Raw genomic sequence first — 288,358 nt, 5'->3', positions numbered from 1 at the left:
TGATATTTGCTGAATACATGAACGAATGAGGGGACTAAAGTATGCTTGACTATATGAATCATTAGAAAGTGTTTGTTTAATAGTAAAGACATTCACTGTACTTACGAACAGCATTTCCCAACATGGGAATAAAACTTTCCAATGGAGGGAAAACTTTCCAATGGAGGGGAGGGGGAGATGGCAGAGGGAATAAGGATAGAGGATGGAGAAATCACAGGAATTGAGGATTCAAGTTCTAATAACAGAAAAGGAAAATTAAGAGGTAATATCAGAGACTCATGTACAGTGACATTTTTAACAGTTTAAACACTTTCATATATGGACAAAAGTATTTGTATACTGTTTATTATTGCAACCAATCAAGATTAATGATATGTATACCTTCAATAAACAAGGTTATCTATCCTTTTATTAAAATTAGAGTTAATGTAATTTATCTAAATATTAACACAACATTGATTATTTAAAATGTGCTGTCTCAGTCTTTCTCGCTCTTTATTTCAGATTCTGTGTAAAACAAATGCATTTTATGATATTAGTTGATGGTAGGTGAAGAATTATAAAACAAGAGGTGCTTTAAACTGCCAAACTAAAACAAAATGGACACAGTTTTGAAGTTTAAAATAGTTCTTAAAATTTTCATGCCTTTTTTAAGTATATTGTTTCAATCAATATCAGCCAGGAAGGCATTGAATTACTACCAAAAGCAGTTCTTGAAATTCTTCCAAGTTTTGTAGGAAAAAAAACACCCAAAACCGAAAGGGCTGGAAGTCTCATGGGACACTGATGGGAAGAGAGAGTTCAAAAGCTATCAGGAATCAGAGAATCTGAGAACCGGAACTTCTTTAAAAATTATCGACACTTAACTTTTGATAATACCACATTTTCCCAAAAAGGTTAACTAAAAGTGTAATGAGATTTTTCCATTTCTGCTCATAGTCAATTAAGAATGTTTATTTAGTAGCGTATTTCCTTGACTTCTCGTTCCAGAATTGAAGATTTCCCTCCTCCCTGCCTTTTCAGGTTCTTATACTTTTCTCTTCCACATTCTCTTTTAAACCTGTTTTTTAACCTCAAAAGATTTTGTGAAGTTTTTACATATGAATAGTCTCCACATAGATCTACTTTTTTTTATTATTAGTTTCATGTGTACAAAACACTGTACTAGTTAGACATTTATCATTTATACACCTCACAAAGTGATAACCCTCCTCCCCCATCTTACTACCCCTCTGACATCGCACACAGCCGTTACATTTCCACTGTCTCTATTCCTTCTGCTGTATTTCACTTCTTGTGACTTTATATATATAGCTTCAGCTTCAGGTGTACAAAGCAGTGATCAGGCATCTACACCATCCCTGAAGTGGTCTCCCTACTAAGACACGTGTCCATCAGATACCCTACAAAATCTTTACAACATTATCGATTATATTCCCCACATAGATCCACTTTTAATGTTCTTCCTTTAAAAGCACTTTAACTAAAACTTCCCATCAATAAATTGCTCTCCACAAAGGATACCTGTAGTCATTTTACTTTTTAAACAATTTTATTCTATTTTGTTACCATTTTCATCAGCACTAAAATTTTATTAAAGCAAAATATTTTCTAAAACTTTTTCTTTTTTGGTACAAAAGAACTTGAGAGACTCTGACTCTTAGTACCACCTTTTGGTTATCACTTAATTGTTGCTACATACATTTCTGACCTCACATTTGTACGTAGCTGGAGGAACAGTTAAGGCATAATGGCTTACAATAATCTGTATGACTGTAGAAGGCTGATTAATGGCCAGCCAAAGATAGAAAATTCTAATCCCCAGAACCTATAAATCTTACTTTCTAGAGAAAAAGGGTCCTCTCAGACATGAATAAACTGAAGATCTCGAGATAAGGAGTGAGCCCTAAATGCAATCGCAAGTATTCTTATGAGAGACAGACGGGAAGATTTGCTATAGACAGATGAGGAAAAGGCACGTGCAGAGGAGAAGGCAATGTGACCACAGAGGCAGTGACTATAAGTGACAGAATACTGGCTGCCACCAAAATCTGGTGAAGAAGAGACTCTCCCCTGGAGCCTGTGAAGGGAGTGAGGCCCTACTGACAACTTGATCCCAGTGATACTGATTTCAGACTTCTGGCTTCCAGAAATGTGAGAGAATACATTTCTGTTGTTTTAAACCCTTAAATTTGTGGCAGTTTTTGACAGCAGCCACAGGAAACAAGTACATGACATGTGTCATCAAAACGTATCTTAAGAAATAGAAGGAAAAAGAGATAAAAAATGAATACTGCATTCATTGGCCCATGTCTGAATGTTAGTGAGGTCAATTCTTCCAGTTTATATGAAATGAAAGAATCAAATGTGGCGGTGAGTTAAGAAATCATTTGGTCCACACAAATTCCCAACAGAGGAACTCTGTAATAACCCGTGTGTTGCTTCATCATCAAGCATGTACACAAGTCCTTTTGGACAGCAAGCTCACCATTTTTAAGGCAGTATATTCAGTGTTTGACCAGTCATAATTCCTTGAAAAAAAATGCACATATCACAATAAAAATGGGGACAAGACCTATTTATTCGTTTGGCAGATATTGAGCATCTGCAATGAGTCAGGCAAGTCTTCAAGACACTGACATACAGCACAAATAAGGAAGAAGAAAGAGAGAGTTTATAATTTGTTATAGCAGCCATAGGAAACTGATACATGACTGATATAAATTAAGTAGAAATAAAGAAATGGTGGCCAAAGTGAGAAATCAGTAATGAGAATAAAGGAATACTAAAAAAGAAAAGAAACAAGATTGCTGACAATAAAATGAACTTCATACATATAATAAGATGTCGAGGGAGGATAAGTTTTTAAAAAATGAAAAATCAAGACGAGTGTTAAAGCAATTGCTTTATCATTCATGTTGAAAAGTCATTAATAACCTCTGGGCAATGGAAAGTAAATGGATTTTCACACAAGTATAGTTGTTTTAAAAGGGAATATAAATAACTTACCGTATTTTGCCAAGTATAATGTGCTCCCATGTATAATGTGCACCCACGTTTTTGGTCCAAACCTTCAGGGAAAAAAAATCTTTCATTTTAATTCAAATTTTTATTTGTTTACATTTAGGTACTTGTTCTTTGTATTATAAAGGAATTTTCGCATTTATTTTTTAACATATTATGGTACAAGAAATTTTATGTAACAAATAATTACAAAACACAAGAACAGATACAAGGTACAAGACATTTTATGTACGCGTAACAAATTTATGATGTTTACACATCAGAAAAGGCCAAGAACTCTTTGTCGTTGCAAGTTTGTAGTAAGTTCAACAAAACCAATAATCATATTCCAAGGTATTATTTTGCATACAGAAATCGTTATTGATTTCTGGAGTTACACTTTTAACTCATAAGCATAAATAAAAGCATTAAAAACATTTTTGTAGATACGATATTAGTACTACCCATGTATAGTCTGCATTCTTATTTTTCCACAAAAGAGCATGCATTATATACACCATGATATGGTATGTTAGTTAATTATGTCATCTGGTTCTTCTAAGAAAGGGAAAAAAATCCTGAATTTGGGATTTTAATATTTTAATAAATATTAATATAGCTCACACATCTGTGTAATTTCCACATACTGATTATCTTCTTAGTTCAGCACAGTGTTGAGTAGAGCTGCTTAGAATATCATATCGTGGCCTCTCCTTAATACAGTAGGATAATATAAAGGGATAGAGTGCATAGTGTATAGTGTGGGGAGAGGCATGACCAGCAGAGGTAGGAATTAGAATGTGCCTCCTTCAAAACTAGATGAGCCAGATTGTGGAGAGCTTAATTGCCAGGATGAGATTTTGTAATTGGGAAACAGGAAGGTACTTACTTTAGAAGTTAAGCCAGTAGAAGGACATGCCACAGGGACCTTAACTGAAATAGCTTAAGGCAGCCTAGAAGGAGGGGCCTGGAAGGTGAGAGGTTAATAGAGGAGGTAGTGAGCGCTTGGAATGTTTTGTTTGATGAGAAACATAGGAAGCGAGAGAGGCGGGACAAAGCAAATGAAGACTCCACAGAACTTACTGACTTTTTGAATAAAGGAGAATGTAAAAAGACATTCCAGGATTTTCATAGTATATGATTGGGGAAAATATGAAGAAAAATTATGAATGCAAGGTGTCTAGAATAAAAAAATAACAAATGTGAACTTCCAAATAGAAATATTCAGGGGGTAATTAGTCATCCAGAAATGGAAGAAAATAAGAAGCCCAGAATTCTGATTTTCCCCATAGAAGCACACCCAGGGGCATCAATCAATTTTATATTCTGACTTGCTTCAGCTGATGGTTTTAAATGCCTCTCTGGCTCACTTTCTCTGACACTGACTAATAGTGCAGAAGATGGACGTAGGAGGCTGAGCACAAAAAAGATGGTGTGGCTTTGGTGAAGTGTTCTTTTGGCCTATAGATGAGAAGAATTGTAAAAGCTGAACCTGAGAAACAATGTTTAAAAATGTCCATGATTGATGTGAGGAATAAGGTTTGTAATGGTGAAACTCACTAGCAATAATCTCTGGAAAGGAACTATTGGTATTGGATTATTTGATCATGGACATATAATTTCAATGTCACTGGGATGGTAGAGAGACCATAGGGTTGCATTGGAATTGGAATTCCCGTGTTCTATTTACAAGATATGGCTATTGGACAAGATACTCAACCCTCTGTATCTCAGCTTCCTTATCTGTAAAAATAAATATATTATTCATAGAGATGCTGTAAGAAATAAATATATTATTCATAGAGATACAGTAGAGTAACAATGTGACAATGTCTACCACATTTGCTCTTTGCTGATACAATTCAATGAAAGTTAATTTTGTTCTTTATACCCTATTCACCTCCCACACACAGAGAAAAATTTTTTTATAAAGGTAATGCCTAGTTAAGAAAAATGATCATATTTACATTGCTTTGTGAACAAAGGCTCAGATCAATAGATAGGTAATAAAACTCTACCCTCAAGCATAGTTTGTTGTACCTTTGAATCGTACAGTTTTGAGTGAACATTTCTCAGGTTTTAGATTCCATGGAGATAAAAAGGAATGAGAAAATCTGTAACATGAAACAGAAGACTTTTATTTGGGAATGCTGAGCTTTGGTGTCCAAATTTTAGCCTTTGAGACTTTATTGGATTGTCAACTAATTACATGAGCATTTTTCTGCATGTAGAGTAGATATAGTTTCAATGAAAGTTTTAAAATTTTAGGCTTTCTTAATTTAAAAATTCAGCAATCGCAATGACAGCTGCCATGTCTTAAATATTTAACATGTGTCAAGGATTTTGAATACAATATTGCACTTAATCCTACGAAAACAAACATTTCGCCTTCTAGTTGATGAAATAATCTAGTGTTGAAGCACAGTGGCAACATCTATGTTTTAACACTTTGGTAAAATAGCTTCCCTGTGCATAGATGTATTGAAAATTGCTGTGTTATATAATAAACACTCAAGAGGGAAGGCATATTAACCCATTCAGGACCTAAAAGAGAAATGGGGAACAACATATTGCAGGATGAGTAAGAATTGCTTAAAATGGAATTTGAATGGATAGTTGGGTTGGTCAATCCAAGTTGTCGTTATAATTTATTTAATCCAGAGTATCATCCAGCATTTTATTCCAGGTAGATTTTAGGGGTTTAACTTCAAAGGCATGCTGGATTAGAATTCTTTACAAGGGTAGAGGCATAACTAACACTGAGCAGAGCGATTAAAGCTTTTCAAAGAGTGCTGAGTGCTGGATCCAGTCAGAGTTGATCTCTGAAAAACATTCTGATCATTGAGAAACTAAGGCAAAGTTTGAATTTAGAGTACAGCTTTAACAAATACAAACACATTTTTAATTCCTAGTTGGAAATGATCATTACATCTGACATTTTTGTGAAACAAATTCTATGATTTTGTTTTTGACCAGAGGAAGAGTAAAGCATTATCTCACCTTTTGAGGCTGCCTCTGTTTGTTATTTAAACATAATGAAGTAAAAATGTTTAGAACAGCTTAAACAGGCCTTGGGATTTTGCTCTAGGAGATGGCAATCAATAGGGATTCAAATTACTCTGTGACTTTAATGTTTGAAAGATTTAAAGGAGAAAACAATGTGAAATTAGGTAAACTAGCAACATTCTTAACAGGGTAGTTACACAGTTCATTAAGAAAGACCATTGTTGATAATGCAATGGCTCTGAGCATTTGTTTGGGCTTCGCTCTAGCTTTTCATAAGCCCATCTCCGCTTTGCAATAATTTAACTTTTTTTTTCTTCTATAAACCAATACAGTAAATCAGCAAATGTACAGATAATGAAAAATCAATGCAGTCTGTCAAATACTCCCAACTCTCTTCAGATTATTCTCACTTTGGAAAGAAACTAAAGCACTAGCATATTAAATTCTTGAATCAATAAAAAGACAAATCTAAGCAAAAAATCACATAGGATTTGAGGTCAATTCAGGAAGTGTATTTGTCTCATAGCACCAGTAATGTCTCCTCTCATATTGAAGTCATTTTTTAAATCATTCTGATTTGCATTTCTCTGTATAATCTATTTTTTCACTTAGATTTATTCATTGCATTTATAAATGATGTGACTTAAAACTCAAAGAAACTTACTCTTTAAACTGTCTTCCAGTTGTAAATACTGGCAAGTATGTACTTGTCTTTCTAACCATTCTTTTTATTAGTTTGCATGATGTGGTGAGTTATTTTAGAAATGATAAGTGTTTAAGAACACAATAGTTCACTTTGTGGATACTCTTATCTGTGTTACAACTTTGCATTTAAATCTGATAGTTTAATTGAAAAAGGACCTATTTAGAACAGGAAATTGACCACGAACATGTGGAAAATATTTCATTGGCAATAATAACACATAGACATAAAATTTATTTCAATAATATGTAGTGTTTATTTAAAACTTATGTATACGCTCAGAGTTGATACATACCTGGGATACCAAAGAAATGTATACACATGACTTGTATTCATCTTTTGTTACCAGTATATTTTATTACAATTTTAAAACAGTTTTTTTCCTTTCGTAAAATGTGTATATATATTTTTTGGCACCCTCTGTATAGTACAGAAAAATATCCCATGCTCTTTTCTCATCTGTTTCTTCTTTTGTTTTCTAAACAAAAGCATAGTGGTACGTTTCAGAGAAGAAACATTTGTTTTTCACAAAGCCAGAGAATGCATCTCTCCTAAAGTCCAGCTCCTGCCCACTATGCTTGTGACACACAGAATTCTAGGTTCTATTTGCCAAAATGGAAAAGTTCTGAACTCACTTGAATGAAAGGATGAAAGAAGCATGAAATCACTGTAAAAAGGTTTTAAAAATTCCATCCCATCCATAATTTCTAGAAGCCATTGACTCCCGATTTGAAGATTCTTTACAAACTTTAGTGTCTATTTTAGCATGAGGGCTTGTAAGAGGTCATCAGCCAAACTTTTCAGAAAAGAAAGTGGACACCCAATTACACAGCTTTCCTTCTATATGCTGATTTTTGAAACATATATCTCGTGATTGTTGGTTAATATAAATAATCTTATGTGTCTGTGCTGCAGACTTGGAAAAGAAGATTAGTTTCTAATCATATCTGTTTATACTGTTGCTAGTACCAATGACTTTATTGTTTGGCTAGGCTAAGTATCTTAATTTACATATCTTTATTTCACCTAACAGACCCGCTGTTATATAAAACTCTGCTTGCTTTGCTGAATTCATAACTGTGAGGAGCAACATATTTATGATTAATGATGGAAAATATGCTCTCAAGATGTTTTTATTTGCATTTATAGATATAATTTGCTAAAGGATTTATGTGAGCACTGCTCATAAATGTTCTGATCAGATGTTTGACTATAAAACATTTCTAAATGCCACACTCCACAGGCTAATGATCTATTCATCTGAAATAGTATTCTGAATCCCATGATATGTATTTTGGACTTTTAAGAGATATCCTTTATATCCTCTTGTTTTAGCACATACTTAGAACAAGAATAAATTCCCTGGACAGGGTAATTCAGAAAATAAGCTGAGGATGGACCCTGACTTGCGAATCAGGCCTTAATGAGAGGCCCAGGGTAACTAGAGATTAACCTTTAAAGTCCAGGCCGGAGTTCACAAATAGCCAGAAAAGCCAAGAGCACACAGAACATTTGGGGTAAAAAGGGACATAATGAGGAAGTCACTTACAAGATGACAGAATATTGTATATGATTAGGGATGTGGGAAATTGAGAGAGATCCTATCTAGACAGATAAAAACTGAGTGATATGCCTGGACCATCTCAATTTATAGATAGGGTTATACACTCCAAGGGAATATTTGTAAATCCATTTTCCCCCACATAAGTACTGTTGCTCCAGGTTACCTCATAAAACTCTTACCTCATCTTTTTCCAATCAATACCTGATTTTTTTTTTTTCCCTTGGCCCTTTCTAAGGCAGTTTGGCTGGCTCCATTATAAGTTCCTATCTTTGTTTTTCTCTTTTTCGTTTTTTATACAACGGCTCATGTTCGTTATTTAGCTTTACTTTATTTCCTACATTAGTTTTGGAACTAGGAAAATTATACATTAACAAATTGTGTCAAAGCAAAAATTGAACAGGACAAAGTTAAACAGGGAAGGAAAACTTTATTTAGGTAATTGCAATAGAGGAGAGAGACTGAACTTACCTCCTCTGAAACAAAGGCGGTAAGGGATTTTAAGCACTGGGGCGAGCTAGTGGAAACTATTGGACGATATTAAGGGGAGATTGATGAATGGGATGTGTTGAACGCAGCAAATTCGTCCTGAGTCTGCAAATGTTTTTCTCTGTGATTAGGCCATTGTGTTTGCTAATTGGTGCCCACCAAAGTTAGACTCTTGTTTCCCACAGAGACTGGGAAATAGGGGTTCTTCCTCCTTAGATGTTTACTTTCAACAAGATGGTTTCCAGATCCTTGAGAAAACATTTCCTGTGTTATAAAATAAGCAAGAGCTTGGGAGAACATATACACACGTTTCAAAGGGACACAGAAAGAATTTACAATTGCAAGTTTTCTAAAGTAAACCCTGTAAGAATAAGAAAATCAGGGACTGTAGTCATGAAGAAACCTGTCTAAAGTTTAATGAAACTGAAGGGAGCATTAAAGCTGTCTTGATTGAATGTTTATTTATTGTCAAATATTAACATTTATATTCATACTGTATCAGTTGCATATTTCATATTTGGATATAAATTCTGTAACATACAAATGTATGAGTGTAAATATTTCACACTAGTCTTTCATCTTGTCTGTGTTCTGAATGCCGTTTACTATCTGTAGACCTCCATCATCATTTATTGAGCCAAAATTCACTAGAGTGCCCCTTGTGCCAAACACTGAAAGAGCTAAGACACAGTCCCTCCTTCCCAGGGACTCTCTCCACTGGACAAGAATGCTCAGGCCTTTTTTGCCTAAAGGTAACTGCAATCACAAAAGAGAGAGTGGTACAGTGTATTATCCAGCAACCTTATTGCAAGCTGAACCAGTGTACGCATAGTCCAGAAGCACATATTAATACAAAGCAGTCATGCATCCCTTTGTCCATTTTTGTACATTCCAGTGCAGAAAGAGGCCACCATGGAGAAATGCATGTCACTCCTCTACATAGCTCAGCTTACTCTTGGCTCCTCAGATTTGAGGAATCTTTGTTCAGAGCCCTAGAGCTGCACTGTCCAATATGGTAGCTACTGCACACATGTGACTGTTGAGCACTTGAAATGTGACCAGTCCAAATTGAGAAGTGCTGTAATTATAAACTATACATTGAACTTGGGAAGGTTGCTATGGTAAACTTGTTTTACATTATTTCTTATAATATGGCTACTAGGAAATTTAAAGTTACACATATAGTATGCACTATGTTTCTACTGGTCAGTGAGACTCTAGAGAGTCAGACTTTCCCCTTTTCCCAATACCTGGACTATTTCTCTCCTTCATTTTGGTCCTTATTAAAAGGAATGCTACCCTCTTCCATTTCTGCCGGCATCTGGTGTTCACATACCAGCTGAAATGACACCTCCTCCCTCTAGCACTGGGTTACTTAACACTAATATATCATTTATAATAGTTATGTATGGATCATTGTATTCCTCACGCTAAAACATGTTCCTTTTTGTATCTACGCCCCACACCCATGGAGTTTATAATTAAACACAGAGTAAAGCTCAATAAATCTCCATTTTATATCCTATATTCTGATCCAACAACTAGCTGAAAACCCACTGTCTTCAATGTACTATCACGTTCCTATCATTTCACTTGAAGGAGGAGGAAGATGTAAATAAGACCTTTTTTTTTTTTTTTTTTTTTTTTTTTTTTCTTAAAAAGGTAAACTGCTGTTCTGAGTTCAGAGAGTCTCAGAAAACTCAAACTTCCCTTCCTCCCTGCCCCAACCCTGATCATTAGCCCTCAGTCAAGGGGCTGGAGCGAGTTACCGGAAAGAGTCTGAATTCTTGTTTCTCTAAAGATGCTTGTGTGAACTCAAGGATATGTTAAGAAGAACATTTTCTACCGAGTAAAAGCAAGGAAATGATGATGAGAAATATAGTTTTTATTGATGTACAAGTTTTTTTTTGCTTCACGGTGACTCTTATTCAATGCTGTGATTGTTCCTCTTTTGTAAAAATGATGTCCAAAGGCAGAATTCTATTCATACAAACTTGTCAATGAGCACCCTTGATAAACGAGTGGAAGAAATCAGAGTATTCATGGGAAAGAATTTCAACCCCATGCTGACTTTTAGCAAGTACAATTTAATGGAAACATCAATGACAGAATATTTCTATGGTCAATGTGCAGACCTATACATTATTAAATTCTCCAAGGCTGTGAATGAATGGTAAAACGCGGTTTTCCAAGTGTTTTGGGTAAATGTGTTTTAAAAGGGTTGCCGCTTGAGGCACTCGTAGAGCAGCTTACTTTGTTCCCTTGTAAAAGGCTAATTGAGAAGCTGAGAGTGTCATAAGGATGGCCATCTCCCACGGGCAGTGGCAAACACAACTGTGTCTTTCACATTGTCCATTCTGGGCACTCAAGGGAATTATACGTGCTGCTAATGTACAAGATGAGTAAGCCCTGACATAAACACACTAAGAACAAAGATTTACAGAGGCTGAGTTTCTGGTGGACTTGAGGATTAGGCATTCGTTCACATACACTGCCTTCCCATCGCTGCCCCTGAGGCTCTGGGCCTGGGGTTCCCCATAAGCTGCACATCAGGTAGCCTTCCTTGGGTCTATCGGATGCCAATGTGAGATGCCCAGCCCAGAGAAAGATAAACTTACTGGAAGCAATTTATTCACTGTAAATATAAGCTTCTCTTTCCTCCAATTTCAAGGATGACAGAGACTGTAAGGATTCCAACAGTTTGATGAAGCTAAACATTTCAGTTCCAACAAAAGGAACCAACATATTACTTGCTCTGAGTAATGACATATATCACATATGGTAACTCAGAAAAAAAAAAATGCATTCCACTATTTCTGTATTTAAAATTTTAAGGTCATGGTTTAAGTCAAAATTTCTCAGTCTTGGAACTACTAACATTTTGAGCTGAATAATCCCCCCCTTTTTTGGGGGGTGCTTCCTGTGCATTATGTTTAGCAGCATCCCTGGCCTCTACCCACTAGAAGCCAGTAGCCTCTGTCTCTGGGGCCTGACAACTAAAAATGTCTCCACACGTTGCTCATGTCCCATGGGGAGGAGGGCAGAATTGCCCCAGGAGAACCATTGATTTAAATTAATATTTTACAGGGATCACTTACATATGTAGACAAACACACACACACATATTGGATCTTTATCAGGGTGTACAGGTGCATATGATCATGTAAAAATCATATCTAAATACTTTACAAAATATGTAAAATAAAACTTCAGTGCAATCAGTATCAAGGAAGATCAAGGACAATAATGATCTCGATTATAATTTATGCTCCAAGTTTTTTTTTAAAATAAATTTGCTTCAAAATTGTTATGTTAGTTATAAAAGCACCCATCATCATAATTAAACAAAATGCAATATTCAGAAAATGTTTATTGAGCAGATTGAATGAGCCAGATGCTGTTCCAAGGGTTTGGGCTGAAGTAGAGAAATGAAACAAATGGTTCCCTGCCCTCATGAAGCTTAGAGTATAGGAGGGTCATATAATAATCAAATAATCATGCAAGCCAATATGAAATTAGCAATTGTGGCGTGAGCTCTGAAGACAGATTTCATGGTAGGGACACTTCTCCAAGGAAACAAGTTACAATAATATTCTAGGTATTATCATTACTTATGTGGTGAAAATGAAGCAAAAATGCTTGCAGCAAAGATGCTTACAGCAGAAATACTGGGCACATTATAATACATAAGTTGTGCATAACCATACACATGTCAGCAATGTTCATATTGTCACTTAAATCAATGGTGGTGCTCATGGAATTTCAATGGAGTATTGGAATAGGTAGTTGACATTAAGGTACAGGATATATATATATATATATATATATATATATATGTATATATATATGATTTTAAATGGCAGTTTTATTTGGTAAAAATCTTATAAAGAAAAGGTCTTGGTATTTTTAATTTCAGAACATAAATTGTCCTCATCAGCAAGATGCATGGAGATAATTTATCTGATGGCTCATAAACATGAACTATAGGGGTGCAATTATATTTGCAGGCTGTCTACTAAGTAAGTACCCAAGTCCCATGGAACGAATGTTATGACACAGATGAAAACTTGATTGCTAGTAAGTTATTTCTCTCTCCTGTGGGAAGTTTGATGCAGGTGAGGATTGGGTGGTTGAGGAAGATTCTAGTTCACATAACCAGTCAGATGGAAATGCCACTACCTTGTAGCTGACACTTCTGGAACACAGACTCCCTGGTCGCCATAGCAGGGCAGGAAAATCAAGGAGGATCGAATTGTGGCTCTTCACTGGCCGTTTCATTGGACCCAGAGTCACATGGTGTTGCCTAACTAATCATGGAAGGGAGAAAATGAAATATTTGGAGAATGTTAGTAGGTCTGCTGTATACATCAAGTTACATATTCACAGATGTGCTTGTATGCTTTACAACAGTCTTTGTATCCAGTTCTGCGGTGTCTGTGATGGAAACAAAAGACAGGGACCTAAATTGTCGTCAATCTAGACGTGGTTAAATATGGTTAAATGCAACTACAGGGTGGAATGTTATGGCATAGTCCTGTGTTTCTGTGGAAAGAGCTGCCAAATGGATTGTTAAGGACAAAACAATCAACAACAGAGAAACTTTTACTGTGTGAACGCTCTGCTGTTGAGATTGGGGATGGGGGGAGGGGTCAAAAGAGAAACTTTAATTTTTTACTTGATAGCCAACTGTACTATTTGGACTACTTTTTGAATTTTTCATTTTTACTTATGTATTCAATCAAGGATTACTGAATTAATAGGTTAAGAAAATATCATGGTTGCATTTTGAGTATTCAGATGAGAGACATATTATGAATGTAACAATATCATTACAGCCCATTCAGAAATCATAGTGCATAAAAAAGAAAGAATCTTTAGAAGCAAGGCAAGCTCAGAACAATTTTAACTTGTTCTCTTTTTATGAGGCTAAAATTGTTCAATGAGCTCAAACTCTGACTGGCATTTTGACCATCAATTATCAGTATATATTTATAGATACGCTCTTTCTCAGCAATTTCAGAACGTTAAAGCAAATGTATATAATCAGTGTATTGTTTGCCAGAAGATAAAATGCCATTGAGGTTTCTGTAATCAAAGGAAAATGGTTCCAAAGATAACTTTAGCACTGACTGGTGTTAAAATGTTGAAAGGAAGAGCTTCAAATATAAGATAAATGTATATATTTAGCTTCAAATCTAGTCAGATTGGGGCTTTAAAAATACAGTCATCCATGTATGAATATGATTTTATTGATGCACCATCACAAGAGTATATTATAGGAATTATATGTGGTAGGAATGACGAATTTGTCTTGAGTCAGTCTTATGCAGTCTGGCGTACTTCAGAGTAATTCTAAGCCTTAAGAGATGCTTCCTCTGGTCATAAGTTTGTCTTTCACCTAATCAATAATTACGGTTTAGATAGAAATTCAGAGTCACTTCCTCAGGGACACCTTCTCTGACCCCAAGACTAGGCCAGGTCCCCAAAGTGGACAATGCAAAGCTTTCTTTACAATTTTCCTTTGCTTATTACACCATCTAATTAAAGATTTGTGTTTGGCATGACTTGTCTGCCTCATGTGTAACTGTAAGCTCTGAATCTGCATCATTCACCATTGTAAACACATTTCGGATCACAGTGGTTTCAAAAGATATCTATTAAATGAATGCATAAGAAATACTCGTTTGTATTCCTGTTTTTGTGGTGTGTGTGTGTGTGTGTGTGTGTGTGTGTGTCCTGTCCAGAGTAACCTACAAGAAAAGGCTGGGGGTACTGCAGGAAGAATAGAGTCATGTCTTCCCCTGTCATGTGCACAGAACTCAAAGAGAATGACACAGTGTGTTGGAGGTCTCTCTGAACCATCCTGTAGGCCTTGGCGAACCCTGCATTGTCCTGCCCCAGTTCAAATGTGGTGTGATTTTTGAAGTCATAGCTCAGACTTTGGAAAACATCCTGCTGCTACTGGACCGTTGTGTCCATCAGGCTTTCCTGGCTGGGGGTGGGGATGGAGATGGGTACTGGGATTACATTTACCCCGTCAGGAGGAGGTGATTTTTTGTAAAGCAGAATGAAGATGTAGACTGTGAGGCTTTGAAAACATGGTTTAAATCTGAGGGGTAGCAGAGCATTAAATAACATGGAGGTAGATGATTAGCATTAGCAGTGGGGTCATTGGGAAGGGCTTGGTCTTTTTTCCTCTGGAAAAACATCATATTTCATTTGCTATGTTGTGATTTCTTCCGCAATTCCCTGAACTGTCAGTAAAGTCAGTTCCTCCTACTCAGCCTTTCTCCTAGTAGCAGACTGAGGAATTAAGGGCAAGGTTGTACAGTGATGGCGCTGTGCTCATCACGGAAGGTCTGTGATCCTGGAGCTCCAGGCTGGCGTGTGTCAGTGTCAGCAGAGAAGATAGGCAGCGTTGTGAACAGATGGTCTCAGGGCTGATGATGATGGAGGGTGGTCCCTGGGGAGGGCAAAGGAAGTGTTGACGATGGATAGCATAGGAATTGCAGGGATGTTGAGGAATGAGAAAAGGCTACTGGAGTTATATAAGGAGAGTAGTAGAGCCTGCACCAAAAAGTTACATCAGGTTGTAAGGAGTTGGAATATCATTCTGCAACCAAAGAGGGATCAGTTTCCGAGCTGCTGAAGTTTCTCATCTCTCTAGGTTTCACAGAAAGATAACTTAAGAGTCATTGCGGAGGGGGGCAAGGCCAGTGCTGAAGTCATTAAAATGTAAGAGCAAGAAAGAGTCATTTCTAAAATAGATTTTGATTTCTTATATTCTGTTTTTGTATTATAATTTTATTTTTACTATAGAAATAAAAATATTTTTATTAAAATTATGGGAAAATTGACAACTTAGAAGACATTTCAGGGTTGGGGATGCGTATCTCACAGGTACAAGATTTTACAAAAGGATACCTGTTTTGTGATGTTGGAAAACAGAAAAGTAGAAAAACAATCTGCACAAGCTAGGACGAATGAAAAAGAAATAGCCATGTATTTCATCCATTGGTTGACACTCAACTGCATAGTTCAGTCAAATGGAATTCTAAAAAGAGATATATTTGTATGGCTAAAGAATGAGGCATTATTATGTCACTGGAGGATATGTGTAGTGTTGTGTATGCATACAACACACACGTGGATACACACAACACACAGGTATCCACACACAATGCATTCACAGATTTCATCCGTTATCTCCACCACATCATCTTCTCACCAGAGAATTTTTTAAATCTACATGCTGTAGCTAGCAATGTTAATTTTATTGTCTGGTGGAAATTCTTTTCCCGATAATTGCTGTGCAAGAATTAAATGCTAAATCAGCGAACTTTTAGAATATTCAGTTGATCTGCTATTATGCAAGATTATGCAATTTCTGTTAAGTTGTTCCCAGAGGCTTACAAAACAGGTTAACTTTGTCCTAAATGTGGATTAATTTCTTCACTATTTCCCAGCTTCATTTAACCTCTTTAGTGTGAAGCACGATTAGTTTACCCAATATTTTTATTTGATTTAAAAAGCAAGGAAATGAATTCTCAGGAAATGCTAATTCCTTTGATATATTTTAGCAAGTATAACAATGGAGGTTTTGATAGTAATTTTTGTCAGTTTTTTTTTTTTTTTTGGTTCTTGTATTTCCAAATACATTTTGATGCATATATGCGTATTTGTATAATCTCTGATGACATTTAGGAAGGATTATTGCATGTTGCTATGGAACAGTTTCTCCTGTGAATAAAGCATATGTGTTCAAGGAAATAAAGGGAATGACTGAAAATCTGGCAGGGACTTTTTTTCAGTCTATCCTGTTAAGTAACATGTGTACTTTATTTGGCCTGTGTTTCCTTGGTATATAATTCCTTAAAAATATGAGAATGTAGCAACATCAGCTAACCCAGAAGCAATGCTATATCACCCTGTATGGGGGGCATGTGGGAGCAGTTGATCAGCTAATAGATATTTCTAGAAGGAGAAGGTGGCTAGGGGTGACACAGCACCAGTGGACAGCAGCATGATTCCTCCGCTCCAGAATTAAAATCCCTTTCTCTGGGTGGTTCTGCTGTCTATGTGGACCTTTTCTTCTCCGGTGCCACTCTACCAGTGCCCACCATTAATTTATTAAATACGCTGTTTGCAAAGTTACCGAATTTAAATTCTAGGGTAAAGGATGTTTTGAATTCACAAAAGCAACAAGTTTAATTTTGAATCTCTGTTGCTTATATCCATAACTTGTAAGTCTAGGTTTTAAAACATTACAATGTATTTTTCACTGCTTATATACCATTACTAGTTTTATTATTATATAAGAAATTGTAATAAGCTATATGATAAGTAATGGCTCCAAATCTCGCTACCCAGATATATCCTGGAATCACCCTTCCTTAAGTGGCCTCAGTTTGAACTTCCATCAATAGGGTAGAGGATATTACAAAGCATTTTAGTTTTTGCTCTTCTGAAACGGGGAAAAATGGTGTTTCATCATTATGTAATTTGTATCGATGTGTGATAGTCTCTAGTCTTACTTATTGGCCAGAGCCAAAAATACTTATTGTGTCTAGTTTATGTTTAAATGTTTTTAAATACGCATATTAGATAGAGCTGTATATTACATGGAAGTCTTAGGATATGGGATAATTTAAGTCTTGTAAATATATGTAATAAACTTTAATAGCTTACCCTTCATAATAATTGCTAAAATCTGAGAAAACATGACTAGTATCAATTGTGTATATTATTCATGAAAACCTGTTCTAAATTTCGTATCAAGCAGGAGAATAAAGCTATCTAGGCTGTCAGTCTGTTATAAACTAGACAGTGGTTCTCAAAGTGAGGACCTCAGACCATCAACATCTGGGAACTTGTTAGAAATGGAAAATTTGAGGCCCCACTAAAACCTACCAATCAGAATCTTGGGGTGGGGCCCCAGCATCTGTGTTTTAACAAGCCTCCCAGGTGACTATGATGAGCCACGTTGCAGTTGGAGAAAACTGGACTGTATCAACAATGAGGAACCTCCGATGAGATGCTGTTTGAGTACTTTTTCTCAGCCCCTGCAGCACGTCACTGTGCACATTTTCTGATAAGAACTCTCGCCAGCCCCCCCCCCCGCCAAGTTCCATTTATTTGTCTTTATTCTTTAACCTTTCCCAGAGAATAGCTTCACTAATGTATTGCTACATGTGGAGAATCTATTAACTTTTAAGATAAAAAGTTCATTTGCTAAATTTTTCCCATATGTTCAAACTCATAAAGTGCTTGCTCTGATTGCTATGTATAAACAAGAAGCATATCACTCAATTTGGCATAGCTTTAACAGTACCTTTGTGGTCTTGCAGTACCACAGAGTTTTGAACACGCTCTATTAAAATCTAAAATCCTCCATCCTAGAGGTCATTATAGAAGCCACAGTGTGTGTCAGACTTTTAGATGAAAAATCTCAGAGTAGAGCATGTTTATTCCTAAAGGTAGTCAGTAGGACCTGAGTATTATTACTACCACTATCATTATTATTATTAAAACTGTGTATGTCAATATCGTTACATGCATTTTCTTCAGTCCTTATAAGAGCTCTATTACTTTCGTTCTATGTATAAGTCTTATGACATATACACATAAAAATGAATTTGTGTAGATGCTTGAAATTTAAAAGTCATATAATTGAAACTACTTAATTGAATTCTACTCATCAGAACAAATTCCAGATAGAGTTCAGATTAATCTAAGGGCCTTCATTGAAATGAAATTTTATTAAAAATTTTTCCTGTTTATTAAAATTCTCATATAATCTAATATTGTACCACTTAAAGTGGAGTGTCTTGAACAGGATTTTTAATTTTTAAAAAGTTTTAACATCATGATTTTTTTCTATTTAAATAATTCTTTGGAAATATTATTTGTGTCCTAAGGAACTATAACAAGGTATTGTGAATTTGGGCATCTTCTAGGCTGGGACGTTTCTAAGGAATTCATCAAAGTTTTTTTTCATATTGCAGTCCAGTCCAACGCCTCATTTTCTAAACATTGAGGGTGTATAAATTCATGGCTTCAAAGAATGGTATTGTATTGAAAGTGCAATAAAGAATAAGAAAACGGAGCCCATCCTTCCATAAATAAATTTTCTCTGGTGCCATTAAACCTAATCAAAATGTAAGAATAATGCAAGAGCATAGCACCTGTTTATTAAATGCTAGCTTATGAGGTAAACTTTTGGAACTGAACTTATAAAGAACTATGTTTACTTCTGTTGAGGAGTCTATTCCAAAGACAATGCAAAGAAAACTGGAGGCATTCATTTTCCCATTTACAAAAAAGTAACAAAATGGGATTTTTTACTAGAAGGCATATTTAGCAAAAAACAGTTTACTAGAAGATGGTACCTACATCAAATACTGGATTTTTTGTAATTAAAAAATCTGTATTTTAAATACAGATAAACTAAGAAATCTAGGTTTTTGCAAACAGTTATTGAACAGAGAGGAAACCTAAGCTATGTGAATCATCCTTCATGGAAAATTTAATTAACTTGTACACTTTAGTGTCATTCTAATGACAGAAAAATGGAGATTGGACATAATGATTTTACAGGTGAAATGGACATGATCCAGTGATCCTGGCTTGATGAGACCTTTCTTTCCTTGGAGGACAGATATGCACAATTTTGTTTAAAAAAATTACATTTTATTACATTCAGGGAACCATTCTTGATTGGAAATGTAATGTGGGATAAGTTATGTGTGAGGTTATTGGCAGTCAAGTTTGTAGTTTTCTGCCTTTCCATCTTGATTTGGGTGCATTCCCCCATTGACTGGTGAGAAGCAGAAGGCTTCCTGCCAATAAGGAAGCCAGAGGGGCCACACCCTGGCAACCAGAGTGTTGCCATGAATCTGAGATTTGGCTGGTTATTTGCTCCCCACTCAGGCCAGGTGCTGGTGAGTCAAAGATGGGGGACAGCTGGATCCTAGCATTTGGTTCCTCAGGGATGCTTTGGCATCTGTACAAATTCTAATCCAAGTCCTTGAGAATCCCACGAATCGGCCTTTCCTTTCCACTATATTTTTTCTTGCTTATGGTGACCAGAATCAGAATCAGTTTCTTTTGCTTGCAACCAAGATATCGTATTTTGAAAAATATTTTTGCATATATTTCTTAAGAGTTTATTGCAATTTTAGTAATGTGCAGATGTTTCAGTTTTATTTACTAAGGAAAATCATGGTGTATGCCTCCAAAAATTTACAACCTCAAGCAGGAGGTGAATCAGTATTGAAAATGCTAATATGCATATGAAGAAACAACATTACACAGATTTTGAGGCAACTTAGTAAAGTATCAAGGACTTTAAGGACTTTTTCACACATGGCAGCCTGACTTTCATTGGGAAAATTTGCAAAACAACTCTGTGTGTGTGTGTGTGTGTGTGTGTGTGTGTGTGTGTGTGTGTGAATGTTTTGGGTTTAAAAACCTATGTATGACTTTCTAAAAAGCTATCCAATCCAAAACTTATTTTTAAATATGAACTGCTATCTCCAGAGAACAAATATAATTTGAAATGAAGCTTTAAGATTAAGATCAAATGACTGACTTCTCCCATAAAAATAAAATCCATCCATCTTTTCTCCTGCCTTCTCATATCCAAAAACAACTTCTAATTTTAAATACTAACAATTCAAGTCTTTTGAAAGCTGCTAAAATACTGAAAAGTGCATTTTCCAAGTGTGCTGATAACCAATTGCATAACCTACTTGCTAGCATAACCTCTTATTGGATATAAAGGAACACATATTTAAGGCATTTTCTTCCTGTATAAACTCTGAACTCAACACAGTTCCTGTATCAAGATAAAAGGAAAATAGCTCTTTATTTCTGTACACTTTCATCTAAAATAGATAAAGTGGTAACTACCAACTTTGATTCCAGGCTCAATCATGAGACCTGGTTATATGTTTACAAATGTGAAGATTCCTGGCATCAAAGCTTTCAAAGAAACAACTATTTCATAGCCTTTCAAGGAATTGAGTAGAGAGAATGATGAAGTTTTTGCATCTGATAACATGTAATCTATAACTAAATTTGGGTATATATCCTTTTCTTCCCTAACATAACATATCTTCTTCCTTAGTAGTTATAAGAAAATACTTTTGTCTTCAAAAATGTCCAGGAATAGACAATAGAACACAAAAGTATAAAGATATATTTTTAAAGACTTTTTTCTATAATGCAAAAAGTTTGCTGAATTGGAGGTTGGTAAAACCCAATTCAGATCTACTGACCAATGTCAATTACCTGGATTTAATACCTGGTGTAAAACTTATTTTCATTCTATACCCATGTAGAGACTAAGTCACTATGAAAAGACAAATGGGTATTTGGAATAGGAGGTGGCTTATTTCAGGTGGATATTCCTGCATTGATTAGGGCAGCGTTGGTGTGGTGATCAGTTGAACATTAGAAGATCTTGCAATGTTGGGTTTTGTGGTGTCCAAAATACACATTCTCTCCGTCTTTGCTATAGATGATGGGTGACTGTGTATTATCTACTAACAGCACATTTTTCATATGGGGTAACATCTGGAGTTCTCTGCCTTTGTCGCTCATCTTGGCAAGGTTGAGTCATTTTCAGTATTCACCCTGGACTCCCGGTTGAAATTGTTTCATTGACTCCCTGTTGTTTTCCTTTCTCAAACTTCACTGCAGAGATAGGAATATACTTTTAAAAATAATCAGCACATCTGGAAAACAAACGTTCTGAGAGTCCACCATTGATTAAAGGTATCAATAGCTGTATTGGGAATCAGAAGGCAACTGAGGAATTGTAACTAATTTAGAAAGCAGAGGAATTGTGAATGCTGAACCTTATGTGGATGAACAGTCCAGCCCCAGAGTAACTCTGGGCTCAGTGCTCAGGGGATTCCAGTACCCTGGAGGTGGGCATAAGCACTGAACTAAAAAGAGGGGGGAAAAAAAGGCTGAAATTCTGTTAACAGAGCACTTGTACCAAAAGAAATCTTCCTCCACTCTGTACATACAGGTGATCACCCCCTCTTCCAGGTGACAGGAGTTTAGTTTCTGCAGCTAGCTAACGCAGGTCCTGGTTTCACCTTTCATTCTGACTACTTTCCCTTCCAGGATGTCATATCTTTGTGAAGTAGGATTTTTCAGTGGTTTCTGTGATACACAGAAAGTACTGCATGGAAATCAGTGTGGAATAGGAAATGAGGGAGCTGTTGTATAATCTGATTTAAAAATTTGAGAAATTGTTCAGTGCCCAACAGGCACACACTTTTTATTACAGATTACTATTAGTAGCAATTGATGTATAGTGTTTACTCAAATGGCTACTAAGTTGTTTGAGATGTAAATACATAGTATGTTTGGTCCCAAATACTTAAAAGAAAAGGGGTGGTGGTGTTATTTAGTATTTCTTTTGCCTAGGTGCACTGTAAAAATAATGACAGAAACACCAATGGAGTTGTGAACCGAGTAAGTTCAGAACCCTTTTGTCTAAACCAGTTAAAGCAATGCCATTCTTTTGTGTAAGATCCTACTTGCCCAGCCGGTCTTGGAGTTAGGAGTTGCCATAGGATTCAGTGTTAGTCAGTGAGATGCAGGAGAAATTGTACTGGGTAACTTCTTTGAAAGTTATTTCTCTTCCTAATAAGAGCAGTCCACAAGAGATGAAAGGATTTTGCCATCTTGGCCAGCTCCTGCTTCCTGCTTTTGAAGGTGGTCCTGTAGCCTGGAGCTGAAGTCAGTCATCACGCAATGGGATTTGACAAGTGTAAAAGTACAAAGCACAATATTGAGGACAGCAGGGAAGAGCAACCATCATCTAGCGCCAACATTTTTGTCAGAGAAAAATAGAACCTCTCCTTGTTTAAATCACTGTTGTTGGCTTCACTCGGACTGGGGTTTGAAGCTTCTAACTGATGTAAAGAAAATGGACACAGGGATGAGTCTTGATTTAACCAGAACTATGAAATAACAACTTTCTATAGGTAATTCGAGAAGCATTGGAAGATGGTGAGGAGGCACAAAGTCATTATCTATCAGGGTCAAAAGCAAATAAATAATGTACACCAGGATGTCACTTTTTAAAATATGGAGCTAAATACCAGGGGAGAGATCAAGGGTGGTTGCCATGTGAATTAGGAAAGGGAAGGTGAGGACAGTAACACTGACTAACATTTATTTTACACTCACCTTGTTCCAGGCATTGTGTGCATTGTTTTATACAGAGCTGTTGACGACAACTCGGTGAGTTAGGGACTTTCTAATTTCTCCATGGTACAGATGAAGGAAGGGGAGCAGAAATGTATCAGATGACTTGACCTAGGTCACACACTTTGCAAATAGAGGAGATGCCTGAAGTAGGAGACGGCTGTTGTTCATTATAAACTTTGTAGAGAAATTTCATTTTTTCACTAAGTACCTTTATTAATGTAACATATACAAAAATCATTTACAAGCTTACAACTTATCAAGAGTTCTTCAATTCTATTTGTTTTTTGGAAGAAATGAAATATCCCTGAATGAATATCCCTGGGTTGTTAGGTTACAATATCATGTTCTTAAAATTTAACAGTGAGAACGCTGGGTGTGAAGAGACTCCATAATGCTTTAAATTGATGTTTGTGATGCCAGGCAATACTTGTGGAGGTGGACTTTGTGTCTGACAGGGTTTCTCCTGGTGAACACTATTCAGAAATGTAGAAATGTCAGGCATCTTGAAAGAAAATCATGGGATGGGGTTTGGCAAATCTTGCATTTACACATGGTTTAGGTAATTGTTTCTGTTTCACTGAGCACCACGTGTCCAAATACATTAAGTTAATTTTAAATTAAAGTAAGATCAGATAAAACTAGGAATAATGTAAAATAAATTAACTTCATTTTAACTTTTACCCCAGAGAAACCAATGTGATTTCCCTTAAGATGATTTCCCATCATTTTCTTTAAAAGTAATCAAGAACATATATATTTATAAAGATAAACTTTTATTCATATCATGAGTCTAGAAACTTGGATCTGAGTGAGGCTTTAAGGATGGTTTAGTCTAACGTAGATCAGGCCTACAAACATCTCTATAAACTCCCAGAAAATGAATAACCAATACCTGTTAAATCTATCCCATGACAAGGAAATCAAACGTCTTGAGGTCATCTACAGGCAATCTAATTATTTATTAGAGATTCTAACTTATATTGGAATTACCTTTAAGACTTAATAATCTTGATTAATGAAGTTTGAAATAACACATTTATTGAACTAATATATAAAGATAATTATATGAAAGACAATATGGGCTTTTCTCAGGCTCTTTCCTTTCCCATTAAAGTTTATCCAAATTAAACTGATTAATGGTTACAGTTAGTCACAAAATATTTCTCTCTTGGGGAGATGGGAAAGGGGTGACAAACACTCTATTTTTGTTGTTGCTGTTCATGTGGGGAATAAAGTAAATAATTTAATTCTGCCTTTATGAAGAATTTAAATCTTGATAATTTATTTTATCTATGGCAACAAACTTTGTTTTCATCCATCTGAAAATTATGATCATTAGGTCATCTTCTATATACAATGGTATCTTTTTTTTTTAATAAAAGAAATGCATATTAACATGGTAAAATCTTGTTCCTGGTATTTTCCATTCTTTTTTTAAGTTATGTTTATTGGGGTGATGGTGGTTAGTAAAATTACATAGGTTTCAAGTGTACATTTCTATAATACATCATCTATATATTGCATTGTGTGCTCACCACCCAGAGTCTCTTCTCCTTCCATCACCATATATTTGATTCCCTTTTCCCCTCTTTTATCATCTCCCCTTCTCCCTTACCATCTGGTAACCACTAAATTATTGTCTGTGTCTATGAGTTTTTGTTTCTTTGTTTGTTTGTCTTGTTCCTTTGTTGCTTTTAGTTTTATATCCCATATGTGAGTGAAGTCATAAGGTTCTTGACTTTTTCTGAGTTATTTCGCTTAGCATAATAATCTCAAGATCCATCCACATTGTTGCAAATGGCAGTATTTCATCTTTTCACATGGTTGAGTAGTATTCCATTGTGTATATGTACCATATATTAATCCAGTCATCTATCGAAAGACACTTTGCTTGTTTCCATGTCTTGGCCGCTGTAAATAATGCTGCAATGAACATTGGGGTACATATATCTTTACAGATGTGTTTTCAGATTTTTTGGGGAGCTACCCAGAAGAGAAATCACTGGGTCATATGGTAATTCTATTCTTAATTTTTTGAGGAACTTCCATACTGTTATCCATAGCGGCTGTACCAATTTACATTCCCACCAATAGTGCATGAAGATTCCTTTTTTTCCACAGCCTCTCCAACACTTGTTATTATTTGTCTTGTTGATAATAGCCATTCTGACTGGGGTGAGGTGATGTCTCATTGTGGTTTTGATTTGCATTTCCCTAACAGCTAGTGAAGTTGAGCATTTTTTTCATGTATCTGTCGGCCATTTGTATGGCTCCTTGGGAGAAGTGTCTGTTCAGGTCCTGTGTCCATTTTTTAATTGGATTGTTGTGTTTTTTTTTGTGGAATTATAGGAGTTCTTTATATATTTTGTATCTTTTAAATGAGCAACACTTTTTACTTATACTTCCTGTGTAGAGTACTGCATGACTCATGGTATTTTTAAAAAAATATAAAATATCTTTTAAAATGATAAAGCCATGATGTCATGACTTTCATTCTTCAATATGTTCTTTGATTTCACCGACTATAACCAATATGATTATTTACATTTTAGTAATCCAAAGGAAGGCCAAGAAGGGGAGAAAAGATGAATTTTAAAAGTTGTATATGATACAAAACCATGTTAGACTTTTTAAAAATATACGTTTATACATAGGAAAGAGTTGTCCTTAATTGATTTTGCATGGACATGATTTTAAAAAATAATTAACTCTGATAGTTGGAATGAAAATTTAGGAGTAGAAAGAAAGACAATATTTAGCTATAAATGTAGTTTTCTATTTTCACATTTTTTTTCCAACAGTAGAATTATTCTTGTTAAATGTAACGTGATAGCGTTTCACTACTGTGAACAATATATTTTTATTTTTTTCTGTGTTGGATTTTATTTACTAAGAATTGTTATTATTTGCCTCCAAGAAATAGTTCTTATTTGAAGACAGGGACTGAAAATGGATGATGATAGGGCTGGGTGAGTAAGGTGAAGGGATTAAGAAGTATAGAATAGTAGTTACAAAATAGTCACGGGGATATAAAGTATAGCATAGAGAATATAGTTAATAATATTATTATAACTATGTACTAGTTATAATGGTGGGTGGGTACTAGACTTATGGGGGGAATCATTTCATAAATTATATAAATGTCTAACCACTATGCTGTACACCTGAAAACAATGTAATATAATATTGAAGGCCAGCTATAGAAAAAAATAGTCATGGGGATATAAAGTACAGCATAGGAATATAGTCAATAATATGGTAATAAGTATGTATGCTGTCAGATGGGTAATAGACTTACTGGGGTTATCGTTTTGTGAGGTATATAAATGTCTAATCACCATGTTGTTTTGTACACCTGAAACTAATTTTAAAAAAAAGAAAATGGATCATGATAGAAGAAAGTCAATTTGTGAGAAATGAATTTATTGAGTTGAATCTTCACTGGTTTACCTTTAAGTTACTTCATTTGACTATTTATAATCTATACAAGATGAAGAAAGCTCATTCAATGTGAAGATTTACCTTTCATGCATACGTAGGAACAATTTCAAATGTAGGAGTCATTCTAAGCCTATGGAAGCAAAGCTATTCTAATGAGAGGACCTTTATGTACTTTATTGAAGCTGTTCTTCCACAGCTTAACGTGTAGTAAGCATGGTCTTCATGCCTCTATGTTGACAAAGCTTCCAAAATGTGTGACTTACAAACACAGGCGTCATAAGCAGTATTTTAGGACATTGGATTTGAATAACAAACAACATTTAAAATCTCAAAATTTCTTTCTTTACTATTGGGGTATGAAATAGTTTTATCGTAAACTGATAATACAGGTTTGAATATATAACACTTCTACATATGAGATAGTGAAAGGTGGACACACTCATCCAAAGTGACATCCCCATAAATTACTATTTTAACACCCGCAGTTAAGGTGAATAACTAGTTAATGCTCCAAGTCAATGTTGAAAGCCATCTACACATTATTCCTCAAGTTTAGTTCTGATTCAGAGTCTTAAATTCATCATGAAGAAGAGGATGAGAAGAAGGGAGGAAGAAGAGGGACAAGAAAGGAACATAAAGAAGGAAAAATTATAGGAAGGAAGGGAGGAAATCTTATCGGCCTAAGATGTGTCAAGAAATTTAGCTTTCACTATATATAATAGAGGTGTAGTCAAAAGTATAAAATAACACATGATTTTTTTCCCTGTAAAAAGAAATAAACTGAAACTATCTCATTATGTGTTGTTTCTGTATATAACAGATTTAACAATGATGAAGCCATTATATTGTGACCGTAGTTCTTAAGTAAGTCCTTTGTTTTCTCTGGCTTTAAAATAAATGTTATACAGTTATTTACTTTGCATTTCGCTAATCCAATAGAGCACAATCATTATGCAATTAAATATGCAAAAATATAAAAAAAATAAAAGCACTGGTAAACTAATATAACATTAGAGTTGATGCTCTATCATCTTCTTTCTCTCTTTGTCCCTTTCTTTTATTTACTGTCTTCCTAACAAAAGAAGGGATGAGAAGTAATATTTAGAAATGCTTGTTAAAATGTTGTCAGTAGTTTTTCCTCATTTCATCTCCATAACAACCATGTGCCTGGGTATTTTATAGATGGAGGAATAATAGTTCATATAAGATGTTTAGCAATGAGGTTGGTTATAGGATCAATACAAAAAAGTGAATAGTTTTTTTTTTAATGCACCACCAACAAACAATTAGAACACACACACGTATGTGTATATGTATGTTTAAAATATGTAATTTACAACTAAAATTATAATGGATCTAGAAATAAATCTAATAAAAGTTTTGCAAGCCCTGTGCTTGGATGTTTCTAAAATTTTGCTGAAATACATTAACTAGAACTTTAATAAATGGATATATATCCCATGCTCATGATGGAAACACTTATTTTTCTGAGGATGTCTGTTCTCTCTAAATTGATTTATATACTTGAGACTTCAATAAAAATCTACAAGAGTTTTCCATGAAACTTGACAAACTGATTCTAAAGTGTATATGAAAGTTCAGTGGTCCTAAAAGACAAAGCATGTCTGAACAAGAAGATGGGTAATGAAGGAAAAATTTCCTACTTAAAGATCAAGGTTTAAAAAAACCATGGTAACTGATAAAGTGTGTCACTGGTGCAAAGGTATATAAATTGACCAGCACAATAAGTCTGTAGATGGTGCCAATAAAATTATGGATAAAAACATGAACTTGCATTTCCTTTAAAAGGAAGCATGTATGTTCAAAACGTACAGATTAAAAGAAAAATTTGTTTACTATAATCAGAAACATGTAGAATGACCTACTATGTTGTGTTCATTCACCTGGAAGAAAATATTAAGAGGGAAAATACTCAGTGTTTGAGAGGATGTAGATCAATGGAATTTATTATTCATTACTAACAGCAATTTAAATTGGCACTACCATATTAAAAATTAGTTTCCCATTAGCTTATGAATTTGAACATTTATTCACCCAGAAATTCCATCCCCAGTTATATATTTAGTTGAAATTTTACACCTGGCACCAGGAGACATAAAGAAGATAATTCATACTAGCAATGTTCATAATTTGAAAAATCCAGTGATGACCTAATTAGTTGTTAACAAATTGTACTATAGTCACACGATAAGTAGCAATGGTAGTGAATGAACTACACTGTCTGGACAATTTGTTAACAGGACAATCTAGGTTATTCTTAATAACATCCTGTTGAATGAAAAATGAAAAGCCGGATGAGATGCAATATGACTCATTTTGTATCTTCAAAAACAAGTGAAACTAGGGCTAGTTCATGGGTATTCCTTGTATTAATTATCTTACATTCATTATTTTTTTCAAAGTTAAGAAATAGACTAAAAATAAAAATGAAATTAAAGTGAGTCATGTGTGAACTTGTGATGTTAGGGAGTTAAGAACCAAGGATTATGATTAATCCCATTTTATGTCTCTGATAAAAAAAGAAATTAGAGAACAGAGAAGTTAATTTATTAATGTAAAAAACATTATAAATGGAGCCACTGTAAAATGGAGTCAGAGCTGCCATCCCAGAGGAACTGCCTTGCATGCCTTACTCCTCAAGCCTTTGGAAAGTTAAAACTGGGCAAAACAGCCTTTGGACTGCGCCTAAAACAGCATTGTATTCCAAACAACTGTTTACAAAGATAACAAGAAAGCAGATACTGTGTTTCCCTGAAAACAAGACCTAGCCAGATAATCAGCTCTAATGCGTCTTTTGGAGCAAAAATTAATATAAGACCCGGTCTTATGTTAATTTTTGCTCCAAAAGACGCATTAGAGCTGACTGTCCGGCTTGTTCTTATTTTTGGAGAAACACGGTATTATTACTACCAGACTAAAAATTAAAGATATGCTTTAGAATTAGCATCACTATTTTAGCTTATTGGCACCTATTGAAATGCCTTCCTTCTATTTATGTAGTTGTTCCCCTTCTCTTTCTCATAAATACCCCTTGCCTTCCCTTCATAATTGGCACACTGTTGGAGGTTCTGCCTCAGTCAATGCTTTCGAATAGCTGTTCTTTTGAATCTCAAAGAAATCCGTGTTGCCTCTCACTTTGGCCAACTTTTATGTTTAGGTTAACACACGTCTAATGGTTAGGTTAACACTTTTCTAATACAAATATAATGGTACAGAGACTGAATTCAGTCCGTGGGATTTAAATCCAATACCTATCCACCCTCTTGCCACAAACAACAGGGGAATAGAAAAGAATAATTCTTTAAGATAGCTCTGCACAAAAGTTCTAGAATTATAGAAGGTGTACATTTCTGGCAATTATTTAGCAATACAGTTCTCTAAGACCCACAATAATAATTTATACAGTCTGTCTCCCCTAATATTTTTCTAGCCTCATTTGAAAATAATGAAATAAGAAAATAGATATATAAAAATGCAGAGAACAGGACTGACATTTTCAATATTTCCAATAAACTGAAAGCAAATTTTGTAATGCCTTCTTCCGTGCACTTTGACTCAAACACCTTTTAAAGCATTTTCATAACTTTTTACCTTATCACAGCCGAAAGGAGCATTTGAAATCATCTGTTCAGATCTTCTCATTTTACAGATAAAGTTTCCAAGGTTACTGTCTTCATGGCCAATATTGGACTCAAGGTTACGATTCCTGGTGTCTAAATCCCATGGTGGTTTCTAGCCCTGATCCAGTGACCTGAGGGATTTTTGTCATGCTGGACAAAATAACGCTTTTAGAAGCAATTTGAGAAAGAGAAAGTGAATGCCAAATGTTCTATTGTATTCCTCACATGGGAGGTAGCTCTGCCATGAATTTATTATGCTTCTACAAAGTGCTATCTCAGTGGAATTGAGCAGCTGCTCGTTCTAAGCCAGTCCCTCTGTTGCTTCAGGTAAACTTTCTTAAAAATTCAGTGAGGACAGAGAAGTAAATCAGTGATCTCTTAGAGTATAAAGGAATAACATTGGCATGACAACATGGGAAATGTCCTTAGTTTTTCCTGGAAATGTTTTAAAATGCTTTATTGATGTATTTGAAAAGAGATACCACGGTTGAGGAAACTCAAATCTAAACTTCAACCTCTTGTCAAAATATTTCTTATTTCTATTAATGAAAAGTACTTTGAATGCTATCCAACGCAAGAAACAACTGTCTTTAAAATTTAAATTTTAGGCTCACCTAAAAAGGAAACAAATAAACAAGCAAAACATGTCATTTTCTCTACCTGGAGACCCTCCTACCCAGATGGGGAGTGACTTAGACTCCTGTCTGTCATTTACATTCCAGTTTATAGTTTGCCTCTTCTGATTATTGCCTCCTCATATATTATGCTTCTTTCTTAGAATCAGTCTAGGTCCACCTCATTTTCATCTTATCATAGTGCTCATCACAACAGAACTTGCTTTAGAGTTACTTACGTACACATCTACCACTGCACTGTGATTTCCTGGAGGTAGCAACTACTGTGTCTTTCTGTCCTGGATCATTTGCCATTTTGGTCTGAACCCCAATTCTTGTCTCTTCGTGTTTTCCCTGGTGTTGTAGGAGGCTGGGAACCTGCAGGCTACATTCCTCAGGCTCCTGTTGTGACTGAGCAAGAGCTCATGGCTGGATGTGCACAGAAGTCAATACTATGGCATCAGCTTTTGAGGAAAGAAATAAGCTTTTATTGTGAGGTCTCCTGGCAAGGAGACTGGAGGCAAGGCTCCAATCTGTCTCCCTGATCCAGGATTCAGGGCGGGGTTTTAAGGGATAGCAGTTAAGGGTTCAGGTTCATATGTGTTACTCGTGGGTGGTTTTTCACAAGTGTCACTCACTTGTGAACTTGGTTCTAGGTCTTGTTACATACAAGATAGGACCAGTTTATGTTGGTTCTGAGGTTATGCTACAATCTCTAGCTCCTGTTAGTTTCAGCTAATGAGAAAGAAGGAAGAAGCTCGCTACTCCTTTCTTGGATTTTCCAGTAAGAACAGCAAGGGTGGTGCCACAAGGGGCGGAGGCTGCAGCACCAGTGGAAATGCCTGGGAGGGCAGGCAGGTTCTGGACGTGTGCTCAGGCAACTCAGCTCCCTTGTGGATCCCAGGGGCACGGTGCTTAAGGAAAGATCACTGACTCCTTTGCTTCTCCAGCCCAGGAGTGGTAGTGTTTTCTTGTCGTTATCGTTGAATAATCTTTCCTCATCTTCCCACAGTCCTTTCAATACCAATGTATTAAACAACCTGTGTTTGAATTTCAGAGACTGGTTCTGTTTATTCCTATCTGGAGCTAGTGCAATGTTTAATACAAAATCAGGAGTGAAAAAAATAATTTGAACGAGAGAGGGTCCAAACTAACTAAATAGGATTCCAGGTCTGCAGTTAGAAGACTTTGTAGGGACATAAAACTCTTAACAGCAAAGCAGTCATTTATAAATTATTTATTAAATCAGGCAACTCTCAACCATCATTTCTGCTTGACACTAAACATAGACTCTCCCCATCCCTCCCCACTCACTGTGTTAGGTCATTTGTAGCTTAGTTCATTGTTAAGTATAAGATGTTGTCAGCATTATCTATACCTAGCAAGTTAAATGCAAATTTATTTCAAACTTCAAAAGATAATGATTTGAGTATCAATCAAAAGATTAAGAAAGCCCTTGGAAAAATTGATGAAGACCACACATATTTTTGCAAAATTTTCCTTTTGGGTTTATGTTGTTAAAGTCAGACAGATGCAAAATATGCCTTATCATGCTGCCACACAGTTTCGTCAGAAAAATAATGCAAAGATAAAGAAGACTCAGCATGAGTTAGATTATTTAATGGCTACAAATTCTTCCCATCCTAGTGTGTATCTCTCTTTGCAATGTGACATTGCCACTCCCCCCAGTAATGAAGTGGAATCTCTTTCTCTACCTCCTTAAATCTGAGCTAACCTTGTGACTTGCTTTGATGAATAGAATGTGTTGGAAGTGACATAGTGTGACCTTCAGAGATTAGGCTTCAAAGAGACCTTGCAGTTTATATCCTCATCCTCTTTGATCACTGCCCTGACCCCCATGTAAGGAAGTCAATGTGGAGGAGAAAGGAAACACTGCATCTGACACCCAAGCATCAAATATGTGAGAGGTCATCTTATATTTTTCTAGAAATTATGAGAAATTTGAGAGCTAATAAGTCATTATTATCTTTAGCCACCACATTTTAGGAGAAAGACACCGTAACACAACACTTGCTTCAGTTTTAGATTAATTTAATAGCTAACAAAGAGTTGTAATGTTTTCATAATTACCTCCCCCCCCCTTTTTTTAAGATAATGCCCTTTCCCATATAAAACAATAAACAACTGGTTATTTGACCAATCCAAAATATTTTTACAACCAATTTTAAATTTCCTTTGGACAATATTCCATGGGTGAATAAATCTTTGTTATTGACATAAACCCCAATTTCTGACAGAAAGTGAATAGGCAGGTTTTTATAAGCGATCAAGATAGTCATCCTAATAGAGGCTCATATCTTCAAGGAAAAAAATGACTTAATTATCAGGCCAGTGGTTTTGATGATATATAATGCAATGAGATAATTTCAAGAGATTCCATGAATTTCTTAAAATTTCCCTTTGTGTTTAACAAAATTTGCAGGATCATTGATTAAAGGTATGCTTTTTTTTTCAAGAATGTGCAGCTTCATAATTCATATTATAAATCTACCTCCTTTAGAGAGAGATCCTGAGACATTGAAATTTTCTTGAAAACAAGTCAAATGATAATATACCTATAAAACTACACGCCCAAAATCTGATGTCATTGAAATATTGTTAGATATATAACTATACATATAAATATACAATATCTATATAAATATGTTACATATAGAAGACATATAACACATGTGCTGTATATAACACTTATATTATAAACTGTGTTTTACAACTTGTAAGGAACAGGATGTTCAGAAAAAGCACAGACACATACAAAAATTAATAATCCTAACCTGACAATGGATTTGTATTCAGTGGTGTATAAATGGATGTCCGATGCAAGAAAAACTTGACTTTCTTAATTCAACCAGGGCATTCGATGAAGTAGAAGAATTTCACAAGGACTTTGTAACTTAAAAAAGGCTCACATCATTTTGTGGATATTTTTTGCAGTAAAGAAAACATGAATATAATGGACTTCAATAATATAATTTTTTTAGTGCAAAATTAGATCTGGGGTAACATCATCTGAATATACAACAGATAACTACAGGTCAAAACTAACATTCTACCACACTGCTCTCTGCAAAATTTCTTTTCTATGATAAATGTTTTAAAATCTAAGAGTGAGTATATTAAACTTTTGGTTTGGGCTAACCAGTAACATCAAATACATTTATAATTATTAGGTTTTGGGGGAAAAATTTTTAAAAACAGTTTCCTGGGTTTATTTTTTTAAACCACTTTATTGAGGTATAATTGATATACATAAAGCTGTATATATTTAATATATACAACTTGATTAGTTTTCTAGGATTTATTTTTATATTAATAATGAGGGGACCCATTTATTAAACTCTCATTGTATTACAGGAACTGGAAACTTTGCATTAATTATTCTCATATAATATTCACAAGGTGTAAATATCAAAGGTTAGAGAAATTTGGTGACTTGCTTAAGTCGATGAAAGTAGTGGAAATCAAAACTCTTGTTATTGGTCTCATTCCCTTCACCATTTCATTCAACTGGGCCATAGCACTCTCTAAATTTTAACTAGTCAATTTTGTTCTATTTTTTCAGGTCATTTTTTTTTTTTCAGTGTTTTTTTTTTTTTTTTTTCTTTTCTCAGATCCATGCTGCTTTATTTTAAAATGTGAACCAGAGTATGCGCACTAATTTGTGTTAGAGGACTACTTACTGTATACTTTAGTTGTGTTGTACATCATTGTTCACTTGTATTTATCACCTTGGTGGGAATAGTCCACCTACATCGCCAAAATATTGTCTATGAGCAGTCTACATGGTTATTTCAGGCAGGTGACTTCACTTTTTATCCATCAATGGCATAGAAACTTCTTCTCTTGAGACTACTATCTGAAAATTTAATGCACATAATTTCCCTAAGCTTGGAAGAAAAATTGTTTTTAAGAAATTTTTAATGGAAAAATTAGGTACTGAATTATTGGCATATTATAAACACTTTACCCAGCCTTTGCAAACATCTAGGGCAGCACTGTCCAGTATAACTCTCTGCTTTGATGGAAATGTTCTATGTCTGGATAGTCCAACATGGCAGCCACTCGCCACATGTGCCACGGAGCGCTTGACACGTGGCTAGTGGGACTGAGTGTCAGACTCTAATGTTAATATGGTGGGTGGTGACCATAGCAGGTCAAAATGAAATGACTTCATATGTCCACCCACCACCTAAGGCCGACCTCCGACTGCTGTCCATACAGTACACAGGAAGTGAGCTAGTCTCTTTAAGAAAGCCAGTGAACCCTGTAACTGCACTCGTTCTTTTTCCGGCTACTGTAAAGATGGCACCATTACCGTGTTTATAAAAGTCTAACAACCGGTTTTACTTGTAGAAGATTAACCCCAGCTCTCCTCATTCTTCTAGAACAGTAGTTTTCTACCTGAGAGTTGGAGAATTGCTCCCTTAAGGCACTTTCAGGAACATCAGCTGCCAGGCATGAAACTTGCTGTGTGCTGTAGATCTGAAGATATGGGTGGTGGGTGGATTTGATTTTCCTGGACCTGCCCGAGGCCAAAATTGTTTCTGCTTCATTATTCTGAGAAATGGAAACTTTCCATGAGGCCGTCTAGCATTCTAAAACACAAATGCTGGTAGATGTAAAAAATTTCAAAGTCCTTATCCACAGAATTCTTTGTTTTTTACAGTAACTGTGTTCCCTTGTGCTTAAATCAGTTCACTATAAAGATACCACAAATCTAAGCAGGACATTTCCTAATGCTATGCATTCCTACTGGGATAAGCTTTTTCTATTAGAGAAGTAAAACTTTGAATGCTGTAGTCATCAAGACAAAACTGTACAGGAGGCAAATCCATCTTTGATGCCTAATTATCCCTTTCTTTCTTCTCCTGCTTCCCCCACCCCACTCTACCCTTCACTCTGTTTTTTTCTTTTATTTTCTGTCCAGCCCTCTTGAATCTGGTAATCTTTGCCCTCTCCTAAATCCTGGTCTATTCCTAGGAAAAGGGCAGAAATTCAGATGAGGATGATCAAAGAAATTTCATCTTTTTAGTGTACTTGAATTTTAAGCGTAGTTTTCTATCTGTTTAAGGAATTAAATGTTTTGTCTTACGCTAAACATATTTAAAACAATTTGATGGAATCAAGGATTTACTTTCCATCTCCTGAAATCTTACCTTAATTTTGGGTACCTATTGTTCTTATGTGTAAAGTTAACCCCAACTTAGGTTCAGCCTAATCTTTCTATATCTAAGAAGGCATCTAAATCAAGAACGATCATATCAGGAAACCTATATATCAGTGAATATTATTGTTATGACACCTTGTGATATTAAATTATACACGAGAGCATCAACACAGTACTCACCTTAAATAAAAATTCAAAAAATTGTTTAGAAAAGAACTTTTATTACAAATTAAATTTGTTGGGGTGACAATGGTTAGTAAAATTATGTAAGTTTCAAGTGTACAATTCTATAACACATCATCTGTTTTCCTCTCCTCTAACCTCTCAATACCTTATGGATAGTTCACTGACTTTTGGTTTGGCACATAATTTAGAAAGAGTATTCTTCATAAAATAGCTTGATTATATTATGTATAACGAAAGTATGTTACCCCATTTTTTATACTTCTACCCAATGTGGAAGAACAGGGATCAGATTTATCCTCTTAATTGAAACAACCAAAAGAAACAGATAAAATAATTGGCTTTAAGATACTAGATACTGGGTAAAAAAGGATAATAATCTCTGAAAGTTAAAAAACAAACATGGTGAGCTCCAAGACTGCCTCAGGTTATTGCTATAGAATGTTTCCAGGCCATGGTGCAGGGAGAAAAGACACATACAGAGTCTGGTGGATTTCCTGAGTTGAGGAGATGGAGCTGTGAGTTTGGGAAGATCAAAGCAGTTAGAATTCACAGGGGAGATTATCATAGAAGAAAGAGTTGCACAGAGAGAGAACCTTGAACATCTTTGGAGATTCCTCTTGAGTATTCAACAGAATACTAATCAGCATATGTGTGTGAAGAAATTATCTAAGGCCAGAAAAAACACATTCAAATATATTAGAGGGAGGAGGTTTTGGCACTCTTACAGGGTGTGGAATAGTGCTTATGCCTACCAGCCAAGTCAAGGAAAATTCATAATTCACAGGGCATTGTATAGAATACTCAGGAAAATCTTGCTTCAGGAATGTGGCATAATTAGACTTAGGCTAAGGATTTCTTCAGCCCCACCTAAGACTTATAAAAGTAAGACCTGAATGGATCCAATTATTTCTAAGTAACCTAACTGCATTCCAGAATAAAGCTAAGGAGATTTATAGGAATACAAAAATATCCAGTAACCAACAAACTAAAATGCACACAATTGTCTGACATGCAATCAAAAATTACTAGGTATGCAAAGAAGCAAGGAACACAACCCCTAATGAGGAAAATAATAATTAATATTACTATTATACTCTAACTGATGGTAGAATGATAAGGACATTAAAACAATGTAATTGTATTCCAACTCAAAAGATTAAATAATGCCAGGGAAGAAATAAAATGGATACAAATTGCAGTTCTTGAGCTAAAAGTTACAGTGCCTGAGATGAAAAATACTCTGGATGTAACAGCATATTAAATATGGCAGAACAAAAGATCAGTGAACTTGAAGACATAGAAATATAAGCTATTCAAAGTAAAATACATAGACAAAAATTGTAAAAGAGCATGCCTGAGTTGCAGGACACTTGTAGTGGCCTAATATACATGTAAGTGGAGTCCCTGAAGAAGATGGGGGGGGGGGAGGAGCTTTTTGAAGAAATAATGGCCAATGTTCTCAAAATTTGATGAAAACTATAAAATATAGATCCAGTGTGCTCATATTAAAGGATTAGAAGACAAAATAGAGTTAAGATGCAGTTTCTTTCCATGTTAATCTATAGATGCAACACAATCCCAAATAAGTTCCAGACATTCTCTTTTGTAGATATCAGCAAACTGAATCTAAAGTTTATGCAGAAAGGCAAAAGACCTAGATTAGCCAACACAATACTAAATAAGCACAAAGTAAAAAAATAACACTATCCAACTTCACAACTTACTGTAAAGCTACAGAAAACCAAGGCAGGCATGCTATTGGTAGAAGAATAGCTACGTAGATTAATGGACCAGAAGAGAGCACCCAGGAATAGGCCCACACAAATATAGTCAACTAATCTTTGAAAAGGAATAAAGGTAATTTAATGGGAAGAGGACAGTCTTCTCAGACACTCCAACTTTCACACAAAAATGGACTCAATATGGATCATAAACTTATATGTAAGATGCAAAAATATAAAACCAGAAGAAAACTTTGGAGAAAATCTATAAGATCTTGAGTTTGGTGATAAGTTTATAGATACAACATCAAAAATAAGATCCATAAAAGATAAAAGTGAAAATACATATTTTATTAAAATTTTAAAAAATCTGCCCTGTGGAAGACATTTAAAACAATGAATAGATAAGCCACAGACGGTGAGAAAATATGTACAAAGCATACATCTCATTAATGAATTGTATCCAAAATGTACAACTCTTAAACGTAACACTAAGAAAATAAAATACCTAATTAAAAAATGGGCAAAAGATCTGAAAAGGCATCTCACCAAAGAAAATATACAGATGGCAAATAAGCATATAAAAAGATGTTCAAGATTATTTGTTATAAGAGAATTACAAATTAGAACAATAATGAAATACAACCACATACTTATTAGAAAGTCTAAAATGAAGAAGACTGACAATAAAATTGCTGCAAGAATGCAGAGCAACAAGAACTCTCATTCATTGTTGATGGGAATGCAAAGTGATAGAGTCACTTTGGAAGACAATTTTGTAATTTCTTAACAAAGTTAAACATAATCTTACCATATGATACAGCAATAACACTCCTAGATATTTACCCAAATGAGTTGAAAACTTGTATCCATACAACATATTGCTTATGAATGTTTGTAGTAGCTTTATTAATGGTTGCCCCAAACTGGAAGCGACCAAGAATTTTTTCAATGGTGAATGGATAAACAAAAAATGGCATACTCGTATAATGGAGTATTATTTAGCAATAAAAAGAAAGGAGCTATTAAGTCATGAAAACCATAGGGTGAATCATAAATACATATTGCTAAATGAAAAAAGCTAGGCTATAAAGGCTTTATAATGTATGATTCCAATTATATGACATTCTTGAAAAGGCAAAAACAAAAAACTAGAGGGACAGTAAAAAGATCAGTGATTAACAGGGCTGGAGGAAGAATAGGACAGAATTAAATAGGTGAAACACAGAAGACTTTTAAGGACAAGAAACTATTTTGTATTATACTGTAATTGTGGATACATGACTCTATGCGTTTGTCAGAAGGCACAGAACCCATAGAACCTTACAGCACAAAGAGTTAACCTTAATGTGTTCAAATTAAAAAGAAAAGTGGGTGGGGGCAGGATTCCTGGGATGGAATACAGAATGTGACAAAGTAATTACCTGTATTAGAAATGTATGGAACAGCTTCATTTTAAGGGGATGGGTGAAAAAGTTTCTGAACTAATTAACTTTGGAAATGTGTGGTCTGTAAGTCTAAAGAAATAGTACCTAAGCACTGTACTTTAGTTGATAAAGTTGTTTCCCATGGGATTACAGGTTAAAAATTGTGATATCACTCTAAAGCCATATTGAAATTGAACAATTAAGTAAATTATGGTGGATCATGAGAGTCTAATTTCTCACTGTTGGAATGGCAGTTTACAGATAAAAAAGAGAAGGAAGCTGGAATAATCCATGTGGTAACAGGTTAGAGTTGGAGATCTCAGTGTGAAGTCATACTTAGCTTAATATAGATACAAATGGATACACATAGACATATTTATAGATATCTGGATATACGCAGGTTTGTATTTCCTTGCTCTTTCAGCTGACAGGGCCTAGAAGTAAGGATATCCAGTAGCAACAAGTACACTTAGCACCTATGCATAGATTTTGGTGTCTTTATACCCTTCTCCAGTAAACGGAACCAGGGATCCTTAAAGAAATAGCTGATTCTAGGACTGGGGCAGGATATACAACAGATGAACTTAGAGAATCTTGTGGTGCTAGAAAGGAAGAAAGGGTTAAATGTGCATGCGCACGCACACACACACACACACACACGTACACTAATGGCAGTATATATCAAAGGACACAAATCCAACTGGAAAGGGATGGGAACTACCGTGTTTCCCTGAAAATAAGACTGGGTCTTATATTAATTTTTGCTCCAAAAGACGCATTAGGGCTTCAGGAGATGTCATCATGAAAAGTCATGCTAGGCTAATTGTTTTCTGGTTAGGTTTTATTTTCGGGGAAACACGATATTTCACCTAAAGATGAAACAATTTGAGGACCAAAATAGAGTAGTATTGTTAACATATAGCATAAATATCCATGAATTCGTATGATTGATTAAATAAATAAATAGATTGAGAAAATAGACGGATCTATCATGGAGAATAATTCCAAGTGATTTGTGTAGATACTCTGGTAGAGCATAATTTCCCACTCCTTACGTGTGTGCTGTGCATAGTGACTTCCTTCCAAAGAGTGGGAAAGAGAGGCCAAAAAACAACAACAACAACAACAACAAAAACAGAGAGTAATGTTACAGTGGGGAAACCTGACAAACACTTTCTCCTCCAAAGTGATCATAGCAGTATCATCATTGATAAGTCATGTTGAAGGTATGTGCTCTTGATATGCTGTGATGGAAATGGCACTTTACCTCTGTAAGTCTTCATCTCAAAAACTTAATCACGAGAAAAACAATAGGCAAATTCCAACAGGGGGACATTGTACAAATCAGCTGACCTGCATGCCTCAAAACTGTTAAAATTATCAAAAGTAAGGAAACTGAGAAACTGTCACAGCCAAAGGATCCTAAGGAGGCATGAACAGTAAATGTAATGTGGTGTCCTGGATGGGATCCTGGAACACATAGAAAAGTACATCCAGTAAAAACAAAGGATCTGAATATAGTGTGGACTTTATGTAATGATAATATATATACCAATATTGGCTCATTAATTATAACAAATGTATCAAACTAATGGGTTAATGATATGGGAAACTGGATGTGGAAGCTAAATGGGAACTTTCTGTACTATCTTTGTATTTTTCTATAAATCTAAAAATATTTTAAAATTGAAACTTATTTATTTAAAGTATTTAAAAATGAAAAAATATTTAAAAAAATGGAAAATTTCAAGTCATCAGATACCACACTCACTTTTTATTATATATTTTAGTCAGAATTATATCTAAAATCCTAAACACTTTCTAGTAAAAACTAAATTGCATTTCATTTTAAATCTCGTTGAATTATACAAACTATGTATACATATGCATATTATAGAGGCATATGTAAATATATGTATACATATTATATACACATTTATACACATAAATGTATAATTTGTTTAGGTAGGCAGGAATCCTGAAGTTTCTTTAACACTATTAAGGAAAAAAAAATAAAGTAAAGTGAAATGCCACCTAAGAAACATGCTTATTTATTTATTTTTTTTATTGGGGAAGGGGAACAGGACTTTATTGGGGAACAGTGTGTACTTCCAGGCCTTTTTCCAAGTCAAGTTGTTGTCCTTTCAATCTTAGTTGTGGAGGGTGCTGTTCAGCTTCAAGTTGTTGTCCTTTCAGTCTTAGTTGTGGAGGGTGCAGCTCAGCTCCAGGTCCAGTTTTCGTTTCTAGTTGCAGGGGGCACAGCCCACCATCCCTTGCAGGACTTGAGGAATCGAACTGGCAACCTTATGGTTGAGAGACCATTGGCTCATGTGGGAATCGTACCAGCAGCCTTTGGAGTTAGGAGCATGGAGCTCTAACTGCCTGAGCCACCGGGCGGGCCCGAAACATGCTTAGTTTTTACTATTATTATTTTTCTGAAGAAAGCATCCAGTGTTGTCCATAATTTTTAATCTTTATTTGCCAATTAAATTTTTATTATGGAAGGGTTGTGTCAGGTGAGATGTTAATAGAAAAGTGCATTGCTAGAGCTTTGGATATTTGCAAAGTTGCAAAATTCAGTGTGTTGTGTTATCAAAGTCATCACGCTGTTTGCAACATACTGATTAAAAGAGAAAACAAAATAGTATCACTTAGGGCAATAAAAAAGTCACTTATGAAAGTGAATTTATGTTACAGAATGTCAAGTCCCTTAACTGAAAATGTATTACAAAATAAAAGTAAATACCATTAATAAAATATTAACTTCATAAAGGTTCAATCCCTACAATGACAACAATGCAAATTTTTGTAGGTTTACTGGTTATAGCATAGAAAACATTGTTTATATTCAATATAAATATACTTGCGAAGGGGCTTTTGGTAAAAATATTATTGCTTCATAAATAGGTGTTCTGAGACCAACTTCAAGTGTGTGGGGGGTGTTCCCTACATTGACCAGCAGTTCTCAGACACCAGCAAGTTTGTCGAGAATTCAACTCAGTTCTAATGCTATATATGGGGAGTATCAGTTTGCATAGATTAGGGGCTCAGTGCTACAAGACTGCCTACCCCCTCCACCTTCCTTCCCCCCCACCCCCACCCCCACCCCCACTTCAGATGCCAGTGGCAAGACCAGGTTGTTAGTGCTTCTGTCTGACTGGTTATAAATCAGAGGTTTCCATGACCCCTCCTTGGGTTCAATTAATTTGCTAGAGCTGCTCACAGAACTCAGAGAAACATTTTTGTTACTAGATCACAGATTTATTGTAAAAAGATATAACTCAGGAACAACCAGATGGAAGAGATGCATAGGGCAAGGTGTGGGGAAGGGTGCAAAGCTTCTATGCCCTCTCCAGGGGCACCACTCTCCCAGATTGTCAAAGGGTCACCATGCTGGAAGCTCTCCCAACCCTGTCCTTTCAGGTCTTTATGGAGACTTCATTACATAGTCATGATTGATTACATCATTGGACATTGGCAACCGAATTCAATCTCCAGCCCCTCATCCTCCTGGGGGTGGTGGTGAAAGTTGGGGTGGAGGAGAAGGGGAGTAAAGGGGTGGGAAGGACTGAAAATTACAACACTAATCAGTGGTTGGTTCTCCAGACAAGACCCCATCCTTAGGTTACCTAAGGGCTTTCCAAAAATCACCTCCTTAACATAACAGAAGATGCATCGATCTCTCTTATCTAGGAATTTCCAAGGGTTTTTGTGAGCCAGAAACTATGGAGGAAGACCAAATATACCTGAGAAATATATTTTGATTACCTAAGTGCCCAAATATATATTTCTTATGAATCACAATATCACACCTCAAATATAATTTAGTTTTAAAATCAATCAATTTTGAGTAGTGACCATCAGCCAAAGGGAAGAATACGAAGCCCTGACCCTCCTTCCCCCAAAGAGGCTTAACAAAATTACACAGACCAATTAATTACCTTTGTAAGAAATCCAGAAACCAGATCAGAGGTTCAGGCACCAGATAAAACAATTGTTACCTGAGTAAAGGAAACAAAGGAGTTGCATTTTAATCTCCTTCTAGTCTTTTGCTGTGACTTGGTCCCATTATGGCCTTTTTCAATCTAAAGTATAGTCCAGGAGCCTCCACGTACCACTGTGGGGGGTGGGGAGGAGACACACAGTTCTCTGGCAGCTTATACCAAGAGAAAATTCTCTGGCAAGTTGTGCCAAGAGGAAATTGAAAGGCTTATTTTACAAATTTTAACATTTTGATTTGATTTATAATGCTTTCCCATACACGGACTGACCCATAATATGCATATGCTGAGCCCTAGGCACCAGCAGTTGTTTTTATCTTAATCGGTGGAAAATATAACCACAAATGCATACACAGAGAGAAGTGATTCATGGTGTCTGAATCAGCAGTATAGTAATGTGCAAAATTAGGTCTCTACACTTTTCTGATTTTTTTCCAATCAGACTCGTTTTTTTCTGACATTAAGCACCACTCTGGTGGGGTTGGAGGAAAGAAGCACAAGTCAGCAGGTCTTAATGACCAGCCCTTTTCTGCCACTAATAGGTTGTGTCCCTCTGGCAACTTGTAATTCCTCTGCTCATCAGATTTCTCATCTGTGCAAAGTGAGCTAGAGTAATACAGTGATTACAATAACAACATTGATTGGGTAACTCTAGGGGCTTTCATTTAACAGGCATTGTCTCAGCCATGCCGTTGATACTATACTTATCCTTGGTGCACAGATGAGGAAACTCAGAATCAGGGATAGCAAGGAGCAGGCCGTAGAGCATGCAGCTGGTTGTGGAACTGGAGCAGAAGTTGAACCTGGGCTGCCAGATTCCAAAGTTGCCTGCTCAGACCACTGCTCTGTACGGTCAGAATGCGGAGATCAAAGGCTAGTAAGTAATTGAGGACCCACTAAGTGCTAAGCCCTCTTTCTGAGGGTGTCACACATATCACAGTGACTTTTTAGTCATTTTTCTGTTATTTTTTAACAAAAGGAAATCAAAGACCAGAGTAATGGAGTCACTTAATCAGAACCACAGTGAAAGCTGAATTTATAGCTCGGCTTCACAGTTTACAATGTCCAAGCTCTTTCCACTGCTTCACTGTCTATGCAGCTCTCTCCCCTCTGTGGTCATCAGGCAGGGACAGGTGTTGCAGTGGCCTGAAATGTTCAGGTCTTCTTTTCAGTGCCAGACTCCAATTCATTCTATTACCATAGCCCACCGATAGGGAAAAATCCACTATCAATGGCTGCTGTGATCATTTATACTGTGTCCTAAAGAAGTTATTATTGGCATGAAAGGTTCAGTTATTTTTCATTTTTGATACGTATACTGATCCTTAAAATTTTTTCCCCTCTAATTTGTTTTATGGGAACAATGAAGTATAGCATTTTAATATGAGGACAGCTTTTCTCTTCCGGAGAGCCTGAGACCCTATTCCCCAGCATGGAGTCAATAAAAGTGATGATTTTAGAGCTCTGCAGACCAGAATGCGAAGGCCAGCTCTCTCTCCTACCCTGCTCAACTTCACTGAGGTTCAGTCCCTTTGGTAAATAGGCACAGTGACATTTTCCTCAAGGGGCTCCCGTAATAATTTAATTAGATCACAAATGGCATATAGTAAATGGCATATAGTATGTGTTCAATAAAATGCAATCCCATTCAATAATTACTTAACAGAAACTATCAGTTTATAGCTACTTTTGCTTAACATATTATGTTTGAAAATAGCAAAATCAGGGACGTAGGCCTAGGGATACAGAGTAAACACTCAAACAAAGACCCGTCTTTTCCACTGCTGTTTCGTTCTAGAGTCTCAGCTTCTTGCTCCCCTGACAGGGTTCAGGGAGGGAGTGTCCTGTGATCTGAGGGGCATCAGAGCAGTAAAACTGGAGTCAGAAAAATGAAGTCCAATCCTCAGCACTTTACTTACTAATTCTATGACCTTTTCAAACCATTTAAATTCTCTGTTCTTGTTTCTTCATCTGTAAAATCAGAAAAGCAAAAATACCTCTTTTGCTTTGTCAGGAAGAGCGAAACAAAACTGGGTTATACAGGAGGATGCTTTTGTCATTTTCTTCCTTATTTCATTCATTTCACAGCAAGACTGCTGCTGCTAAAGGTTTACGTTTCTTCTCATTTGTAATCCCCAAGAGGTGCTTGAGAACTCTAGTAAATTTCTACTGTTATAAAATCTAGCACATTTTCTAGTTGATATCTTGACATTTATTTTAAAAGATTATTTATCCCATATGACACCATGTGACACACTTATCATTGTGTGATACTAACTCTGTTATTTAAATATTTTAATATTCTGTTCAAGAAATAACAGTATCCATCGATCAGCCATTAGAAAGGTAATTTTTCTGTGGTTGTTGATCTTCTGAATTCAACTTTTCTCCTTTGTCCATTTGAATTACGACTGTATATTGTTTAGGTTTGGGGTGTGTGTGTGTGCATGTGTATGTGTTAGGGTTCCCTTCAGTATCTCATCATTTTTCATTTTGGGCCTTTTGGGAATTGTTATTCAAGAATTTGAGTGTAGAATGCAACTGTATGTTCACAGCATGATGCATTCATCAAAATAAATCTATCCACAACATTTATTCTGTGGATTTGTATTGCACTGAAATTTGCATTGCACTGATGCACTAAAATGAGAAATGTTAATTTCTTGCAGACTATCACTAGATGATTTAAAATAACTGCCAAACAGGAATGTCTGTTTCCATGTGAGGAATTTTCATAATAAAATCCTGGCACCATAGCTAAAGAGGATAGTTTTATACAAACAGAGAGAAACAACAGCAAGTATTTTCCCTGAGGACCGTTTTAGCTACAATGTACCGATGCTGCTCAGTTATTTCTGTCTTATTTTATGCTTTTGTTTTGAAACATAAAGCAATTTTACCTGGATGCAATCTTGGATACTCAGGAATTAGCTCAGTAAGTTGACTGGCTCTGCCCATGGCAAGACCGCCAGAAAATCGGGATGCTCTTCTGGCTCTCCCCTCCCCCTACCCACATGTCCAGAGGGGAGAAAAGGGTTAAGGATTATTGAAGAATAGAGGAGAGGGGAGGGAGCCCCGAAGAGGCCCAGGAGCAGCAGGCCGCACCTCAGCAGCAGGACCAGCTTTCCTCAGCCGCGCAGCGCGGTGGAGCTCTGAGCGCTGCTGTGAATTTGGAGGAGGGATGCTGCTGTCAATTTCTAGGACCGCTGCTGCGAGGAGTGGGCGTGGCCTCGGCCGTGTGGATGCTTGTTAGGAAAGATGCTAGTTGCTTTTTAGTGAGGAGTGAGGGCTGTGGTGTGCGTGTGTGCAAAGGACAGAGAGAGAGAGAACGAGAAAGAGAGAGAGAGAGAGAGAGAGAGAGAGAGAGAGAGAGAGAGAGAGAAGAGAGGAGAGAGGAGAGAGGAGAGAGGAGAGAGGAGAGAAGGATAGGAGAAGCGAGGGAAGGAGGGAGAGAGACAGAGACCTAGAGGTGCTGAAGACAGAGCCGAGAGAGGGACTGAGAACAGGACTAGAGCTCTTGGACAGCCTCTCAAGATCTTTTAGGGGAGCCTAATAAATGTGAACATGGGGTCTGTCACTGGAGCTGTCCTCAAGATGCTACTTCTGTTATCTATTCAAAACTGGAACAGGGTCATAGCTGGGAATTCCTGTAAGTATACAGCAAATGAATTAAACTTGCTGGGGGGTTCTCTGAAAAACTTTAATTCTGTTGTTTTTATGATTATTATTTGTAACTGAAATTGCTGCAAAGCTTATTGCTATAAATGAAGCATCACTTAAAAATTTTGCAAATATGATTGGGTTTATACCTGTCTTTCCTTTTGGTCTGGTCACAATATGTAAAATGTCATTTCTTTTCTTTTCTTTTCTTTTTTTTTTGTGTGTGTGTGTCTATGAGCAGAATCTTATCTTTTCATCTTTGAATATTCATTGAGAAAGCTCAAGTTCTAGTGAAAACATTAAATTAGCATTTTAACCAGGGAATAGCCTGTGAATGTCTTCATTTCTTCCTTTTTTAGGATTACTGAATTTTATTGGAATTATGTCTAACAAGAAAACAACTGGCAGACTTTATATTATGCTGCATTAGCTTAGATTTCTGAAGTTTGCAATTTGGCAGACTGGTAGCTGGCTGCATCTTTAAAATGATGCCAGGCTCATAACTGAAATGTACTGCAGAATTCAGGAGCAGAATTGGTGGAGGTGAACCTCAATATTAAGAATTGTGCCCTCAGAACTGCTAAAAGAATGAGACTTGGGCCCTCCTGAAAGAGGGGGGTTTGATTCCTACATTTTGCTTAAAGGAAAAATATCCAGGTGATTTTTCAAAAGTGTTATTCTTTAGTGGTTGGATTTTTAACTTTATAAATTTGTGATTCAATATTCTGATTCTGAGTTAATTGATTCAGGGAAGATTTATAAAGGTCTTAGTTGTAATTTAAGTATCATCTAAAATAATTTGGCAGAACTCCCTTTATCTACTTTTTATTAGAGATAGAAAGTTTTAAAAGTTATATTTGGCTTACAATATCTAATGGGAGAATTTTTCCCTCTTTGATCAATGATAAACAAGCTCTGCAAATACAACTTTTTATATCTCTTTTACAGATTGTAAAGGAAAAGCTCATTTGCTTTTCAAGAAAGGGCTATGAGGCCTGTTCAGTGCTGTTGTGTAGCCAGGTTTAGGTTGGAGGGTACAGATAAGCCACTAATAAGGTGTTTGCTACGGCACATCCCTTGAGCACAGTAAAGTGCCCTGATGTGGGAAGAACATTGTTAATGACCTTGCTGTCCAAGTCAGATGTCCATTTACACTGCAAGGCTACTGGGATTATGTGTTTCCATTCAGTACTAGCTCATTTAATGGCATGGTGTATCCATCATTCTTAAAGAAGAGAACCCTGTTAGGATGCTGCCCTATGTTTCAGATTCAGTTTTGGGTGTGTAAGAATCCTATGAGTCAATAAAATATGCATATTTTCACCTAGTTAAAATCTTGGAATGCTGTCATGGTAGCATAGGACAAACATGGCAACAAACAAATAAACAATAACACCGACACACACACACACAAAGTTTTGTAGAAAAGGTGTACATAATTCATCCTCCAACTACTGAAATTCAACCAAAAAGGAAAGCACTAGAGGTCACTCTTACAATGTAAAGCACATCCCTTGAAGCATCCTTCCCTGAAGGAAAGCAGAGCCTAAGTCTGGCCTAGGTGTAGTCCTGTCTTTCCAATACACTGTTTGGTTTATAGCATATTGATGTGGTTGATTGGGCTACGAGTTGTTTATATTTGCTTGTTTTCTTGAAGTCTAATAAAAGGCAGAACAACTTTAAATAGCTTTCTTTTGAAATATATCTTCTTAGTAAAGGAAAGATGTGTTGCTGAAAAGATCTGAGGAGAACAAATACTCATGGGTGCTTAGCTCTGGCTAAGTCTCTCTCTGATACTTAAAATTTCAGCCCTGGGTCTGAATTCTTTCAGCTGTGGTTTGTTCAGGAAGCAATTTAATGCTTTTCTAACCATTTGATAAAACTTATAAAATTTTAAATTATTAGGAATATTTAAATATTGAAGTTGGAGTTGTTGGTTACCATATGTAAGAGTTGACTGTTCTTAAAGTGTCAAATATGCAATTAAATGACTTCAGATAATTAAAGTTCATTTAGTAATTTCTTGTTAAAATCACTTGGACAGTATGATTTGCAGCAGTATATATAAAAGAAAAAAATATTTCCCAAGTTTTTGTTTTTTAATATTTAGTAAGTATTTTTTGTTGTTGTTTTGGAAGGAAGCAAAGTCTTCTTATTGCTATTACCAAGGTACTTCATATGTTTTATCCTTTTTGAAAGAGCAAGTATATATATTTATCAGCAAGATTGGGATTCAGTGTATGGACAAGTGACCATCAACCAGCATAAGCATAATTAAAAGTGTTACACAGTAACGCCAATAATTGTTTTGGGTGAGACTTTATATTAAAACATGAATCAATCTTGAATATCAATATTAAAGTCAAGGAGAACTGAATACAGAAAAAGAAAATTAAAGGTCAGTCTCTTAGGTGAATAACAAAGATCTTCTTACTTTATTTACAGCTGATTCACCAGGAGCAAATTTGTTATCCATTGAGTGGGCCTAAGGCTGCCAGCATGAAAACTTTCATGGGACAGGACTCTGTAAAGCAGGGACAGCTCAGGGATTAGGTGCCCTTAAATTTGAATGTTAGTTGATCTAATTGATCAATAGGGAAACTTCACATAAGGAGGATTCTGTGCAGACACACACACATGCACACACACGCATGTTCATTTTTATGTGTATATTCATGTGTATATATGTATATATGTATATGAATATGTATAAACCATCAGATCCACATGCTCACACATTTTTGGTGTCTGCTTACTGCTCATTTATCCGAAGTTAAAATATATTGAATGGGCTACATTCTTTGCCTAGTAGCACCCTACCTGACATTTCAAAAGCAGTGAACCATCCCCAGGCCTTTTCTCTTTGTTCTGGTTGAGTTTTTTATTATATTGAGGGGTCACTTTCATGAAAGTTTAGAGACAGATTCCTGTGGAAGGGCTTGATCTTTGAAAAGTTGCACAGACTGTTTTTGGTGTCTTCACTTCCTACTAAGAGACATGCGTGGAAAAGGGAATCATCTCTTAATTTTATAATCGCTTATAACCTACGGCTTCTTTCTGACTGTGAAGACATTGTTGGGGGCAGGGCTGAATCACCACAAAAGAAGGAACAGGTGTAAGTAGTAAGGCAAGTGAGTTCTGCTTTCATGTTCACTCTCGCAGATCATGTGGCAGAGGCCCCCTGGCTGCCTCAGGTATGCTGAGCCTTTACTCTGAGAATGGTTCATGTTCGCCAAGTACCTTATGAATGGCTTAACTAGAAGTTAGCTTCTCCTTGTATTCTTTCTTTTCTCTAATGGAAATAAAGGCTATATCTGATATCTGAAAGAAGCACTAAAGAATATGTTAAAATCAGCAACAGATGAAGACGGTTGCTTGAGTTGTGAACTCTGGAATGCACCCTGAAAGCAACTGGACAGATTCTCAAATTATTAAAACTCAGCCTTGTAATTCTTTCTACAAGCTTCTTTTCTTCCTTCTCCCCCAAATTTCTTTCTATAGCAATAAATAACTAGAATACAACAGTAAAGTCCTGGTAAACTATAATTATGTGATGCAATAGATAAATAGCTGGTCTTTAGACATAAAGGTGGGCACACATGTTGACTCACTTTTCTAACAGCAATGCTGATTTTCATCAATTTAGTGTATTCTTGCCACTTCTGATTGCATGTATCCCAAATCATTTTGATAGGAGTAGCCTCCAGCTCCAAGATAACATAACTCATAACTAACATGGGGATAAAACATGATTTTCACATGATATCTAGTGATTACTCTAATAAATCTTTTAATGTCTTCTACAAGTAATTATGGAATTTGTATTATATATAAACAATTCCTTTATGGGAGCCGATCTCGATATCAAATTTGAATTAATTTAATCTCTTCAGTGAAAACAAATTAATAGAATTGTATAATATCAGTTATAAGATATTGTAATATTTAGCTCAGAGATTGGTAAAATATGGCCTATGGGCCAAATCTGGCCCCCTGCCTGTTCTGTATAGCCTATGGGCAAAGAGTGGTTTTTACATTTTCAAATGTTTGAAAAAAATTAAAAGAAGAATTCTTTGTGGCACAAAAGAATTATATGAAATTCAGATTTCAGTCATCCATTTTTTTCATTAGTAGACCTGTATAGCAAAAATTCATACTGAATTATTATATTTTAAATGTTATCAATAAAATTTTCTTTAAATGGATTTCTCTCTTGTTATATAAGGACCTACATAATATTCTTTACTATCTGGCCCTGTGTAGAAAAAGTTTGTCAACCCTTGATTTAAATAATATACAATATAATATAATGATGAGACATGGATAGTATATAAATTATTCTGCTCTGATAAAATTTAGTCTTAACTATTTAGTGCACAAATACATACTTGAGAGTTGTGGTACTGAAGGTAACCACTCCTGTTGCCAGGAAATAAAGCAGAAGAAACCTTCAAGTTCGTATCTTCTTCCTACGTTTCCTCTTGAAGACTTTAGTGTTCAGAAATTATATTTCAGTGAGTATGAATTATTTATAACTATTTGTAAAGTTTCAGCAGTTTTGGTTGCTAAAGGGGCACTTTTAATCTCAAGCATTCCCATTAGTATAAGAAGTTCGGTAAAGTGTATAAGTAATTGCATCGTAGATGTTTTTGACTAAGAATTCTGTTGTTATTTTATACTTTCATGAGTGTAAAATATTCTACTCCATACTAATCAGAAACTTGCATTTGGAATCATTGATTGTGTGAAGGAAATGATCTTATTGGAAGAGTGTACTTGTCTCTATGACTTTAACAGTAGTAGCTTCCTAAAAATTCTGCAATTAGCAAACTTTCTAGAATAAATTGAAAACTAGATTTTCATTTAAGCATTGCCCACTGAGAATTCATAATAATTAAGCAGGTGACTTTCACCTACTCATGCCAAGATAATTAATTTTTATGTAAATGTCTATTTGGAATTGTATTTACTTTTCTCATCTCTAAGAACTGATGACTGTCTTCATTTCATTTACATTACACTATTTACTACAGTGTTTTAAAAAGTTTAAGCTAAAAATATAATGGGATATAATATTTACACTTGATCTTAGCCAAAAGGCTGAGAAGCGATTGATGGGATATAATATTTAAAACATTCTTTTCATTGAAATTCCATTGTAACATTTTAATCCAAAATGAACGGCCATATGTTAAAATAATTTATTTTTCATAATACTGTTTATAATGGTTCATCTCTAATGAAGAGTTCTGACTTAAAAAAAGACCAATTTCCAAACCAAAGACACAGTCAGGCACAGTCTCAGAGAGTTTACTGAAATGTGACTTACTCTGGGTTTCAGCAAGAATTTGTGATGGCGTTTGTGACTATTCACTGTGAATGGATGATAAGAGATAGTGACTCATTACATGACTCTGAGTATTTTTTAATAATAGACCATCAGTCTTGCTTTCCAAATGCTTATTTTTAAAAATTTGATACTATATTTAGAATTTGAATCCCTTTCATCTCGGATAAATCAATATTGGGGCTTTAATATTGTCAACTAATGCATCGTATGACCTTTAGGTTGCCAATTAGTCGGGTTATCTAAGAAGTCCTTCAGTATCCTTTCAAAAAATCTTTTTCTTTCCTCCTTCGTGATTAAACGTTAACAGAATGGGCCGGCCCCTGAAAACAGTAGGAAGAATAATAAGGATTTATCCAACTTGTTAAACAAATCCCAGATATGCATGTTCAAATTGGCAGGTAAATATTTCTGGTGAAATCTTAAATAATGAAGATTTCGATCTGAGTATTTTTTTAGTGGCCTGATGTTTCAATTCTAGCTTAGCTTATATTTTGTTTTTATTTTTATTGATTCAAAAGTTTTGGCCTCAATAATTTGTTTAGTATTTATCTAGAATCATTGCTGTTTTTCAAGTTTACTAGTATTGATAGGGAAGGGTGGATCCATCACAGAATATGTGCTGAAAATAGGAGATGTTTCATGAATTAACCACATTCATGAGGTGAAATGAGCTGTGTTGTTGATGGTAGTAGAAGGATGAATTCTCAGAATATATGGATAGTTGATTTAATGGGTATTTCAGTTAGAAATTTTTAGAAATAATCTTTAACAAACACATCTTTAAAAACAGATCTTGAATTATAGCATCAAATACTAAGGTCAGTTTGGTTTTGGTCACTTTTAAAAGAAAGATCTCAGAAAGAAAGAAATGCCCCAAACTAAATGCAGACAAAAAATGTTTAGGAGCGCCTTCCACTATCACTGAATCTCCTTTTTGAAGAATGAACTCATCAAAAAGCCTCAATTAACTGAGTATACTTATATGAAATAATTTATCCTAAAGATTAATATTGTAATTTGAAGGCTTTAAGGTTTTAGAAAAAAGGTTTAAATTTTTTGAGAAATAATAGTTTATTCATAACTCTAAGTTATAATAAATTGCATTTCCAAATAACAAAGATGTCTTCGACCATTGGATTATCTTCTTAGTTATTTTTTTGGCAAACTTTGTTGTCTGAGATAGCAATACTGAAATTTATTCAATGAGTTCTAAGGATGTAATTGTCTGGCTATGTGCTTCAATTAGGTACCTATATATTTGACTTCCAGGATTATCATTCCTTTTTTAATAATCTAGGAATTTAGATGCTCCACAGTGCTGATTGCTCCAGAATCCTGGTGACTGACTCCATGTTGGTAAATACCAAATCTAATATGCTACTATCCAAGTAAAGATATTTCTGTTTCCCAGTTGACTTTTGGAGGATAAAGTAGTTTTCCAAAATGTCTTTTGCCAAGGTATTCACATTCATGGTACTTGAAACTACAGTAATATGAATATGTAATGGAAAAGAATATACATGCAAAATCTATTACCAATTAGCATTATTACCTCAGTTCTCTTGAGGAAAATTGGCATTTGGAAGAGGAAGAATATGTTATTATTATTTTTTTTCCCAATGAATTTTCATCATGGTTCATGGAAAAGTGGTACTCTGGTAATAAAACTGGAGAAATAGCATAACAGGAGGTAAAAATGAGCCTGTTTATGTTACAGTTAATGAGTCATTCCAATGTAATAATTGGAAAAGTGAGTGAAGCCTGAAAACATTTGACATTTTAAGTAGTTTAAAATTAGTAACTATAAAAATTTTTAATACCATAAGTATTTAATAGAGCAGTGATGAAATTTACCTCTAAGGTTTTTAAATCACAAAGGAAAAAAAAAAAGGTATGATATGTATCAGTTGGCCTAAAGCTCTAATTACTTTTTTTTTATTAAGTACCTCTCATTACTTAGCAGTACTCTAAAATAAGATATTATGTGCTTCTAAACTGTAAAAGACATATTTGTTTCTGTAACCATTTTTTTCCCCACTGGCAATTATGGTACTTACAAGTGAGGTCATAGGTTGACATTAGTTTAGAAACAGCTTGTAAATATATAAATTCACCTGCCTCGCTAAATTACATTTATGATATAGTTTTTACACAAACTACAATCTGTAATTTTATTACATGACTTACTCTGAAGTTATAACCTATAGAGAGATGTTTCTAAATGTCCTTTGAATAAGGGGACTGATAGACTCTCTTAGGAATTGGTCCCAAGCCTGGAGTTGGCAGACACCTGGATGACATTGAACAGGCATTTGAACCTTGTAGCCCACAACTGAGAGCCCCACATTATCCTGTCAATATAAAGCCATTGCCTTTGCTATACCAGACCCAAATGGAGCGATTTCTTGGAAAATATGAGGAACTTAAAATTCTCTCTGGGCTAATAGCTTTGCTCTAAAAGATCGGATATATATTTAGATCTTCAAGACTTGTTTTTCATTTTCAAAGTTATTAGTATGTGTTTATTTTTAAAAATATGATGATCAGGAGATAACCAAGCAGAAGGAAGGGACTAAACTGAAAATCGTCTGTAAGGGAAATGAGTTGTTGAGATGAAATTGTCATAGTGTGTGTGTGTGTGTGTGTGTGTGTGTGAGAGAGAGAGAGAGAGAGAGAGAGAGAGAGAGAGAGAGAGAGAGAGCATATGTTGAAGGATGTTGTAGATGGGAATTGGAGAACAGCCCATACTGGTAGAGAAATGGAAAACATTGCCCCTAGGTGGCACATTTTGAATTAAGTAGTGTTGGAATCTAAAATAACATTGTTTCTTATTTGCTACCATACCAGAATCGTCCGCAGTATGGTTTTAAAACAGTATATGGGATTAAAAAAAAATAGCAAGAGGCCTTTTGGGATCCAGTTTAAACTCATTCCCAACAGAGGGATGGTGTTGCCCGTTTTGATCCCAAAGTGCTTTATTTTCTAGGGTATAACATAAAGACCTCAGGGTCCCCAACATTCAATTTCTGGTCAGTCCCAGGGTGTTAGTTTTTACGAACATGGCAATGAAAGCAGAAAACAGCAGAAGAGATTTTGGCTTAAAAGTCACTAGATAAATTGAAGCATAACGTAACTCTCGAAGACAATGCAGTAAAGTGATACTGGTACCAGGAGAAGGGCATTATAAACAAAGTTTAACATTTTTCACATCATTCACTTTTATCTCTCAGTTTTGGCTGACTTTAAACAAAAAGAATCTATCTCCAAGGCAGAAAGCTGCATGGATGCTTAGTGATCCTCATAATTAAGGATTTATAATACATATTTACATTTGCCATGTTTTAGATGTTCAGGACTTAATTAAAAGAACATTGCTAAAATAAAAGCAATTCTATCTAAAGTGGTGGTGAGGGAATTCTGTGCAAGGTTGTAAAGCTGCTCAATTAGGCTCTTTTGTTCCATCGTGTGTATGATTTCTGTGCTTATTTGAACTGCTGTACTTTACCATAAAGCCTGTATTATAATCCTGTGAAGAAAACTTCGTGCACCTGTCAAATGTCATAACGCAACCTCAAGTATCCTAACCTGTGTAACTTTCTCTAAAACCATCAAAAGAGAGAGAGAATTTGGGGAAAGAACTAGGATACATTATTTAAGAAAGCAAAGAGCAACCACTGAAGATAACAGTTTAGAGTTCTATGAACTCATAGCATCCTATAGGACTGAATCTCGAAATGGGACATGATAAAATATTTCATAGGCAAATGCCTACTAGAGAAATGAAAAAAAGTAGGCTAATAAAAATAGGGTGTAGAATTTTAGGTACTAAGAATAAAATTATGATCACAATAGTTTTCTATGCTTGATATGTAAACCTGAGCCATTTATGGGTATGGCCTTGTAAATGACCACATTTATTCCTTGAAAGCCTTGCTGTGTGCTTGCCTATGGAATGATTTCTTTCTAATCTGTCTCTGCATAATTGCAACATGAAATAGATTAGCATGAAAAGAATGTATGTAGTATCATTAATCACTGAACCATTCTCTAGAGAGGATGCCGGCAGTTCTCTGTTTTTATGAGTTAGCAAAATTGAGCCTTCCGTGATCATTTTCCTCTTTCATTTTCCTGGATGTGAGGATGATCTGGCCGTGGCATCTGTCATCTTAGTGATTGCCAGGGTTGATTTGGCTGATAACAACTGGCGAGGCAGCTGTCCCCTTCCTCCCTCACTATTTCCTGGGTCTCCTATTCCTTCCATTCCACAGCATACCACATTTTGAAATGCTACACATATTATTGCATTTTTTAGGTAAGTTTTCCATTGGTGCATTTAATCAATTTGAAGGTTTTTATCAAAAAAGAAAGTAGGTTTTGCCTTGCAGATATTTCACTGTGAGGTGTTTTCAAAATTAAGGTCAGTCTTAATTAGCACAGCAAACAAAATACTTTCCTACCCTGTATTTGCTGATCTTTCCATGTGTGTCTGTCTGAACTGTTTTGTCTCCCTTACAATCCTGCCCCCACCCCCACCCCCTGCTGTGTCCTCTAGTCTCTGTCACCTGGCTTTTACATCTGCTGTTTCCTTTGCCTGAATTGCCCTCAATCACTTATTTCTAAATCCTCCTGGACAACTTACACACTAAGCAAGCCTCACCTCCTTTCTCTATAGAGTCTTACTTGATCAAACCACCTCAACTCTCACCATCCTCTTAGCAGAAATTCCATAGCACTTGGAGTATTTGCTTATTCCTGCCCTTATCAGAGAATGAAAAACTGATTTAGAAAATATGTCTCGTTTACAAAACTGAAATCTTTGAAAAGCAAAAGTATTATTTTAACCATTTCTATATCTGCAACACCTAGCACAGTACCTGGAGTAAAGAGGATATTTAGTAAATGTGGAAAGAATACACAGCTAGTTGGCTTTTTCTCCCAGTTGTAATAATAATAATAAAAAAGAGATGAAAAGAATCAGGTTAGATAAATTGGAGTAGTGTGTGTTCTTTTAATGATGAACAAATCATTTTTATTTAGAAGTCTTTATTTTTGCTGTTTTATTTTTAAACTTTATTTGGCTTTGCATTTGTTTTACTACATTTCATTTAGTTATGTTGAGTACTCCCTTCCGGTCTGTCATAATTCATTAAGATGTGTGTTATGATAGCCAAGCTACTCTTATGTTTCTGGCTAGCTCTCACTTCCCTTCCCCACACCCTTTTTTATTTATAGATCATGTAATCTGATAGGCCACTGTATCAGGCCTTTTTGGATAGAGGATTCTCAACGGCCAAAAACACATCAAGAATGTGAAGGTGGAAAAGCATCTTCCCCCTTCCAAACCATCCTTGTGCCTCTGTGTCTCGGTAGAACCTTCCAGATCATCTCCCTTCGGTTTGGAAAGTTGTATTGCAAAGTTCTCTCCACATTTAGGGAAGAAATTTTCAACTCCTTTATCTATCTTGAACTTCAGTTCCTTTATGTTGGCCTTTATTTTACATTTTCCCTTTTGAAGACCTTTGTCCTTTACTGAGGGTAGAAGAAAAATAAAAATAAAATTAGTTTTCCATTTTTTCTCTTCATTATTCACCCTTTAAGGAGAAAGGTCTTCAAAAGGGAAAATGTAAAATAAAGGCCAACATATACAAAACTTTTTTCCTTGCCTTTAGCAAGTTTTACAAGCACTAATGAGTTCTAAAATTTTATTTTCCTCTTTTAATTGCACACATGTCCTTTTTATTATTTTCCTGTAAAACTTCATCACTTATTTTAGATTTCCTCCCATGTTTTTTCCTCCTCATTGTATGCATTCGTAATTGTATAGTTCATAGCTTTCCACAAATGTTGACATACATTATCATTAACAATGGCAAGTGTTCCTTTTGCACTGGGCTCTATGGCGTCTAAGGTGGTGAAGTACATCTCACAGGCCTGTGAGGCAGGCCTTGTTATTACTATTTTACAAACGAGGAAATGGAAAATTAGGAGGTACTCCCAAAGCCACTGAGTAAGGCAGAATAGAGTGAGACTTGGACCAAGCTTCATTGAGGCTAAATCCATTGCTCTTTGAAATGCAAGACTTACCTTCTCCATAAGCCTTTGAAATCAGAGTATTAGAAGCCACACATGCTCATTCTCAGGGTTCTCTCTCCTGTATGACAAATTCTAAGGCAGTATGTTTGCTTTCTTCTAAGGATTCTGTCACCTGCCTGTTATCAACAAGCTCTTCCTGACTAGTCAGAGTGAAATGTCTAGCATCTCTCTGTGTGTAACTGTAAATAATATAGTCCCCTCTGACCGCCAATTTCCCTGGTTCCTTGGTACCAAAACACCTAGCCACTCAGCCTAAATTCCTTCCTGGAGTCAACAATTCCAAGAACAGTTTCTAAGGGTCTGAAACTGTTCAAATCAGAAAGAAAAACCAGCTCTTTTTCTGCAAGATTGCAATACCGCCTGACCGAGGCCCTCAGCCAGTTTTGTTTCGTCCCTCCGTAAAACCCCTCTTCTTTTCCATGTTCAGGGCTGCCCTCCCTTTGGGTACTGTATTAGTCTGCTAGGGTTGCCTAACAAAATACCACAGGCTGTGTGGCTTAAACAGCAGATATGCATTTTCTCAAAGTTCTGGAGACTAGAAGTTCAAGTTCAAGGTGCCCTCAGGGTTGGTTCCTGGTGAGGCCTCTCTCCCTAGCTTGCAGATGGCCACCTTCTTGCTGTATCCTCACATGACCTTTCTTCTGTGTGTGATCAGTCAGAGAGAGATCTGTGGTGTCTCCTCCTCTCTTATGAGGACACAAGTCCAATCCCAATTACAGCCCCATCCTTATGATATTGAACCTTAATTATCTCCTTAAAGTCCCTACCTCCAGATATAGTCACATTGGGGGTTAAGGATTCAATATGTGAATTTTGGGTGGGGGGAGAAAATTCAGTCTATAACAAGGGCTCTCCCTGTTGCCTTTGCCTGAATAAAGTGACTTTTCTCTTGGTGTTTGGCGAACTTTTGAAAGATCAACAGCATATCTGTTGCTTCTATTGGTTGAAACGTACCAAGAGAGTGAAGTTGTCTTGCAATTGAGTCCCTCTTCAATGGTGTTCCTGGGATCCCATGCGGTGTTCTCATTCATTAGTTCCTACTGCCTGGTTACCATGGGGTGTGACCACTGCCCTGTCCCTTCTCTTTATTTCCTTTCATCTGTACCTACTGCTTTCTAGCTGCCTCTACCTGAGAGTTTCTGATATTCCTTCAAGGTGTGCATCTTAATGATGATAAAAAAAAAAAAATGCTTCCCATGATTTCTCAACAGTTTTATACCATTGAAGCAAGTCATTTACTTTGAATGCATTATTCTGTTCTAAATTCACCTTCCAACAAGTCTTAGAGATACACAGGATGATAATTTACTGCCCTTTATTAAAATCACCTCTTTATTTATCACCTACACTCCCACAGCTGTTATCACAAATATTATTTTATCCCCTTCCAAATTACTTTCTCCTTTATGTTACCGAGCTCCGATTGTGTTGTGATTTGCTCTGTGGTTTCTCGTGTCCCCTTCCCCAAAGTTGATTTTGCAGTTTGTTTTCTCTGGCACTTTTCCACTTCTAATCTGTAAATCTCAGAGCACACAGATTCTCCCTGTTCTTCCTGTAATACCTTCTATGTCTAGCCCCAAACAAACAAAATATAAATAAAACAAGCAATCATCATTCTAATGACATCTTTAAATTCAATTTAAAATTTGTCTAATTTTGAATTTGTAGGATGCCCTCCTCATATCGGGAATTGGGACAGATGTTTGCCATACATTATTTCACTCAATCTTAACGCAGCATCTGTTCACATCCAGTCATTTCTTTATGCACATTTTCCCGTCCTCTCCACTGCATTTCTCTTGTGGCTCAACAGTCATTGTATTTATCTTTTCTAATGGTTCATAGTAACCTATTAAGTGGCTGTGCTCTTATTTAAACATTTCTGTATTTTGAACCAATTGGTTGTTTATTGACTTATTTTTAAATTCTCTTCGTCTACTAATATCTGTTTCTAATTGTATGTGACTACCTTAAGATTCTTTAATTCTCTAAGATCAGAGTGTTTTAAACCATTTACAAATGTTTACGGTGTCACGAAAGTGTTCAATGTCTTTGTCTCACTTTGGCAAAGATACACATTTCTGTTGGAAGGACATATTTAAAGCCATAGCTGTCTTACACCCTTCCCTTTCCTGCTCAAGAATTTATAACACTTAAAGATGGTTCTATGTCTCTTCTAGCAGTATCATTTGTTCAAACATGAATCAGAGGTGGTGGGTAGAGATTGCCACATTTGACAGATCTCAGAAGTGCATCTGTCACCCTCCAGGAAACCTGCTCACTCATCAATTGGTCTTGTCAGTTATACACACAGCCGTCTCGTCTCTGCAGCCCTTAGCAGAAGCATCAATCATCCCCACATGTGTCTCTCTCAAGAGCTTGATTCCTGTGGCTTCTGATGGGCAAATGCAGGTTTTGGTTGTAAAGGGAGCCTTGAGTCTTCTCCAGAAGGTGAGAGTCACTATTTATGGGAAGAGCCTCTTAACTGTTATATCATTCCTCCCTTAGGTTTTGATTTCCTTCTGGTGCCTTAGAGTTTTGTCTCCCTTTTTAAAAACTTTATAATTTCTTCCATAGTTTTGAGAAAAATTCCAACATCTCAAGGAAACAGACTAGTATTCCTCAATACTTTTATTCCCTCTGGAGTCGAGGAAAGCAACCTATATTTTATGAAGATCACAATGAAAAAGAGAACACTTCAGATTTATAATTTTGAATGAGAAGGCTGTTTTATTGCTGACTCAGTACCAATACTACTTGAGCCAATCTCCCAGAGAGTGGATATGATTCTGTGAAATATCTGCTATGCCTTTGAATGGTCTTCCTCATTAAATCCAACCCCTTATTAAAAAAAAGAAAAATATCAGAGACATTCAGGGCACTTTGTGCCTCATTCTTTCTTTGACTGTTGACCCCTATTTATCTAGCCCAGCTCTCTTTATAGTTATGCCTGGAATTCTTAATATTTTCTCTTTTTTATGCACAAACAATGCACCATACCTTTAAATATCTATCTGCTCTATCAAACAAAGCAATGAGATTATCATTTTAATACTTTCTTTGATATAATAATATGGATGAGCTGCTTTCTAGTCACCTTCCTAGCTTCCTGATGTCATAAGTAAAAAATATTATGGGAAAGTGATGTTGTAGGGTGTTAATAACTTGGTTCTAACATGAATTTCTTCTTCATTTGTGTAATACATTTTTTAGGTGGACTTCTGTGACTCTGCACTTAAGGCAATCATTCACAAAGTATTCCTTCACAGTTTTATAGCTATTTTCTTGGAACTAATTGGATATTGTTGAAAATAAATGTATTGAAGCACACTTTTCATATGCTAGGCAAAGTACCAGGTGAAATACTACAAACAAATGGCTAATCCTAGAATGGAAATTTATTGCAACTTTTAGAATGAAACTTTTTTTTTAAATTAAAGGGTACAATTGATGCCCCCAACAGAATGCAACATTTTTAACAGAATGGTGTGAACTGGGAGTTGTGATCAACTGTTGTTCTTTATGTTTAACTGACATTTCTTAAGCCATACTTTATTCTAGAAGCAAGAGATGCAGAGTAGGTCCCTGTCTGTCTACTCAGTTAACATTTCAGGATTCTGCTTATTTTCTAAGTGAGCTTCTGGTGTGACGTACAGAAAAACAAATATCAGAGTTTATCCTAGAGTTTCCGGGTTTTAGAAGGTGAGGGAGGGTAGGACCCACTCAATTCTAAAACAGCTACATGTGGGTTTCTTGTTCTAGTCAGAATAGTGGGGTAAAATCGTAACTCTCTGCCATTCAGGGACCCAAAACCAAATGGGGAGGACAGAAAGACATGCCTTATAGTTTAACTCTAATAAAAAGCAGACTGTGATATGCATTCCAGTTCAGTCTAGATTTCTGATGTCATACCATTTTGATTTGTTTGATAACCTATGTGTTTCCTCTCATTTCCCTTAAAAATCAATAAGTGACTGGAAGTAGTACTAGAGTTGATATAAAATGAGTCTATATTTTTCACTGACTGTGAGTTGATAGTTTGGACATTTATCCCCATGAATTCTGGTAGGTGAATATGTACTATATTAAATGAACCTTGTAATTGCACACTTTGGGACCCTGCCTATTTTTCAGTTGGCACTGATAATTCAGAGAATCATACCTAAGAAAGAAATGCTAGCTAAGAATATTATAAACTTGTTAAATGAAATAATGTTTACATTCCCTGGCTAGGCTTGGTTTCATACAGTAACTCTTCATTGAGTTGGGTGACTGTTCACTGTCTATTAAAGTATTCCTTACATACCCTTGTAATTTCTGAGGCTTCTTAGGGTTTCACCTTACTCTTCTTGTTTTATTTATTTATTCACTCAACAAATATTTAGTAGGCCTCTACAGTGTGCTGCTATCATTACCCATGTCTTCAGCATCGGTGGTTTTGAAATGTGATAATGGTCGTAACTTCTTGCTAACAATTGAGAATGCAGGTTTTGACTCTCAAATACATAATGCTTTTGTGATCGTATTTTATGCCTAAGATTTTGCTTTCCTTTAAAACAAAATGTATAGTACTATTCCAGGGTGCTTTCCAGGTCTCCACTGTTGGTACAGGCAACATATTCAGTTACTTGATTAACTCTTAACCAGCCCACCCTGTGTGGGCTAAAAGCTCAGCTTGGCCACTTTCTAGTTCTATAGAAAAGCACAGCAAGGTGCGACAGGAGTGATGAGAGAGAGGAATACAAGGCATTTGGTAGTTATAGGCAGAGCATTAAAGAAAGCTATTTCTTGAAGGACAAATAGGAAAGCCAGGAAGGGAGAAAAAGGGGGAGGCACATTCTAGTTAGAATGAGCCCTACCAAAGCATGGAGTTTTTGCATATACCACACATAGTCCAGAAGGGCTGGCTGAAGGTGTGGAATGGCAGCAGGTAAAGCTAAAGAAATAGTAATGAAGCGGCCAGGTCATGGGGGGTTCTGTATATAAGGCTAAGAACTAAATATTTTGTCCTTAAGATCCTCGAAAGGGTCATCTTAACCTTGTTAAGTGTTGTGGGTATACATGTGCGTGATGTGGATTAGATTTGCATTTTGTAAAGGTAAAACTCATGGCAATATGCAGGGCGGGAATGACCGGGAAATGGAGTCTAACCTGGGAACATAGAAATCAAATATTTAACTGGTGAATTAATTCATGTAAGAAGTAGTAAGAGCTACAGATTAGCCAACAGCGTGACAATGGTGATAAAGAGCAGACACTAGACTTCTTCCGTGTGACCATGTCAGACTGACAGAATGTCCTGACTGATTGAAAGCAGAGATACCTGAGAGCAAGCAAGCGAGATCCATTCCAGTGGGTGGCCTTTACTTTTGTTTCCGTTCTTTTTTTTCTCCTACTTTTACTGTTCTTTTTCCCCGCTGTGTTTGTTTGAATCCCTTCTTTACATTAAATTTATTGGGGTGACATTTGTTAATAAAATTGTCTAGGTTTCAAGTGTGCAATTCTATAATACATCATCCATATATCACATTGTATGTTCACCACCCAAAGTCAAATCTTCTGTTATAATATAGTTGACTCCCTTACTCTTTTCTACGTCCCTCCTCCCCTTTTCCCGCTGGAAACCACTAAACTCTTATCTGTGTCTGTGAATTTTTGTTTATTTGTGTCTTGTTTGTTGTTTTCAGTGTTATATCCCACACACGAGTGAAGTCATATTGTTCTTGACTTTTTCCGTCTGACTTATTTTCATGATAATGGTGATAATGATAATCACCATTACCGTGACATTCTCAAGATCCATCCATGTTGTTGCAAATGGCAGTATTTCCTCTTTTCTTATGGCCAAGTTATATTCCTTTGTATATATTAGCCACATCTTCTTTATCCAATCATCTGTGGAAGGACATTTCGTTTTTTTCCATGTTTTGGCCACCGTGAATAATGCTGCAATGAACATAGGGATACATATATCTTTATGGAGAAATGTACATAAAGATGTATGGACTCTGTTCTCAAAATGGGAGAGAAAGAGAGAGAGAGAGAGAGAGAGAAATGATACAGTTCATTATGATGGTACTAAATGTACCATTTTTGGAAATGTCACATCATTTTGACTCCTTTTCTTTTGCTATATCTTGGGATTCAGAAGCCATAGGTGAAGACTAGTAAATTACTGACCATATTCAATATCCCCAAGCATTGAGAAGAGCAGAGGTAATTGCCCCTCCAGAGAGCTTTAATTCTCCAGTGTGTTCTGTAATGTTACACAATCTCATGAGATTTAAAAATCTGTGGCAGAAAACATTTGAGGCTTTCAGTTGCTCTCCGATGGCAACTGTTAAAATTTTAAAATACGCCCCTGGACATATCTAGCTATGAAGAAAAACCCAGAAGGTTTTTATTCCAAATTGTTAAGAAATAACCTTAACTAATTTATAAGTGAACTCAGAGGGTTTATGAAAATTAAGAAGGAAAGCTTTTTTTTTAAAAAAAGTGTTTTAGTGTTTTGAACATCAGAATTTCAAGTACAACAAAACCAGTAAGTGGTCTTTAAAAGCTATTTTAATTGACATTTTTTAGCTAACTCATCTTGGTCATTTAGATTTCAGAATTTGCAATACAGAATTAAAAACCAGCAAATGTATATTCAAAATTCTATTAGGTAGGAATGTGCCCTACCAATATAAATTCTCTATATTGCAAAGAACTTGAGGTATTGAATGAACTATAGTAAAAGATGATTAATTATATTTATTTTTATTCAACCACAATAATATATTTAATTTATTATGCTGCACCTCTAAAAAATAAAAAAAGGACCTGTTCTTCCAGATGTGCATTTTATGAGTCCATTTACAATGGAAATTAAACCCTTAGTACTGAGCAATGAGAGTAATTTTACAAGAAAATCTTGACTCCAATCTAGCACTAAAAATTTTCCCAAGTTAATTGAAATATACAGTCATCTCCCAGTATCCATGAGGGATAGGTTCCAGGACCCCCAAGGATACAAAAATCTGAGAATGCTCAAGTCCCTTATATAAAATGGTATAGTATTTGCATGTAACCTATATTTGCATATAGGCTAAGTGATGCCTATACATCACTTCATCCCAAGGATTCAGCAGAATGTATGGGCATGTGACAAATTCAAGTTTTGCTTTTTGGAACTTTCTGGGATTAAAAAAATTTTATGATCACTGTTGGTTGCCTCTGTGAAAATATTTGGGTAGTAGATTTTTAATGCCAGCAGTAGATTGGGAAAGGGTAAGAAGGGCAGAAATGATGTTCAAATGGAATTTGTACTATATTGATTCTTCTTTCCTGATTGTGACTCAATGTTTTCTAGAACTGGGAGAGGTTTTTACTGTCATTTATCACAATGTCTTATCTTTAAAAAATTAAATAAGCCAACATTTTTGCAGGTGATGACTGGGTTATCACTGACGCACATTTAAAGAAATCTCACTACAGAGAATATGTGCCACTGTTGTCCATTATATAGAGAACCTTGCCTATCCCACATTATGTCCACTTAGGGCAATGTACTCAATCTAGTTTCTCAAATAACTCTTTAAACGTTTAGGCAATGAAGTGGGAGAGTGGTGATGATAGCAGAACACAATCATTAAAAGTAAAGATGTTGAATGGAGGAAAAAAAAAGACCAAAGCCTTCAGCAAGAAATTTAAATTCTTTGACCTTCAGTTCCATATCTGGAAAATGGAGACAACATCTTCCTTACAGGGTTGTTGTAAGGATTTAACGTAGCTGGGGCAATGACATGCAATATATGTAACTTTTATTGTTATTAGCAGTTTTCTCTAGAGGGCTCTGGTTAGGATATCATTGGTACATTGGTATGGATCAGGTCACCCTATTAATGCCTTAGCTGATAAATGTGAAGTCAACTTGTAGTAAATTAGATGCTGTGACATATGTCAGGGAAGTATCTGAGTGATGGCTCAAGGAGGGTGTCTTTTACATTGAAACTGCTGAGGGTGTATTTGTTTATAAGTATTTGTTTAAATACTTGGTCAACTTCACAGAATTTTGTAGAAACTAACATGAAAATGATAACATAGCCAACAAAACAAAGTAAAAACTATACAACATTTTTTTTTTTTAAATATCAGGAAAGTGTCAATAGAATTATACAGAACATTAGCAAAAAAGCAAACATTTTGGATGAGACTGTTGAGTTTTGTCTTTTATTATGGAAATTATCAATTTTTTAAAAAAGATTTAATAAAAATATAACTAACATACAATATTATATTAGTTTCAGGGGTACACCATAGTTATTCAACATTTAAATACCTAAAGCAGTAGTCACCATGGTAAGTCCAGCAACCATCTGATATTTATGTGCTATCACAATATTACTGACTATATTCCCTGTGCTGTATATTACATCCCCATGACTTATTTGTTTTATAGCTGGAAATTTGGACTTCTTATTTCCCCTTCACCTTTTCCCCCTTTTTTAAATGTTTCAATTATAGTTGACATTGAATGTTATTTTATATGAATTTCAGGTGTATAGCACAGTGGTTAGACATTTATATAATTTAAGAAGTGATCCCTCGGACTAGTCTAGTACCCACCTGGCACTGTACATAGTTGTTACCATATCATTGATTATATTCCCTATGCATTACTTTACATCCCCATGACTATTCTGTAACTAACAATTTGTACTTCTTAATCCCTTCACCTTTTTCACCCTGCCCCCCCAAACCCCATCTATCACCCCAAGCAATCTAGTACCCATCTAGTACCATATATAATTATTACAATATTATTGATTATATTCCTTATGCTATACCATACATTCCCATAACTACTTTGTAACAACCCATTTGTACTTCTTAATCCCTTTCCCTTTTTTCATCCACACCCCAACCCCCCTCCCATATGGCAACCATCACAATGTTTTCTGTATCTATGAGTGTGTTTCTGGGTTTTTTGTTTGTTTGTTTGTTTATTTGTTTATTTTGTTCTTTGGATTCCACATATAAGAGAAATCACATTGCATCTGTCTTTCTCTGTCTGACATTCCACTCGGCACAATACCCTCGAGGTCCATACATGCTACCACCTATAAATGGCAAGGACCCATTGCCTTCCATTGCTGAGCAATATTCTATTGTATATATATATACCACCTACTCTTTATCCATTCTTCCATTGACAGAGACCAGGCTGCTTCCACATCTTGGCCATTGTAAACAATGCTGCAATGAACATATAGATGCACACGTACCCTCAAATTAGCATTTTGGGTTCCTTCGGATAAATACCCTGAAGTGGGATTACTGGGTCCTTCATCATCTCTTCTTATAGCCTTTGTTTTAAATTCTATTTTGGCTTGTATAAGTATTGCTACCCCATGTTTTTTTTGTTTGATTTTTTGTTTCCATTTTCATGAAATATCCTTTTCCATCCCTTTTCTTTCTTTCTGTGTGTCTTTCAATATGAAGTGAGTCTCTTATAGGCAGCATATGTAAGAGTTTGTTTTCTTATCTATTCAGCCCTTATATGTCTTTTGGTTGGAGCATTTCATCCATTTATGTTGAAAATAATTGTTGATAAAAATGCAATTATTGCTATTTTGTTAATCATAATATTGATTTTTTTTTTCCCATCTTAAAGAAGATCCTCTAACATTCCTTATAATAATGGTTTGGTGGTGATGAACTCCTTTAGTTTTTTGTTGTCTGGTAAGCACTTTATCTGTCCTTCATTTTTAAATGAGAGCTTTGCTGGGTAGAGTAATCTTGGTTGTAGGTCTTTGCTTTTCATCACTCTGAATATTGTCTGCCAAGCCCTTCTGGCCTGCAAAGTTTCAAATGAGAAATCAGCTGACAGTTTTATGGAGCTCCCTTATAAGTTACTAATTGCCTTTCTTTTGCTGCTTTTAGGATTCTCTCTGTGTCTTTAACCTTTGCCATTTTAATTATAATGTCTTGGTGTGGGCCTGTTTGGGTTCATTCTTTTTGGGACTCTCTGTGCTTCCTGGGCTTGTATGTCTATTTCTTTCTGGGTTAGGAAAGTTTTCAGTCATTATTTCTTCAAATAGGTTCTCAATTTCTTGCTTTCTCTCTTCTCCTTCTGGTACCCCTATGTTGCAAATGTTACGCTTGATGTTGTCCCAGAGGTTTCTTAAACTATCGTCACTTTTAAAAATTCTTTCTTCTGTTCTGATTGGGTGTTTTCTGCAGCCTTGTCTTCCAAATCACTTTTATTCGATCCTTTGCTTCATGTAGTCTGCTGGTGACTCCGTCTAGTGCATTCTTCATTTCAGTTATTAAATTCTTCAGTTCTGATTGGTTCTCTTTTATGGTTTCTATGTTCCTTTTTATGCTTGCTATCTCTTTGTTGAAGTTCTCACTAAGATCCTTGAGTATCCTTATAACCATTGTTTTGAACTCTGTCTCTGGTAGGTTGCTGGCCTCCATTTTATTTGTTTTTCTGGATTTTTCTCCTGTTTTGTTTGGGATGCATTTCTTTGTTTCCTCACTTTGGCTGCCCCTCTGTGTTTGTTTCCATGTATTAGGTAGATCTGCTATGTCTCTCAGTCCTGCCCGGATGGCCTTATGTAGTAGGTGCCCTGGTCACCTGCTCCAGGTGCTCTAGGAGTGTCCCTTGTGTTGATTTTGTGTACCCTCCTGTTATAGTTGAGCCTTGATTGCTATTGGTATGTCCGTGGGTGGGACTGACCCTTAAGCTGATTAACTGTGAGATTTGGCCACATCCATAGATTATGGGCTACTGTGAGTGTGTGTGAGTTGGGGGGGTTCACTCCGCTGAGTGGGATTTGTCCCAGTGGGCTCTGGTGCCTATTGAGACCACTCTTTGGGTATGTCGCTTGTGATGCTAATTGGGTGGTGCTTTGCTGTGGTCTGAAGCCAACCTCCAAGTATGTTGTTTCTGGGGCCTCTTGGTAGGTGCTCTGGTGCAGGCCCAGGTCACCCACTACTGTGACAAGCTGGGGGCTACCTTGGAGGAGCTACAAAATGATCCACAGTTGTTTACTGCCGGTGCTAAACCTGGAAGCACATGGGGGAGGCCACGCTGCCAACCGAGGACTTTTGCCACTAGTGCTGGGCCTGGGGTAGCTCCGCAAAAAGCTGGGACACCCCAGGGCTTGCTGCCTCCTGTCAACTCCCTTAAGGTTCAGCAGCTGATAGAGCCTCATGTGGTACACAAGTTGGGTTAGGCAGCGTCTCAGGGAGTCACTAGAGTAGGAAGAGTTGTGGTCACAGGTTAATGTAAATTCTAGTTTGGTGGTGCCAGTGCACCAAAAGTCTCGGAACACCAAGGCCAATTGCTGCCTGTCTGGGGTCTGTTGGACTCTGACAGTTTGATAGTTTTCCAAGAAAAAGTGCGATGTAGGCAGGGCTGGCTGCTTGTAAGAAAGTGCCTTTGGCATTGGGGGAGTTGGGTGGGACAGGGTCCCAGCAGAGCTCACCAGACCAATCAGATTCAGATTTGGCCTGTGGGGGAGGGCTCAACGCAGGAAAGATGGCACTCACCTGCCAGCTGCATTCCCTATGGAGAAGGATCACTCACAGGGAAAATGGAGACTATTCTCCAGCCCTTGCTGCAAATCCACACCCCTCAGCCTGTCTCCTGTATGCCTCTGACACCCACTGAGTCACCGTTCCTCCACTGGAGCCCAGGGTGAGTGCCTGTGAGTGAGTGAGTCTGTTTAATATGATGTTAAGATGAATGAGGCCGTTTAAGATGACGTCTGGGTTTCCCGCAGCCTTTTATCCCACCCAGATGGTCGGAGTCTCTACTGCTTTTTACAGCCAAATGTTGTGGGGGCTCCTCTTCCCAGCACCAGTACTCCAGGCTGGGGAGCCTGGGGTGGGGCTGGGGTTCTTCATTCCTCTGGAAGGAACCTTCACAGCTGAGATATTTCTCGTAATTCTCCACTGCCATATGGAGGTTTGGGACCCGTTCCTTGTTTCCATCCCTCCTACCAGTCTTGACGTGGCTTTTTCTTTATATTTTTAGTTATAGGACTTCTGTTTAGCTAGATTTTAAGTGGTTTCCAGGTTGATTGTTCTGTAATTTTGTTGTAATTTTAATGTGTTCATGGAAGGACACAGGCACCATGTTTATCTACTTCACCATCTTCCTCTGACTCAGAAATTACCGTTTTTTAACCGTGGCATTCTTGGAAAGCAAAATGACACGTGCACTTGTAATATCATCATCATATTAAAAACTGTAAGAATTATTTTAAGTTAATTATTTTACGTTCTAAAGTCAAATGACATATATTGAAACATTTTTTAAAAACTGTTTTGAGGCCAAAAGTTGATCATGGTGGGATATGCAAAGGAACTAAAACATGTCTTCTATTTTTAAATAATTTATGATCTAATTCAAGACATAGTACATACATCTTAGATAACAGCTAATATAATGGTATTTACAAATGATGTATGAACTCATATACAATGAAAGACCCACAAGTAAATGAGTTACCAGTATTTGGTTTAGTTACAAAAGAATGCTATTAGGATGTTGGGAGTGTTAACAATAGTTTTAAAAAGAGATGAAGGACCTAGAAACATTAAGGGTTCATTTTATGGCCTCATCTAAGGCTTGGAGTCCTCTTCAAGCTCACATGTTTTTAGCAGAATTTAGTTCCTTGCAGCTGAGGCCCTTGATTTCTTGCTTGCTCTAAATGTGGGGCTGTTCTCAGCTCCTAGAGGCCACCCACCATTTCTTGCCATATGGCCCTTTCCACAATGTGGCAGCTTGCTCCTTCAAGGCCAGTGGGAGCAATTTCACTCATGCTTCACGTCTTCTCTGACTTCTTTGTGTCTTTGACCTTTAAGACTTTTTGAAGGCCTCCCCTGATTAGATCATGCCCACACAGGATAATCTCCCCTTTGAGTGAATAAAAGTCACCTAAATCAGGGATCTTAATTAATTAACTACATCTGCAAAATCCCATTTGCCATAATGTAACATAACAACAGAAGAGACATTCCATCATATTCACGGGTTTTGCCTGTACTCAAGGGGAAGGACTTCTACAAAGTGTCTGCAAAAGGGGATAGATTCTTGGGATCATCTTAGAACTCTGCCCACTGAGGGACTTATACACTTGTCCATGGGGCCCGAACCACTATGCTATCTATATTTAAAGAGATGAGGGGCTGGAAACCTCCAAGTGTCCTTGAAACAGTGGTGGTTCTCTGGAGGGAGTATGGCCTTGTTGGAAAGAGGGAGGTTCCAAAGGTCAGAACAGTCATCAGCCTGTTCTCCCCTTGAGTTAAATCATACCTGCTCAGCTAGCTTTTTAACTAAATTGCCAAAAACAGTGAAAATACCCCCCCATGCCAGCCCAGCTTGTCGCTTGCTTGATTATGAAATCAAACACAATAATTTTAGCCAATGAAATGGAAATATTCTCCATCTAATTTCATGTTATTACCCAGAAAAGCTCATTATTTCTAGTCGGCTTGGTTCCCTACCCCCTCTCCACCCTTAGTTAGAAATAGCTGTTCATTAAAATAGCTTTACAGACTCATCTACTAAAATGCATTTATCTGCAGAAAAATTCTTTATTACTATAAAACATTTCAGCCTTCATCTTTAGGTGTGATATTTTGAGATACAAATAACAACTCTCAAAATAATTTAGAAGTGAAATGGAGTATTTGTTCACAAATGTTGAAATATCATCTAATATGACTAGAAAAGGAATTGAATTGAGGCTTACCCAATTTTCCCTCCAGGAATCAAAGTCTAAAACATGGCAATTTCAGGTGGAAAATATCGGTTAATAGAAATAACACACACTTAGAAGGTCACTGTTGCTGTGACTTCATGAATGCATGATTTAGCCAACCAGCGCATGCTCTAACTATTAATACATCATCAAAGGTGCCCAAATGAAGAGATGCCCCGTGTTCTCTGAATTCCTTTCCACTTCCCTTATGAATTGTGGCCATTCAATTTCTGCATCATATGTGGTATTAAGTTCTATTCTTCTGGAATAAATAAAATAACTCTGAAGTTCAAGAGATATAGAGAAAATATGGCCTGTTGGAATGTTAAAAATTATTCCTTAATAGGAAAAGAATGTATCACAAGAACATTTTACTTCTTTTTTGGTTAATGATTTTGTGCTATTTTTTTTTTTTTTAAAGAGATGGATAACAATGTGGTTAGGCATGTTAAATGTTGCCTCTGTATATTTCTACTTTTTAAGGGATATTTCTTATAATAAGATTTTGTAAGAGATACCCAGCTAAATTTTAGTCAGTTCCAACTCTTGATTTTTTGAATTTATAATTATAAACACTTGAGGTAGCAATCCAGAAACTTACATAGTACTTACTATATACCAGGTACCAGTACTCTTTAATGCTGACTCACTTAGTTCTCAGAAAGTCTAGTTTACCTTAGTACTGTCATCATCCCCATTTAGAGATGAGGGAAGGGAGTTTAAAGAGAGTAATGAGCCCAGGAGGATGGCTCCAAAGCTACAGTTGTAATCACTATGCTACACTATGTTCTGTCTTCTGTGAGAGGTGACAGGTAACACATGATGCTGACTTTCCAGACACTTTCATGTCAGCAAGTAGAGATCCAGACCACCTGGGAGGTGCTAGACTAGATGCCTGTTCAGGTTAAGGGGGCACCTCCCGGAAGGATGGAAGGGGTGAGGTGGTGGCTCCTTGGAGGTGTATCATAGCAAACGGGGAATTGTGACCGAGACTTGGAGAAGACGTAGGTGGTCAAAAGAGAGAGAAACATGTCTCAGCTTTGTGCATTGAGGAGAAGATTGGGGTAATCTTCCGGTGAGGTCTTGTCCATCTCAAATTATAATCCCACATGTGGATTCCATTTTTAACTCTACTGGCTTACTCAACACAGAAGTTCTCATCATGAAAGCAAAATATGCGCGTCACTGCATCAGACTCAAAACTGTTTTTTAACAATCAGTGGGCAATATTTTGAGCCATACAACCTTCATTTCTTGATTCTACACCTACAGTTTGTAACTGTGGTAGGCAGAGTAACGGCCTCCCATGGATGTCCACATCCTAATCCCTGCAATTTTGAATGTGTAACCTTACACTGCGAAAGGGACTCTGCAGATGTGATTAGATAAATGACCTTGAGATGGGGTGATGATCCCGGATGTAATTACAAGAATCCTTATAAGGAAAAGAGGGTGGCAGGAGATATGATCATGGAAACAGAGATTAGAGGGCCCTCTAATATAGTCAGCCTCTAGAAGCTGAAAAAAGAAGGAAACAGTCTCCTCTAGAGCCTCCAGGGGAAACGTCGCCCTGCTGACACCTTGATTTTAGCCCGGTGAAACTAATTTTGGACTTCTGACAGCCAGACTGTAAGATAATAAATTTGTGTTGCTGTAAGACACTAAGTTTGTGGTAATTTGTTGCAGCAGCGATAACAAACTAATACAGCATCCATTTACCTCCTCTGCCTCTAGCCCTGGGCTGTGAAAAACAAGTAGTTATCTGCAGTAAGTCACTCAGAGTTTTTACATGACCCTATTAAAAAAGAAGAAAAAAGAGAAAAAAAATTCTTTATACTATACATTTAAACCGATTTTCTTTTATAGACATGTCTTCATTACCATTTGACTTTAGCTGTTCTAGCATAGACTTAGAGTCAGTTTAATCTATGGTGTTTGCAGTAAATGGAGGAGGAATCCCATAAATGCCTATGAGTTCAAACTGTAGACATTCCAGAATCCGTGCATGAGCGAATGTAGACAACTGCATTGGATTCATTTGTACGTAATATTTTCTATGTCTTCCATCCTCTTTCTTGCTTAACTGTGTGTTTAGATTGTCAACGGCACTGATCCCATGTTTGGTGGACATCATTTTAATTTGCATTTATTATCATTTTTTGGTAACTATTAGTTTTTAACCTTACACAAGAGTTTCTTTAGACTGGACTTCAACTTTTTAAATTTGAAGCATACTTTATCTTATCCAAGTTACACACCTGTTACTATTCTAAACCTCTCTCCATTCCCATTCCACAAAAATCCTAATTTTGTGAGAGGATACTTTATATCACTGTCTTAAACATCTTATGTCCTATAATCTATGATTTGAATTACTTTGAGTTTTATGATTATTTAACGTTGCTTCAAGTCCTTTTTAATCAAAAGTCAGTTCTGAAATTTAGATTTGGTTATAAAAGGAATTGATTCAAGATATGTGTACAAGTCTTAAATCTAGTCATCACAGTGTCGCATGCTGCCATTTTAGCTGTCAATAAATGTCTGTGATGAGTAGATTCCTAGAGCACTGATACTCTCTTTACTTTTTAATTATTTCTTCTACTCCTTCACCTTTGGTTAATTTTGTTTGGTGAATTTGTAGGTCTTCTTCTAATATCTGGACTTTAAATAGTTGCTATTAAACCTCTAAAATCAATCAGCCTCTGGCTGTGCTGTCATTAAAAGTTAACTGCCTTCCCATTAATCCATTAATTGTGAAGATTAATTGGGAAAGCTATTCAAACCAAGGCTCTAACTTGGGGCACATAAGCCAGTGTTTGCCTCCAAGTGAAAGCTTATCCCATTAACACCACAGAGTATTAACAATTCTGTATAGAATTCACTCATGTCTTACAGAAGAAGAAAGGAATAGAAACTTATAGCCTGTTGCCAAAATGAATTACTTGAAAATCATCCCTGACTTTAGATCAGCTCTAGAAAAACATATTGACAAATATTTTTAAGTTGTAGCAGTATGTTAGTTTTTAGTTTTAAGCCACTGATTGGCAAAGTTAGAAGCTCATCTCTATCTTACTTAGCATATCTAAAGCTAGTATACTCAAGTGAATGTTAATTTTCATGTCAAACTCAAATGAATACTCAAAGAAGGTGAGGAATTTAGCAGTAGTCTATACTCAGTGGTATTTCATTGAGTTGAAATGCTATTTTATATAATGATGAGAGATAAAAATCAGGAAATGCCCATATTTTGTCACCTGCTTTTATGAAAAATTATGAAAATTGTATTGTCACTAGTCCTTAAAATTTATTTTTTCTTTTTCTCACCAGAATATCACTTGTGCAGCAGTTGCCTCCACACACTGTCAGTTGACATGGCTACATAGGGAAAAAAGGGTGAGGTGGGACACCGTAACCATTTCTTTAATCTTTAAAAAGCCTCATGAAACAGTATGAAAGGCATAGACATTTGTGAAAGGAGCAGAACTCTTCATGGGATAGAAATTAACTTGCATGTCTATTTTAGTGATTTCCAAACTAGCATAGTCCTGGCTAAACTATACCCCAGACAGCATAAGTCAGAGTGACCCAGAATGGGGCACAGTCATGGGCAAGTTTTGCATCTCCCCGTGTGATTCTACTGTGTAGCTAGGATGAATTACCGAAGGTGCACATTCCACAGAGGTGGTAACCTGGAGTTGATCCATATATTTTTGCATCAGGAGGATGATGCTACTTTTCAAATATACGTGGGTCTTCCATAGTTACTTAGGGTGGACTTCTGTGGCTTTTCTTTGATACGCTGAGTGAATTCCTGGAGTGGCCACAATAGTGAGGATGAGCCTACAGACTTGAGAAGAGCTTATGAGCATATAAATAAATGAAGACCACCCAAATGAGACCAAGCAAAAGCTATTTATTCAGAGTTCACTATAGCAAGGGAGTCAGCCACCATCAATTGTGTTTGACAGAGATGCAAAGGCAAGCAGGGGCAAGGGAAAACTTGATAGTGGAAAAAAAGGGAAGGCTTTGGGTGTATTCTGATTGGAGGTTGACGACAGAAGGAAGCTGTAGGCAGGCTAACTAGACATAGGGCACCCTATGTGATTGGTTAGGTGTGCAAATTTGGCGTCTTCTGACTTTTAAATCACTACTAAATACATAGTTGAAAGCAGGGGAGCAAATTAGTGAAGCTCTACGTTTTTAACCAAGTCCTGGCTGTTTTGAGCCAATTGCTACAGGGGTGATTGTCTGGCTTCCGGGGCTGGCTACTAAACAGTAGGTTGTCTTCTTGGGCTGGTTCCTGCAGGTTGTGGACTGGAGCTATATTTTTTGTATGCAGTCTGCCATTGCCCATTTGTATACTCAATCTCTCATTGGGCAGCAGTCAGAGGTGCATCAGAGACTGGATCTATGTCATGCCAGGGCAGAGAGATGGGACTCCTGGAGTCCTGAAACTACACCTGAATAATCTGTAGAAATACCTCAGACTGGGTTTATGGTTAGAGAACAATATTGTTACTTAACTTTTGGATGAAACCTGGCCTTGTACACAACATTTTTCATATTTGTTAGCATAATTCCATACTTTCCTAAATTAGTTGATGATTTCCAATTTCAATAATATAGATTGGAATAAAACATTTTGTTTAAGGAATTAGATTTCGTGAAGGGAAGAGCATTCCTTAGTCTTGAATCTGTCAATGGAATATTTGGACTAGGTCTAAATAAACTTTATTTGTTTTCTGAATAGACTGAGATTCTAACATTTCCAACACTCTCTGTCAGTGGTCCCATCCCTACCTCTAATGTATGGACTTTTAAAGATTTTAAGCATGTTTGCTATCCTATCCCATCCCATCCCATCCCATCCCGTCCCATCTCATCCCATCCCATCCCAACCCATCCCTTCCCATCCCATCCCATCCCATCCCATCCCGTCCCATCTCATCCCATCCCATCCCAACCCATCCCATCCCATCCCATCCCATCCCATCCCATCCCATCCCAACCCATCCCATCCCATCCCATCCCATCCCATCCCATCCCATCCCATCCATCCCATCCTATCCTATTCTGTTTTTATCCAGTGAATATTCCTGTGGGAAACATGATTCATTAGCCCACATGCAGCTGACTTTGGCAGGTCTTCCAAATAACAGAGAAGGTTGTTTTTACTCATTGACAATTAAGCTGAATACTACTGAAAATCAGCCCTGTGTTTTTTTTTTTGTCAAGTGTATTTTAAATGACCAATATTTGTTTCAACAGTGTACTGGCTCAGAATTGGAGCTCTGTGGCCTTGGGTAAATTATTTAACCTTTGTGTCCCTTTCTCTTCGATTGTCCAATGGAGTTAATAGTATCAAGTAGTATAGAGTATTTGTCTGGATCAAATGCATTAATACATGTAAGGCACTGAGAACATAAGCAGCCAATAATATATACCTATTATCTCAGTGCAGGTAGTATTACACAGAGATTAAGAAAATTGAATTACTTTTATTAAAAACTGAACAGCTTTTACTTACTTGAGAATTCTGCATTAAAGCCGTTTGTAAAATAAAATTAAATTACTTTTGATCGAGCTATATTAAAATACTTTCATTATAGCTTGCATCTTTATTTGTAAAAGGCTATTGAAATTTTTCACATACACAATTTGCTGGAGATCTAATTTATCATTGTCTTCTTAATGACAGTGGTTTTTCTCTTATGTGAAGAGTAAATGTTGAGTTTTCTGAGATAGTTACCTGCAAGCTATAGATTATTGTGTCTTTGTGTGTGTGTGTGTGTGTGAAAATGTCTCAGCAGAAATTAGGTAATATTTTCTCTAATAATATGAATATTATAAGAGAATTCATTGAAACTCTCCACATATAATCAGTGTATAGAGTTGTGTTTTTTTTTTAAACAAAAAAGACTAGAAACTATAGTTTCACATTTCCATCTGTATATCAAGGTTAAGTGGAAATTCTAATATCACTATGAAAAACGTTGAATAAATCAGACAAGCTTGGAATAGAATCAAAATGGCAGTGTGAGGTGAGCCTCTGTAAAGGTCCCCTGGAATTTACAACTAATGGAACAACAATAACTCCATAAAGGACTCCCTGCACAGCAGACAGTCAAGACAAAGAGGCCCACTACTGAATTCACCTAAAGGTGGGCGAATTGTGCTAGCAGAGGAGGAGGGAAGGGAGAAGTATGGAGACAGAGCCGTGTTGGCACAGGACGCAGACCTAGCTCAGTGCTTGGAGCTTGCTGCATCCCGGAACTACCGCAGCTGTGGGAGAGGGAAGAACTTGGACTTCTAGGGCTCTGCTTATGGCCCACAGGGCTGAGGGGGCAGCATATAACACGACTGAACCCAATGCTCACGGCAGAGACCTCAGAGAAAAAACTGAAGGAAGAAGGCTGAAAACGGTGGTTTAAGCCCTCACTGCCTAACCAGCTTAGGTAGTAGAGTTGACCAAATGGAGGAAAGAATCAGTGACATCGAAGATAGAAACCTGGAAATTACACAGAAAACGGAAGCCTTAGGCACTGAGACTAGCTGCCCCCTCCCCACGCTCCCAGAGCTCGCCCTGCCCCGACCTGCCCAGTGCTAGAAGCGGAACAGTATCAGTATCAGATCAAAAGAACAGAATATTTGCTGTTCTGAGAACTGTGGACGGCAGACACAGATTCGCAGCTCAACTAGTTCCGGCAAAGAGGAGGGAGCTGTGGAAGCAGGACCAGCTATGGTGGTGGTAGCCGCCATTGCTCTGGGCCACCTCTCACAACTCACCCTGCCCCTGGACCCACCTATCTGGGTGGATCCCTACAGGAGTAAACAGAAGTGCTGAAACATATGGGCTCTGAATCTGGTGCAGGAAGAGTTTTGGAACTTCAAAAGCTCTCTGCATACCCACACGGACACTGCGCCCTGTGACCCAGGCAAACTATTAACAGAGGAGAAGTCCGTCTCCCAGGGAATCCCCCCATTGTGTGAGAAGCTGGAATAGTGCAAAGAAAACATAGCACTACCGTGTGAGAGAGAAAAAAAGGGTGCAGTTGGAGAGAAAATAAAACATTCTACCAACAAGTACTGGAAAACAAAAGAAAGACCTCTTCCTATCAACCTGTTGCAGAAGCCACTCCTGTAGATGTCTAGGAAGAGAAATAATAAATCAGTAATTGCCATGAATAACCAAGGCAACAAGACAGCTCAGAAAGAAAGTGAAAAGTCTCCAGAAAAGAAACTTAAAGATATGGAAATATGTGACTTAAATGACAGAGAATTCAAGATTGCAGTTCTGAAAAAACTCAAGGAGATGCAAGAAAACACAGAAAGGCAGTTTAATGAACTCAGAAACACAATCAAAGAACAACATGAGCATTTTACGAAAGAGATTGAAATCTTAAAAAAGAACCAAATAGAATTTCTGGAGATTAAGAACTCAATAGAAGAAATTAAGAATGAAATAGCCAGCTTAGGTAGTAGAGTTGACCAGATGGAGGAAAGAATCAGTGACATCAAAGATAGAAACCTGGAAATTACACAGATGGAAGAAGAAAGAGACTTGAGACTTAAAAGAAATGAAAGAACTCTACAAGAACTTTCTGACTCCTTCAGAAAGAGCAATATAAGAATAATGGGCATACCAGAAGGAGAAGAAAGAGAGAAGGGAACAGAGAATATATTCAAACAAATCGTCGATGAGAACTTCCCAAACTTGTGGACAGAACTGGATCCTCGAATCCAAGAAGCAAATAGAACACCTAATTACCTCAATCCCAACAGGCCTTCTCCAAGGCACATTGTATTGAAGCTGTCTAAAATCAACGACAAAGAAAGAATCCTCAAGGCAGCCAGGGAAAAGAAGACGGTAACCTACAAAGGAAAGCCCATTAGATTATCATCAGATTTTTCAGCAGAAACTCTACAAGCCAGGAGGGAGTGGAACCAAGTATTCAAACTATTGAAAGAGATAAATTATGAGCCAAGAATAATATATCCAGCAAAGATATCCTTTAGATATGAAGGCGGAATAAAGACCTTTCCAGACATACAGAAGCTGAAGGAATTTTCTAATACACAACCTGCACTACAAGAAATACTAAAGGAGGCTATTCGACCACCATCAACAGGGACAGTTTGTGGCAACCAAAGAAATTGAAGAAGACACAAAGAAATGGAAAGACATTCTGTGTTCATGGATTGGAAGAATCAACATAGTTAAAATGACCATATTACCCAAAGCAATATACAGATTTAATGCAATCCCCATCAAAATCCCAATGGCATTTTTTAAAGAAATAGAACAAAAAATCATCAGATTTGTTTGGAACCACAAAAGACCCCGAATAGCCAAAGCAATCTTAAGAAAAAAGAACAATACTGGAGGTATCACACTCCCTGACTTATCTTGTACTACAGGGCTACAATAATCAAAACAGCATGGTATTGGCAGAAAAACAGGCAGATAGACCAATGGAATAGAATTGAGAACTCAGAAATAAAAACACATATACATGGACAGATAATTTTTGACAAAGAAGCCAAAAACATACAATGGAGGAAAGAGCCTCTTCAATAAATGGTGCTGGGAGAATTGGATAGCCACATGCAAAAGAATGAAACTGGACTGCTATCTGTCACCATGTACCAAAATTAATTAAAAATGGAGCAAAGACTTAAGCATAAGACTTGACACAATAAACTGCATAGAAGAAAACATAGGTACTAAACTTATGGACCTTGGATTCAAAGAGCATTTTATGAATTTGACTCCAAAGGCAATGGAAGTAAAAGCTAAAATAAACGAATGGGACTATATGAAACTTAAAAGCTTCTGCACAGCAAAAGAAACCATCGACAAAATAAAGAGGCAACCAACTGAATGGGAGAAGATTTTTGCAAACAGTGCCTCCGATAAGGGGCTAATATCCAGAATATACAAGGAACTCATGAAACTCAACAACAAAAAAACAAACAACCCAATTGAAAAATGGGCAGAGGACCTGAAGAGACATTTCTCCAAAGAGGACATACAAATGGCAAATAGACATATGAAAAAATGCTCAACATCACTAATCATCAGAGAAATGCAAATCAAAACCACAATGAGATATCACCTCACCCCAGTCAGAATGGCTATCATCAACAAGACAAATAGTAACAAGTGTTGGAGCGGCTGTGGAGAAAAAGGAACCCTCATACACTGTTGGTGGGAATGCAGACTGGTGCAGCCGTTATGGAAGGCAGTGTGGAGGTTCCTCAAAAAATTACGAATAGAATTACCATATGACCCAGCAATCCCTCTCCTGAGTATCTACCCAAAAAACCTGAAAACATTTATACATAAAGACATGTGTGCTCCAATGTTAATTGCAGCTTTGTTTACGGTGGCCAAGACATGAAAACAACCAAAATGTCCTTCGATAGATGAATGGATAAAGAAGTTGTGGTATATATGCACAATGAAATACTATTCGGCGGTAAGAAAAGATGAAATAGGAACATTTGTGACAACATGGATGGATCTTGAAAGTATGATGCTAAGCGAAATAAGTGAGACAGAAGAAGCAGAGAACCATATGATTTCACTGATATGTGGTATATAAACCAAAAACAACAAAAGAACAAGACAAACAAGTGAGAAACAAAAACTCATAGACACAGACAATAGTTTAGTGGTAATCAGAGGGTAAGGGGGGTGGGGGTGGGAGATGAGGGTAAGGGGGATCAAATATATGGTGATGGAAGGAGAACTGACTCTGGGTGGTGAACACACAATGGGATTTATAGATGATGTAATATAGAATTGTACACCTGAAATCTATGTAATTTTACTAACAATTGTCACCCAAATAAATTAAAAAAAAAAGAAAAAAAAAGAAAAGGTTGAATAAAAAAGTAATATAATTTTGTAAAAGCACAGAGTAGTAGAGTGATGTTCATTTCTTCCTCTAAATAGAAAAAAAAACAAAACAAAACACCAATTAATCAAACATGCCCTGCTACTATATTTGAATTATACAAGCCTCCCCCCTTGATGACTGTATTTTTAAATTTTACTATTGACTGGAGTCTTCATGCTCTCCTGTGCTCCTTTTACATAGAGTTGCCTTTTCCCCCCTTGGTCAAAGTCCCTTCTTTATTAAGGGTTATCAAGCTGTACTTGGTCCCCACCTGGTTCTGCAGTGAGTTGAGGCAGTGCAGCTCACTACTCATTCACAGGGATGGGAGCTGGGTGAGGGCTGGGGCTGAGAGTGGGAGCTGAGTCCGAGCATGCAATGCAGGAGCCCACTGTCTGGAGAGAAGCCATCCTAGTGCCCCTCTATTCCTCTCTAGGAGAAGTGCGATGTAGGCCAGAGCTCTCTTGCTGGGAGGTATACAGCCCTGTCCTTCTCATGGGCAGATGGTGGGGGTACAATAAGCAATATAATAATATTATGTAACAATTACAGTATATAAAATAAAATATAGTAATTACTATATTATATACATATACTATATAGTATATTTACACATGTAAATGCATGTGTATTAATGTATATTTAACATATAAATATAAAAATACCGGGGTACCAAAAAAATGTATACAAGTAGACACTTTGGTCAATGTTGCTCAAGCAGTAGTTCGTTGTAATCAGTAGTGTCTGGATGCTGATGGTAACCACTTGGAGCACCTCTTGTAATTGCAGAAGTCAAACGTGACTTGTATTCATCTTTTGTTATTGGTATGTATTGAGTATTACAATTTTAACCATTTTTTTCCTTCCTTAAAATACGCATACATCTTTTGGAACCGCTGTAGTTACATATGTAGACACATACAATTATATTATGTATACAATTATATAATGTATAATATACACAATTATATAATGTATATAGTGTATACAATTATATAATATGTATGTGAAGTACATTCATATATGTATACATATAGTCATATGTATTATTAGAAGTAATGAATTTATATGTATATATGTATGCATATATAAATATGTTCAGACATATTTATGCAAGGATACCATACAATAAGTGTATGCCATCACACTTAGGATTTGATGACCAAGTTAGCATTTGTACAGTGCCAGCTTATGTACATATTCCATATGTATATGTATACATTATAACATACACATACATATGTATATATACATGGTACATATGTGTATAATACATATACAAATATTGTACATATACACATATAATATGCATAAATATAACACACATGTACTATTGTATGTGTAATATAAGTACATAGATTGTAGTTCCTCTGGTGAAGGACCAGGATTGTATGACGATCTGATACATTACTTAATTAAAAAAACAATGCAATTGTTTTGAACTGAAATATCATGTAATTTCAGATTTGAAGGCTCCTTACTTAAATGCCTATATATTTATGCACTCTGAATGATGATTATTGCACTCTGAAATCTGTAAATTAGAGCTAATAATCATTGAAATTTGAGAGGAAGCTGAGAGTGCAAGCTGGGAGATTAGTTCAGAACACTGGTTCACTGGGTTGTTTTCATCAGAGTCTAGAATAGGACTTGTCAGCTGTGGCACTATTGACATTTGGGGCTGGATGATTCTTTGTCATGGAGGGCTGCCCTGTGCATGGTGGGATGTTTGACAGCATCTCTGGCGTACTCTCACTAGATTTTAGTAGTATCCTCAAGTTGTGATGACCAAAGTGTCTCCAAATATTGCTTAATGTCCCCGGGTGAGGGGCAAAACCAGTTGTGGTTCTCAGCTTTGCAAGAGCAGAATCTGCATTTTATTGCATTTACTGGTGCAGCCAGAGAAAACTGGTTTTCTGGAATTCAATTCACCGGGCGACTGATACTTAGCTCAGAATTTCATTTCATTGATGTCTGGAGGGAAATACTCCTTTTACTCACGCCAGACGCATTATTGCTGTCTGAGACCTCCCTCCCTGATGTCAAGACTACTGATGATGAAATTGGTAATAAGCAAATAGCTTGGCAGACCTGGAATTGGCGTATAGAACTTCTTGAGAGGCCTTTTATTCATGTCATTATGGTGTCTGATGAAATTCCTACATTCCAAACCTAAAGAAATAATCATTGTGGTCATGGTATTCCTACTGGATTCTACACCCCAGCACACTGTGTAAATATTATGCTCCCACCGCAGTGAGATGAGCAGTTTAACAAAACTCTGTATCTCAATGACCTCACCTATAAAATAAAAAATAACATTAGTATCTCAAAGAGAAGTGATAAAGATACCATGTGTGAAATAGTTGTAGTACAGAGCATGCACTGAACATGTGTTAGTTATTCAGTTTATATAAGAATAATTTTAGAATATTTTATTGCTAAAGAAGCATGCAACAGATTGTGGGGAAGTGTGTAACACCACTCAGGTCAACAACTAGAACTTTACCAAACACCAGGAGCCCCTACCTGCACCCCCATCCATTTCCCATATCACATGCCCCTCTCCCCAGGAATGGAATAAGCATTCCTTCTCTTATTTTAACCCTATTCTTTTTAAGCTAAAGACAGAGCAGTATTGATTCTCAGTTTATACTAGCAAAAACAAATAAACAATAAATACATTCCCTCTGAGCGACTGCACTAGAGGCATTTTACATCCCAAACATTGATTTGTATCTGCATAAATTGATTGTGAATTTCAGTTACTCTTTTTTGTCACACCTGAATACTGATAATGATTCAAAAATGACTGTACTTCTGGTAAACACAACACACACACACACACACACACACACACACACACACCCCATATAGATAATACACTCATTTGTACATGCAAACACACACACATTGTAGATTCCACAGTGTACTACAGCATTTTGGTTGTTGCTTGTCATTGGGCATAGTCAGAATTTTCTTTACTACTCAATGACTGCATGTCTTTTAATGTCTACACTCCTTAATACTTGAATTACAACTAGATTGACAGTTTCAGTTCTTAAACCAATCAAGAGACATGCAGGAACGGTGGGCAGGTTATCAAGTCTGCCTTCAGAGTTAGCTGAAGAATTTAAGGTGTGAAAGAAGAAAAAGTGGACTTTAAATGAAAATGAGACAATCTTAAAAAACAAAATGCTATGTTGGGCAAAAGCTAATGAAAGGCATTCAGATGTTAAGTGGGTAAATATTTACTTATCACTTATACTTTACTTACTTATCACTTATACTTTTTTCTTAGCTTTGAAGAAAAACATTTCAAATAGCAGGACTGCAGAAAAATATTGTAGTTTGTATATTTAAGCAGTAAAACGGCTAGTAACTGTTAAAAAAAAACACTATGTTCAAGCAGAATAAGTGTCAAAAAATTTCAGAATGATTTAGATAATTCTTAGATTAATTTAATTTAAATTAAATTGCTTATTGTTAATTTAAAAATTGGGAAAATAACCCTGCATGATTTTTAATGACCAGTATGTGTTAAATCTTAAGTATGAGAGAAATATTTTTCTGTTTAGAGCAAAATGCCAACAACTTAATAATTGTACAAAATAAAAGACATACTTTAAAGATTGCAAAGAATGAAGAATTAGCTGAATAAAATAAGCGTGCATGGATATCATAATCAACATGAGACTCATGCTTTCCCTTTCTCTTTGTGCCTTATTTTTTAATTTATATGTGATACACATAAAAGGATAGATGATAGATGGTATATACTTTCATATATATTCTTGTATACATATTGACATGCACATATATGCGTGCCATATATACACATACGCACATATTGCATTCCTCCAGAAGTAACCACTATTCGGATTTTATGCCTTTCATTTGTTTTTTTAATAGCTTCTTAAAATTACGTGTCCCCAAAGAACATACTACTTAGCTTTGCTTGTTTTTAAGATTCTCAAAACTATGAAACAAATATTATTATATGTCTTCTTTAACTTGATTTTTTTCAGTACAAATTTTCTTTCTAAGATCCAACCTTCTTTTTTTTTTTTTTTTGTTGTGTGTTGTAGTTCCATTTTGCTGTTGTATGTTATTCCACTGTGAAAAGTACTATGATTTATTGCTCTGTTCTTTGGTCTTTGGATGTTTGGATTGTTAATGTTTTTTTTTTTGCTATTGTGAGCAATGTTGGTAGAAATTGCACATCTCCTGGTATACAAATGCAAGAGTTTGTCTAGGTCAGTGCTTCCCAACTATTTTCTTTTCATGGAACACAGAAAATATTAATATTTGTATCACATCCTTGGGTAAGAAGTCAGAGTCCCTTGAGACCAGTGGTTTCATCATAGCGATACTCTTTCCAGGAGGACATATCAATTTGATGGAACTGATGGAACGTAGGGTATGGAAAGTTCAAATATACAATTTCTTAAAAAAAGTAGTTGTTTCAAATTTGCACTCCCACTAGTAGTGGGTTGGAGCTTCTCTTGACCTAAATTCTCTGGATGATTGGGTATTGTTAGAGTTCTGAAATCTTGCTAATCTATCTGTCGATTTATACTTCTTTAACCGGATGCGTTTGACCATCAATTTATATTGGTTCTGTTCTGTGAACTCTCTGGTCTTGGCTTGTGCCATTTTTTCTCTGATGTGTTTTCTAACTGATTTAAAGGTAGTTTTTGTTTTTCTTTATTTTGTTTTCCTTAATTTGGAATACAAATTTTATACTGTTTATGCAAGTATTTTCTACATGTTGATATGTCTCTTTTCACTTCACGAAACTTTTGGCCACCATAGTTCTTTATTTAAATATAGTTAAATTTATAAATCTTTCCTTATATAGGTTTATTTATAAATTAGGTATACTGTTTAGGTATTTTTGGTTCTTATTTAAGTAAAACTTTTCTGCCTCAAGATATTATATCATTTTATCATTTCTATGAAGTTTGCCTTCTCCATTTTCATATTCTCTTGTCTTTAAGTTTTCTTTTCTTGTTGAACTTAATAGACCCACAGAAGAATACTGCATACAAGCAGGGGGCATATTGTCAGAGATCCTTGTTTTTCTTATTTTGTTGTTTATCTTTTATCTGTTGAAGCCAAGAAAGCTGTCAGCACTGTTGTAATCTGACTGGACTTTTTTCCTCTTGGCAGATGATTGTGATGAGCCTCTGGTGTCTGCCCTGTCTCAAGCATCATTCAGCAGTTCATCTGAGCTCTCTAGCAGCCATGGTCCTGGATTCGCAAAGCTAAATCGAAGAGATGGTAAGTCTTCTTTTTCTCCTTGGGTCATGACGAATCTCATTAATTTTCCATTCTCTTTTAATAAAAGCATTATAAGGGATAGATTGTAAAAGGAAGTAAATGTCTAAATAAGCAAATGGTGGAAACTCATGGGATGTCCATGACATGTAAGACTGCTTCTGGAATGGCAGAGGGATGCATCCTATTTTAAAGTCCTGTATCATTATTTCAACCCCTAAAGAACTGAATTTCTTCAATCTGGTGAGCTTTTTTATGTATCCTAGAAAATAAACTTTTCTACAAAAATGAAGATGGTCCCTAACTTACAGTGGTTCGATTTATGAGTTTTCGGCCTCGTGATGATGCGAAAGCAATATGCATTGATCTTTTCCCTGGATAGTGATAGTACCAGGTACAATGCTCCCTTGTGATGCTGGGCAGAGGCAGTGAACCGCAGCTCCCAGCCAGGCCACGATTACAAGGTTAGATAACCCATGCTCTACTGTGTTGTCAGCATTTTCTGGAATTGTGTTCTGAGCTTGTTTGAGGTAGGCTAGGTGACGCTATGATGTTCAGTAGGTTAGGTGTCTTAAATGTTTTTTGACTTAACGATATTTTCAACGTACGGTGGGTTTATCAGGAGGTAATCCCATTGTAAGTCAAGGAGCATCTGTACACAATCACTGTGTATACAGAAGCCATGAAAATTTAATTGGCTCTCTGTTTCAAGATAAGCAAGGACGTTTGCAAGAAGAAGTAATTTTTAAAGTTGCTAGTTATTTAAAAATAATAAGCTCTCAGTGTGTATAATTTGCAATGTGGATGACATGATTTACTCTCCTGTTGGGGAATGGGAACTTAATCAGCATTCACGCTCCTTTAGGAATACGCAGTTCATACGGTCGACTCTTAGGTTGTGTTTGATTGCTTGAATATATTTAAAGGGAAGTGCAGATAATTAAATGGCAACTTGCTGTAGAAATAAGAGAGAATTTCAAAACTCTGTGCACTTAGGGACAGAACATCATTGTCCCTTTTCATAATATGCTAAGGCAAAAACCATCTGTGCATATACTCTGTAGAAAGCCTTGGCAATACGAACACAAACAACACTTTTATCAACCATAAAACAATAGACACCGACATCATATATTATGAAAACTATGATTACCTCATTATTTTATCCCCTTCTTGTATGCCCGTATGTCAGCCACTTCTAATTTTATTCCTTGATGTTATCCTTGGTGCTGGTTTTTACTATTTGAGTACATTGAACCTTGGACATAACAAATAGATCACATGCGCCTGTATGTGTGTGTCTGCGTTCTGCCATCTGGTGCACAGTATAAATATCTAACACGTTAGCATGATTTAATAGTTTACTTTAAAATTTTATCTCATGTTATTTGAGACAATTACTTAATGTGTGTTTCTTTTTTTTTCATTGTATATAATTGACATAACTTATGTGTGTTTCTGAGTATGAGAGTATGAGTGGAGAGTAATCACGGAGATCCTTGTATCAAATGGGGAGTCTGGAGGGCCCTGAATATATTTGTGTTGATAATGCTTGTCTGTTACTTTTATTTGCCTTGTAGTGAGAATTATTGGTCACACTGGACTTTCTCTCCCTATTTTCAATTCTGAATGCCTTACTGACCGCAGGTTAGTGGGCTCTCCTAACCCCTCTGAGGGCCAGTCCAGATCCGCACCCATGGTCCTCCCAGTATGATGGAACGCTGCCATCTTAACACTGATACTAGAATGATCCAGCTTGGACTCCTTTTTAAAGTAAAGCAGAGTTTAACATTTGAGTAATAAAAGCTTTCATAGGATTTGGCCTTTGGAAAGAGATAGAAAATTTAATTTAACTATTTATCTTTATTTCATTTGTTGAGGTTCAATAAATCACTATATATATGTTATTAATTGGATCAAATATTATTTTTCATTAATTTATATACTCATCAGAAACCTCTATCAGTGGGACTCATTTTCATTCTTAATTCATTTCTATGGCTCTTGGTGAAATACAAAATCAAACTTCATGAATCTCATTTGCATGTTAATGAAACAGGGAAACAAAACAGGATCATTTTAATTATCTTTTGCTCGTTGTCAACCTACTTGATTACATTTTTCTTTCTTATTTAGTTTTTCTTTTTTCCCTATTAATTACATGAAATGCTCACAAAGGAATGTCAGATTTGAGTGATTTATTAAAGGCTATATGTTATTTCTAGTATTGCAACATTCTTTGTAGTATTTAGGTCAGGCTGTGAAAGCATGTTCGGCCAAGTCAGCAGGTCATGTATAAATAACAGAAATCAGCAAATAAAGGTCCCAGGATACATTCAATTCCTAACCCTGATGCCTATGAATGAGACTATTTTGACATAGGGTCTGGGCAGATGTGATTAAGTTAAGATAAGGTCATACCGGATTAAAGTGGGCTCCAAATAAGGCCTTATCAGGAGAATGAGATATGGAGACACATGGAGACAGAAGACAGAATAAAGCCCCGTGAAGACAAAAGAAGAAATTGGAATGATGTAGCTACAAATCAGGAAAAGTTATGTATTGCCAGAGACTACCAGAAGCTAGGAAGAGGCAAGGAAGGATTCTTCTCTAAAGCCTACAGGGAGATCACAAACCTGCTGACACCTTGATTTTGGACTTCTAGCCTTCAAAACTATAAGAGCAAAAATTCTGTTCTTTTAAGCTGCCCAGTTAGTGATAGTTTGTTACAGCAGCCCTGGGAAACTAGTACAAATGCCATTGAGTGAATGACTTCTTTTTCATACTTTCTTTGCATTGGGAAGATGCATCTCATTTTGAATCTGACAGATTTCACACATACTGATTTTCCCTGAAAATAAGACCTAGACGGACAATCAGCTCTAATGTGTCTTTTGGAGCAAAAATTACTGTAAGACCGGGTCTTATATTATATTATGTTAGATAAGACCCGGTCTTATATTATAGTAAAATAAGACCGGGTCTTATATTAATTTTTGCTCCAAAAGACGCATTAGAGCTGATTGGCTAGGTCTTATTTTCAGGGAAACACTGTAGCTCAGAGAAGTATAATCCATACTTAACTGTGAACAACACAAACAAAAACCAATCACTGCTATTACTGACTACATAATGGAATTAAATCTCTCTCTGCCTTTATGTAATATTTCCATTGTTGCAGTTTAAATATAGTTTGAATTATAATGGGCAACTTAGATTTTTACTATTGTCGATGTAGAGTTCTAACAGGTTCATGTGTACCATTTGATAGTCCAAGTGTATTCTTACGACAGAATTTAAAGAGGCCGTATATGCAGAACTGTTCCTGAGCTTGCAATGTAATCCCAGTGAGTTTTTATTTTCATGTACTTGTGAAACCTCGGAAATGGTTTATTGCAAACTGATATACTTATGTCTACAGGTAAAATAATGAAGCAGCAAATAAAATTATTGTACACAGCAAAAATAAAATGTTTATATTTGTGAGTATAATCATATATATGCACATGTGTTTCATTATGTAGCAGAGGGCTTCAATAATTGACAAATACAGACATACCTCGTTTTATTGTGCTTCACAGATGTTGTTTTTTTTGCACACTGAAGGCAAGACACGCCACAAGCAAAAAGATTTATTGCTTTATTGTGATAGTCTAGAACCAAACCCGCAATATCTCTGAGGTATACCTGTTTTCTCCCATCTATTCTATAAGATCAAAATATTTCCTATGTTGCTAAAAGGTGAATTTTCCCTTTATCTATTTTTTTTAACCACTGCTAAGCCCTTCTACTCTAAATGCTTATAAAGCAATGCTTTCCCCAGGCCTATAGGCTCTGCTGTTGAAATCAAGCATCTATCTGTAGAGAAATTAGCATATTTGGTTAATTGACAGAGAGAACTCTCCTTCTTGGATGTACTTCTAATGAGAATAATTATAATATTCTATGCAGAATTATTTGGCAATTCTTACTGCCCTAACTCATTGTACCTGTTGTGTGCTTCGCATACAACTATCAGGCTTAAATGAAAATCCCAAAGATAAATTCCCAAGGTATGCATGATATGTGTCAGTGCTTAAGAAGACAGATGAGGTGAGTGTTTCCTGCTGTTAAACATATTGCACGAAATCTTTATAATTATGACATTTAAAAAATAATAACATTGACTTCCGGAAAGATGGCGGCGTGAGGTGAGCCTCTGTAAAGCTCCCCTGGAATTTACAATGAATCGAACAACAAAAACTCCACAAAGGACTCCCTGCACAGCACACAGGCAACACGAAGAGGCCCACTACCGACTGAAATCACCTACAGGTGGGAGATTCGCGCGAGTGGAGGGAGGAGGAAAGGGAGAAGTGCGCGGAGACGGAGCCGCGCGGGCGGAGGACGCAGACCTAGCTCAGTGCGCCGAGCTCGCTGCTTCCCGGAACTACCGCAGCTGCGGGAGAGGGAAGAACTCGGACTGCTAGGGCTCCGCCAGGGCTCCACAGGGCTGAGGGGACAGCATATAACACGGCTGAACCCAACGCTCACGGCAGAGACCTCGGAGAAAAGACTGAGGGAAAAAGGCTGAAAACGGTGGTTTAAGCCCGCACTGCCGAGCAGAGAATGGAGCCTTAGGCACTGAGACTGGCCGCCCCCTCCCTCCCCTCCCAGAGCTCGCCCCGCCCCCACCTGCCCGGTGCTAAAAGCGAAACAGTAGCAGTGTCAGATCAAAACAACAGAAAATTTGCTGTTTTGAGAACTGTGGACCGCAAACACAATTTCACAGCCCAACTAGTTCCAGCAAAGGGGAGAGAGCTGTGGAAGCAGGACCGGCTGTGGTGGTGGTCGCCGCCATTGCTCTGGGCCACCTCTCACAACTCACCCCGCCTCTGACCCCACCTATCTGGGCGGATCCCTGCAGGAGTAAACAGAACTGCTGAAACCTACGGGCTCTGAATCAGGAGCTGGAAGAGCTTTGGAACATCAAAAGCTCTCCGCATACCCACCGGGACACTGCGCCCTGTGACTTAGATGAACTATTAACAGAGGAGAAGCCCGTCTCCCAGGGAATCCCCCCATTGTGTGAGAAGTTGGAATAGTGCAGAGAAAACATAGCACTACTGTGTGGGAGAAGGAAAATAAGTTGCAGTTGGAGAAATAATAAAACATTCTACCAACAAGTACTGGCAAACAAAAGAAAGACCGCTTTCTATCAACCTGTTGCAGAAGTCACTCCTGTAGATGTCTAGGAAGAGAAATAGTAAACCAGTAATCGCCATGAATAACCAAGGCAACAAGATAGCTCAGAAAGAAAGTGAAAAATCTCCAGAGAAGGCACTTAAAGATACAGAAATATGTGACTTAAATGACAGAGAATTCAAGATTGCAGTTCTGAAAAAACTCAACGAGATACAAGAAAACACAGATAGGCAGTTAAAGGAACTCAGAAACTCAATCAAAGAACAGCATGAGCATTTTACGAAAGAGATTGAAATCTTAAAAAAGAACCAAATAGAATTTCTGGAGATTAAGAACTCAATAGAAGAAATTAAGAATGAAATAACCAGCTTAGGTAGTAGAGTTGACCAGATGGAGGAAAGAATCAGTGACATCGAAGATAGAAACCTGGAAATGACACAGAGAGAAGAAGAAAGAGACTTGAGACTTAAAAGAAATGAAAGAACTCTACAAGAACTTTCTGACTCCATCAGAAAGAGCAATATAAGAATAATGGGCATACCAGAAGGAGAAGAAAGAGAAGGGAACAGAGAATATATTCAAACAAATTGTCGATGAGAACTTCCCAAATTTGTGGACAGAACTGGACCCTCGAATCCAAGAAGCAAATAGAACACCTAGTTACCTCAATCCCAACAGGCCTTCTCCAAGGCACATTGTATTGAAGCTGTCTAAAATCAACGACAAAGAAAGAATCCTCAAGGCAGCCAGGGAAAAGAAGACGGTAACTTACAAAGGAAAGCCCATTAGATTATCATCAGATTTTTCAGCAGAAACTCTACAAGCCAGGAGGAGTGGAACCAAATATTCAAACTATTGAAAGAGAGAAATCATGAGCCAAGAATAATATATCCAGCAAAGATATCCTTTAGATATGAAGGAGGAATAAAGACCTTTCCAGACATACAGAAGCTGAGGGAATTTTCTAATACACGACCTGCACTACAAGAAATACTAAAGGAGGCTATTCGACCACCATCAACAGGGACAATTTGTGGCAACCAAAACTCAAAAAGGGGGAGAGTAAAGGCCTGAACCGGAATATGGGAATGGAGAAAGTAAGCGTGCTGAAGATAATGGAATACTCTAAATATCAAACTTTCTTTTACATAAACTTAAGGGTAACCACTCAAAATAAATCCAGAATTGAAATATATACTGAAATAAAAGAAGAAACAGAGGGAAACATCATAGAATACCACCACACAGAAATAATAGCCAACAACAAAAAGGCAAAGAAACAATGGAGACACAGCCTTACCAGAAAACTAAAGATAGAATGACAGGAAATCCTCACATATCAATAATCTCCCTAAATGTAAATGGACTGAACTCGCCAATAAAAAGGCACAGAGTAGCAGATTGGATCAAAAAACTAAACCCAACCATATGCTGTCTCCAAGAGACACATCTCAGCTACAAGGACAAGCATAGACTCAAAGTGAAAGGGTGGAAATTGACACTCCAAGCAAATGGTACCCAGAGAAAATCAGGTGTAGCCATAATGATATCAGATGAAACAGACTTCAGGGTGAAAAAGATAACAAGAGATAAAGATGGACATTTCATAATAGTGAAGGAGACTGTACAACAATAAGACATAACAGTCATCAATATTTATGCCCCCAATCAGGGAGCACCGAAATACACCAAGCAACTACTAACAGAACTAAAGGGAGAAATTGACCAAAACACAATTATACTAGGGGACTTAAATACATCATTGACAGCTATGGATAGATCATCCAAACAGAAAATAAATAACGAAATAGTAGCCCTAAATGACACATTAGATGAAATGGACATAATTGACATTTATAGAGCACTTCATCCTAAAACATCAGACTATACATTCTTTTCTAGTGTACACGGAACATTCTCAAGGATAGACCATATATTGGGACATAAAATCAGTCTCAACAAATTTAAGAAGATTGAAATCATACCATGCATATTCTCTGATCACAAGGCTTTGAAATTGGATATCAACTGTAAAAAGAAAGCGGCAAAAAACACAAATACATGGAGATTAAACAACATACTTTTAAAGAAGGACTGGGTCAAAGAAGAAATTAGAGGAGAGATCAAAAGATACATAGAAACAAATGACAATGAAAATACATCCTACCAAAATTTCTGGGATGCAGCGAAAGCAGTTTTAAGAGGGAAATTTATCTCATTACAGGCCTATCTCAAGAAACAAGAAAACTCCCAAATAAATAACCTCATGTTACACCTTAAAGAACTAGAAAAAGAAGAACAAGTAAAACCCAAGGTCAGCAGAAGAAAGGAAATAATAAAAATTAAAGCAGAAATAAATGAAATAGAGAACAAAAAGACAATAGAAAAAATTAATGTGACAAAGAGCTGGTTCTTTGAAAAGATTAACAAAATTGACAAACCCTTGGCTAGACTTACTAAGATAAAAAGAGAGAAGACACTGATTAACAAAATCAGAAACGTAAAAGGGGAAGTTATCACGGACACCACAGAAATACAAAGGATCATCCAAGAATACTATGAAGGACTATATGCCACCAAATTCAACAACCTAGAAGAAATGGACAAGTTCTTAGAAACATATAGCCTTCCAAGGCTGAACCATGAAGAACTGGAAAATCTAAACAGACCGATCACCAGTAACTAAATTGAATCAGTCATCCAAAACCTTCCCAAAAGCAAAAGTCCGGGACCAGATGGCTTCACTAGTGAATTCTACCAAACCTTCAAAGAGGATCTAATACCAATTCTGCACAAACTCTTCCAAAAAATTGAAGAAGAGACAGTACTCCCTAACTCATTTTATGAGGCCAACATTACCCTGATACCAAAACCTGGTAAGGACAGCACAAAAAAGAAAACTACAGACCAGTATCTCTAATGAATACCGATGCAAAACTCCTAAATAAAATTCTAGCAAATCGAATACAACAATGCATTAAAAGATTATTCATCACGACCAAGTGGGGTTCATCCCCGGGGCACAAGGATGGTTCAACATCCACAAATCCATCAATGTGATACATCACATAAACAAAATAAAGGACAAAAATCATATGATTATATCAATTGATGCAGAAAAAGCATTTGACAAGATACAACATCCATTTATGATTAAAACACTTAATAAAATGGGTATAGAAGGAAAATACCTTAACATAATAAAGGCCATATATGACAAGCCCTCTGCTAATCTCATAATTAATGGAGAAAAGCTGAAGCCCTTTGCTCTACGTTCAGGAACACGACAGGGATGTCCCCTATCACCTCTGCTTTTCAACATAGTGTTGGAAGTCCTTGCCAGAGCAATCAGGCAAGAGAAAGAAATAAAAGGCATCCAAATTGGGAATGAAGAAGTTAAATTATCACTCTTTGCAGATGACATGATGCTATATATAGAAAACCCTAAAGACTCCACCAAAAAGCTATTAGAAACAATCAACGAATACAGTAAAGTTGCTGGCTACAAAATCAACGCACAAAAGTCCATTGCCTTCCTATATACTAACAATGAAATCTCAGAAAAAGAAATACAAAAAACAATTCCTTTTGCAATTGCAGCAAAAAGAATAAAATACCTAGGAATAAACTTAACCAAGGATGTGAAAGACCTATATGCTGAAAACTATAAGACATTTTTGAAAGAAATTGAAGAAGACACAAAGAAATGGAAAGACATTCCGTGCTCATGGATTGGAAGAATCAACATAGTTAAAATGGCCATATTACCCAAAGCAATATACAGATTCAATGCAATCCCCATCAAAATCCCAATGGCATATTTTAAAGAAATAGAACACAAAATCATCAGATTTGTTTGGAACCACAAAAGACCCCGAATAGCCAAAGCAATCTTAAGAAAAGAGAACTATAATGGAGGTATCACACTTCCTGACTTTGGCTTGTACTACAGGGCTACAATAATCAAAACAGCATGGTATTGGCAGAAAAACAGACACATAGACCAATGGAATAGAATTGAGAACCCAGAAATAAAACCACATAAATATGGACAGATAATTTTTGACAAAGAAGCTAAAAACATACAATGGAGCAAAGACAGCCTCTTCAATAAATGGTGCTGGGAGAATTGGATAGCCACGTGCAAAAGAATGAAACTGGACTGCTATTTGTCACCATGTACCAAAGTTAATTCAAAATGGATCAAAGACTTAAGCATAAGACCTGACACAATAAACTGCATAGAAGAAAACATAGGTACTAAACTTATGGACCTTGGGTTCAAAGAGCATTTTATGAACTTGACTCCAAAGGCAATGGAAGTAAAAGCTAAAATAAACGAATGGGACTATATGAAACTTAAAAGCTTCTGCACAGCAAAAGAAACCATTGACAAAATAAAGAGGCCACCAACTGAATGGGAGAAGATTTTTGCAAACAGTGCCTCCGATAAGGGGCTAGTATCCAGAATATACAAGGAACTCATGCAACTCAACAACAAAAAAACAAACAACCCAATTGAAAAATGGGCAGAGGACTTGAAGAGACATTTCTCCAAAGAGGACATACAAATGGCAAATAGACATATGAAAAAATGCTCAACATCACTAATCATCAGAGAAATGCAAATCAAAACCACAATGAGATATCACCTCACCCCAGTCAGAATGGCTATCATCAACAAGACAAATAGTAACAAATGTTGGAGAGGTTGTGGAGAAAAAGGAACCCTCATACACTGTTGGTGGGAATGCAGACTGGTGCAGCCGTTATGGAAGGCAGTGTGGAGGTTCCTCAAAGAATTACGAATAGAATTGCCGTATGACCCAGCAATCCCTCTCCTGGGTATCTACCCAAAAAATCTGAAAACATTTAGAGATAAAGACACGTGTGCTCCAATGTTCATTGCAGCTTTGTTTACGGTGGCCAAGACATGGAAACAACCAAAATGTCCTTCGATAGATGAATGGATAAAGAAGTTGTGGTACATATACACAATGGAATACTATTCGCAGTGAGAAAAGATGATATAGGAACATTTGTGACAACATGGATGGATCTTGAGAGAGTAATGCTGAGCGAAACAAGTCAGACAGAAAAAGCAGAGAACCATGTGATTTCACTGATATGTGGTATATAAACCAAAAACAACAAAAGAACAAGACAAACAAATGAGAAACAGAAACTCATAGACACGGACAATAGTTTAGTGGTTGCCAGAGGGTAAGGGGGGTGGGGGGGGAGGTGAGGGTAAGGGGGATCAAATATATGGTGATGGAAGAACTGACTCTGGGTGATGAACACACAATGGGATTTATAGATGATGTAATACAGAATTGTACACCTGAAATCTATGTAATTTTACTAACAATTGTCACCCCAATAAATTTAATTTAAAAAAAAAATAAATAATAACATTAATATACTTAATAACCAGTACTTTCTTTATGATGAAAAGAGGTGAATTTTATATAGGACTGAAAAAACTCAAGCCTGAAGAAAGGGTGTCTTGTTGTCATATGAGTGTGGGTCTGAAAGTTCCCCAGAACCAGAGGAAAGGCAGGCAGGCTTCACTGCCTGAGGAGTTTAAACTATTTACTGCATTGGGGCTGGCCTGTTCTTGTTGAGTTTGTTAGAGAACAAAATATGCCAGCAACTTCTTTGCTTCTATTTGGACTGTCTCCCCATCACACCCAGGATCTGATGTGCTAAATAAGCCATTGGCACCTCAATAATTACTGAATTGCAAGGGTCCTGCACCCCCATGCCGATTCAGGCTGCGACACTGGACTTCTTATTAGCTCTGCCAGATTTTTCTGTCTCGTGGCCTAATTTATCTCTGGGATTAGGAGATACACAGTTTTAAAAATTGTGATGAGAGCTCTTAAACCCGACTAAATCCCTGAATAATCAGATTCCCTGGGAGTCTCCCCTATGGTCATACTCTTTCCCAGCACCCTTGAACCTCAGCTAACCTGCCCCGCTTCTCTCTTTTGTACTCTCTCCAGTGCATCATAAAATTTTAGGTGAAGAGCAAACACTTCAGTGCTAGACATATCTGGGATCAATTCCCCATTCCTGGGTTTACATCACTGCTACCTCTTACTTATTTAAGGACAGGAAAAATATTTAACCTCTATGCTTTAGTTTCCTAATTTTCTATTGGAAGAATAAAGATAGTTCTGATATGGTATTAAAAATGATCACAGCGTGCTGGTGTGGTCACAAGAATTATAAAAGCCCAGTCCCAAGAAAATGTTAAACAGTTTCAAAGTGTGTCCTGCCAATTAACCCCATTTTAGCAAACCTCAGGACCAAATAGATACATTAATTTATGCAGTGGTAATCTCAGGGAATTCAGGCTTCCACATAACTCAGGTTGGAAAGTTGATTTATTCCTGACTAATTAAAAGCAAAATAGAGTCAAAGTTTAATAGTTTTATTTTATATGTTCATTGTTAGCTAGACATAATGATGAAATGTTCTCTTATATCCTTAGTCAAAGTCTGTGACCTGGGGTGATCTGATTGTTTTATTTAAAATACTTTTACATTTTTAGTATTTGTAAATTGGTTTGTGAAGTTAAAACAAAACAAAACAAAACAAAACAAAAAACCTTCCCAGTGTTTTGATAAAGGTGTGGAAAATGAAGTTGTAGATCAATTTTATGGTCAGTGGTGTGTCACTTGTGCTTATAGGTTATATTTTGTGTACTGGCCTTGAGAAGGTGAAATAAAAACGAGTGAAGATTTACAACTTATTTCTCTATATGTTTATATCCTCTATTCATTAAAGGGGAAAGTTTGCTGTCACTTCTGGGATTAATATAGAACCACTTCTATTCTATCAATTCATTTGATTTAACACCAGGGATGAGCGTCCACCTGACTGTTTTGTGCTCTCTTTATTTGGATGTTGCTCTCCCTTCTGGGTCTCCTTCCTTAGGAGATGTCCCACCCTCTTCTAATGTTTCTCTCCAGGGTCTTGGTGCCCCCTCTGTCTCAACCTCCATCGTCCTGTTTGCCCTGTAGCACACTTTCTTTAGCTCTGAATCAATCTGATAATATGAGTCAATGTGCCAAGTAGCCAAGCGTAATTTATAATGATAAAAATGCTAGTTTTGGAAGCATGAAAATTGGATTATAATACTGAATTGTGGGTGTCCTTGGGGGAATGACATTTCCTCTCTTTTTTCCCTTTCCTATAAAAGTATGGGGTTGAGTTTGAGGATTTCTATATTCTGGGACAATGCATTCTTTTTCTTTGTAATATTCTATAGGCAGTGTCTTTTCTTTTTAACTCGCTCTAATAGAGGAAAATTTCAAAGCATGTGAGTGAATGAAATTGATTCAATAAGAAAGTAAGGGGAGTAACTTGAGGCAGATTGTCCTTCTAAGTCCCCCCAAACTAGAAGACACAGAATGCTCCTGGCTTAGGAAATGTCTTCAACTGTTATAAAATCTTGGAATTAAAATTATAAATGTGATCCTACTGAAATTAATATAATGACTCAAATTTGATCAATTAAGATATATGCATAACATTAAAAATCATCAATAATACATAATTTACATTTCTTTGTATAGATCTAATATTTTTCACAGTGCTGAGTAGGAAAATTTCACATGTAGGTCCAGTGAATATACACGTGAGTTAAGTCATCAGGTTTTGTCATAGGTTGGGTTCTCCCAGTAGCAGACCCTAGGCCATTGATTGACATGCCAGTGTTTTATTAGGGGGTAGCTCCTAGGAGAAAACATCAAAGGAGTGGAGAAAAGATAAAGAAGGGAAAGAAACCAAATCATTCCACACACAACCGATTTCCCCAGGAAACTCTGGAGGATAAAATTTTACCTAAGACTTTGTCCTACCTCATGGTCAAGGGACTGAGTCTAGCAAGGTGGCTGGGTATAGGATTAATTTAGAAACGTTAGTGTCGTAGCTTGGACTGCTCTAACAAAATGCCACTGACTGGGTAGCTAAAACAACAGATAATTTCTCATAATTCTGAAGTCAAGATCAAGGTGTTGGAAGATTTGGGTCCTGGTGAAGCCCACTTCCTGGCTGGCAGACAGCTGCCTTATCATGGTGTATGCACATAGCCTTTCCTTGGCGCAGAGAGAGAGAGAGAGAGAGAGACAGAGACAGAGAGACAGACAGAGAGAGAGAGAGAGAGACAGAGAGAGAGAGAGACAGAGGAGAGAGAGACAGAGAGAGAGAGAGAGAGAGAGAGAGAGAGAGAGAGAGAGAGAGAGAGAGAGAGAGAGAGAGAGACAAAGAGAAGCAGAGAGAGAGAGAGACATCTGCCTTCCTCTTCTCGTCAGGGCACACTAATCCTATCTTGCGGGCTTCATTCTCAAGACATAATCTAAGATTTATGACCTCTAAAAGGTACCAGTTACCATCACATTGGAGGTTATAGCTTCCACATATGAATTTTTTTGGGGCACAAACATTCAACTCATAACAGCTGCATTTCTATGAACTAGTAAACCCACTAGAAAGTGTTAACTGCTTGACGACATCTGAGAGAAACCAAAAGATCCAGGCCTTCGGGGCAAAGGTTCTAGAGAGAAAGGAAATACCAAACAGTGAGCCTGACATTTTCTGCACCAAATGACAGACCTTCAAAATATATAAATAAAATGTGATGTATAGATGATGTATTACAGAATTGTACCCTTGAAACCTATGTAACTTTACTAACCATTGTCACCCCAATAAACTTTAATTTAAAAAAATCTATAAATAAAATGGACAGAAACAATAGGAGAAATAGATGATAAACTGAAACACAAAACATAGTGAGGAGTGTTTAATATAGCTCTCTCTGTAGCTTATTGAAGAGTTAGGCAAATAAATCAGTGGAAATACAGAACATTTTAACAGCAAAGTTAACAAATTTGACAAAACATGTAAATATGTAATTTATAGTTTAATGTGTTGCAGTATAAAACTCTGCCTCCAACAACTCCAGAATACACATTCTTATCAAGTGTACCTAGAATATTTACTTAAGTTTATTCTGGGCCATAAACAGTATTTCAACAAATCTCAGAGGATTTAAATCCTATAGAGTAAGTGCCCCCAGTACAGTTGAATTAAGCTACAAATCAATAATTAAAAAACTTAAAAAACCCAGAAAGGTGTGGAATTTAATTAATATACTTCTCAGAAAGAAATCTCAATGGAAATTAGAGAACATTTTAACTCAATGGTAACAAAATACTACAGGTCAAAATTGTGAGCCGCAGTTTAGACCAAATTGTAGTCTTAATTGCATATATTACAAATGAAAGAAGGCTAAATATTAATGACCCATGCATCACCTACTTCTTCAATTTCTCAAGGAATTAGAAAAAGAACAACAGATGAAACTGAAAGTAAGGATCAGGAGAGGAAAAAAAGTATATTAATTTATGAAATAGAAAACATGCAATACAGATAATACGACAAAAATATAATAAGAGGGCATTTTTCACAAAATTCCTGCTCATAATTGTGAAAATTTAAATGACTTGAAAAATTATTTGAAAACCACAACCTACAAAACTGTACCCAAGAAATAAAACAGAAAAATGTAAATATTCCGCTGTGTGTTAAAGATGGTAAATCCTCAATTCACATTCTCCAACAGAGAAAACTCCAGGGTAAAATGCCTTTATACATGAATTCTTCCAAACATTTTAAAGGAAGATATGTGAATAACTCTAATCGTACACATTCCCTTCCAGAGGACTGAAAAAAAGTGAAAATACTCCCCAACTCATTCTGAGGCCAGCATAACCTTGATACCAAACCCTGTCAAGGACAAATGAGAAAGGAAAATTAAAAGCTACTCTCTCTTTCATGAATATAAATGCAAAATACTGTAAACAAAATATTAGCACACATGTGTGAAGGGACTCAGAATGAGAATGTACCCTCTCAGCTGGAATGTGGGTTGAACCAAAGAAACAGTGAAAGCACAGGCTGAGAGCTTCCCTCTTTGACACTATGCTTAAGTTTCCTGAGCATCTTGCCCAGGAGAGGATAGAGTGAAAGTGTGAGGATAGTTAGCAGTAGAAAACCATCATTTTTTGTGTTCACTGTAGACACTACTATACTTAAAGCTGTGGTGTCATCTGTCAGACACTTCTTGAGTGACACATCCTCCGAGCTCTACTTCTTTCTCAGCCAGTGTGGTAAGGATCAAGTCCAGCTTCCCACAGGTGTACCACCTACCTGTGGCTTGCTGTGCCATGGTTCCCCTGATGCTCAGGGATGATCTGCCCCAGGTAATCCATGGGCATCACGAAATCTGATGGTGGGGTGTGAGGTATACCTGCCTGTGAGACTGACCTTGACCAATGGAGGGTGAGAACAGGTGGATAAAATCTTCCCCCTTTTGTCCTCAGGGTGGAAAGTTCTGAGGTGAATCTCACAAGGGCTGCTCAGAAGTATTAAACTGCTCTTTTTATTCATACATTGTTTTCCTGGTTTTATTTGTCTGTCCATGTCTCTTGTATCGCATTGAGCTTCTTAAGATGATTATTTTGAGTTCTTTGTTAGGCAATTCGTAGATCTTCATTTCTTTGGGGTTGGTTACTGGAAGTTTATTAGTGTCCTTTGGTGGCGTCATGTTTGCCTCATTTTTCATGATCTGTTCAGTTTTGCACTGCTGTCTCTACGTTTGAAGGAGCGTCACATCAGTGCAGGCAGCCCCTGAGCAGGCGGGATCGGTTCCAGACTGTGTCTGACAGGGGCTGGGCCCACTTGCAGGGCTGCTTCAGGGTCCACAACTGGGGCCAAGGTCTGCAGGCCTGTGTCTGGGGGCATGGAGGGCTGTGCCTCCTGCCAGGTTCCTAGGTGGGCTGGATTACCCCCCAGACTGAGGCAGAGCAGGGCTGGGGACGGGTCACAGGGCTGTTTCAAGATTCATAGTCAAAGCAAGATCAGCAGGCCTGCTTTCAGGGGCCTGGAGGAACATGTCCCCTGCCAGGTCCCACTCGGATAGGACTACTCAAGGGCTGTGGCCACTTCAGGGTCTGCAATTGGATCAAAGTACGCACAGGTGGGTGTATCTCCTTCTGGGTCCTTGAAAGGGCAGGACTGCTCCTGGCCTGCAGCTGAGAGGGGCTGGAGCTGGGTTACAGGACCACAGTCAGACCAAGGCAGAGGGCCTACCTCTGAGGGGAGGAGCTGATTGTCTACCAGCAGGACAGCTCCCTGATGGCAGCTGGGGACTGTTTATGGGGCCACTTCAAGGTCTGCAATTGGGCTGAGGTTGTCTGGCCTGCCATGGGGACACAGATGGGTGTGTCTCCTGCCTTGTCCCTGGGTGGGCAGAACTTCTCCTGGCCTGAGGCTGGATCCCAAAGCTCCCACACAGGCACTTGTGTCCATGGGTGGCTGCCATATTGTTGTCGCTGAGGGGTATGTGAGCTAGAGTCTTCCTATTCTGCCGTGTTGCTGACGTCACTTCATGTATTATCTGTCTATCTGTCTGTCTATCTATCTATCTATCTATCTATCTATCTATCTATCTATCTAAATAGTTCTGAAATTTAAAAATATTTTCCCATAAATTTTCTTACTTGATTTTTAACTGTAACTTTTTTGAAGGCTGCCCTGTAGATGTAATTCCATGAGAAAAAGATGTAGAAAAATTACACGATATTATAAGGACTTCTCTGTGTTTCTTCTCAAATAGGACTTCATAACAGATTTTCACCCTCAGTGGGAATTGTCAGGGCCTTAAAGGTCTAATAATTTACGTAGAAAACTAGCCTAAAATCACATTTAAGTGATTTGAGTGTTATTTATCATTTTTCTCTTCTCTTTTTTTGGGTCCCTTTTTAAAAATTGACGTGTAATGAATATTAACAATAGAGAATAAAAGGGACACATATAAAATTGACTGTAAAATTGGCTATATAAAAATATAACTGACTGAATAGACTATATAAAAATACCTGACTGTATAAAAATGAAAAACAAGGTCAGAGACTTGGAGCCCGAATGAGAATGTTTATGTGGGTTTTTCCAAAGCCTCATCCTTGACCTTGGCACAGTGCGTGCCCTCTCTGAATGAGCCGGTCTATTGCCAGGGCCTCAGGAGGAGGCCTGGGCAGACACCTCCACATGTGTGTGCTGGAGGAGAAACGTGTCTAACAATCTTCTTCCTTGTATTTCCAGCTGCCTGCTGGAATTTTCCAGCTGCCTGCTAGATGTCTTCACTAAAAAGCTCAACATATCTTAAATTAAATATTTCACCTCCAAACCAGCAATTATTTTTCATTTCTTGTTCCTGGTGGTTATCTTAATCACCATGGTTTAAAATTCACGGAATCACCTTTTATTTCTCCCTTGACCCCTCCTCCTGAAGATGATAAATTCTGTGAATTCATGGCTTGCAGTCTCTCTCTCTATCCTACTCCTTTTTATTTTTTTTCATTGCTACTACACTAGTGCAGTTCTTTGATTTCTAAACAATGTTATTTTAATATACCCATAACTGGTCATGCAATTTTGAGACTTTCCTCAATAGAAGTATATTTTCGTTGTATACCTGAAACTAATACGATATTGTACGTCAACTATACTTTAATTAAAAAGAAAAATTAAAGCACAGTTGTGACCTTGTTTTTCGCTTGCTTAAGATTTTCAATCCCACCTCCATTGCATCTATGGGTGTTTCTGAATGTACCTCTTAAGTCCAATTAATATTTGGCAGTGGTTGTTTCAAGGAAAAAGGAATTTTTTAAAAAATCACAAACTTTTCAGAAATTAAACTCTAAGATAGTTTATGAATTGTCTACCATTCACTAACAGAGTGCAATTTCTCTTAACTTACCCATCTTTGCTTAATCTTTGCTTACTGATATTTATTAGACTTGTTCTTTTGCTGTAAGTACTACATGGTACTATTCTATGATCAGTTAAAACACATAAAGGTTGATAAATCACTGATGCATACAAGCATAAAAGAAATAAAATTGTAAGAAATAAAAATTCAGAACATGTCATAGACATAAGGAGTGCCTGTGATTTCAGTATGAAGAATAAAACATGAGTTGGGATATGTGAGTATTTGAATGTGGTGATTTCATACAAGCATCTAAATGAGAAAAGTGCTGGAGGGACAAAGCAAAGATGTTGGACCTACTAGACAAAGATTTTTAAGTCACCTCTCTTACATGTGCTCAAAGAGTTAAAGGAAACCAGGGACAAAGAAGAAAACAGGATCATGATGTCTCAACAAATAGAGAATATCAAAAATTACAAATAGCTACAGATTTTAAAAAGGAACTAAACCAGTGATTTCTAATATGAATGTTATGATTTTTTTTTCTACAGAAGAAAAGACTAGAACTACATATCCATCAAAATTGCACTCCTAATATAAAAACACATCTCAATACTAATAATATGTTTGGGGAGCAAAGTAAAATAAGTTGTTTGAAAAATTCCTCTATCAAAAGACAGTATCCCAAACTATACTTTTTAGTGGCTCTGAATGTGAGGGAGCAACTATGAGAAAATGCTGGTAGACTTCTGCTTTCTTCAATGTAAGAACTATTTCGACTTCTGAGTTTTAATCCTGCTCTTGCCTGTATAAGTGCAAAACACCAACCTTTCTATCTGGTTAGTCTCGGTGAACCAGATTGTAGGAGAAAACTCTTTTTCCTTTTATTCTGGGTCATTTGGTGTCCCATGTTGTATATTGGAAAATGCTGTGTATCTGGACTAAGGCAACCCTGGATAGAAAACAGAAGCTTTGTTCACAGAAAAGGGTTGGCAGTCAGTATCATGTCTCAATATCACAGTCTTATCAAACTGAGGTCATTGGGATGTGTGCAGAAAAGTGGGCAGTAGATTCTGCTTTTCTGCCTGGAAGTATGCTGGTTGATGTTGGGAAAGGTTAGCACATAAATTCCTCTAATCAAGAAGACATAATGACATTTTTAATGACAATGATAATTCCTTGAGAGGCTGTTTCTACGTGGGCAGTAGAAATGGACATGGTCTCCCCCACTCATCCTTGTCTCCCCTCCCAGCTTAGACAAGCATATGTCACCCAATGCTTGAGGGGAAGGGGATCACTGCACAGCTTGGGAACAAAGTGGGTACCTTTTAGGTCCGAAATATAAATGATTTGAAAGGGGAAATGACCAGCCTGAAGGAATCTCTTTCCTCCATTTCCCACTGAGGGGAAGAGAGAAGAAGTTCAGAATGGAAGGAAGAGGGTTAGACACGAGCAAGCAAATGTGAAGACTCATTTTCCCTGAAGTTCTGTCCTTACACTGAATCCGTAGTAGGATGCTTTCCAGAACCCTTCCTTCACTGATCTGAATGAGAAAGGGGTGCTTAGGGTGGTGCAGGAGAGGAGACTGCCTGCCTAAGAGAAGCCACCAAATCGTCCTGTTGCTGTAGTGCAGATACGGTGGGGGTGGCAAACCCCACATCAGCCCCACATGGCATGTGGGGAGAACCAAAAGCTACCGTGGGCACCAAGAAAGCGTGTGGAAGTTAGGGAGTGAAGCGATGGGAGTGGGCAAAGTGTCACCGCGGGATGGGAGCAAGGATGTCAGAATGTGGTGATCAGGCACGTCCCAAGTGACCTGCAACAGGTCACCACAGAGCAGAGTGGAAGCTGCTTGACTGTCAGGATCATTCACTGCCCATGTAGAAGACCAAGAGGGGGTCCCCCCCTCTCCACTGCCCAGGATGAGCTCCAGGTTCAGTAGGGAGGGAGGGAGGTCCCTGCAAACATTTTGAAGCTGAAGGTGACACAAATATAATCCTGAATTGCCTGAGTAATCCATGCATTGGACTGAGTTCCTCTGAAATGATTAGATTGATTTTCTACACCAGACAGAAAAGGAACTCAAGAGAGAAAATTAGATTGAGTTAGAAAAAAAGTGCATTTTTCATACCTGAGGCGGTAACCGAGAAATTCATAACTGCAATATGATTCCAACTGCTCTGCTCAAGTAGCTTATCTGAGATGTGGTTAATAACCCGCTGACTTGTGAGAGCCCACTGTGAGCAGCTCGTCCCAACTCAGCATTATCAGGTTGGGAGCTTGAAATCTGCTATGGAGGGAGCATTTACACCACAGGAATTGACAAATGCTATCAAAGCAGGACTTTTGCCCCCAGAGAACAACTTATTAGACAATTACCAGCATACCCTTACCTGAGCTTATCTCTTATGAGCCAAAATATAATGACGTTGGGGAAGAGATATTAGAATTTCTTTTTAACATTGGACTGTGATGCAAAAGACTTGAACCAAAAGAGTTTGACATGTTCCCAGTGCTTGATTGTGTGTTGCTTTAAAAAAAATCCATAAATAGGTTATTTTGTATATTTCCAATGCACACCTGTTTTTCTCAATGACATAGAAATGTGACTTAAGATTTCTTATTTAGTAAATATGAAAAGGGAGATGTTAAACCAACAGACTGTGGAAGCTGCCTGTACAGATCAAAGTATCCATCATCAAGCTGCGTATAGCTTGGTAAAAGATTAGAAATACTGTCTTCTTATAAAACACTCATATTATTAATGATCTTAAAATATTGTTTATTCTGTACATTTTAAATTGTGCATGGTCTTTTTTTTTTTTTTTACTACTAATTTACCTGAAATTGGTAATCCACATGTGTGCCAAACACAAAACACATGCTAAGTGGTCCTCAGATGCTGAAAGTTCGACAGTTGCTTTCTTAGCTTTGAATGAAAGACTTTCTATAATCTGGCTCCACTCTCTTTTCTTGCCTTAATGACCACTGCCCTCTGTTTGCCCCCTCATTCCCTTCAGTCCAATTACTGCCATCCTGAAAAATGTGCCTTGCTCCTGTCTGCCCTCATGTCAGTCCTCTGCTTGGAATGCTCCAAACCTTTATTTTGACCTTTCAAAATCCCACCCTAGAACCTATATGAAATATTTCTGTTTCCCTCATCACTAAGCCAGCAGTGCTCTCCACGTCCTACATTTCTTTAGTGTATATTGTTTCAGTTCCTTATAGAATATGTATCACCTGCTGATGTGATGTCACCTCCTTCATAAAAGATAAACTGTGAAGGTGGAAGGCACATCATCAGTGAAGAACAGGCTCTTAGGGTTTTACCGATTTTACTATAGCTCTGTGACCTTACCTTTGCCTCAGTCTATTCATGTCTAAAATGAGGAAAAAAAAAAAAAAAAATCCATCCTGTGGGCTTATTGTGAGGATGAAATGAGTTAGGACAGTGGAACATTTAGTTCACTGCAGAATGTATAGACAATTTCTGTGTATAACTAGCAGATTCAGAGTCGTTCAAAGAATTTCTTTTGCTTATGTATGTGCCGAGAAATATACCTTATTGATCATGTCTTGGTTCAGGTGGTTAGAATATAAATGGTGGATATTAGTGATGGCAATTAGAATGATTCGATACTTCCTTGTATACAGTAGTTTTCTCTGTTTGAAAAGTTGTGTGTGATCTAGTACTGATAATCATAACCAGTCCATGTGATTAGGGAGATAAATTCTATATTCTTTGTTACGAGGGATGGCATTTAGGGATTTTGAAGAAGGTGATATAGCATAACCTAGTTTCTTATGCTTCCATCACTTTTATTAAGAATTAGAAATGTCCTAAAATTTCATAACCCCTCTTTGATTCAATTTTTAATGTCTCCTTTCTGCCTTTTTCCTATTTTAAAAAGATGTAAGAAGAGTTTATTAATGGTGTTCAGATTGTTCAAAAACATAAAATTGTACTACTTTGTAATCTATACACAAACCAAAATAATTTAAATTTTAAGATGTTTAATTGTGTAAGGCACTTTATTAAACCAATATTCAGCCAAAATTCACTTGTTCATTGGAATTCAAGAATTTTTTCTGATACTCCAAAAAAAAAAAAAAAAAAAAAAAGATTGATGGGAATTAATCAGAACTGTTTCTAATAAAAGAAATGGCAAAAAGAGAGTTTAAGATCCTTTTGAAATGTCGACTTTGCTCATTAAAAAAGTCTGTCATTTTACCCTGTTACTAGAAAGTTAAACTCTTACAGCCCTTTGACCTTCTGAAGTCATCTCAGAATCTAATTCATTTCAATTGCTCTGAGTGTGGCTGTTCTAAAAAAATGACAGTTCACCGAATAGCAAGTTTCACTTTTATGTCTGACCAGCTCACAAAAATTTTTACAAGGTTGGATTCAAATATGACAATGGTATTCTAATACAGAACTGGATTCTTAGTTATTAATTTAATGAACATAAACTCAATTCTCTTATATTACAAAGTTCTTATGTGTAACAAGCTAGATTGTGGGAAAGGTGGTATTTTAGCTGCAGCTGAGACATGGGGGAAAGAAAGTCCTAGCTGAGTGAGAGACACAGGAATACATATAATTCAAACGAAATTGTGGAGAAGGAGAATAGACTTCGTAACAAATTGTCCTGTTTTCTGAAGCTCCAATGCCAGATTGAAGTTGCATTAAATGTCATGCCAAAAAGGGTGTTTTTTGTTACCAGGAGAAAAATTATTCAACCTGCTGTTACCAAAACAAGTCTGGGAACAGTGGCAAAATAGATACATTATTTAAAAAGCACATATTGAAGAATTCTAGGAAGGGTAGGCACTGGGCATGAACACAATTTCCTGTCTTCCTCTCCAAACCCTATAAACTTATTTAAATCCCGCTGGCCTTGCTCCCTTCATTCTCCTCATCCTAGAAAAGCTGCCTCTCTGTTCTAAAGTGAATCACTCCATAGCATCCTAAGTCTTTCGCATTTCCTCAGGATTCCTGTTCCTTCAAATTTGCATCTTTCAGATTGCCCTTCTACTAATGATTCCTTATTCTCAGCACCACCATCCAGGAAGTTTTTTTTCCACATTTTCATCCTTGACTTTGCTGTCTGCCTCCTCCTTGCCCTTCAACATCTAAATCTGAAGAGTTATCCACAGGCCACCTCATCCTGCCAATTCCACCTCACTGAGATGTCTTAGTGCTTTCATATCTTTTCATTCTTTCATTTATTCAATTCAAAATGATATCACCAGAAACTCACAGATAAATACAGAAAATAATTTTTTAACTGAGTGGTTAAAATAATAAAGGCTCAAATTAAGGTAGGGATAATGAAAAGGCAAAAGCTACAATGAAAATCACTTTGGAGGTAACGTGGACCAGATATGGCGATTTCTATACAAACAGAAATTTCTATTTCTATTACTGAAAGGGAATAATTAAAAATGATCTTAAGATTTTAGTCTGAGTGACTTAAAGATGTGAAATGATGTGGCCATCCAGTTTTGACAGGCGGTATGGCATCCATTTTTGGAATGCTGTGTTTGACATATTTATAGGGCAGCCATGAATAGATACATAGGAAGCATTCAGAATTTGGGATACAAATTTCAAAGGGAAGTTAGAGCTAAAAATAAAGATTCAGGCTTCATTGCCCAAAACCAAAAAAAATTAATCATTGTAGACATAGGCCTGAGAAACATAGTCCACTGAGAATGTAAAGAAAAGGAGAAGAGAGTTGTGTTAGCTTTTAAACAAAAGTAGAGAAAAGGAAGTCAGTGAAAGATGCTGAAAAAGGCTGGCCAGAGGAGTGGAGAAAAACAAAAAATAAGTTGCCATGTGCACATGGAGCAAAAGAAGGAAGGGCTTGTTGTAAAGTGACAGAATTTTGATCATGACTTTTCATCTAGAAACACTTCCTGATGTTTTTCCTTTCTGAGTTCATATATTGACCTAGATGAATATTCTAAAGATACAGGATGTCAGCATGGCAAAACAAAAGCTTTTTTATTTTTATTTTTTAGCATCATCTCTCAAGAATCATGAAAATCACGAATTCATTATTAAAACTCTACTTGTGGATCATCTGGGAGTTGCACATAATGGCCATACGATCATATTATCCCTCCTATTTTTACATAAAAGAGCATAAAATGCTAGGGAGTTTGTATCCAGACTCGCATATAATTTTGCAAAAATGATAGACTTTAAAAATTTTATGAAGGGTATATAACAGAACACAATATTCTTCTACTCAGTTATGCATCTGTTGAAGGAAAAAATGTTGCCTTTAAAAAATATAAAGTTCTTGACATTTATGTTTGACTATTGAGCTTGGCTGACTCTGGAAATATTACATTCTTATTTCCTAAAATTACAAATTGCTGATTAAAAAAAATCACTTTATTGAGGTATGATTGTGTCACGGTACAGGGCAGGCTTCCCCCAAATATCCCATGATAACATATTGATGATTTTGAATTAAAGTTACTTAAGAAACAGCCAGTGCACGAAGAATACTCTGACCTCTCTGACTCTCTGTCCTGGAAGCAGGAGATAAATCTCCCGTGTGAAACGTGACCTTGAGGCTAATGAGAGAGACGTCCTTATCCCCAGCTAGGGAATTCAAGGCCGAGAAACATGTGTAAACAAAGAGTATTATTTTTCACTAATTCACTACCCAAGCCCAAACTTTGCTTAGACTCCTCATTAATGAGCACCCAAATCTAAGTTTCTTTGTCCTGTCAGTTCTTCACACATTTATTGTTTCTTTGCCTAAAAAGCATAAAAAGCTGCCTTCTTCGCTCATTTTATCTGAGCATCATTTATGATCTCCTGTGTGCATGTATTAAATTGGTTTTTCTCCTGTTATTCTGGTCAATTTTATTATTAGTCCAGCCATAAGAATTCAAGAGTGATAGAGGGGGGAATTTCCCTCTCCCTGACAACTGGTATGTATAAAAACCTGTACACATTTAATGTATACAGCTTGATGAGTTTGGAGATAAGTATACACCCATGAAACCGTCACTATAAGTAAGACCATATACTTATTTGTCACCTACAAAATTTTCTTTCTGCCCCTTATTTATTTTTATTAAACATTTTAAAAAAATATTTTGTCTTTTGTGTTAATTTTCAAAATTAAAATGCGAAATTCTGAACTCTGAAGATATATTCCAAACAGCAACAACAAATTGACCTTACTTAATTTTTTTAATTTCTTTTATTTTTAGAAAGAGAATATAACAGAGTAATAACAATGGCAACATAATAATCCATGCTAGTAATTGATTTTCCATTTTGCTTATCAAAAGTATCTGCTTTTTACAATTATTGTAACTATCATTATGAACAGGCATTGATCTGCTTCTGCTAGGATGCTGTTTTTCCCTTGCTGCATTCTTCTCTGTGGTAACAGAGTGTAGGGGAAAAACGCAGGGCTGTGGATGAGATTCGCCTATTGCCAGAAGCAATTTGAAATTGGCTAGGCAGAAGCAGACCTATTTTTTTTTTTTTTGTCCGTCTTTTCTGATCCAGAAAATGTTTGCATTAACTCTCATTCCCAGCTGGAAGCACTACTTTATTATGACTCAATGGATCAATATCCACTGAGAACCATGAACTATGATAGGTGGCCTGACAATTGTATGAAAGACCTCATTGGTCTGAGTGGAAATGAGGTTGCTTTGTGAGACTTTCTTTTTATCAAAAAGGACAATTCAGAACTTTCCATTATACATTACAAATAGAAATAGGATGGAGATAAACAGAGCAAAATGATGTGTTTTTTTCCTCTTCTGTCTGCACTTCCTACCTTTCGCATCCTGACAGGCTCGGTCATGCTCCCTCAAAATAAGACGACTTTTATCTTGGGTGAAGCCAGGGAAATATTTGCCTACTCTTTCTCATACAGGATAATGACTGGTGTATAATTTTAGAAGGTATTTATTTCTTGGTTTAGGAGAGACAGTGACAAAATTACAAGTGCATGACCACAGGTTAAAATCAGATTAATAAATAAAAGTATCTTGATTGGAAAAATCACCCAGCAGTGATTTGTTACATTTGTATCTATTTGTACTCTTCACTATTTTAGCATAATGTAATATCCCCAAATCAAATATATTGAAACTTGATTTGTTTTATATAATGAGGCAAAAATATCATTTAAAACACAGGTAATAATTGAGGATAATTAAAAAAAACCTAAATGTATGTCAATCGCTGGCAAAATTAATGGTAATGTATTACAATTTTGATATAAACCACATAAGAGGATATTTTGTTCTCTATATATTTAATAAAATCATAACCTTTGGGTGCTCCTCAATTTGTACATAGGCCAGGAGCCAGATGGAGCTGGCTAGGATGCTTGGATGTTGGAGGAGGCAATTCATTTGTGTAGCAAAAGGGTCTGCAATCGAAAGCATTTCTAGAATTGAATGTGTGCACAGGAGAATATTGTACCTGCTGGCTTCAGACACTAAATTCCATTTGTATCCCACTCCATTATGCTATCGTAGAACATTATATCTATTAAAGACTGTAGATTGTGTGTGTGTGTCTATATATAGTATATTTCTTATTTCTGTCTCGTTAGTACCAAAAATCATTGTGATGCCCAATGAGTGTTGAGAGATTCTGCTCTAGAGTGCTAACATGACTATATCAATGCTGCACACCTGGTAGAATATTTTTGAATCAAATAGATGTATTGATTCTGGTTGACTACCTATATACGCACGTGCAAACAGCATTGCTTTTGACAGTTCACATATCGTTTTATGAAATCATATTTTATATACAGTGCATAATCAGCAGCTTTTGGGATGTGAGGCACACAAACAAAGTACTCATAAAGGTACTACAGAGCATTAGTCGTTCAGATCTGATATATTGGGTAATCTGATGTACTCAGGCCAGTTTCAAACCTCTGAGTCTGCAGGTTATGTTAGTAGTTGAGGAATAACATGGAAACAGTGCACATTTTTCAGTGTTGTCAAAACTTGAGCAGCTGTGAGCATTGTTTTAAGGTGGGGGAGACCCTATTTGCTCTTCAGTCCAGAGACTATTTCCCATATGTGCCCCCATATCAGATCAACTCAAGTCCCCTAGCCTTTGCTAAGTAAAGTAGCTTCCCTTTGTTGTGTTAGTCTCTTCCAGGTGAATGCCCAGACAGTCTGATTTCTCAATCTTTCCTCGACTCCTTTCCAAAATGGCAGTTGGCTTATGAGGAACTCAGATGATGCCACACATGGATGGGTGGGGGCCTCCTGTGGCGCATGTTGGTTGTTGTACTGGTGTCCACAACAATATCACTGGTTGGATCTTTGTGTCCCAGGTCAGTGGTATCTGCTGAGTGTGGTTAGGGTGATCCTAACCCTGGATTTTTGTTGCCATGCACTGCCCAAACTGGCCAATGTTACTGCTGTGTTGGCAGAGGCCATCACCTTTGCTGGCTGGGCCCCATGGCACTTCTCGTTGCTATTCAGATTCTCTGACATTGGCTATGACATCCTTTAGGTTAATAGATAGAGCAGAGGTGCCGTAGTCTTGGGTACTATCACCGCCATGAAGCATCCCTCTGGTTAGCTTCTAGTCAGACCCTCATTCACTTCTACACATTGTTGTTGTTGTAGTTCTTTTTTTTAAATTGAAGTTTATTGGGGTGACAATGGTTTAAAAAGTTACATAGACTTCAGGTGTACAATTCTGTAATACATCATCTATATATCACATAGTGTGTTCACCACCCAGAGTCAGTTCTCCTTCCATCACCATATATTTGATCCCCTTTACCCTCATCTACCACCTCCCTCCCCTCTTACCCTCTGGTAACCACTAAACTATTGTCTGTGTCTATGAGTTTTTGTTTCTCATTTGTTTGTCTTGTGCCTTTGTTGCTTTCCATTCTATATCTCACATATCAGTGAAATCTTGCGGTTCTTTACTTTTTCTGTCTGACTTACTTTGCTTAGCATAATAATCTCAAGATGCATCTATGTTGTTGCAAATGGCACTATTTCATCTTTTCTTATGGCAGAATAGTGTTCCATTGTGTATATATACCACATCTTTAGCCAATCATCTATCGTTTTTTTTCTCTACTTCTCTTAGAATCTGTGTGTAGAATGGTTCCTGGGGAACATGATTTCATTAGGTAGAAAAATGAAAAACATAAGGTTCTAATAAAAAATATGTCAAAGAAAAATTGCACTGGATTGAGTTAAACATACAGGAAAGATTTAATTCAAGACTGTAGCAACGGGGGTCAAGACTCTTACAACTGGGGAGAGAGACGGAACTCAACTCTGTTGCAACAAAAGGTGAGAGAGTTTGTAAGCCCTGGACTGAGCTAGTGAGAAATTAGTGGAGAACATTGAGGGGGACGTTGGTCAGTGTGATCAGGCCATTTGTGTTTGCTAATTGGTGCTGATGGAAGTTAGCCTACTCGCCTACAGAGACAGGGAGATAGGGGCGCTATCTTTCTTCTTGATTACATTTCAAAGGGATGACCCTCAGGTCCTTGGGAAAAACATCCTGGGATTATAAAGCTGGAAAGAGGCTTAGTATAGATTTACATCTCGAGGGGCTGAGAAATAATTTACAGTTACAAGTTTCCTAAATTAAATGCTCTTAGAAAAGGGAGGTCAGAGACCTGTGGTCAGGAAGAAATCTGTCTAAAATTTAGTTAAACTGAGGAATGTTAAGGCCGTTTTGGTCACAAGCATCACTAATCATTTTTATCATTGCCTGGGAAATATATATATATATATATATATATATATATATATATATATATATATATTTTTTTTTTTTACAATGAAATAACACTTAAAATGTAATAAATCATGGAATTAAATAAAGTATGTGTATTCAAGACCAAATTCAACAAATAGCTAAGCTTAGAGGTAAACATACCTCATTAATTGGGAACATGATGCTGTATTATGCTAACATTTTTACAAATTGGGAAAATAGTAAATGATTTAATAATTTAAATGATTAAATAAAATGTTAAATGATTAATCAAATGCTTTGGATTGGTTTTGCGCTTCTTACCGTTTTGATCTACCATGCCCTAGTATGCTGGCTTTTTCAATCATTATGTGTAAATAATGTCTGTTGGGTACAAGAGAGTGACTTTGGTTTGTTGACCCAAAAGAAGTGATACGAAGACATTTGACTCAAGACAGCTTATCATCTCTGTCTGGCTGGGGAAGATTAAAAAAAAAAAAAAAGGTAGGGAAGCAAAAAATGATTTTTCACCCTCTGGGATATTGTCAGTATGCTCTTTCTGATGCATGATGTCATTTACTGAAATGACCTGCCTCACTGTAATAGATCTAAATCGAAACTTTTAGAAAAGTATTACAATGGGCTTAGAAAGCAAAACATAGGTAAGTCCTGATTATCCTCTGAATCTGTAGATATCATTTGCTAAAAGTCATTTTTCAAAACTATGCATTTGAATGAAATAAAACTTAACTGTGGTGAAAAAAAATTAAGGCACAGAATTTGGTGCTTTTGTAATTTCGTTCTAGCTTTGTAGAGGAAATTTGGTTGTCACAGAATTTGCAAATCAAATATACAAATCAAAATGCCTCAAAAAAGAAAAAGATGTAAATATTTACTTTTCAACCCACTGACTTACGGAATATTTCAGAAGTGTTTGATCTGGCAGTACAAGAAGCAGGACTGAAAGTCAATCTGCCAGTTTGCTGTGAGGGAAAATTGATCAATAGCAGAGAAGTAAAACCTAAGAGAACTGCGTCAGGTATTATTAATTTAGGACCTTTCTGGGGAAATGAAGTGAAAAGCATCTCTCTTTTTCATTGCATATATATAAAAAAAATCCAAAAACAAAGCAATAAATACATGTAGGAAATATAGTTTACAAGTCATTGAACTGTGTAACTTTGAGGCAGTTGGTAGTCAGTGTGTGTGTGTGTGTGTGTGTGTGTGTGTGTGTGTGTGTGTGCCAAGTGCTGAAGCATTCTGTGTGACAACCGCATTGAAAATACCGTGCTGCAAAGAAAAGTGTCCTGTGTTTTTATTTAGTTCGGCTTCAGTTCCAGCTTTGCCACTTATTTGGTGTTTGAATTTATACAGTCTTATTTTACCTATATGGCTCCACATTTGTTTCATTCCTTTACACAGTAAATATTCGTTAATCACCTACTATGTGTCAGGCAATGTGCTAGACACTCTGGATCTACTAATGAACAAAGTCCTCAAAGAATCCTGGCCTCATGGAGCTTCCATTCTAATAGCGTACAATACAGGATGAGCCATACATACAATAAATAAGAAAATTATATGCTATATATAAAGATGTCAATTTCGGTCCCAAAATGCAAAAGTGGTATATAGGAAGACAAATGAGTAAGAGTGCTGGGTGGAAGGAATTTTAAATAGGGGAGATCAGGAGATACAAGCCTCTAGGGGAGGGATCAGATTTGAGCAAAGACTTGAAGGTGGGAAGCATGTTAGACCAGTGGATCTCAGAGAAGAGCATCCCAGGCAGAAAGTATGGCTTCACAAAGCATGGGATGGGAATAGCTGCAGTTTGCTCCAGGAACCGCAAGGAGGCTATTGTTGATGGTGAGGAAAGAGCTGTCATGAAGAAGATAGGAGGTCAGACTTGGGGTGGGTGTGGTGTAGGGGGAGCAGGTCAGGGAGGACTCTGTAGGCCACATAGTAACGACTTTTTCTTATACTAGGTGTAAAATTGAGAGTGACTGCTGCGTTTCAAGCACAGGAATGATATTTTAACCTGTTGAGTGGAGACTAGAGACTTAATGAGCAAAGATAGAAGCAGGGAGACATGTTAGGTGGCTATGGCAAGAATCCAGGCTAGAATAATTTTGCTCGAACCAAAAGAGTACCTGGTGAAGGTAGAGAAATAGTCTGATTCTGGAGAAGTGAGTGGCACCAACAGTATTTTCTGTTAGTTTGGTAGTGTGGTGAGAAAGACAGGAGTCAAGCATAACTTCATTTTTTTTTTTTTTTCTCCCTGAGAAACTGGAAGAATGGAATTGTCATGAAGTGGGTTGGGGAAGGATGTGACTAGAGTGTGCTTTGGGGGATGAATGGGAGTTTGGGTTGGAAAACGGTTAAAGATATTAAGTAGGGAGTTGAATATATACGTGGAGTTCAGGGAAAAGGTGGGAAATAGAAATTGGGGAATTATTGGCACATAGATGATATTTAAATTCATGAGGTTGGGAGGTCACCCTATTCTAAATGTACATAGAGAAGAAGCAGGGCAAAGGACTGAGCCCAACCCTAAGAGATGGTAAGAGATGAAAGGGAGAACCAGCAAGGGAGACTGAACAGCAACCATTAAGCTAGGAAGAAAATTAAGAGCACGAGTTTTTGTGGAAGGTAAGTGAACAAAGTATATCCAGGCATTGGGAATAGTCAAAAGTATCAAATGTCACTGATTGGAAGACTGAAGTCTGACCATTCGGTTTAGTAACATGACATTCTTTGGTCATCTTGATGAGAGCATTTCAGTTGAGTGGTACGGAGTGAAAGTCTAATTGGAGTTGGCCTAAGAGAGAATGAAATGAGAAAATTTGCAAAGAGTCAGTATGGACATCTCATTTGAAGAATGTTAATATAAAAAGCGGAAAAAATAGAGTGGAGTCAAAAGAAGCTTTTTTTTTTTTTAATGGGAAACATAACAGGATGCTTGCACATCGATGGGAATGATCTATTAAAGAGGAAAAAAAATGACGAAGCAGGAGAGAGAGGGGAGTTGCCCATGCAGTGGTCCTGAGTAGATTCAGCACAAGTGGAAGGGACTCATGGGATGGGAAAGCATGGGGATACCCTGCAGGCACAGCTGGACTCAGGGGTGCTGACCACGCCATCTGAACTTGGTCTCACTTCATCTCTCAACTTGGCCTCCCTCTGTGTTGGCTTCACTCAGGAATCTCATCACAATAATAATTCCTCCAGCTTGATGCCAAATCCGTCTTTTCAGCATTCACAGCAGAAAAGAGGGCTTCTTCTCCAATTGTCCCAACAAAATCTTGGCATTGCCCCCACTGGCTTGGCTCAGGTGACCTGCTCATCCCTGTAACAATTACTGTGACCAGGGGTGGCAATGCCGGGATTCAGGAATGTACCTGAGAAAAAAAAAACACAATGCATGCACTATCAATAAAGTCCTGTTTTCTTCCTGCAAAAAACAAAAAACAAAAACAAAAACAAAAAACTATGCTGGTGAAAAAACAAAGCAGTTAAAGCGTTCTAAACGGTGCATGGGAACAGCACAGGCAATTTCAGGGAACCAAACATATTGGTACAATGTTCTTTCCGTTTCCTTACATTACTGTAATTCAAAGTGATCTGAGGGCAACCTTAGGCTCTTGGGGAAATCTAGATGAAATCACATGTGAAAAAAAAAAGTAATTATCTTAGAGGGAAACTTTTCTATGACAATTTTAATTAAGCCAATTGTTTTCTAGAAATGTAGATGCCTTAATGGTGGTTCAGATTGTTATTCCACCATGTTCACTTGTGTTTTGTGGTCTTGAACATCTGTATTCTTTTAGACTTTAAATTGTGAGACAGAAGTAAGACTCCTCCTTTCTGTGTAGTTCCTCCCTTTACAAAGTTAACTCATCTTCACTATGACCACTAGGAGCAGATGTCATGCCATTTTAATGGGGGATAAGAGGTGATCCTTTTCTATATTTTAAGGCTGCAACCAAGAGCATTTTTTTTCTTCAATTGTTCTTTTCACTTTCCTGAAATTGTACCATGTGCCTCCATGACCAGAACTAAATTTTGGTGATATCTAGCAGACAAGTTATATGGTTCTTAAATATAATTCAGCCAACCAGTTATTTATATTTAAATAACACTGAATAAATTATTTGGATATATTCTTGGGGTAAAATAGTCCACTGCAGGGTAATGATAATTGTGTGATTATTTCAGGGGTAAGTAATCAAAAAGGAGATGATTTTTAAAATGAGATCCTTACACAGATTTAAATTGTTTTAAAAGTAAGTGATTTCTCGTCTGCACTAAAATGATTTATATAATATTGGGAAATTTTAATTTGCATAATATTGGGGAATTTACTTAGCCTCTGTATATGTTTTTAAAGCTTTTGTTTGAAAAGAAGAGATGTTAAAACATCTTTCATCCCACTAGATAATTTTAAATGTTAATACAGCGCATAAAATTTCTAGTAGAATGCTTAGCATACAACAGGCACTGGATAATTTTCAGTTTACTCTTCTTTCCTGACAATTCATAACAACATATACTAAAGAAGCAAGTTCCTTAGGAATCAGGTGTTTAAAAGTGGTAGGCAACAGACACAAGAGATGCTTTGTTTTGTGGCCACTCAGTAATTAAACTGTATCAAAGCTCAACTTTACTGTGATCCTAACTCTTTGTTTGGAGTTGGTAGCAAATTGTTTTCCAAAGTAAAAAGTAACAACTATCATATACTCACATGCTTGCTCATAGTGACACTGCAATACTTAATTGAGAAGTCTCATCAATGGGGAGAGGTTTTATCTGTAAGTGTGAGTTTTCAGGCCATTATATGCAGATTCAAGAAATATTTCTGGTTGAAAAGATGTATAATACTTTATTGTGTCAGCTCCCAGTAATGGAATAGGAAGAGGAAGATGATGTGGGGAAGAAAATGAATGGAGAAGCAAGATTCCTTTTTTTGTTTTGTGGAATAATGTCGATAACCAAGGAAAAAGATGGTCTTTGGTCTCACAGGTATTGGTCTACCACAATGTTGAATATATCAGCATGTTAAACGCACAATTAAGGATGAATAATCCTTGACCAGCTGAAAGGTTTGGTTAACAAATAAAATATAGAATGCTTCATTTTATTTTATAGTAATTCAGAGTTCACAATTTGTTGGAGTTAGCCTCATTTTCGCCATTAAAAATGTAACTATGACAGAAGTATGTCTGCAGAAGGCAAGGTGGTTTGGCGGTAGCCATGCAGCTGGTGTTGTCTAAGCTAAGTCACATTTTTGTGTTACGTCACTATTGTCTCTACCTGTCATCATAGGCTGGCACTACCAAATGTGCCAAGTTCTATATATGGATCTCTATCTCTATATGTTTGCTTTTTCCATATTATTATTCGACGTTTGTTTTAAAATTAGAAGGAGACTAACACACCATCACACACTTACACCATATGCGTCTATAGAGTAGAACAGCTTAAAACCAAGTAGGGATCTCGGGATTCCCTGCAGCCAACTTATCCTGCAGAAGTCCCTTGGTATAAAACCTGGGAACATCCGAATTTCCATTGCTTTATTGGTATACTTCCTTAATGATAGAGCATAATTTGCATATCAGTTGTACCTTTCACCGCAGGTGAGAAATTGAAATGTTCAAGGTCAATTAATTGTGAGCGGTGCAAGTTGGTTAGTGCAGCTGTACCAGTGAGTGATGCTGGGAGAGGATGCGGTCAGTGAGAGGCTTCTCTTTCTCCTGATGAGAATTGATGATCCTATTTTAACTCACTAGAATCACCCCGATCCTGTTTTCCTCACTGTGCGTCTCTCATGTGTTCACTTTTTAAATACTGGTCCGTAAAGGAGTGTCACAATGCCAGAGAAATATTATGAAATTCTGTATTTAAAGATGTATCCTCATTCTTATTAATGGTGGACCATTAAAATTAACTAGAAAGAGGAAGAAGCAACGTAATCAGCATTTTCTCAGAGATAAGTTGATACAGATAAAATTCCAAATGTAGAGATGTCAGGTTAAGATGATGGCTGGCTGAGGGCACATTCTTCATTCTTTTCCAACTTTCCTATGTGAAAATGTGATTAAAAATACTGAGAGAGGTGCAGTTGCAGCAGTAAGAGGACCAAGGGTGCTTGGTTAATATCAGGCCCCAGAAGACTTCCAACTTCTAAATTTTTGATTAGCTAGGACAGTGGGGAGAAATATTTATCCATTCACCACCGCTACCATGCGCCCATCAATCCGAATCGCCCTAGAGTCAGGTACCAGACAACTCGGGACAACCCTATGCCCCAGAACCCCTTCAAGTTAGCCAGTGCGCAGGAGCCCACAAAACCCACCTATCCCCACCCCACTTGCCATGCATACATTGCCTGTCCTTAAAAGCTCCTTTCCGTGGGTGCACGTCTCTCTATGGACCTGACTGACAGCCTTCTCTTTTTCTGAGCTATAAGTGGCAAAAAGTCCTGCCTTTCCTTTATCAGAGTGTCCTCGTCTCATGCCTGTCCACAAAAGAATTTTTAAACCTATAGAACAGTTGTTAACACAGCTGTTCCCCTTTAGATCTCACAAGGGTTGTGCTACACCATAACAGCAAACATCTATTGGGCATCTTTGTTGTTGAGCCTGTACTCGAGGTTTTATGAAACAGGGCACAGATGTCAAGAATAATGCTTGAATAAAAGCTCTATATAAATTAATGGTAATCTCTAACTAAAAGTCATACCTTATCAGAGCCTCAAGGTGGATGGCAAAAGGAGGAGGGAAAGAAAACATGTATTAATAGTCTTATTGGGGTGTTATATTAGATGGTGCATTTTAATAGTATTGAATATTAGATAACTATGGTTTCAAAAATTTGTCAAACTCTATTTCATGATGTTCACAATGATTATATATTACTTTATGCAATCATCAATGTCAGTATTACTTAAATAAATTCCCCAAATAAAGTATTATATTAAACGGGACCGATGAAACTTCTTAACAAGACATATTGTAGTCACATCTATAGTTTTCTGGTGTGCATCAGATGAAACAAAACAATAAATTTTGTTTGATCCATACTTTCTTGAATATACAACAAACTCCTATTTTTCACTTCTGAGTGCTTAAACACAATTTGTTCTGTGATCTTTTCCATGATTTTTCCCTATCCTTTCCCTGTCCCACCCCATCATCCTCTCTCTTTCCAGTTAGGATAGAACCAGTGGTTCATTGGTAAACTGGCTGGGGTTGGGGTGGGTACTGACTTGTAGAGATTGCCAATTTCTGTGATTTAAATACTCCCACCCTGGTCATTTGCAAAGATGGCAATGGTTAACACTTGGCTTGCAAAATTCCTGAAAATTTAATCATCTTTCACACACTGCTGCAAGCCAATTTTCACTGGATAGAACCCTCCAACATTTATTGTGTTATTGTTCCCTGCACATGCCTCACTATTAACATTTTTCATGTTGTGTTTCAAACATGCTTTTTAATGTGTGCTCCTCCTATAAAACTGTAAACATAGTGAGAGTAGGACAATTCCTTGACCATCTTTGTATTCTCAAGCTTAAGGGTGTACTTCTTACTCTAAGGTGTCTATGTGATCAGACATCAAAGGTAGTCTTCTAGTTCTGCCATAGTGTGAAGATATTCCATTAAACCCAAGCCCGAGCAAAAACATTGAAGTTCAGATCTTTACCCAGTCATGCGTGCGGGCCATAAATATGCTATTTCCAAGTACTGACATAAATGTCCACCTGTTGAAAAAAGCACTTTAAGCATTCCGTGAGACCCTTAGTTCTCTCCAGTGTCAGGAGGTTATAATACTTAGAAATGAACATAATTAACCATTTATACTAAATTCTTGTGTTTTTTTAATTACAATTATGAATTTACATTTACGAGTATTACAATTACATTTTACATTTGGGAAATTTGACTTCTTAAGTTCTATTCCTGGCATTTCTATTCCACTAACACAGATTTGTAACTAATTCTTCTTTGCCAATTTTCCCTGTTTCTGTTTTCACAAAAGGAGCTGGTGGCTGGTCTCCACTTGTGTCAAACAAATACCAGTGGTTGCAGATTGACCTTGGAGAGAGAATGGAGATCACTGCTGTGGCCACCCAAGGCGGGTATGGGAGCTCCAACTGGGTGACCAGCTACCTCCTGATGTTCAGTGATGGCGGCAGGAACTGGAAACAATATCGACAAGAGGACAGCATCTGGGTAGGTTTCTTTAACAGAATGCACAGTCTGTCAGGGAAAGAAGTGTAGTTGTCCCATCCCTGCATGTTGTTTATGAAGCTCTTAACCTAAGTTGAGAAACAGAATCTTCAGAATTACTTTGAAAATGTTAATATTCATTTTCTAATACATTTCATGGTATAATTTATGGAAGTACTAAAGGCAAATTTATTTCATAGAGTCCTTAGAAATTGAAAAGAAAATCTTATCAGTCCACTAAATAGTGTGGAAGTCTAAGAAATAAACAAAACATGTATAGAAACTTTTAAGTTTAGTTCAATTATGTAGTAGTTTTGCATTCTTTATTTACAGCTAGACAAAAGAGTTTATTCTTTTCATTTCCTCTGATGACCCTGAGATTTCTGAATTAATCCACCCCCATTCCATTCTCTCCCTATCTCTAGTATATGGAGCTTTTATGTGTAATATTTGCCATATATGTGTATATATATGTATATATACACACACACACATACACATATATGACATATATAAACCATTCTCTAGTCTTTTCAAAGTGTGTAAGTGTGTAAAATGCTGTGTTTTGTTTTGTGGACGGGGCAGAGCTCCTACAAGAGAGACAAGGAGGCAGTTTGTGATAAAGTGGGTGGTATTTGTAGTTGACTGATTGTATATAAATGCCTGATGGAAGAAAGAAGCTAATGGAAGTTTGCTTGCTGATGAAGAAAGGACTTCTTTGTTAGTGTAGAAAAGTATTGCTTTGGATCGTATATGGGCCACGGACAACATACTATAATCAAAGAACTATTCCCCCACCCCCTCTGGCTGAGCTACCAGAACCAGAGAAAATGAGTAACTTAATGTAGCATCATTCTTAGCACACAGATAATTTGGAAACCTATTTGGGCACATAATGATAATTTTCTTTGATCGGTCAACTGCTTCTCTTTTGAAACTTCCTAGCACTCCTTTTTACATTATAAACTCATTGAAGAAATGGCCTATGATTTACTCACACCTTTGCATCTCTGAAGCTCTAGGTGGCCACTTATTGCACGTTTATTGATGTAAATTGAATTGAGAAGTAGCTTTCTTCTTTCTCTGGAGAGAACAACAGTTGGGCTGGAAGAAGTTGCCTACTAGCATTTTTAAGAAATGCTGCCTTATAGCCCAAAGCAGGTTGAAGTTGTCTATAAGAGCGAGAAAAACTGGATATTATGGTTGAATTGATTCTGTGAAAACCATTCAAACTAGGGATAAAATAAACAGTAATTATGAACCAATAACAATGAAAGCTTAATGAGGTATTTACTTTAACTAGGTGTTTGGATTCCCTTTTACTCTTTTTCTAAATTGAACATTGGATTTTAAACTAGATAAGGAGTGGTTAATCCATGTTAATATTTATCTGTGTTAAGTAAAATGTATGTTTTTGACATTTTTAAAAATGATAGCTCAGCCATGAAAATTGCTTTTCCATTCATCAAGCTCAGAAAAGCCAAACCTAGACAGTGCTGTTTGCCTTTTTTCTTACTCCCATTAATGGTGAGGTGCTCAGGGTGAAATAGTGGTATGAATAATAATACCTTCAACTGGTCTAAACCTATCAATTTAAAGACAAATGGCATCTATCACAATGACCTGTCAAGGCAATATTATTTTTTAGACTATGTTATAATTTGTTGGTGTACTCACAGTCTTCCCCTCTTTAGTGTGAGCACCCTGAAAATAGAGCCCGTACCTTCCAAACTCTCATGTAAGCATCCCCAAATCTTCCCAGTACTTGCCATGTTGCAGGTGTGGGGGAGGAACAAACTTTCCTCTACCCTCAAGCTTCTGATTGGTCTAATACTCAAATAGACATGAGACAGATGGACAAGAGAAAATAACCAAATCTAATACATACGTATGTATGGGAACCCCACATACATGAGCGAGTCAGAGACCGCTACATGCAGGAGAGTTACAGAGACAGAAAGAGAACATGGGTATATAAGACATTCTGAGCTAGGGATAAGGTAAGGTGTCTTGGGGGCTTCAAACAGTCAATTGCTGGATGAAAAGATCTAATGTTTATTAAAGTAGAAGTTTGCCCTGCCATAGAGGTGGGTCTAAAAGAGGTTATTACTGATAATCTCTTGTTATGAACAAGGCCCTTCTGGGTAGTTCAAGTTCTTCTGGGTAGTTAAAAGAAGGGGCAGAAATTTTTCTTGAGCCTGAAGCTGAAATTGCCCTTAGCTTAAAACAATCCACATACCACGGAAGCACATCTTGGGGTGACATACCGTGGAAGCTCTGAAACCCCACACAGGCAAATACTAAATGTTGGTTGAGTGAATGAATAAAGGAATGAATGAATGAGTGAATGAATAAATGAAATATACTTTCTTGTAGGATACTTTCATGATCACAGTAACCAAAAGTGACTCCTTCCTCCCTCCATCTCCTCCTTTTAGCACACTTACGTTGAACCAATTGAATATAGAGTTAGGATGGTACATTTCTCTCTCCCCTATAAATTATTTTTAATGGGAGAGGGTTTATATTTCTTATCTTTGCATTTCGGCATTCAACACAAGTGTGGCACATGACTTATGTTGAGTGAATTAGTGAAAAAAAAATCAATGAATGAATGAATAGATTTGAATACATTGATCTCATAATGTGCTTAACTTTGCACAAAATTCTGGGAGGTAGTGAAAGAGCTGATGTTGACATTAGAAAAAAATAAATCCCAACAGAATAAATCAAAGAATGATTCAGAGGGGCATGCAAATATGAGGTACAGAATCCTAGAGATTTGGAAATCGACAGAATATGGAGATCACTGAGGACTGAATTTGTCAAAAAAGCAGGAGTTAAAATAGATATTGATAAAAAAAACCATTGTAAATTAGATTATGGAAGTATTAAGAAAGCTATTTATGAAGATAGAAAAGTGTGAACAAAGCATGGACACTGGAGATCTCCAGGGACACAGTTTCCCTCCTGTGTGATAACTGTTGGTGAGGCTGTTGGTCAGAATGGACTGTCAAGGGTCGGAAGGTCTGGACAATACTTGACATGGTAACGAATGTTGATGGATAACTTTGAGTGTCAAGATCAAAAGTAAGACTTGGTGCCATGACCACACATAAAATAGGTAAGGTTATGTTGTAGTAGGTAAAACAACCTCAAATCCTCAGACCTTGATGATTGATATATTTACACACACATAAACTCATGCTACCTGTTCATCGCAAGTAGGCTGCAGAGTTGTGTGCTACCCCATAGTCGCTCAGGTCCCACTCTGAAGTAGATCCCTCTTTGTGTGAATCTACAGTTTCACAAAGCAGAAAAAAACCCCCGAAACTTGGTGACATTTTTACCTGGAATAACACAGGTCAATTTAATTTGGATTTTTTTCTTTAGACAAAGAAAAAAATTTTTTGCAATAAATTTTATTGCGGAACAGTATATTTCTCAAGGGCCTATCAGCTCCAAGTCGTTATCCTTCATCTAGTTGTGGAGGGTGCAGCTCACTGACCCATGTGGGAATTGAACCGGCAACCCTGTTGTTCAGAGCTCGAGCTCTAACCAACTCAGTGATCTGGCCGCCCTGACAAAGAAAATTTTTAATTGATGGACGTAGTAAAGAATTTAGCCTTTGGTCACAGTTTTACAAATATGTATTTCCTAGCTTATTTTTCTTTTTTTGGTATTTTTGCCCAGTTTTTCTACATATTATGGGATATATACAAATTAAACAAAACATGCCAATTTTCTCTAAGAGCTTTGCAGTCTGCTCCAGATGATACAAATAAATCTATGTAAGAGAGGAAACATATAAAGCATTATACAAGTATGTGATGGAAAAAAGAAGAAAAGACAATTGTTATAAATTTAGAAACAAAATAAAAGCCATCAACATGCATTGAAATGCTTCAGTGAGGATGCCTCATTCTCCCCTCATTTGATCTCATTTCAAGCACTAGAGAGAACAAAGACTTCTATATACCTGAAAGAATTAATAAAATGCCCCGTCGCCTCTTACAAATAATCTTTAAAGAGAAAGACAAAATAATTTATTTATTATCATACAGGTCATGCACATATTTAATAGAACTGTAAACTTGACAGATATATGATATTTTTAAAAGTTACACATTAAGGCATTTCTTTAGAAAAAAATTTATGTTCTGATTCGCATAAATGTAATTTATACCAAGTACTCTGTTAGATGGCATATAAATATTTTACAAAAAAAATTAGAACATGCAAGCCACTAAAATCATTGCTCTCCAATTGAAGACAAAATAAAATTCCTCAACATCTATGATCAAAAGACTTTTTAAAGTCGATTTATTGTAAATGATTGAAAAAGTAAATGTAAGGTATAATTTTCACTCATTTAAGAACAATTGCTGAAATTTCATGAAACTAACAACTTAGTTCTTTTAAGCAGATCAACATGTGCAGGAACTTAGCCAGATTATCCAGATTCTCTCTTATACTTGCCCAAAATTCTTTTGGGCAGATTTGTAAAGGCAAGGAACGGATGGTACCAATTTTATGAATTATGATTCATATTACTTGCTATATGATTACTATGCACAAGCATAGTTCACTTTTTTTTAATGGATTCCCGTTGTACCTGATTTTTCAAACAAGAACCCTTTAATGTATTTTGAAAGTTAGTATAACTTTGTTTCTCAATTACAAGTGTCTAATGTTGTGATTCTGGGTTTGGCTGGTGAAAGACACGGAGCCCCTGTGACATGGTCAATTAGGTAGAAGTATCACCTGTCATAAAGTATTTACACCATTATTATCACTGTGAAGGATTGAGTTGTCAACTCTATAAGCCAGACGTGGAAGAAACACTACCTGCAAAGATTTTAACATGTACGAGTATTTGTCTCCCATCAAATAAATAAGTGACTGGGAGATTTTAATAGAAAACCAGAGGAGGCAGAAATACAAGCAGGCAGAAATACAAGTACTGTGAACTCGGTGGACTCCCTGCCAGGCGGGTGGCATCTCTCTTAGCCCTTTCCCAATGCTGAGCCCTTATTTGAGTGACCTAAGCCTACAAAAATCATTGGCGGTGAGATAAAGGACAACAGTACTAATGGCATGTATGTCAGCATGTCAAATCATGCAGCTTAATACACCGCAATACTTGTCTCAGTTCTTGGGTAAATGCCTAGAGAATGCCTTAAGCTGCTTCTGCCTTTCAATCGAGCCTCACTCCAATGCGAAAAAGACATTTTTATTGAAAGTCTACAATATTAGTCTGTATCCTCAGGGAATCTCTTGTTTATATTTCTATTTAACTATGAGTTTTCCACCCTTTTGAAAATGACTAACCTGGTAGTAGGTGGTTAAAGGTGGTTGCATTTAGGTTTTTAATGTGGCATCAATCATGAATCAGAACAGTTAGTCTGCTAGGCACCTTCTCCTTCAAGTAATGTGGTTTATTTTACCTCATTGCATCTGTGCTCATTCTATAACATATTATGTCAGTCCCTTCTTTGGGCACACATATACTGGCACTTTGTATTGATATGTAATATACAAACACACACACACACACACACACACACACACACATCTATATATGTCTATGAACCGTAGGTAAGGTACACATATATAGCGATATAAATGGTAGTATTGCTCCACATTCTTCAAATTGATCTGTCTCTAAGCAAGTAAAATAAAAATGATTTGAAGAAAGTGAGTAGAGTTAGCAGATTTGATTTGGTGCTCTCTTCAGAGTGCACACTCTCACATTTAAGATCGTTCTCAAATCACCAACCAGAGAATAACATGCTTTAAAAACCTTTACAACTTGTATCTCGCATTCTGCCATGTGACAGTTCAGAGGAAGCATCGTCCCCTTTTCTCCAGTCCTCTTGTCATTGCTGTGATGTGATGTCATAGATGCTACTTCTGGCTTTTCTTATTCCCCAGTCCCAGGAGGCTACATTGGGTGTTGTTCACTCTTGGAGGCAATTCTGTCCTTTTGAAATGTTTCTTTATTGTTTTTTTAAGACCTAGGCAACGAGGTCTTCTAGAAAATAGATGCATTAGGCTTTCTTTCCTAGTTTTACACTTTTAATTTCCAAACTTATCCAGCATATTTCAATCAGGGAAGAGGATAGAACAATATTTTAATCCAGAAAGAAGCAGATAAGCCTTGGCATTGATACCATATGTTCCTCAAAAATCTAAGAGAATCATTTTACTATTTTTTTGAAAGATAATTCAGTAATGTGTCTTAACAATCAAATTAATTTTTAAAATCAATAATTTATCTTCCTATGTATAAATAACTAGGTAGACAATATAAAAGGAATACATGCTTCACTTGTAATAGAACCAAGAATGAATAAATATCAAGGAAGAAAAAGAACATGTACAAGATATATGAAAATAATATTTAGTCTATTACTAAAGGACATAGAAGTCTTGATTGAATGCAAGGACATGTCTGCTTTGAAATAGAAAACAATATTATAAAGCTACTCATTCTATCTAAAATAACCCATAAAAATGAAATCATTCTGTATGTCCCATATGAAAAGTATATATGAGAAAATAGGTAAGTTAGCAAAAATGACAGTGGTAAGGAGAATCTGCATGTTGGGAAAATCTTATAAATCTGTATTAATTAAAACATGTCAATATTGGCATATTAAAGTGTAGTGGAAGAACAAAATATAAAATCCATGACTATGTCCAAATATATTCAGGGATTTGCCTAAGATAGATGTAGTATTGAAAGTATATAAGGAAATGTAAATTTGTCAATATTGAATTTGGTAAGCTATCATTTCTTGAAAAAAATTTTTATATCAAATTAGATTCCAGATGAAATGACTATTTAAAAACAGTACAGATACAGAAAAAAAGTATTAGAAGAAAACGGAGGACAATTTATAGATAAACATACACATTTGGGAGGGGCATGTCTTTCTGAGCAAGAATACCAAACCCAGATGCCATAGAGGAAAAGATGGGAAATTAGACAACATGTAGAAAACTGCATGAAAAAAACAGCACAAACAACATTAAAAGAAGAGTATAAGTTGGAAAATATTTTTAGTGCATATGATGGCAATACCCACTTTGATTTTCTATCAATAGTAGTCTTGGGTTAAGACTCGTATTCAGACTGAATATTCATTCACCTGCAAGTTTACTTAGATTAAAAAAATGGATAAAGGACAGGCAACAGTACAGCAACAAGCATAATGGATGCTCAATTATGCTGAACAGCTTCTAAATATCTCAGCACCTTGAATTGGGATAACGTGGTCACAATGCACAGGGATGGGTGTGACCATCACAGACCAGGAAAGCTGCCAGCTCTAGGGGCCCTTCAGCTTATATACTTTACTAATGATGGACCACTTTGGAGACACTTGACAACCCCCTTCTCTGGTGTACCTGCATCTTGTCAATCCCAGGTTACTCACTGATGACAGTTATGTCTATGCTTCCCAAATTTGACTGCACTCTGAAATTCTGATGCCCAGGCAGCATCCATGTCAATTAAATAATATTTGGAGGTGGGAACCCAGGTATTGGGATTTAAAAAAATAGTCTAAGGTGATTCCAGTTTGCTGCAAAGTATGGGAACCATTGGATTATTCAATAAACAAACTTGACAACCAAGTACAGATGCTTAGTTCAGTACAAAACATAATCAGCAGGATGCCAATGCATCTGAAATCCAGTACATATTCCTTGAGTATATATTACAAGAAAGTTTTGACTAAAGATCTACGCTAGGTAAAAAAAAAAAAAAAAAAAAAAAAAGCTGTGAACTAGATGTTAACTCTATCCTTCCAATGAGTAAGACTGAATTTCTTTAGTATTTAAAGCTATGGTGTTTAATAGGGTAGCCATTTGCTATATAAAGCTATTTAAATGAAAAATTGATTAATTGAAATGAAATACAATTTAAAATAAAGTTTCACAGTAATATAGGCAGACTTTAAGTGCTCAATAGCTATATTAAGCCAGAGGTTACTGTAGTTACTGTATTAGACAGTGCAGTTCCAGGACATATTCATAATCACAAAAAATTCTTTTAGCACATGTGCAAAACATTTTTAAACATTAATAATAAAAAATAAGCTTTGTTTTGTTTTAAAAAGAGGCAAAATATATACAGGCAGTTCACAGAAAGGAAACATGGTATATAAATATGTAAAAGTATCTTCAACCTCATTCAATATTGAACAAATGCAAATTGAAATAAGTGTCAGGTAACACTTCCTAGAAGATTGAAACAAATGTGAATATTGCAATTACAGTATTATTTAAGACATAATTTTCTAAGTTGTACATAATGCAATGACATTATCTTTAATTTTAATAGTTATGCATTTAATGTAATGGCTTTTCTTAAAATTTTTTTTTAGCTACTGCATTAAAACCACGGTATTATGGATACTACAGTTTAACACAAGATGAAGCTAAAAATAAATTTTAAAGACAAGCATTTAAGAAACAAGAAGAATGACCACTTATTCAATACTTGAATGCATTATATGCCAGGCACTATTCTGCATGCTTTATGTGTATTTATTCAGTTAATATTCACAACCCAGTGAGTTAGGTATTATGATAATGCCCATTTTATGTTTAAGAAAACTGAGACATGATGAGGTTATTTTTCCAAGGCCACATAACTAGGTGGGGCAAGGTTTTGATACCCAAGATTCGGGCTTGAGAATCCCCTCTGCTGTATGTTCAAGTGTCATGTGTTAGGACATCAATATTTTAAAAGAGAACTCAAATGATTCAAGACAGGAAAACATTGTCATGGGACATGGGGAAAGAGGCACTCTCAAACTCTGCTGGTGGGGGACTACGTAGGTGCCAACTCTTTAGAAGGTAATAAATGTTTTTCTTATATTGAAGGAAGGGGTTCCAAAACAATGTTGCTTAATACTTTAAATCTACCCAAATATATAATCTACACCAAAAAACAGCTTGAACAACTCTAGGGATTTATCCTGCCAGTTCACTTGTACCGTGCAAAAGAAACATATGCAAGGATATTCACTGCAACATCATAATAGCAAAATAGTATTGATCCAATCTACCACTAGCAGCAGGTCACTTACTTATTAAGTAAATTATAGTACCTCCATACAGTGGAGTAATTTATGGCCCTCAAAACAGATGTTATAAGAATATACTGGACATTTCTGGAGTGAATTCTAAAACTGATGTAAAATTTTGAAGTGAGCTGTCATTTGGTACTAAAGAATGAATCTGAAGGAGTGAAGAAGAGATGGAGGCAATAGATGGAATAGATGTTTATTTAATAAAAGTAAAGATTAGATTTATATGAGGTTTCAAATGGAATAAAGCAACCTGGAAGTGAAATAAAGAAAGGATAACAGATAGAGGAGAATGAATACGAAATAGTCCAATTTTTGAATTTTTAAGAAAAATAGATAATGGATATTTCCTACTTGTTATATGATATTATCTTGTATTATTTATTGATAGTAGAAAGTCTATGGGAGTTATGAACATGAAACATCATGTATTATTTTAATATATATTTTATTAGTAGTTTTAAATATATATTTATGTAATGGTTGGGTGGCACTTACAATCTTTGATCATAGTATGACAGTATAGAAAAATACCTTAGTTTTGATGCTAAGCTGGTCTCTGCGTCTGTGGCCCATTCAAGAAAGTAGAAATTACTCTGGGCCTCTGAAACTGGGAAGCCATCATAGGAATTTGGTTACAGGTGATGGAAAAGCTGATGAGTCCAATGTGACGGGGTGAGGCAAGTCAGAGCTTAGCAACAGCAAGAAGATACTGTAACTCCAAGAGCTGGAGAGATAATGAGAAGGTGGTGCTTCCAGAGCCTAGAGGCTGTTTAATTAGTGCTAGAACCATGGCAGGGGCTGCCCAATAGAGGATCATGGAAGCAAGGGGTGCCCCTTGGGAGCAGAAGCCTTGTAAAAGGCTCAGCCACTACCAAGAAGCTTCTTGAGGCAGAGCCAGACAGGGAGAAATATCCTGGCTCCTCCCTTCCTTTCACCCATCAGTCTCTATCTAGTGCCCAGTTGGAAGCTTGTGAACACAGGAGCCCAGGATTCTCAGTGTATGTCACTCAACCTCCTGTGCCTCAGAACAGAGCAGGGAAACAATGATACGTGGTTGGAAGTGAAATAGGAAGATGACCAGTACAGCCCTAAGAAGGTGTGTTACTATGGGCAATTCATCTGTGTGCTGCTTTTTCTTTACTTACAGAATGAGGGTGCAGATAGAATCCAGGTACTTAGTGATCAGTATTCCCTTTCAGTTGCGAAATTGCATACTTCCCCACCCACCCATAAGGAAGGAGATCAATAATATTTTGATACTGAAGTCACTGAGATTTAAGATAGTAAGTCCCCACCGAAGTTCATGTTAACTAGTGTCACATTTATAAAGTTTTACATTTAGCTCTCTTCCCTGCTGCTAACATTCGTGAGTATGCAAATCTAGCAAACAGTATTTCAATATACTGAAAGAAGGGAATCCATGGTGAAGATGAAATCATTGGTTTAGGGTCCTTTTTTACCCATAATCTCCTCTAAGGCAGTAGAATTATGCTATCCTTAATAAATTATGGATTCAATCTTTTGTTGTTTATTAAAATACGTATTGTAGTTCAAAGTATAGATTTGCTTTCTATGTGGGAAAGATAGCATTGCTCCTTCCTCGTCAAATGTTTTGCAGATGAATGGAAGAGTATACATATGGACTAACATGCATCTGTTGTTGCTTCTGGGGTGGGGTCTTACACGCATTTGGTGTACAAGAAACAGCACGCTCCTGTATTTTATTGAAATGTTTTGCTTGGCTGGCAGACTCGATGGCTCTGTCCAACTCCAAAGCTGGCACATTTCATTGACAGCTTCCTTGTGAGCCACAGCTCCTGTCTCAGATGCTTAATCACCGCTCTTAGGATCCTCACCCAGCTTTCTTGTACTCTCACAGTTTTCTTTTGGGTCATGTTCTTCATTTATCCGAGGCATGCTTGCCAAATAGTCTTCGGTGCATCCCTCCTAACTCAGGGCCTTCCAACCATTTACTCTCTAGTCTCTCTCATCCCATCGCTTTTCCAAAATTTACTAACTCATCTCTAGAGTCTTATTTCCAGTGACATCTGCAGTAGTGTTTTTTCCAGGGAGTCTTTCTGGATGACTTCGCATGGTTTGTTGTATATAACCTTAATCAACTAAATTTCAAACTCGTTCATATATTTTTAATTCTTTTTCACTCTACTTATGTTTTCCTTGATTCCAAATCGTGCATTTGACATAAATAAATACCCAAATGCCACTGGCTAAAATGCATAGTATGTGTGCTGTCTTCATTAAAAAGTGTAATCATTTCTTAATTAAAGCTGTGAATTCCTAGGAGATAGGAACACCATACTTTTTGGCTAATGTAGTTTAGAATAGATATTAATAATACCATAATAGTAAAAGGAAACACTTTCAAGGTTACTTACTTCAAATCCAAAATATAATAATCTGGTTTACAGTGCAGAGGTCTGTGTTTGTACTGAGGTGAACATACGCATCTGACATTTTGTATAAACATTAAAAGAAAAACTCTTAGTCATAAGAACCAAGACTGGAACCATATGGCTTTATCCATCCATAGTCCCAATTGCCTTAAGGTTTCATACCTCTAAGTTGGCATTGTCTAAAATTTTCTCTTTATATTGTTATCTGCATCTTACTCTTTTCAGAAATGTTCACAAAAAAGTAATCGTTTGAGTGAGTGAGAAGAGCTATGCTATCGAAATAATTCAAGTGTTAGGATATTTGTCCAGAAGTAGCCGTGAGTATGAAAGGAGGAAAGAAAACATGAAGCAAAAATAGTAGGAAATATTCTCCAGAGCTGTGTCTATAAATCAGAGAGATGCGGTTCAAAAGAAATCATATTTGATTTGTATTCTGCAAATGAAATTTTTATTTGGCTTTGAACTCCTGTCTTCTGTTCTCTATTTCTTATTGTTATTATTAATCTCTCATACTGAAAGGTTGTCTTCCTTTTGGAGCCTTGAACATTTTAAGTACTTAATAATAGGGTTCTTTTTCAATAAGAGAGAGAAAAGAGAAAAATTGCTAGAGCAATGCAAAGAGATCCTGAGGGAGCAATGGCTTTATTACAATATGTCAGAGTCATCATGAATTGGGGGTGGGCTAGGGAATATCAGTTTCAGGGAAAAACTTGTATTTATTTTAGCAAGTTTGTGGAAAGTTGCAGAAAATTGTCACAAGAGCTACAAACCTCTTATGGTAATAGTGGTTCCTTCTTTACACCTGGAACTAACTAAAGGTTAAATTTTTTTTTTCAGTATGCCTCTTTGGAAATAGCTTTTCTCTCCTTAGATCCAAATAAACACATGAATTAATTAAGCTCACAGTGATATTTGTGCTGTCTTTAAAAATCTACATGTCAAATATGACAAGTAAATACAAATGTCTCTAAATTGGAAAGAAATTGGTCTGTCTAATCTCTAGTTTTTCCCCATAAAGTCAAATGCTTTGGATACGTGCACACACAGCACTGAATTTCCTTGTGGGCTACTTTCACTTCGTTAGTTTGTACTTTTAAATTCTTAGCCTTTGAATATTTAATCCATCTGAGCTGAATGAAGTATATGCTTGATTACAGCACAATTTTTTAAAAGACATTTTCATCAACAGGGAACTACATTTGGTATGATTAGAACAGGCATATATTCATGAAAACACAGTCCTCTGTCTCACCCTACTTTGAATATTGCATGGAGCTTCACACTTGAGTCTTTGCCATGTGGGAAACCTGTGTGACTTTTCATGTTGGACCACACCCTAGAACCTCGGCTGTCTCTTGCCTTTGCTCCAGGGAAAGTCCCCAGGAATCATCCTCTCCTCTTTTCTCTTCCATTGAAACTCACCATCCCAGGCTTCTGGATTGGAAACAGAATAAACATGGCTGGATCTGATAATCTGGGCGAGAATAGCAAACCCCCTTAGCACACTGTCTCAATTTCTGTATGTGTGCTTACAGTGGCTTTCTGGAAACAATGGTCCTATTTCTCTTGTCTGAGCCAAGAGTGACTTGAATAGTTACAATGTTAAATGAAGTCCAGTTCAAAGTACCAGAGCTTCAGCACAGAAAAGGAAGAGACCAGAGCCTGTGGGTGGCAGTCAAGGACGTCGCCTCTGTCATCGGATTGCATGCCTTCAGATGCAGCCTCCATCTCTTACAAGCTGTGTGATCTTGGGCAAGTTGTTTATAACTTCTCTGAAAAATGGGCATAGTGATAATATGAGTCTATTCTTGAAAGAATTTGTGTGAAAATTAAATGCAAAAGAAAATGAGCAGGATAAAGATGAGGCTGAGGATAAAGAGAAGGAGGAGGAGAAGGAAAAGAAAAGAGAGGGAAACAGAAAGAAAAAAGGTCAGAGGGAGGGAGGGAGGGAAGAAGAAAGGAAGCAAGGAAAAAATTAAATGCAACCCCCCCAAAAAACAAACAAAAAAAAAAAACAACGCATGCAAAATTAACTATAGATCTGAGGTTATCAGCAGTTCAGACAACAGATGAGAGTGAATGCCTGAGAATGCAGTGGTTTTTGGAAAGGAATCCTGGTAAGGAGGAGGGGAGAGGAAATGACAGTGTTCTTCCCAGTAGTTTGGCTGTGCAGAGAAGGAGAATGGAACGGCAATAAGAAGACAGGGACAAGTGATGCATAGACAGATAGAGGATTTGTAAGTGGAGAGACATGAGCAGGATTATAACTTGAGTGGTTAAGCCCATGGAGGTCTAGAGGTTGAACATGAAGGTGATTCCAGAGAGTAGGTGATGGAGTAAGGGGATCCAGATCACAGTTGGATTGGAAGAGAGACATGCCTTCTTATGAAAGAAGAAAAAAAGTAAAGATGGGTTTGAACTTCCATCTGTAGAAAGGGCCCTCAATGTGCAGAAAGATCCCACATTTACGGAGAACAGAGGGAGATGTGCGAATGGTGCCAACTAGGAAGAGAATCCCCACATAGCACTGAGAGGGCATCGTAGGCTGATGGCCACAAATGGGGCCCCTGCGTGCACTGTCATTTGGTTTCCTCCAGCCATGGGCAGCTGCCTGTGTACAGGAGTAGAAGGCATCAAGTCTTAGTTTGATCCAGTGTTAGAATCTATAGGGGTACCGTGGTGGGAGAACACTAGGACAGGGACGCATAGGGGCTGGAAAGAGCACAGAGGAAGGAAGAACCATAGAGTTAGCACCATGTAGCGGAGGAAGTGAACTCAAGGGGGTGCTGATGGAAGATTGTATTAGTCAGAGTTCTCCAGAGAAATGGAACCAACAGGATGTGCACAGGTTTATTTTAAGGAATTAACTCAGGTGACTGTGGTGGTTTGGCAAGTCCAAAATCTGCAGGTTAGTTTTCCTCTACTCATTCTCATTCTATTTATAATTTTCCTTTCCATTAAAAATTTAAGTTGTAAAATTTATTTTCTCATTTAAACTTTCTTTGCGGTTGGCATTGGTTTCACTTTTTGTCTTTTTCCCTGTCTGATTTCAGCTGAATCAATTCCAAAAACATGCCACTCTTCTTCTTACTGATTTTGTCTTATTATTGACATTCTTCTACCTTGTAGATTGCAGCCAGAGGTCACACCCTAATCACTCAGATGCTGTTTTATCATTCATATGAGATGCATCTATTAATCATGTTTTCCTCCCAGTGGAACTGGAGATTAATCAAGCTGTGACATTTTCTTTTGAGCGACTTCCTATGTTTTAGTTCTGATTTAGTAGTTAGTTATGTGCACACATCAGTTTCCATCATTCCTGACCGATCTTAGCTGTTTCTGACCAGGACAATGGTCCTCATCATTTCTCCAAATTGATTCGTGGATGTGTAATATTCTGGCTGCTTCTTCTGTACTTGGGTTAATGATTTGTGAAGGATTTCGCTGTGCTTAAGTCCAGATTTAAAAAGATATGCTTAACATCTATATAATGCTGTACCTCTTGATGACCTCAGGGTGTGAAGCCCTTGATTGTGAGTATACGTATCTGTTTAGTGACATTCAAAGTTCCAATATCAAGTCCTTAATGTAGGAAGTCAGCATTGTGTAGTGAATGTTCTGCATATTTTTTGTGAACAGTATTCTCTCGACTGAAGCTCGGGTTTACTGCAATATCTCAAGACATTCAAAGCCCATTACATGATTCTGGAAAAGATGTTTGAAATGACCTTATGTGGTTAGGACTGGATGACATACACTATAGCTTATTTTAATTGGAATAAGATATAATTTTTAGAGGGTTTGTGGCCTCTAATATGGAAATCAGGTGGGATTGAGGGTGGTGACAGGTACCCGTGATTGTTGAGGGGCTCATAATGTTTCTGGCATGAATATACAGGACCAAGATTTGTATATGCTGATCAATTCCAGGCCTCTCTGTATCACATAATTGGTCTTGGTTTCATTATGAAAAACACATTAGAACTAAGTTCCATGCTTTTCTTCAGATTGAAGATTACTTTGAAATTAGTGTTGCTATACTTTAAAGGGAAGTGATGAGTGCATTTTGTATTCTGTAATTTATCCGCTTCTTCTTCATTTAAAAAATGCTCACAGTTATGTAAATAGATGCAAGCACAGTGTAACAATAAGATGACTAAGCGATGACTTTGAAACTGAATGTGGTTAGGGGGATTTTTGTTGTTGTTGTTTCTTGAAAACATTCATCAATTGCTTATTTGAAATACTACTTCTCTACAGCCAAAGAGCTGTGTTCTTACCAGTAGACAATGCTTGGAATAGAACAACATGTACTTGAACTACCCATAAATATTTAAAGTTCTGATGATATAGCAGTTGCCAAGGATAGAGCCAATGTGTTCTCAGGAAGTCTTATATACAGGACACTTCTTTCACACCACAAGCATCCATATGTGCACCTTAGAATGCTGAAAAAATGATGACCCAGGACTCAGTTACTTTCTTTTAAGTTAGATGTCTGCTATGGTCATTATTATTATATTATTATTAATTACTGACCACCTTGGACTTTGTCTTCTGTTAGTCTCTGCTGTAAATATGCTCTGCAACTTTCCCAAGTTTTTCTCCGTACCTTAGAATGTCTTTATTGCCTATTATCATTTTTCCGTAGTTACTTTTCCCTATAACTTCTCAGCAAGTTGTCAATACCTGCCCATCATCTTCCCCAAAATGCATTTCATCAGATGGAGCTGTCTCATGAGAAGCCATACTAACAATTCTGATGTCATACGAGTGGAAGGAGAATGCAGGTGGTCAGTGATACCTGAGGAATTAGGCTGGAAAGGACTCCAAAATCGAGTGTAGGATGTCCTAGACTCTATTTCCCCTTTCTTCATGGGATCATCACTTTTATCTGGATAATCTTTCAAGGGTGACGGCCACTTAAAAAGATTGTTATGTCGCTTACCTCTACCCCTCACATTTATTTGATTACCTTGACAAAGACAAGGTGAAGAAAACAGATATGGTCTACTATCACTTATTTAAATAAAGGGAATGGAAATAGATGCATATATTTACTTTTGCGTATATTTGTCCAATAAATGGGAGGATAAGCAAGACAATTTTTTTGCACTATTTATTTTTATTTTTCAATTACAGTTGACATTCAATTTATTTTATATTAGTTTCAGGTGTACATTTATATAATTGATGAAATGACTCCCCTGATTAGTTTAGTACCCACCTGGCACAAGACAATCTACTTTTTTTTTAATGTTACCTCTATGATAATTTATAAAGGGAGGGATGGAATAGGGATAGAAGACAGACTTTTCTGAATATACCTTGTTTTTTTTGGATTTGACTATAAACTGATATATACCATTTAATAATTGTACACCAAAATTAAATAAAATTTAGAAAGCTATTTCTAAAAATCAAAAGTAGAATAAAACAAATAAACCTTTATGTTGAGTTAAAGGCATAAGCACACCGAAAGGAATTATTTTAAGAGACTTTAAAACACAGCAATTTATGTATCCCTACTGTTTTATACAATAAAATCTTAAATGTCTTTCAATAATCACATTTTGTTAATGACACAAATTATGTTTTACTTAAAATATTGTCACTCTAAAACATTCTGATGAGTTAAGTGATTGTATTAATATCATTAGAAATCATAATTGCAGTACAACAGAAAAGGGAAACAAATTTAAAAAGATGTTAAGTAACTATCCTGCAATCTTCAATTTGCATTGGATATATCAGTATGAATTCCAGATATGTTTTCTCTTAAGGAAAATGGAACTTTTTCCTTAAGATCTTTCTGTGACCAATCTAAAACAACAATCTACTTAGCACTTAGATCATGGGTCCTGAATACCATGTTATTCTAAAAGGACCTAGGATTCCTCGTAGAGGATGGCTGAACCCAGGCCTGGGGCATGAAATATACAAAATAAATCTGGACTATCTTATGCCAGAAAAGTAAAATTTTATCAAAGACTACTGGACTTTTGCCAAAAAGACTCAGGAACAAACTCAAAAAAGATTTCACTGTCCCAAATGAAACAACTGGAACGTTAATAAGAATAATACCAGAAATGGATTAAAACACCGAGTAAATTAAACAGTCATGAATTCATCATGATACAAAAAGACTTTCATTGTATCATTGAAAGATGCTAGGGAGTTAACTCATTATTCTGAACATTGGTTCATAAAAGGAAGAAATCCAGGATTTTTCTACTTTTTCTGACTAAACTACATCTTAGAGTAACCAAATATTTGAGAAGAGGAAGTTTCTCTTTATAGAAGTATTCTATATTTTTAAAAAGATATTGAAGAAGGCATGACAGAATCAGAATATCACCATTTTATAACCTCTCATGAAGTAATGTACTTAGAGAACATCAGTAATCACTAACATAATTAAAAAACTGAGAAAACAAGGTATCATGCATCTCCTGATGGAAGTATACAATGTGTTCTTTGAAGAATTCTTGCTAAAAAGTCAAACCTAAATCAAATAAAGCTTCAAAATCTAACTACAAGTATATAAGCAATGTGGGAACACAAAGACATATCATATAACACCATAGAGAGGCAATTAGAAAACAGTGGGAGACTATGGCAAATGGCCAGCCTTTTTCAATAAACAAATTGAAAGAAAATGAAAGTGATCATAGGTAAAAAGAGAAACAATCTAATGCAATATATGGACATTTTTTTATATCCTGATTTGAACAACATTGTGTACACATGCAGGCACACAGGCTGTACCCTTTCAATAGATAAGCAATCATCACAGCATGTTGATGACATTTCAGAACTATTGTCAACATTTTAGGTGTTGAAATTAAATGGTGCTTCTGTTTCAAAAGGAATCCTTATCCCTTAAAGATATATTTTGAGATATTTATGCATGAAATAATATGACATCTCAGACTGAATTTACAATAATCTAGTAGGAAAGGTGATAAATTGGGAGGGGCATGGTTATAGATGAAATAAAATTGGCCATGAGTTAGCAATCTTTGAAGCTGGATATATGTGACTTTTCTTGTTCTATTTTCCCTACTTGGGTCTATGTTTGGAAACGTCCATAATGAAAATTTTAATGCCAGATAATCATTTTCTCCTCTTTAAATTTTTAGTAGCTAAAGTTTCCATTTTTACACAATATAATTTTACTTGCAGTAAGGCTGACAATAATGAACACTATTAGAACCAAGTTGAGTAAAGTATTGAGATTGATGTAAATTTGGTTGCCTCAATCAGGGATGGATGGGGGCGGTCCAGAGGCAAGTGAAGCCAGTTCTGATAAAGGAGCAATCGGGTTGGGAGTGCTGTGGGAGGAGATGAAAGGTTGCTGCTACCAAGATATAGAGAAAGGGAAGGAAAGATAGATCTTATGGAGAAGAAAAAGAGAAATGGGGAAAAGAAGGGAACTGGAGGAGGTGGCCATAGCTTCTCTTCCTTCTCTAGCCCCACACATCAGTCTAAGTGATGCCTGAGCCCATGAGCTCTGTACCTTTGGCTGTGATTGACTTGCCTTTCACTTTTTCACATTGGGAGAGTGTGGGGCAGAGAGGAATCCAATCACTCATGGAAGGTGATTGAAAGGCATCATATTAGCCAAGCTAGATAATAACCTCGAAATCATGTAATCTACATTCATTTCAGCTTAAAAAAATAATTTAAAAAGGCATACATGTATGCATAACACATTTTGCACAGATTTTCTCTTATTATAATTAATCAGCATCTATATTTATAATTTCTGTTGTTTTTAATCTAAAATACCTAGTATAAGGTGAAAATGGGAACAGTAGGGAAACATAATTCAACACATGAGCTATATTTGAAGTGTGTACTTAAAAAATTTTTTTCAGAAAATCAATCATTTTATTTATAGTCACTATTTAACCAGCTACAATATTTTTAAAGAAAAAATAGTCTAAGGCATAAATATAGTGAACATATACATGTGAATTATTCTGACACTTGATAGGTGCAACTTGTAAAGTATAAAATAGTTTGTATGTTAAGAGAATAATTATAAATCTTTTTTTAAAAAAAATAAAGTTTATTGGGATGACAATTGTTAGTAAAGTTACATAGACTTCAGGTGTTCAATTCTGTATTACATCATCTATATATCACATTGGTGTGTTCACTACCCAGAGTCAGTTCTCTTTCCATCACCATATATTTGATCCCTTTATCCTCATCTAATACCCTTTTGCCCCCTTACCCAATTATAAATCTTTGAAGGTCATTTTTTATGCATTTACAATATTACAATGCATTTTCTTGATTTGCCTTGATGCTTACTCTGGATTTTTCCAGTTTACTTAAAGCAGTACGAGTTATACAGTAAATACAGTTAATTCTCTTTATTTGTAATACTTATATTTTGTAAAGTCTCTGTGAACACTGAATTAGCGGGTACTGAACCAGGGCTCCTGGGAGAAATGCAGGGTTAGGTTCCTGTGAGCCTTTGGTCACAACATTTTCATCAACCAGTCAATACCTAAACTTGTTTTATGTGTGTTTCTGTTTAAAGACACCTGATTGAATATGTACTGTTGATTCATTAACATTGAACTCCCGGCCAACAGCAGTACCGATATAGCTCATGCCTGAACGAAGCTTGTCTAACACATATATTTTTTCCATAAGACACATCACAGCCTTCTTGAACTTTAGAAGACTAGACAGCCTTCAGCACTAATGCTTCAGGGCCCTTTTATATAGCAAAATCACCAACACAGGTACAAAAATGTGAAAATGTGACACTAAGAGATCATGAAAGGGACACTTGTTTACAGTATGAGAACTGAAAGAAAACGGAACATTGCCTTTTCAGCTAGTTGGAAACATGCACCGAAGGCAGCTCAAATTTTTCACCATTCTCTTCCTGTCCACATGACCGCAAAGCACCACGGATATTGATTTTGGGATTACAAATAAATTTTAGCCAGTCGACGAATTTACAAATACAGAATCTCCAATAATGAGGATGGACTGTAGTTTACTATTAGCCTAAAAGGCATGATGTAGGTCACTAACTCTGGTATATTCTTTCTGCAACTTTTATAACCTGTTTACAGAAATAGCCTCAGGCAAAATTGTGGAAATTCATTTTCTGATCTCGGAAACTGCCTTTTGCCTTCTCAGTGGTGCACATTTGGTTTTTTTTTTTTTTTTTTTTTTTAATTCGATCTGTGTTTGCTCCCAGGACTTAATAAGACTAAAATCTAGTATGCAAGCTCCCAGAGATAAAAATAATATCTGTCTTGTATATATTACTTTTCCAAAGCCTAACTTGGTGCTGGAAACATAATAGGTGCTCAGGAAATATTTAGACAGAATAAATGAATATATGTCATTAATAATATATATCCTGCTATGGTAAGCCGAATGGCCCTCCAACGATATACATGTCCTTAACCTCAGGACCTGTGACTGTGACAAAAGAGATTTAAGGTTGCGGGTGGAATTAAGGTTGCCAATTAGCTGATTTTAGGACAGAAAGATTACCTAGGATTATACAGATCAGCCCAGTATAATCACAAGGGGTCTTCAAACAAAAAGAACGAGGCAGAAGAGGAAATTCAGAGGGAGATATGGCTATGGAAGGAGGTCAGATTTCTTCAATGGGAAAAAAAGGACTCAACCGGCCTTTGCTGGCCTTGAAGATGGAGAAAGGGGGTTATGAATCAAGGAATGTGGGCAGCCTCTAGAAGCTGGAGAAGTCAGGGAAGTGTATTGTCCCTAGAGATTCCAAAAAGGAATGCACCTGCTGACGTCTTGATTTTAGCCCAGTGACACCTGTGTCAGATTTTTGCCCTACAAAACTGTAAGATAATATATTTGTGTTATTTTAAGCCACTAAATTTTTGGTAATTTGGTATATAGTCATGCCATAGAAAATTAATATACTCATCAAGTAGTATGTATAGTCAAATAGGTGATGTCACAAATTTGAAAAGCCATTGAGACACAGGGCAGTGAATAAATATTTAGGTGTCAATGTGAAGTGTGCTGGTGGGGAGTAGAACTGATATTTTGAGAGAAGCTCATTCCCAGTCTTCAAATTTCACTATATAATTTGGACGCTATTCATAAAATTGATTGATTTTGTAAATTCTTTGGAACCAACAGTCTTATCTTCCCTTAGAACTAAAATAATTGCTTTTATCTCACTGTTTTGTCATTTTTGAGTGTGAGATAAGTAATTGTTCTATATATTCATAAATCAATTACCAAGTAATACCTCTTTATTTCTAAAATTTGTATAATTAATGCTTTGTGATAAAATATGGTAAGATCAACTTCACGGAACTAAAAACAAGGACATTGCCCTTTGAAACTTCAGAATTAATGTTCATGAACTAACCTAGCAAAGAAGTAATGAAAGTTAATGTTGTTTTAAAAATCATGGCACATGCACAAACTCTGGATTGCGTATAGTTAGCCAATGTCATTTGATGGAGGTTTAGATAAAGAAGATTGTGTTGTCATGAGAATGAAATAGGATGATAGAGAGTACCTATGAGTATTTCTACTGCCCCATGTGCTGCCTACAAGTTGTGCTCAGTAAATGTACAGCTATCGGTATTTTTGTGGATGCCATTGTTACTATGTAAACAGAGCAGGGTTATAGCCCCCTTCTCCCTTGTTTTCTAGGCTAGTGAAAATATTTCATTTAAAAAGCATTGATTTTTCTGAAACCCCAACCCATGTAAATATTAGTCATTTAGAGGTGCTTGCCAGTCTATTTTGCCCCATGTGAAAGGTTTTGTATTTTGCTATCAGTTACTGAAGTAAGAGGATGCATAAAAAACACCCTTAAGTATAGGTGGGTGGTAATTACCTTACAAGTTCCCATCCTGTGTATTTAGCTATGTCAGCATCTTGTGGTGTCAGGAACGTTACTGACACATTTACCCAGAGAGTTCATTATAGCATTGCTGTTTATTTCATCCATCCTTAGAAAGGCAGCAGCAGTGTGTACTGCCAGAAATTCACTCTCCTAGAAAGTCAGCAATTTTTCAAACATTGGTATAATAATTAAAAAGGAAAAAAAAAAAACTTTTCCTCTACACAGCAAAACACCATTCTTTCTTATGTGGGGCAGTGATGAAGTAGCTCTGAAACATTTAGAAATGTACATTTAGTAGACTATTGATTAAGTGGATTTAAAACAACAAAGAGACATTAATCTTATTCTAGTGTTTTCATAAATATATCAGTCAATTTACACAAGGTAAAATGAACACAAAATAAAAGGGAAAACTTAAGATACTGAAGGTTATCTCATGTGTAAAACTAACCATCACAAGTCCACCACTTGTCAACTTTTATTCCATCCTTGCTCTTCCTTGTCTCTCTTAGCTAAACTGAACTATTTTTCTTTTTTTTAAAATCACTTCTGGGTTGAACTGCAGGAATTTACCTTCCTGAAGTTTGGAAAGTAGAGAGTCTGGAATTTCTTTTCACTTCTGTTAACTGCTTTTGTCTGTTGATGTGGACAAAGTAAGTCACGCTGACTTTTGGCCAAAGCATAATGATTGTTACTGCACCCCACCCCTTTCATATGAAAAAGAACCAGAGGTGGTAAACATTTCCAACATAAATGACTTCATCTGTTACTGTATTTCACATCTCTTCTTATTTTCTACTGAAAAAATTCAACCCACCTCCAATTTTCTTTCCCATCAGTGGCAGTCTTTCCAGCTGGTATCTGACTTGTAGAAATTGCTTTTTTTTATGGGGGAATGTTCTAAAGCATGCTAACGTTTATTTATCTACAATGTCCTGTTATGCCAAAACTGTGTGCTTGGCCCAGTAAGGGTCAGACTGGCATTTTATGGCTCCACTCGATTACCTCATATGTTATTCAAAGTCTGATTTACTAAGAGCAAGATTAGCATCACCTAAAAGCTTGCTAGAATTGCAGAATGTGAGATACTACCCCAGATCTACCCAATCAGAACCTCTGGGAGGGTGGTCCAGGAATCGTGTTTTAACAAGCCTACCATGTGATGTCATGCACACCAAACTTGAGTAGTACAGCAACTCTGCTACTCAAAGTGTGGTTCTGGGGCCAGCAGCATCAGAATCATAGAAATGCAGACAACACTTTAGTGGTTACCAGAAGGTAAGGGGGAGGGGGTTGGTAGAAGAGGGAAAAGGGGATCAAATATATGGTGATGGAAGACAGAATTACAACTGACTCTGGGTGGTGAACACAGTGTGGTATATAAATGATGTATTGTAGAATTGTACTCTTGAAACCTATATAATTTTTCTAACCATTGTCACCCCCAATGAATTTAATGGAAAAGAAAACAGAAAAAAAAAAAGAAAAGAAATGCAGAATCTCAGGCATCACTCCAGGCTGACTGAGTTAGAATCTGCATTTTAACAAGAGTTCCAGGAAATCACGTGCACATTCAAGTTTGAATAACACTATTCCACAGGACTTACCTTGTTTTTTACGTGTCAGTAAATAATAAGATGTGTCAAATTATTCAATGAAATTGGCATTAGAAATGGATCATAATATATTTTAAGTGAAGAGTTATGTTAAGGAAATGTTCCTAAAATAACCCACCCAAAGGGAGAACCAATATTAATTCTGAAATCAATGTTCTCTTTGGAAAGCCATGAACTAAGGTAATGAGTATCCATAATATGAGTCCTACAAAAAGATAGCTACTAGAGAAACAAGGGTAGAGAAAGTCACATTGCAGACCTGCTTCTGTTTCATTCCTTTAAAAAAAAAAAAAAGACACTATAAGTCTACTCAAAATGATTGGAACACATCCTTGAGGAAAGGGGAAAAAATGCCTTCTCTCAATGTGTTGTGCAGAGATTTATTTTCTTACAAATACTGCCAGCTCTGCTCTGGCACATATCGTCATTTGGGAAATGTGACTCAGTCAAACACAAAGAAAAACTAATTTTTTTTTTTTTTTTTTTTTTTTGAGTGTTGAGTCCTTAGGGAAGAACTCCTATTTGAAATAACAAATGGACATGGAATTTGAATTTTGAAAGCTTGCACAGGTACACAGATACCTCGGAACTGATTCATTCCCTTTGCACAGATGTCCCTGAGTCTCACCGCGTGGGGAAGACGGTCAGCTGTCACAGCAGGGCAGGTGGCAGCAGCTGCAGTTCTGGGAAGAAGAAGCCAAAGCACTTAAACCAGTGTCTGCTTCGTACCTTGCCATGTTGTGACCATTTTTGCTTCTTGCCAAGACTGAGAAACGGGGACTTAGGATAATAGCCTTATCAGTTTTATCACAAAGATTTTAATCTCTATAAGCCTGTGAAATGGCTTTAACAGCCATGATTGTCCAAATCTCATTCTGATAGCGAGCTCTTCTCTCTTCTTTTGTTCCTATAGTTCACTCTCCTCACCAACTAACTACCTTACAACCTTTTCCCTTAGGGAAAAAAAAAGAGCCTATAAATGGATCCCTTTAGTATTGCTATGCTTATTCTCAACCATAGAGGTCAATTTTAATATCCACTGTGAAGCTCCAGAATATGCCCTGGGTAGGAAATATGATGAATCGATCAATAAAGTATTAATTATATCACAAAATGAGGGATATGTGTTACCCAGTCAACCCTCCTTTACACCATATCCCTTATTTCACACGCTTATTTATCCCGGTGACAATGGTAGCAACCCCCATTGCTGCGGCTGTCATTCAGGATCATATATCCATTCCGTCAGGATGTATAAGAAGCAGTGGGCACCGGTTATGTGTTGCTGGACATACAAAGTTGAATGAGAGAGCGTTCTGAGCCCCAAAGGGATCACAGTCTCCTGGGGCTGAGAGGTCTGAGAACAATTGAGGGCGTGGTGATTGCCGCCCTGAGGGCCTTAGCTGCCTGTGGGGGTCAGGCCAGACTTTAGTGAGGGTCCCATAGGGTTAGGTGATAGGAGGAGGATGAGGGCATCCTCGGCAGAGAAGAAGCACCTGCAAACTTATGGCAGTGGGTATGGGGCAGAGAAAGTGCATTCAGGCAGCGGCGAGAGTGTCCATGGGGGGAGTGGATGGCACAGTGGGAGAGCGGGCTAGGATGCTGCACACAGGCCGTCTTCAGGCGGAGCTGTGTCCCCAGTCAGCCTCCTTAAGAAGAGACCTCAGCCCTGGACACTGTGACATCCAGCTGAAATTTAGCAGTCCTGGAGGCCTCTTCAGAGAACTGTGGGATCTCTCAAGTAGCTATAAACATTAGGGGCTTAAATGAGGTCAGAGACAAATACAGTCAATACAAATGACTTATTTCATTTTTCTCCTATCAGGTACAAACTCTATTAGGCTGTGAGCACTTTAGTGTGTCTAATATCCCCCTTGATTGTATTTCCTCTGGATATACTTCTTTATGGGGATGAACAGATATGTCAAAGAACAAAAATCAAATGGAGCCCGGAGAAAAGTTAAGTCTGTTTATGATGGGAAGCTCTGGCTTCTGCAACATCTGAAAATTCATGAGAAAATATGTACCTTTTAAAATTCATCTTATCACTTGACATTCATCATGAGAGGCTCTGATCTTAGGGGTAGAATAGAGGTGGTCAGGAATGTTTTACTTATTGTGCAAGTTGACCTTGAGCAAGTTATTTAAATAGTGTCTATTTAAATAGAGTTTATTCTGTAAATCACAGATGCCATGTCTTTTATTGTCATTGAAATCAGAAAGGTTGGATTTGCAAGTGCACACACATGCCCACACCTCAGTGTCTGAAAAGTGCAAATAGAGCAAATACGTCTTCCAAATGTGCATTAGCAGTAATGAAAGTGAACACTATTGCACTGGTGCAAAATTACAATTATAAAATGATTTAACAGATAGGACTGTAACTTTAAAACATGGCAAGAGGAAATGACCCAACTTTCTGTTAAGTTTTAGAGTGATTGGATTGTGAGTAGTTTTTCTTCTTCCCTTCTCCTTGCCCCCCAAACTCTGTCACAGCATATTTAAATTACTTTCATAATGAAGGTTTTCATTATTTTAAACATCAATTATACTTTGAAATAAAATGGTTTTATTGAACATAAGCTTAAACGTTCTTGGTAGCTACTTAAATATTTATTTAGTTCAATTAAAACATTATCATTATCAAAGAAGCCCCAGGCAATGTCAGTGAGTGAATGTGTAAAACTTGGAAGGTATATATAAAGAATTCATCTGCTGTGATGAGTGAAGCATCATTTATATCTTCCTACCAGGGAAAGTGCCCAAAATTAAAAATCATCCTTTTAAGCTTTCTTTAATCAAACTAACAGGTTGTTGGCCCTCTTTACTTAGGGCCACAGTTCCCGTTTCCCAAAGTGATGTCTAGAGAACATAATAAATAAGTTTCTGCTAGTTAATAGAACAACTAGGCACATTGGTGTGACCAGAAGCCCCAAACATTCCTCATTTTGTAGACAGTTGTATGTTAGAAATGGTTGAGTCCTGATAGCAGCACAAGACCTTTCCTGGAGGAATGACCATAATGATAATTAATGGAAGCCAACGGGAGAGCACTAAGATCACGCGTTAGCAAGATCATGACCTTTTGAAATTGCTCAGATCAGATTCTTAGAGGGGATCAGGGGACTTGACATTATTAATGCTTTTTTTTTTTCCACTTTCACTATTCCTTTTTCAGGCTAAAGGTTATTAAAATAGGTGTGATAAATTATGTCATTTGAAGAGAAATTATATATTGAATGTATCTTCAGTAAAAGGAAATGTACAAGGAGAAGCTTTGGCAGTTCTATCTTGGTCACACAAATTAGCAACAGGGCACCAGTAACACCATGGCCCCCGAAAAGATTGCTGTTGTGTGTGTTTTTTTTTAATTAACCTAAACATGAAATAATCTAGTTAAAATGAAATAATCTGGTCTCAACATCAACTATTAATAAAATATATTTTAACGGTGATATAGAATTTATTTACAAATTTTCTTCCTTAAACTTTGACTACTAAACTTCTTAGGCTTTTAAGAGCCAAAGGGATGATGACTTCACATCTCTTGAAACTCATGTGGTAGCTAGCCATTTAATTCAACAAATAATAGCAAACGTACTGATTTCAATAATAGCTGCCATTGCTATCCACTAGCGTTTGGCTTACTGCATATGACAGCAAAGGAAAAGGTGCACCATATTTGAGTCCCCAATTTTTATCTTGTGGGGTGAGGGATGGGACTGAGCTGAAGCTATCTTTGGTAAAGAAGGAGCAGTCACTCATGCTAGCTGAAGAGGTGGGCATTCGGTCACTTTTGCGATTTAGACATTATTTTAGTTTTGGTGTGCATTCAGACAGGATCACAGAGTGGTCTTATTTTTGTCTCACTCCAGCACAGTCACACAGTGAGCTTGTGTGATATTGGTGTCTCCTGTGACATTGTTTAGATTGAATAGTCAAACGCCAGGCTGGCTCATAGCTAACAACGGTCAGGGCTACTTTTATCTTTCTGACTGTCCACCTCACACGTTCTGCACACAAATCCCTCTTCCAAAGTACCCTGCGAGGAAGGGAGCTATCACTTCCCAATTTGCACACAAAACCTCCACATCTCTTACAAGTTAGGTAGTTTGCCCATGGACACGCAGTGAACAACTGAAGTCATTTATTATAAAAACATAGCTCATTGAGTAAGTAAACATATAAGAAACAATGAGAAGTTTCAAAGGGAGAAGAACCACAAGTGGAACTGGGAAGACTTGTGGAACTGGAACATTTAGTATGTAATTTAGGGACAGAAATTTGAAAAGAGGTTTTGTGGATAGGTGGTTTCTGGGAATCACTCCAGGTCCACTGTGAGCGAAGGCAAGAGAGGAGAAAAAGTGAGAGAACACCGAATCGTATAGCTGGAAGGGCAGCACACCAGAACGAGTCTGTGAAAGTCAGGAGAAGACTGGGGGTGGGGTTTGAATGGGAGGCTTGAGAAGGGCGTGTTTAATTTGTCACTGACTGTTTCTGACCCAGGAAGATTATCCCAAGCTGGGCGTGATGTATGTAATACGAATGAACATTTACTGAGCTTTTAAAGCATCAACTGATCATGCATTCATTTAGCAAATACTTATTCAGTGTTGTGCCTTTGGCAATGAGATACATGCAGGAGAATCAATCATGGATATGACACTTCCCCCTTTTTAGAGGATATCACAATGACACATGGAAACAGGACTTTACAACGCAGCTTCTATTTTAGTAAACATATGAACAGAGACCCAGGGGTTACCGGGGAAGGAACAACAAACCCTACGTGGGCTTGAGGGAAGGCTGTATGCAATAGGTGATATTTGAGCCAGGAGTCCAAAGGGTGGGGAGGTTTCCAGGCAGAGAATCCATGGGCGATGCTAGGGAGAGGGATGGTGGAAAATGAATGAACGAACAATGAGAACTGAGAAAAGTTGTTAGATACGACAGAAGAATGCTGGTGATCACAGTGCTATCACTATCAGGAGAATTGTGGGGAAGGACGTTAAATCAGAAAGGGTTAAACATTAATGAAAATGGAACAGGCAGAGACAGTGGCTGTTTACCCCATTTCCAAGGAGAGTAGGGCTGGGTGTGCAGCAGATGGGGAAGAAGCTTTGGAACATGCAGACAGCACACATCAGATGTGGAGTGTGCAGGTTTGTTTTTATTATGTATATCTAGGGGTAGAATACATAGCAACTGTTATGTACCTAAGAGTAACAGTAAATAGCCCCAAATAATAAGGCCCGGACCATCAAATAATAGTTTTATAGTCAATTCATGAATTCCGTCATTTCATGAATAAAATTTCATGGTTATAATCACAGCATTATAAATACATTAATAAATAAAGAGAGAGACAGAGAGAGAGAGAGAGAGAGAGAGAGAGAGAGAGAGAGAGAGAGATTTTATGCTGGAGGAAACCTTACGTTTATGTAGTACAGAGGTTCTCAATTCTGTTTAGCCTGCATGAGAATCATCCAGAGGGATTGCCCACTGCCCGCAATACTGCACGCTGGGCCTCTACCTTCTCTTCATACTCACTCTTTCAGCCACGGACACTCAGCCACCATGATGCACATAGCATTGTGTGCCTGTCCCTTATACACCTATGTGAGAAATATTTTTGGATGTATAACTACAAACAGAATCACTAAGTAAAAGAGTAGGTACATATCAATGATTGATCAATGATTGTTCTACATAACACAAGGGTGCTCTCCAGAATAGCTGTACCAGTCCACACTCCCACCAGCAATACATGAGGGTTCATGTATCCCCACATTCCTGTCAACACGTGGTATTATCCCGCTGACTTTTGTCAGCCTCTTAAGCGCAAAGTGATGTCTTATTTCTTACTGTCTTTTTAAATACTAATATTGAACATCTGTTCATATATGTTTTTCCATCTTAACGTACTGTGTGACCTTGGATGTCACTTCACCTTTCTAAGTTTCAGTTCTCTCACCTGTAAAGTGAGGAAAAAGTAAATAACCTCTCTCATAAGAAGGTCATGAAATGAATTAAAGCATGGGAAGTCATTCGTACTAGGTCTGCAAAGTAGTTATCTATAACTGTTTTTCTTGGATTTGATTTTAAAAAATGAAATATCAAAAGGCAAATTTAGAAAGCATTTAGGGATCTGGATTATTAGAAAATTACCAATAATGAGAATTATTCAGTTTGGGGATATTCTTATGAAATCTTGGGAATGCACAGTGAGAGGAGATGAAGGGAAACTGCACAGTTGGTGATGTCCAGATAATTGATCATGTTCAGGACAAGGGAATTTGGGAAAGGAAAGGAGGCTACCAGGAGATGAAAAAGAAATAATATAGATTTCTTTTTATTTTTTTATTTACATTTCTATGTGCATTATAATTACATTATTAAAATTGCCAAATAGAGGAAGTTACAAAAAGAAATCCGTAAGTTTATCCCTTTAAAGAACGATTAAAACATTGGTGTATCATCTTTATTCTTTTCTTATTACGGTTAACTTTGAATTCACTTATGAGTATGCTGATCACACAATCATGTATTATACCTAAGTAATGAAGAGAGCATGCTAATTTTTCAATGGTCTGCAAAAATCACCATTTTAATTGCTTCATAATATTCCGTCAAGAGCATGTTCTAGGATAATTACATTTTAGTGCCGTGGACTTGAAAGTAATTCAGTATCTTCAAAAATGTATAGTATAAATTACAAATTATTAATCAAATGGGTTTAGATGTGCTAACATATCTCATGGTAAGCCAGTGTGCTTAATAATACCTTATATTTGTGCAGCTCCATAGAGAATAAACACTTAGTCTTATAGCATTATCTTCAAGCAGCGCTGAGATCTGGGCAATCTGGGTATTATCACTGTGTTAAAGATGAAGGACCCAACCAAGGCTGCGGGTTTAAGAATATGTCTTTGATCTGAACTTTGGAAGATCCTGCACAGGGATTCCCTTCTCCAGTGCACTTCCTCAATACATCATTCGTTACTTTTTAAGTGAAACAGCTCAAAGTCAGGGTAACTGAGGGGCTGACTGAGAAGCTCAGTACTGGTGGGTATTTGGAAAGCTTGATGAATCATTCTGAAGTTGCTTAATATGTGGTGTCTTTCTATAAGGCTCTGTCAAGATTTTTGTGAGCATTAAATGAATATGGGAAATCGCTTAGCACAGTGAATAGACATATTAGATTAATTAGTTAAGATTAAATGCAAGAATTGCAGAGTGCTTTATATAAATATTCATATTTTGAGTACTTCAGAACTTATGACAATGACATGGTCAAGAATTTATGGTAAATGTATGATAAAAGCACGTATTTCAAGTAAGGGAATAATTTAATTTTTTGAATTTTCCATAGAAATGACACAGAATTAGATTGCCCAAATGCAGTTGTTAATGAGCTTTTCATCAACAGCATCGTGTTTTTTCAATGTCATTCTCTAGGAACACTCAGCATTCACTCTCAAAGGTAACATTACGGTACATTATTATAGAGAGCACCATAAAACCACACAAGTGTGATTGCTTCTTGCCTGTGGTCGCTTAGGTCTGACCAGTATAATTGCTGAGCAAGATAAAATGAAGAATTGCAACTTTAAATATCATCAATTTCTAAATAAAATATTTTGGAAACATAATGTATAGGCTGTAAATGGCCCCCAGATTACACTTTTTTACATAGCTAAATAATAACATTTATAAAACCTGATAATTTTATCAAATGTCTTCAATTTTCATTGTTAAAGAAAACAGTGTTTTTGTGGTGCTCTGAGAGCTTTTAAGTTAACTAGATACTCTAAAATAAGTTCCTTGCCAGTCAACAAGGCACTTTCATAATATATGCCTGTGATACGTAGAAGAATGTTGTGAAGGAAAGTCTTCTTAAAAACACTAATTAATTTAATCATCACAAAATCATCTCCCTTGCTCTTACTCCACACACACAAGTGAAGAAAATAGCAAAATGAACTCCATTGTTCACATTCCCCAACTGTCAAACCATGGCCCATCCTATCCCATCCATTTCCCCCCTATCCTCCTCCCCCCACTGCATTATTCTGAAGCAAATCACAAACATCCTAGACTTTTATCCTTAACTGTTCCAGTATAAATCCATGAAAACATAAAAGCCTTTCTCAAAACAGAACCTAAAAAAATTCAAAAAACAAAAAACAAAAAACCAATAATTCATTTACATCATTGGATATCGAGTTGGTTTTCAAATTTCCAGCAGTTCACTGGAAAAATCCATTTTATTATTCCCAGTATACAAATAAAGGTCTATAACTTTTCAAAGACCTCAATCTCATAAGAAATAAAGATTTGTATTCAGGACTGTTGATGCCAGAGCCTGTTCTCTGCACATGTACTCTGTACAGTATTGCCTCATTTGCTGTCTGTTCCTCAGTCGGGATCTGAGTCCCCGAGGAATTGCTGAAGGTGTGCGTGTTCAGGGCAGATCGTAATTCCTATTCTTATAGAGTCGTGATTTTCTTACATGAGAGAATGAAGCCAGAATAGGTCGCCGTGTCTGTCATTCCTTTGCTCATACTTGTTACATTTGTGCCCTAAGAATTCGTGACTGTTCTGGAAGAATTCAGAGGAAAATTTGAATGTATGGAACAATGGACTCTATGCTACATATTGAAATAAGGCAAATATTATTTAAGTATAAAATAATAAGCCCCAATACTGTGTTATTGGGATTCTAGTAAAGGTTGGACCTCAGATTCATTTATTTTGGTTTCTTCTTCTATAGAGAACAAAGAGGCATTTTTATCCGGTTCTTTAAGGAAATGCTTATGGTTGTCCTATATATTATAAATATTGTAGTTTCTTAAAATTCAAATAAGCAGAATTTGAATACCTATATAGTAGTATTAAAACCACACGCAGCATTTTATAAACTGACTTTAAGGGCGCATACAGATATCTGTACAAGTTATCTATGTTTAAATTTATTACATACATTTGGAAAAAAATTTTTTTCAAATGTTTATCAACTAATCTCAGTTGCGTTGAAACAGAAATGATATGGGTATTTAGGAACTTCTTATTGCTGCATGGTGCTATAATTACACTGACTGAGGTATAATTTCCAAAATTTATATTCAAACACAAACTAGTTTAAAAAGAAATAAAGCTCTGCATTCAAGAAATTAAAACTATTTTGTTTGAGTAACTTTTCTGAGAAGTATTTTCTTGATATCTTTTGTCTTGTGGTTAAAAATACTGTCAACTGCATTCAAATAAGTATTGGGCTTTACGTCCTAAGTGGGATTGTCACTTCGATCAAAAGACATAGAAGAGTTGCTATTTCTCTTTTGACTGTTTAGCTGGGAGACTCGGATATTAAGCCCAAATAGTGCAATTCAGTCAGACTAACGAGTGGTGGGTGACAGAGGGCCATTTGTGAGGACCTCATCACTGCACAACGCAGCAACCACAAGTGCACTTTATTGCGACTCGTTATGAGACAGGGAGATATTAATCTCTTTATTTTACTTAATTCGTTGTGGGGATGGAGTTCCAGAGAGCAGTTTCCAGGCTCTTGGCCTCACGTGGAAAGGTGCTGGCTCAGGTAGTAGATGGCCATCAGCTGTGTCTAGTTGGCCATCCGCTGTTACTGGTTATCCATTAACCACTGATGTAACTGCCGTGGCTACATTGGTTGTTTGGTTGGTTGTTTGGTGGGTTGTTTGGTTGGTTGGTTGGTTGGTTGGTTGGTTGGTTGGTTGGTTGGTCAGTTGGCAGAGAAACAGACGGCAGATTGGGGATTGTGTGGCTCCTGCTTCCTGTGTCTCCAACCCAGTCGCCAGCAAGGATATAGTGGTATGAACCCCCTATCCATGGCAACACTGGTGTTCCTTTTTGGCCTCACCGTATCCTGCATTCTTGTGTGGAGAGGGGGACCGGAGTCCCTGCATGACTTTGGAAGTAATTATTTCTAGATGAAGGAACTGAGGCTTGGGAATATATCTCTTTCAAGTTTCTTTGGCTATTAAGTGGTAGATTCCTAACTATTAATAGCCCTTATTGATAAGTCTTGTTTTTCCAGGGCAAACTAAAGTCTCCAGGTCAAGGGTTTGGATGGACAGCCTTACTTTCTCTTTATGGAGAGGTGATGAAGGCATGATTAATGTTTCAATGGTTGTTGAAATAATGATTATTGAGGCTTGGAAAAAAAAAGCTATATATAAAGATAGAAAAGATATTTGAACATGAAGTAAATGAATTTGTGTTGTCTGTGTTGAGTGGAGAAAATAGTTCCCCAAACTTAGGCATTCTAGCATTAAAAATGGAGCACATCCATTAAGGCATTTGTTTCCTGTATTCTTTGTTTTATTTATCTATATCAAGGTACCCATGAGTATGTGAGTCATTTATGGGTTGGTGTTGTTACATCTGGCAGTGTTTCAAAAGGCAATGCAAGTAGGCAGGTGTTATTGATGAAAATAAAAACACTTTTGCGCCTGTCTCTCTAACCCAGTGTCTGTTGCATGAATTCATTCACTCTCTGCACCCACAGGACAGATGGTTTTGTCTCTTTGCTGAAGAATAGGTTAAGAAAGTCTGCACATTCTTGCTCCCTGATTACACCATCACTAAATAAAGTAATGTCTCTTTTGACTTTCTGTATAATGAAAACTTGCATTGTATGACCAAATTATACAGAATCTGAAGGTCAAACAACCCTAATATAATACTGCATTGTATTTTTGTCTATGAATTCTAAAAATATTTAGTAAAATTTAAAGTTGGCACCAAATTTAAAAAGAATACTTTAAAGGCCATTAATCTTTGTGTTTGCCAAGACTCAGTGTTACATTTAGGCACACCTCAGAGGTCACATAGCTTCTCTGAGTGACAAGCTTCTGTGGAAGTGGAGGTTACGATCTAATTGAAGAAGCAATGTTCACCAGTTAAATAAGGTATATAGTATTTAACATACCTCACAATGTACATCATTATATGCATTAATGTACATAAAATATACGTTAATAGTTCAATGTATTTAATGCATGTTAAATAATGAATGGCTTCAGAGACCTAAATGAGAGCCATTGACTCTAAAACTATAAGGAACAGTCAGTAAGGTCTGATTGAACTCTAGAAAAAAATGCTTTTTAAACATTTCAGTTTTTCAAAATAAGTATAATAAGGTTGATATGCTATTTTATTCTGCTGGAGAGATTGGTTGATTTATTTAGTCTCTTTCTAAAACACATCTTTCAGTTTCTACTTGGGAAAACTATTAGCAATTCATTTGATAAATAAATGTCATTTTGAAGCACTCTGAAGACTAATCAATATATTAGAAAAACTATAAAAACATTAATAGAATGTAGAGGTAAGTGAGGAACAATTTATTTTAAATTTGATAATGTCTCTAATAGAGAACTCAGTTTTCTTTATCACTGAACAATAGTTATTTTAATGGTAATGGTTGTAAGAATGCCATTAGTTTTTGTAATCTTAATGGTAAAAAGGAAAGATGTTAATGGGGCTCTTTATGGTATAATGCATGATAAATTATATGATATCGAAAATCCAAAGTTGAAAGGTACTTCTCCCGGTGTTTTTAATGATCTATAGAAAAGCACAAAAGTGAAAAATACAATTTTAATGAGGTATTCTTCAAAATCTTCTCTTTTTGCTTTTGGATAAATACATGCAAATTTAAATCTTGTCTTCACTGAACTATCTTTTAAAGCCTTAAGGACTTACTTCTTTTCCATAGTTAGCATAATTATTTTCATTTAACTTTTTATTTTGAAGTACAACATAACACACATACAGAAAAAGATGAAAGGCATATATATATATATATATATATAGATAGATAGATAGATACATACATAGATATAGGTATAGATATAGATATATAGGTATAGAGAGATATAGATAGATAGATATATCATTGAAGTATCAAAAAGTGAACACACCTAGGTAAAGATTTCCTGGGTCAAAAATGTTTCAGTATCTCAAACAGCTCCTTTCAATCCTCTTCCTGATAACTACTATTTCCCTCTTTTCCCAAAGTAATCACCATCATGACTTCTAATGCCTGTTCTGAATAATATACAAAAGAAATCAATGCAATATATATTTTTCACACCTGGCTCCTTTGGTTACCATTAGGCTTGTAAAATACATCCAAAATGTTGTGTATGGGTATAGCTGATTTATTTTTATTGTTTTAGAACATTTCATTATGTGACTATATCCAAATTATTTTATCCATTCTACAAATGGACACATGAGTTGTATTTTTGGGCTATTCTAAATGATACTTCCAATCCATTCATGTACACGTGTTTTGGTACACAGGCCTGTTGGGTATATTCTTCAGATGGAATTGCTGGTCTGTAAAATAAATATACGTTTAACTGTAGTTGCATGTGTGAAAGATCTTTTTTATGTAAATTGTACTAATTTATACTCTTAACGGCAGTGTATGAAAATTCCTTTTGCTCCACATTCTTGACAACACTTAGTATTATCAATTTTTTTATTTTAGCTTTTTATTGTTTCCCTCAATTTTAGCCATTTTGTTGATGTGTATAATTTGGATGCTGTGGTTTTAATTTGCAGCCCCTATGACTAATAAGATTGGATACCATTTCATATATTTGCTAGTTATTTAAGACATTTATTTTGTCCCTCTTTTTCTTATTGCTCTGTAGTTCTCTATATATTCTGTACTAATATACTGAAAAATAGGTTCTCACGTTCTGTGGCTTCTATTGTTATTATTTTAACATCTTCAAATGAACAGAAGTTCTTACATTTAACATATTCCAATTTATCAGTCTTTACTCTTATGTTTCATTTTGTGTCATGTTTAAGAAATCTTTGCATTCCTCAAAGTTGTGGAAATATTCAGCCATACTGTCTTCTAGTAGCTTTGTTGTTTTGCCATTCACGTTTTTCAATCTTACTGGAAGTCGTTTCTGCATGTAATTTAAGGTAGCGATCACCCTTCTTTTTCAATTTTTTCTTTTTTTCCAATGTGGCTATTTGATTCACCTAGCACCATGCATTTAAAAGAGGTATTTTTGTTTTCGTTTTTTTTTTATTGCTTTGCATTTCAAACATTGTCAAAAATCCACTTTCCATGTATATTGAGTCTGTTTCTGGATTCTCTGTTCTGTTCCATTGGTCTATTTGAGTAACCTTCTGCCAATATGACATTTTTTTCTCGTTTTGTAACATTATGAGACTTAATAGCCAGTAAATAAAATCTTCCAACTATGTTTTTCTTCCATAGTATCTTGGTGATTCCTGTTCCTATTTATTTGCACTAATAATGTATGAGAGTTCTTTTTGTGCAACATCCTTATCAGTATTTAATGTTGTCAGTGTTCTGGAATTTGGCCATTCTACTAAGTGTGTGATTTCAATTCATATTTGAATATGGATTTTCATCCAGATTTGCTAAACTCACTGTATAGAGTAAAAAACAATGTTCTATGTACACACTCATGTAACCTATGAACAATAGCTTTATTTCTTCCTTTCCAATCCTCATAACTTGTTAAATATTTTTCTTGCCTTATTATACTAATTAGAATATTCATTACATATTGAATGAAGGGATTTATAGAGAATGTACTTGACTGGATCCCAAATTCGAAGCAGCTCTCAGCATTTCCTCTTACAAGTGATTCTTACTGGAGGTATTCTTTACAGATTTAGAAATTCCCTTCTTGACTAAGTTTTAATCGTGTTTAGATGTTGAATGTAATCAAATGCTCTTTGTGCATCTATTTGGAAGACCTTTTTTTTTCAGTTTAATTACATAGAATGGTTTTTAAATATTAAGTAATCTTGATAGTATTTCTGGAATAAACTTGAGTTATGATGAATTATACTTTTTCTATATTTCTATATTCTAGAATAATGTTGCCATTTTTAAAAAGGATTGTGGGAGCTATGTTTACAAATAAGATTGGCTTTTATTTTCATTTCTCCAAGTTCTTTGTCAGATCTTGATATCACGGTTATGCTGGCCTCACAAAACAAATTGGGAAGCATTCTATTTTTCTACTTTTTGAAGGTGCTTATATAAGATTGGTGTTATTTTGTCCTTAAATGTTTAGAAGAATTCACTAGGGAAGACACCAGGGTCTGGAAATTTCTGCATGGGAATGCTTCTATAATATGGGTTTAATTTTGCCAATAAATAGAGCCAGCTCAGATTTTCCTGTTGCTCATCTGTTTTGGTAAGTGCTATTTGTTTAGAATTTGTCTACTTCACTTAATTAAAAAAATTATTGACATAAAATTATTCAGAATATCCTGTTGTTATCATTCTAGTGTGCAGAGTCATAGTAAGAGGCTTTTTTTTTTTTTTTTTTTTTGACATTCCTGATAGTGGTTATTTGTTTCTCTTCTTTCTTCTTTTCCTTGATTAGTCTAGCTAGGGTCTCATTAATTTCAATGTCCTTTCAGAGCCTTGTTTTTATCACTTACTTCCTGTTTCATTCCTGGTATTAATTTACTGTACTTTTTTCCCCTAATGTTTTAACATCTATCCTTAGCTCATTAATCTGCCTTTCTTCTTTTGATGTCCATAAGCTCAGTAGCAGTGACTTCTCTTCTGCTTGTGATATTGATAATTTGGGTCTTTCTCTTAATTTTCCTTAGCATGACTAAAGATTTATCAATTTTTTCAAAGAACCAGCTGTTGATTTTTTTTTCTAATGTTTTTCTGTTTTCAGTTTCACTAATTTTTGCTCTCATTTCTATTATTTCTTCTGCTTATTTTAGACTTGCTCTATATTCTTTAGTTTCTTGAGATGGAAACACATGATTTATTTTGGGTCTTTTTTTCCTAAAATATGAGTTTAATGCTACAAATGCTGCTGTATTCCACAGGTTTTAATAAATTATGTTCTCATTTTTATTTAGATCAACTCTTAAAAACTTCACTTGAGGCTTCTGCTTTAACTCTTGGGTTATTTCCAAATATTTGGGAACTTCCTAGCTATCTTTCTGTTACTGATTTCTAGTTTAATTTAATTGTGATTTAAGAGAATACTTTGTATGATTTATATTCCTTTACATTTGTTAGGGTGTATTTTAGGGCCCATAATGCATTCTATCTTGATGAATATTTCATACGAGCTTGGATGAAGCTATTCTTCAATGGACTATTCTAAAATGTCAATTAGACCCAGTTGATTAATAGAGATATACAGGTATTCTAAATTTTTACTGTTTTTCTGTCTCCTTGATATATCAATTACTCCAACTATAATAATAGATTTGTCTATTTCTCCTTACAGTTCTATTAGTATTTGCCTCATGTTTTTTGACAATCTGTTATTAGGGACATACACATAGAGGATTGTTATACCAACTTGGAAAATTGATGGCTTTGTCATTATGCAATGTGCCTATTTGTCTCTGATAATCTTCCTTGTCCTGCAGTCTGCTTTGTCTGAGATTAACATAGTTACTCCAGCTCTCTCTAAATTCATGTTAGTGTTAAGGTGAAATACAAAATGAAAACCAAACTTGAAAATTCCCTGAGCTGACAAAACCATTTAAGCCATGTAAGCACAACTAAATCTATCTTATTTCATGAATGTAAGTGAAACTTAATTTAATTTGCTTTTATAAATGCCTCTGATAATCATAAAAGAAATTGAAGTCATCTTCCTTAAAGTGGTATAAAATAATCATTTTTAACCAATTCCCTGCCATCTGGAAACCCCCATTGTCATAACCAATCATCATACCTGTAAAAGTTAAACAACTTCCTCATTTTCACTTTATAAGCCACACTGTAACGTCATGTCTTTGAACATTATGTCAGTTTTGCTTTGAAAGCTCCCAGTTCTTGAACCATTCTTACATGCACAATAAAGTATTACGAATTACTGTTTTATTGATCTGGTGGTTTTAACTTTGCTATTTCTGGGTTTTTGACTTTAGCATGGAATACCTTTCTCTGTCTATGTTAGTCTTTATATTTAAAGTGGATTTCTTGTAGATAACATATCGTTGGGTCTGGTCATTCTTTATACTCTGATGATCTCTGTCTTTTAAATGGTGTATTTAGATCATTCACTTACAAGTGGTTATTAAAGTGGTTATTTAGATTAATATCTACCATGTTTTCTATTTGTTGCATTTGTGTTTGTTTCTTGCTCCCTCTTTTTAATGCCTTATCTGGGTTTAATTGAGCTTATTGAATGATTCTATTTCATCTTTTCTCTCACCATATCAATTACACTTAAACAAAACTTAGTGACTACCCTTACCAAATCAAAGTCCATCTTCAAATAACATTATACTACTTAATAAGTAGTGCAGGTATCCTGTAACAGAGTATTCCCTATTCCTCCCTCTCATCTTTTGTGACATTACCTTTATTCATTTAATTTGTTTATATGCTATAATCATCAAATACATTCTTCCTACTATTTCTTTAAGCAGTTATCTTGTAACTAAGAATAGAAAAATAATTATTTTATCTTACCTTTTATTTCTTCTCAAATGCTCTTTCTTCCTTTCTTTATGTAGATCCAAGTTTCTGACTTGTATTGTTTTCCTTTTGTCTGAAGAACTTTGAAATATTTCTTGCAGAACAGGTCTGCTAGTAATGAATTCTATCAGTTGTTTTCTTTTTTTTTTCTTATTTAAACTGTGCCGTCTAATTAGAAGTAGAGTTTTTTTTTAATTAAAATTTATTGGGTGACAACGGTTAGTAAAATTACATAGGTTTCAAGTCTACAATTTTGTAATACATCATCTATATATCACATTGTGTGTTCACAATGTGTGTCACAGAGTCAGTTCTCCTTCCATCAGTTTTTGTCTGGGAAAGGTTTTATTTCTCCTTCTCTTTTTAAGGATAATTTCTCTGGTATAGGATTTTAGGCTTATTTTTCCTTTCTCAACACTTTAAATATTGCACTCCACTCTCTTCTTGCTTGAGTGTTTTCTGTTGAGAAGGCCAATGTAATTCTTATCTTTGTTTCGCTATAGGTTCTCTCTAGCTTCTTTCAAAATGTTCTCTTTTTTCTTGTGTTTTTTTCCCCCCATTAAATTTATTGGAGTGACAGTGGTTAATGAAATTATGTAGGTTTCAAATGTACAATTCTATAATACATCACCTATATATTGCATTGTGTGTTCACCACCCAAAGTCAAATCTCCTTCCCTCACCATGTATTTGACCCCTTTTACCCTCTTATTTTTGGTTTTCTGCAGTTTGAATATGTTATGACCCAGTATAGTTTTTATTTTGATTTCTAGCCTGCTTGTTATTGTTTGAAATTCCTAGATCTAGTTTGATATCTGTCACGAAGTCTGGAAAGTCATTGGCCATTATTACTTTAAATCTTTCTTTTGCTCCATTCTCTCTTTCTTTACCTTCTGGAATGCCACTTAGGCACATGCTAAACTTCTGCCATTATCCCACAGTTCTTGGGTATTCTCTTCTGAATTATGGTTTGTGATGTTTGTATTTTCTTATTTTCAAGCTCACTGATTCTTTCCTTGGCTGTGTTGAATCTATTGATGTGCCCATCAAAGCCCTTCTTTACTTCTGTCATAGTGTTTTTGATTGCTAGTATTTCCCCCTTGGTTCTTTCTTAAATTTGTTATCTCTCTGTTTACATTACCCATCTGTTGTTGCATGTTGTCCACTTTTCCCTTTAGAGCCCTTAGCTTATTAATCACAGCTGTCTCAAATTCCTACTCGGATCATTCCAACATCTGTGACACATAGGAGTCTGGTTCTGATGATTGTTTTGCTTCTGCAGACTGTGTTTTATCTTGATTTTTGGCATGCCTTGCTTTTTTGTTGTTGTTGAAATCTGGACATGTTGTATATAGTAATGGGAAATGAGGTAAATATGTCTTTCACGTGAGGATTTATATTAATCTGGTTAGGAATTGGGCGGTGTTTAATGTTTGCGTAGAAGCTATAGGTGCCAGAGTCTTCAAATTCACATAATACCCTTATTTTTGCCTTTTCTCTTGACTTGGGCATCCTCTTCAGAGACAGTCTGGGTTTTGCAATTCTTCAAGTTGTTATCCAGTATTATTATACAGGAGTCTTGTTGGTGTGGTGGTATGATGCAAAGGAATGAGAGCATTCTATAATATTCCAATTAAGTGTCAGTGTTTTTAGGGAGCCTTTGTCTTGAAACTGTGACCTTCACTCGTCTTTCTCAGGTGGTATAGCTCCCCCCTAGCCCCAGCCCTTTACTTCTTTTCCTGGCTATTGAGATTCCAATTTATATCCTTGAAGCCCTGAATCCTGGTGACTGTATTTTCCCTTAGATTTGACAGACAGACTAGGGAAACAAGAGTGGGAGGAGTGTCCTTCCCTAATTGGGCTAAAGCTCTAGAAAAGTCTTTTCTCGTGGACAGTAGGCCTTTGTTATGGAGAACACGCTGGGCATATTTCACAATGATTACCTTCCCCATTCCCTGCTGCAGCTAGGAAGAATTTTTTCTGATCTTCACAGAGAGCACGGAGGGGTTCCTGGAGGTAAGGCCAACGGAAGTGTGGAGATCTTCCAAGACTGTGGTCCTCGGGAGTTTCTCACTCTCATGCTAGTCCACACTCAGCCTCCATCATTTCATTAGAATTACCGTATAAAGGTTTCTATCAGTTATGGCACCAGTGGCTTCTGCCCTAGATGGACAGATCTCAGCTCTGACTCTTTGGACAGTCTTGTCTCTCCAAATTTCCAGGTGGTGGTTTGCCATGTGTATTAGTCAGCTCTGGCTGCTATAACAAAATGTCATAGACTTAAACAACAGAAGTTTAGTTTCCATAGTTCTGGAGATAGGGAGGTCCAAGATCAAGAAGCTGAATGATTTGGTTCCCTACTTCCTGGCTTGCAGATATCAGCCTTCTTGCTGTGTCCTTACCTGGAGAGTGAGAGAGAGCTCTGGTCTCTTCCTCTTCTTATAAGGATACTAATCGCATCATGGGGTTAGACTTCAACTAAACCTATCACCTCTCATAGGTCCCATGTCCAAATACATCATGCTGTGGGTTAGGGTTTCAACATATACATTTTGGAGGGACAAAATTTAATCCATAGCACCATGTAACCTCAGCTTCCTGATGGGTCTAAGAAAAGTCATTGATTTTCAGTTTGTTCAGCTTTGTTATTGAATAGAATAGAGTGATGATTTCCAAGATCTTTAAATACAGAGCTATTGTATTTACTATTTACTAATGTCTGCATGTGTGTGTGTATAAACTTCCCTTTAAGAACAGTTTTTGTTGCTGTTTTATTATTTTTTACTGGGTATAGGACATTATATATGAAAACCTATAGATAATTTAGGATCTAGACAGATATTTTCTACAGAGTGTAATTACAATGGCCTCTGCAGGCAGCAAGGAGCACTAGTTATCTCAGACAATCTTAATGTAATTTCACAGATTGAGGAGATGGGAAGCTGAATTTTAATTTCTGTGAGGAGTTGTCTCTCTCTCTCTGATTTATCCTTTTTCTTAAGTCATAGACCCTCAAAGTTCTTACACAAAATCTACGGAAGCCCTTGAGGGATCTAAAATTTTGTCCCTCACCCTGTGAAGTTGTCAAAAGATCTGAGGTTCTCAGTGTCTCAGTTTTTCCTTTCCAGAGATCATTTAGTTACCTATAAAAAGAAAAGGGCCTCAAAAGTAGGGCTCACCACTTTGGGTTTTTTCTCCCAGATCTTGGACATTTAATATTTTATTGTTTTTTAGTGCTTTATTCTGTATATTTCATTTTGTACAGCTTTTCTAGCAGGGAGTTGTTCAGAATTTAGAAGTCTGCCACTACCATATATGGTGATTTTTTAATTAAAAGTTATTTACCATCTCAATGAAGTTTTAATCTTCCACAAAATTGTACATAAATTATTCTAATATAAGTGTAAGCTTAATGACCTGTCTATGTATCTTTCATAAAACAATTTATTACAATGTCTCAACAACAGTTATGGACTACAATGAAGGTTGTATCTCTCATGTACCTTTTCTCTCTTGCGATTTGCTCTTTGTGTCTTGAGAATTCAGATTCTTCCATGCTAAATGGGCCTAAACAGCATACCATGTTTCCCTGAAAATAAGACCTAGCCAGACAATCAGCTCTAATGCATCTTTTGGAGCAAAAATTAATATAAGACCGGTCTTATTTTACTACAATATAATACTGGGTATAATATAATATAATATAATATAATATAGTAATGTAATATAATATAATATAATATGGGTCTTATATTAATTTTTGCTCCAAAAGATGCATTAAAGCTGATTGTCCACCTAGGTCTCATTTTTGGGGAAACATGGTATTTTCCAATTTTGTGTCTCTGTGATTAAAAAATAATGGCTGACACATGGGACCTCATCGAAATATTGTTAATAATTGGTATCCCTTCAAATAAACATTTTAAAGATACTGAATATTTTCTGAGCTGTGTAGAAACTGATTTTATATTAATAAAATTTTATATTCATTTTAAAAATGGAGATTTATTATATACACACAAAAAAACTTTCTAATTTAATTTCTGTATTCATTGCTGTTTCTCTATTACAATAAATAAATCACATTCACACAAGATAGAATCAACTTTTATAGATGTGGTTATAATTTCTTGTCAACATATGTTGAAAAGGTATTCTATCTCTGGGTTCATGGTAGCAAAATTGCCACTTTTCTATAGTTCTTATTTTTCTTTTCTTTTGCACTTTTTTTTAGACCAGACAATCACTTGGGAAGCACACTGTGTAAATATTTATAACAAACATGATAAAATAAAGAGCTGATTTCCATTAGGCAGCATGTTACATTCAGTGTCTGCATTGTCAGCTGTGTCAAAATGAGTTGTACTTGGAAACAGGTCATATGTAAGTCAGATATGTAAGTAATTCTCATAATAAGAGAGGCCAGGGGATTTTTCATGTTTTCCTCTTTGTTGTGTAGAATTTCTACTAGTATTGCTGTTTATTTTTGTGGGAGCTAGACCAATTTTTATGTAATGCAGAGTCTGCTATATAACCACATGTAACTGGTCCCATGTTTCCGATTTATTAAAGCAATATTTTGGATCCCCTTATGAGCTGCCATATGGGCACCTCCCTTTATGCATCTTGGCTTTCTTAGATGAGTTGCTCAATACATACTTGAAAAAGAAATTAATGCTATTGTTACTCTTCATAAACTTTCGAATCATTATGGAAATACTTAAAATCCTGTGAAAATCTTTAATTCATTAACTGCATATATTATCTTGGTTAGATACATTTCCAAAACATCTGTGAATACCTCATTGAGTTTGAAAATCATCAGGTCTCAAAGAAAAGAAACATGCAATTAATTAAGGCCTCTTGATTTTTATCACATAAGACGTATCACCTTAATTTTTCTTGTAGATATTTCACATATTTGATGATATAATGGCATATTCCTTTACATTCTGTATCTATTAGAAGGTTATCATTTATATGCAAGAGTCCTATTGATTATTGAACATTTGTCTTTTATTTTCATTCTATTCCAATAATTTTCAGGAAATGTAAAGTTTAATAGAACAATCCTTTTGTCTATAAAAGTCAACTGGTAGAGCTGTATCACAGTTTAGCAATAATCTAAGTTGCATTATTCTCAAATATGTCAAAGATTTTGAATATAAATTATGAGGAAAAGGGAGGAAAAGCCTCAAATAAAATATCAAGTTTCCTCTACCTATGGGGTGAGTTGTTCACCTTCATATTCTTTTAGAATGAGGCCTTTTGATGCCTGAGCTAAATTATGGGCTTTGGAATCAGAAAAGCCTGGAATTAAATCCTTATTCTGCCCCTTTCTAGCTGTGTGGCTTTAGGCACATAACCTCTATAATTTTCATTATCTTCAGTTTTAAAGTGGGTGGAAAATGATTACTTCATAGTGTTGAAGGAAATATTAAAACACCATAATGTATTTCTGCTGTGTCTGATTCAGAGACACAAACTTTCTATTGAAGACATTGAGATTGATAACACAGAACAAACACAGTTGCTACTTAGATTCTCTCTTTGGAAGTTAGCTCCAGTGCACTGTTCTTCTAAAATCTTTTCCCTCTCTGAAAAGTTTTGAGATAATACTGTACAGAGAGGGAAAAAGAGTGCAGTTTATCCACAAGCCAGAAGAACTCTCCCAGAGCAAGCCAAAGACCAAAAAGCACACGTCAGCTTGGCATGCATGCGAAATGCAGAGTTCAGCCCACCCACAGTCTTAGTGCAGGAGGTGCAGAGTCTAGAAATCTGCATTTCTAAACAGAATTACCTTAAGTAATTCTGACATACACTTAAGTTCAGACTCTGTAATCTAAGGAAAGACATAAACATTCACATAATAAGTTTTTAAGAGAAATATTGAAAACCGTGATTTTCTTTATGAATTGTGATGGCATGAAAAAACTTTATAGTAAATTGAAGAATGTCTCCTAGGCAATACATTTGACACCCGATAGTGTGCATAGGACTTTGCATTTATGAGGTAATGTAACCTCAATCCCATGCTTCATGCATAAAAATTCTGAAAAAAATCCCCGTTAAGTACTGGACTCCACAGCAGAATCTTTGTTATCTGATGTATTGAAAATACTTCAACACATGGAGCAAAACAATACAAATATTGTTCAGTTGAATATATTTAATTAATAGCAATGGTGCATATTGATATTAGAAAGTTATTTAACGTACCCAGATTGCTACTAAATAATGTTTCTATCTGCTCTGTCACTGTACACACTTCCTATGTCTATGTCTTACTTTATTTTACTGATTATTATAAAATTAATAGTCTCATAAAAAATTGAGATATGATTGAAATGTGGTAGGTAAAAACCCCATATTCCCCACCTCACAATTTCCCTCGCCCTTTATAAGAAAAAGCTACTTAAAATTTTGAATGTGCCAAGATATTTTTTATTACATATACAAAGTATCTTATATTTCTTCTTTATGTTCTCAAAATTCAAATAACTCAAAATAGATCAGGTAAATGTGCAAAGCTGTCATTTGTAGACCTCCCTGTTCCACTTGCCTGTCTGATGCCACTGTCACTATACATCTTTTCTCCTAATCCCTTAAGATGCTGAGATCATTGTAGTGCCATCCATCTAAATCTTTGAAGTTACATTAATTTTGAAAAAAATGTGAGATCTTTTGGAGGGTTATCTAATTCATCATGCAGCTGTTCACTGAAAGAAATATAATTAGGGATCGTATTAGCCTGCCAGTGGCACCCAGGAAAATAGAATCCGAGTATAAGAGGGTCTGATTAGGATTGAATGTCTATAGACCATGTTCTCAATCCTGGATGCACATTACTCTGATTTGTAGAGCCAGTACACACACACACACACACAGACACACACACACACACCCCAATGCCCAGGATATGAGGTTTTGACCAGTGGAATAGAACAGAACTTTCTAGAAGGATCTGGTCCAAATGTCTGTGGGATTAAACACTGTTCTTTTCTTTATGTTCTGGGAAACAGTAACTAGGAATGTGGGCCTAATACATTTGAAACATGCTGGATAACTGTCCGTGTCATGGGACATTTCCACATTCACATTTGACATGCTCTGAGAGGTCCTGTAATTGAGAAACCTGTTGAACTTTGTTTTTAAACCCAACCTTTCTGAAACATAACGCATGGCAATGACTATTTTATTGAGAACCACTTTGAGACAAGTCACGTTCTAGATACTATGGATGGAAGGCAGAAAAGCTTCCTGCTTTAATGGAGTTTGTTTTCTTGCAGGATAAGATAAACAAACAAACAATGAGCCAAAGAAGGCCCCCTAAATAATGAGTCATATGAAGAAAATAAAACAGGAAGATAAGATGTGGAAGTGCCAGATATATTACTTTAGAAACTGGGATCAGGCTTAGGGGGTGATATTTTGACCAAGGCTTGAAATGACAAGAGGAGCTGGTTGTGCCAAGATCTTGAGGGAAGAACTTTAAAAGAGGAATGAACAACCAGGGCAAAGGGCTTAACCTAAGCAGGACTGAGTGTGGCTTGAAGGTCCAGTGTGGCTAAAGCACAAAGGAGGATGCTGCCAAAGATGGTGTATGTTTGATAAAGAGATTGGATTTTGTTCTAAGTGGATTTTTGAAGCAGTGGGGGTGACATGGTTTAATTTGCCTTTAAAAATCTTGCTGACTGCTCAGAGGGGAAGAGATTCAGGATGTGTATGTGGATGGTGACAGGAAATAGAAGAAGAAAAAAATGAAGAAAAAGGCCATTGAGGTAGTTCTGATGAGATAATGCTTTGTTGAACTGGGTGGTCATAGCTGAGATGAAGAAAGCTGCTCAGAATTTTGATATAATTTAGAGGTGCCATCACAGGACTGTCTGTAGTATGTGAGCCTGAGAATCTCAGGGTATTGGTCGGGTTGTGGGCAGGAGGTGTAGAGAATTGATTGACAAGGGGAATGAAATCAAATTAATTTGGCTATGACACCCAACATTTTATTTTTTAATGTATTAGAGAATATTTTGGTAAATGCTGGTAAAAGGCTATTGTGAAGTGGAAAGAAAAGCAGGCAAAGAAAGGAACTCCCTGGGTGTTGGTATTCCTAATGCATTTACCTTTGCCTGTTTAATCATGAAGTTGACCTTTTTTTGTTGATGTAATCATGGTAAGTGAATCTATCATGAGAATAGAGAGTAGCATCATCACTTACTTTGTTTCTACATATGCTGATTGTTACAGTTACATCAAAGGAGGAGGAAAATAAAGAAGAGGAAGGGGAGAAACAAAAATATACACTTTTTAGAATAACTTCTGCTTCCTCCTAACTTTTTCCTATATGAAGCCTTACAGAATGTCATGTAGGAGAACACAAAGCCTGCTTAGAGGACATAAAATCTGCTTAGATGTTAGGTGCTGTACTATGTGGGTTTTGCAGGAGACCTATGTGTCAGATAGATGCATCCTGATATTGTGGAAGGAACACGGCTCCTGATCTTGTTATATGATACTTTTACAAACACTAGAGTAGTTTGTTTGTTTCCCTACTTTTCTGATCTTTAATTTCCTCATCTGCAATTTGACTGTCCTAGTTTACTATCCCATAGAAAGACCAAGGTCTTTCTAGCTTTCAAATTCTAGAGTCTGTACGTCTAATTACAGGTCTTTCCAAATTATTACTGCTTCCAGTTTCCCTTAAAAATGTTGAATGGGCGTGTCCAGCAGTGCTGTGAAGTTTTACAACCTGATATTAGAGTGTAGTTCTGACTTGAATGTTGGGTGATACTTTTGTTTATTTAATGAGTAAGATGAGAAAGTGAAACAACCGAGACACGTCATAACCTTACTCATTCATCAGGGATGTGAACAACTTCTTTGCTGAATCAGCGCATGGTTTTCCGAAGAAGAGTTTTCTCATTTTTGTGCTGTTCATAATGTTTTAAGTTTCATGTGCACGTCATAGAAGCAAACTTTACTGAGGGTATCCTAGTTGAAAGCTGGCTTAATAGGGATGGGAGAATGTAAACTAGTCTTAATATAAAGAAAAGTTTAGGCAGTCGTAAGTTCTGAGGATGGAGAGATATTATGACATAACTGTTAAAAGGAAGTTAACAGAGTCAGCCATCATTATAGTAAAAAAGCAAATCAGACATTGGTCACTGACACTGGAAGTGATGAGGGGCAGTGGGTATACTGTAGATACATTGATCTCCTTTCCCCTTTCTCCTAGGGCTTCCCAGGAAATGCGAATGCAGACAGTGTTGTGTACTATCGACTCCAGCCCTCTGTCAAAGCCAGGTTCCTACGCTTCATCCCTTTGGAGTGGAACCCCAAGGGCAGAATTGGGATGCGAATCGAGGTGTTTGGGTGTGCATATAGTAAGTGTTTGTTTATCTGAAACACTGCAGTGTGTATCAAAGGAGATGTCTTAAAAGCCAAACTGCACGCAGACATTGACGTTACAGATATGTAAAGAGAGCTAAAAACAGGAATGATTTTAGTGGGAAAAAATCATTTTTTGTGTGCCTTTGCATGCCAATATTGACTTTAGCAGTCAGCTTTTAGATTTTAAATCAGAAATGGAAGCATTTTATAGAGAGAAAAATCTATGTAGAGATAGATAGATACAGACACATGTTTGTAGACATATGTAAATCCATTTATCCAAATCTAATATTATTGACTAGATCCTAACTTTCAAATATTAGAGCTTTCCTCCCCGTGGAATATATTTGGATGTTTCATCTGGGCACCCTGAATTTAGTAAAAGAGTCAGTGTTCCATTTAGTATAGCCAGTCATCTTTAGGAGACCAAAGAATGTTTTTCTCTCTAGCCTAAAAATAAGACGCCATGCAACTCACTAATGCTATGCTCTCGGCGTAAATACATAGAAAAAGTAAAGACCTCTGTCAAAATGTAATTTGTGCTTGAAATACTTTCACATAAAAAACAAGACAGAAACCACAGGTTTCACTTAGTCTCCTCTTCATGAAGCATTTTTATTAGATCTTTATGGGGGGGCGGGGACCTAAGAGTTATTGATAGCCCGTCTCCGCCTCACCATCCTGTTAGACACTCTTTTATTATAGAACAATGAATTAGTTCATATGATCTACAGTCATCAGACTGAGCAGACTGAGGCTTGGGGAGATTCAGCAGTCTGCCCAATGTCTCACCACCAGTGCATGGAAGAATCCAGAAAAGAATCACTTCATCATGATTCCTCTAGCAAACCTTTATTCTGCAGCCACAAAAGCTTTTTTTCTTTTCCACACATATTTTACCATCTCGTAATGTAAGTCAAGTTAGGGTCTGGTTCACTTTATTTACAGGGAAGGAAGGCACATCATACAGAGGACTAGTGTGTCAGAGAAAGCGTGTTGTGCAGATTGCCGAGGTCTCCCCGCATCCTTCGTGATGCTCCCTGTATCCACCTCCATCATCAGACGTTCCGTCCCTGCCAGGGACTGCCAACTAGTAATCATAGTATTAATATCAAAGGTAATAATAGGAATAGCAATAGCACAAATAGCAATAGTATTAATTTTTGTCACCCTAGACATAGCACATTTTTCTTGAGTGCTTATTAGATAGCTGCATGATATTAAGCAGTTTATTACTCCAAAAAAAAAAAAAAAAAAGTCCACGTAAGTCCATTCCCCTACTTTGCCAACAAGGAAGCTACAGCCTAGAGAGCAGGACTTTTAAGCTACGCAGACCAGACGTGACAGAGCTGGGTGTGCCGCCAAGCCTGCCAGGCTCCAGATCCCGAGCTCATGCTCGTGTTCTCTCCGGCCCTAAGTCACAGTGATGAGCCATGGGCAGCTTACTTCTCACCATCTGCTCAGCTTACCAGTGCCTTCACTGATCCTGTGATGTGTCAGACTTGAATCAAATCATCCCGTAAAAAATAAACCGTCCCACCCCACAGTGTGATTCTGGGGCACAGAACCCAGACAGTCTATCTTGTTTGTCTTTGGATCACAGCGGTTAGCAAAGTCCATGCCACACGATGGACAATTAGCAAAACAAACTTCAAAAAACTTCATACGTATAGTTAAACATTCTGTACTTACTCAGAGTATCCATCTTGCAGAATATTTGTTTATCATGGTAGAATAATTGCTAACAGTTATGGAGCGCTGACTCTGTGTCAGATACAGTTTTTATAGACATTCTAATTTAATCCTAAAAATCACCTATCTAATAGTCTTAGAAATATTAAACAGTTTCCCCAATAGTACAGACGTAATGCACATTCAATCTAGGATGTAAATTCAGTATTAGTTGAACAAGACTATTGATGCTGTTTTTCTAAAACTAATGCACTGATTATAATGTCCCTATGGAAGTGACTTCTGAGGTACAGGTTCCTTTCCCCACACACCCCCACACACACTTTACTGATTTGCAGTCCTGGGGAACATTCTTTTCACTGTGACTTGATTTGGTGTATCTTGGAGCCAGCATAATGGCTACATGTTTACTCAGCCTCCTTTTTTCATTGATGCACAGTTGAAGTCATGCCTGGGAGCCAACATGACTTCAAATGCAAACATAAACACATATGGCAAAGTGATTTGATACGATTCAATGTAAAATGACTGTTGTATAATTTGGGATAGAAGAGAAAAAAATAATAAACTTAATGGAAAAAGACTCTCGTAGATTACCTAAAATAACCTCAAAATGGGTTCGGTGTGTGTGTCTTATGGGATTGTATTTGATCAAATTGATTTTAATTCCTCAATTATACCACAGTCACACTCCTATTCTCCACCTATGCATAGCATCAGCCTTGCAGAATATTAATTTACTAAAGCATGATACTATATAATGATCACTTATTAAACAGTTACTATGTGTCAGACACTAGTCCTCTAGGCATTTTCTGATTTAGTCCTAACAATACGGTGAAGTGGAACACGAATATTACCATTTTATGCAGGAGTAAGAGGAGACAAGCAGAATTGTTGGCTAAATGAGGTCTGGGTTGCCTGGTACAGAAGTAGATGGGACCACTGGCTCCCCCTGTCCTCAGAAGGAAGAGCTCCAGGTGCTATGAGAATGAGAACAAAGTTGCACGATTTTGTCTGAAAGGATCCAGATCCAAGATGAGACTGGATTTTCTCCAGATATGCAAGGCCATTCTCCTGCAATCCCTATAAAAAGAAAAGTAGGGCTGGGGGACAGGCAGGTTCTCCTCTGGACCAGTCATGGGACACCTGTCCACACTGGCAATTAACTGAGCCTCTTTTGAGCATTAGAAAGGCCTGGAGGATTGCATGCCGCTTGTCAGCATGTGTGTCCACATCGCCTGCCACGTTAATGTGATTCTTGGGTGGGTCTTGTAGGAGCCACTCCCTCGAGAGTAGTGTGTATCAGGGCGCTTCAGGTCTGCTGACATGGGCGACAGTGAGCCTTACAGAGATCAAGAATCTTGTCCAGGATTACACAGCCTGTGTAATCTAGGATTAAAAGTCAGATCCATCCTTGCCAAAGCCAGTGCTTTGATGACTAGATGAATCATACTTACATTTACCTTTTAAATATTTATTGACACTTGACAATACTAGGTTTTGGGTATAGTGAGAAATTCTAAAAATAATACATATTTTCTTAATATATGAATTATTATTATGTATATATTTTTGCATTCTAATCCTAGGTTTATTCAACACAATCCTTTCACTCTACACAACAAAGTACAAACACAACATTATCTACATTGCTACAAAGTGACAAAACTCAAAACAGAAAATGTGTAGAACTGACTGTGCAAGCAAAGTCAAAACAGCAATATACACCTGCAAGACCACCAAGACAGCCACAACAGGATGTCCGTGATGACCCTGCAGAGCTGGCTGTCAGGTTGCTCACTAATTTCAGAGAGAGAGGGAGACATGGAACGTGCGTGTGTGTGCATGAGTACACATGAGTGAAAACAGAGCCATTTACAGCAATTAACATGGGGTGTTTGACCCTAGAGGTCAGAAGACGCAATGTTATCAAAGTTGTACAAACTCAATGCAAACTATCAGAGCATGAATGTAGGGTGTGAGGGATAAAGTGATCGATAAATTGAGATTAGTATAAAAAAGTTCATAGCAATAGGTTTTGAAACGAAGATGCAGAAATTTCACATGGAAGGTGGGGAGGATAGCCCATCTAGGAGGAGAAAGGGGGTGCCCAGGTGAGGCACAGGGTCGAGGATTGCTTGGAGGATCCGTTTGTATTTGAGAATGGTCATTCAGAGTGAACCGATGCATACGGATTGGAGGGTTAAATGAAGGACACAGATAAGGGGCAGCGGCTCAAGAAGGAGACTTACGGTTTCACTTGTGCAAGTGGCAGTGGAGCCTTAAACGAGAGGACCAGCTATCAGGAGAGGGGGTTCTCCCGACTGAATCAGATTCAAAATATGAGTCTACTGAGGACGTTGAATCAAGAGAGCTTAATGATCGTATGGGAGGGACACTGAGTTATCAGATTTGAAGAACTGTCTGGATGGTCGGTCACTTGCTGGGCGGGGGCACTAGAGAATAACAGTTCCCAAAGGGCACAGGAGTGGTAATTAATTCAATTGTTGACTCATTTGAATTCAAGTGCCCCTGAGATATGAAAAGTTGGCACTCTGAACACTCTGGGATGAAGATATACAATTGAAACCTATGTGCCTATCATTATTGTTATTAAATCATAACATTTCCACTTATTGCCTTACTATTAATAATAAAAGTAGAAAGTGCTGTGTTTGAACAACTGCTCATGTCTTTGAAAAGCAGAAATCCATGTCTGTCATGATTACAGCAGTTTCTTTATGCTGTTTTTCAGAGTGAGTGCATTTTTATGCCAGCCTCCCCACCCCTTATGCCTGTTACATGTATTTGCTGAAGTTATAGGTGGAAGCTGCTCCTGTGAACATTGCAGAGAAAGTGGTTATTGGGAGAAGCACACATTATTTTATTACCATCTATCCCAATGAGTTAGAGCAGTAACTTGTTATGGTGCATCAAGTGAATGGAAAATCCATATCAGAGGGCATGTTCTACTTTTATGTCAGTAAACAGGAAGTTGTTTCCTGAGTAATGAGAGAAGTAGAAGCTAAATTTTATGGGTTCAGAGGAAAAGTATAAATTTCAGATGTCTTGGCCATAGCAGCTGTGATCATGTTTATAGATCTACACAAGAGATGTAGGTAATGAAATAACTTGTGCGGGAAAGAAAAAGAAAATGTTTCATGATAAAGAAATACTACTCTACTAAGTGTCCCAAAGGAAAGTAAGCAATGGTAAGCAAAGGCAGAGGAAGGAGAATAACCAGGTCAACGTGACTGTGTCTGAGATGTCCCGAGGAAGCGGTAATTCAGCCATAGCAGATAATGTTCTTTAATGATGGCTGAACTGCTGAGACACGTGCCCTTAGTATCAATTCTGAGTTCCCTTTCTCTAGGTCTTGTGTAAACACCCTCGTTTTGTAATCCATGATCTTCCCATCATCATCCTCAACAGAAGGACATCCAACTGCCCAGCCATACTGCACTAATTTCCATTTCTTTCACGTGCCATGATTTCATGATTTTTCTAGACTTAGGATCTTTACTCTATGCTTAAGGTAGTTGCCACACATCCAGCCTTCATTCCTCCACCAGATCATTCTTGTACCCATCACCTTTTCTTGGCATAGAAATCACTGTTTCTGACACCTTTTCTGACACCCCACAGTAGGTCAGAGGACATTTCCACCTGCTCCTGGAACAGCCAGCTGTTCTGCTCCTGATCACATCATGCTCACATTATATTCGATTGTAACCGGACATTCCTTTTTTGTTATTAGTCTTCTGCACAGATGAAGGAATGAATGAAAGGAGGTGGGTTTGGGGAGCCGCAGGAAGGCTTTCCCCCTCATCTTAGTGGTGTATTCAGCCTCTTAAAGATCAGGCATAGAAGACAGGGAGAAATGAGTGAGAAGATTGGAAGAGAAGAAATGTATATATGTGTTAACTATTGTGTTTACTCGCTTCAATGCAGACTGGTCAAGAGAAAATAATGGATTCTATTTAATAAATGGAACAGAAGTCAATAATTGCAAAACTCATGTTAACTTTTTAAAAAGAAGAATGTGCATTTTATAGTGTAAAAAAAGATTGAAAGTTGGGAGTAATTAGATTTCTGTTCAGAAAACATATTACTGTGTTTCCCCGAAAGTAAGACCTAGCCGGACAATCAGCTCTAATGCATCTTTTGGAGCAAAAATTAACATAAGACCCAGTATTATATTATATTATATTATATTATATTATATTATATTATATTATATTATATTATACCTGGTCTTATAGTAAAATAAGACCAGGTCTTATATTATTTTTGCTCCAAAAGATGTATTAGAGCTGATTGTCCAGCAAGGTCTTATTTTCGGGGTAACAGGGGAATAAGAAATCTAAAACAGTAGCATGAGAAGTACAAATATTCACCTGAAAAATCACTAAGAGAGAACTAGATAACAGTATTCTGTCTATTCAGGATGCTGGCCTCTCATACCACATGTCTGGTTAGGGGAAAAATGAAAAGCAGTGACTTTGTTAGGTTTACTATAAAGAATAATTATTTGAATTTAATGCCTGTTTATTAAGCTACTTCCACATGTTAACTGCTAAAATCTTCACCAAGGTAAATTATACCCAATTCTTGCTCTCAGATTATCAGCTAATACTGTAGCTGAGGAATCCCATTTTATGTCAGAGTTTTAAAAAAAAGACAGATTCTGGTCAGCCTAAAATCAAAGAGGATCAATTCTATTCTTTGCGAAGTTTCTAGACTAAAGATTATCACTTAATGATAAGTGAAGTTACATTAAAATTAAGATAAGGTTAGCTATTATAATACCAGAAAATAAGGAAACTAGAAAACCTACTGGGATTATGTCAAAAAAGCCAACCGAGGAGGCTCTCACTGACCCAAGATGGAAATATTTTAGCATCAGTAAGAATATTACCTGCAATTTTGAAACATATCAAATATGTTTAAGTGAATGGGTTTATAATAATACTAAAAAAAAAAAAATCTCATTGGTCACCTCTGAGAGACGTTAAGGAACCACCTCATTATTTTGAAAACTAATAAATGAAGGGAAACCATCAAACACGTAGCCTACTTTGCCTATGTAATCTATACCTCAAAGTAACCAAATAGAAGACTAGAGGGAATGTCTCTTTAAAGATATATTCCAGGTAATAAATAAAGAAGGAATCATAGAATTAGTCTAAGCTCATTTTGCAATCCTAAATATTAATAGACCAAGTCAATTATTATAAAAATTCATAAAGAGACAATTTGCTTTTCAGTACCAGTCATAGCAGAATAGCTTTCATTGGACTATCTTGCTGCCCATAGTGATTATAATTCCTGGGTAAAAAAAAAAATAGAAAAACTTAAAAACTGCTCAGGACTTTGAAGTTCAACTCAAAACATGTAGAACCTTGAGAAGACTTGATTTTTGGAAGGAAGGAAAGCAAACTCTGGGAGATACACACTTAACTGACTTTTTCCTAAAAACACATCTCAGTTTGCAGGGCATCGCAACACTTTCACCAGGCTGAGGAGACAGAGGTAATAGTTCAAGTTTTCCAGAGTGGCTAGAAATTTGTGTCAGAATACTAAAAAGGAGGGGTCAGAGAAGGATAGTCTCAACTCCTGCATACACTTCCCCTTAAATCCTTGGTCGATTCCTGAACTGCACATGCCCAAGAGGAAGTAGCGAGAAGCCAGGCTAAAGCAGGGACTGGGAGATTAAAGTCCTAAAGATTTCAGCATCTTCCTAGTGCTGGAAAGACCACCTTTGGAGTTCAAGTCCTGCCAGTTTAGAGGGACTTGCTAAACACCCTGGGCATTTAACTGAGAACCAGAAAGGCATTGATTGCCTTAGGAGTAAAGACCACACCTGAGGACAAACCAAAGTTGTTATGCCCTAGGGCTAAAGACAAACCAATATAATATCTGTGCCAACAAAGCCTGGAACCAAGCTTTCACAGGGTCAAGGTGAGCTGCCAGTAATTCCACTCCCTGAGGACCTCTTCCATTGGCTTTCTGCCACCGCCATCCCTCCCGCCCCGGTCTCTCCTACTCCCTCATCTCTCAGCACCTCTCCCCTTCCCCACTTCCTCCTTCTTTCCTGACCCTAGACATTTACATAAGCAGCGATCTACTCAGTTTACTATCACTTCTTCCTCAGAGATGTCATCCCTAACCAACAACCTAATTTAGGTCTTTCTGTTCAAAGCTCTCGCACAACCCTGTCCTTTTCCTTCATGCTCTACTTAACAATTGTAAATATATGTCTATACACCTGGGATGAGTTGTCTGACGTCTTTCTCTTCCTTCATATTGGATGATCCAAGGACAGAATGTGTTCACTGTTGCAACACCAGCTCCTACGGTAGGACTTGGTTCAGCACCTAGTTGTTAAATAGATGAATTAAGAGGAACATTTGATTAGCTACAGTATAAACTGGAAAATAAATAAGTACATTAAAAACATCACAAGTTTATCACACTGATACAGTAGTGATTGATTACAGGAGAAATAGCTATGAGATGAACATATGAAATTTCAAATGTTTGTTATTAAAATGATAATAATAGCATACAAATTTAATAAATAAATGTTGAGGCGTTTCAGTACTTCCATGTGAAACCCTCAGCTTTTTTGTGTGTGGTCTGAGAGGTTGGAATGATTCTCCGCATCTTCCAAGTAAGGAAATTGAGACTAAGCATGTAAGTGACTTCTGTGACAGTATAAAAATTATAAATAAATATTAGAAACAGGAACGCATCTTATATTCTCCAACGACACACTCAAGTATCCTTGACATAGTAGATGTTACCAGCTTCAAATCGACTTAAAAGGTTAATTTAGATTGACATTTAAGTGGCAGTGATCATGTTTGTTTCCATAACATCCTGGAGTGTTGTCACTGACCTTACCTCGGTCTATTTAAAACCGTGATAGTAAAGTCACCTTTTCCCTGTGGCTATATGCAACATTTGGTCCTGTGCCTTCTTCCTTTTTATTGAATTAATTTTAGTCGTTTTAAACTGAAGAGTCCCTTAAATCATTCTGTGTCCTTTTATGCTACTATTCAAAAATAGTACAACTTATTTCCTGTTGATTTATCGAGTGCTTGGTCTCTTCTCTCCATCTCTTTAAAACTCAATACAGTAATACAGACCTCAAGTGCCTGTACATCACACTGTTGCTTTAGTATTTCACTGTATAATAGTTTAACAGGGACTCAGTTGGACTTATGTTTCTTAGGAGTCAAAATTGGACCTCTGTTTGTTTAGTAATTCTTAGGTAGAAATTTTCAAATAAAGCAATTTTCAGATTGATCAAATAATGATCAATGTTTCAGGCTGACCATGTTTAGCCAACAAGAGTTTGGTCCGTAGCTCTTTCTCCAGTGGTAGCACTCTTTTTCTACTTATATTTTTAAGGTGATTCCCAAATAATTAATAGGAGAAGACTCTCATGTTTTTTTTCCTCCAAGAACTCTTTCACGACCTTCAGATAAAGTCAATTTCCTATTATTCAAGGATGTGTGTTCCAGTTCACTCATCTATTCCAATTTTTCTCATTTCAGTTTCTTTGTCAACTGACCTCATCAATAATATGATGATTCATAGTGTAACTCACAGAATCAATTTCTCCCTGAAACATCTTTCAGGGACAAGTCGCTACCACCTCCACAATTTTCTGCAAATATCACCTACAGTCCAGATAAAGAAAACATATTTATTTTCCATGGTACAGTTCAATATGCAGTGAGGCTGTTTATTTTCAGAGAACAGGTTTCTGTCACCTTCTTGTGCTTCCTGTCAGATAACCCTCCTGCTGTCATCTGCCTCGGGACCACTCAGGGACCTGTGTTCCTGGGTCTAGCTCAGGCAGAGCCCAGGATGTTGAGTGTTTATGGGGACCCCAAGAGATACTTCTCAGTTGATTCTAACATGGTGGGACCATGGAGCTCAATTTAAGAAAGCGTGCTCTCGGGTATGTTTCTCTTAGCACGGGGAGGATATTGCTTTTTCAGATGGCAATCTCTCACAATTGAGAAGCCTCAAACTTCTGGAGCAGGGGTAAGATGCAGGGGTGAGAGAAAGATACCAGTACAAGTGGAAGATATTACAATGAGGAGGGTGTTTTCATGTAACCTATGCAGAGACTGAAAAACAGTTCGCTGTTCATTGAGGTAAAGCAGTTCTGCAATTTAGTTGACGTCCATCTCTGAGACTGAGTGGATCAACATCTCCTGCCCATGTTAGAAATTACCCAGGACACAGTCCTACTGCAGAAGTAAAGCCCCTTGGAGGGGAAAAAGCACTTTGTTTTTATGCATTGCTGTGTCTTCTACTGGGTTCACAGATAACTCTATAAATATGTGCAGTAGGAAAGAGCGCAGAATCCACGTGTCGGCAATACCACTTCTGTCACCACTCCCTGAAAGAAATTTGACTGTTTTCTATTGGAAAACCCCGCATTCCATGGGAGATTGTATTTCTGAATCATGCAAATAATGCAGACTATACCTCTTTCCCAGGGTCACAGGGAGAATTGATAGGAGAGTAGGGCCCACAATTTTTATGAGTCTCTTCTTTCCTCGATTCCTGCTGTAAATGAGAGAATTTGAGATGGAGGTATTCACTGAGGAGGATTCAGGTCACCGACAATTGCCATGGTGAGTCAGCTCTGGCATTCACTGACAGACAGAGAAAAAGCCACAGAACCCGCAGATGGCTCAAAATCATTCTTGCTGCATAACCTGGCAATGACATTGATAATGGAGCATTTCTTGTGCACTTCAGAAATTCATTATTTTTTAAAGAGGCTGCTTTTAAAAAATAAATACACCACATGTATTTATTAAACTATTTTTATGTACTTCTTTCCCTGCCCCATATTCTAATAGTAAATAATAGCATTAGTGTCAATAGTGGCTAACATTTGTTGAATTCTAATTATGTGCCAGCAACCCTTCAAAAATGATGCAGATGCACATTCATGCAACAATCCTATGGAGAATATACTATTGTTATATCTATTGTTACTGTTATTCCCATGTTACAGATGAGGAAAGAGAACAGAGAGGTTAAGTATCTTGCTGTGATAAAGTAATGCCCCAATCACCTGCAAATATGTTACATTGTATGACATGGGCACATTGCAGATGGGATTTTAAGGATCTTCAGATGGGGAGATTATTCTGGATTTTCCAGGGGGACCCAATGTAGTCACAAGGGTCTTTCTAAGACAGGTGAAAGGATCAGAGTCATAGAAGATGTGACTATCAAAGCAAAAAGGAGAGAGAATGAGCAATTCAAGCATACTGGTCTTGTACATGAAGGAAGGAGCCATGAACTAAGGAATGCAGATGGTATTTAGAAGCTAAAAAAAAGGAGTAGAAAGAGATTATCTTCTATAGACTTTAGAAGGAAAGCAGCCCCTGCCAACACTTTGATTTTAGGACTTCTGAATTTCAAAACTGTAAGGTACTAAGTCTGTGTTGTTTATGAGACCAAGTTTGTGGTCATTTGTTACAGTAACAATACACTTGTGCCAGGTAGAGTGAAGACTCAAACCCACACAGACTAGTTGTCTTAACTACTAGGCTAAACTGTAATACTGTATACATTATTTCAATTTCTCAAAAGGGGGCTAGACTAAGGAAGGTGACTGTGTCAGAATAATGTGCAACTTGTTACTAGTAAATTAGAGTTCATGCTCTCCCCATGGTGAGCCAGGCTATGGCAGGACCATGTTAATAATATTGACAAAAGTCCAGTAGTTAAAAATATTACCTCAGTTAATAAGCATACTAATTAACAAAATTACAATTAGTAAATTATTATATTGAAAATAATTATTTCTTTTAGTCAAGTAACACATCTTCTTCTGCATCTTTGGACTATAGGTCTTTTACTGTTAGAAATTTTGTTAACTTCTGATTTCCAATTTTCCTATTGTGAGTTTTTTGATACTTCTTTTTTTCTATTGATACAGTTCAGCTGTATGTAAAAGATTCTTTTCCTAAAAGTATTTGATAAAAGATAGGAATAAATGTATCATTGACTGTTAATTTATATATTAATATTATTTTGGATGCTTAATTTAGTGTTTCCATCTAAAATAATTATTGAGTTGGATTAATATTTTAATGGTATATACTCAGATCTTATAGGTTAGATTCGATGTAAAGAAATATTGTTATAAATCAACTGAACTTTTTTTTTTTGAGAATGTGTTTGTATTGGCAGTGTTCTATTAAGAGTTCAAAATCTGAAAATCTTTGTGGAATAGTGAAAATAAATTCACCTTGAACATTACCAGGGATGGCTAAGACTTGAAATGTTCCTTTCCCAGTTAATGATATAAAGTCCAAGTGTGTTTTTTAAGTCAGTAGTGTTAGAAGTAAAATTGTCAAAAACGTAAAAACATGACTCTCATTCAAATATAGAATAAACATATGAAAGATGCAGTTGATTCGTTAATGAAGGAATCAGAAGGATGGTAAAGCTAGTCCAAAGAAAATTCAAGAGACTGAATGCATATAGGAATCCATGAAAGAATGTTGGGTTACTATTACTAGGTTAAGTACACAAATGGTTAATGTCCAACAGGACAATAAAAATAAATACCATAACTTTTAGGGATGTATTTTCTATCAGAAGGAACCCATTTGCATCTCTACTTGGGAAAAACACATATGAAAGATGCAAATTAACATGCAACTTGACAGAGTCTGGCCTTAATCAGTAATAAATAACAAAATCAAACTTTCATTAATTCACCTAGAATTAAATAATCGTTAGACAAACCTGTTAGAAAATGCTCCAGTATGACATTGAAGGGCTGTGAAGTTATACCTTTGATTTGTTTTCAGTTTTTCCAATTTTTGTTAACAGTGGTGAGATCACTTTAAGAGAGACTATACCTATCTCTTCTACCAGTATCCTTGTAACGCGCTAGTATTGATGGTGGTACATTGAGTTCAAGGCTCTCTCTCTCTTAGCTTTTTCATTTTTTCTGATTTTTGTATCATTAACTTTATCTGTCATAACTCAGTGTTTTATGATTATTGTTTAAATGTGTATGCTTTTTAAAGGTTGTATAAATAGCTTTTAATAACAGGGACTTATATTAGAGCTATTATGAGTTTTCTATCTAAAGTAATATTCTTAGGAATCATCTGATTATTTTTATGAGAATCCATATGTACAGAGGGTGCCAAAAAATGTATACACATTTTAAGAAAGGAAAAAACTATATTAAAATTGTAATACAATGGATGACGCTAGCATTCATTTGATCGATGCCATCTTTTGAGCAAACGTCATACTACACATATTGCTACCGTAATTCAATTCAACTTTGAAAAGTAATACATAGATAACATCTCTTAAACTGTGTACATTTTTTTTGGCACCCCTGGCATATGTCATATACAGGTTACATGTATGTAACTTGAAGCCGTGCTGTACTGACATTATACTCACATTCTGAATTATGCTTTTTCCCCCCCAAAGAGTATTATTCACATACATGTAAATCTGTGATGTGATTGTAGCCAGTTTGTTGATTCCTCTACTTCACTACTTTCTTGCTTTTTCAGGCCCCCTTTTTCAAGGCCAGCCCCCCAACTCCTGCTTCCTCCTCTGAGAGCTAAATTACTGAATGTCCCTGTAATTTCTCAGCAACTCTCAGAGCTTCCTTTTTCAACAGTGGAGAGACTGTATTGGGAGAATGTCTAGACCTCTTGGAATTAAATGTTCCAAGAGTAACTCTACTTTATGGGAACAAGTATTGCACTTAAAGACCATGGAAAGTAGGAAGATTATTGATTAAATCTGCTTCAGCTCCAGGTTTCTAGGCCTGAGAACTGAGTTTCCTCAACTACCTTAACAAAAGTGACCTCAGTCTTCTTTTAAACCTGATCAGAACACCCTTCTGGTCTGTCATGAACTTATTTGTTCACTTGGTAATTATTGTCCGTCTCACTGAATGTAAGCCCCATAAGGGCAGGGGCCATGTTTGTGTTGGTCACTTTTGTGTTTTTTTATCTCAACAGCCATCACAGTACCTCAAACATGATGGCCTAAATAAACATTTGTTGAAAGAATGCACCAAATTACTCAGTGTTATACCTGTGAAGTAAGAAGAAAATAGAGTGAGAGACATTGGCGAGTGGCTTCAGTTTAAGACATGAAACAATAGACCATGGCTTTAGGCATCAATTATCCGATGCGGTTTTCACGATCCCATTTTACTGATGGAAATATTCTGGTCACAAAAGCAGTAGGTACCATGAAAGGTTAATATGACCATTAGAGTGTAATAATGACAATAGTAAAGAAGATGGAAAAAGAAATTGTAGGCAGAAGTAATACAGACTAAACTTTACTCGGAAAAAAAATTCTCTTGGTAGCTAATTCCAAAAATAGACTTTATCTAAAATAAAATCATTATTATTACAGTTGCCTTTAAGCGATACATTAACTCAGAGATACCGTAACTGCATTGCTCCAAATGTGTCCACATTTAAAGTCTGTCTTATTGGAATTTCCTAATTTATTGTAATCTAATAATCATAGAACACATTATTTATATTTGACACAGAGTTATGTTTTTACCATGCACATTTATTTAGCTATATAACAGGGAATAATTGTTCAGTTCACATTATTTTTTCTACAGAATGCAATGTTTATTCATGTGTACTTGGTGAATGAATTCTTTATAAGTGCATTAACAAGATGTGGAAACATCAAACCTCTGAAATTTCAAAAGATGGCTGTACAAAATACTTGAAAAAAAATTTGGGGGGTGGTGGTGAATACAGTGCTTCACATTAAGTATGATGGATAACCTGCATGAAATGCATATTGGGGCAAACAAGTCACTCTAATAATTTTGTCAAATGAAACAAGATGAGTAAACTGTAATGTCATTTCTTTGCGAGAAGTCAGCTAGCCAGGTGAAAAATAGCTTCATATTTTATTGGGTTTCCCCAGCCTCTTCATTTATTACATAAATGCATTCTTGAGGATAATTGCCTTTTTTAAAAAAAAAATATTTGACTTGTGAAATGTAGAAAATTGCTAGGCTTTCTGAGTATTATCAGTTCTTTTGTGTGTCTCTTGTTCAGGGTGCAACTGATTTTGACAGATGAACTCTTACGTTACTGGTATAACATGACATCTTTTTTCAGATGAACTGAATAAAAGTGATCTTGACAATGAGTAGATAAGACACTGTCAGAAAGCTGAAAAAACATGTCAATGTCACAGTTATGACACAAATGCAGCTGAACAGCCCTTATAATATCATTAAGTGAATGTCTTTTTAACGATGCCCTTGAAGAGACAGACAATAGCATCATTCTTAAATGCTATTAGCCACAAAAATAATCAAATAAAACAAAACACAAAGGTGAGTTTAACATATATTTGAAGTGACATTTGATGAGTCTGATGTATGTGTGTCTAGTTGTATGTGGATCTCCTTTCTAGACTGTACGTATGAAAGAATTTTGAGATATCAAAACCACTTTTTCAGGAGCTAAAAAACCATTTGACTTCAACATTTCAAGAACACCGTGGGAAATATTGATCATGGAATATGCAACGTGGTTTTATGACTATTGATTATAACCTTTTTCTCTGATTTTCTTTTTTTATGGAATGAGAAAGAACAGCCTTTAATAATATAAGAGAAAATTAGGAATGCATTTTAAAATGTATTACTAGATCATGAATTTTGTAAGTAGCTAAAATAGTAACGACTAAAATGGCATCAATCCCTGGTATCAAGAGGGAATTCGACATGTGGTGGTTTTATTTTCCCTTGTTGTGACTGGCTTGGAGCTGGACTAAATGTGTATGTGTGTAGGTATGATGCCTTCTCTATGCATAGGCATTTCAAATGCTTAATGAAAAGTATATTTATCCTTAGAATAACTTTTAATTTCTTTGTCTCTAGAATCAGAGGTGCTTGATCTTGATGGAAAAAGTTCCCTTCTCTACAGATTTGATCAAAAATCCCTGAGCCCAATAAAGGATATTATTTCTTTGCAATTTAAAACTATGCAGAGTGATGGGATTCTACTCCACAGGGAAGGACAAAATGGAGATCACATCACACTGGAATTAAGAAGAGGAAAACTCTTTTTGCTTATTAATTCAGGTAAAACTATTTGGTGAAGTGCTTGAAAACTCCGGTCATTTAGATATCACTTCAGTAACTTTATGCTACTATAACTTATCTGGTAACAATTAAGGTGCCTTATTTCCAGATTCAAGGGCATATATACCAATATTGTACCTCCATGTAAAAATGATTTCATATTTTGCAAACTGTGTAAGACCCTCGCTCAGTGTTTTTCTATAGTGCCAATAGACCTTCATAGCTATTTCTTAATGTCATGAAGAAAGGGATGGGTCATTGAAAAATATTAAGGTAGTAAAAATAATGAGGTTGTACCAAAGATAAAATTTATATTGAAAATGAGCATGTGATTGGTAATACTAATAAAAAGAATTAACAGTGGAAGCAATTATAGCAAGGTTGAAAGGACATTATATTCAAATTTCAGGAATATCCATACTAGTGTTTTGGATAGGATGCATGGAAAGAGACTGTAATTGTTATGAAAGATGCTGGCCCACAAAAGAGAAACTTTTTTTTTTAAGACTGGGAATGATGGTACTGTTATTTATTCATTCATTCATTCATTCATTCACTCATTCATTCTCTTCTAAGGTGACACTAAAGTGCCCTCTCCTCACACCCTGATCAATCTCACCCTGGGCAGCCTGCTGGATGATCAACACTGGCATTCTGTGCTCATCCAGCGCTTGGGCAAACGAGTCAACTTCACAGTGGATGAGCACAGGCAGCGTTTCCATGCCCAAGGAGAATTCAGTTACCTGGATCTTGATTCTGAGGTGTGATGGTTATGTTTCAGTTAATACACGTTTTATGAAGTGTATGTGGTTTAGCCTAGCAAAAGACAATACACGAGAGAGAACCCCACTGTGAGAGTACATCCAAGACCTGGTGAAGTGTTTTGCCTAGGTGACGTACCTCACAGTAGCAGATTTGGGCGTACACTACTGAGGCTTCCTATGCCTCCCAATATGTTAATTTTTTTGTTGTTGTGGAGAGATCTAGAGATCATCCACAGGATCTCATATGTGGGAAATCTCCAAGGAGAGATCTCATTACCACAAGTAAACATCAGTTGTGTTGCATGATTTTTGTGTGTGTAGGGCACCCCTGCACAGTGTAGATTCATGGAGAGGATGTAGCAATGAATAGATTAATTAATTCATTAACAATCGATTCAAATGCACGAATATCAATGTGTGCCAGAAATGTACATATAAAAGAAAATGTCATTGTAATTGGTTACGTTATTAAACAGATCAAGATTTACCATGGATAGAATGATGTGTTTTTGTTATCAACCAATAAACATCAAATCCAAGGGTTATTAGCAACTTGTAAGAATAATCAAAGTCTAACATAAATGAAAACTGAACGTATATAAATTTGGTTTAAAATCTGTATCTTAATTTTTTAAAATCTCCATTTGAAATGAACAACATGGCAGTGTAGGGTGATCTAGTGACAATTACAGCTATAGTTGCTAATCATAATTTTTTAAGCAGATTATCAGAAAATCACTAAACAATATTATTGATGCCATTTTTCTTTCTAAGATCAGCTTTGGAGGGACTCCAGCACCTGGAAAATCAGTGTCATTCCCCCACAAAAATTTTCATGGGTGTTTAGAAAATCTCTATTATAATGGAGTGGATATCATTGATTTGGCCAAGCAACAAAAACCACAGATCATCACCATGGTAAGAAAGTCTTCATATGAAGGAAGGAGTAAAAACGATGCTCTTTTCCACATGATAACATTGCTCTACTTTGGATTCCCATTTGCTAATGATTTTTTAAAATTTACTCTTATTCTTTTAAAACTTTTCTCTGTTTGACAATATGCATATAGGGGATTAATTCTATCTAAAGGAATTATAATTCACAAGACATGATTACTTTATTTTATATAACGTAAAGCAGGGGCTCTTTTTACAGTTGATAATTTAATTTTGTTGTGATATTATTACTCCCAGGAGGCTAATTTCCTTTGCCCTGTAATTTCCTTAATAAGATATTCCCTGGCAAACTCTCTAAACAAGCATACTGAGTTCCTGGAATCAGATAACATCCATGTATATTAGAGAGGCATTTGAAAAACTTGTATTTTGCCATGGTCATTTATAACAAATAAAAGAAACTAATAAGCTATTACAACATTGCATCTGCCAGTCTATCCCAATAGCAGTGTTGGTCAGGCTGGTTTATATTCTAATTCTATGGAAATACATCAGAATTTAAATATAACTGTATTGGTCAGGGTCCAGTTGGGGAAGCAGCACTGCTATGAGTTTTTTTGAACAAGGGATCTATTTTAGGGTCTGGCGCTTAGTATTTGTCAGAGGAACTGGAAAGTGGAGGCCAGCTGTTGAGAAGAAGAGATGGAGCAAAGTGAAGGAGAGCCAGAACAAGCTGGAACCAGCTTGTCTGTGACCATCTTTCACTGTGCATGCCTCCCTTCCCCCCCCCCCCCCCCGCCCCCAACGTATGGAGGAAAATGGCGGGTATTTCACTTCTAACTCAAATATCAATGCAAACTCCTTTTTTGGCTAACTTTTAACCAGAACCAGACAAGAAGGGATTCTGGGAAAATATGGTTTTCAGTTCAACAAGCTTGATGATAGAAAAGCATGCACACATATCCATTTGACTATATTTCTTTAATTGTTCAAAATTCAACATGTACATTTAAGCTCATGTTGTATCTGCAAATCCCAAAGCACATCATGGGAATATGTATTGTTTATGAAATATTTTATTCCTAATTCTTCTTTGTGAATTGGTGGTATTTATATGAATATACCATTCAGTGAAATTTTAAAAAGAAATTATAAACAGGAAAATGATTTAAGAGGAAAATAAAAAATATAGATAGATGTGTATGTTTAATTAGCAAAACGAGTTTCTAGAAACGGCTCATGCAATTAATACCCACTTTTTGTTTTTAGTTTCAGGTGTACAAAACAATGTAATAGTTAGACATTTATACCCATCACAAAGTGATAACCCCCCTCCCCCAATCTGCTACCCTTCTAACATCGTATATAGGTGTTAACAATTCCACTGACTCTATTCCTTATGCTGTACTCCACGTCCTGTGACCATATATATATATGGTTTGCATGAGACCAAACTGCAGCTGGTAAATGTTTCCATTTTTGCTAAGTTTGTTAGTCTTATAATTGTTTTTACATTTTGGGTCAGTGTAGTTTAACTCTTCAGTTTGTTGTTATTTCATTCACTGGGACAAGGTATTTGTCCACAATGAAAGCGAATTCACTTCTAATAAATCACAATATAACCAGAAGCTTTTGTTTAACTAAGACCAAATGGTTTAATTCCAATGTGTATTCTTCTAAGTAAAGTTGATTTCATTGACTTTTTTTTCAAATCTGTATTTGGAAAATTTATCAAAGATTATAGTCAGGAAAAATAAAAACATCTCATTTCTGAAGCATGTTAAGGAACATGTTTAATTATTTCTAAATAATTCAGAACTTAAGGGTTTTTTTTTTAAATCCTTAAATATATGTTATACTCTAGTAGCAAAATAATTTTTCATATACAGAATTTTAATGAAAATTTATGCAATTTAATATATCTTAAAGATCTATTTTAAAACCATTAGATAAGAAGTAATACATGTAAATCTGATGACAAAAGCATAGTGGTACGAAAAAGACAAAAATAGTTTTTAAAAAAGGGACTGTAAGTAGTACATTGTACATTATAGTGTTCAATGTAAAGCCCAAAGAAAAAAGGTAAAGTCAAAAATAGGCGGAATAGAATTTGCTTTCCTCAGAAAGCTTTCCTCAAAAGAGCAACAAACCCATGAAAAATGCTCAAACCACTGTTAGTCAGGTAAATGAAAGATAAGTAAGAATGATATATTACTTAGCATTTTGTCATTGAATTTGTACAAATTTTAAAGGTCTATAATGCCTATTCTTTGCAAGGATGTGTCAATATATCCTCCTATTTTGCTAGTAGGAATATGGAGTATCATAACTTTATTTTTGGAAGAGAAGCTAGAAATATTTATTAAAACATGTAGGTACATATAGTTCTGTATTCAGAACCCGCTTCTATAGAACTGAAAATACCAGTACACATAGAAGCGTGCAGAGTTATTTATGACAGGCATCATTGGGAGAGACAAAACCTGGAAACAAAGTGCTTGCACATTAACAGGAAAGCAATTAAATAAAAATTGGAACATTCACATACTAAAAAATTATGCAATCAATAAAAAGAAGAAATTAGACTTATGTCAGATAACTCAAAAGGATTCCTGTAAGGTATATTTTAGTGATAAAATCATGATATAGTAAACGGCATAAAACATGGCTCCTATTTTTGTAAACAAATAATGCCCAGTGTGTAGGTATATGTATTCATAAACATATATTTAAGTATATATATGTACATATAACTGAACATGTAACTAAAACTATGTATGTATATATTTAAGTCAATGAGAACAGAGAAAAATACGAAAAAATGTGGAAGCTCATTAATGTTCGTTACATTATGAGGTGGGTTAGAAGCCAAAGGCAGCAAAGGGGTGAAATGAGTGGGAAAGGAAAACCAAGTAAAAGATCAAAACAAAAATTCATTTTGATTGAATTAATTTCCATTGAGTTAGGTACCTTTGTGAAAGTTGAGAGATGGGAAGAAAGAGATTAACCTAGAAAAACCCAGGGACATGGATACAGAGAACAAACTGATGGTTAGGTGGGAAGGGTGTTGGGGGGCTGGGTGAGAAAGGCGAAGGGATTAAGAAGTACAAATTGGTAGTTTACAAAAGAGTAACAGGGATGTAAAGTACAGTATGGGGAATATAGTCAATAATAATGTAAAAACTATGTATAGTGTCAGATGGGTACTAGATTTTTTGGGGAGATCACTTCATAAATTACATAAGTGTCTAACCACTATGCTGTACACCTGAAACTAATATAAAATAATATTGAACTTTATAATTAAAAAAATCATGGGGACATATAGTACAGCATAGGGAATATTGTCATTAATATTGTAATAACTATGTACAGTGTCAGATGGGTAATAAATAGACTTATTGGGGTTATCACTTTGTGAGGGATATAAATGTCTAATCACTGGTGTTGTTTTGTACATCTGAAACTAATAAAAAAGAAAAAGAAACACCCAGGAAAAGATTTGCCTGACCATCATATCTCTGGATTTGAAGAACCTTTAGGATGTGTAGCAAGAATTTGAATTTTCATGTTGAAAGCAATTTGTTGTTGTTTTTAAATCAGTGATAATTGGAGATTGATAAATAGCCTTAGTGAATATTTCAATTTGTTACTCATGTGATGTGACTCATTCCTAAAGCTTTTTCTTTTACTTTCTTGTCAGGGAAATGTGTCGTTTTCTTGTTCACAACCACAATCTGTGCCTGTGACTTTCCTCAGCCCCAGGAGTTACTTAGCACTTCCAGGCTCTTCCGGGGACGACGAGGTTTCTGCCTCTTTTCAATTTCGAACCTGGAATAAGGCCGGGCTTCTGCTATTCAGTGAACTTCAACTGGTTTCAGGAGGTCTCCTTCTCTTTCTTAATGATGGAAAACTGAAGCTGAATCTCTACCAGCCGGGAAAACTACCCAGTGACATCACAGCAGGTAATAAGTGTATTCCCACAGGCAAAGCATACATGTTGGAAAGATTTCATTATCCCTCTGTCCTTCTCCATAAAATTTTATGCATAACCATAATATTAACATTTGTTTGATAAGTGAATACTTGAGTTAATCAGATTATCAGTACTCTTCCTTAGAGGAACTTGATTCTAATTTCCTTTTAAATATGGCCCCAACACTAGCAGTTCTTATGAACCAAAATGATATATATATATATATATATATATATATATATATATATATATATATATGTATTTTAATTTATTGGGGTGACAATTGTTAGTAAAATTACATAGATTTCAGGTGTACAATTCTGTATTACATCATCTATAAATCCCATTGTGTGTTCACCACCCAGCAAAATGATATTTATGGGGAAATAGAAATTTCCTTTTATGACCTTCTCTCCCACTTCAGATAAATCAACATATGCTGAAAAAATGTTGTTTTTTGGAAAAAAATGTGAAAGACTTTGAAATGGACCCAAAAGTTGACTGGGTGTCTTCAGTAGAAAACTAGGCATTGTCTGATACAGCTATCGGTCTTACCTTGTTGTGAGAGAAAGGGGGAGTTCTTTCTTATACCTCTATCTCTAGCTCTGTATTAGTGTAAATCCTAAATACTTAGTCAAAGTAATTTTACTTGCTGATGTGTTCTGTACAGAGTTGGATATATTTTGGGAGAGTGAAAAGATTTGTGTGAAGTTCCTGATTTGTGTACCCAATGGAGTTCTCTCTACTTCTAGGTAATACGGTGTCATTTTAATGATTTGAAGTAATATAATTAAGGAGACTATATGAGTGTCTGGAAAATTAATGTCTAATTTAGGTCAGTGCTTTGGGTGAAGGATATTTTTGTCTCTTCATTAAAATTATATTATTTTTGACAAGGGATCTCCATCATATTTTCATATATATGGAATAACATCCAAGCCAAGCAACTGGAGGTTACATTGGGGTAAATTGCTATTCAATTTAATAAATGATCTTTAAAAACAATTTAAAGATGCAATTGTACTACTCTTCTATATTAACTGTGACCAAAATTAATAGGCTATGACTGGGAGAGGAAACAAAGTTAAAATACAGTTGGAAACTAAATATAAGGAAAACAACAATTATACAAATGGATATACAAATGTGCAGTCTTTATATATCTTTTTTGTTGTATTACTGCAGTTTAAACATAGGAGCTAAAAGTTCAATGTTAATTATACTTTTTAAGAGGTAACTATGCTGTGACTTTTTAATGTAATGCTCAAAATGGGATAGATCTGCAGGCTTGACAAAGGAAATAAATCAATGTTGTATTAATAATTAGTAGGTTCCCTAAAATGAGGGCCTAAAAATGTAAGCCTGCCATTAATGTGTAGTTTATTGTGATTTATTTGACATCCTTAGAAGTGGTGATATTCATAGCCTAATAATTCTCAACATTTTAAAGAAACGGTTTCAGAACAGTGTTTCTGTAGTGAGCCCCGTGAAGCTAGTTCATTTCTAAACACTTTACAAGCATGTACATTTAATAAATTACTAGGTGTAAGTCTATATAGAGTATGCTGAATGATTTAAAAATCTCTAAATTATTGTTTAAGTGCATATACAGTATAATCTATTATGATATCATATGACTTACTATGATAGTTTCCATAGCTAATAATAAGGAACCTAGACTAAATGTGATTATGAATATAAAAAATTGGTACACTTCAGATAATACAAGTAGGCCTTTTACTTCCCCATCTCTCTACCCCCATTTTTTCTAGTTTCTTTAAAAATATTAATTTTTGCTAGTTTCAGTGAGACAAGTACATTTTGCATTTGTAGTAGGCTGTTTAAATGGTTGGATGGATGGTCAATTTGTTCTCTTAGGGAAAGACTTGCCACCCTATGTTTCACCTGTACAATGTTCAATGATTAAATCAGTTGTCAGAATATATTATAATAACTCTAAAGAGCATCAATTACTTATTGGTATATTAGTACCATATTATACTAAATCTTTCCATTATGAAATGATGGTTTAATTTTTCTTAATTACTACAAATTACTAATTTTATGTTTTAAAAACTCAAAATTTTTATGTTTTGCAATGGAATAAAAATTAAATTATGTTGAGGGAGACCTGAATTGTGCAAATGTTTGAATTATCAGGTTACAATTTTGATGTGATATACACTTTTGCAAATTGTAAGTCTTTGAAAATATGTCAGCCTGTATCATTTTTGAAATATTAAAGATATTATATTAATCCAAGTAAAAAAATATTAGCAATACTACAAAATCCCTTATGACACAAAATATATTCAGTCCTTATCACTTTTATAGATGGCGAAGCAAAAATCATTCAGATGGCATCAAAAACCCAATGAATAACACATATATTGTTACATGTTGTTATATTGCATGGCGAAGTTTTTCTATTTAAGACAAATTCTTTATTGTCAAATTTGAGGTTTCTGCTATGATTTTCGCATTTCTGCTGCTGCTTTTGCCTAAAGGTGAAAATCTGAGCTATGGACAAGCGCCTTACTCTCTTACTCTGATGGTCAGGGCCTGGCAGCTGCGGGCTTGCAGAATATGAGATGTTTCTGCATTTTTCATTTACTAGGCATTTGTGGTTCTTCTGGTCTGGCAGTGGAGCAGCCCTTTTGATTTGCCTCACCCAGGAGAAGCCTTTTTATATTCCCCCTTCTTTCACTGTTGGACTCTTCCTACCCTTTCAGGTTGTAACCCTGTCACTCCCTTAAACTCCCACTTTCCCCTATCGTGAGTAGTACCAATGACTTCCATATTTCCTTTCATCTTGGCAAGAGCTATCCGGTGGTTTGGATCTTGGATCCTAGTTAGTGGGGAAAAGAAATTTCTGGCACTGAAAGATATTTGGAAACACACGAAACACTTTAGCTGTTCCTTGGGTAATGGGCTATGTATAATTGCACCTTTGCAAAGAACCCACCCTATACAGCAGGCTTATATTTTCTTTATACATCTTACTCCATGGACGCCTATTACAGTCTTATGAGAGAGTGATGGTGGCCAAGCTGTTACAATATTTCTGTAGCGATTTAGGAGTGCTACCAGAAGATTATATATGAGGAGGAATGGATATAAACTTTCTTTTTCCTGCTATATTTGGTGTGTTCTCATGATTTGGGCCAGTGTGAGAAAAAGAGAGTGAGAGTGAGAGTGAGTGGGAGAGGAAGAGGGAGAGAGAGAGAGAGAAGGAAAGGGAGAGGGAGAGGACAGGAGAGAGAGAGGAGAAAAGGAGAAGGAAGAGAAGAAGAAGAGGAGGAGGAGAGAGAATAGAAAAGAAGGGAGAGGGAGAGAGGAAGTGGAGGGAGAGATTTCTGGTAAGCAATCCTATTCTCTCTGACTAGCTGCAACTGCAAGCACTTCCATTTTTTCCATTTTTCTGTTATTCCATTTGGAGCTGTCAGTGCTTCCCACCTAAAGACCACGGTGATCACACCTGTAATCAAACAAGCTGGGTTTATTGCTTATTGAAATAACGACACTTACCCTGGGAAGCCATGGGGGTGTCTCGATTCAAAGGTGTTAAGGATGATTTATTATAGGATTTTGGGTTGTGTTACCTGATTTGGGAGATGTTTCAAGGAAATGGAAAATTGCTCTAGATTAAAAGCTGCCAGGAAGTGAGTGTAATTGTATGGTTAGGTACCTTTGTAAATATTATCTAGAAGGATGGAGGAATGAAGTAAGGCAAAAAAAAAAAAAAAAAAAGAAAAGAAAAAATGACTCACCATTCATATTATCCAGGAGAGGAAGTTTGGTATTTTTGTGGTTTTCACAGTATTCTTGCTTTTTGTCTGAGCTTAAACAAGATTGTAAAGTAGTCTTGACTCTTCTGGGTCCCATCTCATTGTAGTCACAGAGTGACCTTGCCTGATATTGATGTTCTGAGATTTTGTTCAGCAGGAGAACACCAGGGCCAAGCCGAGAGCCCGCCGACTGCTTTCCCCACCAAGGCCAAGATGAGAGGGCCAGGCCAGTTCCTAGCTCTGAGCGGCTGCTTTTCTGTTTCTCCAAATTAATTGTTTAACATGAGCAAAAAAATAAAATAAATAAAGAGACCACCTGCCCTGCAGGCAGAGCAGAGAGTGGGTTTTGGAATCAGCTCACCAGGTAGACGCTACCTGAGTGATTTGTTTATGAGCCTCATAGCCTCCATATTTAAAATGAGAATCATAACAGCAGTGTTGAAGACTAAATGACACAATGCACATAAAGCACACAGTACCTATTATGAATGATAGTTCAATAAAACTGTTATTATTGTTGTTATTGTTATTACACCAGCAACACCCCCCTTCCCCCTGACTCAACAATTATGAGCGGTGGAGGCAGTGTGTTAGAATTAGCCCTTAGTTACCTAACATTATGACCAAGAGAAAAATATGAATTCTGCAGTTTCTGCTTCTGCTTCCCCTCTTTCCCATACTTTTGAAAGGGGGGCTCACTTCTTAGCCCACCTAAAAGTGGGAAGGAGTTGTATACTTCAAAAAACCAGAATCTGATTTAAAAACGATCCTTTTCATTATGTAGTTAGGTGAAATGCACTGACAGGTCCTTCATTATTTAATTTGAGTAATAAATCCTGTTGACGGGGAATAAATTTCCTCATCAGAAGTGAAGGATGTCTATTACAAATGAGGCTTGAGAATAACTTTCTGAAGGTTTCTGCACCAATGTAGCACAACTCTATAACCTGCTAGCTGGGTAGATGGGTACATTTAATGTGCCAAACTGCAGAGTGGGCTGTTGTGATAGTCTTTTGTTCTTAATTTGAATTGGCTTCTATGTTGACAGAAGAAATCTCTGAGCTTCTGACTTAATCCTGCTGCACGGCCAACCCAGCAGTTACCTAGAGCACTGCTATTCAAAGTGTGCTCCCTGGGGTAGCACTGGGTTAGTGAAATGCTTATCACCACGATGAGTCTAGAAATTGCGATGAAGCTCTTAGAAGCTGCCATAGCAATAAGATATCACAACACCTGGTCAGTGGGCTTGTATTTTATGTCTTCTGGATTTAATTTTTTAGTAGTAATTTGTTTTTATTGAATTTGATAAGTATCAAGTGGCCATAGATTGGAAAAGCAAATGTTCATCACCATAGGCAGTTTGAGAAGCACTGTCCCAGACCGGTGAAAGCCTAAAATGAAATAATAGAAGAATCATGTATACAGGCACGTCCAGGCTTTGAGAAAGAGATGGCAGGAGACACGCGGTGGGACAGGGAGAGTGGGAAGTGTCTGTGTGTGACATAAAACTTAACACAAGGGTTTTTCACTCTAAATGTAGCCTCTTCAAGGAAGCACTGGATGACAAATCTGGGACATTGGATTTATTTTAGTCCAATCTCCTACCGTCAGGGGTTACATAATTTTATTCAGCCATCTATTTCAGAGTCTACTCTTAGAAAATATGTCTAAAAGTATCTAACCTACATTCTTCAGTTTTCAGGTCTTTCTCATTGTCTTTTACAAACCAAACCAGAGTTGGGTCTTTGAAAATCTTGTTTGCTTTTGGATGTAATGTAAAAATGAGCATCTATGCCTAGGATAGAATTTGTGTTCTGCTAAAGGAGTCCAGAAAAAAGAGCTTAATCGCCTAAGGGAGCTTCTTCTATGCATTTTTTTTTTTTTTTTTTAATCTGAAACCTTGTGGTCAAAAATAGCTGAAGAAATAAAGAAATTTCACATACTATCAGAAGAGAGGCCCATGACCTTTGGGTTTAATAGAGTATGTGTATTTTTGCTTACTAATTTGATCTGCAAAATCATACAGGGTTGAATATTCAATGGATGTAAAACTTACTGGTAAATCCACAGCAGAGAGGTTTTAAATTCTGTCTGCTGAGTATTCAACCATGTTGCCCCCGTAGACTTAACTCCCTTTAAGAGAGAAAGACGACACCATCTCATAGATTCATGACCCTGGAGGAACTTTGGAGGGACTAGAGATTGTTTTTAGAGGTGATAAGAAAACCTTGATTTTTGATTATAGCAACTTTTGATTGCACATATAAACTTGGGAAATACAGAAAAAAATATAAAAATGAATAAAAACCATAGTTTACCTTTATGCAAAAATTATTGTTCATTTGTGGGGATATTTTCTTTCAGTCCTTTCCCATATTTATACAAAAATTAGGACTATAATTAGAATTGTGTATAGAGAATTGATTCTCATTATTCACCACAGTTATGTTCTATAAAGTTGACGTGCACACTGGATTAGCAAATGCTGAACCATTGCTCCTCAGGCCTCCTAGCATAACGTTTTTGTCAACCAGTCAATACATAATCTTGTTTTTATGTGTGATTCTGTTTATACATACCTTACTTAATATATACTGTTGGCTCATTAACATTGAATTCATGGCCGGCAGCAATATAACTCATTCCTGAATCAAGCTTATCTAACACACATATGATGTGAAGGCACATCACAGGCCTCCCTGCCCTTAGGAACACTAGATAGCATTTTATTACTATGCTTGGGGCCTTTTAAGTGGCAAAATCACCAACAAAAACAAAAATGTGAGAAAACCATGTTTACAAATGAGATCTGAAACAAGATGCATTGCCTTATTTGACTTCAGCCGTGAATATGTGTGCCAATCAACTCATATTTTTCTCTGCCCGATGCATTTTTTGTGAATAGCTCCCAAAGTGCCCCAATTATTGATTTTGGGGTTCTAAATAAATTATGACCAGTAGGTGAATTTTCAGATAGAGAATCAGCAAATTATGAAGATGAACTTTGTAAATAATGGTTTTTGCATACTGCTTTGTATTATAACTTTTCATTATACTGGTAAACTTGCAATATTCATTATAGTCTCTTCAAATATTTTTGTAATGATTGTCTTGATATTCTTTGCTAAATATTGTACTGTAATATTATAAAAGATGATTACATAAAAGTGTATAAAAGCAGATAACTCATTTTTTGGGGTATAACCTGGAATTTTGGAAAATATCTGTGCTCTTCCTAAATCCCTTCCCTTAAAACTAAATTACATGATGGAAGCAGAAAATTAGTCCATGCCAAATAATTAAAAATTTTTTAACCATTTAGGATTGTCCAAAGTTGGGAATTTTGTTCTGTCTATTGAGGCCCTAAGAAAGAAAGATAATAAAGCACCATTTTCCCTGTATAGTAGGGGTGTCCAAACTTTTTCAACGTTTTTTACCAAGGGCCATATGTGGTAAAATACACAAAGAGCTGGGCCACTCACTCGAGGTAAAGTACGTATTGCCTCACCTGGTTTATTTAAGTAAACTAAATATATTTTTGGAATTTGCTGCACACCAATTAACAATAGATTGTGGGCCGCAGTTGGCCCGCGGGCCACAGTTTTGATACTCCTGCTGTAGAGGGTATCGATTTCCAATTTTTCTCCTTTTCCTCTCTTCCTTTTTGTTTCCTTTTATTAATAGATAGACTGTTGTACTTGATTGAGTGATACGTATATTGCTGTTTCTAACCAACTGCTTATATTGCTCACCGCTGAGAGATCTCTTTGAACTGATTTTATCTCCCGTAGGTGGTGGATTAAATGATGGGCAGTGGCATTTCATCTCCTTATCTGCCAAAAGGAATCACCTGAGTGTGGTGGTGGATGGCCAGGTGGCCTCTGCTTCTCTCTCCCTGGGGCCTGAGCAGATTTATTCCGGTGGCAACTATTATTTTGGAGGTAAGAGAAGAGGTCAGGTAATATGGACAATTGAACATATTTTCAGTTACTACCGCTGTGTCTTGGGGATGGCATCATGTTTCACCTAATGTCAAAACTGTGGAATAATTTCTCACTTTCTTTGACCATGGAAGCGTTGAGTTAATCAAGATGACAACCTATGACCTAAAACGTATTTCTTCATGGTGGACTTACGTTTATGGTTTCTACAATGAGATTAATTGCAATGAGGCCACCCTCTTCAGTTCTTACTTTCAAACTTTGTTATATTTTCCTAATGGTAAATGGTCCTTAGGTGTCTTTTTTTCTAATTTTGTGGGACAATTTTATTCTAGCATTTTCCTGATCCTGTCTCTTAGTATCTCTGGAACATCCTTATTGCTTTACTACTACCCAGTACAGACGGGTAATATTATGCCAATGGACAAATAATCTGACTTAATTAGCCATAGAAAGCTCTTCTCTTTGCTAAATGATAATGCGCTAACTGATACATTTGATGAAATTTGGGCTCAGCCTTCAACACCAGGCCATCTCTCTCAAAGAACAAAAACAAATGAAGCACTTACCTGCCCAATGGATGTCTGATTGAACTATAAGATTGGAAAGGAAAACTTGGAAATGGAAATGAATCTATAGCATTGAAAAATTAAAATAAAATGTTATTTACCATTAGAAAGGCAAAGTAGTAAAACTGTTTACTACTGTAAAACTGTAATAAGACTTAATTCTTCTAATCATGACTTAAGGTGTTGCTTATTGTTGTTATTTTAAATTTTAATTGTTACTTCTGTCTAGAGTTACTTTTGTATTTGGTGCAAAGCCCAACATTTATTATTCATCAATAAAATACAAATTCCTTTCTAAGACTTGACTGTAAGCACATAGATCATGAATCATTCACCTGATACTAAGAGCAAACAAACAAACAAAACCCTACATAATCCATTACTGTGAAAGGCTGCATAGTGCCAACAACCTTAAAAGATATAATTACTTCCTTCAGTAAGATTTGTACATTTCTGAACCAAGTTGTTTATAAAACCTTACAGAATATATGATTAATTTTATGGCAACCAATTGGAACACATTCCTTTAATAGATGGTAAGATATATAGACCAACTTACCCAAGAGCTTTCACTTCAAAGGAAAAGATTTAGAAGCACTATCAGATAAGGGGGAAAAAAACAAGCACATTGTTGAATGATGCAAAAAACAAACAAAAAAAGTGATAAAAATAGTAGACTGGATAAACGTGTAAATCATGAAAATAGAATCATCTGTCTTAAAGTATTTTACATCCATGTTAAGGTTTAACTATGCCTACCTATTTTTTGTAGACATTTTTATTCATATCCATAATATTGTATAGTGAAATAAATCACGTGCACTCTGTAATATTGATTGTTTTTATTATAATATGATATATATACACCATTATATTTAAGTAAACTTTTAATTTTTGAATAATTTTAGATTTACCAAAAAGTGGCAGAGATACACAGGGAGTCCCCACACCCAGTTTCCTCTATTGTTTACATCTTACATTATATATACCATTTAAATAATTCTAATTATTTTTTTTGAAAATACACATACATCTCTACATGCATTTCCCATCTTAAGAAAGATAATATTACCAACATCCATTTCTTCTTCTAGGATCATATCTTTTCATCTCCCCAGGTACACACTGTCTTGAATCTGGGGTTTATTCTTTCCCTCATGATCTTTATAATTTGGTATTTATTAAGATGTTTTGTTTCTAAGTTTTTAAACAATATACTGTGGAAGCTTTCATAATAAAATTACAACTTCAGCATTAAAAAACAACAACAACCAATCTTGCATTTACTTAGATATGTCTGTTTATTCAGTCATCTATTCAGTTGGTACCAGAATATGTGGGATCTTGGCATGAGATTCTGATTACTAAATACATGCCCTACAGACTCCGGGGCATCCTAAGATTTCCAGAGCTAAGAGCAAGGGTCTAAAAGAAAACAGGACATCCTCTGTGGCTCCTCTTCTCCCTTTCCTTCCAGCCTTGTGCCTCCAGCACCTGGCAGAGGGGTCTGTCCTTCTGGAAGCCCGCTTTGGGCTTTTGGGCTGGGAATTCTGCATTCTGGGCGAGGACTGGAGAACGGGGAGAAGGTTCCGAGTGGGTACATCACCTTAACCTGTGGGGCCTCCTAGGGCCATGGGCAAAAGCATGACTGCAGGACGGCTAGAATAGGGTCCCCTAAAGTGCAAGACTGGCATAGGGGCCCTGATTGCCTGAATGGTACTGGCAGTGGGGAACCAACTCTCCCCAGTTTTAGCACGGAAACCTGGGAATCCTGCAAACACCATCCCCACCCCAGGGCAGACTATGACAGTTGGTCTCCCCAGAAAGCCTGTTTTGTATGGATGAGAGTCCCCTTTATTACTAGGATCTGTTTTATCTAGGTGAAAGGCTTTTCTTAGCTAGTTAATTCTTCAGCCAGTTTATCTGCTAGTAAATAATATCTCACGTTCTAGACACTTCCCGTCAGTTCTCCTTCACTTCTTTTTAAATTCATCTGCAAGTTTCCAGTTATCTTGTCAGCAAACAGTCAGTCTAACCTGGCTGTGGTGCTCTACTGCAAAGGAGCAGGGTGTTCCAACAGCCTTGGTTGCATCTCCATTCTAAGTTACATAGAACCCTGCACGTTCAGGAGCAGCCCACACCAAACTCCACCATCTGTCCATCATTTTACCCTTTTTTCTGTCCCCCTCAAATGCATGCTTTTCAAAAAGTCAGGCTGTATCATGGTCAACTTTTACCATTTATAAGTTATACATTTTAAATCTGGGTTTTCCAAATTGAGGATGGATGTCTAGTTTCTGTATATTCCCCTATGCAGTCTTTTGTGCTGTTGACTAACACGCTGTACGGCACAAGCTAGAGACACCAGGCTGTGTGCAGAATTCTCACACCCATGCTCGTGTAGATCAAACGTTATCCATCCAGTGAAGGGGCTGCCTCACCATGAAGTCAAACCCGACATCTCACTTCTGGCACAGTGACACACAGTGATAATTTATCTGTCATCCTCAGAGGTGCTTAACATGCTGACTGCCTCTGGTAATGGATCCATCCATTAATTCAGCATTAAGTATTCCCCAGAAATCTTCATATTTTAGAACTTTCCTCTCAAACGGGTTTAATGCTGAACTTCCCTCTGCCGTTGCATTATATTAACTTGTAGATGCCTGTCATCACGGAGTAATGAGACTAACCTGGCTTGAACCTTTCTTTGTTCTTAGCATCTCTTGCTGTTAAACACTGTGGTTAGGAATATGAAGTACCTCATGGTGTGAGGGTGTGCTTTCTGTAAAGTTCCATGACCTTTCCTTGTGACTACAAGTTTTCTTAGTTTCGTTCCCTACAGGCAGATTGCACAAGTTATTTTATTCTGCAATAGTTTGAAATACGTCAGGAAACACCTCCTGGAGAAAAGGAGATTAGCAGAGCTGTTTATATTCCTGGCATATTGTAGTTGCCCCCAAATACTATTGAACTATTATCCTCTCAAGTTTTATTTTAACATTCTTAATTGGTTAATAAGTCATCTAGAAAACATACAGAGATATAGTAACCATATCCTACACCACAGAAGTAATTTAAGCACTGAAAATGTGTATAGTACCATGCACAAATAAATTGATACTCACAAAGCGTTCATTACCTTTTCTTGATGTACTAAATTTGAAACGTCATCATCTCCATTGGTTAAAATATAACATTTCAATGTATCCTATAACAGTTTTGACTATGAATCTCGCCTTGAATTCCCATGTAAATGTATTTTGTTAGGAAAATAAAGCATTAAGGATAAACATATTTAGTCAAAATATTTAATTATATTGGAAATTTTCACGTAGAAAAGTAGCATGGACTGTGCAGAATTAGGAAGTTGCTGATTCATTTCTTATTCTTTGAAATTTTAATAGTGGTTGACAGCCATAACAACAAAGAAAGATTAATGAAAAATGCCTAAGTGAAATACACGAGTTCATACTCCATAAAATTATTTATTTCACTTGAATAGAGAAACACTTAGAATATCATTAAACCCCAGACAATGATGGTCAATATTATAGTTCTTTATTGTTTAAATAGTTAGTAACAGGTCTTAGATATTAAAGAAAAAATCAATATAAATGGAACATTCTTTTATGAGGCAAAGAATAAATAAGAACAAACAGTAAAATGTTTTTGACATTAAGTCATTATAATTTGTTAAATGCATACGTATATGGCTCTTAAATGCATATGAAAATAAAGCATTTAATTAAGTAAAATAGTTGGTAACTTTATTCCAAGTCAATATAACTTCTTTTCCAAATAGTTAACTTTAAATATAAAGGTATTTTACCAATATTAATTTACCTTTTCTTATCTACAGTGCACATTTTCATCCTTTATAGTCTTCTTTTTGTGTTCCAAAAGACTAAGTTCCTACATTTAAGTTATATATTGTATAATTTAATACTGCTGACTAACATGTTTAGGCCTCTGGAGCTAATATATGCATACATTTTAAAATTTGGATCAAGTTAATATCCCTGCACATGACTATTATATAATAACAGTAGTCATTTTCTGTGAATCCTATGATAATAAAGAGAACTACTTTGTAGGAATTGCAATTTGTTATTTAGATCGAACTAATGATGACTACAATGGGCTTTTTCTCCCTCTTTTAATTTAAGAAAATAATCAAATGCCTATTTTATTTTTTTCATGAAGCATTCTATGGCACTGAATCCTGACTCATGATATACCCTGGTTTTACTTAGTTTTGTTTTGTTTTCATCAGGTTGTCCTGACAATTGCTTTGGATCCAAATGGAAAAATCCTGTTGGTGGATTTCAGGGCTGTATGAGACGCATTTCTATCAGTAACAAGATGGTAGACCTGATTTCAGTTCAGCAGGGGTCTCTTGGGAACTTCAGTGACCTTCAGATAGATTCATGTGGAATCACAGACAGGTAAGGACCATCTCACTTCTTTTTTGTTTGTTTGTTTTTTGACTTGTCCATTGTTGAATGTTTGGCAGCAGATTAAAATTTATATGGAAAACATTTTTTTCTCTCCTCCTTTTTTTGCCATTACCTGTCACACAGAAAGTGGATTGTATTCACATTAGAACTAAGAAAACTATGCCTTTACTTTTATAAGTCATGGTTGCAATGATTCAATTTAGATAGAAGACACGTGACCCTCTTATTCATATGTGCACATGCTACCAATTCACTAAAGATGAGGTTGATGCTTCTATAATTTTAGGTGGGTATAAGTGTATCAAAAATAGATCAATAAACTCAATAGCTTAGGATATTCTAACAGTAATATTGATTATAAGGTACCAATAAATCAAGAGACCTATCTGGTACTGTTATCAAGCTGACTTTTGCTTCCCTGATGGCTAATATGTTCAGAGGCATAGAAATTTAACTGGTTGCTATGCTCCTAATGTGTAAAACCCATTACTATTTTCTATTCAGGGAATATGAAAAAAGAACCCCTGCTCTCGAAAAGTTTGGAGCTGCAGTATTGATGAAGGTGTAAGGCTGATCCAGTGGTTTCAGTAGGAATTCCAGCACAGCACATGGTAGTGCAAAATTTGGGAGTTAATTGTAGTAGACAAGCAACTTTTAGCCTGATAATTGGTAGTGAATAATTTAAAAACATTTTTAGGCATGGTCAACTTGAGCCAAATAATCTTTCCAGTCATGCTTTAATATCAAGGCTGTTAATTTTAGTAATTTAGTTCAGTTGGAATGTCATCAACTGTTACGAATTTTAAAAGATTAAACAGTGTGACAAACTTAGCCCCCATCCTGTAGTAGTGTTCAGTATATATTTTGAATAAATTCATAAATTCTGAGTTTTAAAAATAGCTTTTTATTGTATGCAACATTTTATCAACATAAACACTCATCTGTTTATATCTGATGGACCATGTAGTCTATCAATGTCTGTTGATCCTATTTTGAACACTAATACATATTGTTATGTCTACAAAATATAATTATAATTTTATTTAGCAACAGATTAGAAGGACACAATTTCCTCTGCAGGAATACACATTTATTTATTTAACCCATTTTGTAGATAAAACAATCCTTTCTAAATGAAAGATGGTATGTAAAGGGAGAATTTAGACAATAAACCTAAATTGGCTTGGTTTGGGGATTAAATGGAAGTGACCTTTTCCATAGTTAGAGCCACACCAGCTCTGGAACCTTAATCCCAGTTTTGAAGAGGGCATATAGCCAGGGTCCCTGGATATGCTCCCCCCAAGTGGGGGACTCACTCACAGAGGCGGGTGGCCCCCACCTCCAATGGGTAATAGCCATCAGGGACCAGTAGGGAGGTTTGGTCATCCGCACCATGAATGATGGTGATGTTGACTGTCTCAGATTGCAGAAAATTCTTTGGAGACAAGCAGATCCATACTTCTCCTTTGTGGTTACTCTGAAGCTACCATTTTACACAAGGAGTCCATATTGCCTGCTTTCTGGAGGCACACACTTTAAATAGAGTAAGACACAGCACAACTAGAGAATGTATGGTTTCAATATCACACCTCAAAAAGACTTCAGAAATAGTGAGCAAATTATGCATAGGTCTTGACTACACATTTTTTTTTTTAAAGAAAAACTTCAGGCTAACGGTCACCCTAACAATTTTTTAAAAAAAAACACACAAAAATCAAAGTAACTTTTACATTTGTATACCTTTTAAATTTCCAAATATATCTCCAAACTCATTTTTTTGTACTCAGAAGAAAATACATACAGTTGTCCCTTGGTATTCATGGGGGATTGGTTCCAGGGTCCCCCACAGATACCAAAATCCATGGATGCTCAAGTCCCTTATATGAAATGGCGTAGTATTTGCAGGCAACCGATGCACATCCTCCTTTGTATTTAAATCATCTCTAGATGACTGATAATCCATAATACAATGGAAAGGCTGTGGAAATAGTTGTTACACTATATGGATTAGGGAATGATGACAAGAAAAATGTCTGTGCATGTTCAGTGCAGACATAGCCATTCTAGGCTTCAGTACATAGTACATACATATCAGCAACACTATATTTTCTTCCTGAATATTTTCCATTCCCGGTTGGTTGAATCTGTAGATACAGAGCCTGTGGATACAGAGGGCTGACTGTATTTATTTATCTTGGTTTTACGTGCTATACCTATTGACATAGCTTCCAAAGCATTATTAAATAGCACATTTAAAAAAAAAATCTGTATACCAGGCTCTGTACTAAGCATTTAACATGAATTAGTATTTAAGTGTGTGTGTGTAAGGAAGATGTGAGTGTGTAAGGACTGTGTGAATGTATGTGTCAATGACCTTACAAGTGTGCGTGAGTGTAAGAATGGTGTGAATGTGTGTCTGCGTGTGCATGTTGTATAGGTTAATGTGTAAGGAGTTAGGTGTTGTGTGGGCAAGGGTTTGTGCAAGTATGTAAGGAGCTTTTGGATATGTGAGTGAGTTTGAGTGTGTATGTGTATGAGAGACTGTGCAATGACTGTGTTCTAAAATTAATTTTAAATTAATTAATAAGTATGTAAATTAATCCTCACAAAAACCCTAAGACCCTGTTCTTAGTAGTATTTATTTTTTGTAAATATGGACCCAGATACACAGAGAGGTTAAATAAACTGGCTAAGAAGACAGGGCCCAGCATCAAATCTAAGCCCTCTGGTACCAGGAAATGTCTGCTTGTCATGCCATACAGTCCCCCTGGGTACACATTAACATTTATTATGGTTAATATTTAATCTGTGTATAGTAAACACATAATTTTATGGTTTAATAAATTGTAATTAAAAACAAACAGGAACATTAAAATATATTTTAAAGTGTGACAGGAATGAAAACAATGTAGTTCTTTTTTTTACTGTCACTAACTTAAACTTGGATCAAACTCACACTTATACAGTCATTCATATACACTCTTTACATGTATAAACTAACATAGTCATTGAACAGTCTCTCACACACGTACACACTCATGTGCTCACTCACATACTTAAAAAGCTCCTTACCACACATAGTCCTTACACACACCCTCCTTTTACACACATCCACACACCTCCTTACACGTTACCCTTACACGTGTACACTCACACATGTACACTCTCACACACCTTCACCATCTTTACACACCCACCCATACACTCGTAAGATCATTCCCACACTTCTTACACATGCACATCTTCCTAATGGATAGTCACACACACACACACATGCACACACACTCACCTAGAAACCCTTCTCCTTGTCCTCTGTGGACATACACCTACTGGACAGGTGGCCTTAAGTCCATGAAATCTGGGTGGGGGATGACTGAAGGGTGAGGGCAGTCAGTCCCACGACGGAAATGAGGGTAGAGCTACAAAGGGAGCTGCCATCCATGTCCCCCTGTCCATGTCCCCATGTCTTGGCAGAAACCCAAATGGGGCTGGGGCAGGGATGACAGTGATTAGGGCATCAATAGTTACTAAGTTCCTTGGACCTAAAGCACTTATTAAACAAAAGAATTAGGTATATCTTTGGATATCAACTTTTAAAGAATATCCACTGATTGGGGAAGGTCAGCATCTCAGCCCTGACATCACCTATCCTTTCCCAAGTGCAGTCAGGCAGAAGGTGTGGTGTGTCCCTGGTCTCAGATGACACCAGAGCTACTGAGACTCCTGACAAGAATCGAGGCTGCTATGTCACAGCATTCACCATGGCAACCTCAGCAGGCCCAGCGACCACCTCCTGGCTTCCCCAGCCTGCAACCTTTAGACCTCCATCATGCTCTTCTCCCAGTCCACTCCCAGCACCAGTCCTTGGGCTTGGGCCTCGAGCCTGCCTTGCACCATCTCCCCTCAGGCTGGTCTTTGTCCTCCCCCCAGTCCCCCACTCCCTCTCCTTCCCCCCCCCCCAGAAGCCCCTTAATCCTTTCTTTGTTCCTTCTCCCTTATGCTCACATGTGGTGCTTATTCCCCTGCTGACAATTGATCTGAAGATCATGGGGCTGTAATATTAAAGACCTAGCTTGTTTAGTTGGGAGAGGAAGAGGGGTGGGGTAGGGGTGAGGGGCTGGTTCTTGTTGGTTTCATAGTTTTGAGGAAGGACAGGAGATTTGATTTCAGGTGGTCACCATATCCTAGGACCCCCTAGACACCAAACTGTTCAATTTTTCTAAATGTAATAATGTTAGATAGAGTTTTACTTCAATATCATTAATTCCGGCCAAGTTTTACATTGTGTGAAAGTATTTTGAAATTTATATTGGAATGGACAGGAAATCAGGATAAACCAAAATCATGCACGTCACTTCAGTTTTGGGCACGTTGATGTACATATGCATTTGTTCAAGTTCACAAGCAATGAAAATAATGATGGAAACATCTAAGGAAAACGCTAGAATAAAATGGGTTGATGGGTTGTTTTACTTTGTATTGAAGTAACTCCTGAAGAGACGTGTACAATACAATTGTTTAGGATGATAAAAGTAAAACTTTATGGTTCCAACTTCCGGGAGAGAGATTTATATAGGGGGCCATCTTGGGAAGAGCTTCTTTTTGCATGTGGGCGGCCGGCCAGAGGTGTGTGTCTTCACCTTGCTGTGGCGGTTTTGTTTCTTCTTCTTTTCCTGAATAAACCTTCTTTTGGTGGACTACCTGGAGAATTATTGTGCCTGGTTGAATAGAACATATAGTGAGAATTAGCACTTCACCGTACAATGTAATTTGCCATAGGCAAGAAAAGTCAAATAGAACTACTATATGATGAATTTAAATGAAATCCAAAATCCAGTCTTTCTCACTGTAATTAAAATATGTGAAAGTCAAGTCTGACTAACAAGAATCAAGGATAATGGATGTGAATCTTTTAGTAGCTGATCAATTAGAAATAGCACATGTATAACAATAATTAAAGATTTATTCTTTAGAATTTTAGGCATAGCTGCTTACTTTAAAATATAGTCTCAGGTCTGTTAAAGAATAGACTGTTATATCCTTTTCTGATGACCAAGTAGGATTGTTATTGTTTTAATTTTTAAAAACTTCCCTCTTCTAGATTGTTATTGATTTGAAATGCTTAAAATATTGAATACATCATGAAATGTCCTTTGAATGGATTCCTATGAATCTATAAAAATGCTAAAGTATATGTAAACTTAATTGGCATGGAAAGATGCCAATTATTTATTCTAGAATTTTTAAAAGGCAGTTGTAAAATAATATGATTGTTATAATTAAATATATACATACACGTATATACACACATATATACAATAATGTATATGTACATACAATAATGTATATCGTATAACACAATAATGTATATGTATATACAATACAATAATGTATATGTATATACAATAATGTATATCGTATAATGTATATATAAACACAAAGACATAAATATGTATGTTATGGTGGTAATTTTTATATATTGAGATTGTAAACTATATTTCTTTTCTATTGTTTCCCAGATTTCTGTACATTCAACATCTATTTTTTTTTATCATCAGGAGAAATTAATAACATTATTTTTAGTTATAGTTGAAAAAAATCCTGTAAACAAAACATGAAGTTCCCATGCTTCATTTTAAGAAAGGAATTTGCAGAAACCCCATCACGAATATATTCTTGGCGGGTTTTGTAGTTTGTTTAATCTGCGATGAATGAGAACATTTAAAGCCTTGGGCTCAATGCATCATTCAGTAATTTTTTTCATAGTGTCCTAAGCTAAAAGATATACCTATCACTTTCACTTAAAAAGTGATTTAGGTCCAAACAACTTCATAAGTGTTTATGGCCTAACAACTTGGTAACCCTTTAAAAAAGATTATTTATATAAAACTGAAAGCACCAAACAAACAAAACAAACAAACAAAAACTCATAGACACACACAACAGTTTAGTGGTTACCAGAGGGGTAAGTGGGGAGAAGGGGGTGGTAGTAGGGGGAAGGGGGGGTCAAACGAGAGGTGATGGAAGGAGAACTGACTCTGGGTGGTGAACATACAATTCAATACATATATGATATATTATAGACATATACACTTGAAACCTATACAATTTAACTAACCAAGGATACCCCAATAAATTTAGTAAAAATTTTTTAAAGATGATATATGTATATATGTAATTTTATACACATATATATGTAATTTGAAAAATATATTTTTTCAAATTATATGTAACTTGAAAAAACATATATAATTTGAAAAATATTTTTTCTTCATTTTTTAATTAAACGCATTATTTAGTAATTGTACATGTTTGCTGTTGGGTTTTGTACAACTTTTCAAAGCTTGCAATCAGTTCAGATATTGCCACCTTCATTTTCTGTTCAACATTGACTTCACATAGTACTTTTTAAAAAATTTTATCAACGACTAAAAGTTCAGCTTCTCAAAAATAAGATGTCATTAAAAGGAATGTATTGCTATCTAATGTTGAAGTTGAACTACTTCAATCTAGCAAGTCACACACTGACAGATCTTGAAAATTTAAATATCCTGGGAGCCCCTGTGAGTTCAGTTCAGCACTTACAGCACCCTGATACACTGCTTGGAATTTGTGTCTACATCGCAGACCTTCAGCATTCCTGGAGGTACTCACCAAATGAATAAAGATGTCCCTCCCTCCCCCTTTCTTCTCTCCTGTCCTCTTTGTTTCTTCTTCCTTTAAATATTCAGTGCAGTGGTAAATCAGTCTGCTTAAATATTGTTATTTTGTGTAAGCTATTGATGTTTTTGGCAACATATTGAGTTAGCGTCATGTCACTTAGGGAAAAGAAGGGGCTCTACTAGAGTAAGATGGTGAAAATTAAGCAGCCACGAATACCTGAGAATTGGTTGAAATCTGGTGAATTTATCGATCTAAGGTTTAGTTCTGTGATTAAAGTACCTTAACAACAGACTGGATGATCATTAGTCATGTTAAATTTACTCTTGATGTTACTGTTGACATTCTTCTTTCACTTGTCCATGTACACATGATCGATATTTTACGATACCTCTCAAAGTGAAAAATAGTGATTGTGTTTGCACCTTCATGCAGGTGTTTGCCCAACTATTGTGAACATGGAGGTGAATGCTCCCAGTCCTGGAATACCTTTCACTGCAACTGTGCTCACACTGGTTACAACGGAGCTACTTGCCACAACCGTAAGCTGAGCACACCTGCTTGCTCTCGCCTCTCTTCTGATTTCCTTGTTCCATTTCCCCACTTCATTGCCATGTGTCTATATATGTCCTTGTATGTGCAACCATGTATTGGAATGTACACCCCTGAATTTTAGCATCCAGTTGCTTTCTAGTTGACCTAAGTCATTTAATCCTCATCACCACCCTAGTTGGTGGGTACTATTATTATCCCTAATTTACTCATGAGTTAACAGGGAGAGATGAATCACCTTGCCTAAGGCTTTGTAAATAATTGAGCCACAGCGAGGATGTGAACACTTGCAGTTATGCTCCAGAGCCTGGGATTACAATCAGTGCACTTTTCCTCTATTATAAATCATGCAGTTTTTTTTTCCGATGAAATGTTTGCATGTGTTGTAAGACTCACACCATTTTGTTGTCCAGTTGTTTGGTACCTATGCTGAGGAGACCCAAGAGCGTTAGTTACAGTCATCAGCCTCACCCTTCTCTGTCTCTTTACTGTATGCTGCTTTGTACTCCTGCCAGAGAAGAGATTGGAATCTTGGGCTCCCAGTCCTGGGGGCTCCCCAAGGGGCCTCTCAGAAGTCCTGTTCAGGGCTGCAGCCAGAGTCATAAGGGGCATCAACTTACATATTGCCTCATAAGATCATGAAGAATGTTTGCTGTTCCTGAAGTCACACCTCAGTGTAACCAGAGGCCACTTGACCCAGGTCACCCAGCTAGTGAAGGGACCATGTATTTTCATTTTCTGTGTCCTCCATCATTCCCATTGTAGTAACTAACTCAAAGCAGGAAGCTAATTGAATGTGTTTTACTTGACTAATTTTTGTCTTTAATTGTTATTAATGACTGAATCTAAGTATAAACCCAAACAGCTCTGAGGAAAAAAAAAACGATGATAAATAAATAAGATATTTTCATACGTGGCCCACAATTTGACCCAATCATTGAGAAAACTTATTAGATTCTTGAGCAGGTAGTCTAAATGAAACTGAAGGTTTTGTTTGTTTGTTAGTTTGTTTGTTTTTGCTGATAACCATTCTTAGGAATGGGACCAGGATGATAAACCTAGTTATAGTGAAGCCTTCACTATCTTTAGCATGAGTAGAGGGAGGGGCAGGGATGGGTCTTTTAAAAACTATTATGTTGCTTTGTGCACCTGAAACTAATAAAAAATAAATAAGATTTTTTAAACAGTTTTATTAGAAAATAGTATATCAAACAATCAAGTTATAAAATGTCAAGCAATACACATGGAGCAAAAGTACTCCCAATTACCCTATCTGATCCTGTGACCTTTCTAACAGCCACTCTCAGTGCAAAGTTATGTGTGCATCCTGCAAACACCTTTTAAGGAGTTTAGAACACAGGTGTGCACATATAGATGTATATGAATTAACCATTTTTACATCCCTGCTTCACTGCAAAAAGTACAAGTGTGACTGGAAAGCAATCCACTCCTATATTTCCTTCTATATAATATATAGTAGGAAAAAATAAAACCATCAGATTATAGAGGGGCGGAGAAGTAATTTGGTATGACTATATGAAATTTTTGTAACACTGAGTAAATTAGTTATATTATTTTATATTAAAACATAATTTTCAAAAATTTAGAATGCATTAGGAAAGGACATTCAGGGGAAGATTTACTTCTCATTTCACAGAATACAGAGGTTGATGGAAATTTTCAGTACACTTGGCCAAGTATTCAGTGAGATTATGCATCATATACATGTATTAATATCAAACCTTGTACATGGGAAATACATAATCATATAATTAAAAAACATCCAATTATGGATCAAAACACTTTGAGATCAGTTGGGGACAAATTTCATATAAATATGTTTTCTGCTTTGAATTTTAATTATCTTGAATTCTCATTAAAGAGCATTAAGGAAAGCTTCTTTTGTAAATTACTTTTTAAATTATTGATGAGGAGCTTTGTAAACCATATTTGTTTTATATAAAAAGGGTTTTATCTGTAGATAATTTTATGTGAGAAAGGAAAATAGTTACAACATTATTTAAAAGTTTTCTATTGCATAATCATTGGGAACAGGAGATTATTTAAGGAGATTACACTATTGTACTTCAGATGTTAGGTTATTACAAGGTGATACAGAATTAGGAATTTCAAAATGAATATTGAAAGATCCATTTGGATGGGTTTCCAAAATTATACTTAGAAATGTCTTAACATTTAAAATACCCACCTTCTCTTTTGTTGTTCTATCTACTGTAAAAATAAATTTTTATTTTGACTGAATGATCTCATATTCCTTTAGTGATAAAAAAATAGTACCATAAAATACAATCTCATTCTCCTTTTTTTTTTTTCTATCTAACCTACTTTCATCCATATGAATTTTCAAAAAGAAAATGAGTTTTGTTTTAAAGTATGTTTTACCTTTCCTTCTGGTCAGTAATGTACATATTAAATTTTAAAACTTGGAATATTTTGTGTCCAAATTAAAATTTAAGAGATTCATTTTATACTATTCCATTTATGATGATCCATTTTTTTGTTTTTATTTTTTCCCAGCTATCTATGAGCAGTCATGTGAAGCCTATAAGCATAGAGGAAATACTTCAGGGTTTTACTATATAGACTCAGATGGAAGTGGTCCCTTAGAATCATTTCTTCTGTATTGCAATATGACTGGTGAGTTAATCAACTTTCATTTAATGGTGAAATTTGCATGAATGCTTTAAACACAAAGTTAAAATGAAGCAAGTAGAAAGTGGACCTAATTTGCAATTTGATTAAAATGTATATTGTTCAGCAGAACTAACATAAATCTTTAAAAAAATAGTTTAATGACAATGATTTAAAATGTCATTTTCCATACATGTGGTATGTTTATAGAACATCTAATAATAAATGCATTTTATGAAGTCCCAAAACAAAAAGGATTGGCTTTATTCTCCATGAAGACTGATGTATGTGAAAGCTTTGAAAAATATTTACTTTTTAAATTTTGGTAAACATGAAGTTTATTCTTGAATTTTTTACTTACATGTATTTAAATAGGAACTAATAGTCGTGGAAAAATATGTTTCATTAAATTCAACATCCATTCATGATAAAAAAGAAAATGAAAAATCAATCAATTACAAATAGAAGGAACTGACCTTAATTTGTTGAAGAGTACCCACAAAAAAACCCTATAGCATATAACCCAGTTTATGGTGAAATATTGAAAACTTTACCCCTGTTACCAGCATTAACACAAGGGTGCCTGCTATTACCACTCTCTTCTCCATTGTATTGGAGTTCCTAGCCAGTGCAATAAAGCAAGAGAAGTGAATGAAAGATATAAGTACCAGAAAGGAAGAACTAAGAGTCTACAATATTTGCAGATGACCAGCTATGTATTGAAAATATTCTAAACAATCTAGAGATATTCAGAATGGTTACTGGATGTCAATTAATATAAAAATTAATTTATTTCTGTATATCAGCAGTAAGCAATTAGAAAACGAAATTTTAGATTTTGTTTTTGATAGCATCAAAAATCTGAAATATATGATAATAAATCTAATGAAAGATGTGCAAGGCTTCTTTATAGATAAGTATAAAATGGTTCTGAGATAACTAAAATCCTAAATAAATGGAGAAATGTAAAATTTTCATTGATGAGAAAACTCAGTGTGGTACAAATATCAATTTTTCCCAAGTAGACATCGACTCAATACAAACCTCAATTAAAATTCCAGCAGGGCATTTGTTTGTTGGTTGTTGTAATTGCTTAGGTGAAAACAAGCAAGCAGTTTCTAAAATTTATCAGCAAATTTGAAGGGACAAGAAGAACCAAATTAATTTTGAAGAATAAGGACTCAACTCCACCAGGTATAAAGACATCATACTGAAAGGCTAAGTAAAACAGCGTGTGATAGGCACAAGGATAAACAAGCAGACCAAAGAAACAAAATATAATAGAAGAGATCAAGATTCCTTTGCAACCAGTAGTCCTGGGGGAAATTGTATATAAATGTTGTAAAAAGGAAGCTTGATCCCTTCATCAGCAAACTCAGTGGATTCTAGATGAAATGTGTTATCCAATATAGTAGCCATTGGCAAAAAAAGTACCTATTTAGATTCAAATTTAATGAAAATTAATTAATAAAAAATAAATGAATTGAAACAAATGTTAGAAATTTAAAATTAAATTAATTCATGAAAGTAAGATTAAATGTCAGCTCCTTAGTCTCACTGTCCACATTTTAACTGCTCAATAGCCACCTATTCCATCATTGCAAAAGGTTTACATTGGGCAGTGCTGTTTCATGAAATCAAAGTTTTGTGGAACAAAACAAGCAGAAGAGGGAAATATTAAATTGAAGGTGTTGCAGAGGTGCATTCTCAACTTGAAATCAGGCAGTGAATATCTGGGGCAAGAGCCTTCCAGGCAAAGGTGCTAAGTCCCGAGATGTTACCAAGTGTGTTCAGAAACCAGCAACAAATCCAGTGTTGCTGGAGTCTGGCAATTAATCAAGGAGTAATAGGAGAGTAGGAGAGAGTCAGGTAGGGTGGGGGCAGGAGGGGGAGAGTCATGGGATCCTTACAACAAGGTTGTAAGTTCTCTGGTGTTACTCTGAATGAGATGAGAAGACACTGAGAGTTTTAAGCAATGGTGGATGCAATCTGACTTCCTTTCGTAGGATCACAATTGCTCCTGTGTTGGGAAATGCCTATCTAGGAGCAGGGGTGGAAAGAAGTTGGGAGACCATGTATATACTATGGGTATACACACATGTACACATATACAGTATAAAATATATATGTATATGACTATTTATATCTGTATATCTCAATATCTATCTATCTATCTATCTATCTATCTATCTATCTATCTATCTATCTACCTATCTATCTACCTATCTATCATCTATGGAGTTAGAAAACTTGTTTGGTGACCAGTTCAAGAAATGCAGGAATCCAGGCAAAAGCTGAGGACGGTGGCTTGCACTGGAGAATAGCAGTGCAGATGGGGGAAGGAGGTTCGATTTTCTCCTTGAATACATGTGTGGTGTGAGAAAACAAAAGGAGCCAAAAATAACACATTTTGTCTTGGGCAATGGGAGTGGTTGAGTTGTTGTTGTTTGAGATGTGGTCAGAAAAGGTTTGAGGGAAAAGATCAGGAGCTCAGTTTTACACATTTTGAGTTGGAGGTACCTATTACACATTCAAATGAGATGCTGAGAAGATGGTTGAGTACGGGACCAACAGTTCCTTTGTATTAAAGTGTAATTCTAAGCACTGCAGGTGGAAGTCAAACCTGGAAACAGATTTGGGGGAAAATTATTACAGATTGTGTCTTTAGAGATTTTTCGTATCACACAACCAGATGGCTTCTCTTTGCTCTCACAGCCATTGAGGACACTGCCTGTCTTGATCCATTCTGGGTGCTGTAACAATACCAGACTGAATGGCTTATAAACAATAGAAATCTGTTCTATTTCTCATAGTTTTGGAGACTGGAAAGTCCAAGGTCCTCCTCCAGTCGCTGACTTCTCCTTGTATTCTCACATGTAATTAAATACCTTCAAGCATTCCAAGCTAAAAGATACAAAGAAAATCTCTTTTGAATGGACATTTTCCTAAACACTGTTAAAGACTGAAAATTTTCCCCCAGAGTATTCTAACAATAATTTAAAAATAATTAGTCATGATAATATGAATCCCAGTGTCTGTCCCTATTGTAATGTATGGGACTTTTCTTCTCTTACACTAAATCCATTGCTTTTTCTATAATAGAATCGTTTTATATTCGAGAAGTTTCTCATGATCAAACCTTGCATAAGGACGATTGTTTCAGTGGGGAGAAAATGATGAGCTATAGCAGTGGCTTTCAAACTTCTGTGAAAATAATTTGGTGGCTTAAAATAGCTCTTTGTCCCTGCACTGCTACCAAGACTCCTGGATTTAGTTTTACTAAGTTTAGAGACCAAGGGCTAGATCTCTACTCACTGACAGGCTCCCCTTATGATTCTGAGATAGGGGCTCCTGAGACCATTCAGTGAGAAGGCTGGATAGTATAGGACTTGTAATAAAATTATTTTTACTTCAGGGATTTCAATCCTAAAGGCCTTCTTAATAGCTGAGAGTTAATAACTAACTATCATTATCCAAATGCAGACTTGCTTACGCTGTTTTGCTCCAGAATGTTCTTTCTTTTCATCTCTCCAGCTTTCCTTGACACAGCACTTCCTACCTGCTCTTCTGCTCTTATGGTCTTTATCACATCTATCACCCTGGGTTATTAAGTATGAAGGAACAGAAGCTCTGCAACTGTGTTGCTTAAGCAGCATGTTTTTTTTTCTCTACACTGTTATCACACTAAAAAATAGCAGTCAGCCTAAGATAAATCAAGTTCTTAATTATTCAGTTCCTTTACATACAGTTTATATTATTGGAAATTTCCTCAGGGAGAGACACCCGTAGACCCAAAGTGTTTTTCCTTTCTTTCTTTCTTTCTTTCTTTCTTTCTTTCTTTCTTTCTTTCTTTCTTTCTTTCTTTCTTTCTTTCTTTCTTTCTTTCTTTCTTTCTTTCTTTCTTTCGTCTCTCCCTCCCTTCCTCCCTCCCTCCTTTCCTCCTTCCCTCTCTCTCTCTCTCTTTCTTTCTTTTTTAGTGTATTTATTAAATTTGATAGATTTTTATGTCTATTTCAGATCTCTCTTCTTACCCATTTCCCCGCGTCTCCTTAACAACTCCCTTTGCATTTGGTAAAGGATAATTTTCAAAAATAAAAATAAAATCATGGCTCTTGCACAGATATAAAACTATAAGCTAAAAAACACATTTTAAAGGTTTTGTTTAACACATACTACTAATGAGAAAACTGGTAAGATGTTACAACCAGTTCAAAGGAGAATCCAAAACACAGACACATATTATCAGGAATATTGAAATGAATATGCAAATGGAAGCAAAACTAGCTTCTTGTACAGTGGAGGAAGGAAGTCAATCGAACCTCTCTCTACCAGGTAGAAATTTCCTTGTCTGTAGACAAGAATTATGTGTTGTAAGGAAACTTGCTTTTCAAGAGAGAAAAATCTGGAAGCCTGTGTGAAAGGATAATTAATGTCTTGGAAGTTAGAAATAGTGAATTTCTCTGGAGAGATTTAAAGGCTTATCTCCCCCAGAAGCATTTGCTTACATTCTAAGAGTGATAAAAACCTTAGGATTTATGCCTGCTCTCCTCTCTCACTCTGTGGAGGTGAGGGAAAGGTATGCCAGCCATCCTCCTTAAGTGCCACATCTTGTAATTTTGGGGTGCAGCTCTAGCACGTACAGGTGCATCTAACATTCACTGTATGAGCCCTTGAAAACTGGGGTGTGGAGAGTAGATGCGTCTAAGATTCTCTGTGGGCAAATGGTCTCTGACCCAGAGATCTCCTGTGTCTTAGTAGTATATACCTATATCTATATCCATACGTAGGTAGGTAAATATAGATACAGGTAGGCAGGTAGATAGACAGATAGATAGACAGAATTTGTATATGAGGCAAGATATTTGATTTGCAAGTAGGATAATATCTCATACCCTTCACAATTTTAGACTTAACATTATTTTGCAATTCTATCAGTTACGTACAATTTAGAGTTATAAAACAGCTAAAAGGCAATGAAGGTCTCAGAGACACCATAGAATCAGAATCAGATAATCTGGAAGGTTATGGCCTAGCCTGGACAATGCATGGTTTTTATTCATTCATCTGTTCATTCCATCATTTCTTTAACTAATGTCTTCTCCTGTGTGTTTCGCCAAGCCCCTGTGCTGTGTGCTGGAAGTACTATGGGTAGCAAATCGGAAACTATCACTCTTCTTATAGACCTTACAGATGAGTGGGAAAGACCAATAAAATCAGTCACAAAATACTGAATTGCAAATTGTGATGAAGTCTGTATCTTTTATAGTTGTAATTTCTAAGTAGGTGTTTGTAGAAATATCAGATAATACCCTTGTGTCTGAAAGAACAGTAAAGAGGCTGTAAGTTACTAGTTTTGAGAGATTCCCCAGTTAGTAAAGTACATCAGCTGTGGAACATGGCTGCTGGGCACTCATTGCCATTGCTTGGAATCTGAGGCTGATGATTTCATTGTCTCTGCTTTGCCCTGGAAATCTCGATTATCTAATAAGTGCGGCATCTGTTTAACTTCCTGCATTGCAGCACTTTTATTAGAAAAATAAAATCACTTACAGAAACGATCATAATGTTGAAATTTTAGAATTTCCAAAGGAAACATTTATATGAGCTGCCCTTTAACGGTTGTCACGCGCGATGATGGCCTTGAACCTCCTGCAACAACTTAAAGGACCTTTAGAATCATGTGTTAATTGTGAAGCAGTGAGTACTAAACTATAGGGAAGTACCCCTCTGTGTGACCCAAAAGCCAGAGAGACAAAGCTTTCAAGCAGGTTTATTGTCCCGTTCTTTTGGCAGCTGCTCAGCCAGAGTTGAGCTGCTTCATATGTGCCATTGATTTACCAGAAAAGATGAATCGTTTTACTGAACAACAAAAGCAGAGCCCAGCAGAGCCTAGGCTAACAGATTTGCCTCGTTAATAATCTTCCACTTCTAACAGCCCAGGTTGAGTTGGCTAAAATTATAGAACTTCAAACCTACTCTATTGCTTACTACATTCTGCCACTTTATTTTCTGCATTTTGAAATGGAAGCTCCGATTGCCCCTGACTTCATGAAGGGCTCACAGATCCGTGTCAGATCTGTCACTCAGATCTCCTGAAGGTGTCTACACCGTACTGCTATGTGGCCAGCCGCATTTAATTTCATTCGCTTATGTATCACGGCCTCTTCAAGGAAAGTATTTTACTGATAAAGCTCTTTAGTGAGCTGAAATGCATGGCAGAAATAAAAGTAACAGCTATTGTTTCAGAGAAAAATAATGATCAACACGTAGAAAGCAATAAGGCTGTCAAATCGGTGTGCTATCTCATGTATTTAGCAGGCCTCTCTGTTCACACTTCCAGGGACCAGAAGAGGGCTGGGAGTGAAATTTCTCAAAGTATACCTCCTCCTTCTCTTGGTTTGATTGTTGAACCATGTGAATGTATTAGCTAAAAAGAGGGGTGGAGTAGATTCTAGCTACTATTTTCCTCCAATTTGGAATATTCTTCTGTAGTACAGAGAGTTATGTGACTTAACAGCACATATATACCAGAATTTTGACAACTTCCAACTTGTTTCTTACCTATTAAATCAGAGGGCTTTTGATTCATCTGTTTTTGTGCCTGAATATATCACACTAAATATAATACGAAGTCTTGCTGGAAAAGTTAAAGGATACATACATTCTGCCCAGCTTCTGTTACAAACATTGTAGGATTTTTTAATTTCATCCAAGTACTTTTGGCAATCAGCATGATGGACATGTTTGGACACGTTCAGGTGCCAATAGTGATCACTCTAGTAAATACTCAAAGTTATTTATTTATTTATTTATTTTGTGTTAGCTGAGTTGCCAATGCTGAATCAGATGTGTCCAGTTCAAAAGAGCAACTTCCGGTTGCATTGCATAACTATGCAGATCACATGACACCGGAATGAATATTTCAAATGTGGTTTAAAAAGAAATAGAAATATACTCATAATTAAATGTCTGAAGAGACGTACATATCGGCCACAAAAATTTGACTTTCTTTTTGCGGGTAACATGCATGACTTTTAAGACTAGAAAAGTCATTGCTTACATTACATAATTTAAAATATTATATAAATTCTAAGATGTGCTTTTGTTTTTATACATTGTAACATCTCTGAATTCAGGGTGTATCAACAATTCATAATGTTTCATAATGATAATAGTTAGCTTTTTTTTTTTTTTCTTTCTTTCTTTGAGGAAAATAAAATAATGATGGCTCTTTAAAAGGTTGAATATCAGATTTGATGAAATGAAATACACCTCAAAAATTTAATAATCAGTTTTCCTAATGTTTTTCCCCATAAATATTATTTGGCTAAATTACATGAAAAAGTAAAATAAAATCACTGCAAAGCAAGACAATTGCATAAACATCAGAGAACAGAATCACTTCACTATAATTCAAGAATTTTAAGAGTCCATTTGTGTTGATTCTACCTCTCAGAGAGGTTTGATGACTAGAAACATTTGACTCAGATAAAAGGTGATTTTGATTTTCTTTATTTATTTTAACTTTTGCAGACTAGTGATGGTCTCCTCTCTTTCTTCCCCCATTTCTGCATCCAAGAAACTGCATGGACCATCATACAGCACAATGGCTCTGACTTAACAAGAGTGAGAAACACTAATCCAGAGAACCCATATGCTGGGTTTTTCGAGTATGTGGCCAGCTTGGAGCAACTCCAGGCCACAATTCACCGTGCGGAGCACTGCGAACAGGAGCTGACCTACTACTGCAAGAAGTCGCGACTTGTAAATAAGCAAGGTAAGTAACCCGAGGCACGTGTCCGCCCACCCGTATTGCACAGGGTGCTTAACTAGTTCCTGAGCACTTGACATCTGCCGAGGTGGTGGCATATAGCTGTGAGGGTATGTGCTCCCTGTATAGTCAGCAGACTTGTCACAGTCTGGAAATCACAGAGATGCTGCAGCCCAAAGAAAAGAACCAGGTCAATTTGCAATGAGCCTTGTTCAAAGCCCTGATTGCCTTTGGTGTCTCTTCCTGGCCTTAACCTGATAACTGTACAGAAAAGAGCTTCATTCTGATCCTCGATGAATTCACAGTGTTTGTCCCTTCTAAAGGGCAAGTAACACATCCAGCTGGTTTTATCATGGAAGGAGCTAATAAAAGTATGACTTCATTTTCTGAAAGTGACTCTTTTTCATGGATTGTTGACAGTGAGCTTGGGGGTATAATTGAAAATAAGAGTAGGTTGCTGGAAACCCAGTTTATTCAGGAGCTAGAGGAGGGATTGGAAAGCCATCTTAACTCTTTCTTTTAGTCTGCTTTTAATAACCAGTCAGCTCCTAAATTCTGTTTTTGGTTTTGTGTTTTCTTCCATTAGAACATCTCATTCTATGAGACTTCCTCTGATCCCACCAGTTCTGCCCTAGCGTAGGCCTTAAGGACCTAACTCTTACAGTTACTACAAGAACTTTCAGTTGACCCCCAGCTTGCATCTTTCCGTATCTTCTAACCATCCAATGTGTCATCCAAAATCTTTATGAAAAAAATTTGTCTTTAAGAAACACTGCTTCTTCCATCATGACATTTTTCTATTGAAGGCTCTCCAGTGCCTTCCCATCTGCTGTCTGTCCAGTCCACACTCTTGTCTGGACACCAGAACTGCGTATTCTGGAGCCACCTGCTTATGCAACCGTCATGCCACTCCCCAACATACTGTTTTCTAGCAGAGAAGTCTAGCAGGTGTATTTTTCTTTAGATGTTAGAGAAGATTCTGAGACCTCTGCCCAATAAAGCCACTTTGTTAATGCTCGTTCCGGTTTGTTGTTGTAAGAGAGGTTGGAGTTCCGGAGAGAATGACCAGAACTTTAAAAGAAATGTTTCATCTGTGAATATCATGTGTCATATGGATCATGCTGAAAACTTCTGAACTCTTGGTATGACTTTGGAACCTTTGTTTTCCAATTAAACACCTCTCCTATTTACTCTCCACCCAGCTAATACAACCAGATTTTCTCCTCCATGCCTGAGTTCCACCCCCTCCTCTTCTTTCTCCTTCTTCTTCCCCCCTTTTTTAGAATGTTCTTATTTAGCCTTTTACCCCATCTTGCTGGTCTCCGCCTGCTCAAATCTTATCCCCCTGAAACCTCAATCCCATCTGTGAATCTGTGACTCACCATCAGATGCATAGCTGTAGTACAAGGAGAACTGGATTTAGATGTGGGGAGAGCTCTAAGTTCAAGTTCCAGACCTTTCATTGATTAGGTAGAGAACTTGGATGGAGATGTCTTTCTCAGTCTTTGTTTCCTCTTCTCTGAAATGCGGCTGGTGGTTGGCTGCACAACACATGCAAAGTGGGTGAAGTGAGCTCTTTGCGTCCCCACCTCCACAGTGCATTGTGGTTATAGCTCACATACCAGTTTCATATTCAGCTGATTGTTCCTTGTTGCTAAAGATCGATCTTGGAATCTAAAAAATAGGTAAGCAAATAGGGAAGTACATATTAAGACAAGGAGAACGATACTTACAGAAGGGTACATGAATGTTATGGAACAAAATGAACTGAATGGCTTAACTAAGAAAGAAACACAAAAGGAAAAGACAATCGTCAAAGTCACAAATAAGTCAAATTCCAGAAGAACCAGAAAACAAAATCCCCAAGGGCAAGAATGACACAAAGTAAAAGGGACATCATGCAGTTGAAGGAAAACCCACCTTCATGGCCAGTGGTGTTCATGCATTTTTTGTCTGTTTGTTTGTTTTTTTAAGCTCCCAAGTGTTTCAGCAAGACTTGAGAGCCACTCACTAGTAAAGAAAAGACTAAAACTCTAGAAGTCTGTGGAACAGGAAATGATGATAATTGTTAAATACATAGATTTTTTTCAGGTCCATGACCCTAGAATTCATATTGAGTAGATTTGAGGTGGAATAACTAAAAATAGAGCAATTTGGATTTTGAAGTTAAATTAATAAATATATAGGGAACAACAGGAAGGTGGTGTCAGGTTAACTTTGCAATTTCAGATCTTGAAGATAGCAGTTTCAAGTAATGATGGTGACCTCACTGTGGATGGATTAAATAGAAGGCGTGTGGAAATATGTGTTAAGCAGCTGTAGATCTGTGCTGTCTCAGCACCTTAGAAGGATGGTCAATGTAAATACTGAAGTTATTGGGGATTTTCACTACGGGAAATGGAATGTTCTACCATGATCATGATATTTTTTAATTTAAATTTTTAACATATAAAAATTTCTAATAATTTTCTTAATTATTTTTTCTATTTATTTAAATTATTTAGGACATTTTTAAAAGTCTTGGGTGGAACCAAAGGTATTTGATGCCACTAAAACATTCAGTGGTTTCTATTTTATAGGGAAGATAGGACATTTAGAGGTAAAAATCTTACTCACTCTGTAGGAATAATGATTTATTTTCTCTTTAATCTATGAATACATAATGTTTTAAGCAGTATATGGAACTGTATCTAGTATATATTTCAAGTAGATTCCACCTTCTGTTGATGAGTTAATCGTGCAATTTTTAAAAATGAAGATTCTTGATATGGTCTTTATGCATAACACAAACTTTTGATAACTCCTTTTCTTGGCATGGCTGATCTGGTATGTATAGTAACACTGAGAGAGAGGTTGCCAGCATTAGGAGAGGTCCTATCTAATAGCGAGTTATAATGAGCATTGGTGTTTGGAAATAAGAGAAAAATTAGTAAAAGTCCTAGATTTTTGGTGGGGCCGATGATAAAACTTAAAAGTTTTGAAAGTCAGCAGAAAAATGATCAAGCAACTTTGAGTAGCTGACTGATTTGATGTCATAATTCTTATGCCCTGATTCTCCAGTGACTACAATTTTCCTCTCTAACTTATTATTTTTTTTTTAAAATGAGAGATTGTCTGCATGCCTCACCTCGTTTTCTCAAAATCCTACCTAAGTGTCCTGTCTATTCTTTGCTCTCGTTCTTTGGCATCATGGTTAGTCTTAACTCTGAGAAGGAGCTGGTAGCTGAACATTCATCATAGAAAGAAAGGCACTTGGTTCAGGGAAACTTTGTTTTTGAATGTAGTATTTGCTTCAGGCATTCAGATCTTTCAGTGTTACTCTGCAGCCTGCAAATAAATAGCCAAGCCATTAAATGAAAGAAAAAATACAGACTTCCAAATGAATCTTAAATCATGACGAAGAAGTGCTATACCATGACTAATGTTTAATAAACAGCTGCTATATTTTTAGCCAACAAATATTATTGAGATAAAGCATTGACTTTACATAATGTTTTAATGGGCATTTTATTACCTCAAATCAGTTTTATTTCTGATATGTTAATTATTCTGTTTTCTATTTTTATGCCAACTTGTTTCAAAATTTTTTTCAAAGAAATTGCATATGTGTAGTGCTCTCAATACATTTTTACTATTATGCCTGAATTAAATAGGAATGGCTGGTGTCTTTTCCAGTCAAAGAAAAATATATCAATCATTTAAGTTTAAATAATAGAATTTATTTTTAAAAAGCTTTCTTGTGGTTCTTGACTTTTTCTGACTTATTTTGCTTAGCATTATAATCGAATTAAAAACTTTCTTAAGGAAATGCCATCAATTCCAATGTTTGGGCTATCACTACATCAAATGAATCCTTCTCTTCTTTTGTTCTTTTTCATGATTTGAGAAGGAAGGGAATTATACTAGGATGAAAGGCAGTGGGTATAAAGCAGATGTCACATTTCTCTCATTTGTCTTTTAGACGGAACCCCTCTGAGCTGGTGGGTTGGAAGAACCAATGAAACACAAACATATTGGGGAGGTTCTTTGCCTGATCCTCAAAAATGTGCTTGTGGACGAGAGGGGAACTGCATTGATTCTCAATATTACTGCAACTGTGATGCTGACCGGAACGAATGGTGATTTCCATATAATTTCCTTATGCAAATATATATTTTTAAAAATGAATCTTTCAAAATATGCAGAGCTAGGCAGATACTCAACAAGTTAGTACAAAGGAATTAGATGAAGGTGTGTTTTGATGAAATGTGTTGCAATCAATCTGAATCTTAGATGTTAAGATCAATGTCTTTTTATTTTAATTTTTTTGTAATGGACTGTTTAGCCATGTACACTTTATTTTTGTAAGATGATGAAAGAGGCATCTGTTTCATGCTTCCTCTTCATTGTAGTCAGTTATCATTCTCTTTAAAATTAAATGTAATTATGCATCCTGTTATTCTCAAAATACGTTTACATTTAGTAATTACTAAAGCACATTTCTTCGATAAGCTGCCTATAAAATCTTTAAACATGTAAACTTAGAATTTCCCACAATTATATGAACTTGTAGCTCTTTTATTTGTTTAAAGGACAAACCATGCCACAAAGAACTAGTGTTCTGTTTATCATAATCTGAAGGAGGAAATCTATAACACTTTAGGGATTCAAAAATTTAGCTTAAAATATTTTCTAAGTAGAAGGAAAGTCTTAAATATGTTTTGTCCATTGAAAATTTTTAACATGTATTTATTATATTTTTACTAGAGTTGGAATGTACATTGATTTTATTTATTTGTTAAGTGAAAATATCTTTCAATTTTCATATTCACATTTCAACACACCGTATGTATATGTTACATTACTAGTATGTACATGGATCTGCACATAAGACTTATTTTTAAAACTATTAATAGTTAACCTGTTTCGCTCCTATCTGACGTATCTGGAAGGAAAAAAAAAGTAGTTAATCTGGCTGTAAATCTGATTGATTTGGTTACAGAATATACATTAATTTTAGTAATCAGTTTGTTGTTAATTGAGCTCACATTTTGAATTGTATATTTCATTTATTTATTTGGCAAACATCAAGACTATGTTATATCAAAAAACAGAGCCTTTTAGAATACCCTAGAAGGAGGCATCTACATGAAGTCATGATTGTATTTTCAGTGTTAGATGTTTAGTATGAAGAATATTTTTTCTCTTACTCAAACTCTAGTTTTAAAAATTTCTGCTCCCTTTGGAAGGCACTCTTTTTTCTCACTGCCTTCACAAAAAACACCTACACAGTAATATTGTATTTTAAATGTGAGTAAAATGTTCATAGCAATGCTTAACAGAAGAAAAAAACTCACCTAATCACCAGTAACTCTTCAATACCTCCATAATATATTATTCATCAAAAATAATTCTCAAAAAATATGATTTTGAAACTTCTCGTATTAAATTCTGCTGATAGTGATGTAGCTTGCATAGCAATAACTTTCCCTAGAGAATGTTTATAATCCCAGAAAAACTGTTTATGAAAACAACTACTTGAAGTAAGTGGAGAACAATCAACTGTAGGTAGGAACTGCCAGGGTTGGGAGCCTTTAACCCTTGGAAGAAGGAAACTCAGGTGGGTAAGCTATATGTTTATATGCCTTTTCCTTGAGGGAACTAACTAGACCACATGCTATGGGGTGGCTAGAACTCAAAACTCAAAGAGAATGCTAGGTGTGTTGGGGGATGGGGGGCTTAAGGTATCAGAGGACAGTTTGGGCCTGCTGGCATGGCTGGAAATTGAGGGGGTGTGGAAATCCCATAATGTAGAGAAACTCCTGAGGAGAGTCCGCCATATGAAACCCCCTCAGGTCCCTGGCTGACCCTGCACGTGCACAGGAGAGATTACTGGGAACCAAGCAGAGCAATACAACTGGAAAACTGAACAAGCTACATAGAGATTTCAATAGCAACTTCCAGAGGAGACACAGAATGGGGAGTTTAAATCTCACTAATTGAGATGGGCTTCTTAAACCCCTCAGCTTTCCACAGAAATAACAGAAGGTCCACGTCTTTACAACAAAGATTATGTCTCAATACTGAGTATGATTGAAAAATAAGAGCAAAACAGACATAGGCCCACCCTAATGAAGTGTAAAACCAAGCGTCCACAATTTACTGTGATAAAGTTCTGATTTAACTGCCTGTGGGGTGGAGGGGTGGTTAAAAAAACAAAAATGAAGTCTCCAGAGAACACTAACAGAATCCAGAGTCTCTGTAGTATCCCCCATGATGTCCAGAACATGGCAACAATTATTACAACAATTATTTATTCAAAAAAAGAGTAAACTTTGATCCAAAGTCAAGTTAATAAGAGCAATGATTAGACACAGACCCAAGGACACTGATGTTTGATTAGCAGGCAAAAACATTAAAGCAACTATTATAAACATGCCCAAAGACTTAGATAATAATAATCACAAGTGAGCAGAGCGTAAGCTAAGCAGATAAATGAGAATTATATTCAAGAAGCAAATGTAAGTTTTAGAATAGGAAAGTACATCTGAAGTGAAAAAGTCCCTGGATGGACTTGAACTCCTACAGGAGAAAGTAGAAGAAATCTTCAATGAACCTGAAGACAGATCAGTAGAAGTTACTGAATCTGAAGAACACAGGAACAACAACAACAAAAAGATAGAAAAAAAATTAACAAAACCTTTGTGACTTTGGGAAAAAACAGCAACAATTTAACAGGCAAGAAATTGGAGCCCCTGAAGGATAGGAAATAAAATGAGGTGAAAATATATTTGATGAAACAGTGACTGAAAAATTTTCAATTTGTTTAATAAAGCTCCCACAATGGATGTTCCATGTGGCCTATTATTCTCGCCATTGTGTAATTTCCTCCCCTTGAGGGTCCCCTGGACCTTATGACTTGCTTCTAAAGAATAGAATATGGTAAAAGTGATGAGACATCACTACTGAGATTAGGCTGCAACAGACTGTAACTTCTGACTTGCTTGCACCTCCCTCTTTGACATTTCTAGCTTTTTTGTTCTGTTGTGACTTGTCCTGGGGAGAGGCCCACATGGCAAGGAATTGACAGTGGCCTTCAGTCAATAGCCAGTAAATAACTGAGGCCCTCAGTCCAACACCTGACAAAGAATAGAATACTGCCAACAACCACACGAGTGCACTCTGCAGCAGTTCCCTCCCCCGTCAAAGCACAGAGATGACTGCAGGACTCACCAAACTTTGATGGTAGCCTCGGGAGACACCCTGAGCCAGAGGACCCCACTAAACTATGCCCAGAGTTCTGGCTACGATCTGGTTCACAAAAGGTGCTGTTAAGTCACTAAGTTTTAGGGTAATGTGTTATGTCATGGTAGATAACTAACACAACGTCAATGTACAAGTTCCAGAAACTCAGAGGATCTCAAGCAGAATTAAAACAGAGAAAAGTACACCTTGGCTTAATGTTCAGATTGCTGAAAACTAATGATAAATGTTTTGAAGTAGCCATATTGAGTGGATCTAGTGGAACACACTCGTGTGGGGAACAAGGATACAAGTCAAGGCTCATCTGTCATCAGAAGCGCAGGTCAGAAGTCCGGGGAGTGACATCTTTAGTGTGTTGAAAGAAAAAGCAATGTCAACCTAGAATTCTGTGTCAAACAAAATATGTTTCAAAATGAAGGTAAAATGAAGGTTTTTTTCAAATTAAACAAATGCTGAGAGAATTTGTTGCCAATAGAGCTGCACCACAAGAAATACCAACAGATATTCTGTAGGCTAAGAGAAATAACACCAGATGAAAACTCAGATCTTCAGGAAGAAATAAAGAAACCGGAAGCTGGGAAGATGTCAGTAAATATAAATTCTCCGCTTAGTTAAAAAAATTAATTAAAATTCACTGTTGAGTTATAAAGTTTTTAACATCTGTATTTAAATATATGACAACAGTAGCACAAAGACTGGATATATATGTGTGTTTGGTGGTGGGGTGGGTGGGGGTGTTAAAGAAATTATCCTGTAGTAAGCTTCTGACATTTTACATTAAATAATATAACGTAAAACTTAAATAGACTGTGATAAATTAAGGATTCATTTTGTAATTAATAAAGCAAATATTAAAATATAATAATCAGACATGTAGCTAAAAAAGTGAATAAAGAAAATAAAATTAAATACAAAAATATGATATAAACCAAGAGGGGGCAGGAAAGGGGGGACAGAAATATAAGAAATCATATAGGAAAAAAAAAAGAAACCAATATCAAAATGGTAGATCTAAAAACACAATCTCAATCATTACACTAAATATTAATGAATTAACCATTCCACTTTAAGGTAGAAAATGGCCCAAAGAATTTAAAAACCACCAACTATATTCTTTCTGCAAGAGAAATTAAAATGTTGCTGTATTTTTAAATGCCCAGATGAGCAACTTGATCTTTACTCTTTTGTGGGTGCAATTTAGCTCAGAACATCCTGGCTTTGAAATGCAATAAAACCTATTGTCCATTGGATAATTATGCTAATCAGAGTAATTTTAAGAATTTTGTTGTCATTATTTTTTAGGACCAATGACACTGGATTCCTTTCTTATAAAGAACATCTGCCAGTCACCAAGATAGTGATTACAGATACAGGCCGGCCGCATTCAGAAGCAGCTTATAGACTGGGCCCTCTGCTCTGCCGGGGAGACAGTAAGTGGTAGCAATGCATTGTGAATATATCTGAGGAAAGTGATGTCACTTAAGAATCATGTTTCTATCATATAATAATTCATCAGACCTATTCTGTGAAAACTCATAAGCAACGTCTGAAATAGTCTTTTAATCAGTCAACAAAAATAATACCTTTATAAAGTGCAAAGCCCTGTAATGAATATTGTGATGGCAAACCTTCTTAAGATGCAAGAGAAAGAAACTGCTAAGCATCTTGGTGATTGGTTCACAAATACATTCCAGCATTCCTAAATTTCTCCATGCCATTATCCATATAGGAAAGCATCAATGCTACACCACATTGTTACCCATGTATGTTTGTTTCCTGTTGGTAGGCCTGGGGTGAAATGAGAACAGCAACAAAATCAAATGTCAGTGTAATTAAACCTATTTCCACTTTTAATCTTTTTTTTTCTCGGTGTGTGTGTATGTTTGCTCTAATTCAATGGGACATGCAATTGTGTGTATTCATTGTATTAACACTCTAAACCAGAATTTTAAAATTCAAATACAGTTTCACAGAAAATACACTTTTTCAGCATGGAATGAAATGAGCATATGTATCCATTCATAAGCTCTCTGAAATCAGTTAGGTTAGAGACTGATGCATTAATTATTTAAGCTTTTAGTTATTTCCAGAACTTAAAATGGAAATAGAAGAAATATTTATTTACTTTAAAAGTATACACTAAAATGAAATTTTATTCTAGGGGCTCAACAGAGGAGGAGATAATCTGACAATTCAGTGGATTTATGGAGATACATAGCAAAAGTTACTTAGTTAAAAAGCAAAGATGATACTGGGCTATAAAAATTTATATATACATTGTAAAAAACCTGTCTGCCATTATACCTACCATCCCTAATCTTTGTGGTCTCTACTTCCTGTTCTGCCAGTAGACCTTACACAATCACATGAAGATGACATCGGATATTTACACAGAAAAATTATGTGCAATTTAATGAGGTTGTAAACTCAGGCTGCATCCAGGGAACTACAACAACTTTGTGTGACTGTAGAGAAATTGTTCTATACATCACATGCACTTTTCACTGCTGGCTCTGATCTTAACCCTTCAGGGTCCCAGGCTGGCTTCCTTCATCTTCTTTATTTCATTTGCCACAATCCCTGAGGGATTGGTCTGCTTTGACGGAGGCTACTACTAATTCTCTCCATTAGGGTTTCTTTCACGAAAACTTCCTGCCGTGAACTCAAGCACACAGAACCTTTTCCCTCAGAGCAGTGATTCTCCATCCAAGGTGATTGTGCCCCCTCAGTGCACATTTTCTAATATCCGAAGATGTTTTTGGTTGTCACAATTGTGGGGGCTTGAATGGTATCTAGAGGGAGATGTCCGGAATGCTGCTAATTATCCTACGTTGCACAGGGTAGCACTCTACAGCCAGGAATTATCTGGTGCAAATGTCAATAGTGCTGAGGTGGAGAAACTGGAGCATTAAATGTTTGCGACCATTTAATACAGAGGGGGGATAACAACATAAGAATACAAATTTACAAATAGTTTAAGTATTTAGAGACCTGCTAATTAATCTCTGACTTACTGAAAAATGGTAATTGAGAGCTTTCCTTGGCTTTTTTGTCTCCTACATCTATTTTAAGGTTGAGGCTCATCCTCACATGAGCTCATAGGACTATTTCTGCATGAAGGGCTCTTTTTTTATTTTCTCAGTTAAGAAGAGCAATGGCTGCAGAAAAATGTCTTTTCTCTCTATGGGAAATCTGCACCCCTGAAGGTGAAATCCCCTAGGCACACTTTTTTTTTTTCCTTTCCAAGTGAGATAGACGGTGTAGATATGGGGCTTCTAGATATGGGGTCGTGCCCAGTGGGCCTTATACACAGAAGAAGGCTATGTGGGCATTATCTGGAAGGCATTAAGACTGGAACATTGACTAGCATGAAGATCAGTTATAACCTAGAGGCCAGCAAAGTGACCTTAGATGTAAGACCAGGAACAATGAGGAGGCCTTGAACTAGACAATGGTTGGCATGAAGCTAAGGAAGGGGCCTAACTAGAGAGGTACATTCGGTATGATTTAGGTGGGAATTGAGGTTGAAAGGGTGTGAGGATGATCTGATTTTAATAAAGCTGATAGTACCTTTCACTGAGACAGTGAGGACACTCCCCTTCATTGAGACAAGGAAGTTTTAGATTTGAACAGAAAAATGGGAAGGTGAGAATAAAAAAACAACAACAAAATTTTGGTTTTATCACACATACTACAGATGTTGGAAATTTTCTATCAAGCCATGTGTTTCTATTATAGGAAAGAAGACAGAAGCCTTGAGAAAGCAGGACAAATAAACAAAAATGAGTATGAGACTGACCGGCCCCAGACATGAGCTTACACCTGGTTAATTAATGTTGTTGTCTTTGCACAAGTCCTTTTCATTTTTTACAAATGTAGGTGGTTCTGAACTTCCGTGTCCCCGCTGCTATCATTGTTTGAGGTCAGAAGCCATAGATAACATCATCAGGTGTTTTACCTAACGTACAACAGATATGAATGATAAGGTCACCTTGAAAGCTGTGCTGCAGACACAAAACTTAGTAAATATGATTGTCTTTCATGAATGTATTTATTTATGAATATGGAAATATAAATAATTTAATCTCTAAATATATAGGTTAAAACTAGGAGGTCTCTCTCATGCACTTTCCTTTCTACTCACTCTCCCAGGAACTGTGGGAACCTCTTCACTTTTGGAGGTACCCAACAACTCCTCACCTTCACCGTGCATAAAAATGACCTGGAGAACTTGCCAACTGCAGTGGCAGTATCTTCAGAACTCTCCCCAAATGCTAAGGAGAAAGAGAAGAAGTCCGGTATTGACACACAGGGTTAAATGTTTTTGAAGGGATCGTCCCTTACTTCTGCAGGTCCCACAGCACAAAGAAAACTCGGAGATCACTGATGGTGTCTGGTCTCATTTCCTCTTCACTTGCTTTCTTTCATCTGCAAAATCTCCCCACTCCTTTTACTGAAAATGTTCACACTCAGATTCAGACGCTTCCTCCATGAAGCTTTCCACTGGTCTCTAGAACACTTAGCCCTATACTTTCAAAGAATTTTGAACATACTGCAAAGATATATTTCTTATACTGGCTTTTCATTATTTTTTGAGCCTCTCAAGTGCAAGTCCATTGTTCTTTTGTTATTGGGTTCCTGGTACCTAGTACATTACTGGTTATATGAAAGATAATAAATAGCAGTTTATGAAAGAAGAAGAATGACCAGTCATATACAGTTCAAGAAACATAGCTCGTGAATTATTCGTGAGAGACAGGAATATGTTTTTCATTGTATAAGCAATTAAATGATATGCAAATATATATACTTTTAATGAGAGGAGTTTAGATTTTATCAAAAGACTTATTCTGATTTTAAAAATCACATACTACAAAGAGCACCTAGATCCAGCTGAGTCATTTCTCATCAATACACTTGGGCTCGTGGCAGTGAAAGTGTTGTTTCAAATAAACACACGATTTTGCTTAATACTTTCTGCTTTTCACTTTTTAAATAATAGAACACCTTTATAAAACTGAAACACTTTTCTATTTCTTGGAGGAAAAATATTTTATGGTCTATTTTGCTTTGTGTGTTTTTCTGTTTTTTAGAAAAGACTTGTGTTACTAGTACCTGATATTTAAGAAATTTCACAAATGTGAGGGAACAAAAATTCTAACACTTTCGAAAGATTTCCACTTTTTTGAGACTAGGAATCCTAATAATTCTCAGGACAACAATAATGCCTTTTCTTGACAATTTTATACACATATGTATGTTTATTCATTGTTTAATATATTAAACATTAACATTGTAATCGATACAGAATCATTATAAAATTTTAAGATATTCAGAAATGTCAAAGAAAAGAGTATAATAATCACCAAGAGCCACCACCCAACTCAGGAATGGTGATTAATACAGTGAGTATTATTTCAGATATTGCTAGATATCTTTAGTGCAGGGTTTTCCAATCTCAGCACTTGTGACATTTGGACTGGACAATTCCTTGTTATGGTTGGGGGCTGTCCTGTGCATTGTAGGGCATTTAGCACTATTCTGGGCCTCTACTAATTAGATGCTAGTAGCACCCTTCTCCCAGTTGTGACAACCAAATATATCTTATGAAGTTGCCAGATGTCCCCTGGGGTACAAAATTGCTCTAGGTTGAGAACTACTGCCCTAGACAGAACAATAGAAAAATATTTAGAAACATATTTACAAAACTTTATTAATTGAAATTGAGGGAGAGAGAAGAAACTGAAATGAAGCCAAAGGAATTGCTTTATGTTATTCATATATCTGATAAATATGTATTCAACCTGAATGATCCCACTAAACTTTAAGAAGGTTATGAAATTCTTCAAAGGTTATAGAGTCACTAGGTTTTATATTAACCTAATTTTTAAAATTTTAGACAGTATTGATCTATTCTGAAAACTGGGAAAATTAGCACTCATTTGTCCTCTCATCTGTTTTTCCCCCCACCTCCCAATTTTTGCTAATTGTGCTATTATTTCTGTAGTTGTTTATTTTTTAATGCTAACCAATAGTCCTATCATCAAAGCTTCTCTATTCTTGAATGATTTTGATTTATTTCTCCTTGGATTGCATTGTCAAGTAATTGATATTTTCAATGATTTCCCCCGGAAAGACTCACGAGTGTTACATTTTCTGAGTGGGCACGTGCTTGAGAATATTTGTTGCCTCAGAACTTGAAATCAAACTTAACTGGTTTCACTTGATATTGTTTTTTGGTAACAGCTTTATTGAGATAGAATTCACATGCCCTACAATTCACCTGTTTGAAGTGTACAATCTAATCATATTTTAGTGTATTTAATCATTTTAGTATGTTACACAACATTGTGCAACCACCACCAGAATCAAATTTAGAACATTTCCATCATCCCCAAAAGAAACTTGTACCCATTTAACAGACCCTTCCCATTTCCCTTCATCCCCACCCCAACCTTAGTCAACCACAGATACACTTTTTATTTCCAAAGACTTGCTTTCCTGGATATTTCCTATAGAGGAAAACCCAGAATATGTGATCTTTATGACTCGCTTCATTCACTTAGCATGGTAGTACCAAGGTTTACCATGTTGTAGACTGTATCAGTACTTCCTTATTTTTTATGACCAAATAATGTTCCATGTTATGGATGCACCACATTTTGTTTATCCATTAATCAATTGATAGACATTTTGATTGGTTCCATATTTTTTGGCTATTATGAATAATGCTGATATGAACATCTATGTATAAGTGTTTTTGTGTGTGTGTGTATTTCATTTCTCTTGGGTATTTATCTAGGAGTGGAATTTCTGTGCCATAAGGTATCACTGTGTTTAACCTTTTTAAAAACTGGTATAATAGTTTTGGGTCATGCTTTGTGACTTTCACCGGTTTGTACATATTGTTCTACTCTGCACTGACAGATACAATCATCCTGTTTTCCACAGCTTTTCTATATATCTTCTGGTTAACTATATTTCATTATGAAGTAGGGTTTTATATTTATTTTTCTCCAAAAGGGCTTGTATGTGCTTTATTCTCAGAGTTATTTCAAAGTTGGGAATGACTGCCTGTTGCCTTTAAACACTTTTAAAAAAATGTCAGGCTGGATACATTTTCTCTCTCTCAGAAGTCAGTGGACAGTGTTCCTTTATCTTCTGGTTTTCAATGTTGCTGTGGAAAGTTCTGGGTCAAACTGATTTTTCCACGTTGTAAGAGACTTGCTTTTTCTGGCTGAATAATTTAAGCAATAATTATCCTGAAAGGTCAGTAACATAACAAGGATGCATATCAGTGTGGTGCATTGGTATTACTTTTCCCTGAATTAGGACATGATGTGCTAAAATGTATACATTCATTTTATAAGCTGTTAAAAGAGTTGCAGGCATGATCTGCATTTTTCTCTCAGCTCATTAATCTGAACAAGGTAGTATTTTTATTTCTTTGGCATTTGAATTTTTCAACCTACTAAATGTACTTCTCAGTTAATTCATTGTATTGAAAGTTTATGTCTAATCAAAGCATCCTCAAAATTTACGTAAGTAGAAAAGGTTGTTCTGAGTTTTTTGTTCTAAGAAATTCTTGTCATTGAAATTATTTTCTTCATTTTGTCTTGTTGTCTGCATTGACTTGTTCAGCTGTCTGAGAAATCACAACTGCCCAGAATGCATTAAATAATCAAAGGTGCATGTAGGCAGTAAATAACTTTGCAGAAGTTATATTCTTAGACTGCAAAAAGGTACCGACTAGTGATTTGTTTAATTTCTCTTCCATTTCAGAATTCTGTTACATTTGGCAGACTACATATAAACCATTAAAAAGAGTGAAGATCAATCCCGTTTTAACAAATAACATAGAATATAATTTTGGAAGCTTTACTGTGTCTGATAAGCCACCATTATGAAATTTTCTACTTTTTAATTTTATGTTTTATTTTTTTCCCTTGGGTTTCTTTTATTTAATTTTCCTAAAGTTCCTCCCCCTTTTTCCCTCTCCTCCTCATCTTCTTTTCCTCTTCTTTCTTCTTTCTCTCTCTTTTCTGTCTCCCCTCTTTGTACTTACTTACCAAAGAATTAAAGTGTATTTTTTGAGATACAAATGACACAACAAACTGGGAGCAATTACTCTAAGTTTTCTGATCGCTACTTTGACAAAAGAAATCTTATAATTTCATTTTAAAAATATTGTTAAGCCCATGTATTGTATTGTGTCTTGCCCACATCAAGCAAGGGAGAGAGAGAGGCAAACAAAATAGACCAAAAAAATCTGCATTTTTGGAGCTGGTGTTCTGTTGGGGGTGGGGGAGAGCAATAAACAATAAAGAAGCAAGTAAAATATATGATAAATAGATGCTAGTAAGTGTTGTGAAGACAATGTAGTTGAGGTGTGGGTAGTGGGGGATTGGAAATTTTAAATAGGATGGTCATTAAATGCTCACTAAGAACGTGCCATTTGAATAAAAATCTAAAGGAAATAAGGGAGCAAGGCATGTCTATATCTGTGAAAAAGTACTCTAGATAGAAAAAACACAGTAATCACACAGAGATTGGGCTGTAGTAGAATGCTCATGGAACAGCAAAATGGTCAATGTGTTTGGAGCAGAGTGAGCAAGGAGGAGAATGGTGGTCAGATCATGGAGGATTTTTCTGAAAGATTTTTATTTTTCAACCTAAATGAGATGGGGAAAACACTAGAAAATTTTGAGAAGAGGAGTGGTGTGAACTAATTTAGGCTTTAATAAAATTGAGCAGGGTAAGGCTGAAGCAAGGAGACCACTTATGAGACTGCATCATACTAACCCAGATGATAGATTACAGTGGTTTAGGCTACGGACACAGTGGTGATAGTTGTAGTATGTGCACAGTTCAGGAGAAGCAATACAATTTGCTGATGGTTTGATGTAGATTGCAAAAGAAAGAGTCAAAAATGACACCAAGGTGTTTGGTCTAACAGTTCCTTAGAGGCATAGAATTGGCATTAATTGAGATGGAGAAGATTGTTGCTGGGGTCAAGGAGTTGCAGAGAAATACCGTATAAAGATCTAATTTTTGAACATATTAAAGTTGAGATACAATTAAACATTCAGATAGAGATATGCAGTTATTAGTTTGATAGTTCCAGGCTTCATGTATATATTTGTAAGTATCAGCATATTTAAAGCCATGAGATGGACAAGTGGGAGTTATTGTTGATGGAGAAGAGTAATGACAAGACCTTGGGGCACTCAAACATTGATAGATTGAGGAAATGAGGAGGAAGAAAGAAAGAAAACTTAGAATTATACCATTAATGAGAAAGGCAAAGAAGTAATGCCAAGTATTTCTCCAAGTGAAGAAAATGTTTTAAGGAGGGGAGAATAATCAACTATGTTAATTGTTGTTGATAGGTTAAATGAGATGAGGGCTGTATAGATAAAGGACTAGTATCTAGAATACATAAAGAACACTCAAAAGTCAACAGTGAAAAAAAAACCATTCCAATTAAAGTATGGATGTTATGAACTGAATTGTTTCCCCACCCCCCAAATTTGAATGTTAAAGTCCTACCCCACTGTGTGATTGGATTAGGCTGTAGGGTCTTTAAGGAGGTGATTTAAGTTAAATGAGGTCATGAGAGTGGGGTCCTAATCTGATTAGGTATGTGTCCATATAAGAAGCTCTCTCTCTCTCTCTCTCTCCATGGTGCACAGAGAAAAGGCCATGTGAGGACATGGTGAGAAGGCAGCCATCTGGCTTTCTGTATTGCATTTTATCCACTTTTAAGAAAGGTATTGTTACCGAACTCATAGAGTTGTATACACTAAATATGTACAGATTGTTACATACTTCAATAAAGTGCTTAAAAAAAAAGCAAAGTTAGGGTTAGCAGATCATATACATTTTTATCTTAAAAGTAAAATATATTGTTTTAGAAAACAATGTATTTTTCAAATACTGTTTTTTTAAACAGCTTTATTGAGATATAATTCACATACCATACAATTCATCCACGCAAAGTGAACTGTTCAGTGGTTTTTAGTATATTCACGGCATTATATAACCATTAACAGAATCAATTTTAGAACATTTTCATTGCCCCAAACTTCTTCGCTACTGTCATCCAATTGCCCCGTCTCCCAGTCCCAGGAAAACAATAATCTACTTTCTGTCTCTATAAGTTATTTTTCAAAGGATAATCTATTAACATAAAAGTTTAGCAAAACAAATATTTTAAAAAAATTACTTGTAATCTTAACAATCTACAGGTTCTTTTTACTTTATGTTTGTAATTAAATACTTAATACATCTTCCTCTTCTATGTAAATGACTATATAGTTCCCATTATCCATTACAATCTTTTTTAACTCTGGAAAGACAAAAGGTGGCATTCCTGAGGGAATCCTTCTGAATCTCTAGTACCCAATATTGAATTTAATTTAAAACATTAATGTGTAACTAATTTTATTAGTAGTAATTATTCATTACTTAGAATAATGCATCATGATTTGTTTATGTTGGGATGATAAAAGGAGGTCTTACTCTTCTGACTAGTATTCATACAGTAAGTGATTGCTTTTAGATCTGCTACTGGGGAGGTGTAGGGATTTTTAAACCTCCTTAACCACGGAATGCTCTCTTCAAAAACCTGCAGCTTCCTGCTGGTGCCTGCCTGCTGGGCTCTGCTCTGCCTCTTCCTGGCCCCTCCTTTCTCTGAGGCAGCCCAGAGCCTCCCGGGTGCTTCTTAGCACAGTCTGTAAAGAGCTGAGATATCCTAACATTATTTGATCATAGAAATATTGGCCTTTGCTTTCTTTATAATCGTTTTGAATTAGCAGCAATTTCTTCTTCCAATAAAATATTCTTCCATCATTTTTTACCTATTGTGAATCTGTAAAATAAGGTTTGCTAACTAGATGAAATGGGTACTATTCTGTGTGTGAGCGTGTTTAAGCTACCAAAGGTAATAAATTGTTTTCATTACTATAAAAGTATTCATTATAACGATAGCAGCAATTCAAAGAATTGTCCCTCTGTTTCAACGACTTGCCTGAAACCTTCTGTAGGATGTTTTATTAGGGGCCTGTCCTCCAGCCATGATATAAAAAGGAAACAAATGAAATATTACGTCATATAATAACATTATCTAATTTAGTCCTTTAAGTAATTTTGATGTTCCTCTTTCTAATCAGACCAAGTAAGATTTAATAATATTCCATAATTTAAAGTTATAGCTTTATTTTAATTTTCATAATATGACATTTCAACAGAAAGGCATTTAATTCCCTCTAAAAATAGGTCAGATTAAAAACTTTTAAGAACACAAATGTGTTCTTAGCCCTGATTTGATATTTTGCATTTTCTTGCATTCTTTCCTAGAGATAAAAATGTCTAAGCTTAGAAATAGCTGTATAATAAAAATAAGGACTAGGCTTGACATACCAAGATAATACACAGCTTAATTCGGCTTTAGGAAAATCAAGCCCTCAAAGTATATTCTCAGGTGAATAAATTCAACTCTACAATTGTCTACATATGATCTGAGATTTGACTTTTGAGTCAGGCCCATAAGAAAAGCAAAAAATAAAATACAGCCATGTGCCACATAACAATGGTTCAGTCAACAATGGACTATATATACAACCGTGGTCCCATAACATTATAATGGGGCCGAATTTCCTGTAAGAAATGGAAGGGCAAGTGGTTCAGGAGGATTTTATTTTATCTTTAATGGGAGCAATATATGTGGGGCTTGGTAATAGATTCCCTCTCACTCGTTCAATTTTGAGTGTGCAGATTACATCCCAGTCAGTCAGCCATTGGCCTGTCCCAGCACAGGGGAGCCTGCCCCCCAGCAGTGCATACTGAGGGTGACCCGGCCCTCCCAGATCTAGCCCGATGGTCTGCAGAGTGCACTGCTGTAAATTCTTTGTTGAGGACCCAAGATCCTGTACAAGGACACAGGTCCACAGGAGCGACCTTAGCAAGTATTAAGGGCCACGGCCACTTTGGTAAAAGCTTTCTGTGCTAGTGTGGAGCCAGCCTGTCCCTATACTTTGGAAACATTTCCAGGTTGTAATGATGTAAAACATCGGTAAGTTTTATTTCTTTTATCAATTCAATGCTAGAGAGAGCCTTTACGACCAGACAGGGTCAATGGAACCAAAAACAAATTTCCAAAGTCAAAATACTGAGCCCTCAGTTCTACACCCTCTGCGTGTTAAACACCCTCTTTTTTTATGAATACCACAGTTTCTTAATCTGACCGTTGCTGCAAATACAGCAGCCCAAACCACATTGCCATGACAGTCCCATGTTCCTTTATCTCTCCATCTCGATTCCTTTTTCCTTCTGATCCTCAGGCCCTTCTAGCCCCCTCCTGACAGTCACCATTATGGTGAGCTAGGCCTGATCCAGCCAGTTTCTCCTCGATATTTCCAATCAGTCCAGCCCACATCCTTGTTCATGGAGCAGCACTGGTAGCTTCGATGTTCTATTTCTGACCCTGTTGGAAGGAAGCAGGAGGAGGGCTTGTGGGACAGTGTTTGTAACGTCTACAGCCGTGTGCAGTCACGTCCCAGGCCTTCACAGTCACTCACTCACTGCCTCACCCAGAGCAACTTCCGGTCCTCCAAGCGCCATTCATGTTAAGTATCCTACACAGGTGTACTATTTTTTATCCTTTATACCATATTTTTACTATAACTTTTCTATGTTTAGATATGTTTAGATGCATAAATACTTACGATTGTGTTACAATTGCCTACAGTATTCCGCACAGTAACATGCTGTACAGGTTTGTAGCCTAGGAGCCATGGGCTGTACCACGTAGGTGTGGAGTTAGGCTACACCATCTAGGTTTGTCTAAGTAATGCTTGCACAAGGACAAAATCACCTAATGACACATTTCTCAGAACAAATCCCCATCATTAAGCAATGCATGACTATAGGTATAAGCATTGCTTGTTTGGTCCAGAATTTGTAGAAAAATAAATTAAAATCTAAAGAACAAATAGAAGCTGAATCAAGTTTGTGGTTTTTAACTCCAGCTAGGTATCTGTTCTTTGCAAACATAATGAACTGTATTTTTTTTTTTCAATTACTGTTTTCTAGCTTCAGAGAATATGGTAGTCCCCCCTTATCTGCAGGGGATACGTTCAAAGATCCCTAGTAGATGCATGAAACTGCAGATAGTACCAAACCCTGTATATAATGTTTTTTCCTATACATGCATACCTATGGTAAAGTTTAATTTACAAATTAGACACAGTAAGAGATTAACAACAGTAATTCATAACATAGAATAATTATAATATATTGTAAAAAAATTATTGGCATGTGGCCTCTCTCTCTCTCTCCCTCTCATAACCAATCTGATAACTGAGATGGCTACTAAGTGACTAACAGGTGGATAGCGTATGCAGAGTGGAGATGCTGGACAAAGGATTGATTCACGTCCTGGGAGGGATACAGCGGGATGCTGCAAGATTTTGTCACACTACTTAGGATGGCACACAATTTAAACCTTATGAATTGTTTATTTCTGGAATTTTCCATGTAATATTTTTGAACCACAATAGACCATGGATAACTGAAATTGCAGATAAGGGGGGGGCTGCTATATGTCTTTCTTCCAGGAACCTAATTTAGATAGAATTTATCGTGTGTGTGTGTGTGTGTGTGTGTGTGTGTGTGTGTGTAGAGACAATAGCTTAAAACCCAAGATGTATATTTTATATTGGATGTGTCAAGAACTTGCTGGAATCAGCAGCAATGCGTAATTTATTTCTCTGATAATGAGTCTTATCAACCACACATATCCAGTCAGATTTCACTCCTGTTATTTCATGCCACTGCATTTATATTTTATTTTCCATGCTTTTCCATATGGACCCACAATATTTATTCAAAAGGGAGGTTGTAGCTATAACAAAAAATGACTGGGAAAGTGAAGATAAGACATGATAGTTCACATAAATTTTTCCAGATCTAATTTATACTCCAATCTTTTATACATTTCTCCTTATTTTGAGCATTTTAAAACTTTGAGAACCCTTTTCCTACTATTTATCTACTTCGCCGTTATAAGCAAAGTAAAGGATCATTTTGAATGAAAAGAGCATTTTCATGAGGATACCAGCAGAGCACAGAGTAAGTAGTGCCTTAATCTTTGATTAGATGAGAATATTTTGAATGCCAATCTCAGTTTAGAAAATCACAAGGCTCATTAATGAAAACAGTTAGTTGAGTTTAACTTTGTGAAGTATGTCAGAAATCTTAGAGCAAAAACCCCTTTGAGCTTCTTTAGGGTTTTTGTTATTCAAAGCAATATAGGTACTTACATTTTCAAGTTATTAAAAAAAAATAGTTTATTAGTTAATGTTTGGCAGATCCTTATCTTATTACTTTGGCAGAAGATGGCAATTAGGTTGAAAATGTTTTTCTTATATCCAATATAACATCTAGACTATTTCTGTAGGGCTCATTTTTCTCCTATGTTGGAAGGAATCCAGAATTTCAATCCTTGTAAAATCTCCAATCACATGCTCATGTCTACTACTATATAGTTCATTTTTAAAATTAAATCCTATATTGGGGTGACATTGGTTAATAAAATTATATAGGTTTCAAGTGCACGATTCTATAATACATCATCTGTGTATTGCATTGTGTGTTTACCACCCAAAGTCAAGTCTCCTTCTGTCAGCATAATTTGACTGCCTTGGCCCTTTTCTACCCCCCACCCCGCTTTCCCTCTGGTAACCCCTAAACTGTTGTGTCTGTGAGTTTTTGCTTGTTTGTGTTTTTCCTTTGTTTCTTTCAGTTTTATATCTCACATATGAGTGAAATCATATGGTTCTTGACTTTTTCCATCTGACTTATTTTGCTTAGCGTGATAGTCTCAAGTTAATAGAAGAAAGAAAAGCAGGCTGGTATGAATTCACAGTATTTTTAATAGTAACAATGCTAAAAACAGAAAGTGTAATATGTCATTCATTTTACGTCATGGATTTGTTTTTTTTCTTTTTTCTTTTAAACCAGGGTCATTTTGGAATTCAGCTTCCTTCAATACTGAGGCTTCATATCTTCATTTTCCTACTTTCCATGGAGAACTTAGTGCCGATGTCTCTTTCTTTTTTAAGACTACAGCTTCATCTGGGGTATTTTTAGAAAACCTGGGGATTACTGATTTTATACGGATAGAGCTACGCTGTAAGTTCCGTTTCCCAGAGAAATCTATGGAATTCTATTTAGTAGTAAATCCTTTAATTAACTTTTAAAGTACTGTTTCTACTTGAATCTTTTCATTGTGCCCCTTTGAAAAAATTCTGTGATATTGTTAGTCTTTCTGCAAGAAAATATTTAACCTGTGATAATTTGGGGAAATTATTGTATTCTCTAGAACCAATTTAAGAAGCATTTTAAATTCAAATAAAATTTTTTTTAAAAAAACTAAAATTCTCAATTAATTATAAAATTACTTAATTAAATCGGTCACCCATATCATTTTGATATACTCTTAGACTGCTATTAGTCTCTTAATATCAAATGTATATTGCATACTTTAAAATTTATATCAACTTTGGTTCACTCTAAAATTATTTTTTTTATAAAGTGCTATTTTGTTTTCTTGCCCTGGCTAAATAGTTTTACTTTTTATCAATACAAAAATTTAACTCTGAGGATGAATTTCTTAAAATTTGTTTTTTACCCCCCAAAAATATAAATGTATTTTACCGTCTCCTTCCACACTTACTCTTTACTGATGTCTGTCATTGGTTCCTCCCATAAAATTCAAATAATTACGTTTATACTTAGCGATTGCTGGGCTGTGGTGCTGTTCCTGTGTGTTAAAGATTCAGCTCTCCCCACGTGGATTAACTTAAACAATCTTCATGTTTATTTCCAGCTCCAGCACTAGTGACCTTTTCATTTGATGTGGGGAATGGGCCGTTTGAAATCTCGGTGCAGTCACCCACTCACTTCAACGACAACCGGTGGCACCACGTTAGGGTTGAAAGGAATATGAAAGAGGCGTCTATTCAGGTGGATCACCTCTCACCAAAGACACAACCGGCTCCAGCTGATGGGCATATCCTTTTGCAGCTTAACAGTCAACTCTTTGTGGGTAAGTTCTGTTTCTAGGCTGTTTAGCATTTAATTGTATGATGTAAGTGCAGAGATGAGCCAAAATAAAATAATACCAATTATAAAAATAATTTAAAGAAAAACAACAAATCACCATTTTTTGAGAATGTATGCTCCAGGTTATGCCAGGTGTTTCATTTCCTCCCCATAACCTGTGAAATGGGTATTATTCCTATTTTACAAATGCAATAATTGAGATTAAGGGAGTTGAAGTGACTTGCCTTCAGAAATCCATCTAGGAAAGGAGATTCAAATTTGTGTTTGTGTAATTCTGAAACCTGCAGATTTTGTGATTTGTTCCAGGATTTTTATTATTATTATTATTATTATTATTATTATTATTATTTTAACATTAGTGCTTTTAGTATGGTATTGGAAATGGTTATCTCTGTTCCCATGGGAGTTGAGGCACCCTCCTTGTAATTCCAGGCAATGCCAACCAGTGACTCCCTGTCAAAAACAGGCCAATAGAAGAAAAAAAGGAAAGCAGGAGTAAAGTGTATAAATTCCATGCTTGACAAGTTTGACCAGTTCTGCTGGTGTCTCTCATTTTGCCCATTTTTGGATATCTTCTGATCACCTACGTCCTATTTATAGCCAAATGTTGTTCCTTTATTTCCTAAATACCTTCACTTGGTATTTATAGACCTGATAGGAATCTTTCTGGAGCTTTGCTAATTACTTTACAGAACTTGTTGACCATAAATTTCAAGGGATTTTCTCTTACTTGATCACTTTTCATATATTTTAATGTATATGAGGACATAGAAATACTATACAGCAGGATAAATTATAAATGATCAGAAATTACATTTAAAGCATTTTAGCAGTTTTATTTTAGAACAAAATTCATCAGATCCCCATTACATCTTCTATTGTTTAACAATCTTGTTTTATTAACTCTCTCTCACTGCAAAGGATGACGTTTTATGTGACATTTTTGGCCAGGATATTTTTGAGATTTCTAATGAATTTACGTACTCATTATTTCTATCATTTATTCTTTCTTTTACTCAATACATATTTAATGAACAGCTTCTATGAGTAAGGCATTGTAATGGGCAATCTAATCATGATCTTGTGGCCACTCGACTGACTTATTTAAAGGTATAGAAATAATAAAGAATACGTGAGAAGAAATACATAAGTTTTCTTTTAATAACATACTAGAAGCTCAGTCAGGAAGTTGACATAAATATTTCTTCAATTACAAAAAATGAGAGATGGCCACAGCAAAAGGTATGGCAATTTAAAATCTGTCAGGATCTAGGAAATAGCCTTACTATTCTTGGAAATTGAAAAAGCTGAAATAGTCCTCGCTATTTTCAGTGAAATCTGCCGCAGTTTGCCTGTATGTGAACTTTTATCCTTGGTATGAATTTTAACTTCAGAGGAATGGAGTCACTGTGTATTGTGTCTGATAGGAATCCTGGCCTTAATTTGATTTCAGGTAGTTATAATGGGTAAAAATGCTATTCTGATATCAGAAAACCGGTATAGAACAGACTTGAGTCTGTTGCTATCATGTGTTATAATTTTAATAAGGATCTAAGAGAGTTCATCTTTATGGAGGCAAATGGTTAGGCTTTTGACATTCCTAGGTGTTAAATTCAAGGATAATTATGTTACTTAAAAGTTCTAAAAATTGAAATCTTTATTATGCTTAGGTCAAAGTCATTGAAAACTAAAAAGAAAAAGCAGAAGGAGATCTCTGAGGAAAAAAAAACACAAAACCTCTGCTATTAATAAAAATCTATTTATACAATTTCTCCCTTCCTTCTCAGAGGTAATGAGTAAATTGAAATGGTTAATGTGATTACATTAAAAAAAGATTCATTGAAAGAAAAAAAAGGCTTGGGGGCCACTGGTTAGCTGAGTTGGTTAGAGCGCGGTGCTCTTAACAACAAGGTCGCCAAGTTTGATCCCCACATGGGCCACTGTGAGCTGCTCCCCCCACAACTAGATTGAAACAACTATTTGAGTTGGAGCTGATGGGTCCTGGAAAAACACACTTAAAAAAGAAAAAAGGCTTGCAGCCTTAGGTAGAAGCAGACCATTGGCTGTCAAGAGGCCACATAAGGGTCTTGTTTGTATCTTTACCTCCATCACAAGAACAGACGACTTTCTTAGGAAAGGGCCCCAACCAAGTTAATAAAATAACACTTATAAGACAAAATATTAATTTATCAATTTACAACATTCCTATCAAATAAATCAGAATTTTAAAAAATTTCTGGATGAAAATACTTTTCTCCTGCAGCAAGATTCAATAGAACTTAAATTATAATTAAAAAGATTACACCAACTTAGTGCAAAGTGGGTGAAAAACTAATAAAAACAGTAATAATCATAGCTAACTTAATGTAGCAGTTACTAAGACCAAAAAGTAGTTCTCTGCTTTCCTGAGAGGATATTTCAGTGGAGGAGGCAAGACACAGCCAATAAAAGAGTGAAAAATAACACAAAATAAAACAAAAAACTATATATACATATGTATGTATAGACATGCATATGTGCACATATATATGTATATGTATGTATGTATATATTGTTGCAGATAATGAATGACAAATACTATAAAGTGAAAAGCAGAGGAAAGGGTCAGGCAATGATTTGGGTTGGTGGGGTTCTTTTCAAGTAAGGCGGTCAGGGGAGTTCTCTCTGAGGACCTTACGTTTGAATAGAGAGGCCAGGTAAAGCAGAAGAGGGAACCCTGTGAACATGTGAAGGAAGAGAATTCCAGGGGGAGGGAACATGCTCCCAATGGCAGGATTGATTTAGGTAGTCAAGGAGCAACAAGGAAGTCCATGTGGCCGGAGGAGAGAGTCGGCATGAGAGAAAGAGTGGTATGGAACATGGTGGAGTTATATAGGGAGGCTTTAAGGCCATAGAGAAGAATTTGGAATTTATTCTAAGGGGTCTGAGCAGTGGCATGATCCCATTTACATTTTCCACGCTCTCTTGCTGCTGTGAGGAATACGGATGGAGGGAATATGATGGCAGGAGACTGTGGCAGTCGTCTTTAGGAGCGATAATGGTGGTGTGGGCTTAAGTGGAAATGGTGAGAAACAGAGGTGGGCCTTTTAAATGTCAATGCACATAACTTGCCAATGACGTGGTGATTGCTCTACAACTTACCCCAGCTAATCTCCTGGGGGCAAGGTGCTGCTTGGTAGGTCTCTGGGTGCCTTACATCCTCTCTCAGTTTTTAATTTCACCTGAACTTAGTTTTTGTTGTTGTTCGTTTGTTGCTTCCTTTATCCTCATTTGTAGCATGATTAAAACTGTCCCTGGCCCCATGAGCTAGATTATATACTACGAACCATACTCAGGTTGCAAAAGTCCTCTTTCACAGCCCAGAAAAAGTATCTCCCCTTCTTCCTCTCCTTCAGTGAGATCCCACCTGTCCCCTGTCCCCTGTCCCCTGTCCCCTGTCCTGGTCCACACTCTCACCAGGAAATCAGGCTTCTTTGTGCATATGACCTGTGCCAGCACGTATCAGATGTAGCAGGGACCTTCTCTTGGAAACTGCTCCCCCACGTATTTATAGTTTGTGAACCTGAAGTCTGTTCTCAGAGCCAGTGACTCACTGAGTGACTGGGAATCTCTGCTTTAATTCAATGAATTGATTTTCTGGTTACAGTTTAAAGGGTAATTTCATTCTCCTTACATACAAGTTCAGCAGTTTAATTTGTACTGCACCCGTCCATCTTAAAAATAATTATGTTAATCTGTATTTTCAAGTGCACATAACAACAATCATTTATATTTGGGTATTGGGACAAATGAATTAGTCCCAATGAAATGTAATTGCAAAGAGTAAGTCTATAGTTTTCAGCATAACTTTTTTCTCCTAACAAAAATGTTTTAAATCCAGACACTGAGGATGAGGATAATAATAATAGAAGCAATGTTTTAAATTACATGGAAACAATCTTTATAAATGCAGGAGAAAACTGAAAGACTAAGTTAGTGTTAGTCTAAGATAAATTTTTGTATCACCCCCACGTTTCGTAGCTGTTACCAAAAATGCACCTTCCTGTTTGTGAACAAATTTGGCAGAAAACATAAAAATTGTTGTGGAATGTTTCAAATAAAAAATAAAAATAGGAAATAATTAGAAATTTTGGTAATGTAGAAATATGTTTGTTTGAGATACTATCATTAGTACTTTTTATTTACATACAAAACATTGTGGATATTTGAATATATGTTAATTTTGATTTAAATTACATTCTCCATCTCACTGTGCTACCATAACCAGGCCTGTGTTGATGATATTTATTGACATTACATTTTTTTAGATTAAAACTTTAAAGTTTTCTGCAGTCTCTCAGAAGTGACTACTGCAATGGGATAACACCAAAGAATCTCATGCATTTTCTCTATTGCTTGCTTCACTCTCTCCCCTAAAGACCTATCATAAAGGGGATTCATATCTCAGAGTGAAAGTCTGGTGCAAGATTAATGCTTTAACTTCTGAGCAAAATCGGTAAAAATAAATAGAAAGCATGATTAAAAATGTGATTCAGCTGGGCAATAATTATGTGCGGCGATTGAAAGAGGAATAAGGAAATGATAGTTTCAGAGATTCAACTAATTTTAGCCTACGCCAAAGAATTATAAAACAGATGGATTTTTAGCAATCCCTGTAGCTCCAAATAGAACAATTAGCTTCAACTAATCTCTGCTATAGGATGTTATGCAAAGTGAAGGAGTAATAAAATGAGGAAGAAAAACCTTGTATGAAAAAGTAAGAAAAATTAACACTAATGTAATATGACAGATTAGAAACAATGAGTACCAATGAAATGAACATCTCCTCCCTTCCCCAAATAATCTCAACCATTGCATTGCTTTTCATAATAAAAAATGATGATTCACCTTCTGTTTGTAGCCTATCATTCTCCATCCTCCCTCTTAATTATGGTAGTGGGTTTGTACCTACCTTTTCACATTCTTTCACTTGTCCTTTATTTGTATGTGTGTGATTTATGACATATTAAATAGTCCTATTCAGAGGTGCTATTCATTAACTTAAAAACTAAATTTAATGACATGATGCTAATTGGTGAATTAAACATATGCCCTTGACCTTGTTAACATCAAGGACTCAATGTCCAGAGTCACTGCTTAAGTTATATGCCCACAAACATTCTCCAACCACAGAAATGAAGGAGAGAAAAGAATCAATCACTTTTTTAAGCTGAAATGTGACAGTGGTCATTTTCTATTTTGGTTTATAAACTCAGCATTTTTCTTAGAAGCTTCTTAAATTAGCCTTGAATTGATTTTCATTCAAACAGCTCTGCAATTTTTGTTTGCAGTCTAAATTCTTTAACTGACAGGTTTTTAAATGGAGCAAACTCCATTTCCATACTTTGTGACTAGGACCTGAAGGAGAAGGAAGGACTCCTGACGTACACTCAGAAGTCATTCGTATTACACTTGAGTTGCATCAAATCTACAAATATTTATTGAGTATCTAGATCAATCTAACCACTGTACACAAAAGTTAATGTTTAACTCTAAGCGTATTGAAGCTCTGAAGGTTCGTTCTCAGCCTTAGTTGCACATTAGTATCAAGTGGGGATCTTTTGGGAATCTGACAGTACCAGTACAAGATTTATTTATGTACTATGATGGGTATTTGTGTACTTTCAAAGTTGGATATTACCAGTATGTCCTTGTACTGGTCTTCCGGTGAACCTGTGTTTGTATTTCTGCTGGGTGTGTACCTAGGAATGGAATCACTGGGTCACAGGATATGTATATATTGTGAACCATTAAGAGACACGCCAAATCTCTATTGACCACTTGGATATATCCTCCTTTGTGAAGTGGCTGTTCAGCTCTGTTGTTTGTTTTCTACAGGGTTGCCTTCTTTTAATAAATAAATAAATTTGTAGGAAGTCTTTATGTATTTTGGATGATGCCTTTTCAGATAAATTTATTACAAATGTCTCTATAGATAGTATTTTCATATTGTTAATGGTGTCTCTTGATGAAAGAAATTCTTAATTATAATACATTCTAGTTTTTTTTTTTTTTTAACGTTTAGTTTGTTTTTGATAGGCTAATATAGTTACAGGAAGAGAATGCCAAGTAACTTTCTGTTTGAATAACTTCTGTTTCAGACTAATTTTCTTTTGCAGTAAATGTGTTTCTCGTTACCTAAGTACAGTGCACTAAAAGTCACATTTCTTTTTATGTCGTCATATCATTTATTTCAATTATCTTCTCCGTTCCTTGAGGTATCTCTTTCATGTTTAGCCTGAGAAGCTCCCAGTGTAATTTTCATGTCCAGTGAGCAAATGTGGATGATTGTTGATGAAAATCGGATTTCAGATGCTATCTTCTGAGATCAGAGAATATGACTGTACCACCAACAATTCATTGCTTTAAAATCAGCCTTAGTATAGTCAAAACAGAGAGCTACTGTGGCTCTGACATCTGAGAAGTCTAAATAGACCCATTTTCTCTGCTGCTACTACCACCAGGACACGTTCTTACCACTGATTTTGGTTCATGGGAAAGTGACTGAAATTTCTGCCTATGACAGACACTTTTGCTTACACAAGCTGCCTCTTTCAACCATAATAATTCCTTGAACAAGAGAACAATTTTTCTCTTTCCAGCCCTCCCAGGGCTCTGCTCAATGAGAAAATTATATTTGGGCTTCCAGTCTCCTAGCCCTCTACCTTAGCTTGTACCATCATTTCTGCAAGGCTGTCTTTCCTCAGGATGGCTGGTTAGGATGGGACTAAAGATCCAGTGCAAGGTACACAGAAGACCACCTTTTCAGTTCAATCACCTGACTTGGTCCTGGGCCCAGACTGCATGTCCTATCACTTTCCTGCCCCAGGTTGATCCGTAGACAGGGCCCTCGCTGCCTTTCTCTGCTACAGTGCTACAATCAGAGAGAGCCCCCCTGTACTCTGCCAGGCAAGCTTCCATAACTTTGCATTTTAAAGGAAGTGTAGAGATCTTTCTTCCTTTCCTTCCTTCCTTCCTTCCTTCCTTCCTTCCTTCCTTCCTTCCTTCCTTCCTTCCTTTCTAAGGCCCTTGAGTGAATTATGTATTTGTTCCCAATTAATCCTCAATAATATCCAAGCACAACACATAAATAATTTTCTATTAACAATGAAAGGTCTTCCTGCCACAAAAGTAGTGGAACAGTGGCATAGGGAAGAGTCAGCTCATACTCCGTGACAATAGCATATGTCACTTAGACTAACTTCCTGAGAGTAATGAATGTAATAAAAGGATTGGGCTCACTCAGTCTCTACTCAGCGCCTAGCACACTAATTTAGTTGCAATATCCCAATATTGTTATGTAAGTGAACAGATTCATTTATATTCATTCACATAGAAAGGTTAGGCATTTGTCCCACAAAATACTCAGTGTTTGGGAAGTTTGGAATTCATTATCTCTGATATAGTATGGCAGGTACATTGATAGAAAATTAATTGGAAGCCAGTTCAAAACACAATAACTCAGCAGAAACATCTAGAATCAATTAATCAAACTACAACTCATTTTAATTGGACATACTCTAACCCCGAAAAGGCACTGGAATCTTTAATTAAGCTTTCAAACCCAATCCTATTTACAATATCTATGTTTTCCAGAATAGTTATATCTTAAAAAGTCATTAACTTAAAACTGAATGGTAAAGTAAAAATTCTTGATACATGTATGACACAAATGTTTATGTTTAATTAACATTACCTTTTGGTAATTAAAAAATGTAATTTAAAACTATTTGATTAAGTAAACATTAACTCTTTAAAAGTACAGAATTAAGAAGTCCTTTTTACAAAGCTGAGTGTTGCTTTTCTTCTCACTGTTACAAGTACTATTTAAAACTGGATTTCACACTTATATATGCTTGTTTTTTCCTGTTAACATTCCCGTCATCTGACCACCTTCTCCACCTGGTATCTATTTCTACCATTCACATCATGGAGTAATTATGTGTTTCCCTGTGTAAATCTAAGACTAGATTATGAGCTCTTTGAGAGCCAGATCTGTACCTCCAGTGTCAGACATGGAGCTCAGCAAATAGCTGCTAAATAAAACTTGCAGAACTAAAATGCCATTTAAAATGAAAATGATCTGAGGAGCAGAAGAAAATGGACATTTTTTTCTTTGATCACATTTTTTTTTTGAGGGAGAAGAAAGGGGTTTTCTTGTAACAAAAGGGGCTTTCTTGTAATAAAAGGCCCACTGTAGTTTCTGGTCCTATCTCGGCATCTAACTAAATGTGTTTATTCTAAAATTTCTCAGCTATACCCATGGGCTTGTCCCTGGACTTCTCTATGCCTTTAGTTTCTCATCATGTGAACGAAACAAAAGAAAACGAAAATAAACAAGTTGGAGCAGGTGAAAACGGATGGTATTCAGTTGTTGAGCTCCAAGTTATTTAGTTATAATTATGTCACTAGCAGATTGAGATAAATACCTAAATCAGAGAGACTGGATGTTTCAGAGAACAAATGCATGGTAGACCATGATTTAACATTACTATGTACTATAAACTATATACCATGATTTTGAAGCACTATAACATGAAGTAAATGAAATACACCAGGAGTACACCACTCATCCAAACTTCACAGCATCTGGTCCTCCTCCAAAGAGTTCGTGAGCCAAAGCTAAAATCAAGGCTACAGACTGTCTTACCCAGGAAAGAAAACTCCAGCTAGGATGCCAAAAGAATCTAAGTCAATGACTTAGCTCTGAGCTCTAGACATTTTTATTGAGTTGAGTTAGCAGAGTGGGAGAATAGGGAGGTAGGAACCTAAGGTAAGTAGATGGTTTGATGTGGAAGGGAAAAAAGGAGTCCTGTGAATAAAGGAAAAAGACCACAAGAATGACAGGAGATTGAGTAAATGTAGGTGAATGAAACAAAATTTTCAGCTATTCTGGAACTCTGGGATGAAATCAACTCTTTCTTCCCCGTCATGCCCACATATATTGGAATCGGAATATGTCTGGCTCCATACCACACTGCATCTGGATTTAGAAATAGAAAATCTGACCCACACCCTTAAAACTTTTATATTCTTCATTGAAGAGGCACAAATTATGTCAATTGAAACATTCTGAATACAGAAATTTAAATACAGTCATTTGAATAGAGACCATTATATCTATGAATCTGAATTACAAGAGCATTAGTGCCATGAGTCCCAAATTGTCAGGAATTCTTTTAATTTCTTCTTCATGGTATTTCATTGTCCAAAAATATAGATTTATTTAATTAATTTATTCTGTAGTTTGTATTCATTGAGTTTTATCATCATTCTCAGTCTCAGGGACCCAAACATCCCTGTGCTGCAAAATATGTCCCTCTCTTCAACCTTTGAAGCACTAAGCCCCCATCTCCCACTCCTAAGGTATAATCTGGTTTAATGAAAAACTGCATTAATTAATTATTAATAATAAATTCAGTATTAATAATTAGTTATTGTTAATTTTAATTTCTAATTAATTGGTTATTGTAAGTAGTTATTTAATAGCTGTTAAGTGTCAGGCACTGTTCAGTGTACTGGGGATACAGTGTGATCGAAACAGCTTTATTGCATGTGTTCTCTAATAGAGGGACACTGGTAATATACAAAGTAAATTGGTAAACTATAAACCCTGGTAGATGAAGACAAAGACCTTATTTAGGGTCTTTCTAGCCAAGTTTTATTTATGAAATACCCATAAAAACAAAAACAAACAAACAAAAAAACTGTTTAATCTCTAAGGATAAGGAGATTTTAAGTAATTAAGGCTAGATTAGGAGCTAGCTAAATGAAGTCCTAGAGCTTACATTCCTATTAGGATAGTGCTTTAAATATGGTGTTCAGATGATTGTCTGAATAAGATTCACCCATGAAAAAACTAATCTTGCTCTGTAGGGTCAGCCCCTGCACAATAGCTTCTCCACTGTAGTCAAGGCCAGTCCTCACAACAAATCAGATTGAGGGTCAGTCACACCCATTGATGTGCCAAGAGCAATTATTGCTCAACTACAATAGGACAGCACACACAACCCACACAAGGGACATACCTAGAACACTTGGCTCAGGTGACCAGGGACCATTGGACCCCACAGGACACCACTCTACTAAGACTGGGAGACATAGCAGTCCTACCTAATAAACAGAAACAAACAGAGGGAGGCAGCCAAAATGGGAGAAAAAGAAACAGTCCCAAGTGAAAGATCAGAACAAAACTCCAGAAAAACAACTAAACAAAATGGAGACAAGCAATCTACCAGATGCAGGGTTCAAAACACTGGTTATAAGGATGCTCAGTGATCTCAGGGAGAATCTCAACAAAGAGACAGGAAATATAAAAATGGAGATAGAAAACATAAAAAAAAACCCCAAAACATTTAGAAATGAAGACTACAATAACTGAAATGAAGAATACATTAGAGGGAATCAACAGTAGATTAGATGAAGCAGAGGATAAAATCAGCAATCTGGAAGATAAAGTAGGAGAAAACACCCAATTAGAAAAGCAAAAAGCAAAAAGAATCCAGAAATGAGGATAATTTAAGGAGCCTCTGGAACATCAAGTGTACATCATAGGAGCATCAGAAGGAGAAGAGAGAGAGACAGCAAGGATTCGAAAACCCATTTGAAGAAATAATGATGGAAAACTTCCCTAACCTGCTGAAGGAAATAGACATACGAGCCCAAGAAGCACAGAGATTCTCAAACGAGATGAACCCAAAGAGGCCCACACCAAGATACATTATAATTAAAATGCAAAGGCTAAAAACAAAGAGAAATCTTAGAGAAAGAGACAAGCAGTTAGTTACCTACAAGGGAGCTCCCATAAGACTGTCAGTTGATTTCTCAACAGAAACTTTTCAGGCCAGAGGAGGTTGGAATGAAACATTTAAAGTGATGAAAAGGAAGGACCTATTGCCAAGATTACCCAGCAAAACTATCATTTAGAATTGAAGGACAAGCAAGGAGCTTCCCAGACAAGAAAAAAGTTAAAGGAGTTTGTCACCATCAAACCAGTATCACCAGAAATGTTAAAGGGACTTTAAGAAGAAGAAGAAGAAAAGATAAAAAGTATGAATAATAAAACGTCAATAACAACATATATATCAATAATTACTTTAAATGTAAATTGATTAAATACTGCCATCAAAAGACATAGGGTGGCTGAATGGATAAGAAAACAAGACCCTTACATATGCTGCCTACAAGAGACTCACTTCAGATTGAAAGACACACACAGATTGAAAGTAAAGGGGTGCAAAACATATTTCATGAAAATGGAAACAAACAAATAACCAAAAACCTGAGGTAGCAATACTTATACCAGACAAAATAGACTTTAAAACAAAGGCTATTACAACAGACAAAGGACCCAGTAATACCATGTCTGGGTATTTAGCCAAAGAAATCCAAAACACTAATCCAAAGACATATGCATCCATATGTTCATTGCAGCATTATTTACAATAGCCAAGATATGGAAGCAACCTAAGTATCCATCAATAGATGAATAGATAAAGAAGTAGTACATATATACAATGGAACATTACTCATCCATAAAAAAGAATGAAATCTTGCCATCTGCAACAACATGAATGGACCTAGAATGTGTTATGCTAAGTGAAATAAGTCAGACAGAGAAAGGCAGATACCATATGATTTCACTTATATGTGATATGTAAAAAAAACCAAAATAAATGAACAAAGAAAACAGAAACAAACTCATAGATACAAAGAACATTTTGATGATTACCAGATTGGAGGGGAGTTGGGGGGATGGGTGAAGGGAGGGAAGAGATTAAGAGGTACAAATTAGAATTTACAGAATAGTTGTAGGGATGTAAAGTATAGCATAGAGAATATAGTCAATAATAATCTAATAACTATGTATGGTGTCAGATGGGTACTAGATTTATTGGGGCAATCACTATGTAAGCTATATAAATGTCTAATCACTACATTGTACTCCTGAAACTAATATTATATGTCAACTGTAATTGAAAAATAAAAATTTATAAAGAAAAAAAGATTCACTCATGAGGCTTGTTGACTGTAGGTTCACAGCCCTATTTCTGGCCCACAGAATCACTATTTCTTGGAGTGAGCCCCTGAATCTGTATTTTTAAGAAGCTTTTCCATGCGATATTCATATTTCTTAAAGTTTGAGAACCTCTGCCTTAGGGTAACAGGATCTGATCCTACCTAAACATTTTAAACCTCTTCAAAGGTGAATTGATAAGTATATATTGTATATTATTCAATAAATGTTATACCACTATGTTCCTTCATTAGTCCTCTTCCCCACTTTTGTTCAGAATCTTTCCAAGCTTAAAACAGTGAACACTGGACCAACATTTAGAAAAAAACATTTATTTTTAACAAAATCATTTAACAACAGCAAAAACAAAAAGCAACAACAAAAAGCAGCAACCAAAAGATCACATCAAAGCAGTCAAGATAGACGGACTCGAGGATTTCTTCAAAATTCTCACTCAATTAAAATAGTACCAGCATCAGAATCAGATTCCAATATGGAGAAACCACACTTATCCACAAATATATGCTTACTTAACATTTTAAACAAAGAAAATTGTTTCTACATAAGAATATCAATACATCTCACTGTTATTTTGAATTAAGATATAACCTTTATTTTGTTCTTTGAAATAAAGAGACTAATTAAAAAAACCCTCCTCAATTTAAAGTTGATAAACATTTTTAGAAAACAAATATGTGACAAATTCACTTTTGGAAAAAAAATTAATTAATGTTTTAATTTTTTTGAAATCTTTTAATATTTTGTCACAAATTACGCTTCCAAAATTATAATTTTTGCTCATCAAATTTTTGCCATTCTCTGTAAGGCCACAATTTTTTTACATTCTCTGTGAGGCCTCAGTTTTGTTTGGTCTTTAAATCCTGAATAAAACACCTAGGAACGTGTTTCCATTTGCAGTATTTCCCTTTTAGGTGGAACTGCCACCAGACAGAGAGGCTTTCTGGGATGCATTCGGTCTCTGCAGTTGAACGGGCTGGCCGTGGACCTGGAGGAAAGAGCCAAGGTGACTCCTGGAGTGGAGCCAGGTTGTAGAGGTCATTGCAGCAGCTATGGAAAATTGTGTCTCAATGGAGGGAAATGCAGAGAAAAGCCCCGTGGATTCTCTTGTGACTGCACCTTCTCTGCATACACAGGGCCGTTCTGCTCAAATGGTAAGTATGACCCTAACAGGCAAACATATCTGATAAGAAAAAATAGTCTGGGAGTTCTTGTCTGTGTGGCTATTTGAAAGAAAAATATTTCCATTTCTCTGTTTTTTGGTTTTTTTTTGTTTCTTTTTTTTTTGCAAATTACCAATTTATGCTAATCACACTTCATTACTTAGGTATTTGCTTCGTTTTTTAGAAAACTAGTGTCTATTGATGATAAATCTTCTAATAGTTGCCTCTAGATGTCTTAAAGTGTTAGCTGCTCAATCTACTTTCTTCCATCTAATGTTGATACTCTTAATATGGTTGTCAACAACCTGCCCCTTGGGACAGTTCTCTCTTTTAAAATAATTAAAAGTATTATTGTTATTTTTTTTATGAAGATAAGCAACAATGCAAGGAAATTTAGGAAGCATTGTTGTTTTTTGTTTGTTTTTGACAAACAAATATTTTTCCAGGAATATAAATAACTTTTCCATTAAATATTTTTTCATAATTGAAAGGAATGCATTTAATAAAAATAGGAATATACGAATCAATGTATACACTTTAGTGTGACAGGCTGAGGTGCCAAGATAAAGGATTTTTTAACTAACTGCAGAGAGGTTTATCAGGGATGGTCACCTGCCAATATTCCATGAAATAAAAAGAGATTGAAAATTCACAACAGAGAACACAAGTGCAGGTGAACATCATGAGGGAAAATGGCCTCATTTTAGTGCAAAGCGGAAATGAGCAACTAGAAGGACAATGGAAAAGAAAAAATGTCACCAAATGCATAAAACACATAAGGACAACATGAAAGAAAAATAAGACCATTTTGAACAACAGCTATTAAATATTGATGTATGGCAAAACAGAGATCGTCAGGCATTTTGCTCTGTGATGGTTGTGAAGTAAAATGGTGGAATATTTTTCAGCTCGTCTTGTTCACTGAGCTACATCACGTAAGGAAAAATGAACTGAGTATAGTACTAAGTGTTCTGGACAGACTTCTCTGAATATACAAACATTTGTTATACTTTCATAGTTTCTCATAGAGAACTGTCATCCAATTTAATGTCAATTGCTTTATTTAAGTTTCTGGGTTACTGAATCTTTTCTGGAAGAAGGCTAACAAAAATTGGCTCCAAATTGAAGCCACCCCCCAATGTGCAAAGAAAGCATTTGGGATTATTTAATGGAAGTTGTGAAAAATGCACTCTTAAAGTCACCTACTTGTTCATCAGAAATAAGTTATAATTTAAAGTCAACCTGTAGTCATAAATCACACACTGCTGCTACCATCTTCAGAGACTTTTCACGTTTAAATGTAGGATTAAGACCATTTTGTCACAAGAACATTTCTTCATTTTCTAAATCTAAACGATTTCTGACTCATCTTGCTAAATGCAATCAGGAATGTCATTCTGCATCCACATATTACATTGACTATAAAAAGTACATGGTAGATAATAAAAATAATAAAACAAATGAAAAAACATCTCCTAAAGTGGCAAAGGAATGGAGAATAAATTGCTTTATTGCCAGTAAGCATAATCTACAACAAATATTCAATAAATGGCCCTTTGTAGTAATCAAGAGAAGCAGGGTTTAGGGATCCAAAACTAACTCTCTCGCCCACTGCCCTCTTCATTTTATACATATGTATTTGGTATACGCGTGTGCATGTGCCCATGCATGTGTGAATTTGGGATATTAATCTCATATAAGTTACATACCATGCTTTTGTAAAATGTTTTAAAAGAGGCTGCATGGTTTCTTGTTTGGATCACTAGATTTAGCAATCTTTTTATAGGGCATAATAAATGTGAGAAAGTATTTAGGCATAAAGGAAAATTTCTACCTGTTGATCCTAGAAGGTAAGAGGATCCCTCAAATCTCCTCTCTTCCTATTATGGGAAGGCTAGTGTATTCTAGCTGTAAAATAATAGATGGGACTTAAAATTTAAATACGAAAATGAGTGGTAAGGGAGATGAAAGTCAAGAAGCCTGATTTATGTCTAAACCCAGGAGAGCATTAAGCTTTCAATTATAGCATTAACTAGTGAATTAATTACATGTAATTCTAACATAAAGCCACTTCAAGGACCATCATGAAAGCTCTGTTAATTTGCTGTGTTATTTAATTCTAGTTTGAGAGTATTTGTTATATAATTCATTATTTTTAACATAACTGAAACAAGACCCTTGTACTTAATTTTTTAAAACATAAAATGTGTGTATCATTTCAGAGATTTCTGCATATTTTGGATCTGGCTCATCCGTGATTTACAATTTTCAAGAAAATTATTCGTTAAGTAAAAATTCCAGCTCCCACGCTGCTTCATTTCATGGTGATATGAAGCTGAGCAGAGAAATGATCAAATTGAGCTTCCGAACAACACGCACACCAAGCTTACTGCTTTATGTGAGCTCCTTTTATAAGGAATACCTTTCAGTTATCATTGCCAAAAATGGTGAGTGCTTTTTAGATGAGAGAGAGAAAATTGAGTTAGAGCGTTAGATCAGTAATAATATGGATCATTCTTGTGTTCCTCTGTCTCAACCTACAAACGGGGAAAAAAGCGTGCCAGCTTTTTGTATTTAATTTTGTTTTTTTCAGTACTATCCTATACATTTAATCTAAAAGGATTATTTAAAGTAATTAAGATGCGTTTATCTCTCTATCATTTTGATAATTTTTCATAACCATGTGAATTTTAATTTATTTATATAAAATATTTGTTATATTTTTATTATTGCTAGATGCTCTTTCCTATTCAGTGTGAATAGCAGTATCGGTTTTGTGGTTCATTTTGAAATAAGATGCTACTCTGTCCATAACAAATATTTCCTTTAAATTAAATTAGAGAATTTTTGAAGGAATGTTAACAAGCTAGTGTTATGTATAAGAAAATGTCCACAAAATAATCTGTCGATTCTAATTGTAGGCAATAAAATAGTCACGGGAAATGCTGGTACATTGATGCAGGGTAATGGTGTGTGGATTAGGACATGAGTTTGCTACAGAAACCTTCCCACAGAAACCTACTTATTGCTATTTTTTCTCTTCCTTATAACCTGATTAAAGATAAGATTTTATCAATAAATTCTCTGGATGAGGAAAATAAACAAATGTACAAATATTTGAATATATTATCCCAACTAAATTTATTGTAGCGGAAGGGAACTGAACATCAACATAAAAATTGTATTGTTTAATAAGTATATTTACCTTCACTGTAATCAATTTGAGCTTGAAGCTTATCTGTACATTAGGACATTTTCTTTGTTAAACTGGAAGATACTATGTAAAGTATATTAATTGACATTTTTGCAGGCAATTGAGCAGTATTAATTGTAATAGTAAGTTTGGCTTAAAATCATCCATTTTACCCTAATTTCATTCCAAAGTTTATGGCCATGACTACTTGACCAAATATTTTTCATCTTTAGTAAAACTACATTTGCTTATAATAATTTCACTAATCAAATGCATTTCAGAAGTGGTATATATATTTTTTAAAAGATGAGATTATAGAAACAATGTTATTTCAATATTCCACAGTAGTTTGGCATTTTGTAATATACCAAGTCTTATTTTTTTTAAGTCAGATGCGAGTACAGAGATTTGCCTTTGCTTAATTGCATATTGACTTCTAGGGGAAAAAGATCAGGAGTTGTAGGAAAGAGATGGTTTATTAGCAACATGCTTGGTCTTGATTTTTAAAATAATGCAATTTCACTGAGAAACTCACTTCTAGGAATTATGATGACAGGATACACCCAAATAAACTGTTGTGAATATTGCTCCAGAAATCAGTAAAGAACCAAAAATGTACTCTGAGTTGTTATAAATAATTCTTTTTTTTTAAAATAAACAAATAAATAAATAATTCTTAAATTACAATTTTTACTGAAAATATAATTTTTCCCTCCTACTTTAGGAAGTTTGCAGATCAGGTACAAGCTAAATAGATATCAAGAACCTGATGTTGTTACCTTCGATTTCAAAAACATGGCTGATGGCCAACTCCACCACATAATGATTAACAGAGAAGAAGAAGTGGTCTTTGTAGAGGTAAGTAATGTGGTAAATCCAACAGAAGCAATGGTTACAATTAGGACTGGGCCGCATGAAGGACCCATAGCGGAAATCTGATAATGAATGGAATAAACAGAGACAGTTTTTTCACTGCCGCTAGTGCACAAATCAGAGCCAGACCTCCCAAATGTGTTCAGAGTTTTTTAAGGGATGAGATTCTGTCCAAGATATTATTATTTGATACTTAAAAATGCAAACTTTCCTCATTTGTTTTACTTTGTTCAGGAGGGAAATGCTATCTTGTTTATTGTAGTGTACTACTTACAGGGCTATTGCTACTCTAATGAAACCGGTTTACTTCAGTTGGATCTAAATTCAGCTATAATTCTGGCCCAGAAATTAATTACTGCATGTATAAAATATGATGAGAGTCACAGCAGAGAAAGTGAAATTATTCACTCTATCAACTTTTTAAGAAAAGCACTAATGTTTCAGCCTTCTACATAGAAGAAAATTTCTTAGCTGAATGACTCAAGTAAAAATACCAAGCTAAGTAAAAGAATCAGGGTGAAAATAACTCATATCTTTTTGTTGACTTTACCAATTTTGTATTTCTTAAACAGTAGAGAAAAATAAAGTGATTAAGGGGATAAAACGTAGGGTATATGGTACCTGAGGGTAGTATAGAAATAGTTTAGAAAATAGTATTCACCTTTATAAATGGCTAACTCTTTAAAATTTGTTTTTCTAAATCTTTGGGGCCATACGAACAATTGCCTATTTTATCTTTTTTTTTTTCTTTTTTTCCTTCCTTTGACTCCTGTCCTCTTCTCAAAAAAAACGGCCTCCATTTGGATGTTTGCATCTCATGTAACAATTTTGTAGCTCGACGAGAATGCAAGAAGACAAGTCCACCTGACATCAGGTACAGAATTCAGTGCAGTCAAGTCTCTGGTACTGGGCAGGATGTTAGGTAAGTAAAAGAAATGACCCTTCCCCTGATCATGATGCATAAACAGGGAGCAGAAGAGTCATATTACACACACACACACACACACACACACACACACACACACACACACACCCCACCTGCAAATTCATCATGCCAAAAGAGATCTCTTGCCTTATTTTAATTATGAAGTGAGTAATAATCAAGGCAGCAGCTGTACTTTCTCAGAGATGCATGGAATCATGAGTAGGGACTTCTGTGCAGTGACCAGGCATTCTCCTTTGCAAGGCCACTTTGATCTCTGCCATACCTCAGTCCAGAAAAATGAAATGTGATATTGCTCTCACACTTCAAAAACATCAAATAATAAAAGTAGAAATAATAGGTAACGTGGATGATTTTGTCCAAGATAGTAAATGAAATTTTTTTTGACCTTTTCTGTTATGTGTTCCTTGATTCATCATTCCTTCCATTCCCTGTACATCATCTCACAGTCTTGAGAATGTTTGATTAAACCCATGGTGAATGATCAAAATATTGGCCCTTCAGAAGGTTAATAGTTAAGTTTATAAATATTTATAGGCTTTCAAGTACAATGATGAGCACCAAAATTGTGTGCTGTTATTCTTCAAACCACCAGGAGAAATATCAGGAATTGCAGTGCTCTTCTAGGGTGCTATAATAGACATAAAAAATATGTGCAAAGTGCTATTTAGATATGTGGAAGCTTAACTGAAATATTACAAGCGAGTTTCTTAGTGTAAATTACATAAATTTTACTATAGTAATAAAAAAATCAAATAAATATAACAAATCCACAGCTCAAGAGTTACTCAGTCTAGCAGGATCTGAAATGAGGCATTACATACAAATGTAAAATGCAAGATAGAAAATTCTAACAATTATGCATAGTGTTGATAAAATTGCATTTTTGAATAAATAATATCTTCAAATTTAACACCGGAGTTACTGATGAAAATATTTTTTTGTGGGTAGAAATATGTTAAAGATATTATAAAACAATTGGGAAAATGATCTTCATTCTATGAGGAGGATTGCATTAATCAAACAGGAGACTAATATATTCATTTTATAAATATTTGTTTCCATTTTTGTAAATAGGGGAGATTAGTATGGAATTAAAGATGTTAATGTTTTTACAAGTATAGCATATTACTCAAATACATATTCTCATGCTAAAAAATAAGAATAAAGTCCAAATTCAGCAATGAACTTCTACTTATTCTCCTAAAAGTGTAAGAAAGAATTTATTTGGCATGTGCATAAGGTGTAGATCTTGACCAAGGACCAATTCTACTTCCTTTGAATTCTGAGTTCAATTCAAAGGAGACAAATAATTTATGGTCAAACTTGGCATGGTATATGACATTACAATAAAATATTATGTAGACTATTATATATTAATATAGCATATATTAATTGCTAAAATGGGAGTATTAATTTTCCAGAGACTTGCTCAATCTTGAAGTCTTTTATGTTAGTCCAAGTCCTCCAAGAAGCAGTTGCCAAGGCAAAATTAACCATGTGAGGATTTTATTAAGAGAGAATGGGGGGCGGTGCTGGTCAAGACCAGCAGAGCCATCAGATGGTCATGCCAGTCTGCCTCCAAATGAAGGAGAAGGGGAGGGAAAGCTAGACAGAAGTATCCTAGACTTCTGTGCAGTCTGAGAAAGGTTGGGAAGTCTTTGGGGAAACCTTGAGTCAGTCAGTCACCAGAGGAGTCCCGTGTTTCCCAAGCACAGGCCTGCCTTAGAGTCCCTGCTGTGATCAGCCAATGGCCAGGAGCAGCCGAGTGGAAGTATGACCTTGGTCCAAGTATGACAATGCTTTTCTGAGCCCAGCAGCTGGGGTCCTTGGCCAATTACTCTCCTCAAGTTAGAGGTCTGCAAGACGCGTTCTCCTTGTCCCCATGCTTACCAAATATGGTTTTCATTTTTGTAAGCTGGTTTGGCTCACTGATTCACTAACACCTACTTTGTGGTTACCTGTTGTGTACCACCTGTGGTGGTTACCTGCTGAGAGAATGCCACTCAGCAAGGGATACACTGCATCTGCCTTCACGGAACTGATGGATAGTAGGCATACAGGTAATTGTGATACAAAACGTTCCTCAGTATCTAATTGAGTATAATACACCTTATGTCGCTTTTGATAAAATAGTTCCCAATCACCCTCCAAATTAAAATAAATTAAAATTTTTGTACCATTTTATAGTCTCTGAATATTTATGTTAAGGGAACAGAATATAAACATTGACCAGTTACTGTTTTGGAGTTGAAATTTGCCTCCATTTTCAACCAAAGGTTTAAGTATATGACCATCCACTGCCATTTCAGATGAAAACCTAGAAACAAAGGAAATACTTTACACTCTCAACTTTCTCCAGAACTCATTTCTTAAATTTAGGAAGAACTATGGGGATAATTGGATTACGCCACCGTTAATAAACATTACTTGCAGATATTGAGAAAGGAGGGTAAATTTAAAAAAAACAACAGCAAACTATACGATGATGATGTGGAAACTATCTCTAAGTCCCTATTACACTTAAAATATTTAAGGACTCACTAACTTTGGCCATAATAATGTATTAGTAGTTGGCAGCTCTAGTAGAAAGACCAAGGCATTAGCCAAGCAGCTCAGTTCAGACCCTCCTATCATGAGTAGAATACATTAAATTTGGTTTTCGTATTCCTAATTCACTATCAAATGAAGCTTTGGATTCTTTTGTATATTAGACTGGTTTTATGATTTATGTTAAGTAGAAGCTAGAGGTTATTTTCACTCATTCTGAGTAGTAGCACTCATATATTAAAATGATCAGTAGTGATGATCAGTAGTGATCATTTCTCTCTTTGGAGGCCACAGAGCCAGGAAGGAGACTCAGAATACTGCCATGGAGGTTCAGGCCAGATGTAAATAAAGTCTGTAGTCAGCAAGGAAAGGCCATCTACTCAGTCTCCACTGGAGAGCTTTACCAACAATCCCCAATGTGTCAGGAATTCTTTATGTAAACTTGCTTCAGTGCCTAGAGGTAAGGAAACCTAAGGGCACTGTGATTTTGTAAATATATTGTGAAATGACTCTTAAGATAATGGACTGGTTATTTCAAAAGAAAGTATTCATAGAGAAGTACAGTTTAGAGCAAGAAAACTACTTAAAATCATGTTTTTATTCATCAGATTGATTTTAGAATATTTTAACCATTAAAAATATCGACTATCTTCAATACACAGTGTAGCTACAGTCTTATAAGAAACTACTTTAAAATCATGTTTTGTATTGAGTTGATTTTTTAATATCTTCACAATTAACCAGGTCATAGGCTATCTTCAGTGCAGGTGTGATTTCATCCTTGCTTTAGTCATTTCCAGAGAGTTAGCTATACGTATTATTCTGAACTGGCCAGATCTAGAAACTTAAATACCTTTTCTCCTCATCCTGATGCATGAGCATAGATCAGAAGTGTCATGTCTGAAATTCAAAGAACACTCATGACACTGAGGCATAGTATCTAATTTTAATTATAGAGGAAATGATATGGTAGTTATTGGGATTTTGTCAGTTACATGTAACCACATGTATGTGTTCCAGGTGGGATGGGCAAGTACACCTCTTTCACAATGACTTCACTCTCATCACTTTCATTTGACTGTCAAACATAATAAAACACAGAGCTCTACTTACACTTCAAAAAATACCAAGCAATAAGAGCGAAAGTCACAAATCCCAAATTATATATTTATCAGTGGCCAAATCTAGAAACCTTCATACAATGATAAAACTAGAATAATTTCTAAAATAAAAAGGGGATAGCAATTGCTCTTCTTTAATTACTAACATGCTTTAAAATGTACCTGCACTTAGGATTAAATAAAAAATAAAGCCACGATGGGGGACTTGACAGTATTGTGTGAGTGAATTTGTTAAAGAACAGGCATTGATGGAAGAGAGAGAGAGGGGAAGGAATTGGCAGAGGTGTGGATACAAGACCTTAGGGGCAGAGAGAGGGCACAGCCACAGCAAAGAGATCCTGGACAGGCCAGTCTAATGATCTGTAGAACTAGTCAGAATAAGAGCAGTGAAATTAAATTGTGCTAGTGTTGTCTGTTAATTGTAATAGAGTGTCAGAGATGGTTTCCATGTCTTCACAGTACAATTTGATATTGTCACCTAAAGATTACCCTCCTTGCTTGATATCTGCTAGTAATGCTTGTTGATGATGATTGGAGTGAAAAAATTGTTCCTATAGTGTATCCTTATTTGTAGAAATTAGTACTAGAGGACAGAGAGAAAACAATTCCTTTCTTTCTGGTTCCCCTTCTGAAAAGGCAGACAGCCTGATGTCATTTCTTTGTCAAGTACGTTATTCAGAATATATTAAATACCAATGCCAAAGTTAATGATTCTTCAATCATCTCCTTTAAGAGAGCTATTTATTGGAAAATAACATAAAAAGAGATCTCTCTAAGATATAATTAATCAAAGGAAATTTGAAGGTATAAAATTGTGTTGCCAATTTATTAAGCGATTATTGGGTTGCAATTCTACCACATGAAAAAAAAAACACACCTCAGTTAAGACCATTACATAATCTTGAAATTGCATACAACCTCTCATGGAAAATGTGCTCACATTTTGAATAATGATATAATTTAACTTATTGTAAAATGACAGAAAAGTCACTGTTCAAAGGCGGAGTGTAGTTTACAATGACTATTTATTACTTTTTTATGTCAAGGAGGTAATGGTGCAAGAACAACGACAAAAAAATTTGTTGGTAGATCATGGTGGTGGTGGTGGTAAGAACCAGGTTGCATCCAATCAACTTGGTTCCTTTTCCTCCAAACTAATAGGCTGTGTTACATTTTCTTTTTATACCCAAAGCTCATTGTAAAATTAAGTTATGAGTTCTGTTCATGGATTGTGTTTTATGTTAGGAGAGTTTTCTAAAAGCCTGAAGATGGTTTTTACTCATTCTGAGCAGTAGCTTCGGTATATTTAGAGGCAATGGCCCATAGGGCTCATTTATCTCTTCTGAGGCTGCAGAGCCAGGAAGTAACTCAGGTTTCTGCAGTGGAGATTCAAGCCAGATGTAAATAAAGTGTGTGGTCAGAGGGAAGAGGATGTCTACTTCATCTCCTCAGAAGAGCTGTAGGAACAAACTCCAGTCTGAGATATTTTACGTCAAACCTGCTGCAAAGCCAAGGGAAGCCATAAGAAAGTAAATTTTGTAAATGTCTTGTCACATGACACTTAAGATGAGACAGGTTATGCTGAAAGCACAAGAGAAGTACAGGTTACCCCAAGATAGATATCTAACTATCAATAGCTTTTGTATTAGTCAGTTTTCAAGGTTATCTCTCAGAGCAGTAGGCTTGGTTGGCAAGTAAATACCTTTTATGAAACACTGCTCCTCTGTCCTCAGTGTTTGCTGCCTGCTTTGCCGTTTTACTTTTTCACTAACTCTTTTTGTTCTTGTTGTAATTGTGTAGAATGGTAAAAATGCCTTCGGGGTTTTAGCCCTGCTTCTCCTGATTCATTGCACCATTTTCAGGCAAGCCTTCTTTATCTTTATCTCTATGGATTACAGATACCTTTAAAAGATGGCCTCTTTTTGTGCGTATAGCCAAATGACCTAGATTTGTTTTCTGAGTTTTATTTATTTTTGTTTCATATTGTCTTGTTTTTCAGTTTTTTGTAGTTGAGATTTTTTGTTTGTTTTTGTGTTCTATCTATTGGTTGTTTTTTTTTGCTTTTTGTTTTTGTTGTTGTGAGAACCACAAGAAATTTCATGAAGCACTCCTTTTAACTGTTCTTCCATTTACTTCATATCCTTTCCAGAAACAGGAATAGAAAAGCACTTCATACAAATTTTAATTCCTTGATACTCTATGTTTCTTGTAGGTCTTTTGTTAAAAGGCTTCTTTCTTAACAAAATAGAAGTCCTTCCCTGTTGGAAAACATAATTGAGGCTATTTTTTTTTTTAATAGGCAAGAATACCCAAAAATCTGAGTCAGTTAAGGGTTTTTGTAACCAGAAATATCCAAAACATGATTGTCTTATCAGGATTTGTGTAAACCAGGAGACATTTGTCTTCAATTCCTCCACCTTCCCTCTTCTAACCTTTACATGACTTGGCACTTCAGGAGTCAGGTAATAGGAAAAAAAATGTATTTTTGCTCATTGGCTTTATTAGCATAATTGTCAATGTGGATGATGCTATATATTTCTAAGGCCAACTTTGCTTATGAACAATTTAATATAGCCATTAATTTTGTTTGGACTCTGTTCTGGGGAGATGGCCTGTAGTTCCCCTTCACTTCTAATTCTAATTCCAACCCACTGGCTCCCCTGAAACAAGGAGTTGTTTGTCTAGCCCAACAGGCCAGTGGGGGTGGGGAGAGGTTGAATCCTGCCGAGGGCAACCTGAAATTTGGGCCAATTCCTTTCTATCCCGAGGTTGGGTGGGTGCTTTGTCCTGCAGTTTCACTGACATAGATGGCTAACCTGTCTACCTTCTCTGGGTCTCAGCCACCTAAGGAAATTAATGCTGAGAATCAACTAGCTGATGAAAAAACCCATACTTAAGAAGATTCAAGAGCTGTAAAAGGGGAGAAAAACCAAAGCAACCAGAATCATTCCCTATCAAAATAAAGTTATTCAAGGAGACAGATGCTATTCTGAGTGAAATTAAACAAGAGCTTGAGGGAAATTCTAGTAAATCAACAAAAAGACCTTGAGGAACTAAAAATTATGATTTTTCCAGACTAAAAAATACAGCAGGAAAGAATGATCTTTGTTGATGGCTTGAATTCATCAAGTGAATTCAAGTGAATGAAACACTTGACCCACACGAAAATAAGTCCCAAAAGATAGAAATCATTAGAGAAAGTAAAAAACGTTAGAGAATATGCAGACTCAATGTGAGTAACTGGCAGCTCAGAAGGGTAAAAGGACGAAGGTAAAACATTACTTATACACACAATATGTGAAATTTTCCAGGCTAAAGAAACACCTTGTGTCTGCAGATTAAAAGGCCCTCTATGATCTATGCAGAATAGATGAGAGAAGATGCACACCTAAGGACAATCTGATGAAATTTCCTAAATTACAACAAATCTTACAATTTTGAGAAAGGAGTAAAAGAGCCAGAAGCTGCTGGAGTAATACCTACAGACCACTAAGAGAACCAGGCTGTGAAAAGAGTAATCCTTAAAACAGATGCAAAAAAAGTCACCTCATTTATCAAGATAAAGTTCTGTTTCAGATACATTCCATCACATTTTCTAATTTATTTCTTCATAGCATTATCACTCTTAAAAATTTCCATTAGTTCCTTTTTCTAGGTTTATTGTCTGTCTTCTCCACTAGAATGCAAGATGCTTGAATTGCAAGGAATTCATTTCCTGTGTCTTTAGCTCTTAAAACCATAAGTATTAACTGACTGTCCATTTTAAATTATAGAGTTTAAGGTTATTATACAATAATTTATAATAGATAAAATATTTTCAAATTGAAGGTGTAGTTTTTAAAAGTTGCTACACAACGGGTTTTTACCAGAGAAATGAATCTTATCTATTTACATTTTTTTGTTGCTGTTTACAAGGTAAGATTTTTTTAAAGGTCTATAGAAATTTTATTTAAGATTTTAACCTTGTAGAAGAAATGTGAAAAGCACTGTTTTGATTATGCTGCTATTGAAGTATAGTATTTCCTTTTCATTTCTTATTAAAGGAAAACAAAACAAAACACAACAAAACTCCAAGGCAAGAATGCTGTCTTTCTAAAAATATTTTTTTGTTTTTCAATTAAATTTATTGGGGTAACAATGGTTAGTAAAATTACATAGGTTTCAAGTGTACATTTCTATACTACATCATCTAGCTATCACATTGTGTGCTTACCACCCAGAGTCAGTTCTCCTTCCATCGACATATATTTGATCCCTTTTACGTGTGGATGTATATCCAGTTCAAATGAGTGACTGCTATGTGGTGGGACTAAGTCAGTTCTTCTGTTTGTACACATTAATGAGATGTCTCGTAGGGAACAATGCAGTGCTGGGTGTGGAGGGTCACCCGTATTTTCAAGGAGCTCACAGTCTAATACGTGAGCAGCAGAGTAATAATGTCTCAGTGCTGTCTGTGTGCCGAGGCAGGGTAATCAGATGAGAAGAACCTGGCCTCCGGAGTTAGAACGCCTGGGCCTGAATTCCATATCCCCACCCCTACAGGAGGGTCACGTCATCCCTCTCATTTTCAGATTGCTTTTCATAGAGACTGATGCTCATGATACTAAACATTTCATCAGTATTTTTAGTATTAGGTATAAAATGTGAATGAAAATAGAGGAAAAGGAAGTGACCTTGTTATCACAAGACAGGTTCAATCCGACCTGAGTTGCCCAGAATTACTTCAAGAATAGCTGCCCTCGAGCCAAAATAAATAAGTAAATAATAATAATAAAATAATAAAATAAAATAAAAGGCACTGCAGGAGATATGAGCAGAGTAAAGGAAAGACTCTGTCAATCAGAAAGTGGTTCATAAATAAAAGATGTTTGTGATTTGAAGTCCAACAGGCCTGGAGCCCAGTACATAATGAACACCAGCAACTGTGTAACCTCAGGCAAATCACGAAAATGCTAAACCTCAGTGTCTTGTCTGTATGACTAGAATGAGATAACCCATGGCTACGGTAAGGTTTAAACACAAACATGCAAATCCCTTCGAGCAGTGCCTAGCACGTAATAACCACTCAATAAATACTTAATATCTGTTGTATTATTTTTTTAAAAGAGAGACCAAAATGCAAATGTAATCCGTGTCTACACGTGTGCTATGCAGGGGAGAGTAGCCATGCTGTTTCATTTTGGGTGGATGGATGCAGCGGAGTCTGGTAACCTTTGAGCTTTAAAACTTGATGATTAATTCCCCTTATTATATTTCATTCTCTCCAAGCATAAAATATAAATATATTCTTCACTGCAAAATCATGAATGAATATTCTGGCATTCCAGCCAATTTCTGTTCCACAATAGTCCCATATTAAGTAAACTCTCATTAAATTTGGGGTAGTATATATCTGTCTATAGGGGGCACACAGATATTTCTGTCTGAGTGGTAGCCAGACAGTGAAACAGGGAGAAAAGGTAGTGAGGTATGAGTTTTCACTGCTGTTCATGAGTAATTAGGGAGAATCCCTAACAAATTGGGGGTATAACCTCTACTATGTGGTAACATCATCATAAACCCTCATCAGTTTGCAACCTGACCCCTTCTTAGGCAGAATTTAATCATTTCAAGAGAGTTTGTCATGGCATATTTAATTAGCCATTTGCCCCCATTAATTGGAAAGTCTTACCGGTTGTTGTGGAAAGACTTACTGATTCTGACTCTTTTAATAAAGACAAAAGAAGAAGGTATTTAGTCGCTGTATGTATATACTGTCGTTGCATTCTGAGACCCAGAATGTTCCATCTATGGCACTCCCATTTGCACTTGCACTGCTAACATTGCGGTTTCTTTGGATTTACAGAGCCCAGTGGTATTGACCAGGAGACGGCGCTGGCTGGTGCACAGGGCTTCCTGGGCTGTCTCTCTGCAGTGCAGCTCAGCCACGTGGCCCCTCTGAAGGCCGCCCTGCACCCCAGCCGCCCAGCCCTCATCACTGTCTCGGGACATGTGACAGAGTCCAGCTGTGTGTCCCAGGCTGGCACTGATGCCACATCAAGGGAAAGGACGCACTCCTTTGCAGGTAGCATATGGGTCTTCTTTACCCAGTCACAAACACAGCTTGGCCATGGGATTTAAAATCTTCTGATGTTGCCATTGATGCTCCATACTTGAAATGGTTTCTTAAAATGGATTTTTGTATAACTGTCAGTTCTCTTGTCTGTTTCTTTTCCAGAGACTCTCTTATGCCATTGCAGCTGACATTGCTTAAGTTTAAAATGACAGAGATCCCCTTTGACCTACAAAATTCTGTTCTGGTTTAAAATATTTATGAAGTTTTATAAAATTTCTCCTTCTTACTTGCCTATATCACCCCCTCTCCTTTCTTTGTCTTTGTCCTTTAATTGCAGATCATTCTGGAACAAGAGATGACAGAGAACCCCGAGCTAATGCAATCAAAAATGACTCTGCAGTAATTGGAGGTAATAGAAAGCATGAATGAGCTCTTCTTTGGTACTTATTATCATAACTAGTAATGATTAATATTTAGCATTAAATAAATTATGTACGAAGAATCTATAGATATCCTAAGTATTACGACTGAATCCTGAGATAATTGGGGGTGGTTTATTATTTGTACTGGATTGTCGTATAGTCTTCCTGAATTCCCAGCTTCCTTGGAGATTTTCAGTATAAATAATTGATAATTTCACTGAAGCATCACACTTAAAGAATTGTTGCTAAACTGTATAATAATGAATTGAAAATGGCTATCTACATTCCCTAGATAATTCTGAGTATATTTCAGGAAGTATTATTTTTGATGGATTCTTGGACATATCACTGTTTCTGCAGGGGTTTATGTAAAAAGTAGAAAAAACCCTGAGATTAACATTAGAAATATATATTTTGTTGCCTTAATACTTAATAAAACAGACTTTTTCATGGTTTAAATGCTCGCATCAATGAAGATTACACTTTTAGTTGCACTTTTATCAAATGTTAGGTAAATGGGATAAAAGTCATTCATAGTTATTTTACATTACAGAATTAACAAAAAAATTTTAAAAGTATCTCTTCCTGGTAATGAAAGAGCACATTCTCAGAGGTATAATTTATTCAAAACCAACCCTCCAAATAAACTTCTTTTCTTCCAGATTAATGGTTTTAAGGATGTTATTAATCAAATTATTGAAATGTTAAGTGGTTCACCTTTTCCCCACACTCTGCGCATGATATGGACATAAAAAATAAACAATTATTTTATTACATTGCAAGATAATGTATTTACTCACATACTTGGGCAACTTATGTGGGCTTTATGCCTGATCCAGTTGGTTTTATTTTTCATAGCCTTACTCATCTAGACATCAACATCCTTCAAGTAGTTAGGATTTTATTTAGACAGAGTACAGTTCTAGTCAAATCTTTGTGGGGCTATTAAAATCCCCACTGAGGATATTAACATCCCCACTGCTATTTCAGTTGCTTTTCTTTTTATCAAATTAATGGTGTATAAATTAAAAATACCTAAAATAGGGTCTCCAATTATTAATACAGCAAGCAAAAAAAACAAAATCCCTGCTAGAAGAGTAGGTAACAACTACATGTCTAAAAGAAATACATTAATATATTATTAATACATTACATGGTAAAAATTCACTTCAAGCTGTAGCATTTCATATCAGCTCAACATTTTAAACCAGGGTTCCTAGTGAAACAAATTGTCTCCATCTCACAATGGTGCTTTCTATACATTTACCTTGTACAGATATAGGGAAATATAGATAGAGATAGATATAAATAGAGAGTGATTATATAATCATAGGCAAGGTTTACAGAGTAATGGAGAGGTGTGTTGATAAGTCATTCTGTGTTATTTTGAAATGAAAACAAATTATAGGTCACCTGTGAAATTTTTACTTGATTCAAATGCATAGATCAGAGGAAGACAATATGGAAGGCTTGCAGCCCAGGGACTCACCAGGGTCTACCGATCTGGTGTCTGCTTTTGATTATTTCAGGGACTGAGTTTCAGAAGCAGAGCAGCTGGTCATGGCCATCGAAGCTCAGAAGGCCTTGTCTGGTACCATGTGCAATTTATCTACTAAATCACAGAATATCATCCTCTAGTGTATTTCCCCGTCTGGTAGCATGGTGGTAGAATTCTTCAACCGTTGTCTAGTTACTCATAAATTGCACCCACTGTGTAACAATAATTAACCCATTGAAGGATTTTCCAAATTGGATAATTCCCCAATGTTCTCCATTTGAGACAATCTTGTCTTCAGTTACAAAACACTGAATAATGTAAGATGGGAAATTGATTTAATAAGACATTTAAAAGCTGGTGACCCAGACACTGCTGAGGGTTTCTGGCCAGGCTGCACAGAGATGGATGGTCAGATTTACATAGAGAAAAAGCTACATAATTTCCTCATAAAAACACATTCACACAGAGTTTCAAATGGCAATGCCATAGAATGCAGTAGTTGGCTATATTTTATTTAAAACATCTTTTGTTGTTTTGTTTTGTTTGTGTAACAGGTTAGATCAAGATTTTTCTTGGACATGACAAATCCTGACATAACCTCTTCTCCAAACTAAAGGATATAAATCACATACATGGAGCAAACTACTTCCAGAGTCCATCCATGATTTTGAATGGATGTCCTCTCGGGGCCCATGTGATGTTTATTTTACAATTGCAGAAGCCTGCTCTCTAGAATGTCTTCACCAGTTCTTCACCTTTAAACAAAGAACCTACAACCAGACAATAGAAATATTTATAACAATTCCTCTGATTACTTTCCTAAGATAAGAGGCAAAGTATAACAACACATGGATATTCTGATTAGAATTATTATTTATTAACCTGGCTAATAATAACAAAAAAGTAACCACACCCATTAGTAAATTCTTCAGATTTGAAGTGCAGAATTTGGTCACCACACTTGTATTAAATTTATCAGCAAGGAATTACTATCCTTCTCAGATAAGGCTGACCTAGTCAAAAATCGGCTTAGCTGTTGGCAATATTGTGATTAGTGATAGTGAATTTGACCCCGAAATCATGTGCTCAGGAGTCCACTGTGATTGATGAGACCTTTCCTGGATTTGGCTTGGTTGGACTCCATTAGAGTTGTTTACACCTAATTTAAGCTAAAACAAAGAGTCCTAGTTTTAAATAGGAGAGCCCATCTACACTGCCATTTTCATTATGCCTACTTTTGTCTAAAAAAACTATATTAGTTAATAATTCCACGGATCTCCTCAGAAACGTCTAAGTATGAGGACACTCTCCAACTCTTGGTGACAGACAATAGTTTTCCAAATTCTATTTTTCATGTAAAAGCTTGAATTTATCACTGGCAACAACATATGTTGTCCGTCATTCATGAAGCGACAGACTTCGTTCTAAAATGAAACTTCATTCATTTTGGAGAAAACATCTGCCAAATATCCAAGTCAAAGCAACCATAGTTTGTCTATCAGTTGCTCTTTCAAATGCAAACAGTGCTCCAAGAAGCAAAAAGCAATCAGTTCAGCTCACACAATTCAGATGTTCACACGCGCACGTTTCCTGGAGACAGCCGTCATATTTCAGGATGGGCCAGAAGGACTTTATGTATACTATCCATTCAATTACCCAAAGTGTTAAAACTTGTAGTCAAAGGCCAAGATTTAATAAAATGAGTAATTTTCAGGTCTTCACCAGGGACACTCTTAAATGAATGTGGCTTTTGACTGTTTATTTTCTTTTCCCTGAGATGGCTTGGCAGTGCAAGCCTTCTACTCTGTTTTCAGCCGCCGATCTTAGGTTTGGTGGTCTTGCCTTAATTCACCCGAAGGACCCAGAAAACTTCCTCAACCTTGTTTTGCGGTATTCATGGATATATCAATTCAGTGAGAAAGCCATCTTAGTATTACTATGAAAATAGTTTTGACCCTATGGAACCCCTCACAGTGTCCTGGGGACCCCCAGGAATTCATAGATCACACTTTTGAGACTACTGACCTCATGTAATGCCAGGGTTGATAACCACTGGCACAGCCAGCAATTGTAGTATTTAAATTTTTCATTGACAACCAGATGTTTCATATGCCTCATATAGAAATAATCTAAATATACCTATATATCAGTATCAATATTCATTATTCAGGATTATTCATGTGCAGAACCTATTCCTGCTATTCAGCCTAGGACAAATGATTTGAAAATGAACTTCATTCACCTGAAATCTATGTAATTTTACTAACAATTGTCACCCCAATAAATTAAAAAAAAAGAAAATAAGAAAATGAACTTCATTCTAATGTTTACATATTTAAGTATAAAAACACATTTAATTATTTTATGGTGTTACTACTACTCTATAATTTCAAAATAATTAAAACTTGTCCGAGTATTGGTATGAAGTGACCACATGGTCTTAGAGACCATCTTTGTTATTAAATATAAATGCACTACATAAATCCAATATACTATGCTTTCAGAATAACTGGAGGCAAACCCACAAGGTAAATAGAACTCAGAAGTAAACTCAATATATTATGATACCACCTGATCAAGAAATAACGTAAAGTTTTGATATTTCCACTTTATATATACTAGATGCGTGATTTGCGTAGCAAGTAATTTTACTATGACTTATTAAACAATGAAGTCAACACAGTTTCTGTTCAGATGAAAATTCTGACTTGGTATTTCTTTTCTCTTCTCTCACTAGGTTTGATAGCTGTTGTGGTCTTTATCTTGCTGTGTATCACTGCCATAGCTGTCCGCATTTATCAGCAGAAAAGGTTATACAAAAGAAATGAGGCAAAAAGGTCAGAAAATGTAGACAGTGCTGAGGCTGTTTTGAAAAGTGAGCTTAATATACAAAATGCAGTCAGTGAAAATCAGAAAGAGTACTTCTTCTGATTGGTAGCTGTGGTTTAACTTACAGTTACGACAGTGTGTTTTAATAGCGAGGGGCTGTCAATGGACAGGAAAAAAAAGATGTTTTTACATTGAATGTACCAGCAATGGATTTGCAGAACTGCCATCTTGTCATAGCCAGACGTGAGGTGGTTCCAGGAAGCCTCATCCAGTGACACATTTCCCATGGCAGTCATTCCTCATAACAAGGAATTAAATATTGCTGTTAATTTCCAATGGTTCTGATATGATCTAACGCAGAAGTTTAACTCACGTGATGACTGTGGTTTTTAAAACTGTAGCCCTGCTCTCTCAGCATAAGATTTGTTAGAGGTAAATATCAAAATTGGACTATAATGACCTTGCTTTATTTGAGAACATATGCTGTGTTTGCTTTAGTGTTCCCATGGTGTTATTCATAGACCTGGAAATGCTTCTAAGATCCTATTTGGCTGGTGTTTGCATCTTCCGTGGCCAAAAGCATTTAAACAAACCCCTTTGCCTTTCTCTGTATTACATTCAATACAATTTATCAATAGTCTTGAAAGATGTTTCGTTGTCATTGGTTTGTTTGTATTGCTCTTTTTCTATTTGACTATTCTTAATGATTTTTAATGTGTTAGGTTTTTGAGTGTCAGAATTCAGCTGTGAACATAGAATTCATATGTAACAAGACTCAGAAAGTGTGTTGGCTGTCAGTGTGTGATGTCTGGCCTTATAAAATTTTTTCTATTTAATTTGCTATCATCATTTGGTATGGCAGTAGTTAAGACCCTGGCTAATGCCAATGTCCTAAGGATTGTGAAATGTTTGCAACTAAACTTGTTGATATGACAACACAACTCTTAACTCTGCAGAAACTTATTTTTATTTACAACTGCAATATCTCAAATGAAATATACTTCTGAGAATATTTTCCCCAAATGTTATGTCTGTTTTCTTTATAGATTTATACTTCTGTTTTCCTAAAGTTTATCACCAACTTTCCTTTGATCTCCTTTGACTATATTCCATGGTCTTATGTATTAGGAAAAAAAAAAGAGACACTTTAAAGTGTAGCGTTCCATTCCCCATTCTAAAATATATACCCCTTCAGGTATACATTTTGCTGTGCACTGATCTCCAGGACAGACATTTTGAAATATAAACAGCAACCATGCCCCTTTCTACAAAACCAGTAGAGTGATTAAAGGCTGCTCATTCTAAACGGTGATGACATACTGTGTTTCCCCGAAAATAAGACCTAGCCAGACAATCAGCTCTACTGCATCTTTTGGAGCAAAAATTAATATAAGACCGGGTCATATATAAGACCGGGACTTATATAATATTACATAAGACCCAGTCTTATATTATAGTAAAATAAGACCGGGTCTTATATTAAGTTTTGCTCCAAAAGATGCATTAGAGCTGATTGTCCGGCTAGGTCTTATTTTCAGGGAAACACGGTATTATATGACATATACCAGGTGTGTCTTTCTAGTCACTTCTCATTTACAATGATGGGGTACACTTATAACAATGGGGTACATTTAACAGAAAGTACCAAAAATCAGTATAACCAACTAACTAGTGCATTCTGTTTAGATGATGTATACATTCCAGGAGATTAAAGAATTATCAATAACCTTATGAAACTGACACAATAATTAATTTTGTAGTCATGTAAACAAGATGTTTGCATGTAACTATCTTTGAATTCCACATGCCAATTATGTAATAAAGGCACTCTGCTATTTATACTCACACTTTTTAGGTGCTTGCCAAGGAAAATTGGATTCCTTAGTTATCTACACCAGAATAATTTGGAAATATGTGAATTAAGCATCTTATTTTACTTCTTAACTCTCCTTATAAAACCTGTCTGTCTTTTTTCATCGCACCGTGTCCATTTGGACGTGTCTGTAAATGCCTGACTAAATCTTAAGGATATGAATTAACATAGCAGTTTATGAAGCACTTATGTTGACAAATAGCATACTTTTCTGTTTTGTTTTTCAATTGAAAGGCTCATGTGGTGTGTAGCAAAGGACTGAACACAGAAATGGTAGTTTTTATTTGGTACAAAACTGAATACAAACATTATAACAGCCCTGAATCTTTTACAAGTGTTCATGTTTTATAGTAGCAGCATTCGCCTGGTTGGGAGCAGCATAGAGACAGGTTTGTAGATAGTGAAGCCTCATAGCACTCTGTGGTCTGCACTGCTGGAAACTGCAACATTATGGCAGCAAAATGCATTGATACATCACATGCCATGATTTTCATTTCCTATTTTGTAACCTTTCCCTTCTTTTTCTCTTAATAAAATGCAGTTTTGAATTTAAATGCACAATATATTTTAAGAGACATTGTATAAAAGTTTAAAATGAGGAAATTATACTGGATTTTTTTTTTCTCAAAACAGTAAAAATATGTGTAGATGTATGCCTTCTTTACTGGTATGTGTGGTTTTTAAACCTTTTGGTACCTCCTGTGATTATTATGAATTGTTAACAAAAGCTGCATTTATAATATATATTTTTTCTTTTAAGTGGACTTAAAAGTGAAAGAAAAAATAGAAAAGTGTTTACTAATTGTAACAAGTAAAGAAAGTTAAACTAGATTTTAAGTTTTGCCAGAGAACAATTATTTGACTGTTGGCAGTTGTTTGTTTCTTATGTATTTCAATTGAGTGATGTCCTTTTGCTTCTGTAGAGAGCATGGCCAATGAGCACTATACAGATACACAGGATTATATGGAAAAATGCACCCTGCTGTAATACAAAAGTTAGAAAAAAAGTCTTTATTTGTGATTTCAAATGAAAACTATATATAATTAACATTCTCGTTTTGAGAAGACTTAAATTTTCCAAATCTGATTAAATTAAAATGTGCAGTACACAAATAGAGTGGAGTTAGTGTGGCATATGAAGTGGGGGTCATCCGTGGGAAAAGGCATCTTAATTAAACCATGCCACTGAAATGGCCCACTGAAATTGTCCACTCTAGGAAATAGCTCCATTTTCTTTTTTAATCCTTTCCCAAGTGTTGCTCTTTAAAGCATGTTTAATAAATTCTTTAGATGGTAAGTTAAAGACAGCAGGAAGAAGAATCAATCAGACAACCGACCAAACAGAATCCAGTCATTTAAAATGATCTTTCGTTAGATGGTATTGTCCTTCATCTGTATCAGAAACTTGGAACAGAGTCTATCATGCAACTGGAGAGCACCGATGTATTATTTAGTGTGGATAACTCAGTTTTACAGATAAAATGTCCAAGACGCAGATATATGAGGTGATGCTCCCAAGGGGACATGTAGCAGCATGTACGTGGTGAAGCTGTGACTAGAATTTCCTTTCACTCCACATCTCGCTGATCTAGTGTTTCAAAGACCTGGAACTTCGGCTATTTAGTGGTGTAGAAAATTTGAAGAATCTTGATATCCTCTTTGTCCAGAATGACCTATAGTTCAGATCTTTTCCATATCCTTTAAAATGAACATAAACCTTTATTTGATGGTCATTGCCATTAATCAATTTGGTTTTCTTGAAAAAAAAATAAAATAAGTTTATTGTCCTTGACTCTAGGAGAGAGAATTTTCACTGGAGCACTTTTATATAGTTTTTGTGAAATACACAATATTAGTTAGCTCTGACTGATTTGAGTCATCAAATGTTTTCCTTATGAGAGAAGATGACACATCTTGTATCCAAACGTGTTCAGTTGACCGACTCTCCTATCCATGTAGCAAGTAAATGATGCATTTACCAAATACATTCAATATGACCTGCTTGTCTTCTGCTTTTCCAAAGTTTGGAAGATGGAGAGTGGTAACAGGGAAGGCAAAGTTCAGAAGCCACTAACTGTGTGTTGGAGATACATGTGAGTGAGGACATACACGTATATAAGAAAGAAACAAAATGAGGAGAAAGGGAATATGAAATAGTTTTCATTCAATGTGGTAAGAGAATTGGACTTTCAGTGTATTAATAGGTTCCCTGGAGCCTGGCTTTGAAGTCTTGCAAATGAAAATAAAATGGGATGGAAAACAGTCTTGACCCACAATTATAATGGCTTCTCCAAAGCATTCACTTTTTTATCCTTTCTCCTATTTATAACATCATTATATTTAAATTTATTTTAAAAATACATGCATACATTTTAAAATTCAAATAGTATGAGAAATCTTACAAAGAAAAATAGCTCTCTGTTACTCTATCCCATCCCCATGGGCTCTTTTAGCTGGGTCTTTTAGCTATCTCCATGGTTCTTAATTACATGCTATAACAGGCTGGGGTTCCTGGGAAGCAAACTCTGAGACAGAGAGTATAATGAAGGACCTTTGTTAGGGAGTGCAATAGAGATCAACATCTGTATGGGAAAGGATGATGCAAGCTGGGGCAGATGGAGAAGTTGGGATGTGGTGCCATCGCCACAAGGGCTCAGCCAACCCTGTCGATATGGCCACTTTTAAAGGTGTGCTGAGTTGACATGAGGGGACTGGGTCTTTAGTCTTTGTATCACCCAGACTTTGGGTGTTCACTGCCTGGTGAAGTGAGCATGAACTTGGACAGACAGCTCTCTTCTGCTTAGGAAGGTCCTGAAGAGAGATGACAAACCTCCTCAGCGCCTGGGGAAATACGTCATTTAGTCCCGAAGCAGGGATCTAGGTGGTACAGTTCAGCATCCCTGAGGGTCTAGGCCTACGTTGCTCAGATCCACCTGCTTCATACAAGATCTGGGAGAAGCTCCTTCAGGAATCTGGTAAGCCTCACTTCCCAGGGGAAACTTCCACATGGAAAGAGGATGGAACAAACCACAGCCCCTGCCCTATAGGTGGTCTCTTGTCTGCACCTGGGACTCATCCTCTCCTTCCTCTACAAACCATACCAGACTCTCATATCTCCAGATGACAGCTCTGCAAAGAACTTAACCCTTGTCTACGATGACCTTCTCAGGCTGTGGCTGCTGCAAGTTGCATTTACCATTAAAATTGGCCAAAAGAGTGTCTACGTGCCAAACATATTCCTCCTCCCCCCATAGTGTAACAGCAACTCTACCTGTTCTTGCTGTTCAGGGACAATTACCCCTGACATAGCCTCCAACATTGTATGACATCAGCCCAAGATTCACGTTACAGCAAAGACGTGAGGGCGTGAGCACCAGGAGACATGCTGGCCGTTCCACACACTCAGAGGTTCTAGTAGGTCCTCAAAAGGCAGTGTTGGCTGATGCTTTGCAGGCACGAAAGGCAACCCATAGCTGAGATGAGTAATGATTCTAAGCAAAAGTAATCTCTGTCCCTTCCAGGATAGAAAAGATCTGATGTAGTCAACTTGCCACAGACTTGGTGTCCACGTAGAGGGGAACCATTTTGGGGAAGGAATGCTGCTGCCCATGTGAACCTTCAGGAGTGGGAGTAGCTACATCAGTCCCGATGGGTGGGAGCTCGTGCTGCTTGAGGATGCATTGCTTCCATTCCTGCCTCCATGGCCACTCTGCCCATATACCCACTGTACTTGCATTTCAGTGGCCAATGATTGAGGTTGCTTGACACCTCAGTCCATGGCCAATTCATTCTATCTACTCGATTGTTTGGTGTTTATTCCCTGACAGCATGTACTTTCTGATGGGCCGAGATCTTTACATTGCATGCCCACTCCCATAGGTCCAGCCACATGCTTCTGCCTCAGACTTCCTTGTCTCTGATCTTCCAAATCTCCTTCTAGGTCCAGACAAACTGGCCATGTTACTGCCTGTAAGTCCACATTATAACTGTGGGCCATTTCTTTCACACAAAGTGAATGACCAGGGGCACCATTCAAAAGTTCTGCTCTTTGGGAAGGTTTTTCCCCACAACCATCTTTCTGTGCCACCCTGATTGGGACTATAGAGGTGCCACCTTCCATTTTCAGCTTGCACCCACATTCTAATTCAACCCATCCATGCACCAAAGGCATACTTTTCCCTTCTTCCACAGTTGGTAATAAGGGGCCATTCATACAAACCTAAGTGTACCCTGAGGGAAATGTGCTGGGGGACGAGTAGTGGATGACATGGAGGTGTGAGCCAGTGGCTTATGCATCTTTGTTTCTGCTAATTCTTCATCCCAGATGTACCATTTCCAATTTACGACGGCTTTCTGCTGGGCCCAGCTAACTTTGTGACTTGGTGGGTCTGACAGACCCTGGTTTATGAT

The 288,358-nt window shown here is 36.3% G+C and overlaps 1 protein-coding gene across 4 annotated transcripts; it reads left to right on the top strand.

Moving 5' to 3' along the window:
- The first annotated feature begins 46,484 nt into the window (after window positions 1–46,484).
- Window positions 46,485–284,608, top strand: CNTNAP4 (contactin associated protein family member 4). Of its 4 annotated transcripts, none has more exons than XM_019710874.2 (24): window positions 46,485–46,859; window positions 87,142–87,252; window positions 124,002–124,195; window positions 173,951–174,098; window positions 189,755–189,958; window positions 190,535–190,719; window positions 191,497–191,640; window positions 195,323–195,584; window positions 203,175–203,324; window positions 208,170–208,341; window positions 215,449–215,555; window positions 218,104–218,223; window positions 225,797–225,994; window positions 229,950–230,106; window positions 234,533–234,660; window positions 248,252–248,422; window positions 249,120–249,338; window positions 262,343–262,582; window positions 264,814–265,038; window positions 266,509–266,642; window positions 267,492–267,579; window positions 277,117–277,335; window positions 277,664–277,735; window positions 281,984–284,608. In XM_019710874.2, exons 1-24 carry the CDS (start codon window positions 46,775–46,777, stop codon window positions 282,175–282,177), a joined length of 3,927 nt encoding a protein of 1,308 aa, XP_019566433.2. In that variant the 5' UTR covers window positions 46,485–46,774; the 3' UTR covers window positions 282,178–284,608. The 4 variants fall into 4 exon arrangements, with proteins under 4 accessions (XP_019566433.2, XP_074170650.1, XP_019566442.2 ...); XM_074314549.1 differs by lacking the exon at window positions 46,485–46,859 and adding an exon at window positions 51,366–51,384 and having other exon boundaries at window positions 281,984–282,314; XM_019710883.2 differs by lacking the exons at window positions 46,485–46,859; window positions 87,142–87,252; window positions 173,951–174,098 and having other exon boundaries at window positions 124,072–124,195; window positions 281,984–282,314.
- The last annotated feature ends 3,750 nt before the right edge of the window (window positions 284,609–288,358 follow it).

This window comes from Rhinolophus sinicus, linkage group LG11 (assembly GCF_036562045.2).
Source record: "Rhinolophus sinicus isolate RSC01 linkage group LG11, ASM3656204v1, whole genome shotgun sequence".
Lineage (NCBI taxonomy): Eukaryota > Metazoa > Chordata > Mammalia > Chiroptera > Rhinolophidae > Rhinolophus > Rhinolophus sinicus.
Note: the sequence above shows the minus strand (reverse complement) of the source record. Positions and strands in the feature narration are given on the sequence as shown.

Bases quoted from the DNA above. Each gene is read 5' to 3' on its own strand.
- CNTNAP4 (XM_019710874.2), top strand. From the start codon at position 46,775: ATGGGGTCTGTCACTGGAGCTGTCCTCAAGATGCTACTTCTGTTATCT. The intron at 265,039-266,508 runs GTGAGTGCTTTT...CTCCTACTTTAG, and splicing joins AGTTATCATTGCCAAAAATG to GAAGTTTGCAGATCAGGTAC. The intron at 277,736-281,983 runs GTAATAGAAAGC...TTCTCTCACTAG, and splicing joins TGACTCTGCAGTAATTGGAG to GTTTGATAGCTGTTGTGGTC.